This window comes from Astyanax mexicanus, chromosome 22, assembly GCF_023375975.1.
Source record: "Astyanax mexicanus isolate ESR-SI-001 chromosome 22, AstMex3_surface, whole genome shotgun sequence".
Lineage (NCBI taxonomy): Eukaryota > Metazoa > Chordata > Actinopteri > Characiformes > Acestrorhamphidae > Astyanax > Astyanax mexicanus.
This window is the reverse complement of record NC_064429.1, coordinates 8,766,786-9,018,860: the sequence shown is the minus strand read 5'-3', so window position 1 is coordinate 9,018,860 and position 252,075 is coordinate 8,766,786. Positions and strand designations below refer to the sequence as shown.

The following is a 252,075-nucleotide window of genomic DNA, read 5'->3' as shown; positions in this document are numbered from 1 at the left end:
TTTATAACACTGTCTAGTGAGTAGCATATAGGCTAACAAAAGCAAACAATTATTTTACAATATTTTTTTTTCAAAACCCACCAGAGACCCCAACAGTCTCTGCACCTTTCTCCAGACTGTATTACGCTGATCAGAGTCCCTGTAAATCAGCAGGGATTTATCATAAAGGACAAGAAAGCCTAAAAATGCAGTAATTAGCTTTTTTTCCATTTCTCTCTGGTTTGCTTTAAAGCGGAACTAAAATATTTTCAAACACTGCGCTGAGGACACGTATCGAGCAAACACCTGCTCTCTGATTGGATAGACACATTGTGTTGGACAGATTTGTATAAAGTTCACCTTGGCTCAACTTTTTATTGCATCGCATCCCCCAGACTTGACGCGTCAGACCCATGATGCACCACGTGACTGCGTCTGACGGAGCCGACACTTCTCACTGAAAATGAATGGGATAAATCGCTGGGCAACAAAAATGCAGCATTAAGTATTAGCCTTAAATGCAAACTTAGTGCATGCGATCCTGCCATTGGAGACCCCCAGCACTTTTTGAACAAAATAACTTGAACTCTTGAACTGATTTCATTCATGTCTGTAAGAACCCTGGTGCCTTTCAGTTATTATCCTGCGTTCCCACCAGTTGACAGCCTACTCATTTAAATAACCCTCCACAGAACTCACACAGTCTATGGTCCCGCCCATACAGTCATTGGTCCCACCCCGGCTAGGTGTAACCCAGCCCTTTTACAATAACCACACCTTTTTGAATAGAGCTGAATAACGTTTTAAAAAACAAATTCTGTGGGGATTTAAAATTTGACAATATAAGCAGAGGTTACACGGTTAGCTGCTGCATTTAAATAATGGAGGTAGAATTACAGTATATTAGAAAAAAAGGTGATTGAAAATTGTCGACCTGTGGTGGCTTCACTTTTGAGAGACGCTCTGTCCAGCTATACACAGTCTATGGTTTAGACACAAGATACTGATACTATTGTTGGAAATAGTTCCAAATATACAGAAAGCAACAACGTATTTATCATGAAAATCATGAATCATGAAGTACTCCATGAGAGGCTCCACAATATGCAATAAAAAAACGTCAGTAAAAAAGGTAAAGGTGAAAACTTCCATGTGAAATTTACTTTTAAACGCTGCTCACTCACTCCCAACCTATTTACTTCCTGTTTTTTTTTTCCAGAAAGTCTCATCTGTTTTAGCAATCTATAGGTGAGCTGTTAATTGTGCAAATTGATTTAGGGCGTGTCAATGTGTCTTTGCTATCGTAGTGTTGGGAAAAGTACACCTTACCTTTTTGTGCGGCTCAAAATGCACAAAAGGCATGTACTACTTAATCATTTAAAGGTGTGTTTTGGACGTAACATGAAATAAACCAATCAGCAGGTCACAATTCCCTTTAAGAGTCAGGTGCACCCTGACTTTGGCGGATTGCATGGTTTCCCTGTTTGCCTCACATAAGGATTCCCACTACATAATGGAGCACCACCCAATACTTTAGGGATATATTAGGAATCGGAAAGTTGGAGATGAGGTGTAGTTGTGATCATCCAACACCCTGAAGCCTTGTCTTCGACAGTAGAGACAGTTAATCCAACAAAAGCAGGATAAACTCTATATAAAATACCCTTCATTTCAGAAGAAACAATGAATCAGCAGGTGTCTCAATACTTTTGTCCATATAGTTTGTCTTAGTGGCACTAAGACAACAGCCTGTTTTATGTATTCTTAGTAAATCAACCCACACAAGCGTCTCAAGTAGACCTCGGGGAGGGTGAAACAGAAGAAATCCATTTCCCAATGATTTTGTACAGATTTTTAAAAGGTTTAGTCTGGATTATGTGTGAGATTGTCTCAAATTCAGTATTAAAGAGGAGCATATTGTGGGACAAACCAGAACAAGACATGTTGGCATGTGCTTAATGTTGGCATCTTAATTGGGTTAGGAAACAAAATGCCACCCTGTACAAAGAAAAACATGCATTTGTTTGGGCAAACAGGTGATTTAAAAGGTGGCTAAAGTGTCAGATTGCTCTCAAAAATGCATTCGTACAGTTTATACACTTTAAGGTCATGATCCCATTAGTGAACACAAGCTTACTGACACTTACAAGCTCACACTGCACTTTCCCCAAGAATAATAATCTCTAAAGTATTGTGAGAAAATGATTGTTTCTTATATTAAAAATATATTGTACTATGAATTCTTACATTTTTTAAAACTCAGGACCGGTTTGCTTGTAGTGAGAATGTGATCTGGTCTTAATCCGACCCAGGTATTAAATACACTCCTTTTATTTTAGCTAAATTGCTGATAAGACACAGTTTCATCTGATATAGTAGCCAGATAACACTCATTACCACAGCTATGAACAAACGCTGTCTCTGCTGCTTCATGCTGTTTACACACTGAGCACAGTATGTGCAGCATTCACTGCTCATTTATTAGGACAAATTTTCAATGTTTTGTTATAAAGCAGCTTCACACTGCACGGATATACACTCTGAAACACAGAATCTTCTTGCAATATTTACTTTTTTGCTCCTGCGCCAGACAGCTCTGACCAATCAGAGGAGACGATGTGCTCACATGGTTTATTGGTGCATGGCATTTTGGTGCGTTTAGGTTTATGCCTGTGTGAAACCAAACCAAACTGAGGGAGAAACTGAAGCTACAAATAAACAAATTCATCAACTGATCCGGACCAAAGAGACCAAATATAAGTGTGAAAACGCCCTAAAACAGTCTAAATAAAGCAGATTTATTTTTTTCCCTGTAAAAACTAATAGAAATAGTCAATATGTTGTAATTCATTAGAAGCACTCTCAAATAATAAAGTAAAGTAACCTTAAGTAAAACGTATTTAAAACTTGTTTAAATAGTTGGTCTCCATTTTTTTTTCTTTCTTTTTTTTTTGAGATGTCAGTACAGAACGTTGCTCTGTCTGGCTGGAAATAGCGACGGTGAGCTGTAATTGCTCTGTGACGCTTCCTGACACCTCTGAAACCTGGAAAAGGACAAAAGAACCTTTTTTTTTCCCAACTCAGTATCGATGAAACTGCGGAAGAGCAGCTGGATTTAAAGGCCAATATCTAAAGAACGTCAGCTCAGATCTTAAACACAGACTCGCTGAGACCAGTCAAATTATTTTGTGCTTGATATAAAAAGAATGACATTTATCTTTTAGGTAGTCTGTAATTTTTTGGGTGAAGTTAAAGCAAAGTTTATGAAGCGAATTCTCCATCAGAAGATCTGACTAATTGCAGCAGATTCTTACTGGCAGCAGATGAATATGGATGAGCACGTGAACAGGACGGTTTACAAAACTGAAGCAGTTTACAAATGTGCAACATCTGTAACAGGAATGCAGCAAATCTGTTCTGGCAGTATGCTGCTTTATTTCTTCATTGGGATTGAGGAGGAGGTGTGTAAGAGTGTGTGGTTGTTGGCGTGTGGATCTGCTGTTCCACTCTGACCTTCGTACTGCTGTGAGTTTACTGCATGTGACTGCTTCCTCGTGCTTGTTTTTTCACCCACACGAAATCCACAGGCCTCATTTCCAGTTGCACGTTTCAGTGAAATGCGGAGGAGAGGCTCGCCATATTTTTGCAGACCCCAGACCTGAATGCTAGCGTGTGCATCTGTGAGGGTTTAGGCCTTTCACAGCACATTCAGGTCTTTACGTACAAAAAAATTGACACAGATTGACACACAGTGGCAAGCAACGATAAGTATGCTGCTGGCCTATACCTGACAACCCTGAGTGTGGAAATGGGACTGGGGGAATGGCGGTAGGCAGATACTGAAGTCATCCAAACTATGGTCAAAAAGGGTTAAACAAACCAGTATATGTTTTATATTTTATAATTTAGATTCCTCAGATTTTTTTAGTCAGCTTTATGAGGTAGAGTCACCTGGAATTCATTCAGGTTTTCAGTTAACAGCTGTGCTGAACTCGTCAAGAGTTAATTACTTGAATTTCTTGTCTCTTAATGTTTAGTTTGAGAGCATCAGTTGTAAAGTGGTGAAGAGGTAGAGTTACAGGTATACAGTGAATAGTGAATATTTGAGTAATTTTCTAATCCAGATTATCAGAAGAACTACTCAACTAAGTAAAGAAAAAACGAAGTAAGGAAAAAATGACAGTCAGTCATTCCGAAACATTTCAACACCTTTGAAAGTATTCTCAAGTGCAGTCGCAAAAAAAAAAAAAAAACATCAAAAAAATTTGATGATGAAACTGGCACTCATCAGGAGCAGTCCAGGAAAGGAAGAGCAAGAAAGAGTTATACAGGATAAGGTTTATCATATTTACCAGCTTCAGAAACCCCAAGTTAACAAACAGCTCCCCAGATAAGAGCACCTAAATGCTTCACAAAAATCTTGGTTCGTTTAACACTTTTAAGTTGCTACATGATTCCTTATGTGTTCCTTCATAGTCTGGATGATTTGTGTCCAAACTTTTGTCTGGTACTGTATTTTAAACACTACCAGGTCCAAGACTAAGGGCAAAGACTGTCAAGTTCAAGACAAAAAGCCTAGTAGAACATTTACTAAAAAGGTTAAGACTAATGCAGTACTTTAGTACTTCGATTCCATTCAGTGCAGTGTAAAGAATAACAGATTTAGCCTGCTTCTATATACGAGCACAATTCATTTGCAAGACACTATCAGAGAAAATCACTGTACATAAGATGCAATAACCATGCAAGCTGTAGCATGTGTGTAATCATGCCTTTGTCCTCTACAGTGTTCCCATTACAGCTCTGTAGCGTTATTACGTCTCTAAAATTGCTCGGCTAATTGGGCCATCCGCGAGTGTATTACCCATCTATTCACTTTCAAGAGCCTTAGTGAGAAACCCATTGCCCTTATCTGTGAAACAGTGCTTCTGTGTTTCCTGTTGCAGGAGCTTATTTATTCTCTGTGAAAAGCTTACCCAACCCATACCCGGGTCAGTGCAGAGAAGCACAGCTCTGTTTTGACCTGTTCTTTTAGTGGGCAATGTGATAACAAAGGTGGCATCTGGCCCGAGTTTGAGGCCGCCACTTATTTCCATCAAAACTGAATCCCTGCCTTTCTGAAGGATCACCGCCGTGTTGTTTTCATCTCTCATAATCGAAGCGTTCCTACTTTTAATACGGTCTGTCCTCCCCCGGACGGCCCTGCCAGGGTGTGATGGAGGAAATGATATTCTTGGACACAGGCCTGAGCTTCGGATCAATAGCGCCCGCCAGTGAATCTACTCAGGTGAATCCTGGATATATTACTGCTCGCAGCGATGTCGTTGCGGTGGCTGATGAGCTAGACCAATGCGCAGGAACTTGCTCTTTTATTGGCAGGCGAAAACCTCGCCAGGCCAACTCCTCCAGAAGACGTTCACTCCGAGCCGACGGGCTTCCACCGGCTTTGACGCTTCTGGAGCAGCCATGACCGGCGCTGATGTCATCCTTCTCGACTGATGTTCCGCATTGCTGCAAATTACACGGGCGATCCTGGCGGGCGATTTTTCAGCCGGGCCGCAGGCAATTGGTTTTCAGTCCTCGGGGGAACAGTATAAAGCTTGGCACTGGATTAGTAAATTCCAGTAAACATGTGTAGTTGGATCCAGTTTTCAAAGTGACACATGGCTACGGCATGAATTAGGGATGTGTTCTTTGCCTGCGGATCATCGTTCGCGGATGATGGATGCTGTGCGCTGGGGGAAAACACTGAGTACTCTGAGCTGGTTTCATCATTATTTTGCAGGCAGACTATTTTTTCTCCTGCTGATGGGACATACATGCTCACGGCAATTCACTACAGATCACCACATTCATTCTTACTTGGACACATCTTTGTAGAAGTTTGTGACGTGTGACCTTAAACTTCTGACACTTTCCCGGTGCTCCAGACCAGGTGGAGCTGTACCGGTATACCTTAGTATTATACTTAGGTTTAGTATTCTCACCATTTTTAATCTCTCCCAATGCCTGTCGTTGCTGTAGTATGTAGAGTATAACCATCAAAATAGGAATCTTAGATTCAGGTAAACCTGTTGGTATCATGCCTAATGCCAGGTGTGGAATAAAGGGGTATAAAACCCACCATCATTAGCATGTGGAGCAGTAGAACTCTAAATTAAATACTTCTTTAGAAGTATGACCATTGGATCATTTAGGGTACAGATTGAACTTCTGCTGATGCAGCATTGCCAAGTAGCATCACAGCGCACTAGGAGGAAAGCGCAGCGAATCAGTTCCGATACATCATCTCACAGATGCCTTGTGCTGATCGACATCACCCTTTGGAGTGATGTGGGGAGAGAGCACCAAATGAACAGGATTCAAACTGGTGATCTCCTGGTCATAGTGTCAGAAAACTATATATTTAATCAGTATTTTATGAACTATCTGAGATGTATGTGTGTGAGCTTCGCAGGGGATGACGATTGTATCCTACTAGACAGAATCATATGGCACCTGTTTTATAATCAATTTAAACAAGCTGAGTCCAGTCATCATCTTAGGTCAGGTCGACTCCAAGGTACACCACTCAGTCATGATTGGTGGAACAGCGGGTGGTGAGGTCCGTTGATGAGGAGTTTAGACTGGTGGAACGGTGGGAGGCTGCCTGAGACCAAGGAAGTACAGTCTGGTTATTTTTACATTAGACAAAAAAAGCCTCACTGTTTTGAGAGTAATTTTTTTCCCCTTGAACTTTGGTTAATTTTTCTTTATTTTTTTTTTTTGTTTTGTCTGGAAGATTCTTTGAATAAAAAGAAAAAGCCATTTTTTTTCTTATGTTGTATCACACCAGATATAACATACATCAGGATCTCATAATCTTTACTAAATCTTTCAACCCTTTACGCCTCCATTCTCAAATATTTCTCATCTTGTATCCAGGCTAGAGGCTTCAATAGGGTACTAAAGCCTCCTTTCAATTGTACAGTTTTCCCTGATAAACTTTCATTTTCAATCATTTCCTTCAAATACTGTAATTACTTACTCTACAAACTGTATATCATCAGTAAATTTGCACAGAAAAAGCTTTTATCCGTTCCAGCTATCAACTTCTTGTTGCCTTTTTTATCGATGATAACCAATCGGGATCTCATTGGTTTCTTATTCATCATGTGTTTTATTTAGTCGAACCAAACAAAACCAAACAGTGTTCTGTGCTCGAAATAGCTCCTGAAACAAATTTAGTATGGCTGTGCACCGCTCTGTGCACTATTGACTATTGAGTCCTGCTGATGCACCTCGAAAGAACTTCCAGTTCCAGGCCAAAACAATTTGCAGGCCCCCCTCTGCACCTCATTATAAATGCTCAACAAAACCTCGAACTGAGCCACGGCGTCTGAAGCCAGCTCCCTAATCCTGCCAGCAGATCACTTGCTGTTGACAGATATTCCCCGGTTATGCCGTATTGATTGCTGTTTTAACATCTGAAGGAGGGGCGCGTCTTCTCCGGCCGCTCTGCTCAATATTTTGTTTTAGGGCTTACCTTTCCCATTTAATTAACCCACTCAACCCAGACGGGATCAATACTGGTGCTCAGAAGCGTGAGGACGCCGTTGGGCACAAGCACATGGTGTCATTTTTGGAACGTTGGCATCTTTTTCTACCCAAAATCAGAAAAGTTTTGAGGAATCGCTGCTCACTTTGTTAGAAACCCCCTACGCCATGACAGACCCTGGCTTTTGGACGTATTGCTGATAACAGTCTGGATGGTCCTTTTAATGTTTGGTCTTGAGCTCATACAGTAATAATACTGATTGTACTTTTTGTACCATTTAAACACTGAAATTGCTCCCCGTTTATTAAATGGTTTAATGAAAATCTTCCGATCAAACTTTGATGAACATTGTTTTGAATATTTTAAATTTCAATACTTTTCTTAAGCATGTGTTACAAACTGGAGATCTATACTCCTTAAAGACTTGCAATTCAAAAATGGCATGCATTTTTTATTTATGTTTGCTTTCTGGGTTGATTGGCACCTGTAAAAAATCAAAATTGTTTATCTTTTTACATGATGTAGTTTCTGAGAAAAAATTGTCAACATATGACGCAAAATAGTAATGATATGCAAAACATTTATTTTGTGCCTGAACACAGCAGTGCAAAACAAAAGTAGAAACATCAATTGTGCCCCTTTTGAGCAATATGACTCATTTGGAGTGCTGCTTCAACACTAAGACAACCAAAGTAAAAAAACATCATTTTTACTGTACATTTAAATTCCTGAAAAAAATCTAAACTGTAACGTGTTAAACTCTTCCGCCACCACTAGGTGACAGTATAATGGACTCATAAGAGGACACCAGGCCCTTGAAGAGCAAAAATTAGTATTGTGGTCTAGACAAACCAAAATGTGATGTCCACACATGTGGACTCCAGGTCCTAGGAGGTTAAAATCATCCGTTGCCATCACCATCACCAAGGCAAAAAACACTGCTGACCAAAAAGAAGACTTTTTAAAGAACATCTTAAATTGGAAAAGAAAAAAAAAACATCTTAATGATCTCGAAGAGATTGGGAAAATATTCAGTAGGCTAATGAGACAAAAACAGAACTTTTTGGAATGTGTGTGTCCCATTACATCTGACAAAAAACTAAGATATAACACATAGAATCATAGAACATCATACTGGAAAACATGGTGGTGGTAGTCTGATGGTCTGGGGCCGCTTCTCTGCTTTTACTACCTGTAAAACTTGCTGAAATTGATGGAACCATGAATTCTGCTTTCTATCTGAAAATCCTGAAGGAGAATGTCCAGCCATTAGTTTGTAACCTTAAGCTCAGGTGTACTTGGGTTCTGCAGCAGGACAATGACCCTGCAAAGAAGAGTAAAATTAAGTTATCGCAAATGATTGATTCCAGTTGTTGCCGCCAAGGGTGGCACAAGCAAGTTATTAGTTTATAGGGGTAAATACTATACTTTTTCACAAAGGGCCAGGTTGGTTTGAATAGATTAATTTTCCCTTAATAAATGAAACTATCAGTTAAAAATAGCTTTTTATATATTTACTCTGTTTATCTTTGTCTGATATTACTATGTTTGTTCATCTGAAAAAATCAAAAACACAAGGAATCTGTAGGGGGAAATACTTTTTCACAGCACTGTATATTATAAATTAAATTGAGCAGAAAGTTTATCAGATAAAATACAAAACACACCTTGTGCAAATGCTGTCTGCAATCAAACGAAAGTCAAAGTGAATGTAAGTAACACACATTTGTATTTGCAATTACCATACTGTCCCAACTTTTTTGCATTTGTGTTTTGTTGTATCAGGCATGCGAGCTTCAGCATTCAGGCTTTCAGGCCTAAGGGAGGAAAATTGCAACACCATTTGCATTTCCCTGCAGCCCTTTAAAATGAAACCAGGGCTTCAGCTGGTGATTGATTTTCGTAATTTTTGGTTTTCAAATGAGAGGCTGTCATGGTGTGGTTAATGTAATGTGTGGTTCTCATAACCACATGACTGTGAAAGGTCTGACAATGCGGTGAATAATTCAGATGTGTTATTAGCACAGCGTGTTCGTGTTAGACTGTGTTTTAGGCTGGAAGACCATGATTTTTGCGCTGTAAATGAAGAATGAAGGGAGGTTTTACAGTTTTACTCTATAAATAGCAATAGGAACGTGTTAAGCTGGAACCTGCAGCTACACTTTATTAGATACCCTTACCTCATAGCTCACCATGTGTTAATGTATTGGCCAGTAAGAGAAAGTACAAAGTTGGAGTTTCTAATAAAGTGGCCAGTGCATAAAAGAAGCACAAGGTAGAGGTCAGCTAGGGTTTCTAATAAGGTGGCCAGTATCTGGAAGTATACAGCTAGGGTTTCTAATAAAGTGGCCAGTGAATGGAATAAGCAGAAGGTAGGTGTTTCCAATAAAGTGGCCAGTGCATGGAAACGCAGAAGGTAGGTGTTTCTAATAAAGTGGACAGTATGTGGAAGTGTACAGCTAGGGTTCCTACTAAAATGGCCAGTGAGTGGCATTTAAGGTTGGGGTTTCTAAAAAAGTGGCCAGTTGTGTGCAAAAAGCAAATGTTAGGTGTTTCTAATAAAGTGGCCAATAAGTAGGATTTAAGGCGGGGGTTTCTAATATAGTGGCCTGTGAAAAGGATTTAAGGCTGGGGTTTCTCATAAAGTGGCCAGTGAGGTGAACTACAAATTTGGGGGTTCTAATAAAATGGTCAGTAAGTTGGATTTAAGGCTGGGGTTTCTAATAAAGTGTTCAGTTGAGTGCAAGACGCAGAACAGAGATGTTTCCAATAAAGTGAGGGTAACTACAAATTTGGGGTTTCTAATAAACTGGCCAGTGAGTGGAAGTACAAAGTTGGGGTTTCTAATAAAGTGGCCAGTGAGGAGAACTACAAATTTAGGGTTTCTAATAAAGTGGCCAGTGAGTGAAACTACAAACGCTGGGGTTTCTAATAAAGTGGCCAGTGAGTGAAACTACAAAAGCTGTGGTTTCTAATAAAATGGCCAGTGAGTGGAACTCCAAACGCTGGGGTTTCTAATAAAGTGGCCAGTGAGTGAAACTACAAAAGCTGTGGTTTCTAATAAAATGGCCAGTGAGTGGAACTCCAAACGCTGGGGTTTCTAATAAAGTGGCCAGTGAGTGAAACTACAAAAGCTGTGGTTTCTAATAAAATGGCCAGTGAGTGGAACTCCAAGGTTGGGGTTTCTAATAAAGTGGCCAGTGAGTGAAACTACAAAAGCTGGGGTTTCTAATAAAGTGGCCAGTGAGTGGAATTACAAAATTGGGTTTTCTAATAAAGTGGCCATTGAGTGGAAGTACAAATTTGGGGTTTCTAATAAAGTGGCCATTGCGTGGGATTTAAGGCTGGGGTTTCTAATAAATTGACCAGTAAGTGTGATTTAAGGCTGGGGTTTCTAAAAAAGTGGCCAATTGAGGGGAGCTACAAGTTTGGGGTTTCTAATAAAGTAGACAGTGAATGGGCTTTATGGCTGGGGTTTGAAAAGATACTGTTTATTTTACCTTGGGTGTATTGACAAATATCATCAATTATGATTGCTTAACTTAGTATCTATAATTACATAATCATTGTGTGAAACCTTGTATTTTATATGCATTAACCAATACTCACATTGTATTTGATCATTTTTATTACTCACAGTGTATTTTACACACATTTATATAGAAGATTAACCAATACTCACAATATATATTATTTACACATATAGATAAACATTGTTTGATCAGGCATGTGACTAACACATCTATTATGACAAATTAACCCACATGACACATAAGGCATTTACTAACACATAGGATTTATTATATGGCGGACTAACCACGCGTTACTAACACATTAACATATAATATATGAAATATATTGTGTGACTATTGCGTAGCTCATGCTTGAAGCATTTCGTTCACTGCATGACCCTAACTAACGGCCATCAATCATCGGCTGGTACACTCTGTATGATTTCGACTGGTACGCTCGGTACGGGGCTAAATTGCTACAGAAGAGGCTCTTAGATCAAAGCGGCCTTTTGGTGAGTGAGTGCCTCCCTAAAAACCACTGCTTCAAAGCGGGGGGCGACGCACACACACAGATAGTGCCACGATGTTCCATTCTGGAAGAACACAGTCAAGGTCAGACACTAGTGGTCCGGTCAGACACGTGAAACTTGAGTACTAACACGTGAAATTATGCATATTAACATGAGCTAATCGTTAGCAACGCCTCATCAGCAGGTTTCACGTCATTTTGGGGTATAAAACATGGAGTCAGATGGGGGTCAGAACTTTTACTGGGACGGCTGTTAACTGTCTTGTATGTATTGGTTCTCCTGAGCTCAGAAATAAATACTTGGTTTGCTTTCAACTTCACTCCACCTGTCTGTGACTCTATCAAAACGAACACGTAGGGGAGTTGTACCCCGGATGAGGGGTGGGTGTGGACCCATCTTTAATTTCTTTTCTACAACAATTTGGTGACCCCGACGAGTCTGACAGAGGACAGCGTCCGGCACTGATCCACTCACGGCCGAACTTAACAAAACAGGTAAGCAGAGCCGGTTTAATCAAATTCTGCATATTGACTATTTCAAATTTGAGTGGAGCAGCGGTCTGGATGCTGTCCGGAGGGGAGCAGGAAGCATACCAAGGTATTTTAAAAAGAGTAGAGGCTGGGCCTCCTCGGGTTTTAGAGTAGAGGCTGGGCCTCCTCGGGTAGAGGCTGGGCCTCCTCGGGTTTTAGAGTAGAGGCTGGGCCTCCTCAGGTAGAGGCTGGGCCTCCTCGGGTAGAGGCTGGGCCTCCTCGGGTTTTAGAGTAGAGGCTGGGCCTCCTCGGGTTTTAGAGTAGAGGCTGGGCCTCCTCGGGTTTTAGAGTAGAGGCTGGGCCTCCTCGGGTTTTAGAGTAGAGGCTGGGCCTCCTCAGGTTTTAAGGATTGGAAGCTGGCGTGTCCCCCCGGCTTCTGACGAGAAGTTCGGATAAAGACTAGGTGTAAGCCCACCTCGAGATTGATCCGCTCGTGAACAGGTTCAGAAAATAACAAAAATAAATAAAAAACAAATAAAATAAAATAAAAAATATAAAAATAAAAATAATAATAAACATAAAAAGTATAGAAGCAGATGCTGTTCCTGCTCTAGACATTTGGTAAAATTAGTAGGCGCTGTACCTACTATGTAGTACTAAGACAGAGTGCGTGAAACAGAAGTGTGTGCATATGTGTTGGAGTGTGTGTGACACTGTGTGTGAGTGGGGCTCCTGCGAGCGGTGTGATTGGTTGAGTGTACGAAATCTTGTGTGACAACAAAATAGGAATGGATGAGGAGGGGGAGGAGGGGAGGAGTCCAAGGTGTAGTAGGTGGATGGAGTTGGTCCAGCACACTGATTTGGTTTTAGACTGAGAGGTTGGTTTTATTTGTAAATTAACGCTCGTGAGATATCATAGAAAATATAACATCACTTCAGTAGGGAAATAGAGTAATACACAGTGAAAATGGGGGACAGAGGTGAACAGGGGGAAAGGCTTTTTGTACGGATAAATAGATATATATATATATAAAATATATAAGGCTATAAAAAAACTAACTATACTAGATAAGGATCTATCTGTAAACGGAACAGTGCAGTAGATGTTACTAATGGTCATAAATAATTAAATAATTAACAGAGTAAAGTGCGATGACATCGATTACGAAAGTGACTAATGTGAAATATAAATATAATATAATATAAATATGCATACGTTATAAGACAGTTCTAAAAAGAGAATGTGAAAATGTGAATACCCAATCATGAGTAAAGTGTACTTTAATGTAAGCAAGGCTGGGGAACTGTTAATATTAATAATTAAGTTGTTGAATAATGGTGTGTGACTGAATAGATAATTAGAGAACTTAGAGAGTTTTAATAAAGGGATTGATTTGGGTATTGGACTATATCTTGGGGGCCCTAACCTAACAGGGACATATGTCTAACTCTATATTCTATAAGCAAATCTAATAATGAAAATAATGAATGTGTGTGGCTGTGTCGGAATCGTTTCCTATTGCAGAAATACTAAGCAATTTGGGGAGGCCATTTTTGCAATACTTTGTAAAAACTGAGCAGTACATTTTTTCCCCATATAGTTCACTATTAATTGTATTATATTATAATAATATTGTACAGAAGATATATGCTTATATATTCCAAAATATACTATGCCATGCAGTACTGTTGTGTCAGCTGTCCTCAGAGCAGGACAAATAAACATGGTTTATTGTTTGATTGTTAAATAATCAGTTCAATAAATAGAAAATGCTACATAGTGAATAGTGAATGAGTTAATGAGCGAGCCATTCCAAACAGCTTTTTCTATCAGGTGATTTAGTCAATTATCTTACTGTTCGTTTGTTATTAAGACTGATCTCAGTTCAGTCTTAGCTGAATGAGACTTATAAGACAGATGTAATATCTAATTTCTCTATGATCTCATGTCTCTCAGTCTATGCTGATATTTTGATTCTCTTAAGAGGGATAGTAGATTTCAGAAACCAGTGAGGAAAGAACTTATTTTTATTTTTACTATTATTTATTTAGTTTACTATTATTATTTTTTTTAAGGAAACTCAGTGTTGCATCTATTTCAAGCTACAGGGAATTGGGTCTCTTTCTGATAAGGGGACATGATCAAATGTATTTAAACATTGAGCTTTCTGTTTGGCTTTCCATATGCTTTACTTTCTGCAATGAAGAACTTGCTTTACTTTCTTTCTTTACAGTATTAAATTAAACTAGAAAGAGATCTGGAAAACAGCATAAATTTAGTTTTCATGCTTATACAATGCCACCTATAAAGCAAATGCATTCTGTAATTTTTTGGCTGCAGCATGAACAAAATCAGCTAAGCAATATAAAATTGTTTCATCTGCATAATGATAAAGTTTGCAATCTGAGAAGCAGAGCCAGCAATGTAATTTATGTATATATTAAATAAAACTGGACCAAAATTTAACCTTGTGGTACATCTGTAAGATACAGATGCCAAATCCGAATAATTATTAGTTGACATGCATGTTTTCTATCAGTGAGGGAGTTTTGGGTCCATTCCAGAGCAGTGTCATCAAAGCAAATAATTTAAGCTAAATTCAGTGGGAGAGAAAAGGTAATAATGATGGTAATAAAGAAAATATGTATACAGTAATAATCTATAATAAACTATGGATACTTGGTGCCTTGCACAGGCTTTCACGGTCAACATCAGCGTGTGAGTTTATGACAGTATGACATACCTGGGTTGGCGTTCCCTAACTGTACCCTGCAGGAACACTACGGCGCTGAATGTTGATAAAACGGTGCTGCTACGCTGTGTGTGGTTCAGTGGGCTAGGCTGGTTGGCCAAAGACGGGTAAGATCCCAACGTACTACAACGGGACAACCTAAGGCAGGCACAGTCTCGATCTGACCACCACATGCAATTCAACAGACCACGGAGAAAATATCTCTGAAGAGTTAGAGGAGGGGAAGCGCAGCCCAGGGGGAGAGTGAGTGGATGAATGAAGTGATGGGGTGTGTGTCAGTGGAGGCCTGGGCAGGGTAGACCAGCCCAATGGACAGTCAGAGGGTGAAGCAATTTTGTGTTAAGTTTTCTGAAACGGAAATACTGTTTCAGAAAAAGGGGGAGATGTAAATAGATAATCATTATTACCACCATTATTTGCCCAATAATCATTTTATACTTTATCTTTTTTAAAACCTATTACCTCTTCTATCTCTCACCACTATTACTAAAATTTTTTGACCAATCATTATTTTATACATATAGAGCATTGTTCAACTTTTAGTTCATTTATTTATTTATTTATTTTTTTTTTACTTTTGATTTTAAAACAACCACTATGCAGATGAGCACTGATTTAAAAAGGGAACAGTCTTAACTTTAAGACACACTCAATCCTAATTTAAAAATAAGAAATAAGAAACTTAGAAATTACAAAATTGAACTTTCACTATTCAACATGTAAGCCACTTTTTTAAGCAGGGAAAACAATAAATTAAATTGTTTAAGGAAGTTGCAGTACCATTGTGAAAAGCAATCTGCTGTGCATTGTATATGCATAAATAAAGATATACAGATTCTGTTTGGTCATATTTATCAGTAAATGTAAAGCATTGTTCGGATTTACTTGCTATAATAACGTGGACAAAGCAAAGCATAACATTTGTGTTTATTAATACTGATAATATTATTATCTGTAATGGAAAGATGGATGCAGAGAAAATCATCACGTTCCACTTATCCCAATTCTTAAAGCGCTTCTATTCTAATCTAGAAATCAAGTCTTTATAAAATCTTGAGAACTGAATAAAGTCAGAAACATAATTTCTTAATAAAATACAGTGGCAGGTAAAATAATATAGCAAAAGCGGTGATCCTAAAGTCCAAGCAAAAGTAACCCAAGAAAGCCCAATACATCAATATGGAACCATTCCTGAGACAGAAGCCACATTATGTGTTGTTTGTGCAGAGTTTAATACTTTGGGCCCTGATATTCTATCAATCAGTGTGGATATGGAGGGGAAAATAGAGCAGCTGATCATTAAGCTCTATATAAAAAACATGATTTAGATGTATTTCCAGGTGTTTGTTTCTTATTTATTATCTATAAAGTATTACCAATATAATAGGAGAAGATCTACAGGAAGCTTTCAGGGGTAGGTTTAAGAGCAGGTGTGTGTAAAGCAGCAGTTTTGTGCTGTGAAGCATTAAAATATATTCTGTACAATGATGCTGCAGAGTTGAGGTGTGTGATCTTTAGTTTTGTTAGTGTTTGTGAGAGTGGAAGTGTTTGAGTTTGTGTGAGTGTGTGCATGCAGGAGAAATAGTGTGTGTCTAGTGGTAAACTAGGTGGTGAACACTGGTAGTGTTGTAAGAGCTAATTTGGATTAGTTAGAGCAACAGGGAAGCAGTTACACTAAAAGGGAAAGGGGTGTGAACCAAAGTAAGGTAAAAGCCAGTAATTAATGGTGATGATAATTAAATGTTGCAATTTAAAATTGAAAATTACTAAATGTTAGGGATTTAACGCACATTTGACAGTAAAGATCATGATTGAGTATAACTAAAAATCAGGACAACTGAAGAAGGTAAGAAAACAAAATTGGGCTGAAATCTGTGCACAGACAAAATTTAAATATGAAATAATTAACTTCCAAGGGGAAATTAGAGCTCAAGTTAAGTGTGATAAATGTATTTTAACCATGTATTTTAACTTGCAGGAAGGAGATACGGCGGACCCATTAAAAGACTTCCAAAATGAATAGAGAACCTTAAACATGATTATAATGAATATAAAAGTCTCGTTTCAGATCTGTTTACACAGGGGGGAGAAGGAGAACGTGGTGCACAGGTGGACCAGTCCGGACACAGAGTGAGGGTTACTCCGCCATTACGCACGAAAGTACACTACATACAGAGACTCTTAAACACATCTCATTAAAGAACACACATAGTCTTATCACACACCAACTCATACTTTTCATTCACTGATATTGCAGACACCAAGAGCCAGAATAAAGCTCTTCGTACGTGGGGCTGAGGTAGTGTACCCTCAGAACCCTGAAGCAAGAAGAAAAGACAAACACACATTGTAACTTTAACATTTACACATATAAGGTCATAGACTGTGATTTGCTAAATTAGGGGGAACACATTATTTTTTCTTTACAGGTTGTCTTGGACATTTTTTTTTACAGGTTGCCTTGGACTCTTCTAAAAACGGAATTGTAAAAAAAAACATACACTCTGTAACCTTAACACTTACACATATAGGGCTATAGATAACAGTTTACTAAATAGTGGAAACCTTAGAGGGAAAACACATTTATGGTTTAATAATGGCTTGGTACGGGAAAAGGGGGTGGAACAGGACAAAGCACGGACACCATAACGAACCAGCACTTCCTCCAGTTATTCCAATATGGCTCCAGGTAATAATAACCATTACCCTAATGGGTATAATGATAATAACACTGGCCATTGTCTCAAAGCAAGAACAACTAATAACGGTAGAGGGAACAATCGTAAATACATCGGCAGCCATACACCCGACTAACGCGACAACTAAAGACCAGCCCACACAGCTTAATAGAACCAAACGATCAACCATTTCTCAGTCTGACTCAAAATGCATCAGGCGCTGGGGAGGTATAGAACTAGACTATTATTGGGGTGAGACGACCGCATGGACAGTGAACTTATGTGACGTGGTTACTTGTGGTAAGCAGGGGTCCAAGGGGGAAGCGGTGTACTTGTGTTGGTCCCGTGATGATAATCTTAAGTGTAACCATAACACCGACCAAGCAGCTTCTAAGGCCAGACCTTGTAACAAGTGGGAAAACGTAATTAGGTCAACACATGTCAATTGGGATCCAACCGAACGCTGGGCGACTCGTGAACAGGAGAAATGGCATAAACTTAACATACAAAGGGATAATGGTCCGATAAATAATCTAATAACCATTGCATTAGAGTGGCAATCCGATCCAAATGGGGAAAAATCTTCGGCATTTTTCATAGGGGTCGGGGTGGATGTAAATAGTAACGACCCTGTGGGATGGATCAAACTTAGAGTTACAGATAAACCGACCATCGACACCGACGAGGCCACAAACAACGCAATAGACAATAATGGGGGGGGATCGGTCTATACTGGGAGCAGATTATTCTACATGGACAACCAAACAGATCGTAAAGTTAAGTACAGGGTTTGAAGGGAGCAACTTATGGATAAAATGGATAAATGCACAAGCCAGAGAAGCTAACATGGACGGGTGCGTAGCATGTGCCGCAGCAAGACCGGCATTGTTTTTAGGTAAAGCACCATTGTTTCCAACAGAAGACCCGATAGGGTTCCAGTGCATGATTAATTTAACACATATGGCTAACCCTGCCATTTGTACTGTCCTGTCGAACATTTTTCCAGTCATAGCAAACAACACCGGCTCAGGACAATTTCAGATTCCCGATTCAGGTAACTTTACTTGTTTTAACCATACAGCAGGGGACGAGACAAAGAACCCAAAACACTAATTGGTGCCGCACTATATTTAATGGCGATTCCGGTAACCTTATAGGGCCATGGGCCAGAGCGGGACTGTATTATTATTGTGGAGGATCAACCTTACTGTTAAGACTACCCACGTGTAGTCAAGGCCTCTGCGCTATGGTAAGACTAATTTCCCCAATCACTATGTACGGCGCACACAAAACTATTTCTAATTATAATGAGTCTAGGAGATCAGATGACTATGATTTTGACTTAACCAAAAATACACCTACGTACATAGACGCAATAGGCGTACCTCGGGGCGTCCCAGACGAGCATAAATTAGATAAGTATTAGATAAGAGCATAATTAGATCAGATAGCCGCCGGATGGGAAAGTATCTTAATTTGGATCATACCAAACAAGAATGTCGATAGAATTAATTATGTAAATTACCAAGTAATGAGACTGGCTAACATTACCAGGGCAGCCATAACAGGCTTATCAGAACAGCTTTCAGCAACTTCACTAATGACCATACAAAACCGTATAGCCTTAGATATGGTAATAGCTAATCAGGGTGGCGTCTGTCATATGTTTGGAGATGTTGTACCGTAATCCCAAATAACACAGCCCCAGATGGAAAGGTAACTAAAGTGTTAATTGCCCTAAAAGCCCTGTCTAGAGAAATGGCAGAGAACACGGGGGTAGATAATCCAATCACTAAATGGCTGGAGAGAACTTTCGGACAATGGATAGGTGTATTTATATCTATGGCTTCGGCGAGCGCTGTATTCGCTGCTATTTTAGTTACATGCGGATGCTGCTGCGTGCCGTGTATTAGATCCCTGATAGAAAGAACAATAACACGAATGATGGAGGGCAAAGACGATAAACCGCCATATATGTTACCTATACTGGAGTGTGAGGAAGAACAAGAGGAACTGCTGTAAACCAACCAGTCTTGGGGATGACTTTAGGGCAATGATGACCATAACTTACGGCCATCAATCATCGGCTGGTACACTCTGTATGATTTCGACTGGTACGCTCGGTACGGGGCTAAATTGCTACAGAAGAGGCTCTTAGATCAAAGCGGCCTTTTGGTGAGTGAGTGCCTCCCTAAAAAACGCTGCTTCAAAGCGGGTGTGCACACACACACAGATAGTGCCACGATGTTCCATTCTGGAAGAACACAGTCAAGGTCAGACACGTGAAACTTGAGTCCTAACACGTGAAATTATGCATATTAACATGAGCTAATCGTTAGCAACGCCTCATCAGCAGGTTTCACGTCATTTGGGGTATAAACATGGAGTCAGATCAGAGGGGGGTCAGAACTTTTACTGGGACGGCTGTTAACTGTCTTTTATGTATTGGTTCTCCTGAATTCAGTAATAAATACTTGGTTTGCTTTCAACTTCACTCCACCTGTCTGCGACTCTATCAGAACGAACACGTAGGGGAGTTGTACCCCGGATGAGGGGTGGGTGTAAACCCACCTTTCATTTTCTTTTCTACAACAAGGTACAGCCCCAGATACAAGCTTTGTACTCTTTTAAGTACTTTTACTTAGTGTACTTATTTTACTTAGTGTGTTCAGAGAATGAAGTTTTAACAGCTTAAACTGAGATTGAGCTCTCAGTCTATGGCTGCACCCAAAAACAGATGCTTTACTATACTATATGATACTATACTATACTATATTACACTATACTATTTATTCGTGCTCTTCCACTATGCAGCAGTAATGTGGTTTAATATTTAACAAGCAACAATAACAGTTTAATGGGAACTCACGCCAAAAGCCGGGGGACGGATGGTGGAGTTCTCCGAACGGTCAGAACGCACCTGCAATAGAAACATACATTTATACTATATTACAACCATTATCCATATTATGTATTATTTTATATTTTCTTATATCAGAAAAGCCAGCTTTACAAGAACTTTATAAGAAAAACTTTACAAGACCTATAAATCTACCTTTATTATCTTTATTAAGTAATTTAGAGCTTTTTTACTGGTCTAATGATCATTAAACGAGGCTGTGCATTTAATTTATTGCTTTAAATTCTCTTCAGAAACATGGAAAGCAGTGAACACTATATTATCAGCTTATTTAATAACATTTTGAGCACATAAAGCAACCTGTGCAGCTACCAAACAGATAAAACAACTTCACAGACCATTATCTACAGTTATTAAATATATTTAAGTTAATATGATAACTAATATTAATGTGTTTAGGCTAGATTAGTTTAGCTTAGTTTAGTTTAGCTTAACGTTAGTCAACTGCTCATATTATGGTTTTACAGTGTTTCCTCAGAGAAACCGCTTCAGAAATGACCTTTAACCCCCACCTAAAAACCACCACTGTCATGGTCAGAACAGAATAGCAGACAAGCGCAGATACTGATAAAAACAATATTTGTTTATTATAGAAATAAACAGATGTAATCAGGGTCGATACAGAAACAAGGGTGATCACCAGTAGACAGAGCAATGAAGACAAAACCATACCATAAACGAGAGACAGTCCAGAGTTCATACACAAGCAATCCAGTATCAGAGGTAATCCAAGAGGCGGTGGTGAAAGCACAGTCCAGGTCATACACAAACAATCCAATATCAAAGGCAGAGGCAAGAATCGGCGTCGAGAAAACAAAAAGCAAGGTCATACACAAAGTAAACTGAGACAAGAGATAAGTAACACTTTATACGAGGATAACCTACAATACGCGGCGTGGTAGTCTGTTTGGCGTGCACCTATATAGTGCCAGTAATCAGTATTCGGGACTTCCTGGAGGAAGCAGGTGAGGTGTCGCGTGATCAGGTGAGTGCGTGATGTCAGCGGGTGGTGCATTCTGGGTAGTGTAGTTGTTAACCTGAGAACCTCCGTTAGAGCTGGGTGTGGAAGGGACAGAGGAGCTAACAGCACCAGACGTGACAGTACCTCCCCCCAAGGGAGTCGGAACGGAGCCGGAACGGGGACGACCACGACGACGTCCACCCGACGGGCAGGGAGTACCGGCGGGGGGACCAGGCGTAGCCTCAGAGGTGCCGGGCAGGCGGGGGTTGCGAGACTGGGAACCCCGACGTACCGGAGCCGAAGAAGAGAGTGAGCGCTTGGGACGCCCACGGGGTCTAGGAGCAGGCTTACTAGGGTGACGGGCATGAAATTCGGCCAGTAGAGCAGGATCCAGCACGTCACCGGCGGCAACCCAGCAAAGCTCCTCAGGGCCGTAACCCTCCCACTCTATGAGGTACTGGAGCACACCGCCACACCTGCGTGAATCCAACACCTCTCGAACCGCATAGGTAGACGAATCCTCCCCCTCCACTGCCGCGGGCGGCACGTCATCTGGAACACCCTCAGCAAGCGGACCTGGGACAAGAGGCTTGAGCAGAGAAACATGGAACGAGTTATGCACCCTGTACTGAGCAGGCAACTCAATCTTATAAGTCACCTCATTAACCTGAGACAACACCTTAAATGGGCCAATATACTTAGGCAGCAGTTTCCTACAGGCCCCCTCAAACCTCAAGTCCCGGGTCGACAACCACACCCTGTCTCCGGGTTGGTATTGGGGGGTGGTACCACGGTGTCTGTCGGACTGCTCCTTATATTTCCGTAAAACCTCCGAGATTTGCTGATGCGTCTCCTCCCACACCTGCTCACTCCGCTTCATCCAGTCGTCGACAGCGGGGATCTCAGTGGACGACGCTGTCCACGGAGCTAACGGAGGCTGGTAACCCAGAATGCACTGGAAAGGAGTGAGACCAGACGTGGAGTTAATCAGGGAATTCTGAGCTATTTCAGCCCAAATCAAATACTGTGACCACTCAGAAGCATGCTTGAAACAGTACAATCTTAAAAACTTTCCCAACTCTTGATTAACTCTCTCACATTGACCATTACTAGTGGGGTGAAACCCAGAAGTGAGACTCACGTGTACACCCAAATGTTCAAAAAACGATTTCCATACCCGAGAAGTAAATTGAGGACCTCTATCTGACAAAATGTCCTCCGGGACCCCATAATGTCTGAAAATGTGTGTGTATATAGCTTGGGCGGTCTGAAGAGCAGTAGGAAGAGCAGGAAAAGGGATAAACTTAACTCCCCTAGAAAATCTGTCTACAACCGTAAGGATAGTAGTGTAGCCTTCAGATTCAGGTAAATCTGTAACAAAGTCTACAGCAATATGTGACCATGGTCGTTCAGGAACAGGCAGAGGACATAGCTTACCGGCTGGAAGGGTTTTGGGTGTTTTGCATTGTGCGCAGATTGAACATGAAACTACGAAGGTTTGAACGTCAGCTCGCATGGTTTCCCACCAATACCGAGCTGAGATTAGTTGTAGCGTGCGTGTAACACCTGGATGACCGGAAGTAAGGGCAGCATGTGCCCAGCCAATGAGCTGATTGCGAAACTGCTCAGGTACGTAAATCTTGTGAGGAGGGCAACCCTCCGGAGGTTGTGTGTTAACTTGACTCTGCTGAATGAGGTCATCAAGTTCCCATCTAATAGCTGCTACTTTAACAGTGGGTGGCAGAATGTGTTCGGGTTCGGAAGCGTGGCATGTGTCGTCTGGAGAACTAAAAACACGGGATAAGGCATCAGCCTTAGTATTACGATTGCCTGGACGAAACGAAATAGAAAAATTGAATCGGGAGAAAAACAATGACCAACGAGCTTGACGGGGGTTTAGGCGTTTAGCTGTACGGAGATACTCTAGGTTCTTGTGATCTGTAAGAACGGTGAATGGATGTGCAGCACCTTCCAGCCAATGACGCCACTCCTCTAGCGCTAGTTTTACAGCCAGCAGCTCTCTATCCCCTATCCCATAATTACGCTCCGCTGGTGACATTTTCTTAGAGAAGAAAGCTACGGGATGTAATTTGGGCGGTGAACCGCTGCGTTGGGAGAGGACTGCTCCGATACCAGTATTAGAAGCATCAACTTCAACAACAAAGGGTAGGTCAGGATTAGGATGTTTGAGGATGGGGGCAGAAACAAAAGCGGCTTTTAACTCTTGGAAAGCTTTGTCAGCTTCAGGGGACCACTTAAGAATTTTGGTAGCATTTTTAGTCAGTGCTGTAAGGGGGGCAGCTATGGTGCTGAAGTTGCGTATGAAACGCCTGTAAAAATTCGCGAACCCTAAAAAACGTTGGAGGTCTTTGATAGATTGGGGAACAGGCCAACTAGTAACGGCGTCTACCTTCGAGTCATCCATAAGAACTCCCTGGGAGCTGATGACATAGCCGAGAAATGCGACTCTCTGAAGGTGGAACTCGCATTTCTCGGCTTTAGCATAAAGGTTGTTCTCCAACAACTTTTGGAGAACTGAGCGAACGTGCTTAACGTGTGCTTCGAGATCGGGGGAATAGATCAAAATGTCATCTATAAAAAGAGTTACGTATTTCCCAATCATGTCCCTGAATACGTCATTCATAAATGACTGAAAAACGACGGGGGCGTTAGCGAGACCATAGCTCATAACCTGATACTCATAGTGGCCATTAGTAGTGGTAAACGCTGTTTTCCACTCGTCCCCCTCCCTAATGCGGATCAGATTATATGCACTGCGGAGATCGAGTTTGGTGAAGTAAGAGGCTGTGCGTAGTTGTTCGAGTGCACTAGGGATGAGAGGCAATGGGTAGGCAAATTTCTTTGTTATAGCATTTAACCCTCTATAATCTATACAAGGTCTCAGTCCCCCGTCCTTTTTCTTCACAAAAAAGAATCCAGAACCGACAGGGGACTTTGACGGCCGAATGAAACCTTGAGCCAACGCTTCGGTAACGTAATCATTCATAGCTTTCTCCTCATCTAACGTAAGGGGGTAGACTCTAGCTTTGGGTAGGGTGGCACCCTCCACTAGGTCGATGGCACAGTCATAAGAACGATGCGGAGGCAATTTAGTAGCATTCTCTTTGCTAAACACCTCTAAAAAATCTGAATATTCAGCGGGTATATCAATGGGATCAGAAACCTCAGGACTTTCAACAGAAGTAGAATGAATAACTAAACTATCCAAAGCTAAACAGTGTTCATGACAGTGAGCAGACCAAACCGTGATATCCCCATCGCGCCAGGAGACAGTGGGATCGTGAGTTTTCAGCCATGGCATTCCCAGGATAACTGGATGTTCCATGCAGGGAAGCACGAAAAGTGGCAGTTCCTCAAAATGAAGAGCGCTGGCTTGCAGGGTGATGGGTAATGTCTGTAGCGTGACCGGTTTGGAGCGAACCGTCTTCCCGTCAACAGCATGGATGGACAGGGGGCGTAGAAGTTCACGGGTGGGCACTTTATGCTCCTTAACCAGGTCCAGACTGATGAAGTTCCCTTCCGACCCGGAATCTACAAGCGCTGAGACAGAGAGCAAACCATCAGGCAAAACAATATTCACTGGTAGAGAAAAACATTTAGAACGAAGGATTGTGTCATGCTTACGTACCACGCTGTCCCAGGGCTGGAGCATTCACGGGTCGGGTCAGGAGACCACACTCAGCCTTGAAATGCCCGGCCTCCCCACAATAAAGGCATAGGCGAAGCCGGATTCGACGCTGTCGCTCCTCTGGAGTCAGCCGGGTTTTCTGGATGTCCATGGGCTCTGGGGCAGGCGGTGCAGCTTTCTCTGGTGTGGGAGCGCGGGGCAGAGACGCAGGAGTGTTTTGAGTGCGAGGACTGGTCTTGGGTCGGCGCGAGAGAAGTTGATCCAACCGGATCGACAGTGAAATGAGCTGATCCAGGGTCAGAGAATCATCTCTGCAGGCTAATTCCCTCTGTACATCTGGATTAAGTCCGCATCTAAACACGTTGATCAAAGCAGCGTTATTCCACCCACTACCAGCTGCGAGAGTGCGAAACTCCAAAGCGTAGGAAGCCACCGGCTTCTGACCTTGCTTAAGAGCCAACAAAAGTTCTCCATTAGACTGTCCATACCGCGAATGATCAAAAACTGAGCGGAAAGTAGCCAAAAAGTCAGTGTAACTAGCCCCAGAAAGGTCTTCCCAAATAGCTGTAGCCCACTCGAGTGCCTTACCAGAAAGCCGGGAGATAATGAAACCGATCTTAGCTTTATCGGTTGTAGGCGGTGAATTACTGAAAAACACGGAGCATTGTAAAAGAAAACCGCTGCATTTTTCCGGATCCCCATCAAACAACTCCGGTTTAGAGACAGAAAATCCAGGCACAGAAAAGTTAGCGTTGGGCATACTGGGGGCAGCTAAAGGGCTAGGGCTAGGCTCAGTTACGCCTCTGAGGTGAGCTAGCAGCTCAGCTAGTTGTTGCTGCTGCGTGGTTTGCTGGCGGGCTAGCTCAGAAACAGCTTGGGTCACACCAGCGAGCGTTTGCTGGTGCTGACCGAGTAGCCTCCCTTGGTTGGCTAGACCAGATTTAATAGCCTCTGTATCCGCTATCTGATTTAGTTCGGCCGCGTATTCTGTCATGGTCAGAACAGAATAGCAGACAAGCGCAGATACTGATAAAAACAATATTTGTTTATTATAGGAATAAACAGATGTAATCAGGGTCGATACAGAAACAAGGGTGATCACCAGTAGACAGAGCAATGAAGACAAAACCATACCATAAACGAGAGACAGTCCAGAGTTCATACACAAGCAATCCAGTATCAGAGGTAATCCAAGAGGCGGTGGTGAAAGCACAGTCCAGGTCATACACAAACAATCCAATATCAAAGGCAGAGGCAAGAATCGGCGTCGAGAAAACAAAAAGCAAGGTCATACACAAAGTAAACTGAGACAAGAGATAAGTAACACTTTGTACGAGGATAACCTACAATACGCGGCGTGGTAGTCTGTTTGGCGTGCACCTATATAATGCCAGTAATCAGTATTCGGGACTTCCTGGAGGAAGCAGGTGAGGTGTCACGTGATCAGGTGAGTGCGTGATGTCAGCGGGTGGTGCATTGTGGGTAGTGTAGTTGTTAACCTGAGAACCTCCGTTAGAGCTGGGTGTGGAAGGGACAGAGGAGCTAACAGCACCAGACGTGACAACCACCCAGACCTGCTTTAGTTTAATAGTGAGTAATTAATCAAGATTAGTAATAATAAATAAATAAATAAACTCAGAAAGGGTTAAACGATTTTCTACTGACCTCCAGGGGGCGGACTCTGAACAAGGATGAGTTACCAGCTGTTTATACACGAACATCCAACAAGTCCTCCACAATGAGAAGGATGGTATCTAATTTGAAACATTGCCGCGTATAGACATTTAAACTTATCCTAGAACCTGAACAGCCGGTAAACATGTGTTCTTACCATTACTCAGCACTCAGCCAAACTAGACGTAGATAGTCCTCAAACGTGTTCATTAAAGAAAGCCTGAGCTGCTCCTGGATCTTCAAAGGTTACTGTGCGACCTTCAAAGTCAACGAGCAATCGTGCTGGGAAAACGAATCTGAAGCGGATTCCCTTGCTGTAAAACGCCGCTTTTACGTCGCGAAATGCAGTGCGTCTGCGGGAGAGATCGGCACTATAGTCCGAAAAGATTCTAATTTTGTGTCCACGAAAAGAAAGCTCACCGCGACCATTTCTGAGAACGAGTTCCTTATCCTAGAAGTTGTGAAACAGAATGATGAACGCTCTGGGCTTGTTATGTGAACCTCCAGTAGCCGTGAGCTCTGTAGCGACCTAGCCTGTGAGCTCTGTCCAGAACGGGTCGATACTGGAATTTCTCAGCTCCAAATACCTCAAAGAGGAACTCAGTCATGAAATTCATGGCATTGTCCCCCTCTAACTTCTCCGGAATCCCTATCACCCGAAGGTTAGCTCTCCTCGAGCGGTTTTCCAAGTCGTCCAGCTTGTCTTGCAGTTCAGCATTGCGGGCTCGAAGAGATTCGCAGTTGTTTTCTAGTGTGACAATTCTGTCGCTGTAGTCAGACGTAGCGTCCTCTAAAGCTTTAATGCTACCTGCATGTGAGACCAAAGTCTGTTTGATGGAATCTAGTGAATCCTTGATAGGTTGTAAAGCTTTGCTCAGGGTGTTTGCGTGGTCTGACACAAGGGATTGTTCCAACCTTTTCAACGCTGGCAAAAAACACGTTGGAGGAGAAGTATCAATATCAGCAGCTTGTTCCTCCTCTGAAGCAGTAGCCAAACGGGAGCTCTCCGGGCTCTCCAAAGCAGAGGAACATTTCTCCATAGCCGACTTAGCATCCTCCGGCGTAGCAGCTTTAGCCGAGAACATGCGCTCAATGGCGGGAGGACGGGTTGCCGAGGTAGTCTTCAAAGTTGTTTTTTCTCTCAAATTCCGCGACATTGTATAGTCTGGTATACTACCGTAACTAATCTCCTGCTCAGTGCCGGGCAAAAAAGGAAAAAGGATGCTTAATTATAGTAAAATGAACACAACCCGCCGGAGCAGTGCAGCCACACGTCTACTCTGGCGCCGCCATCACCCCGTATGTTATCACTTTTAACGTTATTTATTGTAATACATACGTTTTTTTTTAACTGAAACTATTTTAAAGCTCACCTTCCGTCGTTTTTTTCTTTCATTTTAAAATGTCTAGTTGTGGTCTCTAGTATGAATGAATGACATGTGAGCCGTTTTTGTAAAAAAAAAAAAGTGCTCAGGTGTCTCTGTATAGCTCTTTTTTAATGGACTGTTTTAGGGGTGTGTCCAAAATGACCGGATTCCAGCTTTGCTCATGAATATTCATACATGCAAACAGCATGCAAATATCTCTCCTCTGATTGGCTAGGAGCACTGCGACGCCCCTCCACCGCTCTGCCGCTCACTGCCTCCCACCTCCTAAAGGTTCTTACACACTGAACGCGGGATGCCGCGCGGCATTCCGCTGTGCTGCCGCTCTGCTCTACGCTGGTCAGTTGCGGGTGCGTTGCGCTGCTGCTGACGCCAAGCGTCTCCTGCTGATAATAGGCGGAGTTTTCTAAAACCCATCACCTCTGCGAGCGGTGTTTTGTAGTTTTGAATCTCTACAGCCTCTGTGGATCTGTATCTGTTTCTCAGCCTCAGAACAAATCTCTGATTCTTCTCTTCCTCCTGTAATCTCTATATGAGTGTAGGGAAGTGATGTACAGCTGAGGGGATTCACTAATCGCTATTATTAGTCTCTCGCGCACGTTTATTGTTGTTTGGACTACAGTTTCTCTCTAGTCGCGTGAGTTCACGTCATGCGTTTTCTGCCGAGGTACCGCTTGCCGCGAGGTCAAAGTTGAACCATGTTGAACTTTGCCCGCGGTAAGCGGTAGCGCGGTGGAGGCGTGGTTATGGGCGGGGAAACGCGCCGCTTTCCGCTCAGCTCCGCGGCAGCGACGCACCGCTCTACCGCTCTAGACACTATTGAATCCTATGGGGGTCAGCGTACCGCGCCGCACCTACCGCGTGCAGTGTGTAAGCACCTTAAAGGTGCTTACACACTGCACGCGGTATGCCGCGCGGCATTCCGCTGTGCTGCCGCTCTGCTCTACGCTGGTCAGTTGCGGGTGCGTTGCGCTGCTGCTGATGCTGAGCATCTCCTGCTGATAATAGGCGGGGTTTAGTAAAACGCGTCACCCCTGCGACTAGTGTTTTGGTAGGTGGTGCCGGCTACAGCATCTGTAGACATGCATCGCTATCTTTCTCAACGTCAGAAAAAAACCCTGATTTTTGTCCTTCTTTTAAGAAGGAGGAGGATGGCAGTGAAAAAAAGAGGAGATGTGCTGCCATATAAGATCCTTTCTCCTGGTATCTCTGTATGTATGCAGGGACGTGTTGTACAGCTCAGGGAATTCGCTAACAGTTAAAATCAGTCGCTCGCCCATGCTTTTTGCTTGTTTGGACTACAAAATTTACCTGGTCGCGTGAGTTCAGGTGTACACATTCAACTCGGAGAGACCTACTGTATTCCACAAAAAACAAGAAAAATTGGATTTTCGCGGAAGGTGAGCTTTAAGTAATTTCTTTTTATTATTGTTATTATTTTTTTTTTTTATAAATGACACAAACACTCTATAAAATGTCTGTTTAAGGGAATTTGTCAGAGTAAATGTACTGGGAAATGAGAAATAATTAATTAAAGGTTTAATTGAATGTGTTTAACTGTAAAAATGAAGCATAAATAGTTGTATGTAATCACTTTTATTAAGTTATTTATTTTAATATGTAGATTTGATTCATTTTTAACGGACACAATTAATATATTCATTTATTTAATTTCATTCATTTTGTTTATTTATTTTTATACAGGATAAGGACACTCTACGGAGTCGCTGTTTATGGGAATTTTTCAGTGTAAATGTGGTGGTAAACGCGCGCCCCCTGCTGGATGGGTTACAACATAACACTCTTTTATCCCTACCGATTTCTTCTGTTCTGTGATTGGCTAATCGTTTTGTACTCAGCACGCTTATTGGACAGTGCGAACTAACTAACCAACTAACTAAATAAATAAATAAATAAATAAAGTACTTATTTTTATTTCTTTAATTAATTTATTTATTTTATACAGGAAAAGGACACTAAAATGTGCTTTCATGCTGAAATACTCAGTATTGTGCTCTTTAATAGAAATTAACGGGGCTAAATAACATTTAAGGGGAGGTAGAGTCCCCTAAAACAGGTCTACTGACACCCGTATCAAATACTGAATGTAAATACAGTTATAGATTCCAACAGACCGTCCTCATCCTGAACATAAACACACAAATTCACATTTTATATTTTCCTCATCACACTGTGGGGTGGGACAGTTTTACACTGTAGTAATTTTTGTCCTTTTTTACTAAATTACCCTTTACATCCCCATTAAATTAAGATCACACAACAGAAAACACAGATTATTCCTTTTTTTACTCTCAAGAGAACATCCACCAGCGCTGGACGATATGATATAAGATTAATAATAAGTAATAAATGAAGTTTTGTATCTGATGATCTTATCTAGAGTCTGTAGATGTGAATCAGGCTGCACCGGCTGCTGAATGTGGAGTTATGAGTTTTACCCACAGACTTATACTGCTGTCAGTTTCAATTCCCAGCAAGAAAATCAAACCCTGATCTTCCACAGAGAGAACTGTGGTGTTATCCACTACACCACCTACTTCATTCATTTATTAATGCATTTATTAATCACATAAAGAGCTTTTATTAAACCCTGAGAAATTAAAATAAACAGCTGAATGTTTTAAAGCTGTAAAGTGGAAAAAGCTCTGGTTTTGGTTGTTTATTAAAGAGTGATTTTACAGCAAATTCAACAAAACCACACCATAAAAAAGAGACAGACAACAAAAGAATACAATAAATATAAACTTTATTAAAGCTTTAAATACAAACAATAATATCAAATGTCTAAAATCTATCAATCTGCCAATCAATCTAAATGATGTCTATAAATATATAAATCTATTAATCTAATTAATGCTTATAATATATTTATTATATCAATATAATAATTAAAATAATTATATACATTATATAAATGTATTAATCTTACTATAATCAATCTAACTAATGCATATAAATATAATAATAAATCTACAATCAATCTAATTAATTCCTATAAATATATGAATTTAATTAATGTCTATAAATATAATAATATATCTACAATCAATATAATTAAGGTCTATAAATCTAATATATATATATATATATATATATATATATATATATATATATATATATATATATATATATAATCAATGTAATTATTACCTATAAATATATGAATCTAATTAATGCCTAGTATAAATATAATAATATATATATAATCAATCTAATTAATGCTTATAAATATAATAATAAATATAATAATATATTTACAATCAATCTAATGAATGCTTATAAATATAATAATATATCTTCAATCAATCTAATGAATGCCCACTATAAATATAATAATATATCTACAATCAATCTAATTAATGTATATAAATATAATAATATATCTACAATCAATCTAATTAATGTCTATAAATCTAATAATATATATACAATCAATGTAATTAATGCCCACTATAAATATAATAATAATAATAATAATAATAATAATAATAAATATAATAATATATCTACAATCAATCTAATTAATGCTTATAAATATAATAATAATAATAATAATAATAATAATATATCTACAATCAATCTAATTAATGCCTATAAATATAATAATATATCTTTAATCAATCTAATTAAAGCTTATAAATAATAATAATAATAATAATAATAATAATATCTACAATCAATCTAATTAATGCCCACTATCAATATAATAATATATCTACAATCAATGAAATTAATGCCTATAAATATATGAATCTAATTAATGCCTAGTATAAATATAATAATATATCTACAATCAATCTAATGAATGCTTATAAATATAATAATAATAATAATAATAATAATAATAATAATAATAATAATATATCTACAATCAATCTAATTAATGCTTATAAATATAATAATAATAATATATCTCAAATCAGTCTAATAAATGCCTAGTATAAATATAATAATATATCTACAATAAATCTAATTAATGCTTATAAATATAATAATAATAATAATAATAATAATAATAATAATATATCTACAATCAATCTAATGAATGCCTACTATAAATATAATAATATATCTTTAATCAATCTAATTAATGCTTATAAATAAAATAATAATAATAATAATATAATATCTACAATCAATCTAATTAATGCCCACTATAAATATAATAATATATCTTTAATCAATCTAATTAATGCTTATAAATAAAATAATAATAATAATAATATAATATCTACAATCAATCTAATTAATGCCCACTATAAATATAATAATATATCTACAATCAATGAAATTAATGCCTATAAATATATGAATCTAATTAATGCCTAGTATAAATATAATAATAAATCTACAATAAATCTAATGAATGCCTACTATAAATATAATAATATATCTACAATCAATCTAATGAATGCCTATAAAACTATGGATTTAATTAATGCCTATGAATATTTAAATCTATATACCTATCAACTAATTAATGCCTATACATATACTAATCTAACTACAATTACTCTAATTAATGCCTACAAATCTATTAATCTATTTACAATCAATCTAATTAATAGGTATAAATATTTAAATCTATCAATCTAATTAATCCCTCTCTGACCCCCTGAAGCAGCTCAGGAACAGCTTCCTCCTTCCTCCCTGTGTGGAAAAGATCAGAAGAAAACAGAATAAATTAAGACTTGGAGTAAAAATCATTACTATAATAAATCAGAGAATCATTAAAATGTCTCTTTATATATAGATTTATAGTGGTATGTGTTTTGTGTGTTGCTTTAGATTAAATTGAACTCTGACCTTTCTTTTGGGAGGGGTCTCCACCGCGTCCCTTCGCTCTTCCAGGTCCTGCACGTCCTACAAGAAGCAGAGATAAAGAAGTAAAGGGGTTTAATGTAGAATTGCAGACACTTTATTAATCATTTCACTGCAGAAAACAGAGAACGCTTTTATACCATCAGATAACATCATTATTATTAAATGAGACACATATTGAAGATACTGGAACAAACTCTTACCTGTGCAGCCGGCTCCGCCTCCAGACCTGGGTCCGCCTCCCCAACCAGCACCGAGACTCGAGCACGGGACCTGAAACGAGAAAACACAGAGGTCCAAAAGTTGGTGGTGAATCTTTTCAGGAATCTGCTCTGTGTTCTGATGGTGGGTGAAGGTGCAGTGACTCCCTGGCCGGTTAGCTCTGGTGGGAAGACGGTGATGGTGAGGTCCTCCACTGAAGATTCTGAGCACTGTCCAATAAAAAGATTAGATAAGATAGTCCTTTATTAGTCCCACAGTAGTGAAATTCACACAGATACAGCAGGAAAAGGACAGCAAGGAACACAGAAACAGAAAGAGATAACAAACTATATTAGTATTAACAATATAAACGATAATTAATCATACAATTAAATGAAAAACCTGCATTGCACATAAAGATTATGCACATTATGTTTTAAAAAAGCCTAAACTGGTCTGATGTAGGTGTGTAAGAGTTTAATAGAGACTCACAGAAGAAAAAGGTGAAGTGTAGACGCTAGAGACGTCTGACTCCTCCTGAAACAAAACAAATACATACTTTAATTCATACTGATCCATCTCTAGTTTTCTTTTTGAGTGTTGTAAAATGTGAATTTGGTCTAAAATTTGAGAATTTTCTATGAAATGTAGTTAAATTGGGTTAAATAACACTGAGCGCTCACCTTCGACATCTCCACCTCATCGTCGAGGTCCTCCACCTCCCAGACAGGGTCGGCCAAAGCCTAGAAGAATCAGAGAGGAAGGAATTAGCAGGTTTTCTAAAGCTCTGCAGATCTTCAGTGGTTTTAAGGAGGCAGAGAGATGGAGATGATACTGGATTAACTGTAAACTCTTACCTGTGCAGCTGCACCTGGGATGAGCTCAGGCTCTGGTCCAACAAAGTCCAGCTCTGCCACAGGGATCGGCACCAGGACCTTACGGCGGCTGTACCGAGGGAAGGATGGGGTCGTGACGGTGGGGGGAGGGGTGCTGGGGATTGCTGCAGGCTGTGGGCGGGAGGTGGGCACCGTGCGTATGATGCGTTTCACCCAAGCCTTTCGGCACTGTCCAAAAAAAGAGTCCAACAGAAACAAATCTAAACAAACAGCGGCAAAATAAAAAGATAAATTATTTATTATAAACACTCAGGACTGTCCTGAACAGGAATTATCAGAATTACTACCAGAAACACGTTATTATTCACTCTAAAAAACAGAGGTATGATATATGTACTTTTTTGTTCTCAAATTACCCTCAAAGATATAATATTGGTTTTTACAGGGTCAGATTTGTTCCCTCTGAAGTACAAACTTTTTCCTAACAGCAATAAGTACAGATTTGTACCATTTAACCAGCCAAAAGGTACATTCAGTTTTCTGTATCACTGCACTGATAAACATAAATATATATATTTTAACTGCATTTTTTTTATTTGAAAGCCAGACAATTTTGGATCAAGTTCTTGACACATATTCAGTTGATTATATATATACACATGATAATGTTTATATGTTTATATGTTTATATGTGGCACAAAAAAAGATGAGTCCAAATAAGGACTTTCACTGAAAGATACTCAATATAAGGTACAGACCCAGATACAAGCTTTGTACTCTTTTAAGTACTTACACTTAGTGTACTTATTTTACTTGTTCAGAGAATGAACTTTTAACAGCTTAAACTGAGATTAAGCTCTCAGTCTATGGCTGCACCAAAAAACACATGCTTTACTATACTATATGATACTATACTACACTATTTCTTCGTGCTCTTCCACTGTGCAGCAGTAATGTGGTTTAATATTTAACAAGCAATAATAACAGTTTAATGGGAACTCACGCCAAAAGCCGGGGGACGGATGGTGGAGTTCTCCGAACGGTCAGAACGCACCTGCAATCGAAATATACATATACAATATATTACAACCATTATCTATAATATATCAGCATGAATATGCAAATACAGTATGTGTATCCAATATATTATATATTACATTATACTTTTTTATATCAGAAAAGCCAACTTTACAAGAAAAACTTTACAAGACCTACATATCTAACTATATTATCTTTATAAAGTAATTTAGAGCTTTTTTACTGCTCTAATGATCATTAAACGAGGCTGTGCATTTAATTTATTGCTTTAAATTCTCTTCAGAAACATGGAAAGCAGTGGACACTATATTATCAGCTTATTTAATAATATTTTGAGCACATAAACCAACCTGTGCAGCTCCCAAACAGATAAAACAACTTCAAAGCCTGTTATCTACAGTAATTAAATATAGTTAAGTTAATATGATAACTAATAATAATGTGTTTAGTCTAGATTAGCTTAGCTTAGTTTAGCTTAGCTTAGTCAACTGCTCATATTATGGTTTTACAGTGTTTACTCAGAGAAACCGCTTCAGAAATGACCTTTAACCCCCACCTAAAAACCACCACCCAGACCTGCTTTAGTTTAATAGTGAGTAATTAATCCAGATCAGTAATAATAAATAAATAAATAAACTCTGAAAGGGTAAATTATTTTCTACTGACCTCCAGGGGGCGGACTCTGCTCGGAGACGCCATGTTCGACCGCGGGGTGGCGGTGTCCCTCACCGGCTCCTGTAACCTGTACAAAAACAAAAACAAAAGGGAAAAAGCGAAAAAGACAGTTAATAAGAATTAAAATATAGATAATACAGTAATTAATGAGTAATTATAAAGAGTACAGATAATAAACAGTGAGAATAAATCAGTAAACTGGTCTGTAGGTGAAGCTGTAGCTGTAGAGAGTCTCCGCGCTGAAAGTCGCTGCTGTTCTGAAGCACAAAAACAACAGAATGAAAACAACCGAATTAAAGCGGCCGCGCGTCGCCTAGGCAACCGGGATATCATATTAAAAAAAAAACAAATAATAATAATAATAATAATGATAATAATAATAATAATAATATCCACAGCAATAAACAATAACCACAACAACAACAATACCAACTCAAAAATAAATAAATAAATACATAAATAATAATAAAAAATCCTTCATTTAAAGGACACAGTACACGCTATAATAACAGAAAACAAACAAGATACACATATTTAATGTTCAGTGAAGTTTAATACAAACCATACATATAAAAGCATATTTATGTGAAATTGAAGTAAATAAATATATTTATAGTTATGACACAGACAATATTAAATTATATTAATATTAAAATAAATAAATAAATAAACAAATCGACTTCTATACAATTGCAAATGCAAAATAATTAATTAAATGTTTAATTTAATTTAATGTGATTGTAACAAAAATGGCGTAAATAGTTGTATGTTATCACTTTCAACGTTATTTATTTTAATACATACGTTTTTTTTTACTGAAACTATTTTGAGTAATTTATTTTTTATTTTTTATTTTATTTATTTATTTTATGCATGACACAGATACTCTATAAAGTGTCTGTTTAAGGGATTTTTTCAAAGTAAATGTACTGGGAAATGAGAAATAATTAAATAAAGGTTTAATTAAATGTGTTTAACTGTAAAAAAAAAGAAACATAAATAGTCGTATGAAATCACTTTTATTAAGTTATTTATTTTAATATATAGATTTTATTGATTTTTAACTGAAACAATTAATATATTTATTTATTATTTATTTAATTTCATTGATTCTATTTATTTATTTTTATACAGGATAAGGACACTACGGAATCTCTGTTTATGGGAATTTTTCAGTGTAAATGTGGTGGTAAACGAGCGCCCCCTGCTGGATAAGTTACAACATAACACTCCTTTATCCCCACCGACTTCTTCTGTTCTGTGATTGGCTAATCGTTTTTTACTCAGCACACTGATTGGACAGTGAAGAATAAATAAATAAATAAATAAATAAAAACGATCACAGTATAATTAAAATGAGAAATACTAAATTAAATGTTTAATTTAATGTGTTTTTAAAAAAGCGAAAATAGTGGTATGTAATCCCTTTCATTAAGTTATTTATTTTAATATATATGTTTGATTAATTCTTAACACTATATTTATTTATTTATTTGTTTTTTATACAGGATACGGACACTCTCAGAGTCTCTGTTTATGGGAATTTTTCAGTGTAAATGTGGTGGTAATTGAGCCCGGCCTGCTGGATAAGTTAGAACATAACACTCCTTTATCCCCACTGGCTATTCGTTTTTTACTCAGCTCTCTGATTGGACAGTGAAGAAAAAACAAATAAACAAACAAACAAACAAACAAACAAATTATAAATGAAACGACTACTGTACAGGTAAAATGCTAAATAATTAATTAAATATTTAATTTAACGTGTTTAACTGTGAAAAGAAGATGCATAAATAGTTGTATGAAATCACTTTTAATGTTTTTTATAATATGCTTGATAATTTTTTTCTAAACTATTTTTATTAATTTATTTGTATATTTTTATACATTATACAGACACTTAGAGTCTCTGTTTAATAGAATATTTCAGTGTAAATGTGGTGGTAAACGAGCCCCCCAACATAACACTCATTTATCCCCACTGAATTCTGCTTTGTGATTGGCTATTCGTTTTTTATTCATCTCGCTGATTTGACAGTGAAGAATGGCTTGCCTTCATTGATGGAACAGTAAATTCTTAATTATATCAGATAATAATAAAGGAAATATCAATAATAACATAAAACATCTGTTTATGAACTGAATCTCTTGAGAAGGTGGGTCATGCAGCAGTGACCCTAATGACCCTAAGAACACAAGTTAATCTATAAAGAATGGTTAAAAAAGAATAGAGTTCATGTTTTGGAATTGCCAAAGTCAAATCTCCTGACCTTATTCCAAACATAATGTTGTGGAAGGACCTGAAGTGAGTAATTAATGTGAAGAAACCTTATTAACCACCAACATCCCAGAGTTGAAGCTGTTCTGTACGGAGGAATGGGGTAAAATTACTACAAGCTCATGTGCAGGACTGATCAACAGTTAGCAGAAACGCTTATTTGCACTTGTTGCTGTAAAGGGAGGTCACACAAGGTACTAAAATGGTACAAAGGTTCACATACTTTTGATACTCACAAGTATGAAATATTGAAACATTTACCTAAAAAAATAAAATATCAATATATATTTTTAATATTCTACTTTTAGGACAGATGATAATCTGATGTTTTAGGTCGTATTTATGCAGACATACAGAACATATAGAAAATTCTGAAGTGTTCACAAACCTTCAAGCTCTACTTTAATCTAAAGAACCTTTTTAGCTGTAGATTAGCTGTAGGTTTTATGGTTTAGTTTTTAATTGGTTATTTATTCCTGGTTGCTCCACTGTATATAATGTGCTCTTAACAGCACATTTAACACAACCAAGAATCATGTGCCAATGCTTAATATTATCTGAATAATAATGAAGCCAAACCACAAAATAGTCCAATTTATATTCACAGATGTAATGACATGATTTACCCACCTGGTGGCAGCAATGTGTAACATTACATATTCCTTCGGCTCGAGCCTACGACCGAATCACAGCCGTGATGTTATTCGTGATAACACACTCTCTCTCGTGTTCTATTGCTTAAATATAATATAATATACTATAATTTAAGTGATTTAATTTAATTTAATTTAATTTAATATGATATAAAATAAAATTTTCTGTTTGTGATTTCTTTGAAACACAATACAACACAACACCACCCGGTACCCGAGTCTGGCCATATCTGACCTGATGTTGTGCTTTTTCCTGCCCTTTGGTTTCATGGATATGCCCCCCGCCAAAAAACAAAAAAAAAAACAAAACAAAAAAAACTTACACACACACCAAACGATAACGAAACTTTACTTTTATATTAATTAATTAATTGATTAACTTTTTTGATTAACTTTTTTTAATTAAATTTAGAGTAATCAGAGGTGAAATGAGTTTTATCTTTTTTCTTTTTGGAAGGCCCTGCCTCTGCTTTCCTTTTTTTTTTTTGTTTTTGGAAAAAAAGCTTTTATTTGACAAAAATGGACAGTTCCAATATCAAAAAAATTGCACAACATCAAAAACATTTCATATCATATTACAAAAATTATTAATATTGCCTCTGCCATCCTCTAATCCTCTAATTTCCTGTTTTGAAGCAGAAAAATGTTTGCACAGTTCTGTTCTTTAGTACTGAGGGGTCCGGCCAGTGACCGCCCACTTTTTTGGCTTTTGAAAAGAGTATTTTCTTTTAGAGAAGCCCTAATGCAGGCATGTCAAACTCAGTTTGGCTCTGGGGCCGGATCCAGACTTTCTGTTCTCAGGTGGGCCGGATCAGTAAAAGAATGTCAACTCCAAATATTTAGCTTTGTTTTTCAGTACTATGCTTTATTATTCAGCCTACATTTTAGCCTACCCTACATATTATAATCATGGATGAAAAGGGATCTTTTCTAAGCACAACACATTTATTCATAAAACAATGGAAAAAAATGATTTTCATGTTTGGCGGTGAATGTGTTAACAACTGGTTTATTTTAACAGTTGAGTGAATGCAGTTTTACACCTGAACCAACTCACCACATCAACAAACTCAAGTGGGAGCTATGAAAAAAATATTTTCACCTTAATTGTCATACTGCTTTGAAATAAATAAATAAAAGAAATACAAAATAAAAGTTATAGCAGTGCATGGGCAATAAGATTAGACTACATCAGATCAAACTACTAGGCTGGGCCTACTGAAGCTGAGAACATACTGCACAATATTAACTGTCTTTAATATGAAACCAGATGAATCTTATTTTTAATGATCTGTATTCATGAGTGCAAACAAATCTCTCTCTCTCTCTCTCTCTCTCTCTCTCTCTCTCTCTCACTGCATTCCTGCAGTCTACTTGCTGCTGTGGTGAAGCAAGATTGCCGTGTCTGTGCTTTTTTTAGGAACGGAAAACATTACATGTCTACGCGTCTATTTTATTTCACTTTGTTGTTACTATTTTGCTTGATTTATTCAATTTTTTTTATTATGATTTAACAATAAATGAACCATTATTCCTTACCACTTAAAAAAAGACTACCTTTATAAAGGGTTTATGAATGGTTTATAAATATAATAAATATAATATAAATAAAAATAAGTGTATTAATGGTTATTAATTAGGCTTCAAATACTTTAAAACCCATTTATAAGCAGTTCATTAATATATAACAAATAACTAGAAATGGCAACAGTGAGCTGAAAATTCATTTATACTGTCAAACCTCAGATTTTTTTAGATACTGATTTTACTTTGTGTTTTCCATCAACCAGCATTAAACCTGCCATTTTAATATATTTCTAAGTATGTTTAACTATTTACCATAAATTAAATGACTAAGTTGGCACTGTGGCTTTTTTTAAATTGATGTGTTGTAACTGTTACGCCCTCGCTATGTTTTCTGGTGTCTTCCCCGTTTCCTAGTGTGTTTCTCTTGTACTTTTCCATTACGTGTGTCTAATTTGTAACTCCGCCCCTTCCCAGGTGTTCTGTGTTTCATGTTTAGTATAAATAGTACTTGTTAATCTATGTTTGCGGTCGGTCTTTCTGTAAGGCGTGATGAGACGGGAGGCGGACGTTTAAACGGGTAAGACATGACTTTTAATAAATAACAAATAAACAAATAAACAAACAAGGGAATAACGAATAAATATATGTACAAAAACAAACAGGGAAAACAAACACAGAGCTAAACTAAACAGATAATAACAAAACAGGGCTAGGGATATATACAGGGATAACTACTTAAATATATATATACAAAATAAACAAAGAAACAAACAGGAAATAAACGTGACAATTAATAAACAAGAACGAGTAAATACAGAAACATGAAATAAACAAACGTGACGTGGCGTGGCAAAACAATAGCAAATAGCGTGAAGAGACAAACAAACGTGGGAAGGTGCAAAGACCGACCGCAAACGTAGACTAACAAGTACTATTTATACTAAACATGAAACACAGAACACCTGGGAAGGGGCGGAGTTACAAATTAGACACACGTAATGGAAAAGTACAAGAGAAACACACTAGGAAACGGGGAAAACACAGGAAAACATAGCGAGGGCGTAACAGTAACTGCTTATCAATGTTTTTTAAGGCATTTACAACCTAATCAATAATAAGTAATAATCTAATGTGTTAACCATTTCTAAATCCTTTATAAAGGTCGTCTTATTTTTAAGTAGTAGACATTATTTAATTAGGATGTTTTGTTTGCTTGGAAACCACTGAGAGCTAAACAGTTTTATAGCACCACCAATGTGGAATAATGAAGCAGTCATTTTAGTAAAATGAAAATTACCTTTCTCGCTGTATATCCAGATATGTTTTAACATCAGTGCTGAAACCCGGTGCAAAAACTCAAAAACCATCAAAAATCCTCCCCCCTCCGCAAAACCAGCAAGCTGATTGGCTGTTTCTCCTGAAAGGCGGAACTTTATGAACTTGAACTGGCTCCATGATTCGCGTCAAGAGATCTTACATTCTCCTCATTAATAATACAGCTGAGCTGAGCGAAACGATTCGGGGCTACTGGAAATTCATTCGGGGCTAAAGCCCCGGAAGCCCCGGCCGGGCGACGCCCCTGTGTATCATCATACATGAACAAACAGTTCTTACAGAAAACGCCGACTAGAAATAATTTTGACGCCCCCTCTAGTGCAGCGGCCCTATGCGTCGCATATGCTGCATACCCCCTTTTTGCGCCACTGTGTTGTAGACAAGACACCGCGACCCTTCTTTGAATAAGTGGTGGACGATGGATGGATGGATGGAAACTTACACAATACAACAGGACTGAGGATTAAACTAACAGCAATCACACAATAAAGCATGACAGGATCCAACAAAAAACACGACAAATAACAAAGGAATACATGGGGTATTTATACACAGGCTCAGACAAGGGACACCTGGGGAAAATAACAATGGAGCGGGGTTATCAATGAAACAGGCAGGGCTAGGGCAGAGACAGAATAATAATCAAACAAGGTCATGTGCTTAAAGAGCACGACTGGGAACACAAGACAGGAAAAGCCAAAAAGAGGGAAAAACACAAGACAAACACAGGATAAGGTGTGAACCATTATCACCCGTGCAGTAAATAAACAACAGGAAGCTTCTAAATATTTGCTCGGTTAAATCGAGGTGATGACCTTTTTGTAGGCCAGTCAGTTTATGCTTTCTTTTGTGAGCTTTTTCTATAGCTTAGTAACTTAAAAACTGTTACAAGAACGTCAGAAATGCAGTTTTCTACAGGGAAAGTGAGTTTTATTAGTTAATATGTTAAGATTTTTAATTTGACAGCACTACTATTCACATTACCATCATTTCATTGCATCACACAGTGAAACAGAATCAAAGTGACTGATGAGGTCAGACTGAGGACAGATGGAAATGCCCGAGGGTGCAGCCAACATAATCAAAGCCTGTAAAGACTCATTATTCACAATAAAGCAGCTAGAAAATGGATGTTGAGGATGTCTGCACATAGCAGTTCTATTCACACGAAAAATAGAAATGCTGGCACTCTACTATTCCTCTCTGGGCTTGTTTTTTGTTTTTTTTTGGGACAAAATACTGTCTCAGATGTTTCTGTGATATAAAACTAAATATTTTTAATTTAATGATGATATACACTTACTATCAAAGAAACGTTGCACCAAGATAAAGGTTACCAGGAATTATATGTGATTAAGCATTTAGACGGGGATGGTGGATATACTAACAGAAATTACACTTTTGTCTTCAAGGCAATGTGGAGAAGAATTGGTTGGGAATTAAAGCCAATTTGACCAACAAACACTACCATGGAAGAATGTTAATGCAATCCACAACAATAACATGCAGAATACGTGGCAAAATAAAATGCAAGACCACTAATGCATTACATTTTACCACACTTGATCTCTTTATTGAAAAAAAAAATTACAAAAGAATTTACATTTTTAAAACCAAACACTGAATTAGTGTCAGAATTAAACACAAACCTCCTTAAAAATGCTTAAAATCAGCTCAACGGCATTGTATTCTACTGTGTGGCTTTGTGGTTATTAGAGCTTAGATTCTCTGCCTGAACCCGACCTGACCCGATACCGGACTCGAAATCGGGTCGGTTCGGGCCGAGATTTCCTACCACATTCCTCGGGCCGGGTCGGGTCGGGCTCCAGAAAATAGTCTGAGATGTACTCATCTGTTTTTTAATTATATTTTTATTTTGAAATAAAATAACGAAAATAACGAAAACTGAAAGTGAAACTAAACTAATTTATTTATTAGCGCTGTTTTCACTACCGCAGTTGTACAGCGGGGGGTGTTGTGCCGATTCTGTCTGCGAAGCGGGAGTCGGATTCAGCAGCGGATTTGGCACAAGCGCGGCGGTACCTCGCGGTCCGCGGTGTTAGTTGCAAACGCTCGCGCTAGCCGCAAAATACGACAGAAAACACTGAGGGAGCTGCAGACTTATGTATGGGACTAGAAAATGAGCATGAGGAGATAAAAGAGAACCTTTACCTGTGAGTAGCTCACACCAGAACACGCAAATCTCTCTCTCTCTCTCTCTCTCTCTCTCTCTCTCTCTCTCTCTCTCTCTGTGTCTCTCTCTCTCTCTCTCTCTCTCTGTGTCTCTCTCTCACACGTTAACTCCTCCGCGTTTGACCTGCAGCACTGTGTTTAGCTGTTCTTAAAAATCATTTTAATTAAATAATAGTTCTATGCTTCTATGTTACAGTGTTAATTAACATAATTCTGATCATATTTCGCTCATTCAAACAGCCCGAAAACAGCCAGTTTATGGGGCGGGGCGGGTCAGGCTCGGGCTTATAATGACAGTTTATGGTTCGGTTCAGGTCGGGTCGGGCTCGGGCAGAACGTGCACGGGCTCGGGCTGGGTCGGGTCGGATTTTTTGGGCCCGATCTAACCTCTAATGCTTATGAGCGAATGTTCAAAAGCAAATCACAATGCACAGGATTGCATTTCGTCTAGGAGCAGTGTGGAATTTGTGCCAACATTAAATAATCACTGTAATCACTGTCCAATCAGAACCCACTACTGAAATTGGGGCGGGGCTGAGAAACCAAGAGCGAGTCAGAAGCGAGCACTCTTTCAGCACTTGTTAGTGTTGAAAAGCAATGCATTTTGTGAATTGAATTCACATATTTCGACGGTAGTGTCTGTTAAATTTTACACTAATTTCTCTCTATAAGGCAAGCTCTTGAGATAGCAGCAGTATGTAGACAAGTCATCTTTGCGGATTAGCCGATGTACCGGAGAAGCTAATACCCTTTAGCCAAATTTCAAAGTACCAAACAGAGTCGAGGCACTGTACAGTGTAACAGGTTTAACTGTAAAAAAACTGTGTAAATGTAAATTCTTGAGTTTTGTTTTTCAATAAAGAGATCAAGTGCAGTGAAATGTACTGTATTAGTGCTCTTGCATTTTTATTTTGCCACGTATTCTGCATGTTATTGTTGTGGATTGCATTTTGTTGTTCAATTTGGCACTAATTCCTCTCCATATTGCCTTGAAGACAAAAGTGTTATTTCTGTTAGTAAATCCGCCATACCCTGGCTCACAAATGCCTGCTTCTTCTTCATGTACCATCATGCCTCTTAGAACAATGTGGTAAATAAATGAATAGGCCTTTGTTTAGGCCTTTGATCTCTTAATAGTTTTGGCAGGACAGCAGGTCTCCTGTAAAAAGAGCACTGTTAAAATCAGGAGATGCTATTGTCCCTTCAGGCTGTGCAATTTTCTCTTCAATCCCTCCGGATTTCCTCTATAGTATATCTCAAGATTCTACTCACACTGTGCGTGAAAATGTTCTCATGCTGGGGGAAAAAAAAAAAAAAAAACCCTCAGCTTTAATAAAAACAAAATAAACAAATAAAAACAGACAAACCACTATTTTAAGAGGGCTGGAAGACTTCAGAAAAAATCAATTTCTCTGATTTTATGCCAAGTCAGATTAAGCAGTCGTCTTAACTGGCAACACTACACACTAATCACCAACCAGTCATCGCCCACGTGCTTGCATGAGTTCATAGGTCATGGCTGAGTGGGGGTTGGGGGATGTTGGGTGGGAGAATCAGTGCCAGGGAGCATGTCGCTAAGCATAAAATAAATTACAACAAATTCTAACATGATAATCTATTCTCTTATATAAGGTGCATTATGCGACACTAGTAAGGAACAGGGGTATCACCATGTTTTCCTTCCTAACCTTCCTAATTCTCGCTAGATGGCGAGACCTGTAAAGCTTAGCTAAGCTAAGTAAACAAACCTGTGTTTAGCATTAGCATTAGAAGCTTAGTGCTAGCCATGGTTAGCTACACTGAGGAACCCTGCGTGTTCCGATAAGCCAGGGCGATATTAGCTAGCGGTTCATCCCACGTAGCTTGTTTTAATGTGGTAAACGTGCAGGCTACACCCCGATAATACTCAACACTGAACGACGAATTAAATATTAAGTAATTAGCATAATGCTAATGCTGCTCCAGCAGTGCTGGCTGGGGTTAGCAGCAGGCTACAGGCTGATAATACTCTTCTCTGAATAGCGAAAGGGCTAGCGCTTACTGCGGTTAGCAGCTAATGCTAATACTGATGCTGGAGAACTAAACTGAAACTAACTATATCTTGTCAAGTACTATGGTTTTAAGATACGCAGAAGATCAACATTTACGCTTTATTGTCAGATATTTACAGCTGGATCTGAGACACAGTTCAGAAGATGCATTTTCTCTGAACACACTGTAAGATGCACTTTCAATAAACGTCTATTTTTAGGGCACACCCAATTATAAGGCATATTGTAGATAACACTGTAAATGAGGGTTGGCCTCAATGTTTTTCTCGAGTGAAAATATATACCTACAGGGGTTGGACAATTAAACTGTTTCATGGCTAAATTGGAGCAGCCTGGTGGCTAATCTTCATTAATTGCACATTGCACCAGTAAGAGCGTGAAGAGTGTGAAGGTTCAATTAGCAGCGTAAGAGCACAGTTCTGCTCTAAATATTGTACACAATGCACACAACATTATGGGTGACATACCAGAGTTCAAAAGAGGACAAATTGTTGGTGCACGTCTTGCTGGAGCATCTGTGACCAAGACAGCAAGTCTTTGTGATGCATCAAGAGCCACGGTATCCAGGGTAATGTCAGCATACCACCAAGAAGGACCAACCACATCCAACAGGATTAACTGTGGATGCTGTAAGAGGAAGCTGTCTGAAAGGGATGTTCGGGTGCTAACCCGGATTGTATCCAAAAAAACATAAAACCACGGCTGATCAAATCACGACAGAATTCAATGTACACCTCAACTCTCCTGTTTCCACCAGAACTGTCCGTCACCACAATCTATTATTGTGCTCTAAAAACAGGTGTTTTGGTTTAATAGTCCAACCACTGTATATGAAAGCAAATTTTTCTTCTCAGTGCTGGCCAAGAAAATGTCCACTTATATGATGGAAAATGGATATTTCAACACCTTTATTGAGAAGGGAGGAATCTAAGCCATCTTTGTGCCAGATGATACAGGAAGTCAGGCCAAACAAAGGTGACCTGACCGTAATCAGGTTGGAATGGTCGAATACCAAAATAGATAGAATAAAAATATTGATTCGGCATTAACTGGAGAGAGGTTTCTCCCATCCTGTTTGGCATAGGAATGATCCTTTTCATCAAATTAAAGGAAAAGGAGACCAAAAGCCCACTGATGGACTCAGAACTCAGTTACCCAGCAACCAGCTACCAGGGGCTACATGGATGTCCTTACAATCAAATCATTGTCCCATGTACAGGAAAGGCGGGTCTTAATGAAGCTGGATTGAAAAGGAAACCCTGGGTGAGAATGAAATTTAAGCAAATTAAGTAGCCTGATCATCAAAAACAGGAATCGTGTCCATTTTTCTTTTTACATCAGTGGAACTATATATGAGGTAGTCAGGACAATTACAATAGACCTTTTCTTCACTAGGGGAGGAGTTCTGGGTGGAGTGTGGAATTGCATTAACCTTAAGGGACTCAAGAAACATCAGCAGGAAATAAATTGCCTGAGACCTAAGCAGAAGGTAATCTAAGGTTAAAGGACATCGTAGGAAGATCATGCAAGACAAGGACAGAAAAGATTGGGGACATCCCATTTCCAAAAGTGGGAAAGATGAGGCATGGTGGCTTAGTGCTGAGCATGTTCGTCTCCCAGCACTGGGGTCTTGGGTTCAAGTCCCTATCTGGGTGGAGTTTCCATGTGCTCCCCGTGTCTGGGTGAGTTTCCTCCGGAGACTCCAGTTTCCTCCCACACTCCAAAAACAAGGAGATCAGTGTGTGTGTGGTGTGTATGTAAGTTTGTGTGTGTGTGTAAATGTGTGTATGACTGCGTGCCCACAGGTATGGATTGACACTCTGTCCTGAAATTTAAATGTTTTTAGTTAAAACACACTAAAAAGGAATGTATTACATGCCATCCATGTGTTGAGACAGTGAGACTTTGACTTTTAATCTATTTACAAAATAAATCAATAAATCTTTGATATTATGTAAATATTTGAATGTGTGTTTTACCTAAAAATATTTCAATTTTAGGAATTATAATATATTATGTATCATAAATTATTTTAGTAATAATGTATAAATTAAGTAATCGTAATTAGGTAATATTGTCTGAAGCAGAAATGAAGTAAAGTTTACTAAAAGAAAGGATTGATTCAGTAAAAATAAATGAAGTAAAGTTTAATAAAAGAAAGGATTGATTCAGTAAAAATAAATGAAGTAAAGTTTACTAAAAGAAAGGATTGATTCAGTAAAAATAAATGAAGTAAAGTTTACTAAAAGAAAGGATTGATTCAGTAAAAATAAATGAAGTAAAGTTTACTAAAAGAAAGGATTGATTCAGTAAAAATAAATGAAGAAAAGTTTAATAAAAGAAAGGGTTGATTCAGTAAAAATAAATGAAGTAAAGTTTAATAAAAGAAAGGATTGATTCAGTAAAAATAAATGAAGAAAAGTTTAATAAAAGAAAGGATTGATTCAGTAAAAATAAATGAAGTAAAGTTTACTAAAAGAAAGGATTGATTCAGTAAAAATAAATGAAGTAAAGTTTAATAAAAGAAAGGATTGATTCAGTAAAAATAAATGAAGAAAAGTTTAATAAAAGAAAGGATTGATTCAGTAAAAATAAATGAAGAAAAGTTTAATAAAAGAAAGGATTGATTCAGTAAAAATAAATGAAGTAAAGTTTATTAAAAGAAAGGATTGATTCAGTAAAAATAAATGAAGTAAAGTTTACTAAAAGAAAGGATTGATTCAGTAAAAATAAATGAAGTAAAGTTTAATAAAAGAAAGGACTTTTTTAAAGTCGATTTTACTCATCATTTTGTCTGTCTAAACATTACGGCATTATTTCCACAGTGAAAGTCAGTCAGAAAAGGCTGCAATTTCTGATTTATAAAGACAGACTGTTTTTAGTATAAGTGAAAGTGAGAGTAAATGTTTATTACATCTGGAAAAACCTGCTGGTGCAGGAGGAGGAAAGCGACTGGATCAGAGCGCTGGTCCGGTTCCATAAAGGGGGAGTGGAATTTTTTATTGTTCCCAGGACCCTATTGGACATAAGCCCGTAGGCAGTTGCACAGTTACAAACACAGTTGAGTCCAGTTAAGCTGCTGGAAAGACAGAGAACAGACTATACTCACTGTGATCTGCTTTACTCTGCTTTCTCTGACTGAGGTAAGAGTGCTGCTCTTCACTGGGTTTTGCTGCTGCAGCGTTCAGGTATAGGATTTATTGGATGGCTACCTTCATAGGGGCCTCATAAAACATTAGTAAGCATACTTTGCTTCATCTATTCTGGGTTTGCTGCATGCAAGTTTTAGGAATAGGTTCTATAGGTTTTATATTTCTGTTTAAACTACAAGCACATGCTTTTATAATATAAGCATTTTGGTTATTTTTGCATAAAAAAAAAAAAACTTACGTTACTTAATTATAAGGTTAAAAAAATGTTGCGCAATATTTGTAAGTATAATCCACAAAACATTTTTGGTTTATTTTTACTAAACATCTTAAAATTACATTCAAGTCTGAGTTTCATTACATGTCTTTACTTAGTAAAATATGATGAAAAACAATAAGAATAGGTTGCGTGTTTATTTCTGTGTAAACTACAAGTAGTAGGATTTTGGATACAAGTTATTTAAAGGCCACCCACATACACCTTTTATAATGCATCCACATAATGCATTCTTAAAGCATTTATAAAGCAATACTTATGAAGTTCATAAATGCCAGTACTCAACATGCTATAAAACGTTGGGTAACACTTTATTTAAAGGGTGCTAGTTAAGCACTTTAAAACGTAGGGCAACATTTTAGCAACCTTATTTTTAATTATAACCCACAAAGCTTTTTTTTTTGTTGTCATTTTTACGTTACTATTTTTTTTAAACTTGCATTATATAAGTATAAGATTACAAAAATGTTGCACCACGTTTTTAAGTATAACCCACAAAACATTTTTGGTTTATTTTTGCTAAAAATCTTAAAATTACGTAAGTCTGAGTTTCACTACATGCTTTTACTTAGTAAAATATGATAAAAAAAAAGATTCTTAAAGCATTTATAAAGCAATATTTATGAAGTTTATAAATGCCAGTACTCAACATGCTATAAAACATTGGGTAAAACCTTTGCAACCTTATTTTTAAGTATAACCCACAAAGCTTTTACTGTCATTTTTTTTACTTTACTTATTTCTTAAATATTGCATTATTTAGGAATAAGATTACAAAAAAGTACATTTTTTTCTACATTTTTTCTACATTTTTTTCTACATTTTTGGTTTATTTTTACTATAAAACTTAAAATAAAAGAGAGAAAAAGAGTAAGGCCACCCACATATTACTTTTTATAATGCATCCACATAATGCGTCTGCCATAAAAATTATTAACAATAATTTAACACTCGTCAAAAATGATGTGCTGGTTTTACTTTAAAACAAAGGGCAATATTTTTGCAACCTTATTTTTAAGTATAACCTACAAAGCTTTTTCTGTCATTTTTACTTTACTAATTTTTTAAAACTTGCATTATTTAGGAATAAGATTACAAAAAAGTTGCACCACAAAATTGCTTATTTTTGACTAAAAATAGCAATATTTATGAAGTTAATAAAGGCCAGTACTCAACATGCTATAAAACATTGGGTTACACTTTATTTAAGAATGCTAGTTAAACAATATTTTAACACTCTCCAAAAAATGGTTTTACTTTTAAACACAGGGCAACATTTTTGCAAACTTATTTTTAAGTATGACCCACAAAGCTTTTTCTGTCATTTTCACTTTACTCATTTTTTAAAACTTGCATTATTTAAGTATAAGATTACAAAAAAGTTGCACCACATTTTTAAGTATAACCCACAAACCTTTTTGTTCATTTTTACTAAAAATCTTAAAATTACATATGTCTGAGTTTTACTGTAAAATATGTTTTTCCTGTAAGTAAAATTAACTAGTTTCTATTGTAGGATGAAAAAGAGTAAAAATAGGTTGTGTGTTTTATTTCTGTGTAAACTACAAGTAGTAGGATTTTGGAATTTAAAGGCCACCCACATGCACCTTTTATAACGCATCCACATAATGCATTCTTAAAGCATTTATAAAGCAATACCTATGAAGTTCATGAATGCCAACACTGAGCATGCTATAAAACGTTGGGTAACACTTTATTTAAAGGGTGCTAGTTAAAGTGTGCTCCAGCTCACCCTAAACTCCAAATCTGGATTGGGTTCAGGTCCGGTGACTGTGGAGGTTCAGCTCATTTTTTATTGTTTTTATTCATAGTTTTGATGCTTCAGTGAGAATCTACTGAAATGTAAATAGTCCTTTAAATAAAGAAAACGCATTGAAAAAGAGAAGGTGAGTCCAAACTTTTGGCCTGTACTGTGTTTATGTTCACATTCTGTTAACTATTTTCTATCACTCGTTTTGTAGAACGTCTGAGATGGCCTCCAATATGACGGATTATGATTACAATGCACAGATGGAGGCGGAGACATTAGAAATGGCGTTCCTGGAACGCGTCAGGATGCAATACATTGTCGCGTACCTCGTCTCCTGCGTTCTCGGCGTGATCCTCAATGCGTATGTGATCGTAGCAGGCTGCAGGGTTTACCACAACTTGCAGAAGTCGGCGCCAAGCGTGTGGGTCCTCGCTCTGGCCACGACCCACCTGATCTCCTCTGCCTTCCTGGTGATGCAGTTCCTCTACGCCTGGCATCATTTCAACTGGAAGTATGGAACCGCTCTGTGCAAGATCTCGTCCTACGTCATCTACGCCAGCTTGTTCTCCACGGCCGCCCTGCTCAGCATGTGGACCATCAGCAGCAGCGACTGCATCCAAGGGCTTCGCACTAAATGTGGCATCAACAGCATAACCATGGTCCTGGTCCTCGTTCTGAGCTCCTGGACTTTCGGAACGGTCCTCAGCGTCCCGTCTCTGTTCTCGCGGGAGCTTCGATACACAAGGTTAGGGCAGGAGTGCATTGACGACTACGATCTGGACGACACCAAGACCACAGACTATGGACGGGAATATATGATTATTGTGGTTCTCAGCAGGTTCCTGCTGGGGGTTTTGGGTCCCATGTTCGTGATGATCATCTTCACCTTCGCGTCAGGACGACGGGGCCGTAAAGAGCACGCGACTTGCAGAAGGATCACTTGTGTCATCAAACTGATGTACTTCGTGTGCTGGGCCCCCCTCCTTTTTCTGGGGCTTTATCAAGCCATCGCAGGAAATTCCGATTTTATGATAAGAACTGGGCTTCCAGGAGCCACCATTCTGGCTGCAGCTCACTCCTTTATCAACCCAGTTGTTTATCTGTTGGTGGGTCACAAACTAAACATGCACTGGATGGTACTTAACCCTCGTGAGAACACTATTGATGTCATGCCCCTAAACCAAATGGTGGAATAAGAAACAATCCATCTTTTGAGATTCCTGATGAGATTCTTTGTATCTTTTGCACAAGCAACAGCAGTAGGCAACAGCTTACAGCCCAAAAATATTCCAATCCAATTATAGTGGGCACAGAGAACAGACTCTCATAATGGGACTCTGTCTGATGGCACCCACTCCCATTGCGAGTGGTGCGCAAGAAAAATGCAGAGAACGAGGAGAAACAACGTAGCAAGAGCAGCTCCAGCAAATATACTGAATCCTCCATCCTCCACTGGATCAATTATGTATTTTCTATCAATTAATTGTACACAGTGAACGAACAGTGGAATGTACTGTGTGTATGTAAGTTTGTGTGTGTGTAAATGTATGTATGACCGTGCTCAGTCTGTAGTGGACCCCTGATCTAGACATATTTAACCCCAATTAAAAAATAAGTTGTTGTTGTTTAAAATGGTAATAATGCGAATTTAAAAAAAGTGGAATAAAAAAAGAAAGATTTTTTTTAATTAAATCATAAAGTAAATTGTATATAATATTGCCTGGAGAAATCCCTGTGTGTGAGGGAAAAGGTCTGGGTGTTCAGTAATGGATGCTGGTGATCTTCAGGCCCTCAGGCAGCACTGCATTAAAAATAGGCATTTCATTCTATGTTAAGGACTTTTTTTTTCTAATTTGTCTCCAAATTGTTAGAAAGCTCTGTCAGCTTTCCTTCTAAGAGACTGACTGTCTGTTTAATCTTATTTAACATGAGGCAGAATGAGCAACGTAATCAAATATCTGAGTAAATATTTTCAGCACTGAAGTTATATTTCCCCCAGTGATCCACCAACAAACTTGTTTTAGTTCTTACAGTCAGACACTGTCCGGTGTTTGGTCTGGCAGATGGTTTGGGAAGAGAGCCCAGTTCCACAAAGTCCTGATTCCAGTCAAAATAGCCTTTAATCACATGTTATTATTTTTATAAGAGTATAGGATAACACTGTTTCTGCTGTAGACTGAAAACACTTGGGACTTGGGTTTGACATTTAAAAAATTAATAACCAAAGATCAACACTTTTATTTCTTATATATGTTTTTTTTACGTCTGGATCTGATACAGTATTTTTTTAATACTTTTTTTTACAGTTCAGAAGAGAAAACCTTCTGTCTGAACCCACCCGTTTTTCTTGTGAGCAAAAGAGATAAAATTAAAATGAATTTAAAATGAATAAGACTTAATATTTAATTCAACTGCATTAAGCCTGTGACCCACTGACCTTTGTGATGCTTTTCCAGGCTTTGCATCTCTTTTTAAACTGATATACAAAATGTTTCATTACACTGCTGCATGTGTGATGTTATTAACAAAAATTAATAAACCTGTCCCAGAAAAAAGCAATGTAAACCCAAGCCATGACATTATTTTCATTGTGTTTCACAGATAAGCCGGTATGTTTGGGATCATGAGCAGCTTTTCCAGCACATTGGTAAAAGTAAATCTTTGTCTCATAAGTCTATAATCAGGCCTCAGGCTTGTCTCAGAACTTCTTGGCAAAATCCAACCTGAGCAACCTGTTCTACTTCCTAATTAGTGGTTTAGATCTACTGGTGAAGCATTTGTACATTTGTTCATGAATTATTTTGTAAAGAGTAGATTTTGATACCTTTACTCCTGTCCTCTGGAGGTTGTGGGTGGCATGATTAACAGCTATTTTAGTTTTTTCTTCTTTACAGAACTCAGAATGTTTCCGTCATCAACTGTTCAACATCTGTTACTTAGTACACCAGCGACGACTTTCTTATTCAAGACAGACCAGATGATAGATAGGAAGATAGATGCTTCTATATTAATTCTGTTCTATATTAATCAAAATAGCTTTTCACACATTTCTTTCTCGAAAATTATTTTCTCCACTATATTTCCATTTCTGAATAATATGTAGCAAAGTTTTTAACCCAATTTTATTAGTTTCTGAAACCAATTAACAACTTTTCAACATATCTGTTCACCCACATGGCTGTTTAACAAATGAGAAGCTACTCACTGCATCAGTTAGGGTTAAATAACTTGTTGCCAGATTAAACATTATAATCACCCATGTAGTAATCACCATTATCCAATAGGAGGCTCTTACACACTTGCTTAGTTAAATCCAGGGGGTGACTTTTTTTTTTTAGGTCAAGCAGTGTATAACACACACACACACACACACACACACACTTTTTACTGTTAACTGTGTGCTATATGTCTCATTCAAGCCACATAAGGACTTCCTGAAGTTACCCTGGGGAACTCAGAGGTTCTGATCCTTTTGATGCAAGGAGATAAGAGTTGCTGGTTCAGTGAAAATACAGTAACACTTTTACAACAGGAACAATCATAGAGGATATCAATCAATACAGCAAGACCCCTGTCAAGAGATGGAACGAGAAACAACGTGCCGTTAACAAAAAGTCCAACAGCCAAATATTTATCAACCTGAACAATGAGCACAATGAGTACGGCTGGGTGTAAAATATTATACTAAAAAAAGTATGACCGAAATGTCTTCATACTACCGAGTATCAAAACGTCAACAAAAAAAAGGTGCCTATTTTCGATACTTTGCATAAAATGCATCAAACGCAGAGAGCACGCACAGCGAGGCGCCCTGACATAAAATCGTGTACTTACTTAATAAACAGTATACAAAAGCAGTTAACATTCACAGTAAGGGGAAAAGTATGTTAACCTTTTGTTACGTGTCTGCATGTTTGCTCTCTCTCTCTTTCTCTCTCTCTCTCCCTGTCTCTCTCTCTCTCCCTGTCTCTCTCTATAGGTGGCACATTCTGTCAATCATCATTGACCATGCTGCCAGCTAACCAATTGAGCGGAGACTGAGGCGGGGTACCAACATATGTATTTTTGTTTTATTAGACTAGTGTAGCTAGACAGGTTTTTGTTTTATTATTCTTTTTCTTTTGGGTAGTTTCTTTTGTTTTGTTCTGTCCAACTCATGTGTGTCTCTGATGTGTCCCCTGTTTGTTGCTGCATAAGTGTAAAGAAAATAAAAGCCTAAATAAATCTAAATGATTTGTTCTGCTTTGAGCTGCCTGCTCTCTAGTCAATTTACTCCTTAGATACCAGTTTCAATTCCATCTTAAGCAATCCATATCTTAATAATGTTACTGGTTCCGCTCTACACCCCTAGACCGTGGCTTATTAAGTAGTGGGAATGTAACTCTTTGGATTTAATAACTGGTTGATCCTCCTTCAGCAGCAAAAACCTCACAGGTGGCTACAAGCCGCAGGTTTCCGTGACGTACCACACAAAATTCAGATAAGAAAATACTGGCTGAAGCTCTGCTGAGAGGAGCTGCAAGTGTTTAAACTCAGCATGTTCCTTAATACCTGATGGTACACCGTGATCGTATTATGAGTTACTATAGAAAATATCATCCTTAATGCTACTTTAATCTAAAATTAATTTGAGCAAAAATCTTTTTTTGCTTTGGTTTGAACTGCAATATATTAAGTAACATAATCCTCATGTAAAAACAACATCAACAAAGACTGGCATGTGTTTCTCACTTGAATATGATAATGATATTATTTTTTTTTTTACCAGGGCAACATGTAGCTACCTGTACTACCTGTACTGTACCTGTACTGTTACTATCTATCATCAGCTTTTCATTGGTACTGTTTATAAGCCCCAGGCAGGTAACAACGGTTTTACCATTCCCGGGAGTCAGATTACGGTGATTATGTCGCTCTGCTGGTTTTAAATTAGATAAGAACACAACGGAATCTGCATCTCTTTATTTTCGGAGTAAGAGTACAGCAATGATTGCAGCTCTAATAATTAAAAACATAACATTTACATCTCTGCAATTGCTCTATTTGCAAATTAAAGGAAACATAATGCACATAAATGCTGTTAAATCATATTTTTAGTGTAAGTGAGCTGTGGAAAAGTATTTAACTTTGTATTTTGTGCACAACAGAACATTTAATCCAGGTTTGTTTGTATCCTTGGTGTAAAAAGCAAAGTAATCCAGTGCCAAATGAACTCTGAAGCGGTTCTGTTTGTGGCGAGAAATTGATCCGACCTTGCTCTGTCTCGACTATCAAATATACTCCTTTTATTTGTACTAAACGGCTGTTCAGGTGCAGTTTAACTTGATTTATTACCCTGATATCTATGAATAAACACTGTTCGTGCTGCTGCTCCATGCTAAACTATTTACACACTGAACGGCGTATGTGGAGGGTTCACTACTTTTTAAATCATAATTGTATTCATTAAGGGAAAAAAATATATTCAAACCAACCTGGTCCTTTATGAAAAAGTATTTGCCCCCTAAACCTAGCAACAGGCTGTTTAAGATCATCCACATCATTGTTCGGTCGGCCGGTCCCTCCTGGGAAGGTTCACCAGTGTTGCATGTTTTCTCAATTAGTGAATAATAGTGATAATAATAATTATCTGGAGTCCCAAAGCTTTAGAAATTACTTTATATCCTTTTCCAGACTGATAGATGATTAATGATTTTGTTTTTCATCTGTTTTGATTACACGTTGAGATATTTTATTCTGGTTTACGTTGTCAGACAGGTTCTAATCAAGTGTTTTTTTTTTATTATTATAATAAAAGGTTGTTTTTTTAAAGATTTTTCCCTTAATAAAATAAATTATAATTTAAATAGTGCGTTTTATATTTATATAATGCAACATTGGATTGAAATAAATCTTGTGACGTTGCAGAAGCTTATTAAAACAATGCCACAGTGAATGTGTGCTGCAATCAAAGCTAAAGACGGTTCAACAAAATATTACAAAGAGTGTGTGACCTTTCTTTTTTGGGCCACGCAGAGTAATTATATATAGCTTTTGGATATCTAACTGCATATTGTAAAAGCATAGTCCAAAACACTAAAGCCAAGCAGTCAACAATTAAATATTTAAAAAGCGATATACCTTAGGCAAGATAGTCAGTGATGGGAGTATTAGTCAGTAATGGGCGTTAAAATAAACGGTATTACTAATGTCTGTTTAGTTTATAAGTTATAGTTATAGTAACTATAACTAATTACTAATAACTTTTTCAAAGTAACGTACCCAACACTGAAGTTGAATACACTCTGACAGTACGCTATTGGAGGAGAACATGCCCAACATACAAATAAATGATGTGAGAACTTAATGATAATCAGTGAATGAAAGCACTTTTAAGCCCCAAACTGTCAGTGGACAATTAAATTAATTGTAGGCACGGCTAAAACCGAGACTTCAATGTGAAATACCTGCATAAAACCATCAACGATATGGTAGTGACATGTGTTCTCTCGTATCACTGTCATCAGCTTGGTTTTGGGTGGGTAACAGAGGTGTAATACTATCCGATAATTCTTCAGAATTGATGCTTCTAAAAAAGACAGAAAAATGGTCCCATTGTTCCTTATACTAGATGCAACTTCCTGAACTTTTTTTGGCAGAAATTGGATCTTTTAACAGGTCAATGATCCCGAGCATTCCTTAAAGTCAACTGTCTGATTGGTGAGCTCTCTGATTGGTGAGCTCTCTGAAGTGGTTGTACAGTGAAACATTTAGGAACCCCCATCAATGACAACTTTTTAGAGGGATTTGAAGAAGGTGGTTACAGCGTGCAAACCTAGAAATGGTAATGTGAAGTGAGGCCAGAGCCAGTTAGAAAAATGACAAAACTCTCCCTCAGGGTGGTGATATTGAGCAGTAGAGCTTTTTAATGGCCAGTGAAGGAGCCAAAGCTCTATTGTGTTTCAATGAATGAGCAAATGCCCCCACTGTAAAAACTGTAAACCCATACGCTGTTTGAACTCAAATTATTTTTTTTTAAGTCTGTTTTACATAAAATTGGATATTTCTAAACAATAGTCAACTATTTTTGAGTTAGTTGAACATTTGTGGGCGCATATTCTCAATACATATATTCAAACTGAGATCTTTGAGTTGAACCAACTTAAAATAACTGAGTTTAGTCTGTTGCCATTAACAGCTTCTTTTCCATTGGCTTCTGTCACAATCTATTTGCATACTGGGTGTGTCCAACAGTTTCTAACTAACACTCACCATCAGTGTGTAGTGAAATATACCTCAGAAATGAATCAACTTCCCCTTTAATTGTAATAACTTGATGTTTTAATTTATGCTAACTCAAGTTTTCATTCCCCATTACTTAACTTTTTAAGGCAACCAGTTTGTGGTTTCTGAAGATTATTTAGATTTTGATCAGGCCTGTAACTCTCTTTGCTAAGTGCTATCTCAGGATGTCCGGTTTCTTCGGAAGGTAATTAAAGGGGGGATATTTACGCTGGGTGGGCAGCACTGTCCTTTTACTCCAGCAGGAAATCCGCAATCTGAGCCACACCCATATCTGAGCGTTTTCTCCTTTAATTTAGGCTCTGTTCAGCTAAAGGAATGTAAATGTTATGTGGGTCATTATCAATCTATCGTGCCTTTCATGCCACAGCATAATTCTTTACATTTTATACAAACATTGTGTAACAATATATATACCCTATTTTTATATATTAGGAAATATATTATTATAAAAATCTATTAAATATATATATATATATATATATATATATATATATATATATATATATATATATATATAGTGAATAAATCATGTACAAATGTCTAATTAAGGCTTTATTAAGCAAATAATAAGACATTCATAAACACCTAATTTGTGTTTTTTTATTATTATTATTTTTGTTTTACTAATATATATATATATATATTAGTAAAACAATAATAATAATAATAATAATAATAATAAAACAAAAACACACAAATTAGGTGTTTATGAATGTCTTATTATTTGCTTAATAAAGCCTTAATTAGACATTACATTACATTACATTACATTTGGCAGACGCTTTTGTCCAAAGCGACTTACAATAGTCAAGTACAATGTAAAATAAGTTTAAAGGTAAAACATCTTTGGATAGGGATAAAAGGAGGTCAAAGGGGAATAATAGGATAGAGGAGTGAAGGAGGGGAAGAAGGAAATGAGGTTAGAAGTAGTTAGTGTGTTAGAGGTGTTAGGAGAGTAAGTGCTCTTTGAAGAGCTCTGTCTTCAGGAGTTTATTAAAGATAGTGAGAGATTCTCCTGATCTGGTAGTGGAAGGTAGTTTGTTCCACCATTGGGGAACTCTGTATGAGAACAGTCTGGATTGCTTTGTGTGAATGTTTGGCAAAGCGAGGCGACGTTCATTGGAGGAGCGCAGCGGCCGGGAGGTAGCGTAAGCCTTCAGGAGCGAGTGCAGGTAGGAAGGAGCCTGTTCTGTCATCACCTTGTAGGCGATTGTAAGAGCTTTGAATTTGATGCGAGCATCAACTGGTAGCCAATGGAGCTCAATGAGCAGCGGGGTGACATGTGCCCGTTTTGGCTGGTTGAAGACCAGACGTGCTGCTGCGTTCTGGATCATCTGGAGTGGTTTTACTACACAGGCCGGGAGGCCAGTTAGCAGGGCATTGCAGTAGTCGAGGCGTGAGATGACGACCGCTTGCACCAGGAGTTGGGTGGCCTGTTGCGTCAAGAACGGTCTAATTTTTCGGATGTTATAGAGCGCAAAGCGGCAGGACCGAGCAACCGAGGCCACATGGTGCGTGAAGGAGAGTTGGTCATCAACCAGAACACCCAGGTTCCTAGCAACTTTTGTCGGTGAGAGAGAGAGAGAGTGGATACTTATAGAGAAGTTGTGTTGAAAAGATGGTTTTGCTGGTATAACCAGAAGTTTTCATTTAGATTAAATTGAATTTAATAGATTTAATTGAAGGTGATGCTCCTTCATCCATGAGGATATGTCAGAGAGACACTGCGATATCCGTGCAGAGATTGAGTGATCTTCAGGTGAGAACGACAGGTATAGCTGGGTGTCATCAGCAAAGCAATGGTAGGAAAATCCGTGTGAGCAATAATGGCTGTATTAGTTCTTGTAGCGCACAAGAAACAGTTAAGAAAGACACTAATAAATAAAATAAAAAAAGTTCAGCAGTTTAGAGATGTTGTCTTTATTGCAATATGTTTTTATATTTACCAATATATAGACATACATGGTCCATGCATATATTGTCATATATTAAACAATATATGTACTTTTTTCCATATATGAAAGTGTGTTATTTTATATATTGCAATGGTAACACTTTATTTTAAGGAACACAAATTAGGCACTTATTAATGTCTTATTATTTGCTTAATAAAGCCATAATTAGACATTTATAAATTATTTATTCAATACTTATTAGGCTTTATTCTGTGTAAGTGTTTTTGGCACTTAAGTAGTGGTCTGTTATGTGTAAATGATTAATAATGGCTGTATTATTTCTTATAGTTCACAATAAAATATATAAATATATATAAATATATATATAAACATGTCCAACACTTTAGGAAAGTGACAGTACCTTCTTTATACAGATTTATTTCAAGAAGACACCTCTATGTGTAGAGAGCAGTGGCGATTGCTCTAAGACTGCAAGGGAAGCTCAGCTTCCCCTAAAATGTAAAAAATAAGTGATTAAATATATACTGTTGTGTGTACATGTCACTGATTAAATATGCGCTACACCGCGCTGAACTTAGTTCAGAATCAGCTTCTTATCACTGGTAACGCCGCGGCTTTCCTCTCACTCATTCCTGCAGCTTCACAGCGCTGCTTTAAACAGTGCACAGACTTCAATAGCGGAGCAAAGCGCGCGGCCAAACGAGACGAGTCATTGGATAAATGCTGGGCTTTGTCCCGCCCATCGGACGCTCAGCGTCTCTGGGGGTCTATAGGGCAGTGGGCTGGCCTCGGCCGGCCCGGACGCTCAGCTTCTGCATGATGATTGGATGATCTGTCTGAGGTGGAGTCCCTTTTTGATTGACAGCGAAATGAGCGAATCAGCGATCTTTGGGTGTAAAAATCTGTGATGGGAGAATTTTCATTTTGTTCTGAGTTGAACCTGCATTTTTTCCTTTACCAAAGATTTTGCGTAATGTTTTTTTTACTGATCATTTTATGTTTATTCATGTCATAGCGTCTTTTTTTATGTAATTGTTCAATATAAAGAATGGGTACCTTTTTGTTGTTTAGTGAAAACTTGAAAACAATGCCTTTTGTTTACAAAAAAAAAAAACATCTCAGGGAGAGTAGAATTTTTGTATAAATAAAACTACATATGTTAAGATGTAGGCCGAAATTGAGCTTCCCCTCCTTGAAAGACCAGCATCTGCCACTGGTAGAGATATATAGTAATGGGTATATATTCTTTGCTATTGCTTGACTGCCCAACTATATATGAAAAAACAGTTGTGGGTAGTCAGTACTCAGGTGAGGAAGAGCATCACAGATTGGCTGACTGGCTGATTGACAGATATAAAGGGGGAGTAAGACAACCATGTGACTGAGCAGCTTTTATTTAGTAAATGCACTTTCTCTAAAAGCTTTTCTCTATCACTGTCAAAAGCCAAATAAATTATGGCTTCCTGTAATGATTTCCTGTTGAGTTTATTCAACCCACAGCCACATTCCTGAAAAGAGGCAGATTGTGTAAACCAGATAAAGCCATAAACTAAACCACAAAAAAATCATCTCTTAATACAATACAGAGTTACAGGGTTTGGACAATGAAACTGAAACACCTGGTTTTAGATCACAATAATTGATTGTGGTGACGGACAGTTCTGGTGGAAACAGGAGAGTTGAGGTGCACATTGAATTCTGTCGTGATTTGATCAGCCGTGGTTTTATGTTTTTTGGATAAAATCCGGGTTAGCACCCGAACATCCCTTTCAGACAGCTTCCTCTTACAGCGTCCACAGTTAATCCTGTTGGATGTGGTTGGTCCTTCTTGGTGGTATGCTGACATTACCCTGGATACCGCGGCTCTTGATGCATCACAAAGACTGCTGTCTTGGTCACAGATGCTCCAGCAAGACGTGCACCAACAATTTGTCCTCTTTTGAACTCTGGTATGTCTCCCATAATGTTGTGTGCATTGTGTACAATATTTAGAGCAGAACTGTGCTCTTACCCTGCTAATTAAACCTTCACACTCTTCACGCTCTTACTGGTGCAATGTGCAATTAATGAAGATTGACCACCAGGCTGCTCCAATTTAGCCATGAAAACTAAAATCCTACACTAAAATGAAGACAGGTGTTTCAGTTTCATTGTTCAACCCCTGTATATTTACAAATGTTACTTCAAACTTTACTTTGCATCAGTTAAATCAGTATTTCATATCGTCGCTGTCCAATGAAAAACACTTATCTCTAAAACAGCAACTTTACAGGAGAGAGAAAAAACCTTCTAAACTTTCAATAGAAGTCAATGTAAAAAGAGTTTATTTCAGGTCATTTTGAAGAGTTTCTATTGGTCCGTTCATCATGGCATTTGGGCACAGTGTAAGGGACAGTTTGTGTGTTTAAATTATGCAATAAACTAAAAAACAACAAAAATGGAGAAGTGTTTTTTTTTTTATTGGACAATGACGATATATTATTCAAGTTCTAAGTTTGGGTCTGAAACTGCTATGAACAACTGGACACATAAAACATAGAATAACTGTTGAAAAGTGAACTGAGAAGTGGCACCTTGTGTCATGACCACATATAGTTTTACTTCCTGCTTCTGTTTTAACATGCAGAAAGAACAGCAATGCAAACAAAGCTTTTGAATTTTACAAAATCCACTTCTGAAACGACCGTGTGTATAAGTGGTGTTAGGGGTAAGAAGCTACCCTCTGCCAGAGGGCAGTGTTTGTAAAGTGGGCTTTATATTCTGGAAATTTTAATAGTGTGTTTTGACTGGGTGCTTGTATCTCACTGATAACACAAGACTGATACAGTCTGTTAGTGTTGTTAGAGGTTTAAACTGCTGCACTGCTACTTTTTTAGACTCGCACTGGAATGTTCTGCCAGGAAATGAGAGTTTTGTATTTTATTCCAGATAAGCCCGGATAAGCTGAATTTACTTAACCCTTGTGTGGTGTTCATATTTTTGTTCCTGGTTTACTTTGTTCCCTGTATTTAATTCAGCAAAGTTAAGCAATTCTACATTAAAATGCTTTACACATGCTTGCTTCACCTAAATTGCAAGCAATATAAACAGCTTACATGGTTAATATTTGCCCTTTACCTTTCTTATGTTACATTTCTTTTAAAAAGTATTTATTAGTTTTTTTTTTAATAAAATGTAAAAGAAAATGAATTAAACTCAAGATATGAGTAGAAAATTTGTTTCGTTTCAAATTTACAAATGACGCAATGTTTATTAGCCCTTGGCCAAACATACTGTATGTAATATAAATGGTTAGTGTTGGGGGGGTGGGGGAGGGGGGGTTACAGTGTGTGTTTATCGAAAATGTGTTTTGATATATGTTTTTCACAAAAAATGAGCCAATGCCAATGAGTTTGAGTTAGAAAAAATATATTTGAAGTATCATTTGATGAAAAATGAAAACGGGTCCCACAGACCCGAACACCACACAAGGGTTAAAACATTTGAGGAAACCGGTTGCCTTAAAAAAGTTAGGTAAAGGGGAATGAAAACTTTAAAGTTAGCATAACTTAGAACATTATGTTATTACAACTAAAAGGGAAGTTGATTTAACTTTTTTTAATTTTTGTTATACTGTAAGACCAGATAAGTTGAGTTTACTTAACTTTTTTAAGGCAGCTGATTTGCTCAATTTTTTTTAAAGTAATGGGGAATGAAAACTTGATTTAGCATAAATTAAAAGATCAAGTTATTACAACTAAAGGGAAAGTTGATTTATTTATAAGGTAGCCCAGGGAGAATCACTACACACTGATGGTGAGTGTCAGTCAGAAACTGTTGGACACACCCAGTATGCAAATAGATTGTGACAGAAGCCAATAGAAAAGAAGCTGTTAATGACAAAACAGACTAAACTCAGTTATTATAAGTTGGTTCAACTCAAAGATCTCAGTTTGAATAGTACAGTATATGTGCTCACAAATGTTCAACTAACTCAAAATAGTTGAGTATTGTTTAGAAATATTCAGTTTTATGTAAAACAGACTTAAATCATTTGAGTTCAAACAACGTTTGGGTTTACAGTGTGACAAAAATGCAGTAAAATAAGCTGCTTTATATTCCATTTAAGACAGAGACACAGTGTGCAGAAAGAACTGATTGATTAAGTTTTTAACATTAAATATTAAAATTTTAATATAATAAAATCCTGTGCTGATGTTTTCTCCAGTTCAGCATGTGGAAACTGTACCAGAGACCTCCTTTTCCCTTAATTAGTGAAAGACAGTACGGTCCCAGCCCTCTCTCTTGTGACTTAACTTTTTTCACCTCCTCATACTGTGGAGATAACATCTTATAAACAGGATTTACACAATTATAAGATAAAAAAATAATACTCCAGTAGATAGAGATACAGTAGTTTAGTATTTAAATACAGTAAATACAGAAACAGTATTTTAGTACTAAAGTACAGTAATGAAGTAAAAATAATACTCCATTAGACTATTAAAGAATTTAGTATTTAAATATAGTAGATACAGCATTTTAGTACAGTAATGGTGTAAAAAATAATAACCCGGTAGATACAGTGACTGTATTTTAGTACATAAGTAAGTAGTGAAGTAAAATAATACTCCAGTAGATACAGATACAGCATTTTAGTATTTAAATACAGTAAATACAGAAACAATATTTTAGTATTAAAGTACAGTAATAAAGTAAAAATAATACTCCATTAGACTATTAAAGAATTTAGTATTTAAATATAGTAGATACAGCATTTTAGTACAGTAATGGTGTAAAAAATAATATCCCGGTAGATACAGTGACTGTATTTTAGTATCTAAGTACAGTAGTGAAGTAAAAATAATACTCCAGTAAATACAGATACAGTATTTTAGTATTTAAATACAGTAAATACAGAAACAATATTTTAGTATTAAAGTACAGTAATAAAGTAAAAATAATACTCCAGTAGATACAGATACAGTATTTTAGTATTTAAATACAGTAAATACAGAAACAATATTTTAGTATTAAAGTACAGTAATAAAGTAAAAATAATTCTCCATTAGAGTATTACAGAGTTTAGTATTTAAATACATTAGATACAGCATTTTAGAACTTAAGTACAGTAATGATGTAAAAATAATAACCCGGTAGATACAGATACTGTATTTTAGTATTTAAGTACAGGAGTGGAGTAAAAATAATACTCCAGTAGATACAGATACAGTAGTTAGTATTTAAATACAGTAAATACAGACACATTATTTTAGTACTAAAGTACAGTAATGAAGTAAAAATAATACTCCATTAGAATATTACAGAATTTAGTATTTAAATATAGTAGATACAGCATTTTAGTACAGTAATGGTGTAAAAAATAATAACCCGGTAGATACAGTGACTGTATTTTAGTACATAAGTAAGTAGTGAAGTAAAAATAATACTCCAGTAGATACATATACAGTAGTTTAGTATTCAAATACAGTAAATACAGAAACAGTATTTTAGTACTAAAGTACAGTAATGAAGTAAAAATAATACTCCATTAGACTATTAAATAATTTAGTATTTAAATATAGTAGATACAGCATTTTAGTACAGTAATGGTGTAAAAAATAATAACCCGGTAGATACAGTGACTGTATTTTAGTATCTTAGTACAGTAGTGAAGTAAAATAATACTCCAGTAGATACAGATACAGTATTTTAGTATTTAAATACAGTAAATACAGAAACAATATTTTAGTATTAAAGTACAGTAATAAAGTAAAAATAATACTCCATTAGAGTATTACAGAGTTTAGTATTTAAATACAGTAGATACAGCATTTTAGTACTTAAGTACAGTAATGATGTAAAAATAATAACCCGGTAGATACAGATACTGTATTTTAGTATTTAAGTACAGGAGTGGAGTAAAAATAATACTCCAGTAGATACATATACAGCATTTTAGTATTTAAAAATATTTATTACTAAAGCACAATAGTGAAGTAAAAATAATAACCCGGTAGATACAGATACTGTATTTTAAAACTTAAGTACAGTAGTAGATACAAATACAGCATTTTAGTACATAAGTAGTAAAGTAAAACTAATACTCCAGTAGATACAGATACAGTAGTTAGTATTTAAATACAGTAAATACAGAAACAGTATTTTAGTACTAAAGTACAGTAATGAAGAAAAAATAATACTCCATTAGAGTATTACAGAATTTAGTATTTAAATATAGTAGATACAGCATTTTAGTACTTAAGTACAGTAATGATGTAAAAATAATAACCCAGTAGTAGATACAGATACTGTTATTTCAGTACTTAAGTACAGTAGTAGATACAGATACTGTTATTTTAGTACTTAAGTACAGTAGTAGATACAGATACAGCATTTCAGTACTTAAGTACAGTAGTGAAGTAAAAAAATATCCAGTAGATACAGATACAGTATTTTGGTAAAGAAAATTACAAAAAAATGAATAAAATATAAATTTTTCGCAATTTATTTTTTCATTTTTTGCATCTTGTAATAAAAGTCTGATGGTTTTCTGGAACACGCTTCATTTTCAGCAGAAAGCTGAAAGCATGGCGCAATATTCTGTTGTAAAAATCAGTAATGGAAAATGCTGCTGGCGATGAGGATGTACTTCTTGTTCTGAGGAAACAGTTGCATTGGACACAGCAGTCGCTGTCTAGACAAGGCCATTTATCTTTACTCAGAAACAGAGTAAACAAGAACATGAAGAAATCCACAATCAGACCAACGCTACAGAATCAAGGCCAAGGAGCTGCAATCCAGCTGAGAACCTGCAGAACCGCTTAAAACAACCTGTTTCCCACAGGCATCATTTCCTAGTGAAAAAAAAGTAGATTAAAGTATATTAAGCATTATTATACTATAGTGCACTATATAAGTGTTCTTGTAGCCACATTATTATTAATCAGTATATTTAAAGAGTGTTTAAATTGAACAACATTTTTTTGTACTTATTATACCTTAATTACAGTATAAAAACAGTACAAATAATTACTTAAATTGTGCTACGTGTACTTAACTGTACTAAAATTGAACTATTTTAAATATACTATAAAAGTAACATTTAAACATTTAAACTACTTCATGTATGTAACCCTATAAATATTTTTAAATATTTTATTTAATTATTAGAGTATTACAGCTGTATCACTGTTTATTATATATGTGATCTATATTAACATTAGACCACAAATATACATGCTTCTTGTTCCTGTCTTTTATAAGAAGCACACTTCTTGAAGTATACTTCATTGGGCATTAAAATATATTTTAATATACTGTACTACAATGTTTAGTGTGTTAAAAATGTACTTAATTGTTTTTATTTGACATTTAAATGTGTTATTTAACACTGTTTCCTAAAATGTACTTATATTTATATTTTTCTAATTATAATTACAGAGCATTAAAATATATTAGTGTAATACCTATATATGTATTGTTAAAACTTTTTACCAATCTGACTGCTGACTCTTGTATTCAGTCTGTGGCGCACCTGTGTTTTCTGTTGCCAAGATAGCAATACACCAGAAATGTAACTGAAAACACACCTGATTTTGAGACCACAGCACCCATTGGCGTAAATATATTCAGATATATTTACTAGGTTCACTACCTTTCATCTATCTATACACCTCCTATGTTCACGCTATACTTGATTCCATAGAACATAATGTCATAACTCTATCTCTGCTCTACAGACTGACTCTTAAATAGAAAAAAGTCAGAGATTAATAGCACCCATTAATGATCAGAAGACGCCATTGCAGAGATGCACGGCTGCTTTGCATGCACAGACTGGAGCATTTTTTTTAAGGAGAATCTGTAAGAAAAGGTCTCTGTTATCATGGATTATATAAAATTCTGTGTTGAGACAATTATACCAGCAAAGACCATTAAGAGATTTCCAAACTTTCCAAACATCAAACTTAGATTAAGGGGAAAATAGGAGGCTTTTCAGAGGTAGGACTGGGTTGTGGTCAGTGGCATTAATCAGCAAACTGAAACATTATCAAGGTCAAAGTCCAATATAAAGATAAACTAGAACATTCAGAATTACACTCCACTCCCTCCTCCAACACTACACTAGGAAACGACCGGAGACTTCACCAGACGTTTTCACCAGAAGTTGCAAAAGTTGATTTCAGGGAGGTTACCCTCCCCCCACCGCCACCCCCCCCCCCCCCCCGCCAAAAAAAAAAAAACAAACAAAAAAAAACTTTCGCACACACACCAAAGGATAGCGAAACTTTACTTTTATATTAATTAAATTTACTTTTTTTTTTACTTAAATTTAAAGTATTCAGAAGTGAAATGACTTTTTTCTTTTTGGAAGGCCCTGCCTCTGCTTTCCTTCCCTTTTTTTTTTTTTTTTTTTGGAAAAAAAGCTTTTATTTGAAAAAAAAGACAGTTACAATATCACAAAAAATTGCACAACATCCAAAACATTTCATGTCATATTACAATAATTATTAATATTGCAGCTTCAGGGAGACTTGGTTTGTCTGCTTCACCTTCACTGGTTCTGTTCATTGGTTTCAGTTCTGCTTTCAATACTTTCTGACATCACTCGATGATTATTTATACACAACTTCCTCAGTGACAGATCACTCATCTCATCTCATCGTCTCATCATCTCTCATCACTATTAACACTATTAACACTATTAACACAATAATCACTATTAACACAATAATTGTCACGGAATGACCCAGGCAGGGAGACGAGGAGGCGGACACAAGTGCAGGTAAGGGAAAAATGAATAATTTAATAAATAAATATAAATAAACAAAAACGAGAAACAAGTAAACACTTAAACATAAAACAGGGAGATACATACAAGGAACTATGGAATAAACTAAATAACTGAAAATAACCAGAAACAAACGAGAGGAACCAGAGAACTAAAACAAACAAACTAGAGATAATAATAATGATAAACAAACAGGGAATATATACAAGGAGCTAAACTAGGAATCAACACAAAGCAGGGGTATGTACAAGGAACTAGGGAACACAGAGCTAAACAAGAAACTAGAAAAACCAAACAAGAAATAAACAAAACTAAACAGGGCAGGGATATATTAACAAGGGAATAAACTAATAAACACAAAGCAGGGTAATATACAAGGAACTAGGGAACACGGAAATAAACAAGAAACTAGAGATAAACAAAGGACAAGGGCTAAAGCTAAGAAAACGAGGGCTAGGCTAGAAAACACGAGAACGACAAAAACAACAGAGGAAGGTGCAAAGACCGACGGAGGACAAGGTGGCAGAGGAGGGCTATTTAAAGAAACAGGAAACACTATAATTAGAAACACCTGGGAAAGGGGCGGAGCAACAAATGAGAAACAGGTGGAAAAGTACTGAGACGGGAGACACAGGGGAGCACAGGTCACGTGGGCAAGACACACAGACACGAGACGAGACCAGGATGTGACAATAATCATCGAGTGATGTCAGAAAGTATTGAAAGCAGAACTGAAACCAATGAACAGAACCAGTGAAGGTGAAGCAGACAAACCAAGACAAACTCCACAGGCGTGTGTCCTAACCCCTTCCTCTTTATTCTTTACAGTAATGACTGTGTAGGTTTCACACCCATCCCTATATATGTCAGATACTCTGATGACAGACGACACTGTTGTACTTGCACTCCTCTGTTTCCAATACCTTGGAATCTCCCTGGGCATTAAGGATTCAAGGATTCAAGGAGATTTTATTGTCATTCGCATCACATGTGGTACATCAGGTGGAATGAAATTGTGATCTCACGATCCAGTTTACACCCAAGAGCTGTTGTTAAAATAGATAATATAGATAAAATAAGATAGCAGAATAAAAGAATACAATAAAAATAGAATATAACAAAATAGATAAAGATAAATACACAAAAAATATATAGTAGGCAGAGTAGACAGGTGGTCTCATTCCATCATTTTTTCATTCATTTTTTAACAGTCTAGTTGTGTCTCTAGTATAAATGAATACCATGTGAGCTGTTTTTTGTAAAAAAAATAAAATAAAAGAAATTGCTCAGGTGTTTCTATTTAGTTCTGCTTTAGATCACTAAATTAGAGGTCTCTGAAGAAAGACAGGATTTGGCTCTTGCTCATGAATAATCATAGATGCAAACATATCGCCTCTGATTGGCTAACAGCACAAGGGTTGCCACCTTTCAGAAATGAAAATAAGGGACGCCCAGCAAATATATATATGGACATTTATGAAAATAAAGAACAAATCACTTCACATATTGGTTCAATACGGGATGCAATATTTAATTGGCAAATAAAGGATGTTCTGTACACAGTTGCAGGAGTCTACTAATCTAATTAAGTGACTTCTGAAGGCAACTGCACTGGGTTTTATTTTGGGGGGTTCAGATTAGAGAGGGTTTTTATTTATTTTTTTTTTTTTTAAACCATGTATAATTTTGTGTTGGTCTGTCATTTTAAATCTTAATAAAATACATTTAAGTTTGCTGTAAGTGGTTGTAAGGTGACAAAATGTGAAAACGTTTAAGGAGTATGAATACTTTTGCAAGCCACTGAACTGATACTGACCCAAATACTGGCCTGACACACTAGCTTGCAACTAATACAGTGCCTGTGTGGAAAAAGCTATACTGAAAAAGCCTGAATGAGATAAAGAGGGCGGAGCCGTCAGTGCATTCCCAGAACCCCCCTTTCTGCATTTGTCTTTTCACTGCAGTGTAAAGATAGACTCAGAGTTCAGTTTAGCTCCTGATAGCTCACTCGACAGGCTGTTGACTTCCTTCTGCTTTATTTGCCTGAGGTAAGAATATCTTTTAGCTTGGGTTGTAAAATGAACATTGTTGTTTTATTCTATAAACTACAGACAACATTTCTTCCAAATTACAAATAAAAATAGTCATTTAAAGCATTTATTTGCAGAAAATGAGAAATTACTAAAATGACAAAAAAGTAATACTGCATAAAGTTTTAAGAGTTCAGAAATCAATATTTGGTGGAATAACCCTGGTGGTTTTTAATCACAGTTTTTTTCATGCATCTCGGCATCATGTTCTCCTCCACCAGTCTTACACACTGCTTTTGGATAACGTTATGCCTTCACTCCTGGTTTGTATAATGCACAACACATTATAACCATGTTTTGTTTTTGCTTCATGCATCATAAATTGTGATTGTCATGCATTATAAGCTGTGTTCAGCTCATCCAGTACAGACGCAAGAATCCGAGTCTCAACAAGTGCTAGCTTGCATTGCATTGCATTCTCTACCAAATTCCATCTAAACCTACTTAGACTCACTGTACTTGATGTTGGTGGTTAATAGAGGGGCATGCACCAATTGTGGCATGTTGACAATTTAACAAGTTGCCTTTCTAGGTGTTGTGCCAAATTCCGCCTCCCTGCCAAAATCTGATTCACTCCAGTGTACAGGTGTCATGCAGCAGAATGATTTTAACAGATTCCTGTTTGTTTCCATTTATTTGTGTTTATAAATGAGGGTTAATATACAGTTACAGTAGATACAGAATTGCCAGTCTAATCTGTTGTACCCATACTGCTCTGTAATTAATCTACAGTTACAGTAGATACAGAATCACCAGCACTGTAATCTGTTGTACCCGTACTGCTCTGTAATTAATCTACAGTTACAGTAGATACAGAATCACCAGCACTGTAAGCTGTTGTACCCGTACTGCTCTGTAATTAATCTACAGTTACAGTAGATACAGAATCACCAGCACCGTAATCTGTTGTACCCGTACTGCTCTGTAATTAATCAACAGTTACAGTGGATACAGAATTGCCAGTCTAATCTGTTGTACACATACTGCTCTGTAATTAATCTACAGTTACAGTAGATACAGAATCACCAGCACTGTAATCTGTTGTACCCGTACTGCTCTGTAATTAATCTACAGTTACAGTAGATACAGAATCACCAGCACTGTAATCTGTTGTACCCGTACTGCTCTGTAATTAATCTACAGTTACAGTAGATACAGAATCACCAGCACTGTAATCTGTTGTACCCGTACTGCTCTGTAATTAATCTACAGTTACAGTAGATACAGAATCTAAAGTCTAAAGTCAGTGCAGTTTTGTTTTCCCGCAAAATCTTACAGCACTTCATGCTTCCCTCTGCTGCTGATAACTTTTATGGAGATAAAGGATTTCATTTTCCAGCAGGACTTGGCACACTGCCCACACTGCTAAAAGTACCAATTGGTTTTATGTAATATTCCAATTTTCTGAGATACTGATTTGTGTTTTTTTTTCATTCGCTCTAAGCCAAAATCATCAACAATAAAAGAAATAAACGCTTAAAATAGATCACTCTGTGTGTTGAATACATCTATATAATATATGAGTTTCACATTTTCAACTGAATTAATGAAATAAAGTAACTTTTCAATTATATTATATATTTTTAAAAATGCACTAGTATATTAATCAGCCTTGGCAATTCCTAGTAATCCACAAAACATGTCTTTCACATGTTTTGAAAGACAAATGAGCTGTGCTGATGGAGCCAGGAAGGAAACTTTCTGAAATAGAAATAAAATGAGGTGATATGATCGTGATAAGATGATGTTACAACAATTTGTCATTTACAATGACTGATAGAGATAATATTAATAGAATAATAGATAAAGAAGGGAAACAGGCTTCTGGCATCACAGACGAGGAAGGAGACGAGGGTGTTGATCTGATACTGAGCTTATCAAAAAAAGTCTGATTTAAAATAAAGCCATTCTGTTTTCTTCACTTATTTATTAACAATCAAGTTATATTCAACCAGAGGTGGAAAGTAACTAATTACATTTACTCACATTACTGTAATTGAGTAGATTTTAGGTGTAATTTGTCATTTTTAAAGTAGTTTTTACATTAGGTAATTTTACTTTTACTCAAGTTTTCGACACAAGTAGTTTACTTTACTACATTGAAAAACTCCCCGTTACTGAGTAACAAATGAAATGCTGGGAAAAAAAAACAAATTGTCTGAATTTAAAAAAAAAGAGTCTTGTTCTCCATGGCAGCGCAGCTGAACTTTTCCCAGCAGTGTTTACTACAGTTAGCGGTTAACAGGAGAGATGCTGTGTGAATCAGCTGTGTAGCCTGGAGTCTGTACGTGCTGTTCGGGGGAACCGGTGTTCTGTCGAGTTATGCTACCCATCGATATGTGCTTCTTTATGACATTTTTTTGTATGATTTCATGTTTTTCATGATAATTCCTTAAGTTTTTATTGGAAAAATTAAACAATCTGCTTGAATGTTAAAAAAAAAAGATGTAAATAGCAGTTAAATCATAGCAATGGCAAGTTAAAAAATAATAATGAACCATAAAACTATAAAAATACAGTTTATAGTCACATATATGATCATAACTTTTTAACTTTTGAACAGTAAAGAAAAAAATTGGATCATAGATACCTATACCACCTATACCACTAAAAAAATGTTTTATGTGGTGATCTGAACAAATACTGCCTGAAAGATCCAAATTATTTAATTTAATAATTATTGAATTTATGATTTGCTGTACTTTTTTACATCAAATAAATAAAAGTAACTGTGTAACCTTTACTCAATGTAAATTTTAAATTGAGTGATTTTTTTACTTTTACTTGAGTAGATTTTTAGATGGGTATTTTTTTATTTTTACTTGAGTACAATTTTAGCAAAGTAAAGGTACTTTTACTTAGTTACAATTTTTCAGTACTTTTTCCACCTCTGTATTCAACACAGTACATTAGGCATTAGGACATCTGAGGTTTACAAATAAATATAATAAATATATATAAACATTTACATGCACTCCAAACTAATTAAACAAAAGAAAGAAAATCAGAGAAAAGAGAGTCAGTGATGATGATTCTAATTCATAATTTCTATTAAATTGGTTGATTATTGGAATACTTTCCTCTGTGGCCCTCGAAACCTAAAAAAAAAAATCCACTTTCACTTTTTATTTCCTGCCATTCATGCGTCCATCCTGTTATGGCGAGTTGCATGATAGGAGGACAATGACAGGGTGGACAGTTCTAGTGAAAAAGGGAAGGCTTGAGACTCGGCTCACGCAAATAGTGACGTGAACAATGTCAACAGCCAATAGGAGAAGAGCTACTGGAAGAAGCAAGGCAAGAATATATCAAGCTTTTAGGAATTACAATCATTTATGTACACTCCCGCCCGCAGTACTAATATGAATTGAATTAATTATATTTAATCCTTTACATCTACTTATGTATTTATTAAAACAGCAATTTAGCGCTGAATAGTGTTGTCCTGTTTCTCACCACAGTCCAAACACATGCTGTCAGGTGAATTATTGGAGATGCTGAAAATCTCCCATTGGTGTGTGTGTGTGTGTGTGTGTGTGTGTGTATGTGTCGGTCCATCCTCTGCTTTGAGTTTTTTTTTTAGGGTTTTTTGTTGCTTGCATTGGTTATTAACTTGAAATATACTTTAAATTTCAAGTTATATAATAATATAATATTATTGTTATTATATTATTTTAAATAATATATAAAATAATACATATAAATAAATATATATATATTTTTATATAATTGAATTAAATTAAATGAATGAATATATGCATTGTACTACTACTACTACTACTACTAATAATAATAATAATAATAATAATAATAATAATAATAATTATCATTATTATTGTATGCACCAGTATAGTAAATGTCACCGGTGGTTAAAACTCAAAATTTTCAGAGTTAAAAATATTGTTAAACACAGTGTTTATTTATTTTTGTTAAACTGAAAAAAAGAATTTAAATATATAATACTTCTGGTATGCTGGGCTTGGCGAACCACAAAGTAAAACATTAATAGGCGTAATATCTGATGACTGTATAGAAAAATTTTAATAAAAATGCAGCCTATACTACAAACAAAGCAGCAAAACTCAAAATGGAGAGGAAATGGTTGAAAGGAGACCTCAGGTGAAGTGAAACAGACCATCAAGACGGTAAAAAGAAGAAAGGAATCCTTTAGAGAGATAGAGGAGATGTTAGGAGTGGCTAAATCAACAGTTTGGTAGATTCTGGGATGATAAGTGCAGTGGAGAACTCCAGAACTCTAAAAGCCCGGGACATCCAAAGAAGAACACAGCGGTGGATTATCACACAACACTCAACAACATCCACCCACAGAGGGAGGTGTATCAGTGTCTCACGCTACTGTACAGAAAAGTCTTCAGGAGAGCAAAAACAGAGGGGTTACCACACTGAATAAGAATGACGAGTAAAATTAACTAAAAAAAATTTTTTTCGCACCATTCTACATTTGCTTTTTTTAAGTTAATTTTATTTCAGATAAATTTCAGTAACTTCAACTCAGATTCAAGACTTAAATGTTACACAGAGTAAATAAGTGAACTGAACTTCAGTCAATCCTTTCTTTTAGTAAACTTTACTTCATTTATTTTTACTGAATCAATGCTTTCTTTTATTAAACTTTACTTCATTTATTTTTACTGAATCAATCCTTTCTTTTAGTAAACTTTACTTCATTTATTTTTACTGAATCAATCCTTTCTTTCAGTAAACTTTACTTCATTTATTTTTACTGAATCAATCCTTTCTTTTAGTAAACTTTACTTCATTTATTTTTACTGAATCAATCCTTTCTTTTAGTAAACTTTACTTCATTTATTTTTACTGAATCAATCCTTTCTTTTAGTAAACTTTACTTCATTTATTTTTACTGAATCAATCCTGTCTCAACACATGAATGGCATGTAATACATTCTTTATACTAGTTTACTAAAAATAATGTATTATACGCCATCTATGTGTTCAGACAGTGAGACTTAAAAATAAAATAAAAATATTTGAATGTGTGTTTTAACTAAATTTATATATAATAATATTGTATAAATGAAGTAATTGTAATTAGGTAATACTGTATGCAGAAACGAAGTAAAGGTTACTAAAAGAAAGGATTGACTGAAGTTCAGTTCACTTATTTACTCTGTTTAACATTTAAGTCTTGAAACCGAGTTGAAGTTACTTAAATTTATCCGTAATTAAATTTACTTAAAAAAAAAGCAAAACTTAAAGTAAATTTTAGGCATCATTTTTTTCAGTGTAGCTTTCAGTAATACATTTGACTGCAGGACTGTGTGATTGTGATCTGCTGGTGATGATCTGTTTACTGTCTCTATTTACTATTCTCTCACTGTGCTTTTCTTTCAGAACTTCCGAGATGTCCTCCAACCTCTCAGCTGAGTATGATGCAGAGTATGATTATTCTGTGCTTACTCAGCAGATCTTGGAGAAAACTGAATACCTGAAGCTCATCGGGATGCTCTACAAGGTCACGTATCTTTTTATATGTGTGGTTGGTGTGGCCCTGAACTTTTATGTGATCATCGCAGGTGTTCGCAAGTTTCGAAGCCACAGGAGCCCCAGTGTTTGGGAGCAGCACACCTGTGCGTGGGTTCTGGCGCTGGCCGTGACTCACCTGGTGTTCTCCGGGTTCCTGGTGCTGCAGTTCCTCTACGCCTGGTGGCACTTTAATTGGCATTACGGAGCGGCTCTATGCAAGATTTCATCCTACGTTTTCTACTTCAGCATGTTCTCTACGGCCGCTCTGCTCAGCCTGATGAGCATGAGCAGCTGCGTCGGCAGCAGCGAGTGCTTTAAAGCCGTTCGATTCAACAAACGAGGAAAGTCCATGGTTATTCTAATGGTGCTGAGCTCCTGGACGTTCGGGGCAGTCCTTAGCAGCCCGTCTCTGTTTTCCCGAGAGCTTCGGTACACAGAACTGGGACTGCAGTGCATCGACGACTTCGATTTGGACAAGGAGAAGACCACAGGCGACGGTTTGGCCAAACTAACCACCGTCGTTCTCAGCAGGTTCCTGCTGGGGGTTCTGTTTCCTCTGTTCTTGATGATCATCAGCGCATGTATAGCACGCCTGCGAGGTGTCCACAAAAAGGGCACTTGTCATAAGATCGCCCTTGTAGTCAAGGTGTGCTACTTCATCTGCTGGGCGCCTCTACTCTCGATGCTGCTCGTTCAGGTCAAAGAAGGAAATATTAAAAAATTTAAATACGGGCTTCCAGCAGCGACCGTGCTGGCTGCGGCTCACTGCTTCATCAACCCCGTCATCTACCTGCTGGTGGGACGCAAAACCAACATGGCGTGGATGCTGGAGATCCCAGATCATAAAACAAAAGTGTCTCAGAATGAAGACATAGAGCTGTGAACATGATTGTGAGCAGCTGATTTAGGAACAGTGAACCCAGATCCATCAAGATTTTCCAATGGACCACTGGATCTCAGCCAATTATAGAAGTAACTGCAGCTGAATTAACCCTTGTGCAATTGAGCCGCTCTACCAAAGCCCCAAAACAAAGCAGCCTAATAGAAATTTAAATCCGCCAAAGTTGTATCTCCAGGATGATTATTTTGATGGCTGGTGTGATGAACAGAAGAAGGGTGGATGGGATGAAATGTGTTGGAAATTGGCAGCTGAATACACTGTTGGCCCTGGAGTCATCCTTATGATGTTTGATGCTGTGTGTATTAGAAAGAGTTGGTGTGTTTTGGCCCTTTATACTTTTTTTCTGGTGTTTAAATGCATTTCATAATTTATAGGTCAAAAATGACCCATAAAACAATCTTTGTACCCTAGTGGTGTACAGCCCAAGCCTTTAGGAAAAGTCATGGTACCACTTTAAAATAAGACTACCTTTATGAAGAGTTTATAAATGGTTTACAGTTCCATCTATATTGTTGCCCTTTCTACATATATGTTATAACTGATTATTAATGATTTTTAAGGCATTTACAACCTAATTAGTGACCATTAATAAACGAACTGTAAACCATTTATAAACCCTTTATAAAGGTAATCTTATTTTAAAGTGGTACCGTTGCCTTTATACCTTTTTACATGTGTTTTTATACGCTTTTATAATTTATAGGTCAAAAATTACCTGTTTGTACTAATGATGGGGTGCCTTTAGGAAGACTACTGTTATAAACGGTTTATAAATGGTTTACAATTTGTTTATTAACGATTGCTAATTAAATTGTAAATGCCTTAAAAATCATTAATAATCAGTTATAACACATACGTAGAAAGGGCAACAATATAGAGGGCTGTGGGTTCACTATTTGGCAAGGAACAGGTCATTGTTGGCCTTTATTATTGATGACTGATTATTAATAATTTTTAAGGCATTTACAACCTAATTAGTAACCATTAATAAACTAATTGTAAACCATTTATAAACCCTTTATAAAGGTAGTCTTATTTTAAAGTGGTACCAAAAAAATCTTAAAATTTCAAGTTGGAAAAAGATAGTTTAAGGTATTTATTCTACAGCTAAACATTGTAGCGGCTCACTTTTGACCCGCAAGACAACACAATGGTTGTGTTTCCCAACACAAATGGGAAACATGGATGGTCCTATGTTCCATATTTTGGCATTTTCCTTTCTCCAAAGCACAAATAATCCATACATGCAATATATTGTATATGAGCATCAGCATGGGCCCACTATCATCGAAAAGTTGTTTTATTTCAGTAATTCAAAGTGTGAAACTCATATATTATATAGGTGTATTAAACACACAGAGTGACCTATTGTTGTATAAGTGTTTATTTCTTTTATTGTTGATGATTATGGCTCACAGCCAATAAAAAACCCAGAGTATTATATAAGACCAATTGATACTTTTGGCAGTGTGTGGGCAGTGTGCCAAGTCCTGCTGGAAAATGAAATCCTCATCTCCATAAAAGTTGTCAGCAGAGGAAAGCATGAAGTGCTGTAAGATTTTCCAGCACACCGCCAAAAGTACCATTTGGTTTAAGATAATATTCAAATTTTCTTGAGACTGATTTTTGTATTTTTGGGTTTTCATTGGCCATAAGCTTCAAAATCATCAACAATAAAATAAATAAACTGAATTAGTGAAATAAAGTAACTTTTCAATGATATTCTAATTTTAGAGGTTTTTATTTCAAAAGGAAATGGAAACTGCTGTAATGACTTTCATTCTGCAAGGCAAGTTATATATATATAACAGGTATTTATGCTTTTGCACACATAATGTAATATATAAACAATCGAGAAAAATATACATATTTTTAGCTATGTACATGTTTTGTCATGCTTAATACTGTGAAACTTATATTGATGTGCTACTGCTGTATTTTAAACTGAGGGATGAAGATGTTCAAAATATATAATTAATATATGTGTATATATATTAACTATATGTAAAAATATACATATATGTATTTTTTTTACATTTCTAATGTCTTTGAGTTGTTTTTTTTTTGTAATGCCTGTCTGTACATTAATGTAATAAAGTTAGATACATATATCTATTATTTACAGTTATGAATAAAATATATTTGTGCAATTTTGCCTGTTCTTTACCAAACCTGCTAAACATCAGATTCCTCAGAGATGGTCATTCAGATATAAACCAGTCATCAACCTTGCACAGCACAGCTTGATTAAGAGTGTGTTAGTGTGTCTTTGCTATCATAACAACGGGAAAAGTACACCTTGTGGGTTAAAATGTGCAAAAGGATTGTGCTAATTTTCTTAATTAATCATGGGTGTGGTTAATTTTGGGCGTAGTATGAAATAAACCAATCAGAGTGTCACTTGTCTCCAAACTCCAGAACTCACACCCCGACGGACTGTTTATTGTTGCTGGTGATTTCAATCACAGTAATCTGAAGGCTCTGCTGCCCAGCTTTCACCAACATGTGGATTTTCCAACCCGTGGAGCTAACCTGCTCGATTGTGTGTATACTAACATTCCCGGTTCGTACAGAGCAGAGCCCCGCCCCCACTACGGCTACTCTGATCATATTTCTGTCATGCTCATCCCAGCATACAGACAGCTCATCAGACGTGCCAAATCAGAGAAGAAGCAAGTTACAACCTGGCCTCCAGGAGCCATCTCTGCTCTTCAGGACTGTTTTGAGCACACTGACTGGGACATGTTCAGAGAAGCTGCTACTTCTGATGACTCCATCAACCTGGAGGAGTACACAGACTCAGTGACTGGCTACATCAGCAAGTGCATTGAGGATGTTACTGTCTCCAAAACCATCACATCCCACACCGACCAGAAGCCGTGGATGACTGCAGAGGTGCGTGTGCTGTTGAGATCCCGAGACAAGGCCTTTAAGTCAGGGGACAGGGCTGGCCTCCGAACAGCTAGAGCCAAGCTCTCCCGGGGATCAGAGAGGCAAAGCGCACCTACGCAAAGAAAATCCACGCCCACTTACAGGACACTACTGACACTCGGCGCATGTGGCAGGGCATCCAGACCATCACCAACTACAAGTCACCCTCCCCTGCTTGTAACAGTGATGCCTCCCTTCCAGATGCACTGAACTCCTTCTACGCAAGGTTCGAAGCACAGAACTACACGACAGCAAGGAAGACCACACCTCCTCCAAACGACCAGGTACTGTGCCTGTCCTCAGCTGATGTGCGGAAAACTCTACTCAGAGTCAGCCCACGGAAAGCCCCAGGACCAGACAGCATTCCTGGCAGAGTGCTCAGAGGATGTGCAGAACAACTCACGGATGTTCTCACGGACATTTTCAACATCTCTCTGAGTACTGCAATCGTGCCGACGTGCTTCAAGACGACCACCATCGTCCCTGTGCCGAAGAAGTCTCAAGTGTCCTGCCTTAATGACTACCGTCCCATTGCACTTACTCCCATCATCATGAAGTGCTTTGAGAAGCTGGTCATGAGGCACATCAAAAACCAGCTCCCGTCCTCACTGGACCCTCTGCAGTTTGCGTATCGTCCAAACAGATCAACAGACGATGCCATCTCTACTGCGCTCCACCTGGCTCTCACCCACCTGGACAACAAAGACTGCTATGTTCGAATGCTGTTCATCGACTTCAGTTCAGCATTCAACACCATCATCCCTCAGCATCTGATCGGAAAACTGAGCTTGCTGGGCCTGAACTCCTCCCTCTGCAACTGGGTTTTAGACTTCCTGACTGAGAGACCACAATCAGTCAGGATTGGAAACAACACCTCCAGCACCACCATACTGAGCACCGGCGCCCCCCAGGGCTGTGTGCTCAGCCCACTGCTGTTCACTCTGCTGACTCACGACTGTACTGCAAAATATAGCTCAAACCACATCATCAAGTTCGCTGATGACACAACTGTAGTTGGCCTCATCAGCAAGAACGACGAGTCAGCATACAGAGAGGAGGTGCAGTGGCTGACGGACTGGTGCAGAACCAACAACCTATCTCTTAACGTGGATAAAACCAAGGAGATGGTTGTTGACTTCAGGAGAGCTCCAGGTGTCCACCACCCGCTGAACATCAACGGCTCTGCTGTGGAAATTGTGGATAACACCAAGTTCCTCGGTGTTCACATTGCAGAGAACCTCACCTGGTCCCTCAACACCAGCTCCATAACCAAGAAAGCCCAGCAGCGCCTCTACTTCCTGCGGAGACTGAGGAAAGCACATCTCCCACCCCCCATCCTCACCATGTTCTACAGAGGCACTGTAGAAAGCATCCTGAGCACCTGCATTACCGTCTGGTTTGGGAATTGCAACACCTCAGACCGCAAGACCCTACAGCGGATAGTGCGGACAGCTGAGAAAATCATCAGAGTCTCTCTTCCCTCCATCACTGAGATCTACACCACACGCTGCATCCGCAAAGCCACCAGCATTGTGGACGACCCCACCCATCCCTCACACGGACTCTTCGCTCTGATGCCGTCCGGCAGAAGATACAGGAGCATCCGAGCCTCCACTACTAGACTCTGCAACAGCTTCATCCACCAGGCAGTCAGACTTCTCAACGCACAGAGACAGAACTGAACCCCCACCCCACCCACCACTCACCCAACACACTCACACAAAACTAAACTGTACACCCCCCCCCCCTTTACACTCACAAAGAACTGAACTTCACCCACACACACACCCAGTCAGCACACAGAGGCTGACATGACTTTATTTGCTGCACTCTTAAAAACTATAAACTCTACCTCAGTAACTGCTGTGATTATATATGTTCTATACGTTACAGTATGTCACACATCTCTGCACCTTATCCCCACTATACACTTTATTATACCGTATCGGTACTGCACTGTCCTGTCTTTAAATTGTCTCGTCTTTTGTATTTATTGTATTTATTGTTATTTAGTGTTATAATTTTATAATTTTATGATGCACTGTCGTCACTCCTGCACATTATGTTGTCTATTGCTTGTGGTTCTATGTTGCACCATGGTTCCGGAGGAACGTAATTTCATCACACTGTGTACCTGTACTCAGATGTAATGACAATAAAAGTCTCTTGACTTGACTTGACTTGCCATTCCCTTTAAGAGCCAGGTGAGCTCTGACTTTGGCGGATTGATATTTTAACGGTGCAGAGCTTCTGCGCTTTTCAGATAAGGAAACTGACGGGATCGTTTGCACTGTGAGGGTGCGTGAGCAGGTAATTTATGGTAACAACGATGTTACTTTATTTTGTTTTCTGTTTATTGTTGATGTAAAAGCTGGGTTTGCACACCTGCGTTGCCAAGATAGCAATGAACATCTGCTGGTTGACTGTTGTCAGGGTTTAAATCACTCAGTGGAGCACCTGTGGTTTCTGTGAATATATATAGCTAGTTAACTAATTCTCTTTTTAATGCGAGCTAAATGAATACGCTGTACTTAATATATGCAATATTACTCAAATAATTTATGATACATAATATATTATAATTCCTAAAATTTAAATATTTAATTAAAACACAGATATTACACTGTCTCAACACATGGATGGCATGTAATACATTCTTTTTAGATCTTTGAGATTATGTAAATATTTGAATGTGTGTAAATTTTAGTAATATTGTTGGATGGTTTGCATCAGGTCAGGCTCTGTCTAAACTCTACATGTAATTAAAAGTAAACAACATTAAATAAAAATTATAATTACTCTATTAATCTCTATTATCTTATCTTTGCTATGATACCTGATAGATTGAAATTGTTTATATTTTTGAATGGATTCTCTTTATCAAGCTCAACAAAAACAAAAAAACAACAACGGCGGCCTCTACAGGACATGACACGCCAGTGCACTTAAAAATAAAAGTCCCACCAGAATAAGTCAACTCTAATAATGAATAAATAGGCACATAAATAAATACAAATAATTGAGTAAATAAAATAAAGATATGAAAGTATTTTTACTGTAGTTTCTTTTCACATTTTAACAAACAAGAAAGGACAAAATAATGCATATGTATACATTATATACAATAATGTTTTTTTATGTTTTGTACACTAACACCCTGCAGAGCTGCAGTCTGTGTGGTAGGACCACCAACCTCAGCTCTTTCCATTATAGAGTTTTTAACACACTTTCAGAAAGTGAGTACAATAGAAAGTAGCTTAGATTCATGCATTTTATAGTGACTGCTCAAATAGTCAAATAGTCTAAAAAACATTCAAATGTACGATATAAGTACTTTTTTTAGAATTAAGTACACTGAAAAAAATAAAGAGTAAAATTTACTTTAAAAAAGTTTTGCAACTTAAATGTTACACAGAGTAAATAAGTGAACTGAACTTCAGGTCAAAAATGACTCATAAGACAAATGTTGTACCCTAGTGGTGTACAGCCCACATGGAAACATAAACACAAACAATGAATCACTCTTTCTAATGATGGGGTGCCTTTAGGAAGACTACCTTTATAAAGGGTTTATAAATGGTTTACAATTAGTGTATTAATGGTATCTAATTAAGTTGTAAATGCTTTAAAAATATATTAATAATCAGTTATAACACATACATAAAAAATGACAACAATATAGATGGCCGTGGGTTCACTATTTGGCAAACAACAGGTCATTGTTGCTCTTTCTACGTATGTGTTATAACTGATTATTAATATTTTTTAAGGCATTTACAACACAATTAGTAACCATTAATAAACCAACTGTAATCAATTTATAAACCCTTTATAAAGGTAATCTTATTTTAAAGTGGTACCAAAGTTATAAAAGACAAAGGAAATGGGAAACATGTATGGTCCTATATTTCATATTTTGGGATTCTTAATGTTTCTAGGGGTGGCATTTTCCTTTCTTCAAAGCACAAATAATCCATACATACAATATATTGTATATGATCATCAGCATGGACCCACTATCATTAAACAGTTAACTTTATTTCAGTAATTCAGTTCAAGATGTGAAACTCATATATTATATAGATGTATTAAACACAGAGTGATCTATTGTTGTATAATTATAAGAAAACCCACAATTTTGTATCAGACCAATTGGTACTTTTTGCAGTGTGGGCAGTGTGCCAAGTCCTGCTGGAAAATGAAATCCACATCACCAATTGGTCTTATATAATACTCTTATTTTCTGAGACACTGATTTTTGGGTTTTTATTGGCTGTAAGCCATAATCATCAACAATAAAATAAATAAACACTTAAAATAGATCACTCTGTTTTTAATACATCTATATAATATATGAATTTCACATTTTGAACTATATTACTGAAATAAAGTAACGTTTCAATGATATTCAAAATTTTTGAGATGCACCTGTAAGTCAGTTATCAGTCAATAATTCCATTAAGTCAGTGTTTTTTTTGTAATAGTTAAGCTTAGTGGTTTTTATTTCAAAAGGAAATGGGAACTGCTGTACTGACTTTCATTCTGCAAGGCAAGTTGTGATATATAACACATATTTATGCTTTTGCAGACATAATGTAATATATAAACAATGGACAAAAATATACATATTTTTAGCTATGTACCTGTTTTTTTAATGCTTAATACTGTGAACCATATATTGATGTGCTACTGGAATATACTGTATTTTAAACTGAGGGATGAAGATGTTCAAAATATATAATTAATATATGTGTATATATATTAACTATATGTAAAAATATACATATATGTTTTTTTAACTTTTCTAATGTCTTTGAGTTGTATTTTCTGTAATGCCTGTCTGTACATTAATGTAATTAAGTTGTCAGGGTTTAAATCACTCAGTGGAGCACCTGTGGTTTCTGTGAATATATATAGCTAGTTAACTAATTCTCTTTTTAATGCGAGCTAAATGAATACGCTGTACCAGTTACAATTGCTTAATATATGCAATATTACTCAAATAATTTATGATACATAATATATTATAATTCCTAAAATTTAAATATTTAATTAAAACACAGATATTACACTGTCTCAACACATGGATGGCATGTACTACATTCTTTTTAGATCTTTGAGATTATGTAAATATTTGAATGTGTGTAAATTTTAGTAATATTGTTGGATGGTTTGCATCAGGTCAGGCTCTGTCTAAACTCTACATGTAAGTAAAAGTAAACAACATTAAATAAAAATTATAATTACTCTATTAATCTCTATTATCTTATCTTTGCTATGATACCTGATACACTGAAATTGTTTATGAAATTGTTTTGAATGGATTCTCTTTATCAAGCTCAACAAAAACAAAAAAACAACAACGGCGGCCTCTACAGGACATGACACGCCAGTGCACTTAAAAATAAAAGTCCCACCAGAATAAGTCAACTCTAATAATGAATAAATAGGCACATAAATAAATACAAATAATTGAGTAAATAAAATAAAGATATGAAAGTATTTTTACTATAGTTTCTTTTCACATTTTAACAAACAAGAAGGACAAAATAATGCATATGTATACATTATATACAATAATGTTTTTTTTTTTTATAATGCATTTTTTATAAAGATATTTTCTCCCTAATAGACACATTTTTACACTCATTCAACTGCTACTCAGATGTATATCTCTCATTACAGGTATTGCCACAACACCAGGAGGATGAAGACTAGCACACGCCTCCTCAGACACATGTGAAGTCAGACTCCGCCTCTTTTTGAAGTGCTGCTGATGCAGCATTGCGACTCGGTTCTGATACATCAGCTCACAGATGCAGCCTTGTGCTGATCCACATCACCCTAGGAGTGATGAGGGGAAAGAGCACCATGTACTGTACCCACCCAGAGAGAGAGCAAGGCCAATTGTGCTCTCTCAGGGCTCCAGCAGCGGATGACAAGCTGCATGACTGGGATTTGAACCAGCAATCTCCTGATCATAGTGGCAGCGATTTATAGAGAGCTGGACCACTCAGCGCCCCTTATAGTGTTATGTTTTTATTTAATTAATTAATTTATTTATTTTCAGAAGCACCGATTTCAAAATTCCTCTTTCTTTCTCTATCTCTCTCCTCCTTCACTCTTTTCTGTACTGTGCTCATCTATTTCTTTATCTGTCTGGCTTTTTGCCACTTTCATTCCATGTCATCTAAGCCAGGCTGTTCTGCAGAAGCACATCCTCTGAGTGTCTCACTGCCCAAAGCTGCTCAAAATGAAACTTCAAAACCTCAAAAGAAAAAATATCAGTGTCTCACTGCCCAAAGCTGCTCAAAATTAAACTCAAAACCTCAAAAGAAAAAATATCAGTTCTGAATGTAGTTGTTGTGAGCATATAAGAACAGGAACACTGTTTGCATTTTTTAGTAAGTAGACTGTAGTTAAATCTGACTTAATAATTTAAAGGTAATTTAAAAACCAGGACATTTCCTCACTTTTTGAAAAAAATCCAGGACGCCCGGGACAGGACGTAAAATATGGACATGTCCCGGGAAATATGGACGTTTGGTCACCCTAGGGCAGGCATGTCAAACTCAGTTTGGCTCTGGGGTCGGATCCAGACTTTCTGTTCTCAGGTGGGCCGGATCAGTAAAAGAATGTCAACTCCAAATATTTAGCTTTGTTTTTCAGTACTATGCTTTATTATTCAGCCTTCATTTTTAGCCTACCCTACATATTATAATCATGGATGAAAAGGGATCTTTTCTAAGCACAACACATTTATTCATAAAACAATGGAAAAAAATGATTTTCATGTTTGGCCGTGAATGTGTTAACAACTGGTTTATTTTAACAGTTGAGTGAATGCAGTTTTACACCTGAACCAACTCACCACATCAACAAACTCAAGTGGGAGCTATGAAAAAAAATATTTTCACCTTAATTGTCATACTGCTTTGAAATAAATAAAAAAAAGAAATACAAAATAAAAGTTATAGCAGTGCATGGGGCAATAAGATTAGACTACATCAGATCAAACTACTAGGCTGGGCCTACTGAAGCTGAGAACATACTGCACAATATTAACTGTCTTTAATATGAAACCAGATGAATCTTATTTTTAATGATCTGTATTCATGAGTGCAAACAAATTTCGTGTCATCACACTTTCTCTCTCTCTCTCTCTCTCTCTCTCTCTCTCTCTCTCTCTCTCTCTCTCTCTCTCTCTCTCTCTCTCTCACTGCATTCCTGCAGTCTACTTGCTGCTGTGGTGAAGCAAGATTGCCGTGTCTGTGCTGCATGCGGGACATTTACTGCCCTCTAGCGACCGGAGAGAGCATTTAATTTGTATTCATTTTTAAAAAATCACAACTTTTGATAGAAATGAGCTAGAAACTCGCTTCTTTTTTTGACATACTCAGAAATTTATGCCGGGCCGGATTAAATCATCCAACGGGCCTGGTCCGGCCCGCGGGCCGTATGTTTGACATGCCTGCCCTAGGGTTTAGCAGCAGGCTAAATATGATAATACTCACGTCTGAATGGCAAAAGAGCTAGCACTTAGTGTGTTTAGTGGCTGTTGCTAATGCTGCTCCAGCAGTGCTAACCAGGGTTTAGCAGCAGGCTACAGATGATAATACTTACCTCTGAATGGCAAAAGAGCTAGCCCTTAGCATGTTTAGTGGCTGTTGCTAATGCTGCTCCAGCAGTGCTAACCAGGGGTTAGCAGCCATTAACATATAATAATACTCACTTCTAATTGCAGAAAGAGCTAGCGCTTAGCACGATTAGTGGCTAATGCTAATACTGCTCCAGCAGTGCTAACCAGGGGTTAGCAGCAGGATACAGGCTGATAATACTCACCTCTAAATGACGAAGAAGCTAGCGCTTAGCATGATTACTGGGTAATGCTAATGCTGCTCCAGCAGTGCCTACCAGGGTTTAGCAGGAGGCTTCAGATGATAATATTCACCTCTGAACAGTGAAAGAGCTAGCGCTTAGCATGATTAGGGGCTAATGCTAATACTGCTTCAGCAGGGGTTAGCAGCCATCTACATATAATAATACTCACCTTTAATTGCCGAAAGAGCTAGCGCTTAGCACGATTAGTGGCTGTTGCTAATGTTGCTACAGCAGTGCTAACCAGGGGTTAGCAACCATTAACATATAATAATACTCACCTCTAATTGCCGAAAGAGCTAGTGCTTAGCACGATAATGGCTAATGCTAATACTGCTCCAGTCTCCTGATCCTGTATAACTCTGTACTTCAGCAGAGTGGCTTTACTGCTCCTTAATACCTGACTGGTAGAATTCATACATAAGGAGCACTGGATTATAAAGGGTACTGTCGATTTTTGGGAAAATTAAATGAGTTAAAGTGCAAATTATAGTACAAAAAATACGGTAGTGTTGTAGTTGTTTTTTAGCAGTCTTATCTAATTTCTGAAAGGTTTTATATTAATAAAGTTAACAATGGTTTTGCTTTGCACAGTTACACAATTTTTGTAACCTTTGCTGCTATCTCTTTGCTGCTATATCTCTCTGAGTCATCACTGAGTCAGCACAGGCAGCACAGGCAGCACATGCTCTGTGGTTTTGGTGGAACACTGAAGGATGTGGCTGCCTGGGTTTGACTTGACTTGCAGACGTTCTGCTTATTGCACAATTAGTTCAGTCTGAACAGCAGCACAGTTTTCCTTCCCCCAAACAGAACTGCAGAATGAACCGGAACACCAGCAGAACCTGTGCCCTCCTCTTCCTGCCCCTGTGGGCGGAGTCTTCTGTATAAATAGCATTTAGTGGTTTTGTACACTAACACCCTGCAGAGCTGCAGTCTGTGTGGTAGGACCACCAACCTCAGCTCTTTCCATTATAGAGTTTTTAACACACTTTCAGAAAGTGAGTACAATAGAAAGTAGCTTAGATTCATGCAATTTATAGTGACTGCTCAAATAGTCAAATAGTCTAAAAAACATTCAAGTGTACGATATAAGTACTTTTTTTATAATTAAAGGTACACTGAAAAAATAAAGAGTAAAATTTACTTTAAAAAAGTTTTGCAACTTAAATGTTACACAGAGTAAATAAGTGAACTGAACTTCAGTCAATCCTTTCTTTTAGTAAACTTTACTTCATTTCTGCATACAATATTACCTAATTACATTTACTTAATTTATACAATATTATTATGTATAATTTTAGTTAAAACACACATTCAAATATTTACATAATCTCAAAGATTTATTTTGTAAACAGACCAAGTCTCACTGTCTCAACACATGGATGCATGTAATACATTATTTTTAGTATACTAGTATAAAGACAGTATCAAAATGTGTGTTTTAACAAAAAAATATTTACATTTCAGGATTTATAATATATTATGTATCATAAATTATTTGAGTAATATTGTATAAATGAAGTAATTGTAATTAGGTAATACTGTATGCAGAAATGAAGTAAAGTTTAATAAAAGAAAGGATTGATTCAGTAAAAATAAATGAAGTAAAGTTTAATAAAAGAAAGAATTGATTCAGTAAAAATAAATGAAGTAAAGTTTACTAAAAGAAAGGATTGATTCAGTAAAAATAAATGAAGTAAAGTTTAATAAAAGAAAGGATTGATTCAGTAAAAATAAATGAAGTAAAGTTTACTAAAAGAAAGGATTGATTCAGTATAAAAATAAATGAAGTAAAGTTTACTAAAAGAAAGGATTGATTCAGTAAAAATAAATGAAGTAAAGTTTAATAAAAGAAAGAATTGACTGAAGTTCAGTTCACTTATTTACTCTGTGTTACATTTAAGTCTTGAAACTGAGTTGAAGTTACTTAAATTTATCTGAAATTAAATTTACTAAAAAAAAGCTAATGCAAAAAGCTACAAAACTTTTTTAAAGTAAATTTTACGTATCATTTTTTTCAGTGTACAATATTGGTCTTTAGAGGGTCAGATGTTTTCCCTTTAAAGTACAAAATCTTTTCTAACAGCAGGAAGTACAGATTTCTACCATTTAACCAGCCAAAAGGTACATTACAGTATTCTGTATCACTGTACTAATAAACAATATATATTTTAATAGCACATTTTCAAATTAAAATTTAATTCAAATTTTGGATCATCATGTTCTTGACACATATTCAGTTGATGATAATCTTTATAATCTTTATATTCTTTACTGGCGCAAAAAAATATGGGTACAAAAAAGGACTTTTACTGAAAGTCCACCGTGCAACAGATGACAGAAGCTGCAGCATTTAAGGTGGAACGGAAAAATAAAATAAAATAAAAGTTAATGAAAGCTCCCCATCACAGAGGAATTAAGGAATAGACAATAATAATGAATAATTAATTTTTAAATCACCTGTCCCCCTTTTCTGAACTATAGTTAACCAGCAGCATCAGCAGCAGTTAGGTTGCTGAACTTTAGTGCTCCTGATGACGTATCGGTGCGTGTTGAAGGGTTCTCCCAATTCTTAGGGGACAATTCTTCTAACTCTTTTCTAAAGGGAAAAGGTAACACTCGAAAAGAAGGGGTAGGGCTAAGAGGTGAAATGGGATTGGGCCTTAGTCTAGATTTTACTATAGTTTAGATGATGGCACTTGGCAGAGGTACAGATAGGGGTCATCTAAGTTGTATTTGCCATCTGTTTTAAATTCTCAGACATTCAAAGCAGCTACTTACAGTAAAAACTGCTAAATATAAATTTATTTAAATACTGCAGACATCCTGCTTACTGCACACAGAGAACTGTTTAGCTTCCCCAAACAGAAGTACAGTAGTGATTAACACACCAGATAAAACTGTGCCCTTCGAGTACACATTTGCTAATATGAATTATACAACAGTAAGTTCCGACCTCATAATCTGATTGGTTTAGAAGTGTTCTAGCCGTGCTGATATTTGTGATAACATCACGGCCTTCTCACACTAAACCTGTATCACTCCGCCGAAGCGTTGCCAACTAACGACATATTTATGCACACAGGACAGTTTGAATCTACGGCTCCACCAGCACCAGCAGCCGCGTTAGCTTAGCACAGGCTAGCCCTTAATCAGGGCATGCTCGCCCCCAGCGCTGGCTTGTATTTTGTGGGAAAAAGGGAAAGAAAATGACCTCGGCTAATGCTGTTTGAGAGCCAGAACGGTAACTTAACCAGCCAGGCTAGGCTAAGCTAAGCTAATGCTGAGCTAAAGCAAGCTACGCTAACCTAACCACAGTCCAGCCGGCTAGCTAAAACCAACACCACCCAGCAAAACAATGTCTGAATTATACACATATATGACAAAAACTGTTATAGACTGTAAACAGCTATCACCTAATATTCGAAAATCGAAAAAAAAAAAATAACAACAGATTATTATTATTATTATTATTATTATTATTATTATTATTATTATTATTGTTATGTATAATAATAATAATAGTAGTAGTAATAATAATAATAATAATAATAATAATAATAATAATATTTCACCACCACCCCCAGCCTGAACCAGGCAGGATGGATCCATACTTTCATGTTGTCGATGCCAAATTCTGACCCGACCATCCGAATGTAGCAGCAGAAAAAATCATCAGAGACTCATCAGACCAGGTAACCAGGTTTTTCCAATCTTCTATTGTCCAGTTTTGGTGATCCTGTGTGAATTGTAGCTTCACTTTCCTGCAGTTCTTAGCTGCAGGAGCTGCACCGGGTGTGGTCTTGGTCTTCTGCTGCTGTAGCTCATCATCATCCGCCTCAAGGATGCTCTTCTTCTGCAGACCTCGTTGTAACGAGTGGTTATTTATAGAGTTACTGTTGCTGTTCGTTCTAGCAGCTAGAACCAGTCTGGTTGTTCTCCTCTGACCTCTGACCTCTGGCATCAACAAGGCCACAGAATTTGCTCCCACAGAACTGATATCAGCTCACTGGATATTTTCTCAGATTTTTTCGGATCGTTCTTTGTAAAACATAGAGATGATTGTGGGTGAAAATCCCAGTAGATCAGCAGTTTCTGAAGTCTTGGTCATTTCTACATGCCTAAATGCTTTAAATCGCTGCCATGTGATTGGTTGATTCGACATTTGCGTTAATGAGCAGTTGGACAGGTGTATCTAAGAAAGTGGCCGGTGAGTGTATATAATACTTTAACCAGCGTCAATTAATAATTAGTTGAGACATTGCTTAACGATTAGCATTAAAATAATATCAGGAAATTTTCCCTTATGTGTGTAAAAATTTTAATTGCTAGCCTAGCATTGTTGAAGACAATTAAAAAAAGAAAATGAAAATAACAGTATTAGAAAGAAGAGAGGTGAACACACTGTGGAAAATACTACTTACATGAATGAACTTTAGTGAGTGGGAAATGATCTGAATACACACTTTCTCATGAATCCAGCCTGTAAGGCCTCAGAAAGGCCCTCCCTCCCTCAGTATTGCAACACTGCTGTGTTATTAACCCAATCAGGAAAAAGAGAAGAGAAGTGAAACCGCAGGAATGTTTTTGACAAAGAAAACAACAAAAAAAAACAGTGGAAGCACTTTTAAGGGCATCAGAGGTTCTGTGGTTTTAAAGCATGTCATCATTCAGAAGGGGGCGTCTGACTCAGTTATAAGCGCTTAAGACTGAACAGCTGTTAAAGGTCTCTGTGCACAGGAATGACACAGGCACCAGTTTCTGTTTAAGGTAAGTCACTGCTCTGGTTTCTTCTTTTATATTGAATTAATTTTTTTAATTATCCAAAATTCCTCACAGATTTTTTTGTTTTTATTTTAGCTGATTAAGTTACTAAGTTTTATGTTTCAACTTGTTGATTCAGCCTTAAAATAGTATAAATTCAATTTGTCATCTCAGAATATCCCAAATAATTATTATTTGACACTAATCAAGACATTATTAATCATTATCACACATTGAAAGTATTTTATCTCTAGGGTACATTAATAATTATTGAGATTTATTGCTTATTTATTACATTTGATATTGTTTATTACTGTCACAAGTAGTGTTATTTGTATAGAGTTACCAAAATGCCATTTTCACTGTAAAAAATATTCAGCATATACACTACCACTACCAAAACTATCAAAAGTTTATTTTTTTAATTTTCTTATCTTATCCATATTTGTTTTATTATTGCTTTTCATTTCACCTGTCAGATTACTGCTAATTCTTCTCTGCTGAAACTGAGACTCATGTTAACCTGAGCTAAAGGCCAAAGCTGTTGCCATGTGCTCAGTTGTGAGACATCCTTTTGAATGTTTGAATGTTTCCTTTTGAAGGTGTAGGAAATATTACCCACCACTCTCTCACCGCTTCATCTGTAATTTCTCTAAAGAAAAAAAATACTTCTTCTTTAAATAGTTACAGAGTTCTCTGTGTTTTTTTTAGTTATGAATTATTCCAATTATTTTTGCTTTAAAACAGGCGAAGGTTTTGGAAATTGACATTTTTTGCATCCATTTCCAAAGCTCAGTTTATTTTCATTGCTACAGACCAGCTGTACACCCTATATACGCCCTGGAAATTTACTGCTAACTACTAACTATTGTATTTATTAAATTTGAGCTTGGTTTTGTAACCTATAATTGATTTTTCATTACTTTCTAGCAATGTTTATATAGTTTTCAATTAAAACATCATAGCTATATAGCAGCTCACTATATTGTACTGCTAGATGGCAGTACACCACAAAGTTATTAATCATTCATGGTACCAAAGTAAATTCATACAGACTAGATAAAAAAAATATATATATATATATATTTTTTTTTTGACATTTTGTCAGAATATGTGATTTTAATGTTTTTTTTTTTCAATGTCTTTACTTGTGTTAATGAACTTATTTCTGGTAAAAATATAATTCCATTAACAGATGAAGGTTCCACTTAACACTTTAAACACATTTCTATAGAATCCATTTAGAAAAAAAAAATAGACAAAAAAAGACACTTTGTGTTGAATTGTCCAATTTCAATTAAATAAAACATCAGACTTTCAGTGACATATCAACAATGTATTGAGGATGTAGCAGCATCTGAACATTTATTAGATCATTAATTGGCTTTTACTGAAGAATTATACTGAATTTAGCAGTTTTTAACTTTATTTGGAGTGTCCACGATCTTATCTGTAGATTTAAACATGAGAAATTACAGATTGTGATGAAGGTGTAATACAGGCCATCTAATCCATAGGTCGGATTATATATTTGGATATATACTCTATGATACTTAATTCTGCTGCTGATAGTAGATAGTAGTCTTTAACTGGAGTGGGCCAGGTTAGAATTAGATTTAGGACCAGGGTCAGGATAATGGTTAGAATTAGGTTTTGTATTAGGATTAAAATGGGCACTAAACTTCCAGATTTTTGCTGACTCCACCCAAATTTTTACATTTGAAAAATGCAAAAAAAAAAAAAAAAAAAGGGATGTGCATGTGTGGGTGATGTATGGGTTTAGAGGCGGGACAGGAGGAAGAGCCGATTGGACGCATCATCCATGCCTATAGCACAGTTGAACCTGTGAGGGTGCTGCAGAAGCAGAAATTACCACAATAAAAGTGTTTTTTTATGGTTAGGAAATGTTTATAAAATTTTAAGCAGGTCTGGTATGTTTTATTACTTTAAAGGAACACATTTCAGCTTTTAATGGGGTTTAGTGGCTCTTTATTAAGATTAAGTTCAGGACTAGAGCTAAGATGATGGATAGAATTAGGTTTTGTATTAAGATTAAGGTTAGAATTAGGTTTTGTATTAAGATTAAGGTTAGAATTAGGTATTATTTAAGATTAAGGTTAAAATTATGTTTTCTATTAAGATTAGGAAATAGGTTAGAAATAGGTTTTGTATTAAGATTACAGACAGAATTAGGTTTTGTATTAAGATTAAGTTTAGAATTAGGTTTTCTATTAAGATTAAGGTTAGAAATAGGTTTTGTATTAAGATTACAGACAGAATTAGGTTTTGTATTAAGATTAAGATTAGAATTGGGTTTTGTATTAAGATTGGGGTTAGAATTAGGCCAGGATGATGGATAGAATTAGGTTTTGTATTAAGATTAAGGATAGAATTGGGTTTTGTATTAAGATTAGGGTTAGAATTAGGCCCAGGATGATGGATAGAATTAGGTTTTGTATTAAGATTAAGGTTAGAATTGGGTTTTGTATTAAGATTAGGGTTAGAATTAGGCCCAGGATGATGGATAGAATTAGGTTTTGTATTAAAATTGAGGTTAGAATTAGGTTTTGTATTAAGATTAGGGTTAGAATTAGGTTTTGTATTAAGATTAGGGTTAGAATTGGGTTTTGTATTAAGATTAGGGTTAGAATTAGGCCCAGGATGATGGATAGAATTAGGTTTTGTATTAAGATTGAGGTTAGAATTAGGTTTTGTATTAAGATTAGGGTTAGAATTGGCCCAGGATGATGGTTAGGACTAGGTTTGTATTAAGATTAAGTTTAGGACTACATTTCCCATGTTGAAAAGTGGATAATAGAAACATGCCTCTGTCACACATATTTACAGTACTAATCAAAAGTTTAGATGCTCTTATCTGGAGTTCTGTTAACTTGCGGTTTCTGAGGCTGGTGACTCTGATAAACGTATCTTGTTCTGGGGTGGTCCTGATGAGTGCCAGTTTCATCATTATAATGTTTTGATGGTCTTTGCGGTGACTGCACTTGAGGATACTTTTAAAGTTCTTGAAATGTTTTAGATTGACTGACCTTCATTTCTTAAAGTATTATTTTCTTTATTTAGTAGAGTCGTTGTTGTTTCTCATAATCTGGATTAGAACATTACTCAAATATTCACTATTCACTGTATACCTGTAACTCTACCTCTTCACTACTTTACTTTAACTGATGCTCTCAAACACTTTATTAAGAGACAAGAAATTCAAGTAATTAACTCTTGATGAGTTCAGCACAGCTGTTAACTGAAAGCCTGAATGCAGGTGACTCTACCTCATAAAACTGAATGAGAAAATCCAGCAGAGATGTGCAAAAGTGTCTTTATATAAAATGTAAAAAGATATTCTGGTTTGTTTAAGACTTTTTTTTTGTTTACTAAAGAATTCCATGTTTTTTCTTCATAGTTTGGATAACTTTAGTATTAATCTACACGACAGAAAATAAAAAAATAATGAAAAAACACTGAATTTAAGGTGTGTCCAAACTTGTGATTGGGAACTGTGTACCCTGCTGAAACAGGAAGTGATGAATTACTTACTTAATGGTTCCTAGAAACTCTGATCCACTTCATAAACTACAGTAGAAATGACAGGAATGCTATTATTTACTTTCTAGTAATTGTTAGGGGTGCCAGTAATTGAAGAGCAGGTGATTTTATGAAAAATCATAACTTTTTAGTCATGATTTTTTTAAAGGTTAAATTTTACCACAATTTTTAGTATGAGACGCATCAGAAGTGAAAATAGATTTTATTTTGAGGCATTTTAGAAATCTTATGCAGGGGTGCCAATAAATGTGCAGGGCACTGAATCTACCTCAGTGTATTCAGATGCTGCACTACTGCTACATCACTGATATGTTGTTAATGAGTTACAGATTTATGATTTATGGGTTTATTAAACATTTACAAAGGTCCAATCAAAATAAAGTGTTGCCTAAAAATCATAAAATAAAACTTGTTGGATGCTTCAGAATTTGATGAAAATGGCTAATATTTCTTGTCATATAGTACAGGCCAAAAGTTTGGACACACCTTGGTCTCCCGTTTTGGCCGGGAAACTACCGTATTTTACTCCTCTTTCCCGCTGTCCTCCCGTATTATTATTTTCCCGTAAATTTCTCATATTATATTAGAATAAAAAAAAACTTTATTATTGAGGCGACAGGGCACTGGCCACTCTGTGTCTCTTAACCAATCATAGTGCCGGTTCAAGGAGAAAGTCCCGCCTTTCAGGTGAAACAGCCAATCAGGTTCCTGGTTTTGCGGAGCGCAAAGTAGGAAAGCCCTCCCCCCCCCCTCGATATAATGTTCAACCTGCCCTGATCAGCCAATAACTATTTCATTTTTAAACTGTATTTATTAATTTAGGACTGCAGGCCTACTGTAAGCTATAATTAACACAAATTGTTTTATTTTATTAGTTCAGGGCTAGTTTTAGGGTTTGTTAGAATTTGTTTAAATCTCAAGTATTGTGGTGTAATGTATTATAATGTAATGTAATTTATTATTTAGAAGGGGTAGAAGAGATGGTTGAGCTGGAGAGAGAGAAAATGTGAAGAGGGCTGAAATTAACTGAATTGATCAGGAGTGGACTGATCAATAGAAAGAAGTATTAATGAAATTATTAATTGTGTAGGCCCCTTAGGACTAATATTTACTTATGGAATATATCTGGTATTTTGCAGAATTTGTGCAATTCTGATGATCTAATTGTAGTTTGTAAAAGGTTCACAGGTGGTTATTTTAGGTTTCTTGTCAACCTGTCTTAAAATGTAAGGGATTCTGAACCTCGGTTGGGTTGGTGGGCGGCTCAAAGCGGGTGACGGAAAATTTCCCTTATTTTTAAGTCCAACACTTGACAGGCCCTATCGTACAACCCGCGCAAGGCGTGTAGCGTGGCGCGTTGCCATCGTACACCAGTCTATTTTTACGCCTTGCGCACGCGTCCCTAAAATAGCAATAAACTTCTGGTATATGTTAAGGCTGATGGACTGGGTGGTCTGGAAATGACGTGTGTTCAGGTACATTTCTGGCGTGTTTCTATCTTGGCGGCGAAAAAAACCCCATTGCGTGATTGATCCTGTGAAGGGTGTCTAAATTCAGCTGTCAGTGGCACGCACCCAAAACTGAATCACGATCACCCTGCGCCCTGCGCACCAAAATACCCCATACCATCACTTACTTACCACAGAACAATACACCTCACCCACAACCTGCAGCAATTAACTATAAATATAAAATATACTTTAAAATCTGCACAGTAACTATAAATTATTATTAGTTATATTTATTTCTGTCAATAATTTCCCATGATTCCCATGTTCTTAGTTTATTGGTATAAATTTGATAATTTCTTATCATTTTACTTTAATTTCACTGCTATTATTATTTTATTCATAAGATATAAATTCTTTACATTTTATGTCAATTTTTATGATCTTTTTAAAATGTCCTATTTTTCCTTATTTACTTACATATTTTATTCATCTATAGTAAATGTCAGTTTTTATTTCTATTTTTTTAATATTTTGAATCACTTTTAAACTAAATCTAGTGTAAATAACTCATTGCTTGATTAATATTCAGTGTTGCAAACCCAGTTTTTACATAAACAATAAACAGAATAAAGAATACAATAACTTTACTATGAATGAACACATGTTGAGTTTTATGTACTTAACAAAAAAAAAAAAAAAAAAAGGTGAAACTGAAACCATGTTTTATATTCTAGTTTCTCCAAAATAGCCCCCTTTGCTCTGATTACTGCTTTGCACACTCTCGGCATCATTCTCTCAATGAGCTTCAAGAGGTGGCCACCAGAAAAATAAAAAGTTTTCCAACAGTCTTGAAGGAGAAGGAGTTCCCAGAGGTGTTTATTAGCACTTGTTGGCTCTTTGTCTTCTTCACTCTGTGCTCCAGCTCACCCCAAACCCCTGAATCTGGATTGGGTTCAGGTCCGGTGACTGTGGAGGTTCAGCTCATTTATTTTTAGTTAAATACATAAAACTCCACATTCATTCATAGTTTTGATGCTTCAGTGAGAATCTACTGTAATGTTAATAGCCATGAAAATAAAGAAAACTCATTGAAAAAGAGGAGTGTCCAAACTTTTGGCCTGTACTGTATTTAAAAGCATTGTAAAAACACAAGATTAATGTCCTTATATTTACTTGTGCTAAACAATTTAATACATAGAATGTGCCTTTTTTAAATGGCAGCTCATTAACTAAGTTGTCAAAACATTATACAACACATTTACTTGGTATAATGATATAAAACAAGTTAATGTCATCCTAAAAATTGGTATTTAATTGGTAAGTATTTTCTATTTAGTTGGATTTAACATGGTTTAACACTTGCCTATACATAATGTTTGGCAGTGTACTCAAAATGATTGGTTGGAAACTTTCACTGTTATGTTGAATTTCTTGTTCATTGTTTACTAAAACTGAACGGCAGTCCAGGAACCTCAATCAGGAATTGACACTGAAAGTATGAAGTGTGATGGATGGTACCTGTGGTTGCAAAAATTCCCCGTCTATTGCAGGAAAGCTCGGTTAGAGCTATATAGGTCAATTTAGGACATGATTTAATGACTTAAAGCTGTAAACAACACAGCAAAAAAATATCAACAATAACATATAACTTAGCAAATTAATTACACTGCCTGGCCAAAAAAGTCTCCACCTGGATTTAAGTAAATGATGTGAGGTTGGTTGATGCTGCAGTTGGTCTGCAGGTTTAGGTTCAGTAACAGTATGTGCTGAAAGAATGAGGTCAGCTGACTCTACCTGAATATACTGAATATAGACCAGATTATTCCTGGATCAATGGATTTTATATTTCTTCCCTGATGATCACGGCCATATTCCAAGATAAGACAATATCATGATTCATGGAGCTGGAATTGTGAAAGAGTTCAGGGTTCAGGAAGCATGAGATCATCATTCATCATTTTTTTTTACACATGGATTGAGCGAGTTCACCACAGAGTCCAGATCTTAACCTCATTGAGAATCTTTGGGATGTGCTGGATGGAGAAGAGCTGCTTTGTGCAGTGGTCAGACTCTACCATCATCAATGCTGCTGCAAGATCTTGGTGAAAAACTAAATTAAGGCAACACTGGATTGAAATAAATCTTGTAACATTGCAGAAGCTTGTGGAAACAATGCCACAGTGAATGTGTGCTGCAATCAAAGCTAAAGACGCTTCAACGTAATATTAGAGTGTGTAATTTTCTTTGGTCAGGCAGTGTATGATTCAGAGATTCAAAAGTCTAAAACAATTGGATAAACAAAATATTTAGACCAATCATAGACACAGTGGTCTGAAGTCCCCCACTTCTACAGTCTGAAACTTTGGTTTCTACGAAATTTCATTTTGAATTTTCAGCAGTGTGGTTCTGAACAAGGAAGTTAGGTGTATACGTGTTGTTTTTTCTTCTCCTGTTTTCTAGATGCGTCTATAGATGTCCAAAATGTTCTGCATTGTAGATTAATACTAAAACATATGGAATTAAACAAAACAAAACCATTTTAAACAAGAAAAAAGAATATGTTATATATTTAGATTCTTCTCAGTCAGCTATATGAGCCAAAGTCACCTGGAATTCAGGCTTTCAGTTAACAGCTGTGCTGAACTCATCAAGAGTTAATTACTTGAATTTCGTGTCTCTTAATTTAAGTGTTTGAGAGCATCAGTTAAAGTAAAGTAGTGAAGAGGTAGAGTTACAGGTATACAGTGAATTGTGAATATTTGAGTAATGTTCTAATCCAGATTATGAGAAGCAACAAACTACTCAACTAAATAAAGAATAAGTACTTTAAGGAATGAAGGTCAATCAGTTTAAAAGATTTCAAGAACTTGAATTAAAATACCCTCAAGTGCAGTCACCGTAAAACAGCAAAAACATTATAATGATGAAACTGGCATTCATCAGGAGCACCCCAGAAAAGGAGGAGCATGAGTTAGCTCTGTTGTTGAGTTACCAGCCTCAGAAACCCAGATAAAAGCACCTAAATGCTTAGCAATGCAGGGTATTCTGGTTTGTTTCAAACTTTTAAGTTACTACATGATTTCTTATGTGTTCTTTTATAGTCTGGATGACACTGAACAACATTGAATGAGAAGGTGCATGAAAGAAAGTAGCAGATGGCTTGATAGGTAGCTTGCTAGATTAGCCAGCATGCTAACTGGCCACACAACACAAACACACCTACAAGAGACAAATTTCATGCAACATAAAAGACTTGCTAGTATGAATGCCGGGTTTTAGCAATAGTTTATACCAGTTTCAACCAATTTATACCAGTTTACACTGGTATGTAAGATTTATCTTTTTTCATGAAGATAACAAGAATTCTTGTCTTCACAGGATCACAGATCAGCTTGGACATTTTGGACAATGGATTCTGATTTCAATTTCGATTACAATTTCGATGGTGTGGACTACAGCAATTACACAGCGGACAATGCAACACCCGAGGAGGTACACACCTTCAGAGTGCACCCTGTCTGTTCTGGAGAAGTGATGTGCATGCTGCTGCTGGTGGTTAACGTGTTTATCTTCTTGCTGGGCATTGTGGGAAATGGCGTGGTGATCTGGATCGCTGGGTTCAAGATGAAGAAGTCAGTCAACACCACCTGGTACCTGAGCCTGGCCCTGTCGGACTTCATCTTCTGCGCCAGTTTGCCGGTCAACACCATCTACATGGCCACCACCAACTGGATTTTCGGACACTTCATGTGCAAGTTCACGTCCTTCGCCATGTTCCTCAACATGTTCAGCAGCATCTTCCTCCTCGTCGTCATCAGCATGGACCGCTGCGTGTCGGTCATGTTTCCTGTGTGGGCGCAGAACCAGCGCACCATCAGCAAGGCGTGGGTGATGGTCATCCTTGCGTGGATTCTCGCAACAGCCTTGAGCGTTCCTTCAGTCATCTACCGCGAAGTCCAGGAGCACCTTGGTGTGCACCGGTGCCTCAACAACTACACCACGAGCGAGCACAGCCACAGAACTGTAGCCACAACCCGATTTGTTCTCGGCTTCATCGTTCCCTTCCTGATCATCATCTTCTGCTACTCCATCATCATCTTCAAGCTGAAAAGCAACCAGATGGCCAAATCCACCAAGCCTTTCAAGGTCATGACGGCACTCATCGTCACTTTCTTCCTGTGCTGGTTGCCGTACCACACGTCTGTTCTCATCGAGTTGAACCGAAGCCTTCCAAATGATATCATCAATCTTTTACTGAAAATCGGCACCATGACCGCCTCGGCCAACAGCTTCCTCAACCCCATCCTCTACGTCTTCATGGGCAACGATTTCAGGCGGAGGTTCAAGAGCTCCATCCTGTCGAAGATCGAGAACGCGATGGGAGAGGAAGGGCGAACACTGAGCCGATATCTCTCCCGCTCGAGCTCCATGGACGCCAGAGCTTCCACTCATATCTAACTCTTCAGCTTGGTAGTTATTAAGTGACAGAACTATATTTGCTTTGGACTTGGAGAACCAGAAACGTAAACTAGAACATTATAGAACTACCAGCCAATTCAAGATTGGGTGGTGAAGATGTTCATGGTTGAAACGTTAACCCTGTGGACACGGACAATCCAACCAATCCAACCAGAGGAGAATATAAAAAAACCTGGTAGACTCTTTAAGATTTTTTTAAATATATTTTTTGTATATGTATATATGAATGATCAACGTCAATTTTTTTGCAATTTTCAGACTGCTACTATATATATAAATGACATGAATCAAGAATCATACCTTGACAAACTTGTACATTAAAAAAAGACTAAAACCACAAATTATTGTATATTTCATATTGCATTTTACTAGACCTCAGGAACGTTCTTTAGATCTGGACTTCAGTTGAGTTGGTTCTAAGGATGTTGTCCTGATAATGATAATGTCCAGCCTAGACTGAACTTTAGGTTTAGTTTAGGTCAATTAAGATTATGGGGTGGCAATTAAGATCTATCGGGGTGCTAAAAGAAGGCCTTGCCACCTCTGCTGCCACCCCAGAATTAAAAGAAAAGTTATTATGCCCAATTTGACATTTCCGAGAGCAAATCTCTGCGGTTTTATGTTTTTTGGATACAATCCGGGTTAGCACCCGAACATTCCTTTCAGACAGCTTCCTCTTACAGTGTCCACAGTTAATCCTGTTGGATGTGGTTGGTTCTTCTTGGTTTGACATTACCCTGGATACCGTTGCTCTTGATGCATCACAAAGACTTGCTGTCTTGGTCACAGATGCTCCAGCAAGACGTGCACCAACAATTTGTCCTCTTTTGAACTCTGGTATGTTGTGTGCATTACAATATTTAGAGCAGAACTGTGCTCTTACCCTGCTAATTAAATGGCTGGTCCAATTTAGCCATGAAACCTCCCACACTAAAATGACAAGTGTTTCAGTTTCATTGTCCAACCCCTGTACGTCTGCCCTCAAAAATGGAAAAACATCACATAAATGTATATTTTTAGATCCGCCCCTGGTTAAGATCAATGCTTGTGTCTAGAAATAATGCCTTTTATTATGCCTATTGATTCTCTTGCACATTAAAAAGCACTTTTGTGTGATACTGCTGTGGATGGATATATTGTGAATCCTTGTAAATACTTTTGTAAAGCCAGTCAATGTTTGAAATAAACCGTTAACCATAGATGAATTTACTGTCTTCATTACAGTACTGATGATTTTAGGCTTTTAAAATGAGCTTAAAGATATTATGTTAGCCAGCTGTTAGCTGTTAGCCTACTTATGATGTTGTGCATCTGTTTGGTGCATTGGTTGTGCGCCTCTTTAGAAATGAATGCAACACATAAGCGAGGTGCAGTACACACAGCAATACTAGGGGGCAGTGCAGCATTTAGCAGCATCAACCTGATGGAAAAGCTACTAACCACTGTAACAAGTGGAGGCCCCTAGTGGAAGCCTCCAGGATCACATATAGCCTGTAGGCAAGTATGTGAATAGTTACAATTAAGGCTAATTTATACTTCTGGACAGCTTACGCTGCGTAATCTACAGCGTATATAACTGTGCCGTACAGTGTATGGCACTGGCAGAGGCCAAATTTTAGCAGTTAGCATTTAGCATCAAGAAAACAAAATTATATTTCCCTATCTATGATTAATTTAATTTTTGTTTTCTTTTTAAGGGTATAAATTCTTTGTGATGGTAATATATTATCATTAAGTCAGTGGCAATTAAATGGTCTTAAAATGATAATAATATAGTTTATAACAATAATTTAATTTTTCTGGACAGTCTATGACAAAAAGAGCGCACCATTATTATAATGACATTTAAAATTTTTGTGATTTAAAGAAATGTCATAATAAATATCTCGGAACAAAACATTGTGATGTAATTATTTTTTTTCCAATATCGTGCAGCTCTTGTTCATGACGCAGCTGGTTGTTGATGCAAGCAAGTATATATCTAGCCATAGGGGTGATGATGTCTACAAAATACATATATACAAATATATATATCCACTTTACTGGATGTATAAGATGTGTAGACATCATTTACCAGAACTTTGAAAACAGTTGTGACTCAGTTTATGTCTGAGTCAGTTTTTTGCATTTTTTTTCAAAAGGGTGGCACATTCTTAAAAAAAAAAAAAAAAAAAAAAAAATATATATATATATATATAATATAATATATATATATATATATATAGTGTGAGTTCCACCTAATCAAACCCAAGCATCATGCTGAAATATACTTTTTTCTTGATGCTTGGGTGTGCTTAATGGAAACACAAAAAACAAACATTGTATGTATTTTGTGTATAATATATGATGAATATATGATGAATATATTTATATCTGTGGTAAATGTGATAAATACTAATGTAAGTACTGTACGCTGTACTTGTATTGCATTGTCAGTGGCCAGTGCACCAGTTAAGTATAGTTAACTCTTAACTATAAATTCACATAATTTAATTCCAGTGGCTTGCAAAAGTATTCATACCTTTTAACTTTTTTTTTTTTTTTTTTTACATTTTCTCACCTTACAACCACAAACTTAAATGTATTTTATTGAGATTTAAATTGACAGACCAACACATTAATCAAATAATAAGTATGATGTGCAAAAGTATTCAGGCCCCATATATCAATACTTAGTAGAGCCACCTTCTTTCACATTTTGCACATGCTTCCTGCACTGTGGATCTCTGCAGCTCCTTCAGAGTGACCATAGGCATCTTGGCTGCTTCTCTGACCAGTTTGATTGGACCATGGCCATTTCTTTATAGTTCTTATATATGTTTTTATAACCTAACCTTTCTTTAAACATCCTTCTCCACTTCTATTTTTTTATCTTTGACCTGTCTGGTGAGTTTCTTTTTTGCCTTGGTCTTCATGATGCTGTTTGTTCACTAGTGTTCACTAGCAAACCACTGAGGCCTTTCTTTTTTTTTATGCTAAGATTAAATTTCACACAGCTGGATTCACTCTATTAACTAATTAAGTGACGTCTGAAGGCTGAACTAATTGCAATGCATTTTATTTAGTTTATTGAGTTTCAGAGAGAATACTTTTGCACGTCTCACTTTTTTGTTTAGATTTTTATTTGATTAACAATTTGAAAACCATGCATCATTTTCATTTCACTCTACAAATATGTGTTACTTTGTGTTGGTCTACCGCTGAAAATCTCAATAAAACAAATGTTTTGATAAAAGTTTGTGGTTGCATGGTGACAAAAGGGTTTTAATACTTTTTTTTAAAGCCATTGTACATCAGCTAATCTCTTTCTACACACACACACACACACACACACACACATCTCAGGGGGCGGAGGGTGACACTGACTGATGGTACAGATAAATGCTGCATAATAATACCACTCTCCACCCGCAACCCTGCGTGTATTCGCAGAGGCCTGTAGCTGAAGGACGTCAGAGGCGCTGCAGCTCGGAGAGGGTGTGTTAAAGTGTGGTTTTGCTCTTAAATTGTGAGAACTAAATTCAGAGAGAGGAACTGAAGCTCCCTTTTTACTGATAGCAAAAGTTTGCCCCAATCACAAGCTGCGAAATTACAAGCTCAGCAGCACTGAAGCAGCAGCCGCTGGCAGGTGAGTCACTTTTCATTTTATAACACTTTTTTTATAATGATATTTTGGTGCATGAACTGCAGAGATCCTACAGAACAAATATAGTGAGAAATATATACAACACAGTCAGCTGTGTGATGCAAAGGCTTTTTTTTTGGGTGTGTTGCATCACATTTTCTTCACACCATTACAAACCATCACCCTTAACTGGAAGACTGTGGCTACCTGTCAGTTTCAGTTAATTGAATTGAATAGCTTTGGTTGAAATAATATTTTATAAAATGTATATCAAAACAATGTTTAACAACATAAAATGCTTGTGCAAAAATTAACAAACCACTTGCCAAACGTCTTAAACAATGAAAAATCCTTGTCTTATAAATACGATCATTATTTTTAGCACTGTATTTTATTTTGGTCACAAGAACACACTGTAAAACGTGTTGGTTCAGCTTGCGCAATGAACAAACTTTCACAGTGAGTTTAGTTTGTTTCATGCTGATGCAATAAAAATATATATATTGCTCAATCAACATGAAAAAATTAATCCAGGTCATGCCAAGTCATTTAAACTATTTAATTTTTTTGGGGGGTTAAATTGTACATTTTGCTCAGTGCACTAAAATAGAACAAAACAAACTGTTAGTTTTTATAAAATAAAAAAAAGGTTGTAATTTTTTATTTAAACTTGAAAACCCCCTCTTTTTTTTTTGCCCGCCACAACCCCCCTCTTCGAGGGACTATTAATACTTTATCATTTATATATATATATATATATATAAATGATAAAGTATTAATAGTCCCTTGAATATATATATATATATATGTATACTTATATATATATATATATATACACATATACAAATATTGTGAAGAAAATTGCTGGTTTTGCAAGATATGAACAGTCTATAATTTTAGGGGTATTTTAAAAGTGAAAGATAGAATATCAAAAAAATTATATATATTAATAATATACATTTATTTGCATTTTGCAGAGAGAAATAAGTATTTGAAGTATTTTATCCCTCTGGCAAACAAGACGTAATTACTTTGGTTTGTTTTGTAGTTGATAATGAGGTTTGCGAACATTAAGACCATAAACCTTAACGTGCTTCTTTTTGAGCCTCTCTTTTGTTGCTTTGGCTGTATGTTTTGGGCAATTGTCATGCTGGAAGACCCAAACATGACCCATTTTTAATGTCCTGGCGGAGGGAAGGATTTTACGGTACATGGCTCCATCTATACAGCATTTCTCTACCTCCAAACACGGCAAGTTAAGTTAAAAACAAAGAGCTCAAATTTTTGTCTGATTTTACCACAAAACCTTCTCTAAATCACAGAATCTCAACAACATCCAGGTAAACTTCATTGTGGGAATGCTGGATTTAAATCTATTACTGCATAATGTGTTACGAATGGTTTTCTTGCTTGACTGTGTGGTCCCACCTACCTTGAGATCATTAACCATATCCCCTCCGTGTAGTTTTAGACTGATCAAAAATAACCCACAAGGTGAGAATTAGCATGGAGCGTCAGATCTATGTTGATTTACATTTCATTTTGTATTTCTTCCTTTTGTTTACAATTGCACCAACAGTTGTCTCCTTCTCACCCAGCGTCTTACTTATGGTTTTGTTACTCATTCCAGCCGTGTGCAGGTCTGTGATCTTGTCCCTGAAATTCCTAGAAAGCTCTTAGGTCTTGCCCATGTTTCAGGTGATAATTTAAGAAAGCTGTCTTTAATAATGCAGGTTATGAGTTGATTAGGAGCTTATTATTGGTCTGTATAAGCCAGAACTCTGAAATAGTTGGTATAGTTTGAGATGAAATACTTATTTCTCTCTGCAAAAATGCAAATAAATGTAGTATATAATTAATACAATGTGATTTTTTTTAGAATTTATTTTTGATGTTCTATCCCTCACTGTTAAAATGAACCTACCCTTTAAATTATAGACTGTTCATGTCTTTATCAGTTTTCTCTTTTTAACTTTTTCATTTTTTTTCTCCAACAAGAGAATAAGAGTTTGTTAATAAGAGTTTGTTAATTATGCAACAGTAATGCTGTAAAAACTACATCATTTTGTTACAGTATAGAGTCAAGGAAGACTAGAGCAAATATAAAAAGTAAATTCTGACTTCAGGTTGCTTTACTAATCTGAAAGTCTGAAAGAAGATCTGAAAGCTCAGATCTCTTCCCAGTAAAGATGAAAGCACAAACTACAAACTCACACAAACAGACAGATACAGTGTCCTGCAAATTCATTTCATAACCCTTAAATTTATTTATTATTTTTTTACATTTTGTCACCTTACAACCACATACTTAAATAATTAAAGTAATTTATTGAGATATACCATAGACTGTATATAGCTGGACAGAGCATCGTCTCTCAAAAGTGAAGCCACCACAGGTCGGGCGCCCCCTGCTGTTCGGCTGCAGAAAGCTGTGTAACTCCACCCATCCCCATAGGTTTTTTCTAATATACTGTAATTCTACCTCCATTATTTAAATGCAGCAGCTAGTGTAACCTCTGCTTATATTGTCATATTTTTATATCCCCACCGAATTCGTTCATTTTTTTCGCTCTATTTTATTCACTTCCACTTGCTACATACAGAACTATCATGTGGCTGGGTACACGGTTAATATCCATAACGTGCACGAACTGCACTGTTACTATGAAAATATTAATCGTATCGTGCTGCAGATAAGTTCTCCGCTCGGCTCGACTGGACTCCGCTCCGCTCGGCAGACTGTGTGAGCTCTGTGGAGGCAGCCCTCAGGGGCGGGTTTATTTAAATTAGTAGGCTGTCTCTCCTCAGTCTTTCTCCCTCCTCTGGTCTCTACTGCGCTCTACAGACTCGGGTTTCTGAATCGTCAAAATGGCGGAAGATTTTGGCTTCATTTTCATTGAATGAATGGGAACGCGACACAGCGTCCATCTTTATATACAGTCTATGAGATATACCAATATATACCAATTTACCAATACCCAGTGATAAACAAAGACAAGAAGCGCACATATTTGTGAAGTAAAACAAAAATTATATGTTTTTCAAAATTTCCAAAATCAAATGAAAAAAATTTTAAAAGTATGATGTGCAAAAGTATTCCGACCCCAATATCAATACTTATTAGAGCCACCTTTCATCGCAATTAGAGCTGCAAGTCTTTTGGGGTATGTCTGTACCAGCTTTGCGTATCGCATTTCGCTTAACATTTAGGCCAAAACGTTAAACTTCGGTCTCCTCTGATTCTCTCACCTGAGTTGTGGATCTCTGCAGCTCCTCCAGAGTGACCATGGGCCTCTGGGCTGCTGCTTCTCTGATCAGGGCTCTCCTTGCTCGATCTGTCAGTTTGGGTGGATCATGGCCATGTCTTGGTAGGTTTGCAGTTGTGTCCTGGTCTTTATGATGCTGTTTGTTCACTAGTTTTCTATAACAAACCACTGAAGCCTTGATAGAACAGCTGTATTTATACTGAGACTAAATTACACACAGCTCAATTAACTCTATTAACTTATTCAGTGACTTCTAAAGGCATTTTATTTAGTGATTTAAGAGTAAAGGGGATGAAAACTTTTGCACATCACACTTTTCAGATTTTTATTTGATTAAAATGATGAAAACCCTGTATAATTTTCGTTACACTCCAATTATGTGATTTTTTGTGTTAGTCTATCCCTTAAAATCTCAATAAAATACAAGTAAGTTAGTGGTGCAATGTGATAAAATGTGAAAAGCTCAAGTACTATGAATACTTTTGCAAAACTCTATTAAAATAAAATATTCACAGATTTCTGCGCACTCTATGTAAGAAAATGAATTTACTGTAAGTGAAAGTACTGGTACTGTGTCAAAAATATACTCAGATAAAAGTGGAAGTGTGGAGCTAAAAATATTTTTTTGAGGAAGTCAAGAAGACCCAGCATTAAACAGAGAATATGAAATTCTCATCACAATTTAGTTAAATTAAATCTTCCCATACTTTTTTACATGATATTACTTGAAAATAGACTAGTTGCCATTTGGCAATGCATTCAAGTTTCTTGATGTAAAAAAGAGACTAGATTTATTATTTTTGTCGCTTTTGTAAATCTTCCAGTTGTTCCTTATGTTGTATTTAAAATGTGTGAGGAATGGACTAATAGAAATGCCCAAAAAAGACAATTAAAAAAAAGAAAAAGTGGAAGTGTGAAGCCTAATATATACTTGCATGGAAATCAAGAGGAAACAGCATGTAATCGAACAGAGCTGCACAAATGATCAAATTAATATATATATAATTATATTGGACAGCATACAGTCATATATTCTGTGTTTTGAGTGAAATTATATCTTTCTTTTAAATTTGGAGAGAAGCTAAATTAGTCATATAAGTCATTTCCTTTAATACTTTGATGCAGTGATTCTGTTCATTCACTTCTTGAAAAAGATTCACAATTTTTTATGCAGCTTAAAAATGTTTCACTTGCTGCTTGTTTTACGCTTTTGGACGTTTGATTTAAACATTGTTCCCGATATTGTGTTGAAATTTTTGTAAAATTACTTTTAATATAAATCATTCTACATTGATTTCCACTGATTTTTTTTTCTTGTGTGTGAAAAAGAAATGATATTTTTCTGTGTTTAATCCAATAAACAGAAGTGCTAACCCCTGCTAGCACTTCTGGAGCAGCCTTAGCATTACCTGCTAACAGTGCTAAGCACTAGCTCTTTCACTGTTCAAAGGTGAGTATTATCAGCCTGTAGACTGCTGCTAACCCAGGCTAGCACTGCTGGAGCAGCATTAGAATTAGCCACCAACCACACTAAGCGCTAGCTCTTTTCCATCCGGAGGTGAGTATTATCGGGCTGTAGCCGGCTGCTAACCCCGGCTAGCACTAATAAAGTAGCATTAGGATTACCTACTTACAGCATTAAGCACTAACTCTTTCATCATGCAGAGGTATTATCGACCTGTAGCTTTCTGCTAACCCCGGCTAGCACTGCTGGAGCAGCATTAGCATTACCTAATAGTTGTGCTAAGTTGTGCTAGCTCTTTTGCCGTGCAGAGGTGAGTAGAGTATTATTGGCCTGTAGCCTGCTGTTAACCCTAGCTAGCATTGCTGAAGCAGCATTAGCCTTAGACACCACTCAGTGGGAAGACCTGCTGACACTCTTGTTAGGGCCCGAGCACCGAAGGCGCAGGCGAAGCCTGCACCGGAGGTGCAAAGCCCTATTGTTTTTGGTCCATTTATTATTATTATTATTACTTACTTGTGTTGCATTATGTGTGAAAATAGACCAAAAATTTGACTTTTATTGATAGTGAGCCTAGTTATAGTGAGCCTAGAGATCCATCCATAATGGTTTTTGGTCCTCCAGCTTTGGGTTTAATGGTAAAAGAACCTGTTTCTCAGAAGTTTTTTTAACTGAACTGTTAACTGCACTGGTAATGGGTGCAGTAAACAAATGAGCTGACATGTTTTTTACTGTAAATAAGTTGTGAAATTCTCTAACACTTAAAAGTATCACACATTTAACTGTGAAAAAAAGCTGTAAAAATAGCCGCCATATTGGAGACATGACCCTTTCACCCACATCCTGTATATTAAGTTTATATGTGCTTTTCCTTACTTTTAAAACACCTTGTACTCGGTTAAACTATCATATATCTCCTCTATCATATATTTCCTCTATCTACACTTGCACTCATGTTTCTGCATGACTCATCCTATCTGTAATGAAGTGACAGATAAGAGATATGTGTGGGTTTTGTGCAAAATTAATGCAGTGAAAAAGGGAAGCCTAATATCAGCAATCTATTGTTTTACACAGTTTTACACAGCGTCAATTTTTTTTGGAATTGGAGTTGCACAAAGTGCAAAAGTTTACTACTTTGTAGTTTTAAGGGACCAAGCATTCTCTACTACAAAGCTTTGAGTTTTTTAATCTTCTAGATTTGAATGTTACAAGATAGCACCTCTCAACATATACAGGTTGCCGCATCATAGAACATGGCATTGCAATTTCTTCTGCAATTTAGCCTTTTAAAGCTCAAATCATTCAAAATACTATAAAATTAGGCGTAAGATATGTACAAATAATACAAAATAGTTCCTTATTATAAAATGTGTTTCACTTAATTATTAAATTAAAGCCAAAAACTTTTACTTAATCACATTTTCTAAAGTGGAATTTCTGCAATTATGATAATTTGTCTTAAAAGTAAGAAGTTGGACGGATACTAAACTTTTGTCACGGATGACCCAGGCAGGGAGACGAGGAGGCGGACACAAGTGCAGGTAGGGATGAAACGAATAATTTAATAAATATGTATATATATATAAATAACAAAGATAAACAAATAACAAAGAACACGTAATACTAAAGTAAACCAAAACAAACGAGAGGAACTAGTGAACATAAACTCAACAAACAAGAAGTACTAAATATATATAAATATACAAACAGGGAGTAAATAAACAAAGAAACAAACAAAGCTAAGAACATAAACAAGGAATAAACAAGAAACTGGAAACTACCAAAATAACCAAGAAATAACCAAAACTAAACAGGGCAGGGATATATATATACAAGGAATATACTAGAAACAAAACACTAAGCAGAGGACTGGGAAACGAGGAAAATAAACAAGAAACTAGAAAACATACACAAGAGATAAACTGAGGTAAACACGGGCAATGACTAGGACTATGAAACACGGAAGAACACGGAGAGACAAAACAACAGGGGAAGGTGCAAAGACAGACGGAGACAAAGTGGTAGACGAGGGCTATTTAAAGAAACAAGAAACACTCTAGAATTGGAAACACCTGGGGAAGGGGCGGAGCTACAAATGAGACACAGGTGGAAATCTACTAAGACGGGAGACACAGGGGAGCACAGGTCACGTGGGGAAGACACACAGAGACACGAGACAGGGCTAAGACCTGACAGAAGCCTCCTCCTAAACGCGCAGCTCCCGAGGCGCGTAAAAACGAACCCCGGGGGCTGGCGGCGGGGAGAGGCCGGGGAAAACAAGAGACGAAACCGGGGACTGAAATGGAGACAGGACAGATGACAGAGACTGGACGGGAGACTGGACGGGGAACTGGACAGGAGACGGAGACTGGATGGGGAACGGAGACTGGACAGGGAACTTGACGGTGGACGGAGACTGGACAGGAGACTGGACGGGGAACTGGACATGAGACGGAGACTGGACGGGGAACTGGACATGAGACGGAGACTGGACGTGAGACTGGACAGGAGACGGAGACTGGACAGGAGACGGAGACTGGACAGGACTAGACATGGGAACAGGGACGAGGACATTAACAGGGACCGACACGAACACTGTGACTGGAACAGGAACAGAGACAGAAACAGGTACAGGGACATAGACAGAGACAGGGACCAAGACAGGGAGAGACATGGGGACCAGAAACACAGGTGGGTGCCCAGGACTGGCAAATGTCTGAGGGGAAGTCCAAGGAGCCAGCCTGGGCACAGTACTGGGGACAAAGTCAGGGGACCTCGGTGCCTGCCTGGGTACATGGGACCTGGGACGAAACACAGTTCCGGGAGCTGGTGCTGGCGGCGTGACGACTCTGGCAGCGGGAGCTGGTGCTGGCGGCGCGGCGACTCTGGCAGCGGGAGCTGGTGCTGGCGGCGCGGCGACTCTGGCAGCAGCGGGAGCTGGTGCTGGCGGCGCGGCGACTCTGGCAGCGGGAGCTGGTGCTGGCGCTTGAACAGCTGGAGCAGACACGGAGGCTTGAACAGCTGGAGCAGACACGGAGGCTTGAACAGCTGGAGCAGACACGGAGGCTTGAACAGCTGGAGCAGACACGGAGGCTTGAACAGCTTCTGCAGAGACGGAGGCTGGAGCAGCTTCTGCAGAGACGGAGGCTTGAACAGCTTCAGCAGAGACGGAGGCTTCAGCAGCTTCAGCAGACACGGAGGCTGGAGCAGCTTCTGCAGACACGGAGGCTGGAGCAGCTTCTGCAGACACGGAGGCTGGAGCAGCTTCTGCAGACACGGAGGCTTGAACAGCTTCAGCAGAGACGGAGGCTTCAGCAGACACGGAGGCTTGAGCAGCTTCAGCAGACACGGAGGCTTGAGCAGCTTCAGCAGACACGGAGGCTGGAGCAGCTTCTGCAGACACGGAGGCTGGAGCAGCTTCTGAAGACACGGAGGCTGGAGCAGCTTCTGCAGACACGGAAGCTTGAACAGCTTCAGCAGAGACGGAGGCTTCAGCAGCTTCAGCAGACACGGAGGCTTGAGCAGCTTCAGCAGACACGGAGGCTGGAGCAGCTTCTGCAGACACGGAGGCTGGAGCAGCTTCTGCAGACACGGAGGCTGGAGCAGCTTCTGCAGACACGGCAGGAGTCCGGGGGCGTGGCTCAGCAGCCGAAGACACCTCGGAGATGGGCTTGGCCGCTGAGAGAATTTCGGAGCTGGGTGTGTGCAGATCCAGCGGAGCAGCAGCAGGGCTTGAGACTGCGGGTGGAACAAACACCCGGACCGGAGCTGCAGCTTCGCCGGCAGAGACTGTAGAGGCAGAAAGCGCGGGGCCGCCGGTAAAGTCCGGCGCGGAGAGAGTTCCAGAGCGCGGCTGAGTGGCCGCGGAGATAGCGCCAAAGAGAGGCTGGATTGCAGCGGCGGAATTCAGATCTGCAGCCGCCATGAAAGCCAGCTCCTCAACCTGAGGAGCTAGCGCTGCAGCTGCAGGGCTTGAGAGTGCGGTTGCCGCAAAATCCCGGACCGGATTTCCACTCTCCCCGGCTGAGTCAAGCGCGGGGAAAGTCTCTGCTCGCGGCTGGCTCGCCGGGTTGGAGGTCCTGTAGCGCGGCTCGGCAGCAACCGCGGGGAACACGGAGCACGGTTCGACTGCCATCGCGAAAGTCTCGGAGCGCGGTTCGGCTGCCACCACGATAGTCACGGAGCGCAGTTTCACAGACGCCGCGGAAGTCCCAGAGTGCGCCTTTGCCGCTGGAGAGGAGAGTGTCTTGGCCGCGGGAGGAGCTAGCTTAGGAGGCGCTGGGGAAGCTAACGCCTTAGCCACCGGGGAAGCTAGCACTGGAACCGCCGGTGAGAAGAGAGCCTTGGCCGCAGGGGAACGGACGGGAGTCGGGACGGCCTCTGGAGCTGTGCGGCCGAGAGCCGGGTAGAGCACCGCCCCTGGGGGGAACGGCAACGGAGTGCGGGCTGGTGGAGGGTAGAGCTCCTCTTCGTCCTCGGAGCTGCTGGGAGCGCACCCGAGAAAGTCCCACGGGTCCCGCTCCTTGAGCCTCGGGTACTCGGAGGCACCGAGGCTCATAACACCAACCCTCATCGCCCCCCCAAGAAAATCCTTTTTCCTCTTTTTCCGTCTGGTGGGACCCCTTAGAGCGCCTACCCCGAGGCCTGCGGCGTCCATGAGGCCTCGAGGTTTCCTGCGCCGGGATCCCGCCTGGAGTACGGCGAATCGCCATCCTGGAGCCTGTCCACACAGAACCTGCTGCATCCATGATGAAGGTCGGTCTTTCTGTCACGGATGACCCAGGCAGGGAGACGAGGAGGCGGACACAAGTGCAGGTAGGGATGAAACGAATAATTTAATAAATATGTATATATATAAATAACAAAGATAAACAAATAACAAAGAACACGTAATACTAAAGTAAACCAAAACAAACGAGAGGAACTAGTGAACATAAACTCAACAAACAAGAAGTACTAAATATATATAAATATACAAACAGGGAGTAAATAAACAAAGAAACAAACAAAGCTAAGAACATAAACAAGGAATAAACAAGAAACTGGAAACTACCAAAATAACCAAGAAATAACCAAAACTAAACAGGGCAGGGATATATATATACAAGGAATATACTAGAAACAAAACACTAAGCAGAGGACTGGGAAACGAGGAAAATAAACAAGAAACTAGAAAACATACACAAGAGATAAACTGAGGTAAACACGGGCAATGACTAGGACTATGAAACACGGAAGAACACGGAGAGACAAAACAACAGGGGAAGGTGCAAAGACCGACGGAGACAAAGTGGTAGACGAGGGCTATTTAAAGAAACAAGAAACACTCTAGAATTGGAAACACCTGGGGAAGGGGCGGAGCTACAAATGAGACACAGGTGGAAATCTACTAAGACGGGAGACACAGGGGAGCACAGGTCACGTGGGGAAGACACACAGAGACACGAGACAGGGCTAAGACCTGACAACTTTAAACACAGAGTTTAGTATATATAATATGAAAAAAAGACAAATAAAGCTAATAAAGCTATTAATGCTTGGACATTTATTTGCGTTATCTTAGATCTAATTGGCCCACAAAAAAGAAACAACATGAGCTCTATCATACACCCTACACAAGGTGTGTTGAGATATATACAATATACACAAACATTGCGAAGTGCGGAGGCAGAGGAACGATAGGTCTGCCCCACACCATGACGTGCAGTCCCGGTCTGTCCCAGCTGGCTCGCGTTGAACCGGCATAAAGACCCTGAATCAGCCTTTACTCTAGAGATATGCTGATGGTGAGAGGAATTAAGCCACTTGAGCTACATTGGGCCAATACTATGTTTCTTTAATTTTGTTTTGGGTGTTGATGGAGGGCGTTTTTCCTAATAAAGGTACGTTTTGAGTTAATTAACTCCCTGTGTCTGTGTCTCTCTGTGCTTCTGCACAATGGACGATATACTAGCACCATGTCCCATTAGGACTATCAATGTATGTATTTCATTGAACTGTGAACTAATGCATTGTTTATGTATTTCACTCCATTCTTGTCTGCATTCTTATACTGTAACTACATATCATTTTATATTTGTTTAAAGTAAGCACAGCTACACTCTGTATGTTCCTGTTTGCATGATAGGAATCAAGAGGCATCATGAAAACAACCGAAGAAGAAACTATATCTGGCAACGACACCAAGCTCGCTGTACCCAGTTCAGCTCCACCAACGTGCACCGATCCATCTTGTATATCCTTGGCAACAGTTCTCGTGATCATCTTCATCGTCGGTTCTCTTGGAAACGCTGTGGTGATCTGGATCGCTGGGTTTAAGCTGAAGAAGTCGGTCAACACCACCTGGTACCTGAGTCTGGCTGTGTCCGACTTCCTGTTCTGCTTTTCCCTGCCCTTCACTGTTGTCCAAAAAGTCAGAGACAACTGGATCTTTGTCATTTTTATGTGCAGGTTCATGTCCTTTATCATGTTACTCAACATGTTCAGCAGCATCTTCCTCCTGGTCATCATCAGTGTGGACCGCTGTGCGGTTGTTAAGTTTCCAGTGTGGGCGCAGAACCGCCGCACCATCAGAAAGGCCAATGGGATCGTCACCATGGTCTGGATCATCTCAGCAGTGTTTAGCACTCTGTCACTCATCTTCCAAGGCATCCAGCCTGATTTTAAGAAGCCGACGCAAGTCTGTCATAATAAATACGTGTATGATCAAAACCATATCGCTGTAGTGGTGTTCCGGTTTGTTTTTGGATTTGTGATTCCGTTTCTGATCATCATCGCCTGTTACGTCGTCATCATAATACGAAAAAAGCTGAAGATCAACCAATCAGCGAAGACCAAAAAGCCCTTCAAGATCATGACGGCACTGATCGTTACTTTCTTCCTCTGCTGGATACCCTTTCACATTGTTGCTTTGATGGAAATAAACCATGAGAAATATGATGAAAGTTTCCTTCACGTTGGACAAGTGATTGGCGTCACTTTAGCCAGCGCTAACAGCTGTCTGAACCCGTTTCTGTATGCGTTCATGGGGAAGGACTTTAAGAGGAAGTGTTCTGCTCTTCTGTCGAAGATGGAGACGGCCATTGAGGAGGAGGAAAGCTGGAGCACAATGCGAGGGAGATCCATCACCACCTCTGGAGAAAGAAGATGTTCAACTACTGTTTGAAGTAGTTGTGACAATGTCTTGCACGTGCTGATACACTGCTGAAATTTTATTTATTTGATCTACCTTTTGCTTTAATTATAATTGAATTTAAATGCTTTTTGGATGGAAGATAACAATATATGAATAAAAAGACTAAATATTTATTAAGATGCACATTCAGAAATAGTGTGTAAGGCAGACATTTTTTTGCTTTAATAATCCAGCCCATGCATCTTGAGTATTCATGCTGATTTTACAGTAGGTAGGATAGATCTGACCATTAGAGGTGGGCAATACTGGGAATTTTGGTATCGATCCGATACCAAGTAAATACAGGGCCAGTAGGGGTGTGCCATATCGTATCGTGCGCAATAATAACGGCAAAATAAATTAATATCGTGAAACATATTATACCCTGAAATATCGTGACATATCACCCACCCCTAATTATCACATTAGAGTGCTACTTTTTTTGCCGTTTTTAGCAAAAAAAAAATTCACACTGTTCTTATTTTACCTATTATATATCTACTAGAGACAGATTATATCAGTCCAGTATCATTTATTTTACTTTAATCCTAGATATATGGAGATATATGGAGTGCATTATTAATATTATTAATATCATGACATTCTGGATCATTGACTTCTGTTACAAATCTGATAAAATAATATATATTTTTTTTAATATCTCAGTTAGCCATATCATATTGCATGCAAAACTAAAATTCTAAAAAATTTTTCTAATTCTGTGTTTTGTCATATCGCCAAAAGTATCGCTATCGTGAAAATACCATGAAATATCGCAATATTATTTTAGAGCCATATCGCCCACCCCTACTATGGTATGATAATCACCATAATCACCAAAAGTAACCAAGTATTATTGTTAATGAAAATGAAGGAAATAACGAAAGCTGAAAGTGAAAGTTCTCCTTAACTGAAACTAATAAAAACGATAATTAAAAGACAAAAATAAAATGAACTGAATTTACAGATTGAATACCCTCATTTTCGTGTTGGTTAATTTATTTAAAATGTATTTATATAAATGTGGTATATCGTGATATATATATCGTTATCGTGATATAAAAAATTCCATATCGTGATATATGATTTTTCCCATATCGCCCAGCACTAAGGGCCAGTATTGTCAATATCGATGCCGATACTTTTAAATATTTGAGAATTTTAGATCCAAAGGATCCAAAAGACCTAGAAAAGAATTTCACCAAACATTATACATGACAGTAAAATTATATATCACAATCAACATTTTTGTTTAGAAACAATAAAACAGTAAAAAAAACTACTATTTAGAACAATACACAGATTTCAGCACAGCTTTGAGGTTTTATTAATGGGGTGGAATTAAGATTTGAAAGAAATGCTTCTGTGCCTGAAGTCTGAAGTTAAAAGAGGAAGTGTAAAATGTACTTGTGACAAAGCCTCAAAGTATAGATTTACTAAAAAATATACTGAAAAAAAAAAACGTTTAAACTCTTTAAAACACAGTTTGACAACTTTTCCAACTTTTGTAACTCTGTAAATGTCTGTAATATTTTTATGTTATACTGCTTTGGATTCAATAAACACTTAAAGTGTCACATAATGGTGTTTGCCCTTTCTTTGCCCTTGTGTCATTTGTGATTGTGTGGATGCACACAGTCCAGTCAGAATATTATGACCACCTCCTTGAGTACACACTTCTTGCCCATTTTGTTCAAATCCACTCACAAAAAAAAAACTAAATTTAGAGCAGGTATAATTTGGTGGGGTGTTCACTTTTAGCACTCATGGCTCTAGTGCCTTGTTGAGTCATCTCAAGCCTGGATACAAGATGAGATACAGAGGTATGAAAAAGTGTGGGCAGTCCTGATCATTTTCATGATTTTTATAAATCTTTATAAATCGTTGGTTGTTGGGATCAGCAATTCCAGTTAAACATATCGGTACCACTTTAAAATAAGACTACCTTTATAAAGGGTTTATAAATGGTTTACAATTAGTTTATTAATGGTTACTAATTAGGTTGTAAATGCCTTAAAAATCATTAATAATCAGCTATGACACATACACAAAAGGGCAACAATATAGACGGCTGTGGGTTCACTATTTGGCAAACAACAGGTCATTGTTGCCCTTTCTACGTATGTGTTATAACTGATTATTAATGATTTTTAAGGCATTTTTCCCTAAACCTTGAACATCTATCTAAGCTAGCTAGGGCTTCCCTACTAGCCCACCGTGCGCTGCAAAACCAGCAAGCTGATTGGCTGTATCTCCTGAAAGGTGGAACTTTATCCTTGAACTGGCTCTGTGATTGGAGTTAAGAGATTTTAAATTCACACAGCGGTCAGTGGCCTGTCTCTTCATTAATAATACAGCTGAGCTGAGTGAAATGATTCTGGGCTACAGGAAATTCATTCGGGGCTAAAGCCCCGGAAGCCCTGGAAGCCCAGGCCAGGTGACGCCCCTGTATTTAACTGAAATTGCTGATCTGAACAACCAATGATTTATAAAGGAAATCATGAAAATGATCAGGGGTGCCCAAACTTTTTTTTACCACTGTATGGTTGGGCACTGAGACAGGGTTTCTTTGGCATCCCCAATGTTGCAGCTGGACCTTAAGATCCTGCACACTTGTAGGTTGCTGAAGCTGATATACATGCTAGCCCAAAAACCTTGCTGTGTGTGGGTCAGCATTACTTTACTAAAAAAATTCCAGTTGGAAGCCCTGTCAAATCTGCTGGGTTTTCTGCACATATTGCTGAGCTGTTTAGCGTATTTAGCGTATCAAGGCCTCCATAATTGAACCAGACCACCATCAGATCCCAAACAGAACCTGTATCTTATAAAATCTATCAACTCGACTATATGTCTTTGAAGGCATATCTATCAATCAACAATCTTTGCAGTTTAGAAGGACATAATTGCATGCAGCAGTTTGTGGCAATAATTAGTCATTCTTTTCCTAATTCTTTAAAGCAACACTTTTTTCTGCTTGCTTTACAGGATCAAGAGGCATCATGAATTCAACTAAAGCATATCCTGACAATTACCCCTCCAACTATAGCATCCTACCTGAAGATACAACTGAAGCATATGAAAACTATTACTACCCCAACTATGACATCCAACCCATAGCAACAACTGCAGATTCACCAACTTGCAGCGATGCAACTTGTATATTCTTGGCAACAGTCCTCGTGATCATCTTCATCCTGGGTTCTGCAGGAAACGCTGTGGTGATCTGGATCGCTGGGTTTAAGCTGAAGAAGTCGGTCAACACCACCTGGTACCTGAGTCTGGCTGTGTCCGACTTCCTGTTCTGCTTTTCCCTGCCCTTCACTGTGGTCTACAGAATCAAAGACGACTGGATCTTCGGACTCTTCATGTGCAAGTTCATTTCCTTCATCATGTTCCTCAACATGTTCAGCAGCATCTTCCTCCTGGTCATCATCAGCGTGGACCGCTATGTGGCTGTTATATTTCCAGTGTGGGCGCAGAACCGCCGCACCATCAGAAAGGCCTCTGTGATCGTCTCGCTGGTCTGGATCATCTCAGCAGGAATCAGCACACCATCATTCACCTTCCGCGATGTTCAGCCTGATTACGTAAAGCAAACGAAAACCTGTTTCAATGATTATAAGCATGACCAAGACCATGTCATAGTAGTGGTGTTCCGGTTTGTTTTTGGATTTTTGATGCCTTTCCTGATCATCATCGCCTGTTACGTCGTCATCATAAGAAAGCTGAAGATCAACCAATCAGCGAAGACCAAAAAGCCCTTCAAGATCATGACGGCACTGATCGTTACTTTCTTCCTCTGCTGGATACCCTTTCACATTGTTGCTTTGATGGAACTAAACCATGAGAAATATGATGGAAGTTTTCTTCACGTTGGACAAGTGATTGGCGTCACTTTAGCCAGCGCTAACAGCTGTCTGAACCCGTTTCTGTATGCGTTCATGGGGAAGGACTTTAAGAGGAAGTGTTCTGCTCTTCTGTCGAAGATTGAGAATGCAATCGACGAGGAAGGCAGGAGCACAATGCGAGCAACCTCCTTCACCACCTCTGGAGAAAAAAGATTTTCAACTACTGTTTGAATTTTTACGGACTATCAAATTATACAACTTTAAACCCAAAAAAACAGCAATAAAGAAGCACCTTTTCTCAGTGTATGTAGCTTAGATTCTTGCAAAAGTGCAAGAAAAACAATAAAAAAATGCAATAGGGCACCTATTGGTCCAGCGCTTGAATCAGTGTTCATATCCTGCCAATCATGCAACTTGCCATCGGCTGCAGGAGCCCTGAGAGAGCCTCCTTGGTCTCTCTCTGGGTGGGTACTTACAGTAGATGGCGCTTTCTCTTTCCCCTCATCACATAGGGTGATGTGGATCAGCACAAGGCTGCATCTGTGAGCTGATGTATCAGAACCGAGTCGCTGCACTTTCCTCCGAGTGCTACTCAGCAGTGCTGCAGCTATCAGCAGCAGTTCAATTGCTAAAGATCTAGTTAAATTACAGCTGATTGTGACGTTATGCTACATCACAAGAAGTTTTTTAAAAAAAGTGATGGCTGGCTTAATGTTAAATATAAAAAATATACTATATTCCCTAATGAACTTAAGTGGCGTATTATTCCTAACCCATAGTGTTTATTAAGGTATTGGTCCTCCCTTTGCAGCTATAACAGCTTTAACTCTCCTGGGAAGACTTTCCACAAGGTTTAGGAGTGTGTTTATGAGAAGTTTTAACAATTTTTCCAGAAAAATTGCATTTGATTTCCTGCTAAGTTCCCTGGTGAAAAACAAATATGTTTAATTGTACTTAAAACATATTGAGAAAGGCCTAAGTGTGCTGTAAATAAACAGATTTATGTACTTACTTAAAATATATCAAAAATACATTAATATTATGCTTTCATCAAATGTTTGAAAAAGAACTTTGAGTTTAATGTAATTCAATATACTTCTAATAATTTATTAATAAGCTCTGTTTTCACTCGAGCAGTTTTACTGCGCACGGTGTTGCACGCTCACCCATAGTTAATAATTTTGGTAAAAAATGGTGAAACCTGTAGAGTTTATAGAGTTTTTAAGTTTGTTTATGTTTCTCAGATTTATCTCTCTGATCTGATGTGTAAAAACTAATAAAAACTAGCAAACCCACTCTAAAACTAACTAAAACTACCTGAATTGGAGGAGAAATAAAATTGAACTATAATGAAAAATTCAAATCTATTTTAACCTTGTCACAAGTTAAACTGTTTAAAGAAAGTTGGACCAGTTGGAATGTTATTATCATGCAGCTCTGGCCGCACATGAGCTCCAAAATAAAGTATTTTCTTTATTTTCTCAGATTATCTGCGCATTACCACAGTTATATCAGTATTTACTGTTTATGAATTCTATTATTTGCATTGTTGTTGTTGAAATCTTGTTAATGTAAATGTAAATAGTGCATTGAGGCATAACAGGTGTATTTTTTGCATATTTTTGATACTTATTATTCACTGCCTTTGATTATTAACACAGAGCAGTCAATACAACAGCATAACATTTTATATTTTCTTAAGTTTTTATATGTTGTGTCCCATTATGAATAGAGAAATCATTCAATAAAATATTGTCTAGCATTTGTATTTTAATATTTTACTTCCATGTAAATAAAATTATACCATAACTCACTCTCGCCTATAAATTTTTAAAATAAATTACACAGTCCAGTCACAATATTATAAATATCTTGTTTCTGCACCCATAACATATTATTTTCAGCTCCACTAATCATATAGGATACAGACTGTAGTTCTGTATCTGTGGTGGGTCATTATAATTCTCAGTACTGTAGTGATTAGCATGGTGGTGGTGTATGAGGTGTTGGTGTGTGTTGAGCTGGTGGTACAGTGAGAGGATCAGATACAGCAGTGATTAGCAGTGATTAGCATGGTGGTGGTGTATGAGGTGTTAGTGAGTGTTGAGCTGGTACAGTGAGTGGATCAGATACAGCAGTGATTAGCAGTGATTAGCATGGTGGTGGTGTATGAGGTGTTAGTGTGTGTTGAGCTGGTGGTACAGTGAGAGGATCAGATACAGCAGTGATTAGCAGTGATTAGCATGGTGGTGGTGTATGAGGTGTTAGTGAGTGTTGAGCTGGTGGTACAGTGAGAGGATCAGATACAGCAGTGATTAGCAGTGATTAGCATGGTGGTGGTGTATGAGGTGTTAGTGAGTGTTGAGCTGGTGGTACAGTGAGTGGATCAGATACAGCAGTGATTAGCAGTGATTAGCATGGTGGTGGTGAATGAGGTGTTAGTGTGTGTTGAGCTGGTGGTACAGTGAGTGGATCAGATACAGCAGTGATTAGCAGTGATTAGCATGGTGGTGGTGTATGAGGTGTTATTGAGTGTTGAGCTGGTGGTACAGTGAGTGAATCAGATACAGCAGCAGTGATTAAAAGTTTCACACTTTTTCTTTATGGACACTTTTTAGTCTGATATTTACTGACATTATTTGGTTTGAAACATCTAGTGCTTATATATATATATATATATATATATATATATATATATATATATATATATATATATATATATATGTTTGAAGCACTAAAGGTAAATAATACTGGTTGGGGAAGGAGATTTACCACACTGGGATTTGAGGGATCACTATTTTTAGAAAGAGTAAGCTCCGCCCTTTCTAACCATATATGGATTATGTTTATGTGTGAATGAATTCCTGAGTAATTAAGCTGAGAACACAAGGTGCGAATTTGGACGGAAAATCCGTCTGTAGGGTTCTAAGGGTTAAATCCTGTCATGCAACTTGCCATGAACAGGTCAGGAAATACAAATGCATTTTAAAATTTTGATTTTGCAACCAGTTGCCCTACTTGTTCTGAACACACACTCCATATGGTGTGTTATTTCAATAGGACAATGTTCATCCACACACTGCTGCTGTCTGAACTGTGTGAGAATATTGGAGCTGCATTGGATGGATTATTACTGGACACCATTAGGAACCTCTACAACTGGGATTCTGAAACTCATATCTGGCCGGTCTTACAGTGTGTGCCATCAGGTCCTTGGCAGTTGATCCAGAAAAGGGATTTTTTTTGATGAGTAACAGTTAGGGATGTCTCTAAGGAAAAACCTTTTTATCGCTAGGCCTTTTATTTATGTTTTTATTGGATCAGATAAATGTCAGCACTCTTTTAGAATCTTAATTCCACCCGTCTGCAAAAAAAAAAGTGCTCTCTCTCAATCTCCCAGAACAGCGAGAACATCTAAGCGACACCTTTCTGCCAAGCTATTCACAGTAAATCCTCCGCTTCAGGCTAGTTTTCTGCACTCGAGAGAGACTGCGCTGAATGGGGAGGCAGTGCTGCCGATAATTAAATCACTACTCCTCGTCATTAAGGGAAGCTAAGTGTGGCTAATTTGTGGGGGAGCTCTTAAATCACAGAAAGAGAGGAGCATCTGTCTAGTTTCCAACTATGCATTTAACCAACATGTACCATTTCTGTACCTACAGTGGTGTAAAAAAAGGGTTTTCCCCTTCATGTTTTTTTTTTTTTTTGCATGTTTTTCAATTGAGCTGTAACGCCAGGTAGAGAGGAGTGACGCGAGCCGAGTTAAAAGTACAAACAGGTTTATTAGCAGGCAAGCTAACAGATACTGCTAACAGAATAACCAGGCAAACAGTCTGAGTTCGAAACCGAGAAACAGTCCAACCGTACAACAAATCCAGAAAGGGCAAAACAAAAGACATAAACGGATAATCCGAAAACAGGGTCGTAACGAGAAGGCAAAAACAGTACACAGGAAAATAATGCTTAGTATGCAACATGAGTCGACATTACCTCGCGGTTTACAAACCGATGCCTTAAATACAAGAGCTACAAGAAGGAGAACAAGGCTGCGTGACATAAGCAGGTATAAAAAACTCTGCACCCTGGTGCAGATCAAAACAACCAGACTAAAACCAGCCCAAACAAACTTTGAAGCGATTCACTTGTGGTGAAAACGTGATCCGGTCTCAATCCAACCCAGCTATCAAATATAGTGCATTTATTTGAGCTAAACTGCTGATTACGTGCAGTTTAATCTGATATATCAGCCAAAAAATGCAAACAAAGGTTACTGTACCAAATATTAGCATTGATTTTTACAGGTGTTTAAATACTTATTCGCAGCAGTAACACACAAATAAATTATTTTTAGAAATCATACATTGTGATTTCCGGATTTTGTTTTTTGTTTAAATACTTCTTTTCCTTACTGTATATTAATATTAGCAGTATCAGTTGCTTAAAAAATACATTTACATGATTGATCAAACACTAAAACTAAGGTCTCTAATAAAAAGGTCATCTCTAGTTCAGGAGGAAGCTGACTCTTGTGTTCAATTGTTCATCCTAATAAATGGATGTAATTTTTTTTTGACTCTCAGTGGGCAGATGTGTCATAGACTCTCATAGATGTACTATTGCTTATGGAACGTACGTTTCACAATATTTCTAAAGGTCAAGAAGTGCGTCATTTATTGGCTATGCTCCTTTAACAGTCACATGCTCACTTTGCACCTCCGTTTAGCAATTTCATCATCCTTGATTTGGGTCATCCGATTTTTTTCTTTTTCTTCTTATCTGAATCTAATGATCTTTAAACTGTGAAGATACGTGCACAGAAGAGCAACACTTGAATTTCTGCTCTCTTTTACTACATAACTATATGAAATAATACTGGTTACATACAGTAAATGCTTGATTGGTGAACAGGGGTTGGGCAATGAAACTGAAACACCTGTCATCATTTTAGTGTGGGATTTTAGGTTTCATGACTAAATTGGAGCAGCCTGGTGGCCAATCTTCATTAATTGCACATTATTGCACCAGTAAGAGCAGAGTGTGAAGGTTCAATTAGCAGCGTAAGAGCACAGTTTTACTCTAAATATTACAATGCACACAACATTATGGGTGACATACCAGAGTTCAAAAGAGGACAAATTGTTGGTCCACGTCTTGCTGGCGCATCTGTGACCAAGACACCAAGACTTTGCAATGCATCAAGAGCCACGGTATCCAGGGTAATGTCAGCATACCACCAAGAAGGACCAACCACATCCAACAGGATTAACTGTGGATGCTGTAAGAGGAAGCTGTCTGAAAGGGATGTTCGGGTGCTAACCCGGATTGTATCCAAAAAACATAAAACCTCAGACAGTTGATCGAGTTGATCAGAGAGATGTTAGGGTGTCTACATCAACCAGTGACTGCATGGCCCCGCCCTCCTCAACTCAGATCCGCCCACAGGCGGAGCCTCCAGCTTCTGTTTACAGCTTCTGTTTACAGCAGCTACTTAACGTTAGCTATCTTGTGTTAGTAACTGTAGGTTTAAATCGGATCTCCGGTTGATTCTGCATTTTACCGAGACCTAAAATAAACACTAGGGAAGCACGGTTTGACAAGGCAACTTAACTCGACAGAACACCAGTCAAAGCGGCGCCGCTATCATCATATTTTATGATATAAATGATATCAAACTACATGAATGTGATTCGGGATTCGAACCAGCGAATTGTTGGAAGTTGGTTATGTATGCCTTTTTTTATTCAGGTGGAAATAATGTGTAAAATAATAAAAAATGAATCATGTCAGTGCAAAGCTTAGAGAAAACAGCTAGCGTTGCCAGTTAAAAAGAAAATCCTCAGAAAAACAAGTTGATCAGAGAGACGTTAGGGTGTCTACGTCAACCAGTGACTACATGGCCCCGCCCTCCTCAACTCAGATCCGCCCACAGGCAGAGATTACAGCTTCTGTTTACAGCAGCTACTTAGCGTTAGCAATCTTGTGTAAGTAACTGTAGGTTTAAATAGGATCTCCGGTTGATTCTGCATTTTACAGAGACCTAAAATAAAACACTAGGGAAGCACAGAACACCAGTCAAAGCGGCGCCGCTATCATTGTATTTTATGATATAAATGATATCAAACTACATGATCGGGATTCGAACCAGCGAATAAGTTGATTATGTATGCCTCTTTTTTTTATTCAGGTGGAAATAATGTGTAAAATAAAAAATAATGAATCATGTCATTGCAAAGCTTAGAGAAAACAGCTAGCTTTGCCAGTTAGTCACTAGCCTACATGCAATTCGCCATTTTGGACTTCATAATAAAGTACCCAAAGCCAGATCGTATTAATTTTAAATATAAAATTAGAGTGAAAGGATATGTTTAGTAGGTAAAACTGTACTATTGAATAGTCTATAGTTTCCTGTTGGGAGGAGTGAGATTACCTGTGTAATTGTTCCACTTTTTCCCACTGTAATTTCATGATAACACATAATTTTGATATAAATGTTAAAGAAGAAAGAAAAAAAAGAAAGAATAAAATGTTTTTTGGAATTATTTTATTTATTTTATTAACAGGGACATCCTGAGCTTAATTCGGGCAAGTATAAAAATGTCACATATACTGTATTTCTTCATTTATAGGGGGAAAAACGAACTGAAATCTCCTCTTCATGTCCATAATAATCCATGGTAACATGCTGTACAGTGAAACGACAAACAAAAATCTCACAGCTTATAGCATTTCCTTCATCATCCATTACATTCATCCCATACAAAATACATTCAGACTCACCCTCACTTCCTGCTTCAGTTCTGCATCTAATTACTAAATTACTGATCTGCAGTCTGTGTCAAAAAATAGAAGCAAAACCTCTTATCTCTCTGCTCATCTCTCCACTTACAAATACAGTACTAAACTAAACTAAATACAAAAATATATATATGTGTGTGCACAAGCTCAAAAAGCATAATTAAAAGAAATGAAATAAAAACAAAACCAGAGCAATAATTTTAACAGGAGATGTTAAACAGCAACAGTCTTATTATTATTATTTTTTAATGCAAGTTTATGGAAATAGATTATATTCTTGTTCACACTTTATTCTGGGTGTTTACTAAGAAAAAAAGGGATACATAAAGATACAAGGTTTTGTACCAAATCTAACACACTGGATACACTGGAGGTGCATGTAATTTTTAGCTGAATGTTTTTTAAGCAGGAGTTTCTAATATTGTTGTGAAAAAATATATAAAACATATATAATAAAATCATAAATTGGCTTAATGCTGTGCCTTAGGGTTCAAGATGGAATACATTGGATAAGGTGGGCCCGGTTTCTTGTGGTTTAACATTGTAAAATGTGAGTCAATATATTGAGTTTTAAGTTAATATAGTTTTTCAGAGGAGATTCAAATAGGAGAACAACTTGCAATTGGCCACCTTAAATACCTTTTCTCATGATTGGATACACCTGGCTATGAAGTTCAAAGCTCAATGAGGTTACCAAACCAATTTTGTGCTTCAGTAAGTCAGTAAAAAGTAGTTAGGAGTATTCAAATCAATAAAATGATAAGGGTGCCCATACTTTTGCACCGGTCAAATTTTGGTTTAATGCATATTGCACATTTTCTGTTAGTACAATAAACCTCATTTCAATCCTGAAATATTACTGTGTCCATCAGTTATTAGATATATCAAACTGAAATGGCTGTTGCAAACACCCAAATATTTACAACTAAAAATGATTAAGATTAATAGGGGTGCCCAAACTTTTTCATATGACTGTAGTTAGTGGGTTAGCTGTGAGTCTAGTGGAAACCTTCATGCATTTATTGGACGCAAAACAGCAATTACCTCCCTGAAAAGGGTGCCAGGCCAGCACACAGGCTGCAAAATACAACCTAGAGGGCAATTTTGAAAAGCCACTTCGCCTACCATGGTAGGACAGAGTGGACAAGGTGGACTGGGGACTGGGAAAGACAGCGCTGATAGTTACGTCCCCAATTGCTGTGGAGATCTGCGCAGGCGCAGCAGCCATTCAGAGCTGAAACGTTTTATGTCTAGTTTTACGTTCATTATTGAGCCAAACATTACAAACTGTTATCAGTTATTTAAAATATGTTTCTAAAATGGTAATCTGATGTTTGGTTTCCATCATTTTGGTCTCTCCTCAATCAAACAGAAAGGAGGCTGGAAAATTGTAACTGCCTGATCATTGCACAGATGGATGATGAGTGAACTGACATGCCTATAAAGACTTATAAAGCACCATCATTTCAAATTGTATTAGTTTGTTGATTACAATTTGACTAAACTCAGTTGATATAAATCCATGTCCAATTAAATCCAATAAAATAAACAACTTAAAGTGATCTGATAAGTGAAGAAGAAATGATTAACCAGGTTTGTTCACAAACTCTGCTGAACTCCTGCCATAAAGCAGTTATAAAACACAGGGGATCAACACCAGCAGATGATGGACATGTCTCTCTAAACCATCACTGATTGGTGGAAACTTCACACTAGACCTCGAGCAGTTTGGACTGTGTGTCTCTCCACTCTTCCTCCAGACTCTGCTCCCTTGATTTACTTTAAATGAAATGTAAAATGTACTGATGATCAGTGATTTGGTGGTTTGGAGAGTCATGTCTGTCATCTGCTGGTGTTGATCCACTGTGTTTTATTATCAAGTCTAAAGTCAGTGCAGTTTTGTTTTCCCACAAAATCTTACAGCTTCTCTCTGCTGATGACAACTTTTATGGAGATGTGGATTTCATTTTCCAGCAGGACTTGGCACACTGCCCACACTGCAGTTACCAAAAGTACCAAAAGGGTCTTGTATAATATTCAAATTTTCTGAGACACTGATTAAAAGAAATAAAATAAATGCTTAAAATTGATCACTCTGTGTGTAATACATCTTTATCATATATGAGTTTCACATTTTCAACTGATTTACTGAAATAAAGGAACCTTTTTTTAATGATATTGAGATTTTTTTTGATGCACCTGTAGTTTAAATGCTCTCCTAACTTTGTAGTTCTGCAAAAAAATAAAAATAAAAAATAATAAAATCAAAGAAGTTTTTCCTCAGACATTTGATAAAAAGGCTTCAGCTGTTTGAAAAACAGTCTCAGCTATCTCCACTAAAACTGGGCTTCAGACTTAACAGCCTTTAATTAAACAAGCTTTTTAGACTAAGCCTTGGACTAATAGAGTTTTCTATTAGTATATTACTTATATTACAGTTTTCTGGTCAAATAAAACGAAAATATGGTTCCATTTCCCCTCAAAGGCTTGGTTTAGATATCACACAGTTACCCAAATAATGACATAACATGGAAAGCAAGTTGAATACAGCATATATATATATATACATACAGGGGTTGGACAATGAAACTGAAACACCTGGCTTTAGACCACAATAATTTATTGTGGTGACGGACAGTTCTGGTGAAAGAAACAGGAGAGTTGAGGTGCACATTGAATTCTGCCGTGATTTGATCAGCCGTGGTTTTATGTTTTTTTTGGATACAATCCGGGTTAGCACCCGAACATCCCTTTCAGACAGCTTCCTCTTACAGCGTCCACAGTTAATCCTGTTGGATGTGGTTGGTCCTTCTTGGTGGTATGCTGACATTACCCTGGATACCATGGCTCTTGATGCATCACAAAGACTTCCTGTCTTGGTCACAGATGCTCCAGCAAGACGTGCACCAACAATTTGTCCTCTTTTGAACTCTGGTATGTCACCCATAATGTTATAGTGTGCATTGTGTTCAATATTTAGAGTAGAACTGTGCTCTTACCCTGCTAATTGAACCTTCACACTCTTCACGCTCTTACTGGTGCAATATGAAATTAATGAAGATTGAACACCAGGCTGCTCCAATTTAGTCATGATGAAACCTCCCACACTAAAATGAAGACAGGTGTTTCAGTTGCATTGTCCAACCCCTGTATATATAATATAAAGTAGATTTCAGCATTGAACATTGGCTCCACCAGTGTACTTTAAATAAAAATAATCAATAATCTATTATAATCAATTAAATCATTTACCACTGGTCTAGGCTGGTTCACAGTGTCTTGTCCACGTGTCTGGAGGCGTGGGCAGTCTTTTGTAATCTGTGGGGGAACGAGGTTGACGTGCTGATCTTTGGGCTTGAGTTTCCAGTCAGTGAGTCACTCCACTGAACTGGAAAGAGGCTGAAAGTTCAATTCCAGATTCTGCTTTCAAACCGGTCCGTTTACACTGGTCTCCAACAATGTGAATCCAGTTTATTCAAGAAACAAACCAAACAAAAAAAAGTGAAGCGAAAAAAAGAAAAGAAAAAGAAAGTGTGGTAGAGTTCTATGGTATCAGCAGCATTTGTATTCTTATAAAGGTTCTTATATATATATATTTTTTTTCTTATACAGAATATAAACTCCTATTATTTATCTATACCTTTCTTTGCTCTCTTACTATAAAAAAACAGCGTATTCACAATTAGCTTCTTCGTGCTGTAAAACATAAGAAAGTCAGTTTTTCACTTTTTACAGAACAGACTGGCCAAAAACTTGGCAAAAACAGCTGTAAAACCCAGTTAAACTGCACTTAATGAGTTTAAATCACTGTTCATCTCTATGTTTAGTGTGATTAGATCAGTCTCTGTGGTGGATGTTTGTTGGTCTTGGTTTAAACTTTGAAGAAATCAGATCAGATTACATGTGTTTGAGTGTAAAAGAAGAAGCTGATGGTTTGCATTAAGAGTATTCTAAGACAGGGATGTGGGGACTGTGGGCTAAACCCCAAAATTAATCTAATTAATGAATTAATTTGTATGAAAAAATATTTTGACTTCTAAAATGCTTTATTCTTTAAGATGAATCCATTTTACCTGGGTTGTTCCTGCAGTTCCTTTATTGCGACTCAGATCTGAAGTCCAAATCCAGTATGAATCTGTAGTCTGTGATGTTTTTACTGTCTAATTACTGCAGAATAAGTTTAATCTAGTATGAATCTGTAGCCTGTAGTATTTTTACTCTCTAATAACTGCAGAATAAATTTAATCCAGTATGAATCTGTAGTCTGTGATGTTTTTACTGTCTAATAACTGCAGAATAATTTTAATCCAGTATGAATCTGTAGTCTGTGATGTTTTTACTCTCTAAGAAATGCAGATTAAGTTTAACCCAGTATGAATCTGTAGTCTGTGCTGTTTTTACTGTCTAATAACTGCAGATTAAGTTTAACCCAGTATGAATCTGTAGTCTGTGCTGTTTTTACTCTCTAATAACTGCAGATTAGGTTTAACCCAGTATGAATCTGTAGTCTGTGCTGTTTTTACTCTCTAATAACAGCAGATTAAGTTTAATCCAGTATGAATCTGTAGTCTGTGCTGTTTTTACTATTTAATAACTGCAGAATAAGTTTAATCCAGTATGAATCTGCTGTGTTGATTTTCGTTTGTTCTGAAAGTAATACTTGTAAAGTCATTTTCATCCACTATGAATCTGTTGTGTTTGTACTTTTAACATTGTGGCGATTATTATTATCCAGTATGAATCTGTAGTATGTGATGTTTTTACCATTTGTCTAATAACTAGACAATACAATCCACTATGAATCGGCTGTTCACATTTTTTTTATTAGATTATTACTTATTATTGTGGCACTATAATCTCTGTGGCTGTTACAGCCCGACAAAAAAAGTTATATCCATCCAGTATGAATCAGCAGAGTGTAAAGCTGTTTGACGGTCAGTAATAATTGTAAAATTATATCCAGCCAGTATGAATCTGCAGTGCGTATAGCTAATGCTAGTTGCAGAGTGATATCCAGAATGAATCTGCTCTTTTCATTATATCCCTCTAACAGCAATACTTTTTAGACTACTCATTTCTACCCAGTATGAATCTGCTGATCGTTTATGTGTTACTGTCTGTCAGTATTAATTGTCGAGTGATTTTAATCCAGTGTGAATCTGCTGTGTTCGATTTTTTCAGTCTGACAGTGATCATTTATCGATTAAAATCCACTGTGTTGATTTCTGATATTAATACTTGTGGAGGGATTTTCAAGCATTTCCAGTATGAATTAGAAGTCTGTTTGGGTCTTACATTGTGTCTATAATAATTTTGTGTGTATTGTTTTACCATCTGACTATAATTGCAGGGCAATATGAATCCAGTATGAATCTGCAGTGTTGATTTTTAGGGCTAACCGGTTCTCTTGTAAAGTGATTTCCATCCAGTATGAATTTGATGTGTACTTTGCCGTGTGTATAGTTGCTAGTCCGTTAATCCAATAATAGCAATAATATCTAGACTACTAATTTCTACCCAGTATGAATCTGCAATACGTTTAATGTTTTTCAGTAATCCAGTATAAATCCGTGGTGTGCTTATTTGTTGCAGTCATTGCAGTAATAACTTTTACAGTTATTGATATCCATATCCAGTATGAATCATTATCATTATCAGCTCTCTGCTCATTTTTATCAGTTGGACAGTAAAACTCTAAAGTGATATTTATTCTGTTTTACTCTGTAGTGTCTGCAGTGTGTTTTTTACATACCAAAAGCATTATTTTAATACTAATTTAAATCCAGTATGAATTTTTTGAGCTTTTGAGCTATAATTTGGAAATTAGGGAAGGTGGGGAAAGATTATTAAAAAACCTCCACTGGTAAAATGGATCCAGCTCTAATAGAACTTCTTCTTCTATCTAGAACAATCTGTGTGGGTTTCATGGGGGCTGTTTCTGTTTTTTCTACCCAGAAAACAGTGAAACAGACGGGTGCATGTCCTCAGCTTTCTCTTATTGGTTAACACACACACACACACACACACACATACACACACACACACACAGAGGTTAACACATTGAAAGTGCTTCAATTCCAAACACCATGTTGACCGCAGAGTCGCACACGATTGTCTTCCTTTAGTCGGTACATGATGTTTCCATTACAGACTGTCCATTTTTCTGTTTCTGTGTATAAAAGATCTGACGAGGAACAAAACGCTGGAAACGAGAAAGCAAAGGAAGTCTAAAAAGCAGAAGAGCTGGTTCCTTCAAGACCCTGTAGGTCCTCTTTTTCTTTAAAAATAAAGACGCAAACTGAGTCAGGGCATTTCACCAGTAAACAAGTTATCAACAAAAAGCGAGAACAAACGAACAAAAGCAAAACAACAGAGGCAAGCGAAGTGCGAAACGAGCGAAAGATGGTACCAAATACAGGGGTTGGACAATGAAACTGAAACACCTGGTTTTAGATCACAATAATTGATTGTGGTGACGGACAGTTCTGGTGGAAACAGGAGAGTTGAGGTGCACATTGAATTCTGCCGTGATTTGATCAGCCGTGGTTTTATGTTTTTTGGATACAATCCGGGTTAGCACCCGAACATCCCTTTCAGACAGCTTCCTCTTACAGCGTCCACAGTTAATCCTGTTGGATGTGGTTGGTCCTTCTTGGTGGTATGCTGACATTACCCTGGATACCGTGGCTCTTGATGCATCACAAAGACTTGCTGTCTTGGTCACAGATGCTCCAGCAAGACGTGCACCAACAATTTGTCCTCTGAACTTTTGAACTCTGGTATGTCTCCCATAATGTTGTGTGCATTGTGTACAATATTTTGAGTAAAACTGTGCTCTTACCCTGCTAATTGAACCTTCACACTCTGCTCTTACTGGTGCAATGTGCAATTAATGAAGATTGGCCACCAGGCTGCTCCAATTTAGCCATGAAACTAAATCTCCCACACTAAAATGTCGAAGTGTTTCAGTTTCATTGTTCAACCCCTGTACAGTACCTGTATTCTGAGAGGCGCTGGTAAATCTCAACACACTGCACTGGTGAAATCAGGTTTTGAAAGTAAGCCAGATAACGTAAGATATCTAGATATCTAATAAAACAGGGATGAGTCAACGAGAGACAGTATCATCTGGGCCTGTAGTCTTCAGGAACCCCCGACAGGTTCCTTCGTCTGAGCGCGACGTCTACGGTCCGTATGAGGCCGTCGATGGTGTCCCTCATTTCGGGGGTGTACGGGTCGTACTCCAGCTTGCGGAGGCCAGAGCGCTTGAAGTTGCCGTCCTTCTGCCCCACGACGCACAGCAGCCGGTCCTCAGACACCTCCAGACCCAGGAACAGCACCATGTTCTTCAGCTGCGGGAACAGCTCCCGCTTCAGCTCCTCAAAGTGCACCACGTGCACTCGCTTACCAAACCTCAGCCAGTCCAGCGTGTGGGACGCCCACCACGGAGCGTAGTTCCTCACAAACTCCGGCCACTCTGAGGAAGAGGAGGAGGAGAGGAAGAGAGGAGGAGGAGAGGAAGAGGAGGAGAGGAAGAGCAGAGAGTCAGATGTGTTCCTTGGTTTGAACACTTCCATTAATGCCCAAAAGCAAAGCTAAACTAAAGACGTTTATTTTATTTACTGAATAAATGATGAAGTATATTGTGCAAAAATCATAGTGGATACCTATAAACTCAATAATACTACCACATACTCATGTTACTCTATACTATCCTATACTACTTTTTACCCCCTATACCACCCTATACTACCCTACATTCCCTATACTCTCTATAATACTCTACATTCCCTATACTACCTTACACTTCCTATACTCTCTATACTACCCTACATTCCCTATACTCTCTATAATACTCTACATTCCCTATACTACCTTACAATCCCTATACTCTCTATACTACCCTACATTCCCTATACTCTCTATAATACTCTACATTCCCTATACTACCTTACACTTCCTATACTCTCTATACTACCCTACATTCCCTATACTCTCTATAATACTCTACATTCCCTATACTACCTTACAATCCCTATACTCTCTATACTACCCTACATTCCCTATACTCTCTATAATACTCTACATTCCCTATACTACCTTACAATCCCTATACTCTCTATACTACCCTACATTCCCTATACTCTCTATAATACTCTACATTCCCTATACTACCTTACACTTCCTATACTCTCTATAATACTGTACATTCCCTTTGCTTTCTATACTACCCTACACCCCCTTTACTCTCCTATAGAACACCCTATACTCTCTTCTAGGACTCTCGTATAATACTCTTTTAATACTCTCTATACTTTCCTACAATCCCTATACTCTCTATACTACCCTACACTCACTATACTCTCTATATTACCCTATAGTTCCTATACTGCCTTATACTACCATACACTTCCTATCCCAGCCTAAACTACCCTACACTCCCTAAAGTCTTTTTAAGGACTCTCGTATAGGATACTTACTATAATACCCTAAACTGCCTATACCACTCTATACTAACCTCTCATATAGGTTACTCTCTATACTTTCCTACACTCCCTATACTCTCTATAATACCCTCCACTCCCTATACCACTCTATACTAACCTACACTCCCTATACTCTCTATACTACCTAACACGTTCTATGATTTCTATACTACCTTACACTCCCTTAACTCTTCTATAGGACTCCCTATAGACTCTTATAGGACTCTTGTACAGGTTACTCTCAATACTTTCCTACACTCCATATACTCTCTATAATACCCTCCACTTCCTATACCACCCTATACTACCCTACACTCCCTATATTCTCTATAATACCTTACACTCCCTATGCTCTCTATACTACCCTGCACTCCCTATACCACCCCATACTACCCTATACTCCCTATATTATCATACGCTTCAAACACTCTCTCATATTATTCTATTCTACCCTATACTGCCCTAAATAAATCATAGTAAACACTGAATAATTTATAGTGGATAATGAATTAATCTCATGTATATGCTATTATATGAGTTAAACATATCATTTCTGTTGTTTTTTACAGTGTTTGAATGTGATGTTTTTTAGCTAACAGCCGTTAGATGAACTTTGCACAGTACTTTATGTGTAAAAGGGCTTCTAAGGCATCGTGTACAGGGTAATTCCGCCGTTCTGTGCTAATACCGTAAGTGTCTGCATTCAGGCAGAGCTGTGACTTTTCACACCATCACACTGCAACAGCATATCTCTCTATTCTCAACACAAAAGCACGTTTATTCTCTACTAGCCATCAACAAACACCTCAACTAGCTTCTGCTCATAACAGTTTTCTTAGAAAAACATATTTAAATCAGGGCTTTCAAGGTTAAAGCGTTAACACATGCGTTTCATTTGAATCTGAATCATTTTTTAGTTTGTTGTTAATTATGCCATCAAGTTTGACCCCAACTTCTGAAAAAAAAAAACGAATAGACCTCTTCAGTTTCTGAATCAGTTTCTCTGATTTTGCTATTTATAGGTTTATATTTGAGTAAAATGAACATTGTTGTTTTGTTCTATAAACTACAGACAACATTTCTACCAAATTCCAAATAAAATTATTGTCATTTAGAGCATTTATTGCAGAAAATGAGAAATGGCTGGAATAATAAAAAAGATGCAGAGCTTTCAGACCTCAAATAATGCAAAGAAAAAAATCGAATTCATATTCATAAAGTTTTAAGAGTTCAGAAATAAAAATTTGGTGGAATATCCCTGGTTTTTAATCACAGTTCTTTTTTTCATGCATCTTGGCATCATGTTCTCCTCCACCAGTCTTACACACTGCTTTTGAATCAAATTCAAGCAGTTCAGTTTGGTGGTTTGATGGCTTGTGATCATCCATCTCCCTTTTGATTATATTCCAGAGCTTTTCTCTTTGGTAAAACATTAACAAATGAACAAAAGCTGTCTCTGCTGCTCCATGCTGTTGACACACTAAAAGCACAGTATGTGCTGCGTTCACTGCTCACAGCTGTGTTACTCTGAGCTGCACATCTCATTAAAAACACTGTGTTTTTAAAGCACTGCGGCAAATTTTCATTATTCTATGTTAAAGCAGCTTCACACTGCACAAATATACAGATATACACACTGACCAATCAGAGTAGACGATGTGCTCGCATGGTTTATTGGAGCGCATTTTGTTGTGTTTAGGTTTTTAATGCCTGTGTGAAACCACACCAAACAAAGGGAGAAAACGCTTCAAATAAGCGAACTCATCAACTGATCCGGATCACAGGAACCTACAAAAACTACAGGTGTGAAAACGCTCTTTTATACTCAGCTAATTCTAAAGTTCTAAACCAGAAAAAAAAAAGTTACAACCAAGCTTTGATGTTTAAAAAAAAGTAAAAAAAAAAAGTAAAATAAAAGTTTCCTCTATTCAATTTATCGTGCATTCTATATTCTCTATTCTAGCGCCTCACCTTACGGCTTTTTATCTCCTCTCAAATATATAGTAGTACATACTAGTATTTTAATTTTAGACACCACTAATTTAATATAAATATATTAGAATTTTACAATATCTTACACTCATTCTTTTATTTATATTTAAATACCCACTAAAAAACTTTGCGTCTTAAGAAGAATAAGTCTGTTTATTCGCAGTTAATCACAGAATATTGTTGTGATAAATCAGATAATTTTTTTTTTAATTGATTGAAAAAAATAAAAAATAAAATAAAAAGTAGAAACAGGAAAATAGGGCAGCTTAATAAACAGCATTACGAGAAGTTTTCTTTACAGAATGTCTTCAGAACAGAAGAAGAAAGGAGCAGTTACTTAAACTGGTACTCTTACAAACATTACACCTTACACAACTCCAGTGTGAGAACTAGACTGAAACTCGCTTTTCATCATCAGAAATACAGGTGTGAGGTAATAGTGGAAGTCATTCTTTCTTTCTGACACTTACATAGAAGAAACAAGTCTTTTTAGCAGAAAGGGAACCAGTGATTGGTGTCTCACATGTGTGGGTTAATTGAGTTTATGCATCTATAGAGAGATTTTGCACAATAATAATAATAAAAAAATATATATTGCTTTATTATTAAAAAGGCTATTTTTTAAAATATAAAAGCATCTGGATAACAATCTGTGATTTTAAAGGAAAATATATATATATATATACACAGACTCCACATAGTCTGCTTCCTGGTGCCGATTGCTACACTATGCAGAGTCTACCTATGTATATATATGTCTATATCATTATCAGTACAGTAATGGCGGCGCTCAGAGCTGAAGCTAAAGCTAGTGTTATGGGATGTAAACAGTAGTTTTTTAATAAGCTTCTTTTTCTGCACTTTTTAAGTTATTGGTGTGTGTGTGTGTGTGTGTGTGTGAGTGTAACTGTGGAAGCTGTTTCAATTCTGTGCTTTTTTTTTTGTTCAGCATTTATCCTGCTTATCTGTGACTGTCGGTAAGTGTTGACATGCAGCCCCAGCTCCCTTTTATTAGAACAGTTTTCACCTGAAACTTAAAACTAAGCAGATTTTCTGACCGATATACCTGAAATAACAGCCTGTAACTAATACATAAATATTACATAAAAATTGGCTATATCTCTGCTGACGTGTGTAATTTTGTTGTTTTTTCTACTTGTTTCTAAATATTTGCTTCTGATTTTATTGCCTTTTACGCTGTAGCACTTAGGGATTTCTTTGAAATGTAAAGTGCATTACAAATAAAATGTATATTATTATTAATATTATTATTATTATTATTATTATTATTAATTGTTTAAAAATATAACAAAAAAAAGATGCAGAGACATCAGATGTCAAATAATGCACAAAAAAAAATAAAAGGTTCATATTCATGAAGAGTATTAAGAGTTCACAAATCAATATTTGGTGGAATAACCCTGGTTTAGTTTTTAATCACAATTTTTTTCATGCATCTTGGCATCATGTTCTCCTCCACCAGTCTTACACACTGCTTTTGGATAACTTTATGCTGCTTTACTCCTGGTGCAAAAATTCAAGCAGTTCAGTTTGGTGGTTTGATGGCTTTTCATCCATCTTCCTCTTGATTATATTTACTATATTCACTTGTTCCTAAATATTTGCTTCTGATTTTATTGCCTTTTAAGTGCCTTTGAAGCACTTTGAGATTTATTTGAAATGTAAAGTGCATTACAAATAAAATGTATATTATTATTATTAATTATTTAAGATGACAATCATTTTTCACAAAAGATAAGACTTCACATCCATATGCGACCCACAGTGGCATGCGACAGTTTAAACATCCCCTTTTACTTCAATCCCCTCTTACTACTGTTAGCAATGTGCACATTTCCTCAGTGCGTAATGGAGTAATCATCTTCATCAATTTGTTGGTGGAGGTGAAGCTGAGGTCGGCATGACCTCTGGGAACCTTTGAGTGAATGGTATTTAGGATTATTAGAAAGACAAATCAATTTAAAAGCTTTAAAAATGATGTATGCAGAAATTAGAACAGTTTCAGTTTTAAAATGATGAAACCTTTTGAACTTTTATAAGCTACAATTGTGTTTAAATGCTTTATATGAACACACACATTCATTTAGGGCTCACCCGGTAGCGCCCTGTAGTCTAAAAAACTCCTGAACCATCCTGAACAAAAAATGTAAAAATTAACTATATTTACAGCTCTGGAAAAAAATAAGAGAGCACTTCAGTTTCTGATTCAGTTTCTCTGATTTTGCTATTTATAGGTATTATATGAGGTATAGTTATAAGAGCTATTATTATTTACTAATAAAGAAAACATGATGGAGCACTGGTGAACCTTCCCAGGAGTGACCGGCCGACCAACCCGAAATTACTCCAAAAGGGCATGAACAACTCGTCCAGGAGGAAAGATCCAAAAGAACCCAGAACAACTTTAAGATTAAGATGCTGTAGATTATCTTAAACTGGTGGTTTAAGATGTGAAAGACTGGTTATCAGGTATCAGTAAAGCTTGATTGATTGCAGTTGTTGCCGCCAAGAGTGTAGAACAACCAAGTTATTTAAGGATTTAGAGGAAAACTCTTTTTCACACAGGGCTAGATTGGTTTTGGATATTTTTTTCCCTTTAATAAAGGAAAAAAATAAATATGACATAAAAGCAAAAACAATTCACTTACAATTAACTTTTCATGCCACTGAACACATTTACTGATATTGTCTATAATATAACATTAGACTGCACTAATGTACAAAGAGATCAGAATGATCTGATCTCTAAAAATAAAAAAAATATAGACAATACTCAGACTTTAAACATACTTTAAACATACTTTAAACATACTTTAGTTTTTTTTTTTTTTTTTTTTTTTTAAATACTGTGCGTCATACATCAGCAGAAACTGCATATTCAAGCTTATTATTACCCTCGCTGTGGGTTGAGGGAAGTATGATGATTCAGGGATATCGGTTTACGTAATGGTAACTAGGACATCTGTAAGTTTCCATTACTTAAGCTGCATTAACCTCATATCTCCAGTGAACTCTTAGCACAGAAACTCTTCAGATACTGAAGTTGCCATGGCTACTCAACTAAAACCAATTCCACAAAAAAAGAACACTGTGTAAAATATAGGATTTATTCACAACAGAACATATAGAACACATATCAGATGTTGAAATTGAAACAATTTACTCTTTAATAAAAACATAACTAACTAATAAACTAATAATAATAATAATTCCTGGATATAAAAAGAGCATTTTTATTTTGCATTTTTTTTTTGCAGCATACCCATGTGTGTGTGTATGTGTGTGTAACAAGCGTGAACTTCTGGTTATACCAGCAAAACCATCTTTTCAACACAACTTCTCTATAAGTATCGACTCTCTCTCTCTCTCACCGACAAAGGTTGCTAGGAACCTGGGTGTTCTGGTTGATGACCAAATCTCCTTCACTTCTCCTTCATGCACCATGTGGCCTCAGTTGCTCGGTCCTGCCGCTTTGCGCTCTATAACATCCGAAAAATTAGACCGTTCCTGACGCAACAGGCCACCCAACTCCTGGTGCAAGCGGTCGTCATCTCACGCCTCGACTACTGCAATGCCCTGCTAACTGGCCTCCCGGCCTGTGTAGTAAAACCACTCCAGATGATCCAGAACGCAGCAGCACGTCTGGTCTTCAACCAGCCAAAACGGGCACATGTCACCCCGCTGCTCATTGAGCTCCATTGGCTACCAGTTGATGCTCGCATCAAATTCAAAACTCTTACAATCGCCTACAAGGTGATGTCAGAACAGGCTCCTTCCTACCTGCACTCAATCCTGAAGGCTTACGCTACCTCCCGGCCGCTGCGCTCCTCCAATGAACGTCACCTCGCTTTGCCAAACACTCACACAAAGCAATCCAGACTGTTCTCATACAGAGTTCCCCAATGGTGGAACAAACTACCTTCTACTACCAGATCAGGAGAATCTCTCGCTATCTTTAAGAAACTCCTGAAGACAGAGCTCTTCAAAGAGCACTTACTCTCCTAACACCTCTAACACACTAACTACTTCTAACCTCATTTCCTTCTTCCCCTCCTTCACTCCTCTATCCTATTATTCCCCTTTGTCCTCCTTTTATCCCTATCCAAAGATGTTTTTCCTTTAAACTTATTTTACATTGTACTTGACTATTGTAAGTCACTTTGGACAAAAGCGTCTGCCAAATGTAATGTAATGTAATGTAATGTAAGCGTGAGTGTACGCAAGCTAAGGTAGCACAGAGCTCTTGACACTCCTGCATGGCTAAGTTATGATTGCGTGGCTGACTGTTGACTGTTGTCAGGGTTTTATTCAGTCAGTGGCGCACCTGTGTTTCTCACCACCAAGATACAGTAGAAACACACCAGATATTTACTAGAACACACACCTCACTTCCAGACCACCACATCCATCAGTGTTCAGATTTATTCCTAAACTCCTAAACTGACACTATTTTAACGGCACAGGAGCAAGGTGTGAAACTAGACTGTTGATGGGTGTAAGATAGCAATGGGCAACGCGACGCACCTTGCGCAGGGTGTATAACAGTGCTTAATATCTTTAAAGATTCTCTAAAACACTTTTTATACCCAATCATGTGCTTCAGCTGCAAACTGCTCCAATTGCTGCTGTTTTTTATTAGTACTGCTTAATTTTTTTTAGCATTTCGTTGCCTTTTTAAAACTTTTTCAGACCATCAAGGTCTAAATGAGTTCATTTTTCTCATTAAAAAGGGTAAAATTTGTGTTTATTCACGTTTATTCACACTTTTATGCACAGCATGCCAACTTTTGTGGAACTGGAGTTGTATAGTTGGAGTGGAAAGGGGGAAATCCTGAATTTTGCAATCACTGTTTTTTTGCTCTTCCCACGTGAGAAGCAGGGAAGATGGGAAAAACAAGCTGCTTCTCGTTTTTGTTTTTCTCGAAATGAAGACTCTTTAAGTTTCAGTCTCTTAAAAAAGAAGTTATTGATTGATTTGAGATGACAGATTATTAATGACTCTCACAGACTCTCACCTTTACCCTTCCAGTGTGCCTGGGAAGCGAAGCCAATATGGCCGCCGTATTTGCGGTTGAATTCGGCCATGAGGGCTTTGTAGGGGTTGCGGATCATGAGGATGCTGGAGTCGAAAGCCTCTATCTCCTTCTTGCCGCTCTCGTGGGTCTTTATGCAGATGGAGCGTCCACTACGCCAGTGATCACGCTCTCCTTTAAAGCCTAAACGAACACAAAAAATATGTACAGGGGTTGGACAATAAAACTGAAACACCTGGTTTTAGAGCACAATAATTGATTGTGGTGACGGACAGTTCTGGTGGAAACAGGAGAGTTGAGGTGCACATTGAATTCTGTGTGATTTGATCAGCTGTGGTTTTATGTTTTTTTGGATACAATCCAGGTTAGCACTCAAACATCCCTTTCAGACAGCTTCCTCTTACAGCGTCCACAGTTAATCCTGTTGGATGTGGTTGGTCCTTCTTGGTGGTATGCTGACATTACCCTGGATACCGTGGCTCTTGATGCATCACAAAGACTTGCTGTCTTGGTCACAGATGCTCCAGCAAGACGTGCACCAACAATTTGTCCTCTTTTGAACTCTGGTACATCACCCATAATGTTGTGTGCATTGTGTGCAATATTTTGAGCAGAACTGTGCTCTTACCCTGCTAATTGAACCTTCACACTCTGCTCTTACTGGTGCAATAATGTGCAATTAATGAAGATTGGCCACCAGGCTGCTCCAATTTAGCCTTTAAATCTCCCACACTAAAATGAAGACAGGTGTTTCAGTTTCATTGTCCAACCCCTGTAGAATAGTAATGCGTAATTTCCAGACTAAGGTACAACAGGACGATACTTATCCACATATGGCTGCCTTCTCAAATAATAATCTCAAACAATCCAACACTTTCTTCTGGGTGCAATGTTACCATATACAGCTCTGGAAAAAAATAAGAGACCAAAAATGATGAGTTTCTTTGATTTTTCCAAATTGAAAACCTCTGGAATATAATCAAGAGGAAGATGGATGATCACAAGCCATCAAACCACCAAACTGAACTGCTTGAATTTTGCACCAGGAGTAAAGCAGCATAAAGTTATCCAAAAGCAGTGTGTAAGACTGGTGGAGGAGAACATGATGCCAAGATGCATTAAAACTCATTTTCTGCAAATAAATGCTCTAAAATACAATATTTTTATTTGGAATTTGGGAGAAATGTTGTCTGTAGTTTATAGAATAAAAAAACAATGTTCATTTTACTCAAACATAAACCTATAAACAGCTAAATCAGAGAAACTGATCTCTTCATTTTTTCTAGAGCTGTATTATTACTTTTTTTTGGTAACTCGAAACCTAGTGAGAAGGTTTATTTTTATTTATTCTGAGGAAATCATTCGATTTGCCATGTTGGATAATAATAAAATAAAAAAACAACACTGAGAAATGCTGTGTAGACCTACTGTACCTTTGTTGTATAATGATCCATCAAAGTAGTAGCTTCCTGTGTAGTATCCAGTGGCCAGCTCTATGAGGTGTCGAGCCCAAGTGTTTCCAGCACCGGGGAAACTGGCCAAAGCCGTCAGCTGTTTTGAGCGCGTGGGCAGGAATCGACGATCCATACATCGATTATCTGGAGAGAGAAATAAGCAGAATTAAGGGTTGCAGGATGAAGAACAAACTTTACAAATTTTACAAACCAAAAAAGCACTTTAAAGACCCTCAAACCTTCTGAAATAATGTTTTTCAGACTAATGACTACTAACAGAAAACGTGTTAGAGCTTGGGTAGCAATAAAACATAAAAAAGGCTGTTAAACATGGTGGTGGTAGTATGAAGGTGTCGATACTTTGCTATATCAGGGCCTGGCCGATGTGTGATTCATTACAGAACTATAAATTCTGATGAGAAATTAAAGATTTTTCTGATCTGAAGCTCAAGCATTGTTGGGTTATGCAGCATGAATAGAAAAAAATAAAAAAGGAAGTTTTTTTTAGATAAGAATCAAACACCAGATATACAAAGAGATTTCAGAGGAAAGCAGGAAGTATTGGTAAATGGAAAAAATAGTACATTTCTTAGAATACAGGACAGTGATGTTAACTGTAGTCCTCTCGAAGAAAACTGATGTAAGTTCTAATCTATTAAAAGGAATCTGACACTATCCTATAGGCACTATTCTAATAGGGTGGGCAGAACCAATCAGAATCAAAGTTTTGTCTTGCCTAGCTTTACCTCGTCTAGCACAGCTTTACCCAGCCTAGCACAGCTTTGCCTTGCCTAGCTTTGGCTAGCCTAGCACTGCTTTACCTACCATAGCACAGCTTTACCCAGCCTAGCACAGCTTTACCTACCTTACTACAGTTTTGCCTTGCCTAGCTTTACCTAGCCTAGTACAGCTTTACCTACACAAGCACAGTTTTGCCTTGCCAAGCTTTGCCTAGCCTAGCACAGCTTTAACATACCCTAGCACAGCTTTACCCAGCCTAGCACAGCTTTACCTAGCCAAGTAGAGTTTTGCCTTGCCTAGCTTTGTCTTGCCCAGCGCAGCTTTACCTAGCCTAGCACAGCTTTACCTTGCCTAGCACAGCCTTAACCAGCCTAGCACAGTTTTGCCTTGCCTTGCCTAGCTTTGCCTTGCCTAGCACAGCTTTACCTACCCTAGCACAGTTTTGCCTTGCCTAGCTTTGGCTAACCTAGCACAGATTTACCCAGCCTGGCCCAGTTTTGCCGTGCTAGGCAAGGCAAAACTGGGCCAGGCTAGCACAGTTTTGCCTTGCCTTGCCTAGCACAGCTTTACCTAGCCTAACATAGTTTTGCCCTGCCTAGCTTTGGCTAACTTAGCACAGCTTTACCTTGCCTAGCACAGCCTTACCCAGCCTAGCACAGTTTTGCCTTGCCTTGCCTAGCTTTGCCTTGCCTAGCACAGCTTTACCTTGCCTAGCACAGCTTTACCCAGCCTAGCACAGTTTTCACTTGACTAGCACAGTTTTAACTTGTCTAGCACAGCTTCCGTTGCCAAGATAGCAATGTGCCAGAACTTATGTAAACACACCTCACTATCAGACCACCTCACCCATTGGCGTGATTATTGATATATTCACAAGAAACGCTGCTATTTAAACCATGCAACCACAAGACGTAAAAAAAAACTCAGACTGTCAGACAACAATGAGCATGGCCATGAGACCTGCACAGGATGTTAGATAGTTTTGAAACATATTATGCAAATGAGGTGGGGTTGCAGGGGTCAGTCTATTTGGGGTATATAGAGGGAAGCTGTCTGGCACCATGTGTTGCATGTTGTGCTGTTGTATAGGGAAGTGAAAAAACAGACCTCAAAAGCAATGGGCGAGTGCAACTTAAGAGTTTATAATAATCCTTTATTATTTCATTTATTTATTATTTATACATATTTAAGATGTATTTGTTTAATTCTGTTCCTTGGTCAGTTTGATACGGTGCATATTTAATTATCCAAAATTTGTTTAAAACCAAACAAATCCCTAAAAAGCAGTGTAAATTTTAATTAAAATTAATTATTAACTCTATTACTAATTATTCTATCAATATTTAGTGCAATGGTGCTCCTTACCCTTTAACAGGTAATGCTTCAATTAGGATGATTCACTCGTTTTTCATAAAATACATGTTCAAACTTTTTTTTTTAAATGTTTCACTACTTTATTACTTTTGAACCAACTTATAAATCACAGTAGTTTTACAAAACATTAAAAATAACATTGCAATTTTGTTTTAGGTTTAATTTTAGTTTTTGCAGGGGGTTGTTGCAAATTTCTGAAAAAGTAAAAATGATGCAAAAAATAAATAAATAATAAAATAAAAATGAAACCCAGAGGTGATCTCATTTTGGTCTATATGTGGTGTGTTGTGTGTGTGAGATGTGAGTCATGTACCGCCATAATAAGGTTCCTTGATTTCCTGAATTACGGCTAAAGAAACCATTACTCACACAGTTACTCTGTTACTGTTACCATTACTTACCATAAACAAACAATACAAGCTCATTGGTTTGTGCCATGTGTCGGTGTGTTTGTTACTTTAAGCAGTGTGGGTAGTGTCCCTGGAGAATGAAATCTGCATCTTCATAAAAGACACTGATTTTGGGGTTTTCATTGGCTGTAATATATATAGCTAGGCATTACCTAGCCTAGCACAGCTTTACCTAGCCTAGCTTTATCTAACCTAACACATCTTTACCAAGCCTAGCACAGCTTTCCTAGCCTAGCACAGCTTTGCCTAGCCTAACACATCTTTACCAAGCCTAGCACAGTTTAGCCTTGCCTAGTCTAGCACAGCTTTACCAAGCCTAGTACAGCTTTACTTAGCCTAGCACAGCTTTAACTAGCCTAGCACAGCTTTACCTAATCTAGCACAGCTTTACCTTGCCTAGCACAGCTTTACCCAGCCTAGCACAGTTTTGCCTTGCCTTGCCTAGCTTTGCCTTGCCTAGCACAGCTTTACCTTGCCTAGCACAGCTTTACCCAGCCTAGCACAGTTTTCACTTGACTAGCACAGTTTTAACTTGTCTAGCACAGCTTCCGTTGCCAAGATAGCAATGTGCCAGAACTTATGTAAACACACCTCACTATCAGACCACCTCACCCATTGGCGTGATATATTGATATATTCACAAGAACCGCTGCTATTTAAACCATGCAACCACAAGACGTAAAAAAAAACTCAGACTGTCAGACAACAATGAGCATGGCCATGAGACCTGCACAGGATGTTAGATAGTTTTGAAACATATTATGCAAATGAGGTGGGGTTGCAGGGGTCAGTCTATTTGGGGTATATAGAGGGAAGCTGTCTGGCACCATGTGTTGCATGTTGTGCTGTTGTATAGGGAAGTGAAAAAACAGACCTCAAAAGCAATGGGCGAGTGCAACTTAAGAGTTTATAATAATCCTTTATTATTTCATTTATTTATTATTTATACATATTTAAGATTTCTTTGTTTAATTCTCCTGTTATGTTCATTTATCTGGAACAGCAATGGTGTTCCTGGGTCAGTTTGATACGGTGCATATTTAATTATCCAAAAGTTGTCTGAAACCACACAAATCCCTAAAAAACAGTGTGATTTTTTAATTATTAACTCTATTACTAATTATTCTATCAATATTTAGTGCAATGGTGCTCCTTACCCTTTAACAGGTAATGCTTCAATTAGGATAATTCACTCCTTTTCATAAAAAAAAAAAAAAATACATGTTCAAACTATTTTTTAATGATTCACTACTTTATTACTTTTGAATCAACATATAAATAACAGTAGTTTTACGAAACATTAAAAATAACATTGCAAATGTAAGTTTTTGCAGGGGGTGGTTGTTGCAAATATCTGAAATGAACTATTTTTATATTATATGTTGATTACAGTAATTAAGGCAAGCAGAAGAAGTTTCGTATTGAAAAACATACATACTTTTAATTATTTGTCCTAGATCTTTGTCATGTCTTAGCCCTGTCTCATGTCTCTGTGTGTTTTCCTCACATGACCTGTACTCCTCTGTGTCTCTTGTCAGTAGATTTCCACCATGTGTTTCTCATTTGTAGCTCCGCCCCTTCCCCAGGTGTTTCCAATTCTAGTGTGTTTCCTGTTTCTTTAAATAGATCCCCTGTGCCACTTTGTCTCCATCGGTCTTTGCACTAACCCCTGTTGTTTGTCTCTCCGTGTCTCTTTGTGATTTCAGCCTAAGCCCTAGCCCTAGTTCCTTGTTTACATCTTCTTGTTTCTTGTTCCCTTTAGTTCCCTGCTTAGTTTATTTATTCTTGTCTAGTTTAGTTTTTCCCTGTCTAGTTTAGCCTCTTGTTAGTTTTCCTTGTATATATCCCTGCCTTGTTTAGTATTGTATTTATTCAGTCCCTCGTTTGTTTCTTTGTTTATTTACTCCCAGTTCATTTTGCTATTTATTATCTCTTGTTGGTTTAGTTTATGTTCTCTGGTTTCTCTCGTTTGTTTTGGTTTTTGGTTATTTGTTTACCTAGTTTAATTTATTTAGTTCACTCCCTTGATCCTTGTATATATCTCCCTGTTTTATGTTTAAGTGTTTACTTGTTTCTCGTTTCCTGGTTTATTTATATTTATTTATTAAATTATTCATTTCTCACCCTACCTGCACTTGCGTCCGTCTCCTCATCTCCCTGCCTAGGTCATCCCCATTTCCTGACAATCTTCAAACTTTAGAACAGGTCAATTTGTCCCAGAACACAACAGGAAGGTTAATGGAAAAGTCTTTTTTTGTATTTCTGACAAGGTGAAAATGATGAAAAAAAAACAAAAAAACAAAACCCAGAGGTGATCTCATTTTGGTCTATATGTGGTGTGTTGTGTGTGAGATGTGAGTCATGCACCGCCATAATAAGGTTTCCTTGATTTTTGATCTTTTAAAAGAAGTGAAATTACAGCTTAAAACTCACTGCAGCGCTGCATTGAGGTGTAATAGGAGGAATAGCGGTGCTCTCGTGTCTGTGCCGGAGCTCCTCTGAGCTCAAACCAGACTCTGTAAGTTTTCCGAGGCGGCCGCGACGAACGCTCGCGAGAACTGCGACCTGCTTTCCGACCTTTAGTTCTAACAGTTCTACAAGGACTACTGGTTCATTCTTTACAAACTAACATACAGACACTCTGGCAGAAGCTGGAAAGAGACCGAATATGTCTGTGAAAGCCAGAAAACGAGAAAGAGAAACTAATCCGCCTGAAACATTTATTACACTCTACAACTGTAGGGGGAGCCCACGAGCACAAAATCTCAAGCCTACCTAGTGGAGCTTTAAATGAGAAGGTGTTTTCAAACTTTTGACTGGTACTGTGCATCGAGAGAACACAAAATAATCCAATTATCTTTCAAATAGACTCTCTAAATAAGAACTTTATTATTCTAATACTGGAACTTTACTAATTACCTTGTACTTGTGTTTGATAGACCACGAAGTACTCATCATTTCCACAGCTCTCAAAGTCCTCTCCAGCACAGCGATGAAGGCACATCTCCTCTTCCTCCGGCTCGTGCAGGGAGAACAGAGTGGTGGGGAAGCCACAGTGGCATTTATCACCAGCCAACACCGCCAGAGAGAATTCCTGCAGCACAGAGACACGGGGTAGAGAGTTGTGATTATCACAGGGTGGTGATTAAGAAATTAACTTTAATATTAAAGTGGCAAAAACTTATGAATTGACTGGTCTCACCGCTTAAGACGAATTACCTGTAGCATATTCTAAATAACCGATGAGAAAACACTATATCCTGTATATATATATATGTATATATATATGTTTATACAGTTACTGCATATATGTTATATATTTACAGTGGCATTAAAAGTATTTTCCCCCTACAGATTTATTTTGTTTTTGCTTTTTTTGTCATGCTGATATTTTTCTGATTACTAAACAAACTTTGTTATCAGTAGGGGGGTTGCCATATCGTATCGTTTTTAAACATTTTTAAATATGGTGAACGATATTATGCCCTGAAATATAAAATATCGTGCCATAACACTCACTTCTAATTATCACATCAGGGTTCTACTTTTTTGCTGTTTATAGCAAAATAAAAATTCACACTGTTCTCACTTTTCCTATTAAATATCTACTATAGATTATATCTGTCCAGTATCACTTATTTTACTTTAATCCTGGATATATGGAGATATTTGGAGTTTACTATTAGTTATTAGTATCATGGCATTCTGGATCATTGATTCTGTTACAAATCTGAAAAAAATCTTGTAAATATATATTTTTTTTATATCTCAGTTAGAGGTTCGTAATATCATATCATATGCATATCATTGTTTCAGTAGTGTTATCGTGATAATACCATGGAATATCGTGATATTATTTTAGAGCCATATCGCCCACCCCTAGTTATCAGACAATATAAAAACACTTTTTTAAAAGATAATTTTACTTATTATAGAAAAATAGGGATAACTGATAATGAGTCTTTCTCATCTCTGTGGAGGAAATTTGTTCCACTCTTCTTTACAGAATTACAGTTTTAATTCAGACACATTGGAAGCATAAACATCCTGATTAAGATCATCCACAGCATCTCAATCATCCAGACTTTAACTTTAACATTTAGTTTTATTTTTTAAGTCATTCAGAGACAGTGAACTTTAGAGGTTTGTGTGCTTTGGGTCATTGTCCTGCTGCAGAGCCCAAGTACTCCTGAGCTTGAGGTCACTAAGGAACAGATTGCTGGATTCTGATTCCCTTCAGGATTTTCTGGTATAGAACAGTAGAACTCCTGCTTCCATCAATTACAGCAAGTTCCTATTCCAGTAGCCCCAGACCATCATCACACACTACCACCACCATGTTTTACGTTTTTCTATTTAGTATGTGTCAGTTCTTTTTCTGAAATTATGTGTTAGTAAATTAGTTTTACACTAGATTTAACAGGTAACAAAATTTCCCCTCGGGGATCTACCTACCTACCTACCTACCTACCTACCTACCTACCTACCTACCTACCTACCAGTGGCGATTGCTCTAAGACTGCAAGGGAAGCTCAGCTTCCCCTAAAATGTAAAAAATAAGTGATTAAATATATACTGTTGTGTGTTCATGTCACTGATTAAATATGCGCTACACCACGCTGAACTTAGTTCAGAATCAGCTTCTTATCACTGGTAACGCCGCGGCTTTCCTCTCACTCATTCCCGCAGCTTCACAGCGCTGCTTTAAACAGTGCACAGACTTCAATAGCGGAGCAAAGCGCGCGGCGAAACGAGACGAGTCATTGGATAAATGCTGGGCTTTGTCCCGCCCATCGGACGCTCAGCGTCTCTGGGGGTCTATAGGGCAGTGGGCTGGCCTTGGCCGGCCCGGACGCTCAGCTTCTGCATGATGATTGGATGATCTGTCTGAGGCGGAGTCCCTTTTTGATTGACAGCGAAATAAGTGAATCAGCGATCTTTTAGTGTAAAAATCCGTTTGATAGTCTTCCTTACGAAGAAAAACTTAAGAGTTAAACAGCAGGGCAGATCAACTGCTCAGATTAATTTGGTGTAAAAGGTGGGGAAAAGTAACAGGTATTTTCAGCTGTTCTGGTATGATAAAGTGAGCTGGCTGACTGGATGTGCTGTAATAAATAAAATGTACTGTTGTCCATTCCTCTTGATGAAACTATCTCAGGACATAAATGAACAGGGGCCGGTAGTAAGTATTGTGTTATTATTAAAAATAATTTAAATAATTTAAATTAATAAAGGGATTATTTAAGGAAAATAAAACTGTCCAAAAAGGAAATAAATTTACCTGCATTTTTTCCTTTACCAACTTTAAAGATTTTGCGTAATGTTTTTTTTACTGATCCTTTTATGTTTATTCATGTCATAGCGTCTTTTTTTATGTAATTGTTCAATATAAAGAATGGGTACCTTTTTGTTGTTTAGTGAAAACTTGAAAATAATACCTTTTTTTTTACAAAAAAAAAAAACATGTCAGGGAGAGTAGAATTTTTGTATAAATAAAACTACATATGTTAAGATGTAGGCCGAAATTGAGCTTCCCCTCCTTCTATCTATCTACCTACCTACCTATCTATCTATCTATCTATCTATCTATCTATCTATCTATCTATCTATCTATCTATCTATCTATCTATCTATCTATCTATCTACCTACTTACCTATCTATCTATCTATCTATCTATCTATCTATCTATCTATCTATCTATCTATCTATCTATCTATCTATCTATCTATCTACCTACTTACCTATCTATCTATCTATCTATCTATCTATCTATCTATCTATCTATCTATCTATCTACCTACCTACTTACCTATCTATCTATCTATCTATCTATCTATCTATCTATCTATCTATCTATCTATCTATCTACCTACTTACCTATCTATCTATCTATCTATCTATCTATCTATCTATCTATCTATCTATCTATCTATCTACCTACTTACCTATCTATCTATCTATCTATCTATCTATCTATCTATCTATCTATCTATCTATCTATCTATCTATCTATCTATCTATCTACCTACTTACCTATCTATCTATCTATCTATCTATCTATCTATCTATCTATCTATCTATCTATCTATCTATCTATCTATCTATCTATCTACCTACTTACCTATCTATCTATCTATCTATCTATCTATCTATCTATCTATCTATCTATCTATCTATCTATCTATCTATCTATCTATCTATCTATCTAACAAACTGACACTAGCTGCTACTGATAGTAGCTAACATAGCAGAGCTAGTAGTTAACTTGCATATTCATTCATTATTTAATTAATTAATTCATTCAGTCAGTATTTATGTGCATAAATGATACAGAAAGATAACTGATGTACATTAAAACTGCTATTGTTCATTGCTCTTGTATGGCTGAGCAATCTATTCTTCTTTTTTTTTACTCTGACCCTTTATCTGATTTAACACCATCTATTTGTAGTTTTACTATCACCCAGTAACCAGAGCTGATATTTCTTCTCTCTGAATTCATACAGTACTTCTGCTTTGTTTCTGTATTAGCCTTTATATACATATCTTAATGGCCTTTATGAGCTTCTCCTTTTTGTGTTTGTTAATTATTTATAAGCGCTGTTTCAAATCCAGCAGTTTTACAGTGGGTGGTTTGTGCCTCTGTTGAATCTGTTCACGAAGCCGGATTAGAATAGGAGCACGAGGAAGATAAAATCACATTTTCTGTAGTAAAACAGGATAAACAGTATGAGGAATAGACTCCACTCCTTCTGAGAAGCAGCTGTGAGAATCTTTACCTGTAAAAAGCTCATACACCTGAACACCCCACGTGGGAGAATAACCTGATAAATCTCACTCTCTCTCTCTCTCTCTCTCTCTCTCTCTCTCTCTCTCTCACGCACTCACTAGTGGTTGATAATTTGGTAAAAATGAGTGAAGCCTGTAAAGTTTGTTGTGTTTTTGAATTTATTTCTCTGATCTAATGTGTAAAAACTAATAAAATCTAGCAAAACTCCCTCTAAAAACCAATTAAAACTAACTGAATTGGAGGAGAAAAAGTAAAAATGTGAAAACAAAATAAAATTAAACTATAATTAATAATCTAAAACTATTATAACTATTATAAATTAACTGTTTAAAAAAGTTGCACAGTTAGAATGTTATAATCACGCAGCTCTGGCAGCTCGTGAGCTCCTCCACTTGTCCGCGTTTGACTTGGGTTGGATTTTTTAGAGCACGATCTAAGCTCTACTGTGGGCACACGCATGAGAGAGAGAGAGAGAGAGAGAGAGAGAGAGAGAGAGAGAGAGAGAAAGACACAGAGAGAGAGAGAGAGAGAGACAAAGGGAGAGTACGAGCGCCTAACCCTGCGTTCACACTGAAGAATAACAGGCGACCATTCATTTTCTATGGCAGAGTGCAATTTCAGCACACTGATGAATGGCGCATTACGTTCTATGGTTCCACAAGTCTCCTATAGGCTGTACAGTGTATTTTCCATAAACATGCATAGACATACAGACACATACCTTCTCAGTGCACATGTCCACACACTTGTCCACAGACATGTTCTGAATGACTGAGCTGACAGGAAGAGCTAGCGTGACGTTGTCCGGCCTCCTGAAACAGCCTTTAAAGATGGCGCTCCCATCTGAAAGGTAAGAACAAACATTGTTAGGTTTTATCAGTTTAAGGTTTAAAACTGGAATTTACAATAAGGGTCCAACATTTATCAGCATTGCTTTCAAATTACAGAATCAGCCACTCGTGAAGGTTCACTAGTGTTGCGTGTTTTCTCCTTTAGTGAATAATAATTCATTAAAAACTCAAAAAAAGTTATGTATTTGAACATGTATTTTTTTTATTTGTGAAAAACGAGTGAATGATTCTAATTGAAGCATTAACTGTTAGAGGTAAGGAAAAGCATCATTGCACTACATATTGATAGAATAATTAGTAATGGAGTTAGTAATTAATAATTTACACTGCTTGGAATGATGTTTTTGTGGTTTCAGATCATCTTTTGGGTAGTTAAAATGAACCCCCCGAACACCATTGCTGTTCCTGATAAGTGAACATAATAGGAGGGTTAAATTATCATTTAAAAAGTAAAGTAAATAGTTTGGTCTGTTATTAAAGGCTGTTTAACAATCAGAAAAATGTGACTGTGAAATCTGTACAGAGGCAAACACTTTTTCACGCCACTGTATGTGTGCATATATTTATATATATATATGTGTGTGTGTTTGTGTAAAAAGGCCACACAGCTGGATGCAGAACATCAGATGGTGTAAATGATGAAGAAAAGCTGTGAGCTCAGGGGAAGCGGTTACTGCTCCAGTCCTGCTGATGCATGCACACACACTCTGTCACATGAACTGTGTGTTTTACTCAGGGGTCATCAGGCACGCAGAGTCATGTGTGACAGCTCGCTCTCACACTAAAGAAACAGGAAGGACGGGCCCTGAAGACGCACACAGGCCTCAGCTTTCTGTACAGATTAATTTGCTGTTTATGAAAAGGTACAGAGCACAGGCTGTATATAAGTATAAACAGGACGTCCCTATTCACTCTCATTACGGCGTTTTGAAGCCAAAATATGGCCGAAATGGAAGCCAGAACTGGCGAGGCAGAGGTGGGAGGCGGGGCCGTGTGACTACCCAAACCCCGCCCACTCTCGCCCTCAATTACTCTTTTTTATGATCATTTTCAACAAACAAGTTTCTTAACTTACGGTAACTAACCTGAGCTAGCTAACCTAGTTAACTAGTTAGCTATAGCCATTGGCGTAGGAACCGTGGGGGTGGGGGGGGTTCGTTGGACGGAATATCAGAAACAGGTGGATTTGTCCCCCACTAAAATGATACCGCAGAACAGGAGAGAAGACGGTCCACTGAGCGCTGTGTGTGAATGGGAAATCTCTTAGCGCCAATCACAGAGCCGGTTCAGGGAGAAAGTCCCGCCTCTCAGGAGAAACAGCCAATCAGCTAGCTAGCTAGCGCGGAGGAGAGTGGGAAAGCCCCAACCCCCTTGCTGTGGAGGATTTATTAAACCCGTTAAAAGGTTAAACATTTTGCTAGCTTGGGACATTTCACATATTTAACAGTTAAATGTATGCTACTGGGACACAAAAGCAGTGTGCAAGACTGGTGGAGAGCATGCCGAGACACATGAAAGCTGTGACTCAAAATCTGGGTCATTCTACCAATTATTGATTCTAAACTCTTACTTAGATAAAACTTTAGAATTGTTGTTTTCTTTGCATTATTTGAGGTTTTAAAGCTTTAATTTGTTTTTGACAATCTGATGCTATTTCTTAAAAAGAACTCTTAAGAACTAAAATGCAACAATATATTGTTCTTTTTATTCTTCATTCTTGCAATTCTTCATAAAGTTTTAAGAGTTCAGAAATCAGTATTTGGTGGAATAACCCTGGTGGTTTTTAATAACAGTTTTTTCCATGCATCTTGGCATCATGTTCTCCTCCACCAGTCTTACACACTGCTTTTGGATAACTTTATGCTGCTTTACTCCTGGTGCAAAAATTCAAGCAGTTCAGTTTGGTTCAACTTGGTTTGATGGCTTGTGATCATCCATCTTCCTCTTGATTATTAAAATCCAGAGGTTTTCAATTTGGTAAAATCAAAGAAACTCATCATTTTTATAATATAAGTTGTCTCTTATTTTTTTCCAGAGCTGTATATTGGAGTCCAGTAGCTTTGTGCATTAAATAAAATTATTTCCTTGTATATTCATAAGCATATGATTAGTCTCATCAGTATGACACGCATATTTAATTTGTTATAATTGTACAGCAGCATAACGTCTGTATGTGTTTGTGTATAGAGTACTCACATCTGCGGGCTGACTCCTGGCTCAGCTCCAGTCTGTAGATGGACAGGCGGTTGGCTCCTCCACAGAGGTTACTTTTCTCACCCTTACACTCCATGTTGCACTCGCTCTCCGACACGTTGACCCCCTGGATCTTGTGGCCGCAGTAGCACTCGGCTCCAAACTCCAGACCAGCGAACATATATCCCCTAAAAAAGAGCAAGAGCACAAGATCTCTGAGCATGGGGTAATGTGCTATAGTATTAACTGTGATTAATATGTTTAAAATTTTTATTTAATTGTTTTTTTATTTGTTTTATAATGTCTCTAGAATAAAGGGTTTCTAGAATAAATGAATGTCATATGCACTGTTTTTTGTATAAAAAAAATTGCTCCGGCGATTCGGTATAACGCTGCTTTAGTCCCGTGGAGGAGTGTGGAGGATAGCACAATAGGATTTTAACTCTTGCTCATGAATATTCATACATGCAAACCAGGGGTGTCACGATTCTCTAAATTCTCGATTCGATTTTATTTCTGATTTTAGGGTCACGATTCGATTCAATTTTCGATTTCCTTTTTTTTTTTTTTTTTTACAGCAGAGAGGCCTATGCCAGTTTTAGATTAGTCTACGGTCAGTCATTGGTTTGATTAATCAAATTTACAATATCTTATTTCAAAAGGTGGGCTTGATATAAGTGATGCAAAGTGATACAAGTGATCTGTAATACACCACATTAGGCACTAATGGTCAAATTTAAATAATTTAATTAAGCCATCTAGTGGATCTTTTTTTGGTAGCAGCAGTGTGCACTATTAAAACAGCAATGTGCAACATAACAAAATAAATAATAATAAAAATACAGGAACAGTCATGTACAAAATAATAGAGCCTTAACAAACTGAACTTTATCCTACTATAACAGTTACACACGAAAAATAAGACTTTAAGACTTTTCAAGTTTTTTTCTTTAATAAAGATATATTATTAACTTTATCTGAGAGAAAGATGCTCCTTAAGGTACCAAAACATATTTGAGGCTAGACAAAACAACTGTTATTTTTATATTTTCAAGTTTTTCTTTAAGAAGATGAGAATGTTCACATTCTCTGGAGAAAGAGCTGCTCTTTGAGCTACAGTGTGCTGCGCCATTTGCGTAGCTTAGAGGGAGGGATCGTCGATCCTTTTTTTGACTTTGAGGCTCGAGACCATTACATGATTTTGATCGATTTTGATAAAATATCGAAATCGTGACGCCCCTAATGCAAACATATTGCCTCTATTTGGCTAACAGCATTGTTATGAGTCTAGCTTCCTCCACTCTACAGTCTAATATAGTCTATAGTAACACTGTAGGTCCCCATTTGGAAAGTTTTAGATTTTTTTTTAAAAATATACCTAGAATTCTTATTCTGTTTGTGGGTGAACATTATCCTGCTGAAAAATGTCAGTTGGTATGAAGTTTTACAACTAGTACTGATAAAATCTACTGATTAAATCAAGTGTTCCCCAATGGTGGAACAAACTACCTTCCACTACCAGATCAGGAGAATCTCTCACTATCTTTAATAAACTCCTGAAGACAGAGCTCTTCAAAGAGCACTTACTCTCCTAACACCTCTAACTAACTACCTTCTACTACCAGATCAGGAGCATCTCTCACTATCTTTAATAAACTCCTGAAGACAGAGCTCTTCAAAGAGCACTTACTCTCCTAACACCTCTAACTAACTACCTTCTACTACCAGATCAGGAGAATCTCTCACTATCTTTAATAAACTCCTGAAGACTGAGCTCTTCAAACAGCACTTACTCTCCTAACACCTCTAACTAACTACCTTCTACTACCAGATCAGGAGAATCTCTCACTATCTTTAATAAACTCCTGAAGACAGAGCTCTTCAAAGAGCACTTACTCTCCTAACACCTCTAACAAACTAACTACTTCTAACCTCATTTCCTTCTTGCCTTCCTTCACTCCTCTATCACATTATTTCCCTTTGACCTCCTTTAGGCCCTATCTAAAGATGTTTTTACCTTTAACTTCTATTACTTTTGTACTTCACTATTGTAAGTCGCTTCGGACAAAAGCGTCTGCCAAATGTAATGTTTTTGAGATGGATCAACACCAGCAGATGACATGTCTCTCCAAACCATCTATATATGGGCACAGTCTACTGACCTTTAGCTCAGGGTAAATGGGAACCCCACACAAAGTGGAGTTATGTGTCATAACTAAGTTTTGGGAGTGATCCACGCCCTCACTCCTCCCACTTCCATCCCTATTTAAACTCCTGAAGACAGAGCTCTTCAAAGAGCACTTACTCTCCTAACACCTCTAAATACCTTCTACTACCAGATCAGGAGAATCTCTCACTATCTTTAATAAACTCCTGAAGACAGAGCTCTTCAAAGAGCACTTACTCTCCTAACACCTCTAACAAACTAACTAATTCTAACCTCATCTCCTTCTTCCTCTTCTCTACTCCTCTATCCTATTATTTCCCTCTGACCTCCTTAAGGCCCTATCTATAGATGCTTTATTTTTAACTTCTATTATTTTTGTACTTAACCTCTTCTATTATTTGCACTTCATTATTGTAAGTCGCTTTGGACAAAAGCGTCTGCCAACTGTAATGTAATGTAATGTAATGTAATGTAATGTAATGTAATGTAAAGTGTGATTGTGACTTTCTGAGCAATTTTAGTGCCAGTCAGAGACAGTACATTTTCTAATTTTCTAACTCAGTTTAAGTGTGACAGTCAATTAACACATCTAGGCATTTCCTGTTCTCACCGCAGGCCACTGAGACCGCGAGGCTGGAGGGGAAATTCACGAAACCCCCTCACTAAAGTGCTCCCACGCTCTTGCAATGTCAACCATAACCTTCTGGCAGAACAGCAAAACCCTGCACATGGTCTTGGTTCTGGACCTTTTATAAAAGTCTTGCTCAAACCCGCCAGCTTTCAAAATGTGAGTGTTCCTGTTTTGTAACTGGGCAGCTTAACGCTTTAGAATGAATCAGTGTTCTTATCTTGGTTTTCTTATGATAATTATTATCTTAGCTACCATTACATAACTTTTATAGGCATGAGAATTATGACATGTCTGACCACAGAAGTGTGTGTAGTGTGTGTATATTTCTGTGGCACGTGTGCATTAGCATTAGCATTCCCATTAGCCTCCACTTAGTTCTGAAATTGCTGTTCAGTTCCGGTTTAAAACTATCTGTAAATAAAGTGTACACAGGTCAGACTGCTCTGTCAGCTACCAGCAGATCATCCCACAATCAAACATGATTATAGTTAAAATATGATTATATCTTAATCAGATAACAATATTTAATAATAGAATGTCTATCAGATTCTGAGAGCTTCATTGTCTAGAGCTAAATTACTGAATTAACTCTGAATTAACTGACTTTTTTTTTTTTTTTAGCTCAAAATAGATTTTCTCCATCGATAAACGGAAACACAAAGATTTGCAGACCAAATTTTCATGGCTTTTTCCCAAGACTTTCTGTTGTTTTTTTTTTTCCAAAATTTATCCAGGCCTGGAAATTGCTATAATCAACTTTCAAGACTTTTCCAGGTTTTTCACGACCCTACGAACCCTGTTTATACATGTTGATTTAAAGTTAATGGTGTAACTTTGGTAACTATAAAGCCATTTCTTAAGTTTTGCGACTCCACAGATCCAGTTTGAATCCTGGGTCCTGTGGCTGGCCATCAGCTGACAGAGTCAGAGAGAGCGCACTTGGCCGTGCTCTCTCCGGGGGTATTTGCTGTGCTTTTTTCTGAGGGTGATCTTTACTGGTTATTGCTACATCAGCAACAATTGGAAAATACATGTATCAGAGGAGGCATGTGCTGGTCTTCACTCTCCTAGTGTTGAGGACATTACTAGTGATAAAGTTACTTAAATTGCTTAAATTACTAGTTCTAGTGAGTTGATTGGTTAATTAACCTCGCAATTTAGGAGAAAATGGGCTAAAATTAGAAATAATAACGTATAAAAAAAAAAAAAAACATGATCATTCATGACCATACAAATCAACAAATATAAATGTTGATTTAAAGTCAGTGGTGTAACTTTGGCCCCTTTAACAAAAACTGAACTCATCTAAAAGCACAGACGAGAGAGGAAGAGTGGAAAAGAGGAAGGAAGACTAAGTGCGAGCAGGCGCGAAAGAGAGAGAGAGAGAGAGAGAGAAGGAGAACATACATTATTATGGTAAAGGTTTCAATGAATATCATCTCTAAAAGACTCTATAAACATACATATTAAAATACATATTTCTGAAGAAAGGTATAACCCATCATAGGGAAAGTTTTCATCATGCAATTTATATTTCATTAGTTCATTTGAGTACTTAACAAAAAACCCAGACAGTAGGCCATTCTGAACCAAATCCAGACAGGAAACACAGTTATGAGCCAGTTCTGACACAGAGACAGTGCTTTGGGGCAGCTATTGCTGAATTACACTAACTGTTTGTACTGTACATAAAAACTATTAGTCGTATTTTATAGAAATGTTCATAAATCATTTTTATTTTTAGGCCAAATCTGGGCTATCTGTGTTCCGGTGGCAGCAGTAGATCTGCTGCGGTCTGTGTGGTATACTATATTTATTATATTATGTGGCTCAAAACTAGGCCATAACTCATCTTTTCTGGGAAACACCTAACACCTAACACCCAGTATGCATTTGTGTTTATATATATATACAGTGAGTCCAAGAAGTATTTGATCCCTTGCTGATTTTCTTTGTTTGCCCACTAATAAAGACACTATCCTTCTGCACTTTTAATGGTAGATATATTCTAACATGGAGAGACAGAATATCAAGACAAAAATCCAGAATATAATTTTAAAGAATATATTTTAATTAATTTGTATTTCAATGAGGAAAATAAGTATTTGATCCCTCTTGCCAAACACACTCAATACTTAGTGGCAAAGCCTTTGTTTGCAAGCACAGCGGTGAGACGTTTGTTGTAGTTAACCACAAGTTTAGCACACACACCAGGGGGAATTTTGGCCCACTCTTCTTTGCAGATCCTCTCTAAATCATGAAGGTTGGTGGGCTGTCGCTTGGCAACTCTGACCTTCAGCTCCCTCCATGGCTGGGCCACTCCATGACCTTAATGTGATTTTTCTTGAGCCAATCCTTTGCTGTATGTTTAGGGTCGTTATCATGTTGGAAGACCCAACCACGGCCCATTTTCAGATCCCTGGCAGAGGGGAGGAGGTTGTCCCTCAGGATTGTGTGTTACATGGCTCCATCCATCTTCCCAGTGATGCGGTGAAGTAGCCCTGTACCCTTGGCAGAGAAACACCCCCAAAACATTATGCTTCCACCTCCATGCTTGACGGTGGGCACAATGTTCTTGGGGTCATAGGCAGCATTTTTCTTCCTCCACACATGGCGGGTGGAGTTGAGGCCAAAAAGTTCAATTTTGGTCTCGTCTGACCACAAAACCTTCTCCCAATAACTTGGTTCATCTTTCAAATGATCATTGGCATACTTGAGGTGCGCCTCCACATGTGCTCTCTTCAGCAGGGGTACCTTTCGGGCACTGCAGGATGTGAATCCATTGTTGCGCAAAGTGTTGCCAATTGTTTCCTTGCAAACTGTGGTCCCAGCTGCCTTCAGGTCATTTGCTAACTCCTGCCGAGTGGTTGCAGGACGATTTCTGACCGTTCTCAGCATCATTGCCACCCCACGAGGCGAAATCTTCTTTGGAGCACCGGGCCGAGGTCTGTTGATTGTCATTGTCTCTTTAAACTTTCTGATAATTGCACCAATAGTTGTTACTTTCACATCCAACACCTTACTAATCTTTTTGTAGCCCATTCCAGCTTTGTGAAGGTCAACAATTCTGACTCTGAGGTCCTGTGACAGCTCTTTGGTTTTACCCATGTTGGAGACTTGAAATCTGTGTGATCTGTCTGATTCTGTGGACAGGTGTTTTTCACACAGGTGATTAGTGAGAACAGGTGGCTTCAGGTCAGGTAACAAGTTGATTGGGAGTGTCTAACTGGTCTGTAAAAGCCAGAACTGCTAATGAATACTAAGGGATCAAATACTTATTTCACTCCATGAAATACAAATCAATTAATATATATTCCTTAGATTTATTTTCTGGATTTTCTTTTTAATATTCTGTCTCTCCATGTAAGAATACATCTACCATTAAAAGTATAGAATGATCATGTCTTTATTAGTGGGCCAACGAAGAAAATCAGCAAGGGATCAAATACTTCTTGGACTCACTGTATATATATATATATATATATATGAGCAAATACTTCTATCTAATGGGATCAGGATCTAATGACCGAGTACAACACTGCCACCTAGTGGACAGGGTTTAAACACAACACTAAATGAACCACTGTCTGACTGCAATCCTTATATTTAAACTCTTCTATAAAGATCGATTCTGCAAAAAAAAAAGGGATACTTGCAAAACAAAAAAATTGCAATGCGATTTAATATCGATATTTAATTTCAGCCTTAGTAATTATTGTGACGGGCCTACTACTGTTAGGATTCAATAACTAAGCATCAAATATGAATAGCATAGAAAATCACAATATGTATTAAATGAATCAAGCATATTGTTAATGTCATGCAAAAACCTCCCCCCAAAAAATGTAATTTTACATAAGAAAGAGAAATAAAAAACCCTTAACTTCTTAATAAATGTTAAAAAAATAAAAATAAAATAAAATCAGTAGCACTTTATAATAACTTTCATTAATCTATTTTTAACTAATGATCAATAAATGTGAACAAAGCAGTCGTTCATCAGAATTAGAATTTTAACAAATACTCACACAAATTTACACTTATTAAACATATTTATCAGCACAGACAATTATATTAAAAATGTAAGCAAATCATGAGCTCATCAGAATTTGAACGTTAATAAATTACGAGTAAATACTCATTTTAATTGAAAACCAGGGAAAAGGTTTATCAATTGCAGTTTTGTTGCCAACAATAAATGCAACAATGCATTTAATAATATTTACAAATGTGATAGGAACGTTTTAGTTTCTTAAAATTTAAAATGTAAAAAATTACAGTTATTAATTATTATTAATTAATGGTATATTAATAAAAGTTATTAAAGTTATAGTTAAAGTGTTCCCATCAAATTGATTCAAATAAAAGTAATTTTTAAGGCATTTCTATTAGTCAATTTATCATTGTTGTCTCATTGTTGACAACATAATTTTTTTTTGTTATAATAAAATTTAAATCATGTAAAAAAAAAAAAAAAGAACTAAAATAAAGACAGTAGGTTTTTGAATGACGATATGAGGTTTTGGGGTTTTGGGGTGGGTGCAGTCGTGAGCGTGTGACACAGCGTGGGCGTGTGCCCGTATTTCGCAAGCAGTGGTGAAAAGTTGCCAAACCTCTCGGCGCAGTTGTCCTGGCAACGGAAGACGGTCATTTTCTTGTAGTCTAAGAAGGACACGCCCCGGAGCGCCCTCTTCTGCGTGTCGTCAACGTAGCATCCGATGTACCTCGCTATAGAAGGAGGAATGAAAAAAAGCAAGGAGGGGAGGAATAAAGGGATAAAGGAGTGGGAGGAGAAAATTCAGGAAAAGAGAGAAAGAGAGAGAGAGAGAAAAAAAGTGAAGTTAAATATTAGGTGTTATATCTTGTTTAGCAAAACTTAAAATTACAAAAATATAAATTAGTGTTAAACTTTCAAAGAACAGAATCTGAAAAGTACTGAATATTATGCAATAATATCATCAACATTTTTCAATATGGTGAACAATATTATACGTACCACATATCACCCACCCCTAACCACCACATCAGTACTCAGTTACTTTTTTTTTTTACTGTTTTTAGCAAAAAAAAAGAAAAAGAAAAATTCACACTGTTCTCATTTTCCATTATATATATATCTGCTAGAGACAGATTATATCTGTCCAGTATCATTTATTTTATTTGAATCCTGGATATATGGAAATATATGCAGTGCATTAAAGGGGTGGGTGATATGGCCCTAAATCAGAGGTGGAAAGTAACTAATTACATTTACTCACATTACTGTTATTGAGTAATTTGTAATTTTTTAAGTAGTTTTTAAAATAGGTCATTTTACTTTTACTCAAGTTAATTTTGACACAAATAATTTACTTCGCTACATCCGTTACTGAGTAACAAATGAAATGCTGGGGAAAAAATAACACATTGTTTTGTTCTCCATGGCAGCGCAGCTGAACTTCTCCCAGCACTGTTTATTACGGTTAGCGGGGGAGACGCTGAGTGAATCAGCTGTGTAGTCTGGGGTCTGTGTTCACGGCTCGGGGGAACCGGTGTTCTGTCGAGTTATGCTACCCATCAATATGTGCTTCTTTACTGCACAGCGCATGCACCAACCAACAGTTTTTTTAGTATGTTTTCATGTTTTTCATAATAATTCCTGATTAAGTTTTTATTGGAAACATTAAACAATCTGCTTGATTGTTAAAACATTATGTAAATAGCAGTTAAAGCATAGCAATGGCAAGTTACAAAATAATAATGACCTGTAAAACTATAAAAATACAGTTAATAGTCACCTATATGACCATAACTTTTTAACTTTTTAACAGTTAAGAAAAAAAAGGATCATAGAAATCTATATAACACTATACCACTTGTTCTATTCTATGTTTTATGGGGTGATCTGAACAAATACTGCCTGAAAGATCCAAATCATTTAATTTAATAATTATTTAATTTATGATTTGTACTTTTTTTTTTTTTACATAAAATTATTAAAAGTAACTATGTAGCTTTTACTCAAAGTACATTTTAAATTGAGTACTTTTTTACTTTTACTCGAGTAGATTTTTAGATGGGTACTTTTACTTTTACTTGAGTAGAATTTTAGCAAAGTAAAGGTACTTTTAATTAATTACAAATTTTCAGTACTTTTTCCACCTCTGCCTTAAATTAATTTCACGATATTTCATGATATTTTTCGTGATACCGATACCCGTGGCGATATAACAAAACAGTGAATTAAAAATAATAATAATAATTTTAACAATACACTACTGCAACAAAATGCAAATTAAATTCTATTAAAGCATACGATAGGATATGATCCGGAACACCACATAACTGAGATATTTACAAAAAAATACAAGAATTGAATCAGATTTTTAACAGAAATTAATGATCCAGAATATCATGATACTAATAATATTAATAGATAACATTTCTAAAAAATAAAATAAAAAATCCCATTTGTCAAATAATAGTAATAAAAAAAAAATTGTGTGGGTTTTTTTAAATGACATTAGAAAGATATTATAATATAAAAAAGGCACAGAAAAAAATCTTTAAAACACAAAATAAAAATCATAATTTAACCTACTGCTGACTCATATAGAGCTCTGATATAGAGTGAACTAAATAGCAGGAATAATTATAGATACGGTTTGAGGCTGTTTTATAACTGTTTATGTCTGTTTGGCTCATGCTGCTCTCTATTGGCTCACTGCTGTAACTGCACCTCACATCTAGAGAATACTCTGAAAGCTCTTCTTCTCTGGTTGTATTTGTTGCTGCTTTGTAAATAAAATCCCCATAATCAGTATTAGAACAATCTTTATCATGGTCATATCGTTAATCCAGATTATGGATTAAGTCTAATTCAAACCAAAAAACTCTGTGAACCATTTAGATGCTCTTATCTGGGGGGCTGTTTGTTAACCTGTAGTTTCTGAGGCTGGAAACTCTGATGAAATTATTCTGTGCAACAGAGGAAACTCTAGCTCTTCCTTTCCTGGGGCGGCCCTGATGAGAGCCAGTTTCATCATTATAATGTATAATGCAGTGACTGCACTTGGGAATACTTTCAAATGTTTCGCATTGACTGACCTTCATTCCTTAAAGTCTTTTTTTTATTTAGTTGAGTACATCTTGCTTCTCATAATCTGGATTAAATAATTATTCCATTATTCACTATTCACTATTCATTGTACATTTAAAGTGGCATTCTGTGTTATTTTCTTAACTGAAAGCAGAAGCATTTCTGAGTGGAGAAGAATATGGATAAAATATTGTGTTTAATGGTACCAGTTTGCTGAAACCACCATCCCTGCTAAGCCTAATTAATATATTCATTTTTTTTTTTAAAAACTGGGGTGTCGGGTCGCTTCGGTTCGCTCGAGTTCTTCTTCTTCCGGACACGTCACGCATCTTTACGTACTTAAAACACACGTACAGCCTCTAAAAGAGGATCCGGCTCAGTTTTATGCTTTTACAGCTGAACGTGAGAGGCTGGTGGAGCAGTGGAGACTTCAGAAGAGGAAACTCAGAGCTCAGTAGCTCCTCCATTCACTCATAGTAAAACCAAAGAAACGCTCTGAACGAAGACTGCATCACACCCGCCCAGTTTATTAAAATGATTTTTCCGCATGCTCGGTGCAATTACCCATTCTCACCAGAGAGGGCCCTAAATCCGAAATTCCTCAAATCCCAAAACTTACAGACATCAGCTTTAATATTAAAAAGCTATACAAATCACACATTTTAGTTGATCAGATTTAGGTCAAAGGATTGTGGAGAACAACCACTTTTTTACGGTTTAGTACGATTCATAGAAAATCTATTAAATGATGAGAAAATATCTTTTGACTGGTATCGTATATTCAATGGTGAAAAAAGTGACAAAATGAATGTATGAACATTAGTGCTGGGCGATATGGCAAAAATCATATATCATGATACGGATTTTTTTTTATATCATGATAACGATATATATCACGATATACCACATTTATATAAATAAATTTTAAATAAACTAACAAACACAAAATGAGGGTATTCAATCTGTAATTTCAGTTTATTTTATTTTTTTATTTTATTTAATATTTTTTTTTTTATTAGTTTCAGTTAAGGAGAACTTTCACTTTCAGCTTTCGTAATTTCCTTCATTTTCTTAAACAATATTACTTGGTTACTTATGGTGATTATGGTGATTATCATACCATAGTAGGGGTGGGCGATATGGCTCTAAAATAATATCACGATATTTCACTGTATTTTTTTTTACGATAACGATACTTTTGGCGATATGACTAAAAAAACACTGAATTAGAAAAAAAATATTTAGAATTTTAGTTTTGCATGCAATATGATATGGCTAACTGAGATATTAAAAAAAATAATAATTATTGTATCAGGTTTGTAACAAAAGTCAATAATCCAGAATGTCTTGATACTAATCATATTAATAATGCACTCCAAATATCTCCATATATTCAGTATTAAAGTAAAATAAATTATACTGGACAGATATAATCTACAGGCTCTAGTAGATATATAATAATTGCTTAAAACAGCAAAAAAGTAGAACCCTGATGTGATATGTCACGATATTTCAGGGTACATTTTTTGGCAATATTATTGTGTACAATACGATATGGCACACCCCTAATGAGCATAAAAATGTTACTGCATCTATTTACCATCTAAAAATTACCATCAGAACAGTCTTCTCACAGTTGCCACCATAAGCCAGAAACCAGTTCCCCCACTGAGCTATATGATGATACACCATGATCCCCTACATTAATCTCCACACAATACACGCTTTTATATACGCCCCCCCCCCCCCCCATCTGTGCCATGTCATATCAGGTCTCTCCATTAGTCTTAAAGCCTTTTCTAATAGCTGGCTAAAAGTAGAGCTGGATTCTATTATACGGATGCCAACCGGCAGCATTAAGATAATTGCAATTGTGTAAAAGGCTGAGAGTGGCCCAGTATCCGGAGCTGTGAGCTAATCGTATTGCCGAGTTTAATAATCTGCTTTATATACAGGCGAAGCTCTGATTCCCCTCGTGATGCAGGTATTTGGAGCAGCTGAGAGTCTGCGGAGAGTGAAAAGTGGAACGAGAGGTGTAGGTGGTGTTCTTGTTGCCAGATGCTTACGAAAGGTGGTGGTGGTGTGTTTTTTTTTTTTTACCTAGGCCTGTCACGAAAACAATTTTTTGCGAACGATATATATTTTATCCCAGACATTATCGCAATAAACGGTACTTTAAGACATTGACATTTTAAAACTACTAATTTGGCACTAATAAAATGATAACATAATATCATAACAAAGGAATTAACCCTTTTAAAGACAACCGCACACCATGACGTGCAGCCCCCCGGTCTGTCCCAGCTGGCACATGTTGAACCAGCATAAAGACCCTGCTTCAGCCTTTACTCGAGAGATACACTGAGGCATCACAAGCCTAATAGACAATAAAGTTAAGCGAATAGAGCCGCACTGGGCCGTTAATATGTTTCTTTAAGTTTTGAGTGTTGATGGAGGGCATTTTTTTCTAATAAAGGTATGTTTTGAGTCAATTCACTCCCTGTGTCTGTGTCTCTCTGTGCTTTAGCACTACCAGGTCACTGCAGCCACGCCCACAGTCACTATATATGTAAGTGCATTTTGTAAGTGCAAACACAATGGACGATATCATGATTATTAAAATGATTGAAGTCATGTAAATTTATTGAATGATAAGTCGATAATGTAGTTGATAATTGTGACAGGACTAGTTCATTGGGTAACCTCATTTTATTGGGCTTTTGGCCCTTTATACAGAGATTTGTCAGATTTAGCACACTTTAAACCGAGGCTTATGAGAATCACTGGTAAGATGGCGAAACAAGCGACCAAAGAAACCCACAAATGTAGAAAAAAAAATCCTTCTTAAAACTGATGATTAGCACTATATTACCATAGTTTAACGTGTAGTTTCAATGTTTTATGGCTGAATTCTTCATAAAAAGCATAACAAATGTTGCTAGCAGTTTGTCTCAGTAGCTAGCTAGCTATCTTTTCCATTACACCTTAAATAGTGCAACAGATGCAACAGATGGCAGCATTTAAGGCGGAATGGAAAAGTAAAATAAAATAAAATATATATATTTTTTTGTGGCCAGAGAATCTTAATTTCAGAATTCAGAATTCAGATTCTCTCGATTTATAGTATTAATATATTTCATTTTTGTATTTTTATTTATTTAATTTATTCAGATTATGAAAATATCCCAGAACAATTCCATAGGTATAGGAGGAAAAAACTGTGGAATGAATTTAACCATTTGCCAAAACATTATATATATATATATATATTGTCTTTTTTATTTTTTATTGGGCAAAAATAAAAAATTCTAAATTCTAAATTTTAATATATATATGTAATATATACAAAATATAAGTTTATTTGTGGGGGGGGGGGGGGGTTGGGTCACGCTTGTGATGTTTTAGGTACAAAGACTGCATGATGCTCTTCGGTGGTTTTAAGTAATTTTTGGTTAGTACAACTTTTTTGAACGTTTTTTTTTTTTTTTTTTGAAGGTTCGACATGTCAAGTTTTCTTTTTACAACTTTTGGCTACATGCTAACCTTCCTGGAACCTTTCTGAAACGTTGCTAAACATTCTTAGAATGTTTTTTAATAGCTGGGCATCACATCTTCAAAACATTGAAGCAGATCTCAGTCATGTCATGAGTCATGTCACTTAAAGCTTTGTCTACCCTGAGCTCGCCTTCAGTGCCTTGCAAAAGTATTCGGCCCCAATGAACTATTCAAACTTTTGCCACATTTTAGGCTTCAAACATAAAGATATGAAATTGGGTACCACTTTAAAATAAGACTACCTTTATAAAGGGTTTATACATTGTTTAGTTTTTTAATGGTTACTAATTAGGTTGTAAATGCCTTAAAATCATTAATAATCAGTTATAACACATATGTAGAAATGTATGTCGACCTGTTGTTTGCCAAATAGTGAACCCACAGCCACATAACTAATTATTAATGATTTTTAAGGCATTTACAACCTAATTAGTAACCATTAATAAACTAATTGTAAACCATTTATTAACCCTTTATAAAGGTAGTCTTATTTTAAAGTGGTACTTTTTTTTTATTTTTATAAAATCTGAAAAGTGGGGCGTGCAATATTATTCAGCCCCTTTACATCCAGTGCAGAAGAATACTTTAGCAGGGCACTGTATTTCAAGAAATGGAAATTGTGCATAGTAGCACCAGATTTCCACACGCTTTCCAACACACATAATGCATTAGAGTGACATAACCCATCTATACATTATGAATACATTTTCCAGCACATTATGAATTTTACATAGTGAACTACCCCCCAAATGGATCATCCCAGCTGACCTCGGCTCGTTTTTTTTTTTGCGGTCGGATAAATGGAACATGACAACTTGTCTTGGGCGTGATTCATACAGATCACTTTACAGCACTGGGGAGAAGAGAAACGCTCCAGTGACCCAGATTAACCACTTTAGAGTTAGATCCTCTATATGTTTCTTGGCTGAGAGAAGTAGAGAGAGCTGTAAGGGGAAATGGGATTTTTTTTTTTTTTTTTTTTTTTTTTTTTGCATTAATAGATCATATAAGTGCAAATTAAAACAGCCAACTTACACATTACTCAGTGGAGAATTGCAGTGAATATTGATGTCAGTGGAGAATGATGTCATAAATATAAAAGAGCTAGTTTGGCCCCTTAAAAATGTTTTGCTTTTGATTATTTATTATTGGGGCTGTCAATGTGTTAAAGCGTTAATGCACATGAATAATTTGGAAACAGTTGAATACAAAAAAAAAAAAAAAGAATACAAAAATTGTAGTGAGAACGTAATCTGGTCTCGATTCAACCCAGATATTAAATATGTATATATGCTTCTTTTTAATTGAGCTAAACTGCTGAAAAGATGCAGTTTAAACTAATATATTAGTCAGATAATACACTGCTATGAACAAACACTGTCAAAACACTGATGCTGCTCCATGATGTTCACACACCTAGAGCGCGGTATGTGCAGCGTTCACTGTTCACATCTGCGCTTCACATCCAAACACATTGAAAACATTTAGGATTTTTTTGGTTTCAGATTATCTTTCGGATAATAAAACATGCACCAGTTCAAATTAACCCGAGAAAAACATTGCCGTTCCTGACAAATGAACATAACAGAAGGGGTTAAGAGGCAACAAATTCAAGTAATTAACTCTTGATGAGTTCAGCACAGCTGTTAACTGAAAGCTGAACATTCCAGGTGACTCTACCTCATAAAACTGACTGAGAAAATCCAGCAGAGATAAAGCAAAACTGATCATTTAATCAAGAGCTACTTTGAAGAATAAAAAATATTTATAACAAATATGAATAAATATACTGTTCCACAGTGTTTGTATGAAACACTTAATTGAATTGATGTTGGCTGATTGGCTCATTAATATGGAGAGACTGGAAGGTTGGAGATCTGGATGGAGAATGAAACAGACACTGGAATATATCCTGAGAGAATATGAGAGCGGAGCTCAGTTTAATCACAGATCCAGGTGATCTACAGGGAAATAGGAACTAGATTTACAGTGCTAATATATATGTGTGTGTAGTTGTGATTGAGTCCAGAAGGAGGCAGTGTGGAGGCAGCTTTAGTGAAGGAGAGCTGACTGCTTGCCTTGTGTATCTTTTTTCAGATTATCAGTGTGTGTGTAGTGTGTATATCCTCTCTGTCCAATCAAAAACAAGTATCTCCAAAACAGGAAATTTACAGGACAAAAAAATACATTTCAACCTCCTAAACCTTTAATGGAAGTCAATGTAAAAAAAGGGTTTATTTCAGGTCACTTTGAAATGTTTCTATTGGTCCGTTAATCAAGTTATCAGGTAAATATATATATATATATATATATATATATATATATATATATATATATATATATATATATCTTCCATAATATCTTTGATTTTATCTAATTGAAAACCTCTGGAATATAATCAAGAGGAAGATGGATGATCACAAATCATCAAACCACCAAACTGAACTGCTTGAATTTTTGCACCAGGAGTAAAGCAGCATAAAGTTATCCAAAATCAGTGTGTAAGACTGGTGGAGGAGAACATGATGCCAAGATGCATGAAAAAAAAACTGTGATTAAAAACTAAACCATGGTTATTCCACCAAATATTGATTTCTCTTAACTCTTAAAACTTGGGCAATTCTCTGAGACGAGTGAATTTTGTATCATATTTTTTATGAAAAAAAAAAATATTTTAGCAAATTTAGTTTTTCTTAGGATTTTATATATGTTTGAACTCTCCAGTAAGAATAAATATATGTTAACTACAAGGCAATACATTTTTAAAATAATCAAATTTTTTGGCTAATTGCCACCTCAGTGGTACCTAACAGATTATCCATTATTGTACTACAGTTAGTTCCGACCCTGCAATGTGATTGGCTGGGAGACTCTATATGAGTTCTATGAGTGCCATTATCAGCCGGTAATGCACTGTAACTGAACCTCTGCATGTATTACTGTATTACTCCACCACATACTGTACAGGTAACCTGATGCAGCGCTTACAAGCCAAACAGCGCAGCTACAAACAGAGCAGAGCAGCAGTGGAACTATTTTAACCAAACAGATCGTATTTTCTCGTCCTCTTTAACGCTATAAAATCTTTCAATAAACAGCGATAATGGAACTGTGGTATACATTATACAATAATACACTCATCCACAGCACAACAGTGCCAATTTTACACATTATAGCACTCCCTCTCGTGTATTACAACTTAATTAACCACACATATTAGCATAGTGTATAGTGTGTTTAATGCTCTCAATCAGGATCTTGAATTGTGTCTTTCGAAAACCTTTAACTTTAAAATATTTTTTTTTGTAGTTGACATTTCAGTGCATGTTTTTAATAAGAGGGATTTCACAAGATTACACAAGAATCCTGATGAAACTAAAGAATGTCTGAAACTGGCCAGTTCCCACAGAAATCTCAGAATTATCAGAATGCCGGTGGAGCATTCTTGGAAATATCGCACATAAAAAATTACCTCAAATGAGCTGGAAAGAGAAAGCAGAGTAAAACAGAGTGTCACACCTGCTCGCACTACACCTTTAAGATCCACCTCTCCTGAGTATTGAGGCTGACTCCTCCTCTCCCACACACCTGTGGGAGATCACTCATCTACAGGACTATATAAACTGGACTCATGCACTGCCTAGTTGCGAGATATTGCCACATTGTGTCTTATCGAGCGTTATTACTGTTACTGTTTTCCTGGTTTTTGATCTACCGCTTTCCCTTGACTACGATTTTAGCCTAGCGTGTCTTTTCTGGTCTTTTTGAACTTTGCCTGTTTTGACTACGATTTTTGCCTTCTGATTTGGATTAATAAACCTGTCTGCATTTGCATCCAAACTCCTGGTTGGTTTCTTACAGAGAGAGAGAGAGAGAGTGATGCACATTAATCTGACTCCAGTGCTGCAGTATAACTGCATTTAATGTTCAAATATTATATATATATATATATATATTCATGTACAGGGGTTGGACAATGAAACTGAAACACCTGTCATCATTTTAGTGTGGGATTTTAGGTTTCATGGCTTAATTGGAGCAGCCTGGTGTCCAATCTTCATTAATTGCACATTGCACCAGTAAGAGCAGAGTGTGAAGGTTCAATTAGCAGGGTAAGAGCACAGTTCTGCTCTAAATATTGCAATGCACACAACATTATGGGTGACATCCCAGAGTTCAAAAGAGGATAAATTGTTGGTGCACGTCTTGCTGGAGCATCTGTGACCAAGACAGCAAGTCTTTGTGATGTATAAAAAGCCACGGTATCCAGGGTTATGTCAGCATACCACCAAGAAGGACCAACCACATCCAACAGGATTAACTGTGGACGCTGTAAGAGGAAGCTGTCTGAAAGGGATGTTCGGGTGCTAACCCGGATTGTATCCAAAAAAACATAAAACCACGGCTGATCAAATCACGACAGAATTCAATTTCCACCAGAACTGTCCGTCACCACAATAAACTATTGTGCTCTAAAACCAGGTGTTTCAGTTTCATTCTCCAACCCCTGTATTTTTCCTAGATCTTCAAACTTTGATCCAGCACTACTCTGAGTGTGAGCATTCTTACCAGGGTGAAAGACTAAGCTTACTGTAATCAGATGTTAACAGTGGGAGACACGTTGCATATGGCTGGGGAGAGTGAGGGGCATGTGGCTTTATCAGCTCCAGAAGCACCTGCTCACAATGCTTTAACATTTCAGAGGATTAGCTTAATGAGAAGAGATGGATACACTCTCTGTATTGCTTTTGCCTGCGGTTCAGAGAACAGTTGGAGCGCTGGATGTTGAGAGACAGACTGGTTTAACACGGTAATGAGTAGAAGCTGAAGGACCTTTTTAAAATAACAATCTGTACTAGGGGTGTCATGATTTCGTTATTTTATCAAAATCGATCGTAATTATATCAAAGTCTCGAGCCTCAAAGTCAAAAAGAGGATTGACGATCCCTCCCTCTAAGCTACGCAAGCATGCGCGCTACGCAAATGGCGCAGCACGCAACTCTAATGGCGCAGCACGCTACTCAAATGGCGCAGCACATACTCAATTGGCGCAGCACGCAACGCAAATGGCGCAGCACGCTACACAAGTGGAGCAGCACGCTACTCAAATGGCGCAGCACGCTACTCAAATGGCGCAGCACGCTACTCAAATGGCGCAGCACGCTACTCAATTGGCGCAACACGCTTCACAAATGGAGCAGCACACTGTAGCGACGCCGCGGACATTGTGACTGCTGAAAGATCAGCTCTTTCTCCAGAGAATGTGGACATTCTTCTTAAAGAAAAACTTTAAAATATAAAAATAACAGTTTTTTTGTCTAGCCTCAAATATGTTAATAGTTTTGGTACCTTAAGGAGCATCTTTCTCTCAGATACAGTTAATAATATATCTTTATTAAAGAAAAAAACTTCTCATTCTCAGGGACCGAGTCTTATTTTTCATGTTTAACTGTTATAGTAGGATAGAGTTCAGTTTATTACGGCTCTAATTGTTCTATTATTTTGTACATGACTGTTCCTGTATTTTTTTATTATTATTTATGTTATGTTGCACATTGCTGTTTTAATAGCGCACACTGCTGTTACAAAAAAAAAGCCACTAGATGGCATTACATATATATCTTAATTAAATTATTTAAATTTGACCATTAGTGCCTAATGTGGTGTATTACAGATCACTTGTATCACTTTGCATCACTTATATCAAGCTCACCTTTTGAAACCTTTTGTAAATTTGATTAATAAAACCAATGACTGACCATAGACTAATCTAAAACTGGCATAGGCCTCTCTGCTGTAAAAAAGAAAAAAAGAAAAAAGAAAATCGGAAATAAAATCGAATCAAGGATTTAGAGAATTGTGACACCCCTATAAACTACAGGTGTAAGGATTTATAAAGAAAGGGCTTACAATGCTTTATAATATCTGTTCATAAGAACATTGTACAATGTAGTGTTGTTATGCGCTATAACAGATTTATACAGATTTGGTATATTTTGGTATAATGCATTATAATATGCAGCTATGATTTCTCAAATTAAGCTTTTATATAAGTGCATAACACATTATAAAGCCTTTTATACAGTCATTGCTGACTATAAGGGAAGTGAGTTTTTATATACTTAATTTGAGAAATCATAGCTGCAGATTATAATGCATTATACCAAAATGCATTATACCACATCTGTGTTATAGTGCATTACAACACTACATTATACAATGCTCTTATGAACAGATACTATAAAGCATTATAATTCCTTTCTTTGTAAACCCTTACACCGGTAGTTTATAATGTGTTATGAATGTCACAGTAACTACTTATGAGTTATTATACAGGCTTATTAAAGTCATTATAAGGTGTTATGCATGTTTTATAATGCAATATGAATGCCTTTATAATACATTATGAATACAAGGTACTTTTGACCAGGAACAGAAAAGCCGAGAGCCAGCAGCAGGGTGATGGATGCCCAAGGCTCATTAATGCTTATAGGGAGTGAAGGTTAGCCTATCTGGACAGGTGTTAAACGTCTTGGTGCCAGACACCACAGGACACCTTCAAAGGTCATGTGGAGTCCATGCCTCAAAGGTTCAGAGATTGCACTGTGAATTTATTTTATTGTGTATTATGTAGATAGATGGATGGATGGATGGATGGATGGATGGATGGATGGATGGATGGATGGATGGATGGATGGATGGATAGATAGATAGATAGATAGATAGATACTTTATTGATCCCCGGGGGGAAATTCTTGAAATAATGTGGTTTAAATGTTATCGCTGACCAAGTGGAGAGTCCCATTAATAAAATCAAAAGAAAAAAAAAGATATATTGCAATTTCAAAAAAGAGAAAATATATAGCAAACATATATTTTTAAATATACTTTGTCACTTTATTATCCCTTGCAGTTATTTGAAAATTATTTCAGTTTGGATTCCAGTTCCAGTGCACAACAGCAGCTGATACTTTTGTTAGATAGTTAGTTATCAAAACACACAAATAAAATCAATTACTGTCTAAATAAAAACTGAAATAATTTTCAAACAACTGCAAAGGATAATAAATGAACCAAGTATATTTCAAAGTCTATATTTGCTATATAATATATAGCAATATATATATATATATATTATATATATATTTTTTCTATTTATTTTTTATTTTTTCCGAAATTTTTCAGATTGACTGACCTTCATTTATTAAAATATTTTTTTTCTTTACTTAGTTGAGTAGTTCTAATCTGGATTCGAACATTACTCAAATATTCACTATTCACTGTATACCTGTAACTCTACCTCTTCACTACTTTACTTTAACTGATGCTCTCAAACACTTTATTAAGAGACAAGAAATTCTTGTTTAACTAATTAATTAACTCTTGATGAGTTCAGCACAGCTGTTAACTGAAAGCCTGAAATCCAGGATACTCTACCTCATAAAGCTGACTGAGAAAATCCAGCAGAGATGTTCAAAACTGTACAGTGCAGAACATTTTAAAATAATAAAAAAACATATTAAAATTTAAACATTTGAACGTTAAACTTGTACTATAGAGGAACATAAAGCTACACTTTAATCACAGGTCTGGAGACAATGATCTGAACAGTCGTTCCAGAGCTGCTAGAGGGAAGCATTTTCTCTTGTTTACTTTAATTGTTGGGAGGACAAAAAGTCCAAAGCTCTTTTCACAGATCCATTCCCCTCACCTCATTAACTCGTCTGGACATCGTTACTGTCCAGAGCGTCCGCTCCCCATCCCACCAATTACGCCTGTTTTAACAGGGCAGAGGCTTCACTGCCACGAACACGGTCCTTCCATTAAGCTCGGCCGGCCCGAGACATGTTCATCTTTCCCCCAGAGAGAGCGACGGGAGGCGTGAGCAGCAATTATCACGTCCGTAATGAGGCATTAGTGTGCGCGGGCAGTCGGGGGGAGGTGGGTGCCCTCGCTAGTCAAGTCATTATTGCGGTCAAATATTAACCTTTTCTTTTTAAACAGTCCTGCCCTTTAAATTGCTTATTTAAAGGAATAGTTTGGTAAAAACAGAACGTACAAAAATGAAGATTTGCCCCCTTCAACCTGCAAATGCAGTCAGCCGCCCAAGGCAAACTCACTCACTACTTTAGTGCTTTAATTAAATATTAATGGATATCAGACGCAGTCAGTAAGATTATTAGCTCATAGCTCATAGCGCTGGACAATACGGCCAACGTTTACATCATATGAAGCATCGAAAAGTGTTAAACAAACCAGAATGATCAGTTTTGCACATCTCTGCTGGATTTTCTCAGTCAGTTTTATGAAGTAGAGTCACCTGGAATCCAGGCTTTCAGTTAACAGCTGTGCTGAACTCATCAAGAGTTAATTACTACTTGAATCTCTTGTCTCTTAATTTTAATTATTTGAGAGCATCAGTTAAAGTAAAGTAGTGAAGAGGTAGAGTTACAGGTATACAGTGAATAGTGAATATTTAAGTAATGTTCTAATCCAGATTATGAGAAGCAACAACTACTCAACTAAATAAAGAAAAAATAATAGTTTCGTAATGAAGATCAGTCAATCTGAAAAAAATCTAGATTTTTTTAAAAGTATCCTCAAGTGCAGTCACCGCAAAGACCATCAAAAATGTTGGATGATGGAACTGGCTCTCATCAGGAGCGCCCCAGGAAAAAAAAAACTTGAACAGAGAATGATATGAAATATTAACAGAATTTAGATATTTAACCATGATCTTAAACAGGAGGTTCATGCTCAAAAATCCCCCAATGTGGCTAAATTAAAACAATTCTGCATGTTAGCTCCAGATAAAGCCCCACTAACTGTTTTTCTGAGCTGCATTACTCGCTGACTTTAGATTTAATGGTATTTTACTGGTTAGTTATGTTAATAAGTTCGCTTTTTGATCTTGGCTTTATAAGAATCTATATTTTGTATTATTTATCATTTGTATCATTTTTTAAAACCCACCCCTAGTCAGGGTGTAATGAAGTTAAAGCACTTGTAGATCAGTTACGACAAACACAAGTGTAAAGTGATAAAACCAAAACCAGCACAGCTTCAGCCGCCACAGTTCGGGTTTGGAAAGGAATTTAGGGGTGAAACGATTACTCGAGTAATTCGAGTTACTCGATTAAAAAAATGATAAAAAATTTAAAAAAGTAATTTTCTGTGCCACGAGTTATTTTCGTCATAGTGTTTGTTGTCAAGACGAAAACAAGACAATAACTAAATAAAAAGAGTATTAAAAAAATAAATACGAGACAAAATTAACTGACATTGTCGTCAACAAATAAAAATGAGACGAAAATGTTTGGCAGGGGCGAAATCCAATCAGAACTGATTTAGTTCTGTGAAAGGTAGGGGCCAGTTAGGAAGAGATCCAATCACTGCTGGTCCTTTTATAGTGAGGGAAATCAGTACTTCCAGGACTTCCTGGAGGTGTCATGTGGTGTAACATGTGATCGGGAGTGAGTGTGATGTCATAGTGTGGTGTGTTCTGGGTATTGTAGTTGGAAGCTTGGAAATCGCAGGTAGAGATGGGTGTGGGAGAGATAGAAGCGCTTTCAGCACCAGACATGACATTATTAAATTATTAATATTCCTTTATTTATTTCTATTTGTGTTTGCAGTTTGGAAATGCAAGTTGTGAATTTAAATTCACAATATAACTTATCTAAAAAAGGAAAAATCTTAATAATGGTCATTCATTATTAAGTAAAAATGTCTTGTTTTCTCTTGTGTATTTTTAATTAATCTTTAAGCAAACAAATATGTTTTATCCGATTACTCGATTAATCGAATCGATTTTTCAGTAGAGTACTCGATTACTAAAATAATCGATAGCTGCAGCCCTAAAGGAATTTAAACTCAGCAGGTTCTCAATCAAGCCACCCTGTAAAACATTTTTAAAGCCTTTTTATTTTAGTCCAAAATTGGTCCAACTTTAGACAGCTGAGACTGTGCTCAAGTGCCCGGACTCGGATGAAGTCATGACCGTCGTTTCACACAGCAGTATGTGGGCTGAAGGAAAGTGGTAGGTGTATTTTAGAAATGGGCCATTTGCTATGTGGGTCTAAGTGTTTGGCATAAAAGCCTCCATTACTCTTCTCTTGTTCTGCCAGTGCTGATGAGCATCTTTCAGGCCAAAGAGTGAAACAGCACGACTTCCAGCATCCACTTCTGATCCTGTTTTCTGACTTACTACTAATTTAATGTTTAAAAACATCCCTTTTCATGGCTAAATTAGAGCAGCCTTGTGTTCAATCTTCATTAATTGCACATTGCACCAGTAAGAGCGTAAAGAGTGTGAAGGTTCAATTAGCAGGGTAAGAGCACAGTTCTGCTCTAAATATTGTACACAATGCACACTATAACATTATGGGTGACATACCAGAGTTCAAAAGAGGACAAATTGTTGGTGCACGTCTTGCTGGAGCATCTGTGACCAAGACAGCAAGTCTTTGTGATGCATCAAGAGCCACGGTATCCAGGGTAATGTCAGCATACCACCAAGAAGAACAACCACATCCAACAGGATTAACTGTGGACGCTGTAAGAGGAAGCTGTCTGAAAGGGATGTTCGGGTGCTAACCCGGATTGTATCCAAAAACATAAAACCACGGCTGATCAAATCACGGCAGAATTCAATGTGCACCTCAACTCTCCTGTTTCCACCAGAACTGTCCGTCACCACAATCAATTATTGTGCTCTAAAACCTCTTTTTTAATTTGACTTATATTCGTATTTTCTAATTTGTGAAGCACTTTAAATGAAAGGTGCTGTATAAATAAACTTGCCTTGCCTTATTTAGTATGAAAAAAACCTTCCAAACCAATATTGAGATATAGTTTTTGATCCATATCGCCCAGCCCTAGTCCTGTCCATACTTGCAGTATATACAGTCTATAATTTAGACCAGTAGTTCCTTAAGATGGTTCATAAGGACTCTTTGATTGTGTCCAGCTGGACCTCCATGAGGACTGGATGGAGCACTAATGCAGACAGAACTTGTAAACTTGCAAAATGAAAATTGTAACAGCAAAAAGCCTTGTCTTACCTCTCCCATCCTCTATCTCTTTGGTGCTTCTTCTTTCTTTGGCTGCTCGGCTCCTGCCTCCGGCGCCTGCCCACGCCGGGCCGTCCTGACCGTTCCCCTTCGGACGGAACCTGCGGGCAGCCCTGCGAGTGTCCTTAAACACCCGGCCGATGAGCCCCAGGCCACGGCCTTCCGAGGTCGAGGCCCCGTTCTCAGCCAAGGCGAGCGGCTCGCGACCCACCTGGGCGCTGTCTCCGGAGAATCCGGAGTGGAGGAAGACGAGGCTGCCGGCAGTGAGGTAGAGGAGGATGAAGGAGAAGAAGCGGACGGGCTTCCGGCGGAAGTAGCGCTGGATCTTCAGCAGGGCTCTGGCCATGACGGAGCCTCCAGCCGTAGACTTGGGCCTCGAGCAAACATTAAAGGGATAGGAGAGAACGTTCCGGACAAACGTTCCTGCAAGGATCCTGAAAACTGTCTGGTTTACAGAGAGCTGTCGGGTTTTTTAACTCCACAGACTGATGACACTATGGGAGGGCTTTCAGCACGATAGAGGACATTTATCTCTGATTGTCTGTCTGCAGTTCGAAGTCATATAACTCCAATATAATCCCAAAGAGAATCAACAAGAAATCAACCAGAAATAACCCAACCCTGCAGCAAAGGTCCCCAAACGTGCCCCTTTCAAAGGTTCCCTCCTCAATCCCACGGACTGGTTGAGTGTTTGGGAAATGAGGGCTGTAGAATTGGGGAATTTGGGTTTAGGGTTGACCACAGCCTACAATCGGTCAACCACACAACCTCTCCAGCATCCACTGTATCCAGTTACTCCCCCCTCCCTCCCTCCCTCCCCGAACTCCAGAGCGGGTCCGGTGGCGTAAGGCAATCCTCTTCTCTGCCTGAAAGGCGAGATCTCTGTGGCGACGCTTTCCCTCTCGATATCCGACTCACTCTCTCTCTCACTCTTCAGGCCTCGTTTCCTACCAAGCCACCTGCCAGTCAAACCAGAAACCAGTGCTGATTCACTCCTGACTCATCCCCTGCTTCCGGAAGGAACTGGAAGAAAAAAAAGAAGAAGAAAAGAGAAATTGAAGAAAGCGAACGAACGAGTCTAATGGACTTTCATCACTGCTTGATCACAAAGTCTAGGGTTACAATTAGTGCTGTGGATGATAAAAAAGTGTCTATCCTTCTATCGTCTCTATCGTTTCTACAGTAATTTCATCAATTATTCACGCAAATATGTAAAGTAGGCTCTGATGAAATGTGTTGGCGTGTTCACTTTGCTCAAAAAAATGGTTTATATAAGTGATAATAAAGTAATCTTCACAACATGACATGACGCTGCTTTTTTTACGGTATTTAACGGACACATGGTAAACACGCAGACTGCAGTGAAAGAGCTAGAGCTTAGCATGATTAGTGGCTAATGCTAATGCTGCTCCAGCATTGCGAGCCAGGGTTAGCAACAGGCTACAGGCTAGCATATCTTTAAATGATGGGAGAGCGTTTAGTGCTTAGCATGGTTAGCGGCTAATGCTAATGCTGTTTCAGCCTCGCTGCTGGAGAACTAAACTGAGAGTTTGGCTTTACTGCTCCTTAATACCTGACTGGTAGAATTCATACATAAGGAGCATCAGATTATAAGGTGCACTGTTTTTGATTTTGGGAAAATTAAAGGATTTTAAGTGCAGCTTATAGTCTGGGTATAAGGTGTGAAAACAGAGGGCATGTATTTGCAGTCGTGCCTCGTGCAGTTTGTACGTTAGAGCCAGAGTGTTGCTCGTTATATAAGCTTTTATCTTCTGCTCAGGCCCGTCTGATTTTTTCCAGCAATTTTCTGATTGGGACTGACTTAAAGATTGTGCTCCAGCTTTGGAACAAAGCGCAGATAATGGAGCCAGAGCACGGGTAAGAGCTATCTGCGGCAGATGGCTCTGAATAGCAAATTTTCAGAGTGCACGCCTTTCCTGACATTTGACGTTCTTCTTCTTCTACTTCTGCTTTCTCCTTCACACACACACACACACACACGCACACACAGCCACGCTCATATCCAGGGCTTTTGGCAAAAAGCCACTATGTGTCTCTATGTGCTGAAGAGCTTGCTCTCCTTGTTTACTGGGTTTATGATGCAGTAATGCTCCATATGTGTTCATCTACAGTCACTGTGATGCACTGTACAGTATGTGCATGGGCGTCTTGTCACATATTAGCCTGTGTCTGTCCTGTGTTTTTCCCTCTTTTGGTTTTCTGTGCCCTGTTTTCCTGTATTGTGTTCCCAGCCATGTGTTTTGTTGTTGTCCTGTCTCCGCCCTAGCCCCACCCTAGCTATTAGTGTTGTCACCTTGTGTCTTGTTTGTAACCCCGCCCCCTCGTTACCTGTCTTCAGCCTCCTTGTGTATAAATAGCCCCTTGTATGGGTGTTTGCTTGTGGAGTCTTGTTTTGTATCTTTGTGACTGTATATTCGTGAGTAGAGTTTGTGTTTTGTGTTCCTTAGACTCTTTTTGTTACTACGATCTTGGTCTGTTGTTTTTGTATTTTCTAGTTAGAGTTAGAGTTAAAGTTAAAGTTAGAGTTTCTAGTTTCATTAGTTTTCCTTGTATTTGTCTTTGTTTGATTTATATCCTAGTCTTGTTTTTTGTGAGTTTTTCAAAAGTTTTTTGCGTTACCCGTGTTTTGTTTTCTGTATTTATTTTTCTTGTTTATTTAATAAATCTAAATATGTATCTGCGTTTACGTCCACCTCCTCATACGTGACACGTCTAGAGCTCCACCTCCAATGCTGTCGCGCACAGACACTGGCACAGGTGTTCTTAAATAAGGATGCTGTAAAAGAAACAAACAAAAAAAAAAAACACAGCTGGCCATGAACTTACTGTATTATGTAATTTAGCTAAGATGCACAACGTAAAGCCAATGTTTATGGTTTTATTATTAATTAATGCCCTATATTATTTAATACTTACAAGAAATCTTAAAAGATTGAATTAATTTAACTTAATTTATTATTAAGCTATTATTTGTGGTATTTATGTCTATTTTGTGTTTTATTTATTTCTATTTGTGTTCGCAGTGTGGAAATGTATGTTGTGAATTTAAAAATAATCCCAATTGGTCGTTCATTATTAAGTCAAATTTCTTACTTTATGAAATCCCTTATTTTATGTTTTATCCGATTACTCGATTACTCGATTAATCGAATCGATTTTTCAGTACAGTACTTAGAGGTGGGCGATAAGGGCTAAATGTATTTATTTTTTAGATTTAAAAAAAAATCAGATTTTCGATTTGCGCGCACCCCCGCCCCTAAATAAAATAAAAACTAGTTTTTAACCATTTGTTTACCATCTTTAAATCAATTTTTAGTAGGGGAAAAAAAAATCGATTTAAAGATGGTAAAGAAATGGTTAAAAACTAGTTTTTAATTATTTAATTTATTTAGGGGCGGGGGTGCGCGTGGGAGAGGGGGGCGGGGTGTGTGCGGGAGAGAGGGGCGGGGCTAAGCTAAGTTTGAAGTACAGGAGCCTATAGGGGAGCGTCGGTGGTGAAAATGAAAACTCAGAGAAAATCGATTTTTATAAAAACACATCGTCCTTAACTGTAAATTCGAATTAATAATCGATAAAAATCGATTAATCGCCCGGCACTAACAATACTCAATTACTAAAATAATCGATAGCTGCAGCCCTGTACCAGAGATACACACAAGCTGAAAACAGGCATTTTTAATAAAGTGAATGGTGAGTTTGCTGTGATAAAGAGCATTAGAGATATGAGATATATTAGGACAGTAGGTGGGGAGGAGGAGAGGACGGGTCCTGTAGGGAGGGAGGGTCAGTGGTTCTGTCAGTTTCTGGACAATTTATGATCCGGGAATGTGGCCTTCTGCCCGAAAGGGTGTGGGTGGTGAGAGGACTCCAGAACCAGAACAAAGGAAGTGAAGTGAAAGACTGAACAAAAACGCAAAAACAAGCCTACAAACTTCAGCCGCTCCAGGAACGTCAGCGTGGAATTAAGGGTGGCTGCGCGGGCCGTCGCCATGAGTTACCGTCCTCAAACCATCCTGTAAATACGCTCCTCGCTGCCACTGGGCGCGGGGCCATGCTGCTGCAGCACGGCATAATGGGATCTCACTGCAAGCGACTGTAAATAAAAAACGCAGTGCAGAGACCCAGCGGGACCACCCGCGCTGCCCGTGCCATTCTCTCTGCCTCTCGGACACGATCACCACAGATAAACACCAACCTTTCACACTGGTTCTCCAAAAACACTGATACAAGTGCACATGAAGCTAAAATACATAATCTGAAGTATAGAGGGCAACTTCACAGTCTTAACTGTGTCAAAGTCAAACTCAGAGTCAACTTATACTCTTTCCTTCTCACCCCAGAACTGCTAAAAAAAGAGAAATATTTAAAACAGAGTTCCTCAAGGAAATCTGGAAAAAAATTAAGAGACCACTTCGGTTTCTGAATCAGTTTCGAGTAAAATGAACATGCTCATTTAAGCATTATAAACCTCTGGAATATAATCAAGAATAATATAGATGACCACAAGCCAACAAACCACCAAACTGAACTGCTTTTGATTTTTTGCACCAGGAGTAAAGCAGCATAAAGTTATCCAAAAGCAGTGTGTAAGACTGGTGGAGGAGAACATGATGCCAAGATGTATGTTTAAAAAAGCCAACCAGGGTTATTCCACCAAATATTGATTTCTGAACTCTTAAAACTTTTTTCATTATTTTGGTTATTTCAGCCATTTCAGTCGTTCATTTTCTGCAAATACATACTCTATGTTCAAATATTTGTATTTGGAATTTAGGAAAAATGTTGTCCGTAGTTTATAGATAGATAGTATGTAGGTAAATAGATAGATAGATAGATAGATAGATAGATAGATAGATAGATAGATAGATAGATAGATAGATAGATAGATAGATAGATAGATAGGTGGGTAGGTGGGTGGATGGATGGATGGATGGATGGATAGATAGATAGATAGATAAGTATGTAGATAGATAGATAGATAGATAGATAGATAGATAGACAGACAGACAGACAGACAGACAGACAGACAGACAGACAGACAGACAGACAGATAGATAGATAGATAGATAGGTAGATAGATAGATAGATAGATAGATAGATAGATAGATAGATAGATAGATAGATAGATAGATAGATAGATAGATAGATAGATAGGTGGGTGGGTGGATGGATGGATGGATGGATGGATAGATAGATAAGTATGTAGCTAGATAGATAGATAGATAGATAGATAGATAGATAGATAGATAGATAGATAGATAGATAGATAGATAGATAGATAGATAGATAGATAGATAGATAGATAGATAGGTGGGAAGGTGGGTGGGTGGGTGGATGGATAAATAGATAGATAAGTATGTAGATAGATAGATAGATAGATAGATAGATAGATAGATAGATAGATAGATAGATAGATAGATAGATAGATAGATAGATAGATAGATAAGTATGTAGATAGATAGATAGATAGATAGATAGATAGATAGATAGATAGATAGATAAGTACATAGGTAGGTAGGTAGGTAGGTAGGTAGGTGGGTAGGTAGGTAGGTAGGTAGGTAGGTAGGTGGGTAGGTAGGTAGGTAGGTAGGTGGGTAGGTAGGTAGGTAGGTAGGATGTTCTACATTGTTAATACTTTTAATTCAGTAAGGCATGCTGCACTGTGTATGAAAACACCCAGTCTGCGCTGCAGCTTCTTAACCCATAATCTGTGGATAAATCTGCATCAGATAAACCCCACGCTTCACAGAACTGTTTAAACAAGAGAAATAAAGAGAATCACAAGACAAATATTTATACGGCTAATGAATAAAACATTGCGCTCATTCAGACCGGGAGGAATCTCTGACAGCAAATCAGAGCGATGAGAAATCAGAGCTTCCCATCCTCGATTTTCAGCTGATCCGTTCCACATGTTCCTGCGGTTTGGCTCGGGTCCAACTCGTGTCAAAATTTCCTGTAGCTGACAGCATGCTGCCGCTGGGGGGCTTTCACCCTAAGGTACCATCAATTAATAACCCCATCCACGGTCTGCATGCTGGGTTCACCCCCCTGCAGAAAACATTATAAAACACAGTACAGTTTTTGCTACAGATTTAAGTGTCATAAAGATTATTTTTTTGTTTGTTTCTCAATTAAACTCATGGATGGTATTGTGTCTCAGGGCTCTTTGGATCACTAAAATCAATCTCAGACACCTGTGATAATTAGTTCACCAGCCCAAATAAAGAAAAACTACAGGGGTTGGAGAATGAAACTGAAACACCTGGTTTTAGAGCACAGTAATTGATTGTGGTGACGGACAGTTCTGGTGGAAACAGGAGAGTTGAGGTGCACATTCTGTGAATTCTGACGTGATTTGATCAGCCGTGGTTTTATGTTTTTTGGATACAATCCGGGTTAGCACCCGAACATCCCTTTTAGACAGCTTCCTCTTACAGCGTCCACAGTTAATCCTGTTGGATGTGGTTGGTGCTTCTTGGTGGTATGCTGACATTACCCTGGATACCGTGGCTCTTGATGCATCACAAAGACTTGCTGTCTTGGTCACAGATGCTCCAGCAAGACGTGCACCAACAATTTGTCCTCTTTTGAACTCTGGTATGTCCACCATAATGTTGTGTGCATTGTAATATTTAGAGCAGAACTGTGGTCTTACCCTGCTAATTAAACCTTCACACTATTCACGCTCTTACTGGTGCAATAATGTGCAATTAATGAAGATTGAACACCAGGCTGCTCCAATTTAAACATGAAACCTAAAATCCCACACTAAAATGAAGACAGGTGTTTCAGTTTTATTGTCCGACCCCTGTACTTCCACATTATTGAGCAGGCCACAGGTTTCAAGCAAAATGGGAAAGAAAAAGGATCTCTCTGCTTCCAAAAAGCGTCAAATAGTGCAATGCTTTGGACAATGTGCTTAGCTTATTCCCATTGCATACTTTTCTTATTAGTGCCACTAAACACCAGTGTGCACCAGTGCTATAAAAAGCTTATGTTTGCAAGAATGTGATGTTTTATAGCTGTTTAATTAGAAGAACTGTGAGATTCAGTCTAGAACACTTCTTATTTCTTCCCTGGTGCTGCTGGCACTGAGGTCAGACCACAGGGAGGACTGTAGTTTAATAGAAATCACTTAACAAGCCTCTGTTTGGGCACTGCTGTCAGTGGTCGGCTGGTGTTGTTGGAAAAGTGAGCTGCTTAATGAAGGAATTTTTCGTCCACACGTATTTATAAGGTCAATTACAAAAGCTAGTTTGGGAGGGTAGCAGTTTACATAATCTTCTGTTCTTTATTATGTTTAATTTCTTTTAAACAGTTCCTTAAAAAATGTCACCAATGGAAATTTCAGCAAGTAACGGTAAGGCGCACATTCAATAAATGTCTACTTGCTGGTCTATTTTTATACATAAGTCGCACCAGATTATAAGGTACATTATGTGACTCTAGTAAGGAACAGGGTTGTCGCCATGTTTTCCTTCTAATTCAGCCGGTCTCGAGAAAACTGTTTTTTTGGGTGAGTAAAGCGCTTCCATTTATTTACACTAAGCTTAGATTTCCAGATTTTTTTTTTTCTAAGGCTGGGTGCAGCAGCATTAGCATTAGCAGCTAACCGCTAGCACCAACAGCAATTGGCAGCTAATGCCACCCGACAGCGCTACACAGAGGAAGCCTGAGTGTTCCGGTAAGTCAGGGCGATGTTAGCTAGCGGTTCATCCCACGTAGCTTATTTTAACAAAGTAAACACGCCGACTACAGTCCGATAATACTCATCTCTGAACGGCAAGAGTGCTAGTGAGTAGCGCAGTTAGCTGCTAATGCTAATGCTGTTCCAGCAGTGCTAACCATCACTTTATTTTAGGGAACACAAATTAGGCACTTATTAATGTCTTATTATTTGCTTAATGAAGCCTTAATTAGACATTTGTAAATGATTTATTTAGGCTTTATTCTGTGTTATTAAGTGTTATTGGTGCGTAATTAGGGGTCTGTTATGTGGAAATTATTAATAACGGCTGTATTAGTTCTTATAGTGCAGATGATTAAGCATTAACTATTAACTAATTATACATGCTATTAGTCTTATTATATATTACATAGTTTGATCTATATGTGAGTTTGGTAAGGTTATGGCTGTGCTGGAGTTTATTAAGAGTTAATAAGGGGTTAATATTAAGTCACTAATAGACTAAGATGTGCGCCATATTCTAAAGTGAGGTTCTGTTCATCACTAATTAGAGACTAAAAAGAACTGAATAAATAAATATTTAATCGATCACAGACTGAATCAATTAAGCACCAATAACACTTAATAACACAGAATGAATAAATCATTTACAAATGTCGAATTAAGGCTTTATTATTTAGGTGGCACGGTGGTTTCCATATTCTCCTCGTGTCTGCGTGGGTTTCCTCCGGAGACTCCGGTTTCCTCCCACAGTCCAAATTGAATACTCCAAATTGATCTGGTGTGTATGTGTAAGTGTGTGGTATGTATGTAAGTGTGTGTGTGTGTGTGTAAATGTGTGTAAATGTTGGTATGAGTGTCCCAAATATGGATTGGTACTCTGTCCTGGGTAAATGCTGTAGTGCCCGATGCAGTCCTACAGGTGGACGGTTGTTGTTTCCGGTTGAGAGTACGCTGTGCGCTATTGGCTGCCGCTTCTCACCGGTGTGTAGATCAGTGTAGATGTGTAAAACATGTGCTTGTGTGTAAAAATGTGTCAATTTTAAAGCATAGAAAGGTGCTATATAAGTTGAACTTCATTAATTATTAAGGAAGTAATAAGACATTAATAAACGCCTAGTTTGTGTTCCTTAAAATAAATGTTACCAGTAAACAGATACTGAGCTGATACTATTCTGAATCCTGAGCCCGTGTGTGTGTGTGTGTGTGTGTGTGTGTGTGAAAGTCAGTCCATGATAAAAGCTGTACATCTGTTTCCACTCCAGTCACATTTACTGAACATTTGATATGTTTTACTCACTACAGAACCCTGTCCTTCCTATTATACCCTCCTACATATCCCATCTGCCCTGTTCTGCAGTTCCTCTGTAACACACTCCTCTATTCTGGCCTTTTCTGTCCTTAACAAGGTCTACACACACACACACACACACACACACACACACAGAGACACACACACGTCCTGCAGTACATGGCTTTCATGCCAGCTTGTTTCACGTTGAGGGCGAGGTGGGTGGGGGGGGGGGGGGTGTTTTGATCATAGCTCGTGCCAGTTTCAGGCCCTGTGCCAAACTTCAATTAATTACCCGGCTTCTCGCTCGAATTCCTGGACGGCAGGCAAGCGTTCTCCCGCCAGTAATCCCCCGAGACCCCCGCTCTGCTGTCTGATCCTGCGGAGCGGCTCACACACCACTTACAGCCCTTTCACCACGGGACTCGAGCGAGGGGACGAACAGGCCACCCATTCATACAGACCCTCCGAACCTTCAGCAGATCCCAGATCAGATTCCCTGAGTAATTATTATTGTTCAGACTAGGGGTGGGCGATATGGCCCTAAAATAATATCACGATACTTCATGGTATTTTCGCGATAGCGATACTCTTGGCCATATGACGAAATGGCGCACCATTAAGTAAGATTTTAAAAAATACCTGAAATTAATCAGATTTGTAACAGAAGTCAACGATCCAAAATGTCATGATGATAATAATAATAATAATGCACTCCAAATATCTCCATATATCCAGAATTAAAGTAAAATAAATGACAGATATCTGGACAGATATAATCTATAATCTGTCTCTAGTAGATATAAAATGAGGAAATGAGAACAGTGTAAATTTTTCTTTTGCTAAAAACAGCATAAAAGTAAAAGTAGTTCCCTGATGTGATAATTAGTGGTGGGCGATATGGCCCTAAAATAATATCATCATGATATGATGAAATACTGAATAAAAAAAATAAAAAAATGATTTCAAGAATACAAGAATACACTACTGCAACAAAATGAATATTAAATTTTCTTATTGCATACGATATGATATGGCACACCCCTAACTGAGATTTAAAAACATACCTGAAATTAATCAGATTTGTAACAGAAGTCAATGATTCAAAATGTTGTGATACTAATAATATTAATAATACACTCTAAATATCTCCATATATCCAGAATTAAAGTAACATAAATGACGGATATCTGGACAGATATAATCTATAATCTGTCTCTAGTAGATATATAATGGGAAATGAGAACAGTGTGAATTTCTCTTTTGCTAAAAACAGCAAAAAAGTAAAAGTAGTTCCCTGATGTGATTTTTAGAGGTGGGCGATATGGCCCTAAAATAATATCATATTATTATAATATCATACCTGAAATTAAGCAGATTTGTAACAGATAAAGTCAATGATCCAGAGTATCATGATACTAATAATATTAATAATGCACTCCAAATATCTCCATATATCCAGAATTAAAGTAAAATAAATGAAAGAATGGACAGATATAATATCTAATAGTCTCTATATAATGAGGAAATGAGAACAGTGTGAATTTTTCTTTTGCTAAAAACAGCAAACAAGTAAAAGTAGTATCCTGATGTGATAATTAGGGGTGAGTGATATGGCACCATATTTCAGGGTAAAATATCGCTCACGATATTAAAAATAAATTGGCATTATTATTGCGTACGATATGATACGGCACTTTTTACTTCTACTTCTACAGAAAAATGTGTTTCCCCCTCTTACATTACATTACATTACTTTTAAAACCTAAAATTCACAAATAGTGAACCCACAGCTATCTATTGCCCTTTCTATGTATGTGTTATAACTGATTATTAATGATTTTTAAGGCATTTACAACCTAATTAGTAATCATTAATAAACTATTTATAAACCCTTTATAAAGGTAGTCTAATTTTTAAAGTGATACTTTTTTTACATGTTTTTGAGTAAAAAGCTTAAGTATATATATATATATATATATATATATATATATATATATATATATATATATATATATATATACATACATTATAAAATAAGAGAGCACTAAAAAATGATGAGTATCTTTGATTTTACCAAATTGAAAACGGAAGATGGATGATCACAACCATCAAACCACCAAACTGAACTGCTTGAATTTTTGCACCAGGAGTAAAGCAGCATAAAGTTATCCAAAAGCAGTGTGTAAGACTGGTGGAGGAGAACATGATGGAAAGATGCATGAAAAAAAACTGTGATTAAAAACCATAGTTATTCCACCAAATATTAATTTCTCTTAAAACACTTTAGGAATATGAACTTGTTTTATATTATTGCATTATTTGAGGTTATTATTTGAAAGCTCCGCATCTTTTTTGTTATTTCAGTCTTTTTTTTTTTCTTTCTGCAAATAAATGCTCTAAATGAGAATATTTTAATTTAGAATTTGGGAGAAATGTTGTCTGTAGTTTATAGAATAAAATGTTCATTTTACTCAAACATAAACCTATAAATAGCAAAACCAGAGAAACTGATTCAGAAACTGAAGTGATCTCTTAATAATCTTAGCCATTGTTTGTATTCAACTTTATATAATTTGTCCAAACAACAAAACCTTTTTGTTATTTTAGGCCATATATATTTGATTGCCAAATATTCTGTGCATGCCTAGCTAGTATAAATTAAAATAACCATCTAACATCTCAGCCCTCTGTCTTTTATACCAGAGTACTGTAAGAACAGAGCTGTGTTCTTCTGAGATGTTTTATTCATACGGTTCCAGAGCCCACATGCACCAGAGCTCTCAAAGCCGTGAGAACACTGACCTACAATCAGTGGAATGGCTTTCATGCCATGATTTATAAATGTTAGAAATGGTGCAAGATCAGCATTCCCACCTTGATTCATCCATTCGCTCCACTGCCCCTTTACCTTCTTGATTCTGACAAGCTGGGCAAGATGGAAATAAGTACGAGAAAAAATTCTATAAAATCCAGTAGAAGTGATGTAAGACCCAAACAAACTGTTTTTTTATTTTCTCATCTAATAAATGATTTCATTACTGCAGTTCTTCACCTCTAATTCTTCTCTTCTCTGCTGAAACTGAGACTCAGTCCTTAATCATGTTAATCTGAGCTAAAGACTAAAGACTAAAGTTTCCATGTGGGTCAGCCAGACGTGACTCTTCCTGTAGCAGTTTTCTTTCTCCAGTTTCTAAAAGTTTTCTATTTGAAGGTGTAGAAAACAGTCCTCACTCACCGCTCTCTGGCTTCTGAATCTGTACTTTCTCTAAAGAAAAAAAGATCTTCTGCTTTTAATAGTTTTAACAGAGTTATCTGCGTTTTGTCTGTGTATTTTTCTAGTTATTATGATGATGTAAGTGTGTAAATGCTGCAGTAACCCCATCAGTTTTAACACTGCTTTACTACAGACTAAGAATATAATATGCATTTAATTCCATTTTTAGTCCATTTATCCCCTTAAAAGCCAGAACAGTTTACTTTTAATTTTGTATCATTTAAAGTTTTCGTACTATTCCAGGTTATTCACTGGACTTGACGAGCTTAAACGGCAAAAATAAACAAGCGCAAGTGTTTTAATAGCTTCAAACTGACCATTTTATGACCAACTCCTGTAGTTTAGTGTTAAAATTTACATCACAATATAATATTTCATATTTTTGTTTTATATACGATTTTGAAATGGATATAAACAGTAAACATGCCACCACCTCTGGTGTACATATTTTTAAAAAAATATTATAAAAACCAACAATTGGTATTGAGTGGTCCAGCGGTCTAAAGCGCTGCCACTGTGTTCTGTGGGAGATCGCTGGTTTGAATCCTGGTCATGCAGCTCGCCATCAGCTGATGGAGTCCTGAGAGAGCACAATTGGCCTTGCTCTCTCTGGGTGGGTACAGTAGATGGCGCTCTTTTCTTCCCCCTTATCACTCCTAGGGTGATGTGGATCAGCACAAGGCTGCATCTGTGAGCTGATGTATCAGAACCGAGTCGCTGCGCTGCTTTCCTCCGAGCGTTAGCGCTGTGATGCTACTCGTCTGCTACTAGTCTGACTTCACATGTATCGGAGGAGGCGTGTGCTAGTCTTCACCCTCCTTGTGTCATGGCATCTCTAGTGATAGGGGGATATACAGCTGAGTAGCAGCTAAATTGGCCTAACTAAATTGAGAGAAAATTTAGAAAATTTGCTGCTGGGTGGTGGTGGTGGAGGCATGGCTTAACTAAGTTATGTAAGGCTGAGCTAAGTAAACAAAACTGTAATTCTTAAATATATATATATATATATATTAAATTTATTTACAGTAAGCTTAGATTGCTGGGTTCAGCAGCATTAGCATCAGCATTAGCTCGAAAGAGCTAGCGCTTAGTGTGGTTAGCTGGTGATGCTAATACTGCACTAGCAGTGCTAGCTGGGATTAACAGCAGGCTACAGGTCGATGATACTCACCTCTGAACGGTGAGCTACAACTTAGCAGGTAATGCTAATGCTGCTCCAGCAATGCTAGCCGGGGTTAGCAGTAGGCTACAGCTCAATAAAACTCACCTCTGAATGGTGAAAAAGCCAGTTTTTAGCACACTTAGCAGCTAATGACTGGTAAAATTCATACATACAAGGTGCATTGACGATTTTTGGGAGAATTAAAGGATTTGAAGTGTGTCTTATAGAGCAAAAAATACTAATAATTTTCAGAGTTAGTCCATTTTCGTACATTTTTCTTCTTTTTCAGCCATAATCAGCCAAAGCAAAACAGCACAGCGGCGCCGGAATTAGCAGTGAAATGACTGCAGGCTGGAAGCCAGACGCTTATCTGCCAAAGCATCGCTAATTTTCTGTTGCCTGGAGATGCTGAACTGTGAGGAGGATGCAGCGTGAAAACCACAGTGGTTTCTAAATGACACAACACACACACATCACACACAAATCACACACACACTCGCGTCCGGAACTCGCTCTCCACTCTACACACTGGGTCGTCTATAAATCACCAAAGAGCTCAGCTGAGATTTCACCGAGACTTCTCAGATCTGGATTTAAAAAAAAAGTGAGGGAGGCGTTCCACAGTAGGGCCCTGTTTTCATAATGCATTATAAATGCATTCATAATGCACTATACAACATGCATAATACATTATAATGACTGTAACAAGCCTGTAAAATAGCTACATAGCTAGGCACATTGTACAATGTAGTGTTACAATGCACTATAACACAGATTTGGTTTATTTTGGTATGATGCATTATAATATGCAGCAATGAGTCCTTAAATTAAGCTTTTAAAAAAGCGTGTAACACATTATAAAGCCTTATAATGCAGTCATAACTGACTTTAAGTAAAGTGAGTTTTCATATACTTTTTAAACATGAAGTGAATTTTATTATGCCTCACTGTAATCTGTAATGTCTTATAGAGCATTATGAGTGCTCTTTACTGGCTTTAAGTAAAGTGTGCTTTAAACGTAAAGTAAATGTTATTATGCCTTACTCTAGGCATTTAAAAAGACATTTAAAAACACACTTCACTTAAAGTCATTAATAACTGTGTATAAGGCTTAATAATGTGATACACACTTTTATAAAAGCATAATTTGAGAAATCATAGCTGCATATTATAATGCATCATACCAACATATAACAAATCTGTGTTATAGTGCATTCCAGCACTACATTGTACAATATACTTATGAACAGATATTATAAGCCTTAAGATATTATAAGCTCTTTCTTAATAAACCCTTAATAAACACTTGTAGTTTATAATGTGTAGTAGTTTATAATCTGCAAGTACTTATGAGTTATTATACAGGCTTATTACAGTGATTATAAGGTATTATGCATGTCATATAAGACATTATAAATGCTTTCATAAGGCCTCCATTGTCTGCAGTAGCTAGTAAAAGAAAATATTCAGAAAAACGATCAGAGTCGATCAGGAAAAGCATCAGCCCGTGAATTAGTGTTCATGGCCCCGCCCACCTCGGCTCGGGACCGCCCACAGACAGCAGAGCTGAAGCCGGGCAGCGGCGCCGTCTCGTCAGATAGGAGCTAAATAACAGCACTAGGTACAGCATGCAGTTCATTCCTGTGTTATTTGTGCGAATAACACATCAGTGTTTAGTTATATGCTTTACCCAGTAATTCAGAGCTAAGGAACAAATAGTTAGAATTTGTCTATGGAGGAAAAACACCACCAGCCAAGTACAATTGAGATAGATAGGTGTATGTTTAGAACAGTTCTGTTTACACTAGTTAAAAGTAAAAATCCACGACAGGGTGGATATTTTTTACTTTCTGGACCTGGACTCCCCACCTCTCTCTGTGTGTAACTATAGGTTTAAATAGGATCTCCGGTGGATTTGGTGTTTTAAAGAGACTCTAAGACTAGATCAGTGTCTGAACTGCACTTAGCAGGGCTTTTCTACACATGTTGTAAAGTAACATATGACACTGCAAAGTCTGTTATTAGTGTAAAAATTTCTTTATTATAAAATGTTTCTAACTGTTGCCCTTCTTGCTGCCTCCTGGTGTCACAGTGCTGTTAGCCAATCAGAGGCGATATGTTTGCATGTATGAATATTCATGAGCAAGAGCCGATTTCAATCTTTCCACCCTACCACTGGACTAAAGCATCGTTATACTGGATCACCGGAGCTCAAATGGGATTTATTCACTAGACATTATAAAATTAGTGAAAAAAAAAACGCTATGCAAATGATAATGTAGTTACAGTCCTTTAAAGGAGTTTAAAAAGCTTAAATAAATAAAGGCAACCCACTCACTGTACTGTACTTTACCACTTAGTGCTGTAGTACTTTTGTATTAATCATTTTTGAAGCAAATACAATTATAAAACAATGTATAAAGTGTAAGTAAAGCGTTTCTTAGCAACATTAACCCAACGTTAGCATTTCGTTTTGTAAAATAAAGAAGCAAATATCAGATATCAAACCTGGTTTAACTGATTTGTTGCACTTAAGATAAGTAATGAACCAAATGCAATACATTTTGGCCAAGCTTTTCTGCATTAATTTAGCAAAAAATGTAAAAAAAAGAAAAAAAGAAAGCAAACTTACCATTCAGAGTATCCTTTACTGGTTCACACAGCGGAGGCTTGGCCGGAGGCTGCAGAGCTTAAAAAGCTAAGCGGTGGGATCGGCAAGGAGCGCCCCATTGTAATCTGTATAATACTCCACAGTCCATTAGCCTCAGTGCCCATGCCTTTATTCACCCCAGACTGAGAGAAAAGAGAGAGAGAGAGAGAGAGAGAGAGAGAGAGAGAGAGAGGTAAGTAAAAAGGCTAAAAAAAACACCATAATCCGCTCATCCATATGCCACACAGTGGCCATGACCAGGAGTGTGCTATCACAAAGCTAAGTGAGCAACGCTCCACAAAAGAGCACAGGATTTAGCAGCTAGCACGACAGGTTCACTCCAGAAATGCTCTCAGATCAGTGCAAAAAGAGCAGCATCAGTGACTAAAGCGTTAAGAATAGTAGGTTGCACAGACCTCAAGACAGAAATCAATGTACAGTACCTATCAAAGAATTGCAACAGTATACATGTACAGGGGTTGGACAAGGAAACTGAAACACCTGTCATAATTTTAGTGTGGGATTTTAGGTTTCATGGCTAAATTGGAGCAGCCTGGTGTTCAATCTTCATTAATTGCACACTGCACCAGTAAGAGTAGTAAGAGTGGGAAGGTTCAATTAGCAGGGTAAGAGCACAGTTCTGCTCTAAATATTGTACACAATGCACACAACATTATGGGTGACATACCAGAGTTCAAAAGAGGACAAATTGTTGGTGCACGTCTTGCTGGCGCATCTGTGACCAAGACAGCAAGTCTTTGTGATGCATCAAGAGCCACGGTATCCAGGGTAATGTCAGCATACCACCAAGTAGGACCAACCACATCCAACAGGATTAACTGTGGACGCTGTAAGAGGAAGCTGTCTGAAAGGGATGTTCGGGTGCTAACTCGGATTGTATCCAAAAAAAAAAACCCATAAAACCACGGATGATCAAATCACGGCAGAATTCAATGTGCACCTCAACTCTCCTGTTTCTTTCACCAGAACTGTCCGTCACCACAATCAATTATTGTGCTCTAAAACCAGGTGTTTCAGTTTCATTGCCCAGCACAGAACCAGAACAGAGGAGAAGTGGATGTTGAGAAAGTGCTGAACTGTACGGATCTCTTGTAGCTTCAAAGAACAAAGAGAAACAAAGCAACAGATCCAACAGTATCCTGTTACAGAGTGTGAATAAGAAGCATCGTCAGAATAACTGCAGTTGATGTTTAATGTTTAATTCATGCAGTGGCTGAAAACTTCAAAGAGCCTTTCAAATAATTCAAGAGAAAGAAACGCCTCCACGTTCCTTCCCAGCCGATTCCGAGCCCATTATCTGAAAGAGAGAGCCGCTTTAACCGCTGCTCTATTCGGCCCAATTACCGTCAGTGGCCGGTGAACAGGGCCGGTCTGTCAGCGAGAGGGTGGAGGATGTCCTCTGCTCAGTGAAGAGGACAAAGACTCTCTTTGAGGAAGTGGAATAAAACAAGAGCTTCCCCCCGGTGGAATTCCTGCATACTGTAAACTCTTCCCGAGGAACGCTTCAGTCCCACTGATAACCACACAGCAGCTCCAGTTTCTAGGTGGAGATTAAGACAAACAAATAGTGTTCTAGAATTAAACTGGAGTTCTACAACAAGATACAGCACTTCAGTTGCTAAATCAGTTTTTCTGATTTTGCTATGTATATCTACAGGGTTGGAGAATGAAACTTTCAGACAGCTTCCTCTTACAGCGTCCACAGTTAATCCTGTTGGAAGTGGTTGGTCCTTCTTGGTGGTATGCTGACATTACCCTGGATACCGTGGCTCTTGAAGCATCACAAAGACTTGCTGTCTTGGTCACAGATGCTCCAGCAAGACGTGCACCAACAATTTGTCCTCTTTTGAACTCTGGTGTGTCACCCATAATGTTGTGTGCATTGTGTACAATATTTAGAGCGGAACTGTGCTCTTACCCTGCTAATTGAACCTTCACACTCTTACTGCTCTTACTGGAGAAATGTGCAGCTAATGAAGATTGAACACCAGGCTGCTCCAAATTCCAAATAAAAATATTGTCATTTAGAGCATTTATTTGCAGAAAATGAGAAATGGCTGAAATAACAAAAAAGATGCAGAACAGAGGAGGGCGATACTGGGAATTTAGATATCGATCAGATACCAAGCTAATGCAGGGCCAGTATTGCCAATATCGATACTGAGGGTGGTGAAGTGGGGTATTAATCTTTTTTACATGAGTATTTCTCAACACCAATACCACTGGTTTCGATATTATCCATATTTGGATCGATCCGCCCAACTCTAATGCAGAGCTTTCAGACCTCAAATAATGCAAAGAAAACAAATTCATATTCATATTCAAGTTTTAAAAGTTCAGAAATCTATATTTTGTGGAATAACCCTGGTTTTTAATCAAAGTTTAAAATCATGCATGTTCTCCTCCACCAGTCTTACACACTGCTTTTGGATAACTTTATGCAGCTTTACTCCTGGTGCAAAAATTCAAGCAGTTCAGTTTGGTTTGATGGCTTGTGATCAGTCTTCCATTTTCAGGGTTTTCAATTTGGTAAAATCAAAGTAACTCATAATTTTTAAGTGGTCTTTTATTATTTTCCAGAGCTGTAAACACTAACTCCAAGAATCATTTTCTTTCTATCTGGTGTGAGATGCACTTGTGTTTAAGTGAAAGGTAAAAACAAGCACACACTTTTGTTGAATAGCCCACCTCTGTTCATCTCCAGCTTTTTTAAATCAGTTAGCATCGCCTGTTAGATATTAATAATGAAAAACATGATTAATTACTATTAATAAAAGAAAACTGGAATTAGTTTTTTGGGTCTTACTAAGTAAACTTCTGATCAAATTATGGTCAAATGGTTTCTGAGTCTGGTAACTCTGATAAACTTATTCTGTACAACAGAGGAAACTCTTACTCTTACTTGTGCCAGTTTCATCATTATAATGGTTTTGATGGTCTTTGTTGTGACTGCACCTCAGGATTATTTCAAAGTTTTAAATTTGTTTAAGTATTTTTTTGTTCTTTATTTATTTGAGTAGTTGTTGCTTCTCATAATCTGGATTAGAACATTACTCAAATATTCACTATTCACTGTATACCTGTAACTCTACCTCTTCACTACTTTACTTTAACTGATGCTCTCAAACACTTAAATTAAGAGACACGAAATTCAAGTAATTAACTCTTGATCAGGCACAGCTGTTAACTGAAAGCCTGAATTCCAGGTGACTCTACCTCATAAAGCTGACTGAGAAAATCCAGCAGAGATGTTCAAAAACTGTCTCTATCTAAGCAAGAGGTCCTATAATACGAAACATATTGACTGGGTTTACTAAATAATCCCATATGTTTTTTTTTTCATAGTTTGGTTGGAGTACTGAACCCAAACCACTGGGCCAAAACTCATCAATGAACATTCTATCAGTGAATGAACATTCTATAAGTAACTAGTATATATATTAATAAAGCAGTAATATCAATATAAATAATTAACACGGGATAATGTGGCACATGTTGCAGAAAGAGAACGCTGAGAACATTCTGAATTTTACATTTGAGCTTTTCTAATCAGGATAATGAGCGAGAGAGAGAGAGAGAGAGAGAGAGGGAGAGAGAGAGAGAGAGAGAGAGAGAGAGAGAAGGAGAGAGAGAGAGAGAGAGAGAGAGAGGGAGAGAGGGAGAGAGAGAGAGAGAGAGAGAGAGGGAGAGAGGGGGCAGCAGGGTGAAAACAATAGCCTGGATTGAATATTTTATTTCAGCACTCTCATTAAATCACATTACAATGCATTACATCACTCAACGTGTACACACCAACACAGCCCCATCCATTTAGGTGATTGCGGACGACCTGGCGAGAGCCGCCGGACAATGGTTCAGCCCATGCCCCAGTTAACACACCTGCCACCCTGAGTAAATGATTTTATAATAAAGATTACACCAGCCTGCAATACAGGCAATGTGGATACACACAGATAAGCTAGCGGGATCAAATTAAGAGCATTTACTGGAATGAACCAACACACACACACACACACACACACACACAGAGAGAGAGCCAGCGTAATGCTTTCTGAGAATTTGCCGTTCAGCTCTACAGTACTGTAGATAAACTCCACTGTACTGCGCAATCCTCTGTTTGTCTTTATGGAGGCTCCTGCAGTGCCCCCCTCCTGCCCCCCCCCCCCCCCCCCCCCCCACTGTCTGGTGGTCTCGTTAAGTAACCGCGAGTCAGGCCTAAGATACCCATCACAACAAAACACACTGCAAAAAAACTAAACCTTAGCAAGTTTCAAAGCAATAAATCTTATTTCTTGCTCTGATAAGTATTTTTGGTACCACTTTAAAATAAGACTACCGTTATAAAGGGTTTATAAATGGTTAATTACAATTAGTTTATTAATGGTAATTAATCAGGTTGTAAATGCCTTAAAAATCATTAATAATCAGTTATAACACATACGTAGAAAGAGCATCAATGACCTGTTGTTTGTCAAATACTTAACCCACAGCCTTCTATATTGTTGCCCTTTCTATGTATGAGTTATTTAAAAAGTTATTATTAAAAAAATCAAAACTCTTCTAGAATGAAGATGAGACTCTTTAATAAATGCTATTCAGTAAATCCAAGCTCCAACAAGATAGTAACTCTAACTCAAGAGGCCTGAAATTCAGTGAACAGATGTCTACAAAGATGTGCTCTAAAGCTCTGTACAATCTAGAATTAACCATTTTGCAGAGGAAACAAAATAGGATTTGAAGTAGATTTCTATAAGTCCTAAAAAAGTTGGCATGGTATAGAATGTACCTGACTTCTGGACAAATTCTAAAATTCCAGAGTTTTATATATATATATATATATATATATATATATATATATATATATATATACAGTTGTGGTCAAAAGTTTACATACACTTGTAAAAAAACATAATGTTATGGCTGTCTTGAGTTTTCAATAAGTTCTACAACTCTTATTTTTCTGTGATAGAGTGATCGGAACACATACATGTTTGTCACAAAAAACAGTCATAAAATTTGGTTCTTTCATAAATTTATTATGGGTCTGCTGAAAATGTCACCAAATCTGCTGGGTCAAAAATATACATACAGCAACAAAATTTGTCAATTTTGGTGATGTAGCGAGTTGTGTCAATCAAATTAGCTTCATGTCATGGCCTCTTCACTTCTTGTAAGTGATTCTGATTGACTACAGCTGTTGACTTCTCATGAGCCCATTTAAATAGGGCTCATTTGACCCAGTGATTAGACTCAGCTACAAAAGCTACAATGGGAAAGTCAAAGGAACTCAGTGTGGATCTGAAAAAGCGAATTATTGACTTGAACAAGTCAGGGAAGTCACTTGGAGCCATTTCAAAGCAGCTACAGGTCCCAAGAGCAACTGTGCAGACAATTATACGCAAGTATAAAGTGTATGGAACAGTTGTGTCACTGCCACGATCAGGAAGAAAACGCAAGCTATCACATGCTGCCGAGAGGAGATTGGTCAGGATGGTCAAGAGTCAACCAAGAATCACCAAGAAGCAGGTCTGCAAGGATTTGGAAGCTGATGGAACACAGGTGTCAGTCTCCACAGTCAAGCGTGTTTTACATCGCCATGGACTGAGAGGCTGCCGTGCAAGAAAGAAGCCCTTGCTCCAGAAAAGGCACCTTAAGACTCGGCAGAAGTTTGCTGCTGATCACATGGACAAAGATAAAACCTTCTGGAGGAAAGTTCTCTGGTCAGACGAAACAAAAATTGAGCTGTTTGGCCACAACACCCAGCAATATGTTTGGAGGAGAAAAGGTGAGGCCTTTAATCCCAGGAACACCATGCCTACTGTCAAGCATGGTGGTGGTAGTATTATGCTCTGGGGATGTTTTGCTGCCAGTGGAACTGGTTCTTTGCAGAAAGTAAATGGGATAATGAAGAAGGAGGATTACCTCCAAATTCTGCAGGAAAACTTAAAACCATCAGCCCGAAGGTTGGGTCTTGGGCGCAGTTGGGTGTTCCAACAAGACAATGACCCAAAACACACATCAAAAGTGGTAAAGGAATGGCTAAACCAGGCTAGAATTAAGGTTTTAGAATGGCCTTCCCAAAGTCCTGACTTAAACCCCATTGAGAACATGTGGACAGTGCTAAAGAAGCGGGTTCATGCAAGAAAACCATCACATTTAGCTGAACTGCACCAATTCTGTCAAGAAGAGTGGTCAAACATTCGACCTGAAGCTTGCCAGTAGCTTGTGGATGGCTACCAAAAGTGCCTAGTTGCCGTGAAAATGGCCAAGGGACATGTAACCAAATACTAATGTTGCTGTATGTATATTTTTGACCCAGCAGATTTGGTGACATTTTCAGCAGACCCATAATAAATTTATGAAAGAACCAAATTTTATGACTGTTTTTTGTGACAAACATGTATGTGTTCCGATCACTCTATCACAGAAAAATAAGAGTTGTAGAACTTATTGAAAACTCAAGACAGCCATAACATTATGTTTTTTTACAAGTGTATGTAAACTTTTGACCACAACTGTATATATATATATATATATATATATATATATATATATATATACATTTATACATATATATCTGCAAAGAATGGTGTTCTAGAAACAACTTTAAAAACTCTTTAAATATATCAAGTGTTGGGCAAGTCCAGGGTGCTGCATCCCTAAAATAGCAATCCGCCAAAATAAATGTAAACAAAATGCCAGACTGAGATGCATCTGTACGAATCTAGGGTGGGTTTCCCAAAAAGACCAATCTTAGCAAATAACTGCGAGTGAGTTCACACAGTACTTTAGTTGCATAAAGGTTTGGGAAAAACTCTTTAATTAACGATCAATCTTACATACGAGTTAACAAAGTTTTTAGCGTTATAAAGCTTTTGGGAAACCCATTTCTGATTGTAATCGCTTTTTAAAACACCTTAAATCAAATGTGATTTAGACTCGATTTGCAAAAATCTATTTTCGTGATGTTTCTGGCTGTTTAGTAGGGGTGTCACGATTTTGATATTTTATCGAAATCGATCGAAATTATGTCATGGTCTCGAGCATCGAAGTCAAAAAGAGGATCGGCGATCCCTCCCTCTAAGCTACGCAAATGGCGCAGCACACTGTAGCGACGCCGCGGACACTGTGACTGCTGAAAGAGCAGCCCTTTCTCCAGAGAATGTGAACATTCTCATCTTCTTAAAGAAAAACTTGAAAATATTAAAATAACAGTTGTTTTGTCTAGCCTCAAATATGTTAATAGTTTTGGTACCTTAAGGAGCATCTTTCTCTCAGATAAAGTTAATAATATATCTTTGTTAAAGAAAAAACTTGGCATTCTCAGGGACCGAAAAAGTATTGAAGTCTTATTTTTCCTGTTGAACTGTTATAGTAGGATAGAGTTCAGTTTGTTAAGGCTCTAATTGTTCTATTATTTTGTACATGACTGTTCCTGTATTTTTTTTATTATTTATTTTGTTATGTTGCACATTGCTGTTTTAATAGTGCACACTGCTGCTGCCAAAAAAAGCCACTAGATGGCATTACATTTATATCTTAATTAAATGATTTAAATTTGACCGTTAGTGCCTAATGTGGTGTTTTACAGATCACTTGTATCACTTTGCATCACTTATATCAAGCCCACCTTTTCAAATAGGATATTGTAAATTTGATGAATCAAACCAAAGACTGACCATAGACTAATCTAAAACTGGCATAGTCCTCTCTGCCTTAAAAAAAAAAAGAAAAAAGAAAATGGAGAATCGAATCGAATCGTGACTCTAAAATCGGAAATAAAATTGAATCATGGATTTAGAGAATCGTAACACCCCTAATGTTTAGACAATCAAAAATCAAGAAATGGACAAATTTTTTTGTGGCTGAACAGGAAGGTTGTTTTCTGACTTTCGCTTTCTCCCGCTGAGAACCTACTGTGCCTACTCCACATCTGATCTGGCAACCGCGGCAGACGTGGGCTGCCCCCTCTGGACCTCTGATATGACAGATAATCTGATCTAACCCCACAAAGAACAAGCGCTGAGGCAGACAGCGCCATGCTCAGCCTTCATCGCCTTCATCGAATTAAAAACCCTGACAGACTCCACAGCACCATCGGGATTCCGGAAAGAGGAGAAACATTCGGGAGAGAAAAGTCTCTATACAGAGAAAATAGAGAAAAAGCAGAGAGACAGAGAGAGAGAGACAGAAAGAGAAGGGGAGAGACAGACAGACAGACAGCGTTATCTAACAGCTGTCACTCACACTCAGAACAAAGTGGCGTGAGGTTCCAGACTAAACGTTGGGACTGGGCCTGAGAGACGCCTTCTGTCAGTCATCAACTCCTGCAGCACCTTCACACGGCTTTAAAACCCAAGACCAAGAGCTTTCCCCGATGACTTTACACCTCAAGCGAGAGAGAGAAAAAAAAGAGAGAGACAGAAAAAAAGAGAGAAAAAAAGCCTTGAGGCGTAAAAACACAGACCATAACCATGTTTGGAAATGTAATTGGAGTGTGAAAAAAAAGTGTGAAAATGAACCCTTGTGTGGTGTTCATATTTTTGTTACTGGTTTACTTTGTTACTTGTATTTAATTCAGCAGAATTAAGCAATTTTACATTAAAATGCTTTACACATGCTTACTTCACCTAAATTGCAAGCAATATAAACAGCTTACATGGTTAATATTTGCCCTTTACCTTTCTTATGTTACATTTCTTTCAAAAAGTGCTACTCTTTTTTTATTAGTTTTTTAATCAAATGTAAAAGAAAATGAATTAAACTCAAGATATGAGTAGAAAATTTGTTTAGTTTCAAATTTACAAATGAAGCAATGTTCATTAGCCCTTGGCCAAACATAGTCTATGTAATATAAATGTGTAGGGGGGGGGAGGGGGGGGTGTACAGTGTGTGTTTATCGAAAATGTGTTTTGATATATGTTTTTCACACAAAATGAGCCAATGCCAATGAGTTTGAGTTAGAAAAAATATTTTTTTAGTATCATTTGATGAAAAATGAAAACGGGTCCCACTGTCATGGTCAGAACAGAATAGCAGACAAGCGCAGATACTGATAAAAACAAAGTATGTTTATTATAATAATAAACAGATGTAATCAGGGTCGATACAGAAATAAGGGTAATCACCAGTAGACAGAGCAATGAAGACAAAACCATACCATAAACGAGAGACAGTCCAGAGTTCATACACAAACAATCCAACATCAAAGGCAGAGGCAAGAATCGGCGTCGAGAAACAAAAAGCAAGGTCATACACAAAGTAAACTGAGACAAGAGATAAGTAACGCTTTGTACGAGGAGAACCTACAATACGCGGCGTGGTAGTTTGTTTGGCGTGCACCTTTATAGTGCCAGTAATCAGTATTCGGGACTTCCTGGTGGAAGCAGGTGAGGTGTCACGTGATCAGGTGGATGCGTGATGTCAGCGGGTGGTGCATTCTGGGTAGTGTAGTTGTTAACCTGAGAACCTCCGTTAGAGCTTGGTGTGGAAGGGACAGAGGAGCTAACAGCACCAGACGTGACACCCACAGACCTGAACACCACACAAGGGTTAAACAAGATTAAAACACAATAATAATCTGGAATCTAAATGCTGATACAGCTGCTGGGTGTTCATCCAACACCACCATCTGATCTCCACAATTTCCACACTCGCTTTACCTTATTCGGTGAGCCCTGGACCACAACATTGGACCACAGACCAGTTTTTTAGTGGTGTTGCAACAGATATTGTAATACTGTTTCGATAATCCAGATTTGTCACACTTTTTTCACGTCTTTCTATGTTTCTGTATGTGTTTTTTTTCATTCTCTCTCGTCCCTGTCTTGCTTTTCAGTCTGTTTCGTTTTCCTGTCCTTGTTTTTGCCCTGTCCTTGTAGTAACCCCGCCCCCTTGTTTCCAGCACCAGGTGTTCCCAACCCTCTTTGTGTATATAGCAGAGCCACTTGTTTCTTAAGTCTTTGTAATTTTCTCTTTGTTTGCATTGTGAAATCTTGTCAGGTCTGTCTGGGTTTTTTTCATGCTTCTGTTCTGTTATTGATAGTTATTTATTTCTTCTTTTTTACAATAATGTTATATCTGATTAATCTTCTTAGTTTAAAACTTAGTTTTAAACTTAGTTTAGTTTTCTTAGTTGGATTTTCCTTGTCTGATTTTCATAGTCTTGTTTATTCTGATTTTATGTTTACCTTTGTTTGCTTTTATGTTAGTTTTTCGTTTGTTCTTGTGTATTTGAATAAATCTTTACTGCACATTGTTCACTATAATACTCTGAATACTGGCTTTACAGGTCAAATTCATGCATAAGGTGCACCAGGTTATAAAGCACACTGACGATTTTTGAGACAATTAAAGGATTTTACGTGCGTCTCAAGTGGGAAAAACATGGCCTTGCCTGCACTGTTGTAGTATATTAAATCACAGCCTACAGGGGTTGGAGAATGAAACTGAAACACCTGGTTTTAGAGCACAGTAATTTATTGTGGTGACGGACAGTTCTGGTGGAATCAGGAGAGTTGAGGTGCACATTGAATTCTGCTGTGATTTGATCAACCGTGGTTTTATGTTTTTTGGATACAATCCGGGTTAGCACCCGAACATCCCTTTCAGACAGCTTCCTCTTACAGCGTCCACAGTTAATCCTGTTGGATATGGTTGGTCCTTCTTTGTGGTATGCTGACATTACCCTGGATACTGTGGCTCTTGATGCATCACAAAGACTTGCTGTCTTGGTCACAGATGCTCCAGCAATTTGTCCTCTTTTGAACTCTGGTCTGTCACCCATAATGTTGTGTGCATTGTAATATTTAGAGCAGAACTGTGCTCTTACCCTGATAATTAAACCTTCACACTCTTCATGCTCTTACTGGTGCAATGTGCAATTAATGAAGATTGACCACCAGGCTGCTCCAATTTAACCAGGTTCTGGCCAATACACAGCCCTTATTGTTGTTTAACAGCACTTAAACCACACAACAAATAAAATGTATGGTTTCTTTTAGACGACTAAATGACTGTTTTCTCCAGACCAGCTTTACTCCTCTTGCTGAGTTACTATAACTCACTGGCAGCTTTTGCTCATGAAAGATTAATGTTGTAATCAAGCAGAGAAAGTCCAACCAAAGGTCACTGCCTCTGATCAGAATAGCTTTAAATCTGGAACACTCCATAGACCTCCCTGAGGGACACGTCAGTGTCTGCATGCTTCACAAGCTTTCTTAGAACGAAAAGCAGGAAAGCAGAATCAAAACTATGCAAGAAAATTAAATTCAAGCTTCAAACAGCCTCAAAAAGCTCAGAACTGGTCTGATCAAAATGTGAAATGTGAATTTTGCATTAAAACCAATTAAAATACGACACACGGTGTAATAACTCCAGCAAGGACACTTTATGAATGGGATAAAGAGAAGATGATTAATTGTACATGACGAACACGACAGCAGTGCTTCCCACATACAGGCTACACTCTGGCGGTGCGCCCGGGTATATGGACGCCCGCCCAGGTATATCCTGACCTATAAAAAAATTGCATCATTATATTGAAGGTGATTTATTTTTGTTCTCCTATTTTTTTGTGCACTAATCTCAGGCTCTACCTGTGATTTCTAGCCACAAGACTACAAATACCCAGAGTGCACCATTCAGTGACTCTCTTATGATCATGGAACACCTTCAGGAAGTTGTTCTCCTGAGTACTAACACCTGGTGAACTAAGAATACAGTACAGTACAGTACAGGCCAAAGGTTTGGACACACCTTCTCTCTCTTTTTCAATGCGATTTCTTTATTATTTTCATGACTATTTACATTACAATAGATTTTCACTGAATCTACTCAAAACTATGAATGAACACACGTGGAGTTTTATGTACTTTATTTTATTATTTATTCTGTATATTGTTGAGTTAAAAGTCGGGTTTTTGCTCTGCAGCACATCATTGTGTGTGTGTGTGTGTGTGTGTGTGTAACGAGCAAGAGTGTAGATATTCCTGCATGGCTAATATAGGATTGGGCAGATGACTGTTGACTGTTGTCAGGGTTTTAATTAGTCAGCTGCGCACCTGTATATTTCTTGCCGCCAAGATACAGCAGAAACACACCAGATATTTACATGAACACACCTCACTTCCAGACCACCACACACATCAGTGCAGATGTATTTCTAAACTCTGACGCTATTTTGACAGCATGGATGTAAGGTGTGAAAAGAGAGTCGATCACTAAGTTGGTAAAATTGCAAATATTTTCTTCTTTTTTTTTTTTGACAGACCTTGTCTCTAGATATTAAGCCTAACACCTTAAATACAACTGAAAGAAAATGACAACACAATGTCATGCTTCTACTGAGATACTGAGATACTGAGATAGACAGTGCCTCTGCATGTTATATATATTATATTCAGACTGAAACCAAATATATTAAATATTTTATCACGAGCGCAAAAAGGGCTGTGTCACTTCTGCTTTCACGTTCCTCACTCCTGTGAAAAGGAAGCGTGATTTGGAGTCTGCAGAGGAATTTACACACCCTTACACACACACACACACCCTTACACACACACACTCAAACTCGTGTCCTCTCATAACCAGTAAAGCTCAAATTTATTTGCTTTTCCACTTTTCCTGAACTCTCAGCATCTCCTCACTCCCCACTTTTTCTCTTATTCTCCTTTCTCTTCTCTCTTTTCCTTGCTTTCTATTTCATCTTCTATTTCAGCTCCTTTCTCCTTCTTACGAAAGCAGTCTCCCCTGCAAGACTTCAAAAGGTCTCTACACTCGTGAATCTTTAATAAGCCATTTTATCAGGAGTTCCCTGCCTGGAAGAAAGAGGTGCACCCATCATTAATCTGTATTTTTTTAGATTTTTTTTTTTTTTATCAAGCAAATTGGTCAATTTTCCGAGCATCCATCATTTTTAATACACATTTTCCTCTGTAGTTATTATGTACTTATTTCTCAGGATCAATCAGCATATGAAAGACAGTCCTGACAGATGTATGGACATGCATGCTGCACTTCAAAGGAGGATGTTCACTCTATGAGATTTCCTCGTAGACATGTTTTTACTGATCTGAGTTACATTTCCTTACATTTTGTATTTCAACTTACACAGTGTATTCAAACAACCAATCTGTACAAAAATGTGGTGGATAGAAACATATCTCAGAATGCTCAACACATCCAATCTCGAGGCGAATGGACTACAAAAGCAGAAGATCACAGCAGGTTCTAATTCTGTCAGCCAAGAACAGAAAGCTGAGGCTGCAAACGCATACAGATAAGTATGCAGGTAGGCTCAAAGCCCATTCAGGTTGATGCCCACTCCCAGTGAAAACACACCCAGTCCCAGGGCGCATTTAACCCTTGTGTGGTGTTCATATTTTTGTTCCTCGTTTACTTTGTTACTTGTATTTAATTCAGCAAAATTAAGCAATTCTGCATTAAAATGCTTTACACATGCTCGCTTCACCTAAATTGCAAGCAGTATAAACAGCTTACATGGTTAATATTTGCCCTTTACCTTTCTTATGTTACATTTCTTTCAAAAAGTGCTGCTCTTTTTTTATTAGTTTTTTAATAAAATGTACAAGAAAATGAATTTAACTCAAGATATGAGTAGAAAATTTGTTTAGTTTCAAATTTACAAATGAAGCAATGTTTATTAGCCCTTGGCCAAACATACTGTATGTAATATAAATGTGGTGGGGGGGGGGGGGGGGGGGGGTGTACAGTGTGTGTTTATCGAAAATGTGTTTTGATATATGTTTTTCACAAACAATGAGCCAACGCCAATTTTTGAGTTAGAAAAAATATTTTTTTTGTATCATTTGATGAAAAATGAAAATGGGTCCCACAGACCCGAACACCACACAAGGGATAAAGCAGTGGAAACACGGGCTGGTTCTTAAAAGGTTTGTAGGTTCACAGCAACTGGCACCATCTCCGATACCATCAACTTGTTTATGGAAAAGAGGCACCAGAGTGGTGTGCAGCCATGGTGGCGGAAGCACCCATTTAAGGGCACTGCTCAAAGAACCAACAGATGCCCAATAACCTGCTGAAACATACAGATAAGTATGCAGGTAGGTTCATACCCCAGCCATTTTGATGCCCAGTCTCATTTTGGACCAGTGGACCAGTGGCTTTTTGCTCCTCAATTCCACTGGCTGTAGGTAGCCACTGCTCTTGACTCCCAGTCACCGACTGAGTCAGATATCTAGCATGGCAAATATTTGCCAGGCAACTGCAGCTGCTCAACGATTATTCAGTGACAGATTGGTGAGCGCCTTTGCTCCACAATTCCCCTGGCTGTAGGTAGACACTGCTCCTGACTCCCAGTCGCCGACTGAGTCAGATATCTAGCATGGTAAATATTTGCCAGGCGTCTGCAGCTGCTAAACGATTATTCAGTGATAGATTGGTGAGCGCCTTTTAGTAGATCAAACTGTCTGCGACTGAAAAACTGAGTACAATTGTCGTGAATAGAAACATATCTCAGACTTCTCAACACATCCAATTTTTACCCAGCTAAAGACCTTGTTTAAGGACTCAACAGTGGCAGATGCTGAACCTGGGTATAGAACCTACAACCCTGTCATCATCTTAATATAACTTGGTGCTCCAATAACCACTAAACCACCTCTGTTGTTCACAGAGTGGAGAGCAGTAAAGGACAGTCCTGTGTCCTGATTTGCTGATTGGTCACTGGAGTGGACTGTTGCCCACTCACATCAGATAGGACGACCTGTGCAGGACAGTGACTGGCTGTCCACTTCGTCCTGTCTTCATCCGAGCTACAGAGGGGGAAGACACACTGCAGAGACAGGACACTGTGGAGCATCGGAGGACCCTGTAGATATCGGAGCTGTCAAAACACCTGATCTCAGCCTGACTGCTTATATAACAGAGAGAGAGACAGACTGAGAGAGAGAGAGACAGACTGTGAGAGAGAGAGAGAGAGAGAGAGAGAGAGAAAACTAACACAGGAGGCTATGAGATTTTTTATGACTGTTTATATAGGCTGTGTGTTTGTGTGCACTTGAAAGAGGGGGGCATTCAGGGAGGTCGAAGTGCGTGTGTGTGTGTGTGTGTCTGTGTGTCTGAGAGAGAGAGAAAGAAAGAGAGAGCAAGAGAGTGAGAGAGAGAGAAAGAGAGAGAGACTGATGCCCCAGTCACTGTGTGCTCGCAGGCACTGCCAAAGCCTCCATTCGGAAAACCTTTCTAAACATGAATAAAATATGAGCTGCGCAGACACACTACACCACCACCCCCGCTCGAGAGAGAGAGAGAGGGAGAGAGAGAGAGAGAGTGAAGCAAAGTCAGAGAAGACGAGAGAGTCAGTGAGGAATAAAGGGGAAGAGATGATGGAGAAGGAAAAGAGAGCGAAACGAGGGAGCTGGGGTCTAAAGGATTTCGGGAAGAAAGAAGAAAACCCCAGAAGAGAGTGAGAAAATGAAGGGAAGAAAAAAAAATAAAGGGATAGAAAGAGGATAAAGCAAGAGAATACGTGTGGAGAAAAGGAGATTTGGTTATTAGAACCAATTTTAAACTATTTTGAAAAGAATATTACAAGCATATGTTCAGTATGAGAAATATGCTTGCTAGGGCTCTGAGTGGCCACTATGATCTTAAACTCGCTGGTTTGAATCCAGGTCATGCAGCTTGCCATCAGCTGCCAGAGCCCCTAGAAGAGAGCACAAATTGGCCTTTTTGCTCTCTCTGGGTGGGTACAGTACAGTAGATGGCGCACTTTCCCATCATCAGTCCTAGGGTGATGTGGATCAGCACAAGGCTGCGTCTGTGAGCTGATGTATCAGAACCGAGTTGCTGCACTTTCCTCTAAGCGTTAGCGCTGTGATGCTACTCAACAATGATGCATCAGCTAATAATAAAACACAGTGGATCAACACCAGCAGATGACATGTCTCTCCAAACCATCACTGATCATCAGTAAATTTCATTTCATTTAAAAATAAATCAAGGGAGCAGAGTCTGGAGGAAGTGAAGTTTCACTTGATAATTTTTTTGTATCTGATGTAATTTAATTACTCGAATAATCATTTCACCCCTAGCGAGTATACTACAATAGCACACGCCGTAACAATTCCTGTTAAATCAACACTGTGACGACAAACAAAATCCTTCATTCAACCTCTCCGCTCTCATTCACACGCCTCTGACACAAACCCAGCTCATCTGTCTGTAGTGAAGAGTGTCGAGCTGAATGGGACATTGTGCTGATGAAGTGGCCACTAGTTGTTTTTTTTTCAGTTTTACATGGAGTAAAGTAGGAGCGTGCCAGTGTACAGAACGGGGCAGTTTGTTGATTGGGTTTGTCCTTGGTTTAGGTACCCTGTGGATTTATTTGAATAAAGTTGAGCTCTGCTGAACGTTTTTTGCCAGAGGGCGGTGCTGCGCTCAACCCAACGCAACCCAGCATGCACCGAGGCATGCAGCGTCTCTCTCTATTGCTATTAAAATGAATAGGATGTGTTGTGCTGGTAAAGTAGGCTATGATAAAATGTATTGGTGTTAGGGTTGGGTTTCCATCATGGTTTTCTATTGTTGGTGAGGATCTTGGACTGATTTTATGTGCTACACGGCGCTCTGTTGTGTATTTTTACATTTTAATTTTTTCACTAGAGCCGTCATGCTGCCGCTGATTCCTCTGTTCTATATGTGTTGCGTCTCATAGCGCTAATTTATTCATCATTTATTTATATAAATGTGGTATATCATGAAATATATTATTATCGTAATATAGGCAATTGCTTTAGGCAATACAGTGAGTGTACTTAGTATACCATTGGTTTATTTCATACATTTCTGGTCAAAAGGTCAAATTAGTGTTATTTAATGGTACAACATGGATCACCTGTAAGTTTGCAAAGATCCTGAAAAATCTGGAATAAAGAAGGGGGTCTCACGGGGGTGGGGGGGTGGGGGGTGGAATTGTGCAAAGTTATTAACAAGAAAACAGACTGTAAGTGAATGACACACTGTGTAGTGTGAACAGTAGAGTCATTCTGTGTTTTTCTCCTAAATGTAGTGTTTATTTGGCCTCACTGGCCAAAGTATAGTCTGGTCAGACTAAAGGCAACACTGCAATCCACAGTCTGACTCAGTCTGACTAAACCTACACAGCTCCCAAAGAGGGTTTATAATGCGACATTCATAAAACTGCAAACACCTAATGCTTTTTAGAAGGACCTGATCACAAGCCTCTGGATAACCATGCATTTATTTATCAGAATATATATTAAAATCATATATAATATAACTGCTGCAGTGCTGTATGACCCAGACAAGCTGCTTTTTTATTAATTTTTTTATCATTATTTTTATTTTTATTTATTTTATTACTGCAGTTTTTTACCTATCATTATCTTTTCTGTTAAAACTGATACTGATAGTCCTTAATCATGTTAATCTGAGCTAAAGGCTAAAGCTAAAGGCTATTTAGCGGTTCTTTAGTTTAAAACTGTGGAGAAACTCCTTTAGGTACCTTAAGGAACCTTCATGGAATGGTTTTTCGAATAAAATGATTATTAAATCACCTTAAACTTTCTTGATGGTTCTCCTCAAGCACCTAAACGCTAAAAGTCATTCTGCTGTTCACACTACATGACTGGTTGCGCTTTAATCGTTCTTCGAGTCCTTCAGTCGTTGAGACTTTCACACTACAGGAAGCGATGCCATGCCAGAGAATCTCCAGAGAGGAGAATACGCACTTAAAGTGAGTCTAAAATGAATGGTTTCATATGAAGCAACTGAGTAAAAGCAGCTGAGAGATTCCTGATTTGCCTCAGAGTAGAATTTTAGTTGGCGATCGACCAAAAACTGAAAAACTGGGCTGAAATCATATCGTGTGAACCTGGCATAGGGGTTCCTCCATAGCTTAAAACCGAAGAACCCCTTATGTATTGTGATATTTTTAACATTGTGCAATTTTACATGAATTAAAAGCTCTTAAAAGTTCTTACCCATATTAGGAGCGCAGATTGGAGCAGATTGGAGACGATTCACTGGAGTCTCAGTCTGGTCTTGTTGTGAATCGGTGGCATCGGCTCACAGCTCAGTCTCTTAACTGTAAGAACAGCAAGTTGATTACACATTAGAACAGCTGACTGAATGGGAGAACGCCAAGTAGCAGCGGCACGACGAGGTTATTCTAAAAAGCTTCCTGCGATTAGCAGATATTAACGTGGCTCAACCTCGTTCAAATCATTCATACAGCTTCTCCAGTGCCTCACTGTGGAGCTCATTCATCGGCATAAGCCGGAAATTGAGGAATGAGTGAACGAACAGACACACGCACACACACACACACACACACACACATACACACACTGACTAAAATGTAGGGTAATTCCTAAGACTGCTTAGAGAAGATTATCCCATTTCAGGTCTACCTCTTTAGTGGCTAGTGGCGAAACCAAGCGGCAGTGAAACCAGCCGATCAGTCCAAGAAGCGCCGGGACCATACAGGACACTAAAGCCTCCTGTGAGACCAGTGTCAATTACCAGCTAATGGACTCATATTTCAGTGGCTACAATAAAACTCTACATTATGATTTTATTAGCCATTAAGCAGTAGTTACTACAAGCCAAACTTTCACCCCTGAAAAATTTATGAGCACTACCAGGCTTTTCTGTGCTTACTCCAGCTGTCTCTCTGACTGTGCACTACAGCCGACGCCATTGGGATTGTTTTTCCAAAGAAAACTAGAGGTGGGCAATTATGGTAAAAAAAAAAAAAAAAAACAATTTTCGATTCTATTTTTTTTCTCCTACTAAAATTCAAACTACAGATGACAAAGAAATGGTTCAAACCTATGATTACCTTTATTTTTAGTTTCACTTAAATCTCTCCTTTGGGGTTCAAGTGCAGACCATACCACTATAAATAGTGAGAAAAATGATTGTGCGTGTATTAGAATTATTAGAATTAGCTTAAAATGAGAAACAATTATTTAAAAAATGTTAGATATTTGATCATATTTTGATTAAAAGTATACAGTACTTAGTAAAGTTAAAATAAAATAACATTTATTTTATTTCTTTATTGTTCTTGGCAGAGACTTTAAAAAAAGATGGACGCCGCGTCACCGTTCCCATTCATTCAGCGACAATGAAGCCAAAATCTTCCTCCATGTTGGCGATCCTGAAACCCGAGTCTGTAGAGCGCAGTAGAGACCAGAGGAGGGAGAAAGACTGTGGAGAGACTGTCTACTCATTTGAATAACCCCGCCCCTGAGGGCTGCCTCGAGGTCACAGGCTGTAGTGCGGAGCAGAGCGGAGCTGACGGTCTGTTATTGGCCCCGCCCATAACCAGTCCTTTTACAATAACCACACCTTTTTTTGAATAGAGCTGAATAACGTTTTAAAAAACAAATTCTGTAGGGCTATAAAAATGTAAAACATATAAGCAGAGGTTACACTAGCTGCTGCATTTAAATAATGGAGGTTATAATAGAATTACAGTATATTAGGGGAAAAAAACGTGATTGAAAGTTGTCTGTTTTGCTATTGAAACCTATGGGGATGGGTGGGGTTACACAGCTTTCTGAAACCGAACAGCAGGGGGCGCCCGACCTGTGGTGGGGCTTCACTTTAGAGAGGAGATGCTCTGTCCAGCTATACACAGTGTATGGTTCTTGGTTTACAAGTGTAGGTCTACATGCTGATCTGATGACTTTTATTATGACACGTAGCAGGCAGTGGATTAGCTGCAATGGCTAATGGCTAACCAGCTAACTGTATTTCCAAGCTGGTTAGAGTGGGTAAGATCTGTGGTTTGATTTTTAATGTGGATTATGGCTTTAGTTCACTTTATTTAGTTATCTATTACCTTCACAACACCAGAATGCAGCTCGCTGTCTAAAGCTAGCTAGGCTAACAGACTGCAGATTTTAGTGGAGATGGCTAACAGCTAACTAGCGATGCTAACTGTGTTTCAGAACATAATGAATAACTGTTTTTTTTATTAATAACAGATTGATTTCTCAGTGCTGGTTAGAATGGGCAGAATCTGTGGTTTGATATTCGATGTGAATAATGGCTTTAGATCATTTGAGTTAGTTATTTATTACCTTCACAACACCAGAATGCAGCTAACAGCCCAATGCTAGCTAGGCTAACAGACTGCAGATTTTACTGAAGATGACTAACGGCTAACTGGCCATGCTAACTGTATTTCCGAGATAATTTAATCACTGTTTTCTTAATTACATATGTTGAAAACAGCCTTCGTCGGATTCTGAGTGATGTTGAAATATAATTATATAACAGTGGGGTTCCGCCCTTCACTCGCTCTGATTGATTTAGACAGGAGTATGAGCCTTGAACCACTCAGAGACACTGGTTGCGCTGGTGTGACCGTGGTTCATCATCTTGGTGTTGGGTTGGACGTTGGATAAGGGTCTCCACCACAGAGTTGTTAAAAACATATATATATATATATATATATATATATATATATATATATATATATATATATATATATATATATATGGTGTCTGTTTGGAGGGTTCTTTCACTTCATAGGTGAAGGATTGTTGCTGGTGCTAAGTTGTGGTGGATAAAACATATTTTCTGTTGAGTTGGCACAATCTAGATTTAAAAGTATAAAAAAAATATTAGACACAAACACAAGCACTGCAAAAAATCCATTGGCAAAAACTAGACATAATATATGCAAATTAAGACAAATATATGAGTACTAAGCAAAGAAATTTGCCAATGGGGTAAGCACAATTTTCTTAGTCTCAAAATGAGCGAAGAAACACCTAAATCAAGCAAAAAAGTCGCTGTTTTTGGACACAAGAATCAGAATAACTTGATTGCTGCTTGATTGTGCTTAAAATGACTTAAAATAAGGTACACATTCTAATTAAGAATGATTAAGATAATTATCCTTAAAATACGCAAAATAATCTAACATTTACAATCTAATGCTTAGTAAGACAAAAAGTCTTATCAGAGAAGAAAATAAGATTTATTGCCTAAATTTAGAACATTTCACTTGCTAAGATTTCGTTTTTTTGCAGTGAGGACGCATCACGACCGGATGCGGCTTCATTTCGTGTCTTTCACTGTGGCTGGGTTCTTACTGTCGCCTTCATCAACAGCCACCCAGACGCTTCCATTTTTAAAGCTTTTGTTTGTTTGTGTTGCTGCTTTCAGCCTGTGGCACTCGAAAGCAATTAGAGATTTATAATGAGTGCATTACCAAACACGCTGTAAACACGCCTAAAAACTTCTCTCAGAACTGGAGGGAGAAAAAAAACGAGAGGAGAGAAAGAGAGAGAAGGAGAACTGCAGCAGTCTCTGGTGCTGAGCATTGCTGTGTCACAGTATTAATTACTCCAATATGGGACTTAATTTGGGGGAATTAAACGTAATACAGTGAGAAATGGTGGGATTTGGGGAGCTGTATGCTTAATATTAATGGGGCTTTGCGGCGCGGGCTTAGCGCAGCATTACCAGAAGATCAAAAAAAGAAGCTGGGAATATCGCAACCGCCAGGCCGTTCCCCACCTCACACTCCTCCCTCCTGTTACGCTGGATTGTTCTCTGCTGCATCGTTTTCTTTCATTCTGTTCTTTTGTGTTCTCTCACTGGTTTTGATTCTCGGTTTTGATTTTGCTGCACTCTGACGGCGTGTCTCACGATGCCACCGCTGTCAGTAAGAAGTAAGTCTGTAATGCTGCTGATTGGAGTAGAGGTAGGATGAGCCATAATATGCACAATATTATATATAATATATAATATATAATTATATATTAGGCCTGTCACGATAACAATTTTTTGCAAACTATATTTTTTCCCAGAAATTATAAATGATAAATGATATTGTTTGCATTTTTAGACCACTAATTTGGCACTGATAAAATGATAACATAATATCAACATAATAATAACATAACAAAGGAATTAAGGAACCCTTTTAAAGACAATGCACTGTCCATTCTTGTTCTAATAAAAAAAGTGTTTGTATAAGGGGTGTGCCATATCGTATCATACTCAATAATATCAGCAATATTTTTTTAATGATGGTGAACGATATTATACCCTAAAATATTGTGCAATATCAAAAGAAAAATTCACATATTACACATACCTAAGGTGCTTTTTTTATGCAACACTAGTAAGGAACAGGGGTGTCGCCATGTTTTCCTTCTAAATCAGCAGGTCTCGCCACTAAGCGGATAAGTTAAGTAAACAAAACTATAGTTCTTTAGAAACACATTTTCTAATGCCAATGCTGCTCCAGCAGAGCTACATCAACAGGCTGATAATATAAAATACTCACTTCTGAACAGCAAAAGAGCTAGTGCAGTTAGCGGCTAATGCTAATACTGCTCCAGCAGTGCTCGCCGGGATTAGCAGCAAGCTACAGGTCGATATACTCACCTCTTAATGGCGACAGAGCTAGCACTTAACTTCTAATTGTTCTACTATTTTGTACATGACCGTTCCTGTATTTTTTATTATTATTTATTTTGTTATGTTGCACATTGCTGTTTTAATAGTGCACACTGCTGCTACCAAAAAAGGCCACTAGATGGCATTACATATATATCTTAATTAAATGATTTAAATTTGACCGTTAGTGCCTAATGTGGTGTATTACAGATCACTTGTATCACTTTGCATCACTTATATAAAGCCCACCTTTTGAAATAAGAGATTATAAATTTGATGATGAATCAAACCAATGACTGACCATAGACTAATCTAAAACTGGCATAGGCCTCTCTGCTGTAAAAAAAATAAAAAATAAAATCGAGAATCAAATTGAATCGTGACCCTAAAACCGGAAATGAAATCGAATCGAGGATTTAGAGAATCGTGACACCCCTAGTGAAGAGACCCCTAGATGAAAACTGCTGTTCAGAGACACTCTCCATCCAACCTGGCTGAGCTTCAGCTGTTTTATAAAGAAGAATGGAGCAAAAATCTCTACAGTCTAGATGCATAAAGCTGGTAAATATATATAACCTAAAAGACCTGCATCAGTAATTGCAGTGAAAGGCGGGGGGCTGAATACTTTTACACATCACACTTTTTTCTTCGATTCTTATTTAATTAAAATTTTAAAAATTTTGTTCCACTTAACAATTATGTGCCACTAATTATGTGTTGATTTATCACTTAAAATCTAAATTATATGAATTTAAAGCTCACCTTCCGCGAAAATCCGATTTTTCTTGTTTTTTGTGGAATACAGTAGGTCTCTCCGAGTTGAATGTGTACACCTGCACATTAAACTGTTTTGCAGCCCCCATTGTCTGCAGGAGCTAAGCAAAGAAATCCCCCCTCCCCCCTCTGAAAAACGGGTGAATTTTGAATTATCTTTCTGCCTACGTAGGCAGAAACTCACAGACCAGCCCACCTTGGCTCGAGAAACTCCCAGAGGCGGAGCTGAAGCGACGCAACATCACCGCTCATCAGTTAGGAGGTGGGAGGCAGTGAGCGGCAGAGCGGTGGAGGGGCGTCGCAGTGCTCCTAGCCAATCAGAGGAGAGGTATTTGCATGCTGTTTGCATGTATGAATATTCATGAGCAAAGCTGGAATCCGGTCATTTTGGACACACCCCTAAAACAGTCCATTAAAAAAGAGCTATACAGAGACACCTGAGCACTTTTTTTTTACAAAAACGGCTCACATGTCATTCATTCATACTAGAGACCACAACTAGACATTTTAAAATGAAAGAAAAAACGACGGAAGGTGAGCTTTAAGTTTTTAACTAAATTCAACTAAATGATCAACCCCTGAGATTGATATGCATATTTTTTTTTCACACAATCAGGAGAGCTTCAGAGCTGTGGGAAACACTTGACTGGGTATTCCTGGTGGTGCCCTCAGTCTAAGCACTTAATCCCCCCACTGCTGCAGGTGGTGGAGCTTTGCTGGCGATGCTGGGCTGCTATGTGACTCTGTGCACAATCAGGCAGAAAATGACTCATTTTCCATGTTAGCGGATCAATAAACTCTAGCTTAATTTATATAGAGCGGTTAGCAAAAAAAAAATCATTATCTTATTTTTTAGGCTGGGTGATATACAGGTAGTAAGATATTAAATATTCTTAGTTAATTATAAATTAATTGTTAGTTTATTATTTAGTGTTTTTGACAAAGGATTAATCAGAGGTTCTTTCCGCAGAGCGACAACTCTGCAGTTTTTAGAAACAGTAGTTTCATGGCTAAATTGGAGCAGCCTGGTGTTCAATCTTCATTAATTGCACATTATTGCACCAGTAAGAGCGTGAAGAGTGTAAGAGTGTGAAGTTTCAATTAGCAGGGTAAGAGCACAGTTCTGCTCTAAATATTGTACACAATGAACACAACATTATGGGTGACATACCAGAGTTCAAAAGTTCCAAGGACAAATTGTTGGTGCACGTCTTGCTGGAGCATCTGTGACCAAGACAGCAAGTCTTTGTGATGCAGCATCAAGAGCCACGGTATCCAGGGTAATGTCAGCGAGATACCACCAAGAAGGACCAACCACATCCAACAGGATTAACTGTGGATGCTGTAAGAGGAAGCTGTCTGAAACCAGTGTATGCAGTTGTATTATTCATCGTTTGTACTTATGGAGGAACGATGTGCGATTCTAAGGTCGTGAAAAACATACTGCACATTAAGTCTAAACGTTTGACTGGTACTGAACAGACACAGCTCCAGTGTGTCTGGGTCCTGCAGTGTCAGAGCGTGGAGAAGTTGGGCAGTGAGCGAGTGAAGGGCTGCTATTCTGAGCGGCTAATTAGCGTTCCCTGCCAGCCTGTAGCCTAATCTGACCTGACCAGGCTTATCTCCTGCCGCCTTTTCAGACTCTATTATTTTCCACTCTTTCACACAGACTGATACCCACACTCTTTCACTTTCTCAATGGCCTCCAGCTCTCTCTCTCTCTCTCTGTCTGACTCTCTTTTTCTCTGTCTGTCTGTCTTTCTTTTCTGCTATCTCTATAGCGCATGAACCCCTCGGCTGTCTGTCTGTCCATCTATCTGTCTGTCTCGTGTGCCATTCTGCACATGTCTTTTAGTGACTGGTCCATCATTTGACTGTGCAAAAAAAAAAAAATCCTGTGAGAAAGCAGCAGCTGAGACTAATTATTGAAATGATCACAAGTAAAGATGCACCATTACTACATTTTCCCTCCAAAACCAGCTCACATTCTTGCTTATGAAAGGATAAGGGTGGCCGATATGGCTCTAAAATAATATCACGATATTTAATGGGGTTTTCGCGAAAACGATACTTTTGGCGATATGACAAAATGACATTTTCTGTAAATAAATGCTCTAAATGACTAAAAGATTTTTATTTGGAATTTGGGAGAAATGTTGTCTGTAGTTTATAGAATAAAACAACAATGTTCATTTTACTCAAACATAAACCTATAAATAGCTAAAGCTGAGAAATATGAAAAAGTGAAAAATTTGCCCCCTTACAGATTTTTTATGTTTTTCCTTTTTTTTTTTACTTAATTTTTTTTTTTAGATCATCAAACAAACTTAAAAACATCAGACGAATATAACCTGAGTAAATGTAAAAAGCACTTTTTAGATGATAATAAACAAGAATCATTTAAATAATAGAATCTGTCTGACAACATGAAGCAGATAAAAGATTTCATTTAAAAGTAGCATATTATGTGATCTAAAGAAATTTAAAAATAGACAAAGTCACGACATTGTTGCTCATCTGCAGTTTGCAAAAGGACATGTGGACAGGGCAAAAGACAAAATATAACTTTTTTGGCTTTAATGAAAAGCGTTATGTTTAGAGAAAGAAAAAAAACACTGATTTTCAGGATATGAATCAATAAGCGACATCCTAGATGTTTAAAAATATTTTTTCTTAACCCTTGTGTGGTGTTCATATTTTTGTTACTCGTTTACTTTGTTACTTGTATTTAATTCAGCAGAATTAAGCAATTTTACATTAAAATGCTTTACACATGCTTGCTTCACCTAAATTGCAAGCAATATAAACAAACCGCTTACATGGTTAATATTTGCCCTTTACCTTTCTTATGTTACATTTCTTTCAAAAAGTGCTACTCTTTTTTTATTAGTTTTTTTTAATAAAATGTAAAAGAAAATGAATTAAACTCAAGATATGAGTAGAAAATTTGTTTAGTTTCAAATTTACAAATGAAGCAATGTTTATTAGCCCTTGGCCAAACATACTGTATGTAATATAAATGTGTGTGTGTGTGGGGGGGGGGGGGGGTGTACAGTGTGTGTGGGGGGGGGGGGTGTACAGTGTGTGTTTTTTATCGAAAATGTGTTTTGATATATGTTTTTCAAAAAAAAAATGAGCCAATGCCAATGAGTTTGAGTTAGAAAAAATATTTTTTTAGTATCATTTGATGAAAAATGAAAACGGGTCCCACAGACCCGAACACCACACAAGGGTTAAAATGACGCCATGATAATGACACTTACTGCGATAAAAAGGGATTAAAAAATTCATATCTGGCCATGTCCACAGGTGCCTGACCTTCACACAGCAAGAGGAACTTCCAGCGTCTGTCCATCTGTCCATTTCCTTCTGTCCGAGCTTTATTTAACCTGCGACAGTTTAAGGTCAAGAGACTGCCTCCATGCATTTCACTCGTCCTTAAGAGCGGCGCGCACCCGCCTTCTTATTACAGAATAGAGAAAAGCATGCACTTCAAACACACACACACACACATATATTTCATCCGCCGTCCATAAAAATAACACGCGTTGTGTATTCACTTGAGTCACTGTCACACACGAGCAGAGCTGCAGCTCTTCTTCGCCACTGGCTCTCGCACAAGAAGAAGATAATGTCTCTATTATCAAACGCGCCCTCAGCACACTGACCTCGCCTGATGACGGTAATGATGATTCATCGCAGCCGTCCACCATTAAGGATCCATCACTGCCTTCCCAGTCCTGACTCTAGGCAGTAATGGCTGCAGATCCATCATATGTGCATCAGCAGATCTATCTCTGCCGTTCGGACGCTAATGTGTACGGATTCCATGACATGTTCGATGTGTGTCTCATATATATATATATAAAAGCCACGACCACAGCTGTGTTATTTCCAGTTGAGGGCTTGAATCACGTTCAGTGACCACTTTACATTATTTGAATGATCTGATATTGATTCATATAAACCCGAATCAAAACACTGAAACTTAAACACCTGGTTTTAGAGCACAATAGTTTATTGTGGTGACGGACAGTTCTGGTGGAAATTGAATTCTGCCGTGATTTGATCAGCCGTGGTTTTATGTTTTTTGGATACAATCCGGGTTAGCACCCGAACATCCCTTTCAGACAGCTTCCTCTTACAGCGTCCACAGTTAATCCTGTTGGATGTGGTTGGTCCTTCTGGGTGGTATGCTGACATTACCCTGGATACCGTGGCTCTTGATGCATCACAAAGACTTGCTGTCTTGGTCACAGATGCTCCAGCAAGACGTGCACCAACAATTTGTCCTCTTTTGAACTTTTTAATTATGTCACCCATAATGGTGTGTGCATTGTGTACAATATTTTGAGCAGAACTGTGCTCTTACCCTGCTAATTGAACCTTCACACTCTGCTCTTACTGGTGCAATGTTCAAATAATGAAGATTGACCACCAGGCTGCTTCAATTTGGCCATGAAACCTCCCTAAACACTAAAATGATGACAGGTGTTTCAGTTTCATTGTCCATTGTCCTGCAGCTCCTCCAGAGTGACCATGGATCTCCTGTATGCTTCTCTGATCAGTGCTCTCCTCCTTGCTCGATCTGTTAGTTTGGGTGGACCATGCTCATGTCTTGGAAGGTTTGTAGTAACAGTTGTAGAATAGTATTTTGGGTTCATTTTTGGATGATGGATTGTGTGAACAGTGCTCATTGGGATGCTCAAAGCTTGGGATATGATTTTATAACCTAACCCAGCTTTAACCTCCTTCTCCACAACTTTATCTTTGACCTGTCTGGGGAGTTCCTTTTCCTTCTTGGTCTTCATGATGCTGTTTGTTCACTAGTGTTCACTAACAAATCACTGAGGTCAGCCACATGGCAAAAAAAAAAAAACAGGAGAGTTGAGGTGCACATTGAATTCTGCCGTGATTTGATCAGCCGTGGTTTTATGTTTTTTGGATACAATCCGGGTTAGCGCTCGAACATCCCTTTCAGACAGCTTCCTCTTACAGCGTCCACAGTTAATCCTGTTGGATGTGGTTGGTCCTTCTTGGTGGTATCTCACTGACATTACCCTGGATACCGTGGCTCTTGATGCATCGCAAAGACTTGCTGTCTTGGTCTGGTGAGTTCCTTTTCATTCTTGGTCTTCACGATGCTGTTTGTTCACTGAGGTCGATACAGAACAGCTGTATTTAAACTGAGACTAAACTATACACAACTGAATGAACTCTTGACTAATTTAGTTGTGACTTCTGAAGTTCACAATTGAATGCACTGTATTTTATTTAGGGGTCTCAAAGTGATGGGGGCTTAATAATATTCCACGTTACACATTTCAGATTTTGAAAAACGTAAGATTTTCTCTCCACTTCACAATTATGTGCTGCTTTGTGTTTTTCCGTTACTTTCAATCTCAATAAAATATATTTAAGTCTGTAGTTCGTAGATGACAAAGTTTAACGGGTATGGGTACTTGTGCAAGGCATTGTAATTATAGAACTGCAGAGTGTCCCATATGATCAGTGGAGCTGAAAAAAAATGAATAATGGGTGTAGAAACTAAAAGGTGATGGTGACTTTTCATGATCATGTGTTTGATCATCTTCTGTAAATCACCCAGCGTCCACTACGGCTCTCTCCATGCCACTCTCTTTGACCTTTCCATGGACCCCCCGCTAAAGACGGCCCCTCATCCATCATCCACATGGCCACAAATCCCCGTCTTCCATTACAGCTCTAAGTGTGACGGTTTTCTGGTCGCCCCCTCAGAGCCCTTCAAACCACTGGCATCAATCACGAGGGCCACAGGCCCTTCATCCGTGAGATAGCACATCAGTCACGGCCAGAGAGATAGCAGACCTGCTGACGGAGCTCAGAGACATAAGCTGCTGGATCTTAGCGGACCCGGACCCCTGCTGTCTTCAACTTTGCTGTATATTGTAAAAGCAAGCCCTTACACTCGTAGAAATGCATACATACACACGCATGAAACTGAAACACCTGTCATTTTAGTGTGGGAGATTTCATGGTTAAATTGGAGCAGCCTGGTGACCAATCCTCATTAATTGCACACTGCACCAGTAAGAGCAGTAAGAGTGGGAAGGTTCAATTATCAGGGTAAGAGCACAGTTTTCTCTAAATATTGTACACAATGCACACAACATTATGGGTGACATACCAGAGTTCAAAAGTTCAGAGGACAAATTGTTGGTGCTCGTCTTGCTGGAGCATCTGTGACCAAGACAGCAAGTCTTTGCGATGCATCAAGAGCCACGGTATCCAGGGTAATGTCAGTATACCACCAAGAAGGACCAACCACACCCAACAGGATTAACTGTGGACGCTGTAAGAGGAAGCTGTCTGAAAGGGATGTTCGGGTGCTAACCCGGATTGTATCCAAATAAAAAACATAAAACCACGGCTGATCAAATCACACAGAATTCAATGTGCACCTCAACTCTCCTGTTTCTTTCACCAGAACTGTCCGTCACCACAATCAATTATTGTGCTCTAAAACCAGGTGTTTCAGTTTCATTTTCCAACCCCTGTACAACACAATCACACACATGCTGATTTTGCTATTCTTGAGAGGACCTTCCAATCATAATAATAACTGAAGCCTTTTATTTACACCTACTTAGTACTCACTCCTATGCCTAAACCTAACCTTAAACATGTTCACGAAGAGATCACACCAGCTCTTTTCTCACCAGTTTCAGTCCATTTCAGAATGAGCTGTTTAAGGGCTCTGTCACTTTTATGCAAATAAGCTGTTGCTGGCCACGCCCCATGTTTATACTGAGTTTTTACCACATGGTAAACACATACAAGCTAGTTCAAGCTTAACTGTGACAGAAGCACAAAACTCATTATTTAGGAGTAAAATACATCTCCCTCATCTGCTGACTTGCCACGGACAGTGGGTATAGATCCCTTCCTCAGACGAAGTCTGCTGGATAATTCCGCTGTGTACTGTCTAGGGCTGGGTATCGAAATTCAATGTAAAAAAATGTGGCATCGGCTGAAATGTCTTTAAGAAATATCTAAAAAAAAAAATCCGTACCTATTTTTAAAGCTTTGTGTTAAACACACATGAACATTAAATCTCTCAGGATCTTTTCTGCCAGTCTACACTTTTATTATTGTCCCCCTCTTAAACATACAGTGGAATATCAGCATTTTAAAAAGACATTTATACTATATATTTTACCAATCTAATTCAAATATTTATCAAAAAGACAACTTTTAATATTAAATATTATATTATATTTGTAGTTTAAGCACCAGCAACATTGCTGTTTTTGCTCACTGTTTTATTTGTTCCAAAAAAGATCCAGAAAGATGAAGATAAAGAAATCTCTCATGGTGACAGTATGAGAATTAGATTAGTCATGTCGGCTGTTAAATAATTACGCTGTTAGAGAATTATTACCTATTTTGGTATTTTTTTTTGTTGCAAATTAGAAAAAGATATAAAAAAAGTACAGTTTGGGTATTGGTATTGAATTCAACGTATCATATGGGTATTAAAATCTTTAAAACGATACTCAAGTACTGTCTGAGTTTCTCAACCAACAGAATGAAATAGCTTTTCTTCAACTAATCTGGTGGAGGTGGATGAATGAGGGGTGTTTCCAGGGTGATTCGATGCAGGTTTTCTTATTGAAACAATAAGAATATTTTACATAAAATGTCTTCTTTAACCTCATTGACTAAAAGACTTTTTTGTAAAAAAGCCTTAAAAATTGTGAGGACCATCAAATGTCCTACAGTTGTGAGGACATCTGGTCCTCACAAAGCTAACAAAACAAGTACACACACACACTCTCTCTTCTCACACTCACACAGGCCTCAAGGCTTTCAAATCCGAAAAGCACAAGTGCACCACAGCTGGGGAGCTCCATCATCTGCCCAAAAACAGATGCTTTCTAAAACTTCAGGCCTGGGCAACAGTTCCACAACAGAAGTCCATTAGATCCAGTTATATCACTTAACTAAAACCATTCAACCCGGACAACAACATTTTAACCCTTGTGTGGTGTTCATATTTTTGTTACTCGTTTACTTTGTTATTTGTATTTAATTCAGCAAAATTAAGCAATTTTACATTAAAATGCTTTACACATGCTTGCTTCACCTAAATTGCAAGCAATATAAACAGCTTACATGGTTAATATTTGCCCTTTACCTTTCTTATGTTACATTTCTTTCAAAAAGTGCTACTCTTTTTTTTATTAGTTTTTTAATAAAATGTACAAGAAAATGAATTTAACTCACAAATGAAGCAATGTTTATTAGCCCTTGGCCAAACATACTGTATGTAATATAAATGTGTGTGTGTAGGGGGGGGGGGGGGTACAGTGTGTGTTTATTGAAAATGTGTTTTGATATATGTTTTTCACAAAAAATGAGCCGATGCCAATGAGTTTGAGTTAGAAAAAATATTTTTTTAGTATCATTTGATGAAAAATGAAAACGGGTCCCACAGACCCGAACACCACACAAGGGTTAAACTACACTAAAGAGCCAAATCTATGGAGAGGAATTAGTGCCAAATTGAAAAGCAAACACTACCGTGCAAAAATATACATGCAATCCACAAGATGCATTGCTTTTTCTCACTAATATACAGAATACATGCCAAAATGAATTGCAAAACCACGATTACATCACTAATTTTACTGCACTTAAAATTAGAATATCATTGAAAAGTAACTGTGTTTCAGTAAATCAGTTTAAAATGTGAAACTCATATATATATATATGATTATATAGATGTATTAAACACAGAGTGATCTATTTTAAACGTTTATTTCCTTTATTGTTGATGATTATGGATTACAGCCAATGAAAACCCAAAAATCAGTGTCTCAGAAATTACAGTATTATATAAGACCAATTGGTACTTTTGGCAGTGTGGGCAGTGTGCCAAGTCCTGCTGGAAAATGAAATCCGCATCTCCATAAAAGTTAAAATTCAGCAGAGGGAGGCTTTAAGTGCTGTAAGATTTTGTGGGAAAACAAAGCAGTGTGTAAGACTGGTGGAGGAGAACATGATGCCAAGATGCATGAAAAAAACTGTGATTAAAAACCACCAGGGTTATTCCACCAAATATTGATTTCTGAACTCTTAAAACTCTTTATGAATATGAACTTTTGTTTTCTTTGCATTATTTGAGGTCTGAAAGCTCTGTATCTTTTTTGTTATTTCGGCCGTTTCTCATTTTCTGCAAATAAATGCTCTAAATGTATTATATAAATATATATATATATATATATGATCATTTTAAATTATCATTTCATTTATTAAGGGAAAAACACTCTTCAAAACCAAACTAGCCCTGTGTGAAAAAGTGTTGCCCCACAAAAATTAACTGCAGCACATTATTATACCCTGATCTGAAGAAATCATTTTTCTTTATTTCAGCCATTTCTCATTTTCTGCAAATAAATGCTCTAAATGAGAATATTTTTATTTGTAATTTGGGAGAAATGTTGTCTGTAGTTTATAGAATAAAACAACAATGTTCATTTTACTCAAACATAAACCTATAAATAGCAAAATCAGAGAAACTGATTCAGAAACTGAAGTCTGGTCTCTTAATTCTTTCCAGAGCTGTATATAAATATATACAGTATACAGTAATATAAATGTCCTCACCGATCTGTCTGACTGTTCACGTCCTCCTGTTGTCCACTCCTGTCCTGTCTCTCTGTCCTGTCTCCAGTCTGTCCTGTCTCGGATCTGCCGAGGTGTTCAGCACCTTCAGAGGAACCCTGACTGCAGCTCGTAATCCGAGGCTAAGCCGTGAAATCTGGCTGAGATGTTTATACAGCTTCTCCACGGCAAACTGAACGCTTCCTCAGCTCGCCTCATTCATGCCTGATCAAAACGTCTCCTCTGACTGACGAGAGGGAGAGACGGACGGACGGACGGAGCGAGACAGACAGACTGCACGCCTCTGAAGATACACCTCCAGTCTGAGATCCACCAATACAGTCCTGTAATCTGATCCTGAGGGAGGATAGCTGCTGGGGGTGGACGATACGGCCCTAAATAATATCATGATATTTCAGGATTAACTGCATTTCTTACTGAACTAATTAAGTTAACATAACTTTAATATTACAGAAACTTGGCATCACTTATGCTGATAGGAAGTTCTTATAACTGCAGTCTATATATTTGACTTTAATATTTAACCCTTAAAACCCTAGAGACGGATTTTCCATTCAAAATCGCTCCTTGTGTTCTCAGCTTAATTACTCAGGAATCCCTTCACACATAAACTTAATCCATATATGGTTAGAAAGGGCGGAGCTTACTCTTTCTAAAAAAAAGTGATCCCACACATCCCAGTGCAGTAAAGCTAAATCTACAAGAAACCCATTAAAACAAAAAACACCTAAAAAAGTGAAAAATCTCCTTCCCCAACCAATATTATTTACCTTTAGTGCTTCAAACATATTTATATATTTATATTTCAGAAAAAGACTCAGAAGTGTCCACAGAAAAAGTGTGAAAATATCTGCTTTACTCAAACTAAAGCTAGGTATGATGTGCGCACTACTTTATATAGTTTTTTTTATTGTACTCGCACATTAAGTAGTACTAAGTACTAGCCTGATGCTGTTTCTTCATGTACTTTATCAAAGTAATAATTAATAAGCCATGTAATGAACTATATATCATTAATATTCTTATGCTTTTTTTAAAACTCATAAACACTCTAGTCTAAACATTTTGAACAGATATCTGTATAGGTGTGAATATATTTATAATATATAATATATAAGTCTATACATTCAAAAATAAGTAAAAAAAAAAAAAAAAAAACAGGCGCTTGGTAAAAATGTGAGCAAAACATGATCAGTTCCAGGAAAATATAACAATTCTGCTTCCTTTTACATTTTAAATGATTATATTTAATTAAACTTGAACATTTTTAAATATTGTGTCATTAGATTCCTCCAATATTACTCACCTTATAAATCACCTTCACTGACAGCAGCACTTTCATTTTCCTTTACAGTCCATCTCTGAGCTCACCGCAGAGTCTCTGCTGTTCTAAAGCTTCTGTTGGCATCACAGAGGATTCTGGGATTTACACAGGTCGTCCTCAGGATCTGCAGAATGACATAAACACAAAAACACAAGCAAAGACTCAGCTTATATTTAGCTTATATTATGGGTTACTCTGGGGTTAATACGAGGATGAGCAGGATGAGAAGGACAAAAAGCATTGTCACTCTCATCAATATGGTTGAGCCATTGGTCATTCCACCAGCACTAATATACATCCAAACTAGCTCTTTTCTGAGTGAATAATTGCTGTTTGCAGTTGTTTTTCTATTTTACTCAAACCAATCAAAACTCTCATAAAGTGAGGAACAGCAGCAGGAGCTCCTCAGATAAAGTGCTGTTCTCATTTCTCTCCAGGCAGGATGGAGTGTACCATAGAAATGGATAAAAAAACACTACTTCACTCGTCTTGTCTGGGGTGCTTGTTAGCCTGTTAGCTTTCTTAGCTACACAACATAACCAGTCACATTTACTCTTTCTGCTAATCTCACACCAATTGCTCTCTCAAACGTGAGAAACGTTTCCACAGCAAGCACTCACTCTCAAGTCACTTAATCTGTCAATCAATACATAAAGATTTATAAGTAAGACTGTCAAATTAACTAATTAATACTAATTAATCACCTTCCTTGGCTCTCTTTATCCCGACACTACAGTATACACCTGATGGAAGTGAATGAAATGGTTCTGTTTTGTCCTTAAATTGCACGTTTTCTCACTTGCAGGTAACATAATGCAAAAAAAAAGAGCAACAGCAGCTATGATTGGTTCAATGCACACAACATTATGGGAGACATACCAGAGTTCAGAAGAGGACAAATTGTTGGTCCACGTCTTGCTGGTGCATCTGTGACCAAGACAGCAAGTCTTTGTGATGCATCAAGAGCCACGGTATCCAGGGTAATGTCAGCATACCACCAAGAAGGACCAACCACATCCAACAGGATTAACTGTGGACACTGTAAGAGGAAGCTGTCTGAAAGGGATGTTCGGGTGCTAACCCGGATTGTATCCAAAAACATAAAACCACGGCTGATCAAATCACGCAGAATTCAATGTGCACCTCAACTCTCCTGTTTCCACCAGAACTGTCCGTCACCACCATAAATTATTGTGCTCTAAAACCAGGTGTTTCAGTTTCATTGTCCAACCCCTGTGTGTTTGTGGTTGTAATGTGACAAAATATGGAAATGTTAAAGGGGCATGAATACTTTATAACACTGAGAAACCGATGCTTGTTCGACTAAAAGTAAATTTTGATAAGGTTTTTTGATGATTTATGATCAATAGAATAAAAACGTGGCTAATTAAAAGATGTTCCATTTTTTTTGGAACATTTAGTGTTTGAGAATTAGCTTGGAAGTGAAAAAAAATGATAATGTATTTTGTTTTATTCAGGTTATAATTTCGTATAATAAAGAGAAGTGGAATTTTAAATATATGCCAGTTATTTGCTTATTCATTTAATCATTCCTCAGGTCCTCAGATAAAATCTATTTGAATTGTACTGTTTAAAATACTTTATTAACAAAAAGTCAAGAATGCAAATAATTTTGATTAAAAAATCCCAGAGAAAGACTTGACAGCACTTTTAATAAATGGGATTCAGGCAGACAGACAGAGCATGTTCTGTGCTGTATATATATTTTTATATTGCTAAATAAGGTAATGCTAACCAGCTTTTCTCTCTGCATTTGCAGCAGTTAAACATTTGTAGCTGTCGGACTGAATGTTTAACATTTGTACAATGATTGATTTTAAAAGTGAGCAAGATGTTCCTCTTTTGGTTTTGAACTAACACAGTATAAGACAGGATAAGGGCTGGGCGATATGGTATAAATATTGTAGCACAATATTTAAAGTCATTTTTGAAATAAACTATATTTATTGCAATGCATGTAATCACAATTAAAATGCATTAAAACAAAATGTATGTGCTAACCCATACTGAGTGTTGACGATGTCCCTGATACGCTTTAAAAAGTATGCTGTCAAAACGATGAGGAAATTTATTACGATACGATAAAGTATCGTAATATAGCGCGCTTCTGATGGGAAAAGAAAAGTGGAAATAAAAAAGGTCTCTCTTGCTGTATCTCTCCCTCTATCTGTCTCTCTCCCTCTATATGTCTCTTTGTTTATAGTTGTCTCTCTCTATCTGTCTCTTAATCTGTCTCTCTGTATTTGTCTTTCTCTATCTGTCTCTCTCTATCTGTCTCTACCTGTCTATCTCACTCTTTGTCTCTCTCTCTTTAGCTGTTTCTCTCTATCTGCCTCTCTCCCTCTCTGTCTCTCTCTATCTGTATCTATCTGTCTCTCTCTCTATCTGTCTCTATCTCTCTATCTGTCTCTCTCTGTCTCTCTCTCAGTCACTCTCTTTATTTGTCTTTCTCTTTCTGTCTCTCCCTCTTTATCTCTCTCTTTCTGTATCTCTCTCTATCTGTCTCTCTACCTCTCTGTCTCTCTTTATCTATCTCTCTTTGTCTCTCTATCTGTCTCTATCTCTCTATCTGCCTCTCTCCCTCTCTGTCTCTCTCTATTTGTTATCTTTCTCTATTTGTCTCTCTCTATTTGTCTCTCTCTATCTCTCTCTCTCTCCATGTCTCTCTCCCTCTGTGTCTCTCTCTATTTGTCTCTCCTTACCTGTCTCCTAATCTGTCTCTATCTCTCTGTCTATCCCTCTCTCACCCTCTCTTTATCTGTTTCTCTATCTGTCTCTCTTTCTTTTTGTATCTCTCTATCTGTAACTCTCTCTCTCTCTCTATCTGTTTATCTCTGTATTTGTCTCTCTATCTCTCTCTATCTGTCTCTATCTATTTGTCTCTCTCTCTTTATCTGTCTCTCTCTCTGTCTCTCTCTCTCTCTTTATCTGTCTCTCTCTCTCTGTCTCTCTCTCTCTCTTTGTCTCTCTATATCTGGATCTCTCTCTCCCTCTCTCTCCCTCTGTCTCTCTCTATCTGTCTCTCCATGTCTCTCTCCCTCTCTGTTTCTCTCTTTTTTTTCTCTCCTTACCTGTCTCTTAATCTGTCTCTATCTCTCTGTCTATGCCTGTCTCACCCTCTCTTTATCTGTCTCTCTCTCGCTCTGTCTCTTTCTCTATCTGTTTCTCTCTGTATTTGTCTCTCAATCTCTCTCTGTCTGTCTCTATCTATTTGTCTCTCTTTCTCTCTTTATCTGTATCTCTCTCCATCTGTCTCTCTCCATCTGTCTCTCTCTCTCTCTGTCTCTCTCTCAGTAGCGTAAGACAGCAGCAGAGTGCTCAGAGTCTCATGGCGAGGCATCAGCTGATCTTCCATGATCTACATCCATTCACCCGCAGGCTAAGAGCTCTATCTGCAGCCTGGCTATCAGACACTGCAGCTCCAGCCCTGATGAACTCAGACTGAGCGCTGGGACACACACACACACACACACACACTCATCCCACGAAAGGACATACAAATCCGGTCAGCCCCGTGGGGATTTCAGGACATGGTAATAAGGCAGTTAAATGGGAGCTACAGTATAAATTCTAATGATGTGGTGATCATTAAACTGATAGTCTTCACCTCCATGTTTCATAATGTTATGACTGGGAAGGAAATTAATGCTGGACAGAGGAACAGCATGAGGTTCATTTCCTTGTTTTAAATGTGCACATCAGTAAGTTAAACATTATAAATAATAATACGGTCTATTACAGCAACAAGAAAAGACCTGAGGTCTTTCACAAACTAGACAGGCCTCTTTAAAATCCACCTTCCAAAAATGAACAAAACACCTACCTACAAAACAAACCTACCAAGACATGGCCATGATCCACCCAAACTGACAGATCAAGTAAGGAGAGCACTGGTCAGAGAAGCAGCCCAGGGGACCCATGGTCACTCTGGAGGAGCTGCAGGTGAGTCTGTCCACAGGACAACTGTAATTTGTGCACTCCACAAATATGGCCTTTACAAAAGAGTGGCAAGAAGAAAACCACTGTTTTCTTGAAAGGAGATTTACCTTCCAGCAAGACAATGACCCTTAACATACAGCCAGAGATACAGTGGAGAACTGGCCAGGCCATGCAACTGGATGACCAAACCTTTGCTTTAGGCTCTTTTTGATTCTGTGTAATTATCTGGGCAATAAATCAGGTTAAACTGCACCTGAACAGTCATTTACCTCAAGTATGAGTAGTTTGTTTCATAGTTGGGACATGTTTAGTGACCAATTTTAAGGACCAACTCTGACCAACCATACTGATTTCACACTGGTTAAAACAAAAGGTACCAAAGTTACAAATCATGGTCTGTTTTAAGGTGTTTTCACACCAACACTATTTGATCTGGTTAAAACAAACTCTGGTCCGTTTTTAACTTTAGTGCGGTTCAATTGAGCAGGTGTAAAAACAGTAATCACACTCGGGTTCGGATCAAAAGAACGGTCTCAAACGAACTCTGGAGCGGTTCACTTGTCTCTATCCGACCCAGCCTTTTAAATACAGTCAATTTATTTAAACTAAACTGCTAATAAGGCCCAGTTTAATCTGATATATTAGCCTGATAACACTAATTAACACAGCTATGAACAAATGCTGTGTCCATGCTGTTTACACGTGCAGTCTGTGCTGCGTACACTGCTCAGTTTACTATGTGTACATCCGCGCTGCTGCACGTCCAAACACTGTGTTTAAAAGCGCAGCGTTTCAGCGTTCAGTGTTAAAGCACAGATATTTGCGCTGTAACACATGCTTATTCTTCTCACAATATTTACTTTTTTCCTATAGTTAAATTAACTCCCACGCCAGACAGCTCTGACCAATCAGAGGACACAGCCTGCTCATGTGGTTTATTGGTGTGTTTGCATTTTGGTGCTTTTAGGTTTTTATGCCTGTGTGAAAATAAACCAAACAGAGGGAGAAAACGCTCCAAATCAACTGATTCGGACCAGAGAAACTTTTACAACTAAAGGTGTAAAAAAACACCCTTAACTAAACCAAATAGTGCTGGTTTGAAAACAGGCTTAGTTACTTAGTTAAAAAATAGTGCATTGGTTGAGTGCTGTGAATAAAAGTGCTTCCCAGTGTTCATTTTGACAACACATTTTGATTTAGTTTTAGTCATACTTTAGTCATCTAAAATGTTTTTAGTTTTAGTCTAGTTTTAGTCGACTAAATATCATAAGAATATATTTGACTAAAATTACAGTCAGTTTAGTCGACTAAAATGTAAAGGGTGTAAATGTAAATGCATTTTCATCAGTTCCCTTTGAAATATTAACTATACATTTATAAAAAATAAAAAAAATATTAACCAGTTGTGTAACATTATTAATGTTTGAGTGTGAAATATATTTACATTTATATATGATTTAATGTATATTATTATTGTAGGTATGTGTACGGTGGCCGAGAAAGCCCAGCGCAGTGCAAATTGAAAAGCGCTGCAAAAGCACAAAACACATCCATCAAAATTACAACACAGGCGCAGCAAATAGAAAAACGCGCTGCAAAAAGAAAAACGCGCTGCAAATAGAAAAACGCGCTGCAAATAGAAAAACGCGCTGCAAATAGAAAAACGCGCTGCAAATAGAACCACAACACAACGGAAGTGAGTCACAACACAACGGAATTTTCCCGGGGGACCTTAAAAGATGCTGTACCAGCTGTATACAAAGGACAATAAGTGGCAAACAAGCTTCTGAAAAGTAAGTTATGTTTATTACCTGCGATTACCACGGTTGTGTGCATATTATTAAAAGTTCTGCTTCACAAAACGCCTTGTTTGCCACTTATTGTCCTTTGTACACATAGTGAAGTCCGAGACGTTACTGAAGACGCAGCTTAGCTGGTACAGCATCTTTTAAGGTCCCCCGGGAAAATTCCGTTGTGTTGTGACTCACTTCCGTTGTGTTGTGGTTCTATTTGCAGCGCGTTTTTCTTTTTGCAGTGCGTTTTTCTATTTGCAGCGCGTTTTTCTTTTTGCAGTGCGTTTTTCTATTTGCAGCGCGTTTTTCTATTTGCTGCGCCTGTGTTGTAATTTTGATGGATGTGTTTTGTGCTTTTGCAGCGCTTTTCAATTTGCACTGCGTTGGGCTTTCTCAGCCACCGTATATGTGACTATAATTATTTTGCATTTAAAATTTTGTTCTAGAAATCAGGTCATAAAACATCTGTAGAAATAGACGTAGACGTAAAAATACAGTAAAAATACAGTTTTTAAAGGCGCTAGTTTTGTCTCCAGCACTAACCCAGCACATCTACTGTAGCTACATTCTACAAATGAGGTAAAACACACACACACACACCCTGTCCTGTAGAGATGCTCTCAGGATGTACTGAGAGACTAAAATGAGCTAAAGTGAGAAACTTATGAGAAAGTGCAGTAAGGAACTACTTTACATAGATTTTTGAGTTTAATAGTTTCACTTATTTTATTGTTATATATTTTTTCTATTGAGTTTCTTTCTGACCTGTTGCTGCTTCAACACTAGCTTTATCTTTTCCACTGTGGGATTAAACAGATGATCTGATCTTAATGAGTGAGTTAATCTGTATCAGAAACATTCATTTAGCAGTGGTGTGTTTTAGTCCACAGCTGAGTTAAACACATCATCAGCTCATTAAAGATCATTAGCTTTATTAAAACGCGGATCTCTGCATGGAGATCTGTGTGATTCTGGTCTGCAGAAGCTGAAAGATTAGTGGTGTTTTTACCGGAGACGCTCCACATGGTTTTTACACGTTCTCTTGTTTTTTCGCGACGTCAAATGAGGAATATATAATCTCTCCTTTCTCTCTCTCCCTGCTGAACACTGTCGAGTTAACTCCGAGTCGAGCACCGTAAGTAACGACAGATCACAGGCGAGTCTTTCCTCCCGGGTTTTTTTATCTAATCGCGGGTACTGAGAGACGGGTTCTGATTGGTTGACTACTCCGCTTGTCCCGCCTCTCCACCTTCGCTAAAGTAGCAGTGATTGGATCTCTTCCTAACTGGTCCCTACCTTTCACAGAACTAAATCAGTTCTGATTGGATGTCGTCCCTGCCAAACATTTTCGTCTCGTTTTTTAATTCGTTGACGAAAATGTCAGTTAATTTCGTCTCATTTTTATTTTTTTTATGCTGTTTAGATTTACTAATCATCTCGTTTTCGTCTTGAAAAAAAGCTTTGTTGACGAAAACTATGACGAAAAAAAAACTTCGTCAATGATATTAACACTGGTGCTTCCACTGTTTTTGTTTCTGTGTTATTTCAAAGTGTAAAAAAAAAGGACAAAACAACCAGATTCAGATTCAGTATTGTTCCACAGGCTCTTCCTGGTTCAGTGTCTGCATATCATGCCTCCTAATATATTGCTAAAACTACAGCTAAAGCTACAGCACACGCACTAAACAACACACCCCTCAGGCAACAATTACGCAACAACCTTCCAGAGCGCAGAGAGGAAACTAAAAAGAGCCCCAGTCCCAGATTCCACTGATTGAACGCCGCGTGACGCGTGACCCCTGTTTATCGCCCCGCTCGTCTCGCAGAGGATACGTAGCGTTCGATCCCGCGTCCGACGAGGACGGCCTGCGGGACAATTCCCATTGATTTCCACTGCCACAGACCATCCGGCTCCGCTTCAGAACTCGTCCTGACCTTGCATCGGCGCGGCTTTGACCGGCCCGCTCTCAAACGCCGTGCTGCATCTGCTGAGAGAGAGAGGAACCCGATAAGAAATGCAGGCTCTCCTCTGAAGCCTTAAATAGCGCCGAGCTCAGAGCAGCCATGCGTAACCAAGATATAAACCTCGCCAGATACTGTATGCATCCACAAACAACACCCCCACTACACAATACCTGCCATTTACATATGTAGTGGATTATGCTAATGCATACACACACTGAGAGACAGAGAGAGTCATGATCAGGTATTCTGTGCACTGTTCTACTGTTCAGCGCAGTGGAGCGAATCTGGAAAGCAGCCATGCATCACGCAGATATAAACATCACCACACATCCATATAAATATACATAGGAGTGCAGCGATTATACCACTGCATGCTACAGCTGCAAAACACATTGAAACTTATTAAAAAGATAGTGTTGATAGTGTGGGATATACACTAATCATAAAAAACAATAGATAAGATCAGAAAAAAGTGCCAGATTATAATCTTGTTATAGGATTATAGGAAGGAAAATAAAGGTTACCAGGAACAATAAATTATTACAAATATATATTACTTATTACTTATATATATAGGCATTATTTATATATTTATTTATTTTGTTTTGGCAAAATAGTAATCGAAATTTTTCAGATGATCAAGCAAACTCTAATATTAGACAAATATAACCTGAGTAAAAAATAAAAATCACTTTTTAAATTTTTAATATTTTAAAATGTTTAACAAAATATTTAAAAATGTAAATATTAAGGGAACAAAAAATGTCCAACCAAATCTAGCCCTTTGTAAAAAAAACACAAGGAGGGTGAAGACTAGCGCATGCCTCCTCCGATACATGTGCTGCTGATGCTGCAGCATTGCCGAGTAGCATCACAGCGCTCGAGGGAAAGCAGCGCAGCGACTCGGTTCTGATACATCAGCTCACAGATGCAGCCTTTTGCTGATCCACATCACCCTAGGAGTGATGAGGGGAAAGAGAGAGCGCCATCTACTGTACTGTACCCACCCAGAGAGAGAGCAAGGACAATTGTGCTTTCTCAGCTGACTGCAAGCTGCATAACCAGGATTTGAACCAGTGATCTCCTGATCATAGTGCAAATTTTAGGCGACATAGTGCATCATGTATGAAGGGCTAATATTCAATAAAAAATGAACACAGCAGCCCTAACACACACTGTTGACTGCTGACACACTGATACACACACTCACACTTTTCTTTAGTTTGGATCTGCACTACATGCATTACGTGATGCCCTAAAAAGAAGTCCTTCAGCACGTGTCCTTTCCCAGAATTCCACACTCCTCCGAATGCAATGCAAGCCCTCACGCTGACCACCCGACCGATCAGAAGCCATCAGCTCAGCCGGCTGAACTCTAAACCCAGCCCTGCCGAGGCCGAGCGACACCGCGCCGGCCTGCTGCGTGCAGACGATGAAAAAAACACCAATTAACATTCTGCAGGCCATTTCCCCACAGCTCCCCGGCCTCCAGATCTTCTGAGCAGTTACAGAGAGCCGTCAGGCCGGCTTTAGCGCTTCAGCGCCTCCGGGCCAATCAGACCATCTTAAAGCAGCCATTCAGGAGCCAACACCGCTCGTTAAACGCTCACCGCCGAGTCAGTCTTTATCTACCGCTGCAGTTACACAACAGTCGAGATGGAAACATTCAGTATGTGCTCTGTGTATTTAGTTACCTATTGTGACCCTACAGACGATTTGTGCTGGTGCGTGTGTATGTGTGTGTGTGTGTGTGTGTATGTGTGTGTGTGTGGCCTGTTCTCTTACAGTCTGTACAGTCAGTCTTCAGAATCTAGAGTCTTTTTCAAGTTTAATCTGTGTGCACATTAAACAATAAAAAAAAGTTCACTCCGAAAAGCACTGCATGCCAAACGCTTCCCGGTCTTTTTTGAACTATGTATTTATATTTGATGATGAGCATAAAATGTCTAATGTGACAATCTATACTGTCTACAGTACCAGTCTAAAGTTTGAACACTCCTTCTTATCCAATGTTTATCCAAGGAACCCATAAAGAATCATGTAGTAACTTAGAAGATGCAAAGAAAAAGGCCACCTTAACCCTTTTTGATAATTGGATTCACCTGTGTATGTAGCTCAAGGGTCAGTGAGCTTATTAAACATATTTTGTGTTCCAATAATTAGTGCTAAATGTACTCAATAAATCAATAAAACGACAAGGGTGTTCAAATGTATGCATATGCCTAATTTTATTTCATTTTTGCACACTTTCTGTAAATCCTATAAACTTCATTTCACTTCTCAAATATCACTGACTTCTTCTACTATATGATATATTTAACTGAAATTGCTGATATGAACAAACAACGATTTATAAAGGAAATTGTGAAAATGATCAGGGGTGCCCAAACTTTTTCTATACCACTGTACATACTAAAAGATTTATTATTTATTAGCTCTAGCTCAGAGCAAGATGGGGGATATGTACTTGTGTACAAACACATGTCCTACTAGGGCTGCATGTTATTGGGAAAAAAAAAATACATTGCAAATGTTCTTTTTTTCGGCGATATTTATCGCGATATTAAACAATGCAGGGCCCATAACGTCACCAGCTCCGCCCACACCGGCACGCTGTCTCACGTCCGGACCAATCAAGAGCTGAGTCAGCGCCGAGCTCAACTCAAAACCCCAGGAAAACATCAAAACAACAGTAATCAGCCCTTTAATCAGGCATTTAAATAACTTTTTGAAAGGTAAACAAGAGCATTTAAATTCAGCTGGAACTGGAAATATCTGTGCTGCAAAACTGTGCTGGACTGACGTGCACAGCTTTCCACACGTGCTCACGTTTACAAGCACGTGCCCAACCATGTGGATGGAGGCCATGCGTGTTGTTACCTTGTGTTTACTCCTCATCCCCCTTGCGCTTCTGACACAGGCAGCAGCAGCCTGTCACTCACACAGACACAGAGACAGCGCTGTGTATCTACTTCTTCTTGTGTTTTGAGAATCAAAATATTGCAACATGACAAAACATGATGTGTTTGACATAACTGTCTGAAGCGACACTGCACATCCTGCAAGGTGACTATCGTGCATGCACACATCACCGTGACCATGATGCTTGAACGATATGTCGTGCAGCCCTGGGTTGGTAGTGCTGTAGTCCTGCACTCTGCTTTCGCTCTGGTGTTGGACAGATGTACTCGTCCAGCAGTTCATTACGTCCCCGTGTCCTAGCACTTCATTATGTAAACAGTGCTCTGGCATACATGCAATAGTGCGAGAGCTTGAGCGAGAGAGCACGAGAGAGAGAGAGCAAGAGAGAGAGAGAGAGAGAGAGAGAGAGAGTCTGCACGCATCAGCGCTCTGATTAAAAAACTGTGAGGTGAAGCATTAACAGAGTCTAATTACATTTCAGACAGCATTTTAACACACACTCACACACACACACACACATATACTCTCTCTCTCACACACACACACTCACTCACACACACACACTCACATACATGCAGTGAGAAGTATAGAGGACAGATGCAGATAGCTGCAAATATAGACCATCCGCAGACAGACAGAGGCACAGAGGGAAAGAAAGAAGACACGTTGGGGAGGCTCGTGACCGTCTGACATTTCCGAATCGCCTCGGCAGATAGCAGCGGAAATAAAGCGAGATTTCATCAGAGTGCGTGGGCAGGAGCATGATGTAGACCCTAGAGGTGCATCGGCAGCGTGAAACTCCTACAAAACTCATGCTAGAACCCCTGAATCGCTGGGCTTATCCTTCAGACACAACATGGGTTAGTAACTACTGCAAATTATAAAAATTTAATAAAACAAAAATGGCATGCAGTGATATCTCAGGCAGATATGTAAACGATTACAGGTGTCATCTGATTACATGCCTCTACAAAGCAACTGAAGAAGACATTTCGCCCAGTTGACAGACTTTGCTTTAACCATATTAGTATTTTCGACACACTGCCTGCAGTCTGGGTCATCCATCAGCCAGCCACAATCATACTTTACGTGTTATGAACAAAAAAGCCCTCGGCTTGGGGGAGCTAAGCACTTCGACTATGATTAAGAGATCGCTGTTTCGAATCCTGGTCATGCAGGTGATACTTGCCATCAGCTGCCAGAGCCCTGAGAGAGCACAGTTGGTCTTGCTCTCTCTGGGTGGGTACATACAGTAGATGGCGCTCTCTCGTTCCCCTCATCACTCCTAGGGTGATGTGGATCAGCACAAAAAGGCTGCGTCTGTGAGCTGATGTATCAGAACCGAGTCACTGCGCTTTTCTATACAGTGCTCTGTTACGTTACTCAGCAATGCTACAGCATCAGCAGCAGTTTGAAAAGAGGCGGAATCTGACTTCACATGTGTGAACATGAACATGAAGTATTTATTCTGTCTTATCTAACATGAAGTCTTATCTAACATGAAGTCTTATCCTGTCGACAGGCTCTTAGAGTTTAAGGAGTTTTCCAGAGGAAAAAAATAACATGGGATAAAGGCTCGCCAAAATCAGCTACAGGTGGGAGATGGTGCAACGACAACGCTGGACCAGACCCAGCAAATAGTTCAGAAATGACGTCTGAACACAACCAAACCATAATGTGAACTGCCAGGTCCTGTCAGGTTCAGATAAATACTTCAAATTCTAAAAACAATCAGGTTACATCGGGTAATTTCATGACCGGGCCAAATTTTAGCTTCCTTGTGCATCGTTTGTCGTGCAGTGTGAGAGGGGAAGCGATGTCCGATTAATTGCCCAAACGAGCTGCGATGGAAAAGTTGGACGCAATAAGGGATTTCTGACATACCAGAAATTTTGGTGGCTTGTCTCACAGTGTGAGCTGTGACTTGTGAGCCAATTTCATAACGTCACAACCTGTTTTCTTAAAATTCACAGCAAATATACCAATAAAAATATGGGTATCTTGCTTCTGCTAGCAACTGTTAGCAGCGCTTAGCGCTAGTAAATGCCACCTGACAGCGCTACACTGAGAAACACTGAGTGTTCCGGTAGTCTGTAGTAAACACACAGACTACAGTCCAATACTACTCACGTCTAAACCTCTAAAAGAGCTAGCGCTGCGATTAGCAGCTAATGCTAATACTGCTCCAGTTTCAGTGCTGGAGAAACTTTACTAAAAACTCCTGTATAACTCTGTACTTCAGCAGAATGGCTTTACTGCTCCTTAATACCTGACTGGTAGAATTTATACACAAGGAGCACCAAATTATAAGAAACACTGATGATTTTTGGGAAAATTAAAGAAATTTAGGTGCCCCTTAAAGTGCTAAAAATGAGTGTAAAGAACCGTATCACGGTGTAATCTTGGTGGTAGAAGCATATATATATATGCAAAATGCATATATATATATGCATTTTGTAACCCAATAAACTGATTAAAAAAAAAAAAAACAACACTGACAATCACTGAATACAAAACTAAGCTAACAAACACCACAAACTGACCATGAACACTGAAATAAACGGGCTACTTATACTCAGAGAATAGTAACTGCGTATATACACAGGACAGCTTAGAATCATTGCCTCCACCGGCACCAACAGCAGTGTTAGCTTAGCACAGGCTAGCGCTCAACCACGGCACGCTCGCCCGCAGCGCTGGCTCGTCTTTTGTGGAAAAAAGGGAAAGAAAATCGCTCGGCTAATGCCGTCTGACAGAACGCTAACCAGCCAGGCTAGGCTAAGCTAAGTTAATGCTGAGCTAAAGCAAGCTACGCTAACCTAACCACAGTCCAGCCGGCTAGCTAAAACCAACACCACCCAGCAAAACAAGCAGAAATGCTCAAAAATGCGCGGCTTTCACCTGAAGACGACTCCGCGGAGCAGGAGAGGAGAGTATTAGCGTTATTTTACGCTCCTAACGTTACCATCTTCACTTATTCCCAATTTTGATTTCAAGCTAACTTTCGTGGTGTTAGTCTGTATGAACCATACACCGTTTTGTAGTTAAGTTTCAGTTCTGTTACAGTTGTTGTGGAACTACTTTTTGGCGGAAGGCTTAAAGCATGTTCATTCTGAATTTCTTAAAGTTCTTTGATTTATTTTCTTTAATCATTTTGTAAAAAAAGAAACTGTTGTATAAAAGCAATAGAACACTCGAGGTCGTGTGTTATCACGAATAACATCACAGCTGTGATGATCTACAGTACTCGTGCCTGCGACCGAATCACAGTCGTGATGTTATTCGTGATAACACACTCCGTCTCGTGTTCTATTGCTTAAATATGATCCTGACCTCAGCAGAAAATGCTACATGTGATTTTAGAAGCGGAAAAAAGAATGAATGCAATCCGTTCCTGTAGCAGATCCAGTCTGAATTTAGCTCTGCGTGATGTCATGTTGCTCGCTGTGTATATCTTCCAGTGGGGAAGCAGAGTGTCGAGTACTAGTGGCCTACTTTTAGATGCCTGTTAAAAAAAGCACCTCATTTTAAAGCGTACCTGTTTTTTTTTTTTTGTTCATTTCTGGTTTTTTTTTTATAACATACAGATTTTAAATCCTATAGGGACACACAGAGGGAAAATTATCTTCTTAATAAAGGGCTCATATTATGAAAACTGATTTTTCCCTCCTTTAAATGAAATAATGATGTGGCTAAGGTTTCGATCTTGAGGTGTGGATGATTAATAAAATGTTCAGAAATAAATGCTTTGAGCAGAATCTGGATTGGTGATGCATTCATCATTAAAAACCTTTCCTGCATTCTCATCAACTAGCCTGATGTTTATGAGTCTGAATCACAGTGGAGAATTACACTTTCTACCAGTGAAATAAAGTAAAGAAATTATAGATATCTGTAACTGGAGAAGTATTAGCATTAGCTGCTGACCACGCTAAGCGCTAGATCTTTGGCCGTCTAGAGGCGAGTGTTAATGGCTTGTAGTCTGCTGCTTACCCTGGTTAGCACTGCTGGACCAGCATTAGCATTAGCCGCTGACCTTGTTGAGTATTAGCTCCTTGGCCCTTCAGGGGTGAGTATTACTGGACTGTAGCCTGCTGTTAACCCTGGCTAGCACTGCTGGAGCAGCATTAGCCTCTAACCACACTACGTGCTAGCTCTCTAGCCGTCCAGAGGCAAGTGTTAATGGCTTGTAGCCTGCTGCTTACCCCGGCTAGCACTGCTGGAGCAGCATTAGCATTAGCTGCTAACCACAGCGCTAGCTCTTTTGCTGTTCAGGCGAGTATATCAGACTGTAGTCTATTTTACTGAGTTTACTGTGTTAAAAATGCACCTTATGATCCGATGCACCTTATGCATAAAAATAGATCAGAAAATAGGTGTTCACTGATATATGTGTGCACCTTATAATCCGGTGCGGCTTACAAAACTGACCAATAGACAATACAAATAACCCCAGCACCTGATTCTTTGCCTTTCCAAAATTTATTTGTATATATGTGGAAAGGCAAAGAATCAGGTGCTGGGGTGTGACGGAAATCCTAACTTTAGTTCATAACCTTGTAACTCCGGGTTTAAGTCATATAGAATCTCAATATGAGATGCACTTAAAATTGCAGACTTGAGAGATTCAGAAAATATCTAAACTGCATTTCTTTAGTATAATTTCAAAAATGTATCAATAGAAGCATCAAGATGGCACCTCATGGATTTAAGGAAATATTGTCCTGGTAAAATGAGCAGTCACAATGTATTTATTGATCTGTAGATTATTGCGAGTAATAACGTGTTCTTAATGAGTTGCCTGGTTGAATTAAAGGTTTAAATAAATTTAAAAAATGGCGCTTGTTGGTTTGTTGGATTGTTGGAATCCCAGTCATGCGGCTTGCCATCAGCTGCCGGAGCCCTGAGAGAGCATAATTGGCCTTGCTCTCTCTGGGTGGGTACATACAGTAGATGGCGCTCTTTCCCCTCATCACTCCTAGGGTGATGTGGATCAGCTCAAGGCTGCATCTGTTAGCTGATGTATTAGAACCAAGTCACTGCGCTTTCGTCCAAGCGCACTGTGATGCTTCTGGGCAAAGTTTTAAAAGAGTTTAAAAAGAGCCAGAAGCTGACTTTAAATGCCTATGCTAGTCTTCACCCTCCTTGTGTTGTAGCATCAACTGTGATAGGGATATACAGCTGACAATTGACAACTGGGCAAGCTAAATTGGGGAAAAAATTGGATTTTTTTTTTAAATAAATATAAAATAAATAAAAAATAAAAAAGTAACACTTTTATATTTGAAAAAGGAGTTCCTACTAGAAGAAACTGAATTGCAAAAATAAAGAATTTAGGTTTTTACTAATAAAAACAGAGTTACAGGTAATAACACTGTCATCACTGAAGGTTAAAACGGCTTGCCATAAATATTTACATTATTTACTACTTGAGAGCAACCTTTCAGCTATACGTTTTTTCCTCTTGGCCTGCTTCCAGAACCACATACCACAACACTCTACAGTATATCAACACAGCACACCACCGTTCACTATATAAAGCAGTTACTGTGTAGGTGTAGTACAGTGGTATGTGGTTTTGGGGGCAGTCAATGAGCTGGTGAGTTAGGTGAGGTGTCGAAAACAGGGTTTGACAGCTCGACTCTGCAGTGCTGTGGGCCTGAAGTATTCCAGTCCTGCATTAGAGAGAACCAGCCTTAATAAAAAGCAGGCAGCTCTAAATGGATCAGCTCAGTGTCTGAGTGTACGGCTGTGTGTGATGAACCCAACAATGAAGTGCCTTCAAACAAACAAGTGTCCAACTTCCTACGTGGGATTATCTTCTCACAGCGGCTGCTGTCCAGTCTGTCCTTCTGGCCCCAGATAACATGCAAATGTGGGGCCTTTATGGGTGGATGGAAACATACCCTGTGCTTGTATGCTAGCTGGTTAACCAGCTCTTGGCTAGCATGGTGTGTGTTGTATTTGATTTTGGTCATTTTGGTTTACCAGCTTGTTTGTGCTGCTCATACTAGTCAACCAACATGAGCAAAATAAAAAAAAAGTCATACTGTTTATCTAGCTTTGTCCAACTTTTCATGCTCGTAGGCCAGCTGAACCATCAAACTCATCAAAACAAAAACAGAGAGAAACCCAAAAACCAATACCAGCCAATATCTACGCTGTTTGACCATCTTAACCAGCTTTGATTTAGATTGAGATATCCATGAGCTTTCCAACACTTCAACCATTCAATCCCATTGGAACCAACCTAGCTTACCCCTATTCAGACTTTGTAAGCCCTACATGAGGGTTTTGGCACCTGTTCATGCAGCTCAACCAACCTGGACAAATGTCATAGTCATAATGGTTAGCATGCTTCGTCAAGCTAATTAGACTGGTTATGCTGGTCATCCTATTTGTTTAGGCTGGTCATACTTCTTGATCAAGATAGGTATGCTTGTAGGCCAGCAGAACCATCCATCTCAAACAAAAACATGACAATGACATTTTAGATGATCAATCAGCTTGACCAGACATGAAATGTTCAAAAATTGAGAATCCATGCATACCTGGAACCCAGGACCACCAGGAATTCACCTATCTATAGCTTTAGCTACAACCCATATTCAACCCATGTGAACTCTATATGAGCATGTTGGCTAAAAACTATTGGTATTGTTAATATTAATGTAACTTGTCCAGCAATTGAGAACCCATGCTCATCTGGAACCCATGACCACCACGAACCTACCTTTCTATAGCTATAGCTAACTCATACTCAACCCATGTGAGCTCTATATGAGCATGTTGGCTAGGAACCACTGGTATTGTTAATTTTACTAAACCATACAAAAAACTTTAAAATTGTCAATATCTAAGATGGTCAACCAGCTTGACCAGACTGAGATATCCATGAACTGTACAATATTTGAGAACACATGCTCACCTGAAACTCCTCTATAGCTATAGTTAACCCATATTCAACCCATGTTTATGTTAATGTTTTGCTAATGTTAATGTAACTAATCCATAAGAAAACCTTACATTGGATAATATCTAAGATGGTCAACAAGCTTGACCAGACTGGAGTATGAGTTAGATGTCCAACACTTGAGAACTCATGCTCACCTGGAACTCACCTAGCTAATTAACCCATATCCAACCCATGCACTGATGGTATTGTTAATGTAATTAAATCATAATGTGACTAATCCATAACAAAACCTTAACATGGTCAATATCTAAGACGGTCAACAAGCTTGACCAGACTGGGATATCCATGAGTTAGATGTCCAACACCTGAGAACCCATTCTCACCTGGAAACCATGCCAACCTGAAACTTACCTCTCTATAGCAATAGCTAACCCATATTCAACACATGTGAGCCATACATAAGCATGTTGGCTAGGAGCCATTGGTATTGTTCACATTAATGTAACTAAACCATAACACAACCTTAAAATGGTCAACAAGCTTGACCAGACTGGGATATCCATTAGTTAGATGTCCAACACTTGAGAACCCATGATCACCTGCATCCCATGAACACCTAGAACTCAGCCCATGTGAGCCATAAATGAGCATGTTGGCTAGGCAGAAATGTAATGAAGCGTATAAAAAGACTGTAACGATATGTTACAACATCTTTACCGTTAGTCTGTTACAACATCTGCAGGATAACGTTACAGCCGTTAAGGTTCGCGTAAATAATCGACCGTGGCTGTGGTTCTTAGTGTATTTATTTTTACTGTAGGAAGAAACTGAGATGATTTTTCTTGTTTTTTTTTTCACTCCCTCATCACGACATACATCACACCACAGCAGCGCGAGCCCCCCCGCGCTAAAAAAAAAAAAAAAAAAACAGCCCAACTCCGCGCTTTAAAGCTGAGTACCGCAGCGGCGCGGACTCGCGGCTTTACCTGAGGGACCGGTAGCGGCTCCGGGATCCGCGCGCGGGGATTCTCGCTGCTGCCGCCGCAAAGATGGGAGTGACCGGAGAGGCTGGAAATGTTCCTCTTAATCAGTTTAATCAGTTATTCTCTCAGGTCTGACTCCCCACAGCACCGCCGCGTCCTCGTTATCTCCCCCCGGCTCCCGCGGCTCTCCTCGGCACTGCAGCAGAGTGTGCTCGCCGCCGCTCCGCACGGAGGTCCGCCCCAGCAGCAGAGCGGGGTGTCCGCGGTCGGCTCGCCGGCGCAGGTCGCCTCCTCTCCCGCTGCGGTTCTGAGGATGATGCGGGGCTGTAGAGGACTGCCGTGCGCGTTATCCACACCGCGATCACACACACTGGCTGACATGCCCGCGGCTCACTGCCGCTTTCCCTCTCCTCCCTCCCTCTCTCCACACACACACACACACACACTCAAACACACACACACTGCTGCCTACTTCTTAAAGAGATACAGCGCGTGCGGCTGTGGCCTCTCAGACTGCGGGTCCCCACAAACCTACAGGCGGTTTACTCAACAACATACTAAAAAACAGAGATTTACACCTAAAAACACTGAATTAACATCACAACACGGTCTCTTCTTTATAAGATTGATATTTATGCATGTGTGAAGACTTCAGACTACACATAATTAATATTATTTTTCATCCTAATTACTTTATATTCGAATCATCATTATATAGTCTTACATTATATTAGAAAAAATAGAATCACATATTTTCTTCCTTAAGGCTAGACTTGATAATGATAATGGGTATTTAAATG

The 252,075-nt window shown here is 37.9% G+C and overlaps 7 protein-coding genes across 8 annotated transcripts; 5 read left to right on the top strand and 2 right to left on the bottom strand.

The window, feature by feature from the left end:
- Positions 1–32,531: 32,531 nt before the first annotated feature.
- Positions 32,532–35,935, bottom strand: LOC125786746 (uncharacterized). Its single transcript, XM_049470220.1, has 8 exons — positions 35,632–35,935; positions 34,931–34,981; positions 33,949–34,155; positions 33,775–33,834; positions 33,584–33,628; positions 33,094–33,321; positions 32,876–32,932; positions 32,532–32,719 (listed from the first exon to the last, which is right to left on the bottom strand). The coding sequence occupies exons 1-8, from the start codon at positions 35,662–35,664 to the stop codon at positions 32,666–32,668; spliced, it is 735 nt and encodes a 244-aa protein (XP_049326177.1). The 5' UTR covers positions 35,665–35,935; the 3' UTR covers positions 32,532–32,665.
- Positions 35,936–48,662: 12,727 nt separating this feature from the next.
- Positions 48,663–53,112, top strand: LOC103036094 (chemerin-like receptor 1). The gene is made up of 2 exons (XM_049470215.1): positions 48,663–48,820; positions 51,086–53,112. Exon 2 carries the CDS (start codon positions 51,096–51,098, stop codon positions 52,068–52,070), a length of 975 nt encoding a protein of 324 aa, XP_049326172.1. The 5' UTR covers positions 48,663–48,820; positions 51,086–51,095; the 3' UTR covers positions 52,071–53,112.
- Positions 53,113–70,813: 17,701 nt separating this feature from the next.
- Positions 70,814–77,837, top strand: LOC103035772 (chemerin-like receptor 1). The gene is made up of 2 exons (XM_007233470.4): positions 70,814–70,895; positions 76,311–77,837. Exon 2 carries the CDS (start codon positions 76,321–76,323, stop codon positions 77,323–77,325), a length of 1,005 nt encoding a protein of 334 aa, XP_007233532.3. The 5' UTR covers positions 70,814–70,895; positions 76,311–76,320; the 3' UTR covers positions 77,326–77,837.
- Positions 77,838–92,832: 14,995 nt separating this feature from the next.
- LOC103035463 (chemerin-like receptor 1) lies at positions 92,833–103,609 on the top strand. Its single transcript, XM_007233469.4, has 2 exons — positions 92,833–92,925; positions 101,310–103,609. Exon 2 carries the CDS (start codon positions 101,340–101,342, stop codon positions 102,387–102,389), a length of 1,050 nt encoding a protein of 349 aa, XP_007233531.3. The 5' UTR covers positions 92,833–92,925; positions 101,310–101,339; the 3' UTR covers positions 102,390–103,609.
- Positions 103,610–105,817: 2,208 nt separating this feature from the next.
- Positions 105,818–122,474, top strand: LOC103043040 (chemerin-like receptor 1). Its single transcript, XM_049470214.1, has 2 exons — positions 105,818–106,038; positions 120,926–122,474. The coding sequence occupies exon 2, from the start codon at positions 120,940–120,942 to the stop codon at positions 122,017–122,019; it is 1,080 nt and encodes a 359-aa protein (XP_049326171.1). The 5' UTR covers positions 105,818–106,038; positions 120,926–120,939; the 3' UTR covers positions 122,020–122,474.
- Positions 116,403–120,912, top strand: LOC111191389 (chemerin-like receptor 1). The gene has a single exon (XM_022666269.2). The coding sequence runs from the start codon at positions 116,909–116,911 to the stop codon at positions 117,929–117,931; it is 1,023 nt and encodes a 340-aa protein (XP_022521990.1). The 5' UTR covers positions 116,403–116,908; the 3' UTR covers positions 117,932–120,912.
- An 11,735-nt stretch (positions 122,475–134,209) lies between the features above and the next one.
- wscd2 (WSC domain containing 2) lies at positions 134,210–251,697 on the bottom strand. 2 transcript variants are annotated; one of them, XM_049470212.1, is made up of 12 exons: positions 251,279–251,697; positions 232,719–232,860; positions 216,529–216,632; positions 198,506–198,666; positions 182,424–183,455; positions 165,341–165,455; positions 157,933–158,117; positions 155,607–155,728; positions 151,014–151,188; positions 145,549–145,713; positions 144,098–144,298; positions 134,210–136,060 (listed from the first exon to the last, which is right to left on the bottom strand). In XM_049470212.1, exons 5-12 carry the CDS (start codon positions 182,776–182,778, stop codon positions 135,708–135,710), a joined length of 1,671 nt encoding a protein of 556 aa, XP_049326169.1. In that variant the 5' UTR covers positions 182,779–183,455; positions 198,506–198,666; positions 216,529–216,632; positions 232,719–232,860; positions 251,279–251,697; the 3' UTR covers positions 134,210–135,707. The 2 variants fall into 2 exon arrangements, with proteins under 2 accessions (XP_049326169.1, XP_022521964.1); XM_022666243.2 differs by lacking the exons at positions 232,719–232,860; positions 251,279–251,697 and adding an exon at positions 231,395–231,862.
- Between the last annotated feature and the right edge of the window lie 378 nt (positions 251,698–252,075).

Coding starts and splice junctions, on each gene's coding strand:
- LOC103035463 (XM_007233469.4), top strand. CDS start 101,340: ATGGATTCTGATTTCAATTTCGATTACAATTTCGATGGTGTGGACTAC.
- LOC125786746 (XM_049470220.1), bottom strand. CDS start 35,664: ATGGCGTCTCCGAGCAGAGTCCGCCCCCTGGAG. Junction 34,156..34,930: donor TCCGTCCCCCGGCTTTTGGC/GTGAGTTCCCAT, acceptor TTTTTTGGACAG/TGCCGAAAGGCTTGGGTGAA. Junction 32,933..33,093: donor AGGCGGAGCCGGCTGCACAG/GTAAGAGTTTGT, acceptor TGCTTCTTGTAG/GACGTGCAGGACCTGGAAGA.
- LOC103036094 (XM_049470215.1), top strand. CDS start 51,096: ATGGCCTCCAATATGACGGATTATGATTACAATGCACAGATGGAGGCG.
- LOC103043040 (XM_049470214.1), top strand. CDS start 120,940: ATGAATTCAACTAAAGCATATCCTGACAATTACCCCTCCAACTATAGC.
- wscd2 (XM_049470212.1), bottom strand. CDS start 182,778: ATGGCCAGAGCCCTGCTGAAGATCCAGCGCTACTTCCGCCGGAAGCCC. Junction 144,299..145,548: donor TGGATCATTATACAACAAAG/GTACAGTAGGTC, acceptor GTGTTCGTTTAG/GCTTTAAAGGAGAGCGTGAT. Junction 136,061..144,097: donor GGCACACTGGAAGGGTAAAG/GTGAGAGTCTGT, acceptor CCTCTTCCTCAG/AGTGGCCGGAGTTTGTGAGG.
- LOC103035772 (XM_007233470.4), top strand. CDS start 76,321: ATGTCCTCCAACCTCTCAGCTGAGTATGATGCAGAGTATGATTATTCT.
- LOC111191389 (XM_022666269.2), top strand. CDS start 116,909: ATGAAAACAACCGAAGAAGAAACTATATCTGGCAACGACACCAAGCTC.